Source organism: Sciurus vulgaris, assembly GCF_902686455.1.
Source record: "Sciurus vulgaris genome assembly, chromosome: 3".
Taxonomy (NCBI): Eukaryota; Metazoa; Chordata; class Mammalia; order Rodentia; family Sciuridae; genus Sciurus; species Sciurus vulgaris.
Window position 1 is genome coordinate 8,063,902 of NC_136463.1, and position 284,374 is coordinate 8,348,275.

The 284,374-nt window shown below is 52.1% G+C and overlaps 1 protein-coding gene and 1 long non-coding RNA gene across 6 annotated transcripts in view; both read left to right on the forward strand.

Moving 5' to 3' along the window:
- The window catches only part of SLC39A11 (solute carrier family 39 member 11), a 398,609-nt gene extending 335,567 nt beyond the window's left edge, over window positions 1-63,042 (forward strand). For 4 of the 5 annotated variants that reach the window (XM_079132335.1, XM_079132337.1, XM_079132338.1 and 1 more), the window contains 4 exons: window positions 327-396; window positions 59,207-59,305; window positions 61,622-61,780; window positions 62,395-63,039. In XM_079132335.1, coding sequence (XP_078988461.1) covers window positions 327-396; window positions 59,207-59,305; window positions 61,622-61,780; window positions 62,395-62,473 — 407 coding nt within the window. In that variant the 3' untranslated portion in view covers window positions 62,474-63,039. Of the gene's footprint in view, window positions 1-326; window positions 397-59,206; window positions 59,306-61,621; window positions 61,781-62,394 lie in introns of all 5 variants that reach the window. The other variant, XM_079132336.1, reaches the window with a different exon arrangement.
- Window positions 63,043-100,264: 37,222 nt separating this feature from the next.
- On the forward strand, window positions 100,265-242,813 carry LOC306656821. The gene is made up of 3 exons (XR_013762651.1): window positions 100,265-100,844; window positions 224,195-224,268; window positions 242,034-242,813. It is a non-coding gene; the product is annotated as an uncharacterized lncRNA (long non-coding RNA).
- The last annotated feature ends 41,561 nt before the right edge of the window (window positions 242,814-284,374 follow it).

Genomic DNA, 284,374 nt, shown 5'->3' on the forward strand with positions numbered 1-284,374 from the left:
AGCCTGGCTGTGCGGCAATAAAACTTAATTTGTAGACACTAAAATCATAATGTCATAGAATTATCACGTCATGAAATGCTATTCTTTGATTTAAAAAAAAAAAAACTATTTAAAAATGTTAAAAATCATTTTTAGCTGGAAGGTCAGAAATTTCCCCATCCTGACCCCAGGACTGTTGGCGAGACCCTGGTTTCCGCTGCAGCTGGGTTGATCTTGTGTTCCAGGCGCCTTAGGCAGTCTGGCCCAACACAGTGGTGATGGTCATATTCCCATTGGGAAAATTATCCTTAACCTGTCGTGTTTGCTTCTGTGTGTGTTTCTTTCAGAGGGTCTTGCTGTTGGAGTTGGATTTGGGGCTGTAGAAAAGACAGCATCTGCCACCTTCGAGAGCGCCAGGTGAGTCAGCGGGTGCCTGCGGATGTGCTTATTGCCCAGGTGAGCTGCCTGGCCCTGATGGTTATGTCCCCCACACCCCAGGACGTGGGACTGGGACAGGGAGTCAGGCATGAGGTCACACTTGTCAGAGGTCCTCAGTCAAAGAAGTGAGTTTGTGCCATTAGCTCTCTAATGGGTGACCATTTTGAAGACAACACGGTTATAATCTCAGGCTGTATTCAGTGTGCAAAGACCAAAGACAAAGGTGTAACAGAGGCAGCGACTGATGATCTGATGTCTCCCTGTGTCCTCAGCCCTCCCTTCCTGTCTTCTCACTGAGCTCTCCTGCTTCCCGGAGGGCGCCCGGTGTTTCTCATCCTTGACCCGTTCTTGAACGTCGGTGACCCTGGGGCTCGGTCTCTAGAGCCTCCTTTCCCTCCATTTAGCGTCCGCTTCCTGGGCAACCTTCTCCATTCCTGGGCCTTCTTTTCTGTCTGTCAGGCTCCAGCCGAGACGTCTCTCCGTAGCTTGCTCCTCTGGGTCTGCTCCCTCCAGGCCCCTCGGCACAGGTGTTCCCACGATCCCCACACCCGGCATTTCCCTGGTTGATTTACTGTCTCCATCTGCTGTGGGGTGGGACCTGCCTCTCCTCCAGGTTCCCTGTCACCACCCTGCACCCAGCTGACCAAGCCAAAGCTCCTGTCCTCCTCCACACCTTGTTTCCCCACCTTCGTGGACAGTCGTTGGGCCCCGTCCCTGCTTCTCCTCCTCCACTGCCCTGAGTTAAGCGGGGCCTTCACCAGGGCACAGCTGTGGGATCACATGAGTCCCTCAGAAGCCAGGCAGGGCAGCTCCACCAAGGAGCTGCAAATGCAAAGGTCCTCAGGGCACCAAGAGACGAGGACAATGAGTGGGGGACAATGAGCGGGGTCAGCTGGGTGCAGGCCTCTGGGAGCAGTGGCGGAGCTTCAGCTGGCCTGTGCACTTTCTACAGCCCTGGGAGTTGCTAATCGCCTAAATGCCATTCAAGTCAGACTGCTCGCTCCACGCCTTCAGACTGGGACAACCCCCAAATGTTCTGCCCCGGCCTCAAGGAAATGGCTCCTCTTCCTCTGATGGTCAGCGCTGTGCCTGCTGGCTCTGGTCATTGGGAACCACTTACTGATACAACCCCATTTCCACCCTCCCCAGCTCTGAACCCGCATGGGGCCCTGGTGTGCCCCACAGGGATGTGTTGACACCAGCCGGTGCATCCACATCCCAGCTGAAGCAGAGGCCCTGCCTGTTCCGTACGGCCCTTCCCAGTGGGTCCCCGAGTTCTGAGCCTCCGTGCTGAGGCCCCACGAGGCCCTCAAGTGTGCGTGCTGCTTGTCCCAGGTCCAGGCGTACCTCTTCTCCACTCCCCACGCCCGTCTCTCGGTCGCAGCCATTTCCTCACCTTCTGCTTCACCCTGAAAAGGATGCCGATTGTCCAAATCAGCCGAGGTGGCAGATGGGGAAGGAAGGGCCTTCAGAATGTTAGAAATGTCACCAAAAACAAGGCTGATGATGACTCAGAAAGCCCTGCAGACGGCTCTGCAAGCACAGGGCATGGGAGGGGGTGCTGGGCTCTGCCCCCCGGCGCAGCCTCTTTGATCTTGACTTCATTAGACCGAGAGGAACTTCGGAGTCAGGCAGCACGCAGTGGGCTGAGGGGCCCCCAGGGGCTGACCTTATAAGCTCTCAAAGGCCAGGTCCTCCCAGAGCCCATCAGCTGGCACAGGCCACACAAGCTCTGCGCCCACAAGTGACAGCCCTGCCTCAGGCGTTGCGCTCACAGGCCAGGCCGGTTCTGGTGGCACCATGTCCCCCGTGACATCTCCACGTCAACTCCGATATCCCTCTATCTGTCACCTGCACTTTCTGCTAATCTTCATGAATATTTCTGAAGGAACTGGAGCAAAAACACTTCCATCCCCATTCCTCCCTTCCTCCCAGACACTCCCGAGGTCACACAAGCCCCTGGCGGGGTCCTCCACCTGGGCTTGGGCTGGGAAAGCAGGCCTTGGCCTTTCCAGCCACGGAGACCCTCTACTACACGGGCATCAAGCCCAGGGAGCCCCCACAGCTGGGGGGTGCAGAGTTCTGGAGCTCTTCTGCCATGTGTCACTGTGTACTCAGAGTGTGGCGGGTCCCTGCAGTGAAGGCGACAGGCAGGGAAGGGGGCGGAGCCCCTTCCCTCAGCAGACCCCGCTCTTCCCACCTCCCCCACTTAGGAACCCACCTGTAGGTTGTGACCTGGCTCCTTCCCTGCTGAAGGCCTGTGACCTTACTCATGTGACAGATTCAGGACGGCCCCCGGGCAAACCTCGCTAGCCTTCAGCTCACGCTACACTCTGGCTTCATGGGAGGCGAGAGACCGAGGGCAGCGGCAAGTGAGACCTTCCTGCTTGGGCAGCCAAGAGGTGAGGCTCTGGAACTGTGGGCTGGACGGAGGCCCTGCTGTCCTGTAAGCCGGGGGTGCTCAGCCCAGAAGGTGGTCGGGCCAGTGCAGTACTGTTCCTACAGTGAGCTCGAGGGATGCAGCTTCCCGTTCTCCCATCATGCTGGTGCTTTTGAGCCAGTGTCCATGTGTGGGGTCCAGAGAGGCAGGCCCTACAGAGATGAGGAGGGCCGCCGTGTCCCTAAGCAGAGGTAGCGTCTTGCCATGGGACACCATCTGCAGCTCCAGGATGAAACTGGCTCCGTACATTGCGTCGAGTCCCTCCCAGGTGCTCAGTTCACTCCTGTTGGAGTAAAAGAAGGCAGTCATACTGTGAGGTGGTCACAGTGGACGGGCAGCTCCATTAGGGAAGCCAGCAGTGAAGTCACGATCCTCAGCGTGAGCAGGGCAGCACCAGGCAGGGCCATCGTGACTTAGAGCACCCAGCAGGAGGATGCCGCGCCCGCTCCGTCTGCTCCCAATCTCCTGGACCCATTCGGTGCTTTGCGTAGGGGCTCACTAAGGCTGCAGGTGCTCAGCTCTCTTGATCTCCACTCGCTCATTCGTTCATTCCTCATTCTTTCCTTCGCTGTTGAGGGAGTGCAGCTGTGTGTCCCACGTTGTGCATGGTCACTGCAGAAAACATGGTTTGTAGCTCTTCCAAGAAGCTTAAAATGTGTCACTAATACTTCCAGCAACATGGCGAATTCAACTGATGTTGATGTCGCACTACACGTAAATTGAGGAACAAACTTGGCTTGTACACAGCCAAGGACCAAGAAAGAGGAAGAAATGCCATATGCTGGTGATAAAGGGAGGAACCAAAGGCAGAGCGGTCACATATAGATTCATGTGGATGAAGACATGGCCTTGCCCTTGGGAGACAGGGAACTGAAATTGTTCTGGCATAAAGACCAGGGCTTGGAAGCACTGTCTGGCAACAAAACTCCACCCACTGCTCAGGAACTTGCTCATGGAACTTGCCCTCTCTCCAGAATCTTGGATGGAGAGATAGGGTATTGGATATAGTCAGTCATCTGCAAGAAATCCAGACCCATGACCTGCATCAGTCAGGCAAGACTTTATATACTCTTATCTTGTCCCAGAAATCTCAAACACAGAAATTAACATAAAAACTGTTCTCGGATTATTGAACAATTTTCAGGGGTTTGCAAGAACAAACCTAAAACCTCTTCCAAGGGACCCTCCCACTAACCAGGCTCACCAGATGCCTGGGGGTGAAGAGAGCAATTCCTAAGTAAAGATAAGATTACACTAAAGCAAAAAATGAAACAGGGACAAATCTCATAAGGAAACAGAGTACCACTGAGGAAAGATCATATCCACAAAACTACAGAGACATAAAACCATATGAGAAAGACATCAGACAAACCCAAGTTGAGGGACAAAATACCTGACCAGCCTCCTCAAAACTCAAGATTGTCAAAACCAAGGAGTCTGAGAAACTCACAGTGCAGAGGAGGCTGAGGGGACTAAATGCAAGGGCTGTCCTGGATGGGGTCATGGCAGAGGAAAGATGTTAGAGGAAACTGGTGAAGTCTGAGTTCCCTGTGGAGTATAGTTAATAGTCATGTACCAACACAGGTTCCCTGATTGAGACAAACATTTGACCGTCTGTAAGATGTTGACAAGGGGAACAACCAATAACATATATAAGGAACTAGACACAGGGAGTATAGGAACAGTTTATACTAACTTTGAACTTTTCTATATAACTAAAGCTAATCTGAAACAGAAATTTTATTTAAAAGAAACTATGAGGCTACAAAATGAGAAAGTTTTTTGATATTTAATAAAGGATGGCAATTATTACAATAAAATAGCTTTCCCAAAGAACAGACAGACTTAAAAGATGAATCACATAGAACAGTTTAAAATGGAAAGATACAGACATTAAAATGAAAACTCAGTAGAATGGTTAACTGATGAGATGCAACTGACGGTAGAATTAATGAAGTGAATGACTGGATGTGAGGAAATCACACAGCAGGTGGCATAAAAAGGCAGAGAGGTGGCTCTGTGAAAGATAAAGACATAGAAAAGAGAATGAAAAATTTAATATTTTCTAATAGGAATCACCAAAGGAGAAATCAAGAAAGGCAAGGGTAATAGCAAAGAGTATCGGATGAGGACTTTTCAGAAATGGAAAAAGACTGAATGTGAACACTGTCCAGTCATCACGTAGGTATGCTTACCTTCAGAGCACCATCCAGCAGGAGGAACTCCAGAGGGAGATGGATCCCCTGCACAGAAAGGACAATGAGAAGGACAGTGGACTTAGCACTATCAGAAGCCCGGGGACTGCTGTCTCCAGAGTGCCATAGGAAACGCATTGGACAGAAAATGGCCAGCTTTCTCTCGTGGCCCCAGATGACTTGGGAGCCAGGTGACCTGTGTCACAACTATGTGACCCTGTCATGGAAGTACCAAAGTAGACTCAGATGGCCCCAGTACAAGTGTATTCCCAGAAACAGACAGTGGACCTGTGCTATCCTTTGCCTATCCCTAGTCTAGGTCATGTGGAATCTTGCGCTGAGTTCAAGTTTACCACTCATTGAAACCTTTGCTACGGGATCTATGTAGAAGGTACATCAGGAGGAAAGGGAAAAAAGAAGTTATTTAAAAATATGCTAGTGAGCATAAAGGGATAATTATACTAATAAGAAAGAGGGGGTAGGATGAAGAGAGAGCAAGGGTGAATGAATGAATGGAAGAGAAATGCAGAAACAAGCTGGAGTAACTCAGCCATCAGACAATTGGACTCATCTTTCAAAAGACACAGGTTTGGGTTTTTTAAATTTTAGTTATGTGTGCCCCACTAAAATGTGACATGGAAAGGTTGGGAAAAAGGGAATCAAAAAAGACCTAGGGCAAATGCTTAGGAGAAGAAAGCAAGCGTTCCGGTCTTAGTAGTGGACAAGGTGGACTGGAAGGCAGGAAGCCACAGAAGGCATGAAGGCCAGTTTGGCTCAATGACAAGGGGAGCTGGGCTTGGAAGCCCAGGGCCATCCTGCGTGTTTATGCAGTGTGAGCTTGAGCTGTTTAAAGGGGAAAGGGTTCAAACCACAGGAAGAAGCACCAAGCCACGGTGACGTTCGGGAGCGTAATGCCGCTCTCCGATACCTGTAGATAACACAGAGAAAAGGTGGATAAAACGTACAGAGCAGATGTGACCCCCACTCTGTGAACCCCAACCCAGCAAGTAGAAAACACATTCTGCTAAAGCACACCTCTGCCTGTTTCCCAAGGTACAAAGAATACCCACCCCAGGATCAATGTCATTCGGCCATGTTGCCTGACCTCAGTGTGATGTAATTGGAAACCAATAACAGAAGAGGGAGCCAGAAGAACTTGTTGCCCCCACGTACCTAGGGTGAGAAATGGACGCCAACTCAGGATGGTTCCACTTATGACTTTTGGACTTCGCGATGGCACAAAAGCATTCAGAAGAAATTGCACCTTCAATTTGGACCTTTTCCTGAGCTGATGTGGCCCAGTTCTTTCTAAAGATGCCGGACAGTGACACCGGCCGCAGCTCCAGCCAGTCACAAAGGGTAGCAACTTGTGCCTGTGGTGCACTGTGCTGCCAAGCTGGGACGGGGGTCAGGCGTAGAAAGTCCTCTCTGATTTAGGGTAGTTTTGACTTACACAAAGTAATTGTAAGTTGGGAGCAACTGTACGTGAGAACACAGCTCCCTGAGCCACACAGAGGGTTCTGTTCATTTAGTGCAGGGATCATCAGACTTGTCCCTGGGCTAAATCTGCCCCAATCCCTGTCTCTGTAAATAAAGTTTTATTGAAACACAGGCACCTGGGTTTGCTTACATATTGTCGGTGGCTCCTCGTGTGTTATAGTGGCTGAGCCAGTAATTGTCACAGAAATCTTAAGACCACAAACCTGGCCACGCTTGCTATCTGACTCTTTACAGAAAGCTCATAGGCCCCTCATTTAGTGGACACAGTCCAGTGTCCTAGCCCAAACTCACAGTAAACACTCGGATGCTAACTCCTTCCAGGGTCCTCTCGCTGGGCCCTGTGTGTGGAGCATCTTGAAGTACAGAAGTTCTCATTGCTCACCTGTGGCTTCATGGCCATCGTGAGAGAAGACCTCAGTAAAAAGTGATGTTCCACAAAGCCACTGTCTTTTCTTCCCATGTGAGGAGCTTCTCTCTGATCCAGAAAGGAAGCAGGCTCCTGCCCGGTGAGCGTGTGGCTGCTGCCACCTGCCGTCCAAAGCCTGCCTTCCTCACTTTCACAGGCCTCGGGGGCCCTGCCCTTCCACTCTGCCCACCTTCTGTGCTTGCTAGGTCCACCTGTGTCGAAGTGTCCCCTGAATTACCAAGATATCCAGGCAGTCTGTAGCCCAAGGGAAGGAGTTTTTTTCTTTCTGTTCTGGTCCCGAAGCAATTCCTTTCAGTTTCCATCAGTTTCTTCGGACCCTGTGTCCTTGGTGCTTTGCTAGTTTTCCTTTCTCAAGCGTCATCATCTCCAAAGCACGCATTCTCCAGCCCTAGCAGTGGGGGCCCTCTCCAGCGTGTTCTCTGGAGAGGAGGCATCTCCTCAGCTCCCATTTAATGGTGGACATGGTTCAATGCAGTGGAGACAGCAGGTGACTGAAGCTTAAACATGCTGCTTCACACACCACTTCCTGTTTGAAGCTTTGACTCAGAGGCATCTGTATCCGTGGGCACACCTTGACTGACAGGGGCAGCTGGCTGCAACCTTTGCGCTGTTCCGTGGACAACTCATGATGCACATCCCCGAGATTCAACTGGAAGTGTCCTGAGTGGCCCAGCCGGCCGAGGCTGCCCAACACCCAGACACTTAGTAAAGCAAGCCTGGCTGATCAACCTGCATTTAGAACTATTAGCACTCATTAAATTACATGTGGAGACATCAAAACCAATTTTAAAGTATATCTCCTTCCCAGGTCAAAGAGTAAAGATCATAAATCAGATGAATTGTTTTCCCCTGGCTAGCAAAATATATATGTTGGTATAGTACCAGTCACTTAAGATAGCAGCCATTAGTTAACTAGGCCACCATTTATTAAGACACATAAATGGCAAGAGACATTTCCCTGACCATTAATCAACATTAGCCAATTGAGGAGTCTAAAATGTGTAGATATATCATAGATGTGTGCCTGTCTCTCCAGATAGACCCCTACTTTATTCCCAGGAGACTCTTGAAGATATGGTCACAAATTATATGTAAAGAGGTTAATAAGGCCAGCTGTAGTGGCCACTCCTGTAATCCCAGCTACTCAGGAGGCTGAGTCAGGAGGATCGCCAGTTCAAGGCCAGCCTCAGCCACATAGTGAGACCCTACCTAAAAAGAAAACTAAAAAGGCCTGGGGGTGTGACTCAGTGGTAAAAGCCCCAGTAGTAAGACAGAAAAAGCATCAGAGAAGGGAATCAAGACATTTTGTTGTGTGGGGGAGAAGTCTCAGCTCAAACGCACCCTTCAGATCATCAGTCGCCCAGCATCTACCCACACGAGCTGCCTCCCAACACACATCCAGGCAGCAAGGCCCATGATGCCCCAGACCTGCCCAGGCAGGACCAGATCTCCCTGGGAGACCCTGCTTTCTTCCAGGTTGCTCCTGCCCTCTGACTTGGTCTCACAGCTCCCAGCCCAGCCTCCCTGATCATGGTCCCCAGCCTGAGCACGGGGGTCCCAGCTCCAGGCACTTGGGCTGGGAAATGCTCTCTTGCCCTCCTCCAGCCACCCCACTGTTTCCAGCAGAGCAGGCCCGCCCTCCCTCCCTCCGCTCAGCTCTCCCAGCTCCTGGCCTGCAGCTGCACCTGGCTGCCAGTTGTGCTCCGTGTGAACAAGCCCTGCTCCTGAACCTGTCACACCACCTCCTCTGGGAGGCTAGCGGGACCTCTGGGCAGCGCCGAGTCTCACACTTTCCTTTCTAGTCTGGTGGAATTTGAAAGCGCCTGCTGGCAGGCAGCATCTGGCAGACAGCGCCACCACGCGGCCGTCCCTCATCATGGCTGGCTAGGCGAAGGACCCATAGAGAAGAGAAGGCCATTGAGTGCGTTGCCGCGGAGCCGTGTTTGGCTTATACACAAGGTCTTTCTTTCCGTCTTTTGGGGGTAACACATTTACTTTTTTAGTGATTTTTTTTGTTAAAATAATGTTATTTATTACATCACTCTTTGGGAAGTGAAGGAAGTGTGCCAGAAAAGCCCGCGGGACACTGGGCAGAGCCAGCCATTGGATAGCCTTAGGTCCCTTGTCCTTCTGCCCATCTGTCCAGTCCAGGGTTTTACTGAGTGTAGGATTTATCTTTGTGGAGAAGGTTAACTCAGGACACTCTTTTAGCCATTGCAACTAGGAAAACTTTAGGTCGATGGGCTAGACATGGTCTTCGAAGATGGCCTTGCTCTGGAATACTTCTTTTAAAGCACTAGGAGCTTATTAATCAAGACTCTGGCTGGAATAGATACCCCACCCCTAGTATCTCCACCTCTGTACTGGGCAGGAAGCCCCCGCGCTAGCCCAGGTGAAGAGACCTAAGCCCCAGAGCAGGGAACGCAGTGGCCTAGGACATAGGAGTCGCACAGCTAGTTGCTGAGTTCTGGGCTCTCCTCTGCCCCGGGGCTGCTCTGACTCCAGATGGCCATGCTAACACTTCAGAGGGTAGAGGAGGGGACCTGCTTCCCCGCCAGCTTCCCCTCCAAGGATCGCTCCCGGCTGCTGCTTGCTGCTGTCTTCCTTTGCCCCTCCCAAACCTCAGGAAGGTCCTCTCCATCCTTGGGGAGAATCCTGAAGTCTTTGAGCGAGCTGGGGAAGCTGACCACTTTGTGCAGGTGAAAGTTTGCATCACACACTTGAGTGAAGGAGCCAGGTGGGGCTGGGGGCTGGAAGGTGTGTTGGGCCCATCTTCAGGCCTGGGTGACGATGTTTGGCCAGTCGTATGTGTCCCGTTCCCTCGTCAGCACCACCCCATCTCCCCATAAGATGCAATTCCAGGGTTTTTCTTGGGCTGGGCTGTCCTCACAGGGGCAAGACTGTCCCCCCATATCCCCAGGTCTGTGCACATAAATGCCATCACCTTATTGTCCAGAAACCTGGTGACTCTCTAGCCCACGTGGAGGAGAATCTGGAACTCGATGGCCTTCTGCCTGCAAACTCTTTAGGTACCTGGTGCTCATAGGCCTCTGGGGAACGGGAGGAAAGATGGACACATGGGTGCGCGGCCTCATTACCTGTTACCCGCGGTCACCCGTGAGACACCATTCAGTGCCCGACTGACTCCACCCCTGTGTTCAGCAGATTCTTCTAGCCTGCTGCCTTCACTTCCCAGGACTGATAAAATAAGTGACATTTTTAACAAAGGTCATTGGGAAAGTGCATCACCCGCCCCTGACTCCCGCACCAAATGACGGAAAGAAAAATCCAGTGGATGTTTAGATGTTGTGAAGGCAGGACCTTCCACACTTGCGCTTTCTCCTGCTAGCACAGAAAATCCAAGTCGAGGGCGGCCATCCACTGTGTTAGGGTGTGGCCTCGCTGGAGAGTCCAACGACGGTCATTCATTCCTGCCAGTAAGGAAGTGAGAGGTGCATCTTACTCTAAAGGATCGTTTTCCTTTGAAGGAGGGAGAAAGTGTCTGAGCCTCCAGACTGTTAGTTAAGAGTGGTGCTTGCTTCGGTAGTCTGTCCCCACAGTACCATGCATTAAATAGGGAGGACTCTGCCCAGCACCTGATTTAAGTAGGAAGGACTCTCCCTAGCACCTGATAATGCACCACACATCACCTCTTCCCACACATGCCTCAGTTTCCACAAAAATGATGAGGGAGGTGGATTATACCTGCAGTTCTAAGACTCTCAGGCTTTGTGGAGAAATAAAAACACCCCCCAAGTATGTGAAGAAATAAACACCCCCCCCCCCCGATTATGCGAAGAGTGACGTAGGAGTGCCATCTTCTGAATCCTGCAAGGTGTAGGCACTGAATGAAAGATGCCATCGAAGGCCCACAAGGAGTCTGTCCATGAGAAATTGCTCTCAGTACATTCACCAAAAATCAGTTTATGAGCTCAGGATAAAGCAAAGTCCTCTCTCCTTTTCAGACTAGAACATATGTTGACTGACCCCCATTCAAACTCAGTTAAACTTAAACAATACACACACCTGGTGCAGTGACACCTGACATATCATTTCCTCTTCATACTCATTAGGCCATTTGCATTCAGTGAGGAGATTGGGACCATCCAATTCATTCTGCAGCTGTATTTTAATCTATGTTGAAGATGCAGTTTCTCTAAATTCAGGATGGTGCATTTTTTAAATGGTTTCCTTTGAATTTGGCTTCCCTACATCTTTCCCAGTATTCAGAAGCCACCTGGAAGAGGAGGAGGAGGAGGAAGAGGAAGGGAGGGAGGGAGGAGAGTGTTTTAGGGATGGGGAAGTCACAGCCATAAGATTCTTGAACTCCTAAGAATTACTAAGAAGAGAGTGGCTTAGCGTAGGAAGGAATTCCATATTGGAAAAGGCGAAATTCCTTTGAACTGACCTTTGCTCCGCCCAGCTTCTGTGTGGAAATAGGGGCTGCAGGACAGGATAATGCCACAAGAAGGAAGTTAATTTTCTGTTGCACATCTAGTTATGGGGTGAACACACAATGAGAAGCTGTTTTGTCCCATATGGGATCTGGGGGTGATCTGAGAGAAGCCAAGGAACAGTGACACAGGCCAACTAGGGACGAGGCGCAGAAGAAAGTGCATCATGACACGCCGGCCCTCGGGGAGCAGTGGACGGACCTGGGAGGACGTCAGAGAGGGGGCATCACACAGGACCCCTCCCCAGTGCACTGGAGACCCGGTGTTGCTGTGCACACTCCTGTTGGGGGCTGGGCATGGTTGTCTGTCATCACATCTCTGGGGCGCGACGGACCTGGAGTAAAATCACTGGGTTCTGCAGTAAGCTTGTTAAGTTTCTGGGAAAGGAGGTAGAGTTTGAAAAACCACCTTGCATGCTGAAAAAGGGGAGCCTGCTTAGTCAGTGGTCTATTTTAACCTTTGAAGCTCCATTTCTCAATCAGAAGCAGACTCACCATGGTGGGCCTTTCTGGGTCGGTACCTCCATCTTGGCCCTCACACCACAGTCACGGCACACGGGACGGCCAGGGGGGCCTCCATTGAGCGCTCGCCAGGTGTGTATTCCCGAGCTGTCCTGTACCTTCCTTCTTTCACTGAATCTTACACCCAGGAGGGAGGACCCACAAGGAGCCCATTTTATAGACCAAAAGTATCAAAGGTAGGAAAGGAAACAGGCAAACGTGTGTCCAGGTCCCTGGTCCCCAAGAGATCTGGGATATGGGGTGGGCTTGGCTTGTAGTTGAGCTCCCTGTTGCAGACCCTTTGGGGGTGGAGGGCAGAGCATGTAGCAGGAGACTTAAGGACTTGGGTTCTGGAGCCAGACCCCCTGGGTTCAGTTTCTAGCGCTACCACGGGCTGAGTTGCTTTTCTTCTGAGCCTCAGCTTCCTAATCTGCAAAGTGAGAATAGTGTCACCTACTGCAGTGGGTGGTTCCCATAATCAGGTGAGTTTATGCACAAAAAGCTCCTGGGGTTGTGCGTATGTGACACAGCTGTCATTCTGGCTCCCTGGCTAGCCCATTTTAGGCACTATAGATAGAGGGTCATCCCAGGTCCCAGGACAAGAACTCTCTGCCCACTGCCCACCCAGGAGAGCTGGTGTAGAAACAGCTTCCAAGGTCAGTAGAGAGCTGCTCTGTTCTCCAGTTGCTTCTGCAGCTGTGTTTCTCAGGCCCTGGGCCTGGTTCTAGGCCTCAGCATCCTGTCCTTCCGTCCTCTGTGGCCCTCTGGGCAGACTCGACTGTCCTGCGCAGCGTGGAGTCCCTGTTCCCGGCCCTGGCCTGGCCACCGTCTCAGCCTTTGCCGCGTGGTGTGTGAGCAGCTCCACTCTTCACCCTCACTGGCAGCAGAGGCTGGGTCCCCTCTTCTGTTCTCCTCAAGGCCCCCGGGGCCTGGCTGTGCAGCAGGGTATTAAGGTCCTACCTGGGATCCTCCAGATGAATTTAAAACAGACAACCCCTCCTGAAAACCCAAACTGCCCCCCTTTTGCTTCCCCAATTCCCTGGATGCACTTCCGGGCCCTCCGATCTGACCACACAAGTCACCCTCTCAGAACAAGGAGGCCACGGCGCCGCCCCCTCCATCTGCTGAGCAGCGGCTTCTCCCCCGTCAGCAGCACAAGGGGCCCTTTATGCTGCGGCCCCTTCCTCCTCCACCACTGCCCCCAGCCACCCCCACCCAAGGCCCTGGCGACAGGGGCTGGACATCTTGGCACTGGGAGCCGTCTCTGCACAACGTGCACTCTGTTAGCCTGAGGCGGCCCTGGGGGAGGGACAGGCCCACAGAGCTCTCTGGGAACAGCAGCGTGATTTCTGTGTGGCTTTCCCAGGCGCTGGGGATGACACAGGCTTCCTTTCTCTCCCCATTCCCACTGCCGCCCTGTCCACCCTCCCAAGAAGCTTGTTTCGAGCTAGGCAGGGAAGACAGCAGCTGGCCTCCCAGGGCAGACACTGAGGCAGCCCCAGCCACCACGGACGGAGCTCTAGGCATGCTGTCCTTCTGGTGGGGAGGGGGCTTCGTTTTAAAGTATTTTGCTTGGTTAGCTCGGAAAGGCGGCTTAGGGGGTATTAGTGCCCATGTGGCACTGAAGAGAGACACGTGTCCTTGATGGGCTGTTCCCATGATGGCTGAGCCCTCACGACTACCCTGATATAGAAATGCGGCCAGAGCCTAAGGGGACTGCACAGAGGTCATCCTCCCAGGAGGTGGCAGAGGCAGGACTTAACCTACATCCATCTGATTTGGAAGCCCATGCACTGACCCCTACCTGGCTCCTGGCAACCACGGAGCAGTCACAAAAGCTGATGTTTGTTGAGTGCTTTCCTCGTGGAGACTCGTGCGTTACTTAAGCCTTAAAGTCCCTTCTGAGGAAGAGGTCGTCACCCCGTTTGCAGGTGCGGAATGTGCCCAGGGTACAGCACGAAGGCAGAGGTGGCCCAGAGCCCATGCCGTCAACCACGGCACGTCTGCTTCCCAAGTCCTGTCCCCACTGTGATCCCAAAGGCTTAGAAACTATGGTGCAGAAATGGGGTCCGCTCCATTGCAAAAAACGTCCCATCTCCCACTCTGAGCGCTTTGAACATTGGCTTTGGAAATTCTGATTGGGTCGTCAGATACGTCTTTCGAGCCACGTCTCCCTTGGCGTTTTGGGAAACAGAAGTCTATGCAAACCCTGCCCCCCATCCCCCGAAGGAGCAGAGATTTTTCTTGTCGGTGCTACTGGAAGCAAACACATGTTAAAGATGGTCTCCAGCATCGTTCCAAGTGTTTGCTGCTGCAGTGAGAACGGGGAACATGGTTGGCTGCCTCTGCCGAGGGGAAGAAAGGGGAGGAAGAGGACACCTGGAAGAGGTGGCCCCTGGTGGCCTTTGTCACAGCTTGCTTTCCCAGGCATGGTAGACTGATGGGCAGGGTCGCTGGGAAGACAGCTACTACTGAGCAGGGATGACACGTCCTTAACTCCGAATCAGGGGCTGGGGGTAGAATTGTCCCCAGAAGGCATGTTGACAGGAGGAAAAACAGAGAATGGTGACATAGAATACACGGAGGGAAGACGGCCCTGTGACAACCAGGGCAGAGACCGGAGTGATGTATCTACAAGCCAAGGGACGCTTCAGGTTGCCAGGTGCCCCCAGAAGCTGGAGGAGGCAGGAAGTGCCCTTCCTATAGCCTTCAGAGGGAGCATGGCTCTGCTGACCCCTTGACCTAGGACTTGGGGCTCCCAGAGCCATGAGATGAAGTCCCTGCTACCTGAAGCCACCTGGTGTGTGGAATTTTGTTACAGCAACTGTAAGACACTCATACCTAGGGCCTCTGCGTGCTCTGCTGGGGGCTTCTCCGGCCCTCTGACCCCATCCGGCTTTCTCCACTGCTTGCTGCTGAGGCCCTTTTGAGCCCGTCTTGATGCCAGTGCATCTGGCTTCCCCACCGCCTCCTCTTTAACGTCAGAGGGAAGGTAAAGTTGGAAGTTTCTTTTTTCTTTTTTCCTTAAGCGTCTCACAGTTCCCTCAGGGCCAAATTGCAGAGGCCCAGCAGCCTTCTCCCACCTTCAGGCACCGGCCCAGGGGAGAGTCAGGGCTGTCCCCGCACTGGAGCTATTAAAGTATGGTAAGAAAGAGGCCTTTGTCACGGGGAACATGGCTCTCTGCTCGCTCACAGAGGCAGATTGTGCCAGAAAACAAACAACAGGAAAAAAAAAAAAAAAAAAGCGTCGGCCACAGCATTCTTTGGGGCTTCAGTCACCCGCCTCCCGCCTGTTCTTAAAAGACGAATTTCCTTTCTTCAGTGTGATTGCACCACATAGGTTGTCGGTTTTTAATTCTGTCCAGAAGTGAGGGCTGGGTAGGGGCCGCGCCCCCGGGTCTGCACAGGGCCTCCGCCCTACTGCCCGCCCGCACTACCTCATCCCGCAGGTGCGATGCAGAGGCCCCTCGGGCTTGTGCAGGGGCTCAGAGGAGAACCGGGGCTGCAGTTGGAGATTTGGTTATTTTTTTATTTTAATTTTTTTTAGTCCAGGGAACAGAAGTGATCAGGGAATTGAGGCCAAGTTATAAACCCCTCAGTCCTCAAGCCAATGGACTATAAATTTTCATTCAGACCATCTATAACATCAGGGCATGTCCACAGCCCAGGACCAGCAGCTGAAATGCCTCTTGACGGCCCGCGGGAACTGCCATGGGCCCCAGGAGGCATGTGCCTGCAGAGCCCGCAGCCGCCTCCTAGCCGGCCTCCGCCCCGGGCCTGGGCTTCCCCTGTGGCTGCGCCGGTGGCGACGCTGCCCTGGGAGCAGGACATTACAGTGCTACGTTATCAGGGTGATGCAGGACAATGCAGGGGAGTGATTCGTTTTGCTGTGTGATGAGTAAGATCAGGAGGCCTGGAGGTGCGGTCAGATGCAGGGGTGAGGAGAGCCGGAAAGCCCTCCACGTCGGGGGCTGCTGCGGCCAGGTCGATGCGCGTCTTTGTAGAGGTGGAGGCTTCAGGGGAGAAGGCAGGGATGAGTTGGATGATGGCGTTAAGGGCAGGCTTGAGAACTCTTTGGGTTTCTCCTCTGTCGCCTTGGCCATTGCTAATGGGTTGTGAGAATGTGTGGTTCGTGGCCTCTACCTTCCTCTCCAGGACCGCTGCTGGGCCTGCCGCTGACCCTCAGGCGCTCCCAGCTACCCCATGGTCTGGGCATGTGGCAGTCGTTCCCCCTTTATGAGAGGCATGCTCATGGTCAAGGTGGGCTGTGCTGGGCTCCTACCTTGTTACCCAGTTTCTGGCCTGGACTTTAGGTCTCTGGCTCCTGACTTTCAGCCTGGACCTTGACCCCATTACGTGCCTGGTCTAAGGACTTGGAAGTCCCCACCCCGTACCCCCGGAGTGCTAAGGCTTAGCACGCTAGCTCCAGTGTCACGTTCTGCCTGCTCGAACCTGCGGCTGGCTCCCCCCTGCCTTCCCCTTGCCTGGACCCTCCCACGCACCGTGCCCACATCTGAGCTGCTCATCTGTCCCTGCCCCTCCACTGGTACTGTCATTTCATTGTCCCATCTCCAGCATCTCCTGTTTCCCCACCTGCCCTGCCCTGACCCTGCCACCGACACACACTCATGCACAGCTTCTCCCCTTCCGACTGCTGCCTCTGCTCACCTGGTTCGCACCCCCGTGCCATGGATCACATCTCAACCATGGCCCTTGACTTTCATGGTAAAATCCAATTTCTTTTTCTCAATGTAGTTTAGTAAAATACACAAAAACATATCCCTGGACCAAGGGTCTTTGCAGATGGAGAGACAAGGAAGTGTAGCAGTGTTCTGGGGTGGGGTGGGGGGGTCACCTCTTAGCGCTCTGGAAAGTTTCTCGTGTCACCCAGCAGAGCACTGCAGAAGGCAGACTGAACACCCACCGGACGTTCACAGCACTGCTTTCCGGTTGATCCAGCAAGGCTTCAGCTGGATCCAAGCCGTGCTACAGACATTCTGCCCACATCGCCCTCTGCTTTAGAAACCTTAAGCTGAAACTCAGGAGCAGTTTGGGGAAAAAGAAAAGTTGACTTCCATTGTTCTGATCTTTGAAGGTTTGGTGCGAATGGCTGCTCTCCTTGAATGAAGAGCCGACTGCCCAGCTGTGGCGGTGGGCTGTCCCTAACACAGAGCAAACACATTAGAGTCCTTCCACGATGTCAGAATTGATTGAATAACAACAGATTCATAGGCATGAGATTCACAGGCAGGTCCCTGAATCCTTGCAGGTCAGCTGGTCGTCCTAAGCTGGGTGATCGCAGATTCTTTGTTCTGATCTTAATTTCTAAAAGTCACAGTACTCAAGTCACACACCACACAATTATACACGTGGGTCATAGCAAAGCTAAGGAGTCAGGTGGCCACAGGGGTTCAGGAGGCTGAACTGAGAAGAGATGTGAATGCAGTCACCGTAGGTGGCCAGATAAGATTAGGAACCAGCCAAGGACCTTGTTCAGGCCCCAGAGCTGTCAAAGAGCAGCAGCTGACTCTAGGCCAGCGTCCAGATGGACGGCAGTGTCACAGTGTCAGTTTGAAGTGTCAGCTTGAAATGTCAGCTTGGGAGTTGGCTGTGCATGGTCGTCAGGGACAGGAGAAATGACACTCTGCTAAAGCCCGAGGACCGAGGTGCAGATGTTCATTGCCGAGATGATTTTCCTGGGGAAGGCTCCTGACGGGACCAGGAGATAGGGTCACGGTGCTGCTGCATTCAGTCCTGGGGGGCTCCGTTTCGAGTGAGGGATTTGTATCTGCTGAGGTTGATAAGCGCCTGTGTTTTGAGTTCCTGATATGATTGGGGAGGTCCACGGGTGTGCTAAGTTGGCACATGCAGTCATTTATCAGTTTGTGCCTTATGGTGGTGCCAGGCAGATGGTGGTTGTGCAAACAAGGTGTGGAGTCATTGCACACTGGCACTTGTGCTCAAAAAATGGAGTAGCTCATGGCAAACTTCTGCTGTTCAAGATGGAGTAGCTCGGGGTTAGGCACAGCCTGCTCTCCACGCCTGCAGTCAGCTGAGTTCCCCTGTGGCAGGTCAGATGACAGCAGGGAGAAAATCGCCATGTATGTCCCCTGTCCTCAGAGCCTGTCCCCTGCCTGTCTGCCTTCCTGAAGGCCCCGACTCCTCACAGGCCCCTGCTTCCACTGGCCCCTGCTCTCTCGACTTAGCACAGCAACTCTGAGGCCTCTGGAACAAACGTACCTGGGTGGAGGCAGCATGCTGTCCCAGCTCTGCTGGCAGCCCTGGTGGGGCAGGACACGGGTCTGATCCCTTGCTAAGCCTTCTGCTTTGTGGCGGCCATCATTTTAACTGCTTCTGTCCGATCAAGGTACAGAGCTGCCTCTCAAGCAGGGCCCTCCCCATCAGTTTGGAACACAGGCTCAGAGAAGGGTGCCTTTCTTGCGCCCATGTCACCTCCATTTCTGGCTATTCATGTCTTTCATTGGAATTTTCTAAATGCAAAAAGAAGTAGTCAACATAGACCAAGCATCTGAGCTTCCCCTATCATTTCCCCCCAGAGCTGTGGCCATCTGAGGTCTGGCCAGTGGCCATCTCCCTCAGGGTTGCTCACCTAATGAGAGGGTCCCCAGCTTTGCAGCCTCAGTGTCCACGTCCTTATCACCTGCAGCCTAGTGCTCCTGCCAAGCTGCTCCATATGTGGCTTCTGTAACTGGCTGTCCTCCTGCAGTACCGATTCTGAATTCTTTGAATATGGGTTGACTCTATGTAAAAGATCCAAATTTCTAGCGATATAAAAAAAGTTTATTTCTCCCTGACCTGGCATTAAATATGGCGCCACCATGGTCACCTGTGAGTTAGAACACGTGTGCCGATTCCCACTGCACCACCTCCAGCCTCCCGGCCCAAGATGGTGCCCAGCCATCCCTTCCATCTCCCACGTAGTGGGAAGAAGGCAGAGTGGGTAGAGGAGTATGCGTCCTCCCGCTAAGGACCCATCCAGAAGTCACACCGATCTCCTCCCCTCCATATTCATTGGTCAGAAATTTATCATCTGGTCTCACCTAGCTGCAATGGAGGTTGTCTTTATTTTAAGGCAGCCACGCACCCAACCAGCAAGAGGAGAGTCTTTTCCTATAGAGAAGGGAAGTAGGTGACCAGCAGGCAGCGTCTGCCTCAGTCCGGGAAGCTGAGTCCTGAGGGTGGGGTAAGAATTAGGCAGACGGCGCGGAGGGAGAAGGCGAGGCTGCACCGCCAGGCAGGACGGGCCGTCAGAGGTCCCGAGGTTGTACGCTCCCCGAGGACTTCCTCTTCTGCCTTCACAGTGAAGCAGAAATTTATTTAATTAAAAGGGCCTCAGAGAGAGGAGGAGGATATGATTATTCATGTTCTAGAACAATCACTTTGGGACACTTGGTTTAAAGTGGCACCTTCCTAGAAGCCCACGTGATGGAAACCTTCATTCAACAGTGCTGAAAACCAGGACGGTGATCTCTGGGGAGAGTGTCTCCCAACTTCAAAGGGAAACCATTTGTCTGCCCACATGACAAAAAGTCTTACTTCCAGGTGTCCGTGTGGTTTCTCAGAAATCGTAGCAGCAGCGATGTATAAGATGGAGATGGTCTCAATCCCTTCCTGCTGCTATAACAGCATAACAGTGGGTCAGTTATAAACAACAGAAATTTATTTCCTATGATTCCAGAGGCTGGAAATCTCAAAATCCAGGTGCCAACAGGTCCCATTCCGGGTGAACGATTTCCCTGCTCTGTAGATGCCTGTGTCCTTGCATGGCCGCAGGGAAGAACAGCAACAGGGTCAAAGCACTCAGTCGCTTCAGCCTCTTCCAGGAGGTGGATCCCTTAGGGCTTAAATGAGTCTTTAGCACTTAACACTGCCACCCGGGTGTTAGGTGCGTGCACGTGCATTTTGGGGAGGTGTAGGGTCAGCCACAGCAGAGACAAAAGAGGAACTGAGTATGATGCAAAGAGCACGTGCCAACGTCACAGTGAAGGTGGACAGATAAAAAGAGGGAGAGAGAAGCTGGCCACACCTGTAGGGCGTGTACCTGAGGGCCGGGTAAGCATTAGGCAGTGGTTCACCTGTCATCTCAGCAACTTGGGAGGCTGAGGCAGGAGGATCACAAGTTTAAGGCCAGCCCTCAGCAACTGAGTGAGACCCTGTCTCAAAATAAAAAATAAAAAGGGCTGAGGAGGGGGCTCAGTGGTTAAATGCTCCTGGGTTCAATCCCAGGTAAACCACCTGCCCTCCACCAAGAAAAAAGAGGGAGCAAGAGAGAGAGAAAGAACCAAGGGGCTGAAATCATGGTGTTGGAATAAGAAGTCACGTGCAGGAAATAAGGAGCGAATTGGCATTTCAGTAAGCATGCCAGTCATGTGAAAGAAAAATGATGGATTCTCCCTGGATTCAAAGGGGAGGGAGCGAGGTTACAAGAGATAGGGGAGGACACTCAGTGTGGCTGGCAGAACAGCTGACCCTGAGATGTCTGCATGTTCCCAAAGGAGTGAGCAGATCAATTTGAACAGGAGCAGAATCATAATTCCAATCACAGCTGGGTGTTGGCACGCCTGTAATCCCAGTGGCTCAGGAGGCTGAGGCAGGAGGATCACAAGTTCAAGGCTGGCCTCAGCAACTTAGTGAGGCCCTAAGCAACTCAGCCAGACCCTGTCTCCAAATAAAACACAAAAAAGGGCTGGGGATGTGGCTCAGTGGGTTCAATCCCCAGCACCCTCCCCCCAAATTATAATTACAGATAGAACTTTGGGGACCTGAAGGCAGGGGGGGGGGGGGGGCAGGGAATCTGAGCATGTGACTTAAAAGAACTCACCACATTTTAGGTGAATTCAGTGAAAAGAAAGCCATTTGTTGACATATCCTGAAAAAACGTTTGGGTTACAAAGATATAAAATGTCACAGAACCATGCAGAAAATCTGGTCACTTAGAAAGGAATTATATTCTGGCTAATCAGAAAGGGAGGAACATTCATCAAACCGATACAGGAAGTGAGAGGCAAGAAAATCCGCAGCCAGAAATGGGCCTGGAAAGGGGGGTGTGTGTGTCCCTCTCTTTCTCTCTCTCTCTCTCTCACACTCGCGCGTGCACACATTCACTTCCTGCTTTTTAGACACAGCTCAGTAAAGCAGTTGGTCCATAATTTCGTTGCCCACCATCCACAGCCGGTCGAACACAACTCTGGTTGTTAGGTATTAGTAACTGAGTGGGAGGGAAGATATTGGCCTGACTTGTCTCTGTTCGGTGACCCTCCCAACAGCAGGTCAAAGACCAGCCTATCTGTCAGACCCCACTGGGCAGGTCTGCACTCCTGGTCCAGTTCACAGGCACTTTCATCAAACAAGAGATCGGCTATTTCCTGGTCAGGCAAATGAATTTGGGAAGAGCAAGGCTGAGTGTCCTCTCCTGGAATTCTAAGGCACCAGGGCCTGAGGCAAAGTCACTCGCTAGAGTCACTGCCAGAGACGCAAGATGACGGGGAGAGGAAGATGAGCCAGGGAAGGCAGGAATGTAAATCTGGGGCACAAAAAATCCATGTCCACACCCAATCACAGGTCAGAGACCAAGTGGAACTGCAGAGTCTCAGAACTCTGTTGGGAGGGGCAGAGAGGCTGAAAGAAAGGACAAACAATCCGCCCAAGATCCTCTGCTTCCCTTCTGCTGCATCTTTGGTCCAGGCCCACCCTCCACGCTTCCCTCTAGGCTGCTGTGGGTGCAGTCAGCGGGGGAGGCGGCCCAAGACCAGCTGAGGTTAGGCGATGAGATGGTGGAGTGCAGGCAAGACTGTAGGGATGGAGTGACATACCAGCCAACATTCTCTGGAGAAACAGGAGCCGTAGGGTGTGCATAGAGAGGAAGGGTTTCTTTGTAAGGAACTGCCTCAAAAGACTGTGGAGTCTTGCAAGTCCAAATTCCTTGTGGGACAGCAAGCTCAAGCCTGGGCAGAGTCAATGGCGTACTACTGATCCAAAGGCAGTCAGTCTGCTGGAGAGTGTATCTCTTACTCTGGGGAGAATGAATCTTTTTGACCTATTCAAGCCTTCAACTGCTTGGATGAGACCCACCCAGATTGGGGAGGGCAATCTGCTTTATTCTACCAATTAAAATGTTAACTGCATTCAGAAACATCCTCACAGAAACACCCAAAATGTGTAACCAAGTATCTGGGCGCCCCGTGGTCCAGTTGAGTTGACACAGACAATTAACCATCACATGTGAGAATTTCTGGGCCTGCCCACAGGGATGCAGAGGAGATCGCAGGAGAGCAGAGTTCATGCAGGACCTCAGAGGACCAGACTGCCCCACCCAGACTGGCCACTGGTCTGGAATAGAATATCATGCATAGCTATTGTTCTGTAGAGATTATACTTGATTTTGTGTCTATCTCAAGTCTGCCGACGTTTCTCCTACTGATATGGCCTTTATCATCTAAGCTGATTGTACTGCGAGGTGGTCGTTACCACGCCTGAGAAGAAGGGCTAAAAAGAGGCTTCAAGGTCGACCTTTGACTTTGGCGTGGAAACAATCCTTCCGTGGTGCGGACTTTGCCTTCCTAAACATGTCCTCTCTGGTGTCAGGAGGAGGGACTCTGACTTCATGGACATAACAGAACAAGCCCACGTGTCCCTGTGGGTGTGGGCGTGGGTGTGTCGAGGGGAACGATGGGGACTTTGTTCTCCTCATAAATGGAAACGATGATGTCTTCAGAGTTGCTTGAAGACGCATGAGTGCTTTCTCGGTCTTTCTCTTCCTTGAGGGATTCCTTTTCACTTCTTCTCTGCCCTCGGACCCACCCACATGTCCCTCCCCATGCACATATGCACAGTCTCATGCAGGACAGGTCCACGCTGTTTGAGTCATAATGGATATAACAAAATCATAAATAAGATAGTTTACATTCACTTTTTCATACTAACTCTTGGAAACCTGACATGTATTTCCCATTTACTGCGCATCTCAATTCGGATTCACTATTATAAGTGTTCAATCGCCACTTGTGGCTCATGGCTACCATATTGGATAGAGCACGGCTCCAGAGCCTTGATTCTAAACCTTGGCTGCACATTACAGTCAGCTGGGGAGCTTTAACATGCTGATGCCCTGGCCCACAGCAACTGTCATCTGATTGGCCTAGGCCGGAGCTGACCGTCGGGTAGACAGGGCTAGGGGCCAGAGCACTCCTCCTGGCTAGGTGGGTCCTTTCTACTGCTTTGACCAGACCTCCCTTCCCCTTCTTCTCAGTGAGACTCATGTTGTAAACAGAAATTAAGCAAGTTCTAACTTGGGTCATGGGGGACAAGGAAAAGTGAAACAGGATAGTATTAGATGCTGTCTGACAGGCAAGAGGGGACAGGCCGGATTCCCTTGTCTTCTTTGGGTCTGTTGACCAATAGGCTCAGTGTTTATTTGTTTTGCCACTGCCCTTTAAGCTTGCAGTGTATCTCTCATTCCGCCTGCACCAGAGTGTTCTCAGAGAATCGAGAAGCATTTAGGAACGTGGCAGACGTGGCCAGATTGGACCCCACGCTCCACTGGGAATTCCAAAAGAAGCCAACACATTCCACCAGGATGACTGATCTAAGGAGAGATCCATGGAGAAGAAAGAGAGGAGACGGAGACCAAGGCTAGTGAGACTTCTGCACGGGCCACCTTTCTTTGCCTTAGACAAGTGACCTCTCCTTCACAAACAGACTAACCACAGGCACCCAGGTTTCTAAACCCATCCAGAAAAGGTGGTTTCAGGGAAGCGGACAGAGGAGGCCTGAGTAACTCAGTCAGCAGGAAAACAAACACAATGACGCCCCAAATCTGAGTCCCAGGGTGTCACAGACAGCCGTTGGCAAAAGGAGCACCTGAGGCTCCACCTGGCCAATCAGATTCTCATGCATAAAGGTGACTTCCCAGGGCCTGCCGGGAGCTAGCAGCCATGCCGGAGAGGACTAGAAGATCGCTAAAGGTTTTCTGGGAGCTGTGAAATCAGACAGAGAATAGATTTATTGAGAGGAAGGCACACTTGCTTGGTCCTTCACTCCCTGTTTGGAAGGTCTCGATCCAGAATTATTAAAGTAAGTTACAACCTCAAGGAAAAAATGTCTGCTGTAGTGAATACACTTGGGAGATCACGTGGTCTGGCCTCTGCCATTGGGTTAGGCCACCTTCTGTCTGCTGGGGCGCCAATTGCTCTCATGTTGACCTGCAGGGCGAGCAGATGGGCTGACCCATCTACCCTTGTCCATGTCGCCCTTAGAGGCCAGTGGTCAGCGGTCAGCTGTGTCAAGGTTACAGCGTGTCTGATGAAGTTGGATGAATGACTCACAGGAACCACTTCTTTAAATTTGCAGATGACACACACACACGATTAGGAGTGCTTATCAATATGGAGCAAACACATCCAATCCTATTTCCTGTGCTCGCCTAACGTTTACCTCCTCCTCGGGGTAGGCGTGGGTGGAGAGGGAGCAGGACTTTGGCCACCATTTTTCTCACTGTTTCCAACAAGTGTAGTCTACTTTTGCAACTCTTTTAAGGATTTTCTAGTTTTTATTTTTATCATTTGCAAGACACAGAAGCACATTCTATATTGTCCTAAGCAAAAAAAGAGAATTTACCCATTGATGGAGCCAAAGAGTTCAAGGATTCTGGCTTCAGGCACATTTTGGTCAAGGGGCTAATACTGTATCTTCGGGCCCTTGCTTATTTGTCTCTCTCTCAACTCTGCTTTCTCTAGCATAGGCTTTATTCCTGGGTTCCATGTGGTAGTAAGATGGCTTCCTGCTAACAAGTCTGCCCTGTATCTTCCCAGGGTCAAGTCTAGCAGAAATAAGCCACCTCCTCTTAATAACTCCCTTGAGGTGCAATTAGACCAGCTTGGGCCACACACATGACCCCTTGGACCAGTCACTGTGACCAAAGATGGAACTGTGCCCCTGTCCAGGGAAGGAACTGTCTGCTCCATGGAGCTCAGAATGGAACCCCAGCTGAACCACATGGACCAAGATGGCAGGAGGGTCCCCCCAGGGAGCTGCCAGGTCATTGTACGGTGGGAGAGAGGGTTTTCATGGTTGAGCCCAGGGCTTCTTGGATAGAGCCCATGCACAGAGATGGTGCTTTGGCTGTTTTTGTACAATCTACTGTCAAATTCAGGGCTTTGTAGTGCCTGGAAAGCCTGGAACAAGGACAATTGAAGTGTTCTCCCTCACAATTTTTCTTAGGACCTGCAGATTTAGCTGCTTTCCTTATTGCCTTAGTCTAAAGGACTGGAGACCTGGGAAATTATTTTCTAATAGTGTTATGAGTACAGACTCTGAAGTCAGACTTCTGGGTCCAAGGCTAGGTTCTGCCATTGATTGCTGTGTGTGGCTTTGAACAAGTTATTCAGGATGTCTGTGCCTTGGTTCCTCACCTGTCAATCAGAGGTGAAGAACGGTGTTCTGTTGGGGAGATGATTTGAATTAATGAGCTATTATTGTAAAATGTTCAGTACGGTATCTGACAAATAGCAAGTCCTTTACAGTCAAAATAATAAATTCTTACTCTCATGAGGTCAGTTCCTCTATTTAGGGATCAGCAAACAGAGGAATTAATTTCTAAGCTTCTCCCAAGGGACACTGAGGTCGGAGGTAGCTCAACCTACCCCATAGTCATTCGGGGCCTTGGACACTGCAAACTTCGGGTTGGTCTTTGTGCTAATAAATGTTCCAGTTTTCTGGAAGGGATTTAAGGACTGGGTCTCTCAGCTCTTCACTTTGGCCATAGTAAAGCCAACTTAAGCTCATCAGGGGACGTGTCCCTCTGTGTGCCTTGTGGCCTGCCACAGACGGGACGTGGGTAGCAAACCTGGAACCTGGGGACTCCTTCCTGCTCTCACCTTCGCCCTGGCAGGTGGCGGCCCAGGCAGAGCTGCTGTTGCTGGCCTGGTGTCCGTATTCTGTGGTGCCCCCAGGCTCCACCACAGAGCACTGCCATTGCAAGGCTGAGCGATTTCTGCCTGCCGCGGCTTGGCCGAGGAGGTGTCTGCAGGTTGGACTTGTGTCTGGAGGGACTGGACTGGGGTGCCCAGGGTTTGGACCACCATCTCTCTGCCCCCTGTCAACAGGAATGTCACCTGCATGCGGGACTTTTCTGCTTTGGAAGGGATCGACTGGTGATGGAAAACCCCTAACAGTTCAGGAAAAGTCTGTTAAATTATCTGCAACTGGGAGAAAGAAGGGACAACTCCACGGCCGTGTCTGGATGAGGTCATGGAGCTCAAGAGGTTCAGTGGCCCGTGGAGGTCCTGGTTCAGCCCAGACTCCCAAACCCACAAGGACAGATGGAATCCATTCTCACAGGTCCTCGGAAACGAGGAACTCACGTGCTCTTTCACACACCCTTCCTGCCCGTGTGTGACAGGGATTGCCCATCCAGGAACCATGGGCCTTCCGGATGATTCTTAGTCGTCGGGGTGGCCCTGCATTGCAGGTTCTTGGGTCTTCCATCACCTCACCATGTGTCACAAACACCCCTCCTGACGGTTGTGACAGCCCAAATGTCTCCAGATGTGGCCAGTGGTCTCCCAGAGACCAAGTAGCCCTGGTTGAAAACCTCTGCCCAAGGTAATAGGCCCTGCACACGTTTGCAGGCCCAGTGTGTGCCAGACGCCGTACAAGGTACAGGCTGAAGGAAAACCAGTTACCTCTAACCCAGCAGAGCACGCCGGAACAGAGTTAAAATGGCATGTGTGCAAATTTGTGTGAATGCATAGCCTGTGGCTTGGTGCATAAGTCAGTGGTCCCTTCACACCAAGAAATGTCTGTGTTCTTTAACTGCATGATTTAGTGTCTGCAGAGAGTTCACTCTGGCCCCGGGCCTTCCTGCTTACCATGGTCCTCTCTCTCCCACTGTCCCTCAAGACCATACCCAGGTGCTCTCCTCTGAGGGAAGAGCAGCTGCTCTCAGCCTCCTCCAGGCCTGCACTTCCAAGGCCAGGCCAGCCTCCTCTGGGCCTCCTTGTCTTTGGGCAAAATTCCGGGTCTTTAGCCTCCTGGAAGGCATTGTGGGTAATGCTGAAACAGTGCCAAACTTGTGGATGGAAACTGCAGGAGGAAGCCAGTTCTTCCAGCATCTCCAGCTCTGTCCCTGGGATGCAATGAGGTATCCTCGTGTTGAACAAGTTCATAGCACGTGCTATGAACATGGGTCCTTCTCTCCTCCCGCCTCTCTCTTGCCCTCGATCATTCTCTCAAATTGGGACTTTTTATACGTGTGTTCACTTCCAGGGCCTTAAGACCCTGGGCAAGACCATCACATTCTGGCTCCCATGTCCCTTCCCTGGCAGCCCCCAGCCTCCTGGTCTGTGGTAGTGTGTGGACATGTTCAGAGACCACTGGGCATCTCCAGATGTCTGGAGTCGCACATGAGCAGTCAAGTGCCCCCTGGAGTTTCAAGTGTCCTTCAAGAGACACAGTTGCCAGGCAGCCCTGCTCACTGCCCGCAGTGGAAAGACTCCGTGTTGTGATTCTGAGACTGAAAATCCCCCCCGCGCCCCAGGTGTGGACGAGAAGCTGTCAAGAACGTGGGACTCGTCGTGTCTTGATAGAACACACCAGAAATGAGCGTGACGTGCAGAACAACACGAGCTTTAAACGGAAAAGGGTGCTGGCGTGAGCCCTTCCCATCTCCTGCTGAAGAAGCCGCCACCCCGTGGCCAGGAGGGACCCGTGTCACGCCGCTGTGAAGCCGAGTCTTCCTAAGCTCCTCCCCAGAGCTTCCGCCCTTACAGAAACCCGGAGCCCATGTGGCATGAGCAAGGCCTCGGGGGTGCTGCGGGGGACAGGTTTTCACACGGACCGAGTTTTAGGGGTAGGCCTCCCTCCAAACCCACATTCTGCAGGAAGCCTCCTGAAGGGTGAACGGGGGGTGAACACCAAAGCTGGTGACCTAGGAATGCAGCTGCCTGTCCCCAGCTGTCAGGTGGTAACCTCAGTGGGGTCAGCACTGATCCTCTGTCCCCTGTGCCCTCGCTGGCAGCCCCCACCCTGCTAGCTCCATCTCAAGTTGCCCTGTTGCCAGATCTCTCTCTCCCCCTTTTTTTTTAACTGCAGATTGTGCCCAGGGGTGCACTACCCACTGAGCCATGTGCCCAGCCCTTTTTATTTTTCAATTTGCTAAGTTGCCCAGGCTGGCCTCCAACTTGGATCCTCCTGCCTCAGCCTCCCAAGTCACTGGGATCACAGATGTGTGGGAAAAGGGTTTTAAGCCACAGTGTTTCCACCAGAGTCAGTCTCAGGTGTCTTTGTCATGGTCCTCTTCCTTTTCTGGGGAACATTTCAAACAAACCTATAAAAAGGAGACTACCCTAATAATAAATCCCCATAAACTCGTCAGCCAGCTTCAGCCATCAGTCAGCCAAACTGGTTTTTCTCTTTTTATTACAGAGATGTGTGTTCTCTCCCCATCCCCCATAGCAAACCCAAACCCCAGATGTGCATCACCCGTCTTCATCTTCAACGGTGGCCAACAGCGGTCACCCAGCTTCCCCAGGAAGAGGCTGGAAAGTCTCAGGGTTGCAATTTCCCAAAGAACCAGAGGGGTTCATTTCTGAGCTGCTTAGAGAGAGACCAACCTCACATCTTCTAATTACATCCAACTTCCTTTTCTGGAAAAAGATCCAGAAAGTGGCTTTTCCTTTTCACTCTGATCAGAAAAGCAGACCCCACATCTCCACATATGGAGAGGCGTCCACTCCTGCAAGCCCTCTCCCGTGTTCGGCTCACGAGGATAGCACCAAAGCAGCCCCTCGGTGGGGCAAGGCAAGCAGCCTCCACATCCGGGCCCCTGTTCCTGACCACCCGTTCAGTTTATGCAGCCGCTGTCTGTGGTGGAGAACCCCTTGAGAGACAGCTCGTCCCTGGACGGGGCGTGACTGGTGAAGAGCTCTGTGACTCGGGCATTCGTGCATTGCCAGGCCCTGGGCAGGAGGACCGAGCAGCTGCTCACCCTTCCTGGACACAACCGAATGGTCAGTGTAGACACCAACTCACAGAAGAGCATTTCTGGACCCCCTGGGTCATGGGGTGATGGGTTCTGCTCCGAGGGGGCTTGGAGGGGCAGAGGACGTGGTCCCTGCACAGGTTGTGACTGAGTGTTTCCCACAGGGAGGCTCAGCCTCCAGCGGTGATCTGACTAAATGTGGCGGGGGGCTGGCCAGGTGTGTGCTGAGCCCCCTTTCCTGGACACGTCTGGCTCCTTGGAGATGGTCTGGTGGCAGCAGCTCTGATGGCAGTTACAGGAGGGTGGGTGAGGCTCTGCCCTGCTCCCCCAGCCAGCCATCCCCTGGCCCTGCCCTTACGGGAGCAGGTGGAAGAGAGACACCTCACCTGGGCATGTCAGGAAAGTTTTAGCAGCAAAGTGAAATGGACAAGAGCGGTTTCCCAAGCCATAAAATCCTGCATACAAGTTTGAGGAAGAAAAAGGAACCAGCTCTGTAGGCAAACTGCCGTAGAAGGTGTTGGACTCATGCAGAGGCCCAGCGTCCAGCAGGGTCCTCAGCGCCGCGCATCAGAGCCCAGGATGAAACCATTCACCAGGCTGCTGCGGTAAGGAGCCCACCATGCATGGGAGGCGTCTGGCGCCGAGCTGGGCTCGCCCACGGTGGCAGTAGCAGCGTAACAGCAATATTGTATGATAATAATCATATATAGAATGATTATTAAAATCAAGTTCATGGAGGTGCTGAGAAGGGGCCGTGGGTCCATGTGGATCAGCCAGAAGTTTTCTGATGACATTAGATCAGAAGAAAATTTATATGGAAATCAGGGAGTTTGGGCCACCAGGCAGTGTGAGTTTTGTATGTTGAGAGTAGCACCCTTGTAATTCCAATGACTCTGGAGGCTGAGGCAGAAGGATTGCAAGTTCAAGGCCAGCCTCAGCAACTTAGCAAGGCCCTGTCTCAAAATGAAAAATTAAAAGGCTGGGGGTGTGGTGAAGTGCCCAGGTTCAATCCCTGGTACCAAATACACACACACACACGTGTATACACACACATATATGCATGCCCGTGTGTATATACATATACACACATGTATTGAGAGTGGGCAACACTGGGGGCCCTTGAGGGAGACAGGGACAGCAGGTCAACCCTGCAGGACAGGACAGATTTTGACATCAGGTCTCAGTTTAAATGTGCAGGAGCCACTGTCCCCGGCCCCAGCCGTGGTTCTCAGATCTGTGGATGGGGTGACTCTCAGTCCCCTTGAGTCCTGCAGCTGTCCTGGTAGGCCCAGGTCATGGCATCGCTATGCTTGGTGCTTTGAAAAGATCCTTCTACCCCTGGGGTATGGGACAGAGAGTAGGCGGCCAGATGCAGAGGCCAGGTGGGGATCCAGGTGGACACAGGCTTCCCTGTCCCTTCCCACCCCCGAGACCCCAGATGGATGCCACCTCTTCCAAAAGGCCCGCCCCCCACCCCCACCCCGCACCCAGCAATTCTGGTCACTGGCCAAACTGCTTCCATCCGAGCTCTTCACAAGCTGTAATTATGAACCCTTTCTTCTTGACTTAACGACCGTCTGTCTCTCCTCGCAGCCTCTCTACCCCACTCCAGGGTCTGTCCCGCCACGCCTGGCGTCCAGATGTTGCAGGTGCCTGCCTCCTTGGTGCTTGTCTCCTGTAGCCACTGTGACAAATGACCACAAACCAGGTGGCTTAGAATGACAAAGCCATTCTCTCGCAGCTCTGGAGACCAGAGTCTGGAACTAAGATTTTGGCAGGGGCCACTCTCACTGAAGTCCCAAGGGGCGGGTCCTTGTCTGGTCAGCTCCTGGTCGCTCCAGGTGCCCCTCGGCTTATGACCACGTCACTCCGCTCTATGCCTCTGTCTTCATGCGGCCTTCCTCTCTGGGTCTCTTCTGTTTGTCTCTTACAAGGACACCATTGTTGGATTTAGGACCCCTCAGTTAGCCCAAGATGGCCTTATCCTCAGGTCCCGAACTTCATTATATCTGCAAAGACCCTTTTTCCAAATAAGGTCATGTGCACCGCTTCTGGGACTCAGGGCTATCTCTTGGGGGCCGCCACTCAACCTTCTACACCCTCCTTTGGGTGAGGTTTATCCAGGTGTAATCAGGTGCCCGTGGGGAGTGGGCTGTGTGCTGGACACAGCACAGCCGGGCACAACCCAGGAAGCGCCCTACTGGCCTGGGCTTCTCTGCTCAAGGGAAAGGCTGGTGGGCATGCACGTGGGTGTCCTGAGTGGACAGTCAGTGAGAAGAGTTGAGCAAGAACCAGGCAGAGTGGCAGGAGCAAGGGGGAGGAGGTGCTCCTTGGGTGGTCACCCATGGGCACTCCTGTGAGAGGGCAGCTAAGGCACAGGCATCTGGCAGACGGGGACAGGGCCACCCTGAGCGGATTCCTCATTTCTGCCTTTCTTGGCATCTCTGAATCTATGCAGGTCATTCCCTTGATTTCCAAAGGGAACCAAGGAATCCATGCGGGAATCTACCCAAGAAAAGGGGGCAGCTACCGTATAGGGAACAGGACGTGAAGGAGGAGCCGGCAGGGGTGGGCAGCCCTGGGAGGAGAGCAGCAGGGAGACCCCACTGGAGCCGGAGCAGAGGTAGCCCCAGCATCTCCCGGCCAGAGCCAGGGCAGGACCATCTGCCCTGCAGCCAGTGGCCAGTGACCACAGCCCTGCTCACAGGTGGCCTGGGTCTGTTGAGGGAAAAGGCTACTTCAGATTGTGGTTGTCAGACCCGGAGAGTCTCCAAGGACCCCTGAGTGTCCACACCTACGCATGGTCTTCCTGCCACTGTCCTTAGCCAGCCATGGAATCTCAAGGCCAACCCCACTGCAAAGCCAGAGACCCCTGGAGCCACCTGCAGAGACCACAGGTGCCCTGAGACCAAGGAGACCGTTCTCCTGAAGCCCGTGAAACAGGAGCCAGAGCAGGAGGCTGCCAAGGACTCCAGGTCACAGGGAAGCAGCGGGAAGGGGGTTCCAGCTCTCCTTGCTTCGTCTGCACAAGTCAGAAACTAAGAAGCTCTTCCTGAGGCAGCCTCTTCAGGCCCCGCTCACACAGGGACCTCGTGGGGGACGTGGTGGGGTCCACTCTGCTGCGCCCTGAGACCCTGTCTTGGAGGTGGGTGCCCCAGGCTGAGGGTGCAGGCTGCCAGGCCTCCACTTCCCAGCTGTGGCTGAGGGTCACATCTCCGCTGCAGGCTCACAATCCCAGCAGCACCCCGCCTCCCTGTCTGGAGCTCTCTGAACCTGGACATGCATCAGTCCAACCTGGAGCCTGAGCAAGGACCAGAATCTATTACCCTAGGGAGGGCCAGAGCAGGGAGGAGGACACTGTAAGGTGACCATTTCTATTAAACAAGACAAAACAAAACAAAACAAAAAAAACTACAAACACCAACATTTCAGGCTTTGCCAGCCACCCAGTCTCTGTGGCAGCTACTCAGCTCTGCCCTGGTAGCCCAAGAGCAACTAAACAAATGAATGTGTGTGGTTAGGTGACAGTAAAACTATCTACAGACACAGCAGGTGAGATTTGGCCCTCAGGCCATGTTTACCAACACTCTCTAAAGACAGTGGGGAGCTATGGATTATTCTTGAGCAGAACAGCATGGCTATTTCTGCACCTGGGAGAACGATTGCGGCAGCTGTGGACCGCAGAGACAGGCGCTGTTTCCTTTGCCCTGGATCTCAGGTGGCCATCGGCCTGCGTGCTGCTCAGAGTTCAGTGGTTTTTCCAAGATGAGATATCTGCTCACACTCATGCAGAGAGAGATCCGCTCCTCTGAGGCCACCCAAGGAATGGATGGTTCCTTCATCTAAGTTTTAAATAGAATATTTTAATAACGTTCAAAGGCTTTGAAGCTCTCTCCAGGCTGGGACCCACCCAGCATCAAGGCAGCCGCCTGGGTAAAGAGCGGGCAGCTGTGCCAGCCTTAACATCTGTTTTGATTAAAGATGGGAAAGAGAGGAAGTTCCCCAGGCTGTGGGCTTGCTGGATAGCTAGTGGCCTGCACAGCGTCAGAGAAACAGGGACACGAGGAGCACAGTCTTGAAGCCAAGGGCTCACATACCTTCTTGGGACCAGAAGACAACTGGAGAGTGGGACGGGCCAGCTGGGGGATGGCCTGAGCGTGGGCCTCAAAGGGGTTTCAGCCTTCCAGCCCGGGTTGGACTCCTTTGAACTTCGGTTTTTTTTTTTTTTTTTTTTTTTTTGGTCTCAGGCTCTAATTTCAAACTGGTGCAGATGTTTGGTATATAATGAAGCTATTTGGCATGTGATAAAACCCACAGAATGCTGACAGAACTTAATATTCTTTGAGTGCCGCGTGGACTGAAGCTAGAATATTGGCATTTCTTGGCAAGGGAGTCTTGCCCGGGAAAGCGGGGCTGGGTTGCACGGAGCCGTCTGCCTGCGAGCCAGTGTGCTGACAAGCTGCTCTCAAGGCCCGCGCTCTCCGGGTCTTCCATCCCTCCAGGCCCCGGCTTGCCTGCATGCAGGAGAATCTCCAAGATGTTGACGCGAATACGGAGTCAATTATTTTTCTCTCTGTTCTCAACCGAACACCCATCTCATCACCTTAGGATTTGAGCAGTTTAACACAAAAGCATTCAGCACAAATGGACAGACATTTAAGGGGCAGGTGGGTGGGTTGTTGTGCCTCTAGTGTGCACCCTCCTGGGCTCAGCAGGAGGGGCTCTTTCCTGCCTCCTGACTGCTCAAGGGCAGAGGTCACACCTCCCATTTAGCTCAGCAGACCGAAGTGGAAATCCACATGTGCAAAGACTGTGTGTGTGTGTGAGTGTGTTGGGGATGAAACCCAGGCCCTCACGCACGGAGGCAAGTGCTCTTTCACTGAGCCACACCCCCAGCCCAGCTAGGAATCCATGTGTGTGCCCAGCCCTGTGAATGTTTTGGAAAGAACGTTCAGGAAGGAGAGGAGTCTACCCACAGAAGTTTGATGTGAGTCAAATGTGTGCACAAGCTTTATTCACATGTAGTTTCCACTTGAGCATAATAATAAGGCCACTATCTCAATGTTAGGGAATTAATCTTGAATAACCAAAATTACTCACGGCACTGGTTTCCATTGTAAACGCTTTTTGATCCAGCCCCTGGAGGTTTAGCAGAAATCCAGAACATCAACCCTTGCACTCCACGCCCGAGTGGGTGTTGGATCAGTAAGCTCAGAGTGTGTGGATGAAGCTGAATGTGCCGGAGGGGCGCCTGGCCATCAGATTTAGAGAGCACACTTTTTAAAAACAGTTGAGGTGGACTGGACCCAGGGACAGACAGGATATAGATGTAGGGAGGATACTTAGGACCCAGGCCAGTACCGCCATCAGCCACGGACAGGAGCAGGAGCAGAGGATTTGGCAGACTGCCCAAGGTCAGCACTAGAACAGGCTCAAGCCAGGAACTGAGCTCAGGGTTGACTTTGCACGTGGCCACGTGATGCCAACGGCACTGGTGAACCCCCGTGAGCTTGGCCAATGGCTGTACCTTGGAACAGCCCTTTCTTTGAACAGCACCTCCCCACACACACTGTTTTGGTGAAGGTAAAATTCACTTTGCATGAAATTAGCTGTTCTGAAGTGAACCCTGCAGTGGCAGCCCCCTCCCCTCCCCTCCCCTCCCCTCCCCTCCCCTCCCCTCCCCTCCCCTCCCATGTCACTCCCGAAGAGTTCGATGGCCCTGGAAGGAAAGTCCACACCGGGCAGCAGTCTCCTGCAGGCGCCCTCCCTTGGCCTCTGGAGACCAGGGATCTTCCTTCTTTCCGTCTCTATGGATTTGCCCACTTGGGGAATTGTGTATCAATCAAATCATGCAACAAGTGACCCTTTGTATCTGGCTTCCTGCATTTAGCAATGTCTCTGAGCTCATCCTCTTGTGGTGTGTTCCGCTGCTGCCTTTGCTTTTATGGCTGAATAATGTTCTTGGTGGCCCCTTCATGAACTGATGGACGTCGAGTTGTTTCCACCTTTCGGTGATGGTGAACAGTGCTGCATTATTCCCATGTGCACAAGTATCTGCAGGAGTCCTTGTTCCCAGTTCTTTCAGGTATTCGCCGGGAGCAGAATTGCTGGCATGTATGGTGACTCTATGTTCCCTCTCCCCATTTTTTAAAATTCACATTTCATGAAATTAGCCCCATGAGGCTCCTCTGTAGCTGCTCACAGGTCACTGGCATGATCTGTTGTGAAAAGCTGGCTAATTTCTTAGAAAAGGCAAATTGTCCCCAATGAATCTCTTGGAAGAGGAGGTGAGAGTTTATCTTCTTAACTGTTTAGAACAAGTAGTAATGCTTGAGCTTAAAGTGGCACAGTCAAGCATGTGGCCTGTTACCTATAAGGCTGTCACCAGGATGGCAATTGGATTTGGAGGGAGCTCAGGAGGGACGCACAGCACAGAGGACTGGGCAGCAAGGGCTGGCCGGTCCACCTCAGGTCCTGCTCCAGGAGGGTTAGGGTTAGGGCAGCCTGAGGACAGGACCGGATACCAGGTGTCTTGGGGGAGGGGTGCCCAGAGTCTGAGGGCCGAATGGACAGATGTCCCACGGAAATGTGACATTCAGCAGCTCCAGCCCCCTTCCCTGAGCATCCAGGGTCTACCCACCAGGGGGCCTGCCCTTCTCACCCCTCCCTGTGGCCCCTGGCGTCACACCCTGTAGCTTGGTTCTAGGGATCCGCACGTGCCAGCTGACACCAATCCCCTCCTCTGGGGTCCTGCTGCCACCCTCCATCTGCCTGACCACCCTTGCCCTGTGGGAGCTAACTTGGGCACTGGAGGCCACTGGGACAGCCTCTGCCCTGACACCAGCTAAATGCCTGTTGCACTCTGGAGCCACTGGGGACAGCTGAGGCGTGCTCCAGTACCCAAAAAGGAGGCCTGGGAGGACGCATTTGGCCCAAGAGGGGCAGCTGCAGGCACACCTGTGCCAGCCTGGCCTGGGCGGAGGCAGTTGTCCAGCTTGAGGTCACAGCTGCAAGGTTTCCAGTCCTTGCCATCCGCGGGACTCTCCTCGCCTGGCGCCGGCTTCCATCCCCAACGGCGGCGACAGGCTGTACTCCCCCGGGGGCCTTCTCTCAGGTGTCTAGGGCCTGTTCTTGTTCTGCAAGCCTCCTGCAAAGCACAGCTTCCTCATTCAGAGTGCGGGAACAGGCCTGAGCAGGCCCAGGGCAGATCTGTGGCATGAAAGCACACTTGTCTCCCTCAAGTTCACAGTGAATCAGTCCCGGGTGTCTGACAGTCACCGCGAGTGGCCTCCAAAGCCGCCAGGTTCTTTCCACTCTCCTCAGCTTGGTCTTTCAGCTGGCCTCTCGGTCACTGGCATGATGGACCGCCCACTCCAGTCCTCACTCCGGGGGTTGTTTGCCCCATGCCTTAGGATCTCTGAATTTTCAGCCATGGTTTGCAGGCACCTCCCGCAGAGCTCTGAAGTTTCCATAGCTGGGCCCTGGAGGACCAGAGCTTTGCTGTCCTCTGTGTTAAATGATGTGCTCCCACCCAACACTTTGAATATAAGGATCCCCTGCCCAACTCACCCTGGACCAATCCCCTGCCTAACTCATTTGGCAGGTAGCCAGTCCAGAAGCATCTTAAGCATCCGCTCCTGCCTTTAGAGAGGCTTGTTTGCCTGGCCCTGGGTGATGGAATGGCTGCTTGGCCAGGCAAAGTGAGCAAGCTCTTCCTTTAATGGCCAGGGATGAGTGGTACACCAAGTGACCTGTGGGGGTTCCATTGTGCCCCTGATTTAAAGACACTCTAATTCAAATCTCTTTGTACTACAAGCTAAGCCCTTTAATGGAGGAATCTGCCAGCTGTCAGTTTCTTTTCAGACATCCCTTTAAAAGGTGAATGTATGCCCTGATTTCTGCCTACAGGGCACACTTTGGGATCAGCACCTCACTGGGCTACAGCTGGGCACCTCACCAGCAGAAGGCTGATAAGAGAGCTGCAGAGGCCTGGCCCTAGGACTCACCTGCTCATTGCACAGAAACACCCAGGTGCGGATGCTAAGAGGGAGTGCCACCTGCCAGGCAGCTAAGGTTTGGAGGGAAGGGTCCTCAGCAGAAGGTGATGAGCTGTATTTACCAGTGGAGAGTGACTGGGGTCTGGGAGGAAGATGAGCATCTTGTGGCAGGACCCAAGATCAGGTCCTATTTTAAAGTGCAGGCAGAGCTCAGTCAGTCTCCCAAAGGTCTGCCAGTGCATAGCAGGGTGATCCAGGAGCAGGAACAAGAGCTAAGGAGCCAGCAAGATGAGGCTCCAATTCTAGGAAAGCAGCCTCAGGCTGGAAGAATGACAGAGGCCAAGCTGGGTTTCAGGGACCCATTTAAGTACGGGAACAAGACAGATGCCCTGTTTTCAGAGCAGCAAAGAAAGGTTGAGATGCGGGTGATTGCAGGAGAACTTCCTCAGTGTATCTGAAGTCAAGATCAGTCCTAGGGACAAGACAGTGCCTACAGGGGGGGCTGAGGTGTCCGGCCATGGAGGGATCTGATGCAGGGGTTGGAAATCTGGTTGTTTCTGAATCAGGTGATCTTCCTGTGCTCCTCAGTCATTCCCTGATCCCAGCTGAGTGCTCTAAGTGTGCTGCGTGGGAAGCCAGACGTTTGAGGGAGCCTGGCACTAACCCATGGTGAAAACGGACCTTTGCCACCATCCTGAGCGGATCCTCTTGGGGCTCATTGCATTTGGGAAGTTCAAGTTCCCTCTCCCCTCACTAGACTCAGCCACGCGGGACTTCCGCAGGTTTCTTGAGCACACGAAGCCCTCATCCAGCCGTTGCCCTTTCTGGTTCTTTTCTCTGCATGGAAAGTTCTTCTCCCCTGTGGCTCACTCTCGACTCCACCCTCCCCTTTCATTCCTCAAGTCTCAGTTCTAGCTTCACCTCTTCAAAGAGACCATTGCCCTGAAACTAGGTCCTCCCCTGAAGCTCTCTGTTTGTGCCCTTGGAGCATGATACCCTAGTGCCATTTAAAGACAGCCCTGTCACTTCTAGCTTTACGTTTACTCAGGTTATAAACACAGTCCATTTGTAAGCCCCCTGTCCTGTGCACCTTCCCTGCCTGCCCAGTCCCTGTTTGATCTATATATTGTTTGTCCCCAGCTTCACAAGATCCAGTGTCCCCTCCGTCGCTTTCCTCCTGTGTCGCAGGCCCCTACCTCGGCCATGACACCTAGGAAGTGTGCGGTAGGTTTTTGCTAATTGAATGAAACACTGTCCAAGCTGCAGAGTTTCCAAGATGAGCATTTTCCTCCTTGGGATTATTTCTATGCCTGGCTCGGCCCATCCTGAATTGGTTCTGGTGGAACCAGATGCAGCTTAAGGTCCACAGGATGGTAGTCATGTTGTCCCCAGTGACCTGAGACAAGCTCAGGTACCCAGACATGCTGGCAAACCCAAGCCAGTGGGAACCCAGTCCGAGCACCCAACCATGCAGAAGCACTCCGGTCTCCTCTCTCTGCAGAAGCTCACCCTTCCCCTCCCCCAGGTCTCTGCTGGCCCCACGGGGCCCGATCTGTCGCTTGAAGCAAGAGGGGACTCACCACAGTCACACTTATGGAGGTGGGTGAAGGCACCTGCCAGCACCGACCACCTGCCCAGCTGACCCCCTCCCTGCTGAGGTGGAGTATGGGGACAGCATCACAGTTTCAGTCCTGTGATCTGGGAGATCTGGAAACCTCCCCAGGGTAGCTTTCCAGGGCCCAGAGGAAAGCACCGTGAGCCATCGTGAGTCGTTGTCAGTACTGGCTGGGCAGGCCTGCCGCACCCGGGACCGTGGCTCTGTCAGCGCCCTGGCCAGCCAGAAAGGTGCTCTGCCCCGGCTTGCTGGCTCATTAGCATTTGCTGCTGACTTTTATGATGTGTTACTTAGCTTGTAAATTGTCTGCCTGTCCCACCAGCCTGGGCGAAGCCTCCAGGCTATGAGCTGGACACTGGAGCCACTGACTTGGCCAGATCTTGGTGCCACAGATGTCCCACTGACCTCTGGCACAGTGAGGCCCGATGCTTCCCAGGCCAGGGAGGGGGTCACAGGAACCCAGCCTCTGACTCAGGAGCCTGGCAAACCCATTTTTGGAGGCAGCCTGCGGATCGTGGCAAGCTTGAAGTTAACAGGCCTGGGGAAATAAGCCACGGAGCCCCGGGGGCCAAGAGGAGGGCAGAAAACCTGTCCTGTGAGTCACTGCCTATATTTACCCTCGAGTTTGATTGTGAAACCTTCCAGGCACCTGGCTGCCACTACCCTGGGACTTAAAGGGGCCCGCTGCCAGCAGTGGTCATAGGGTTCTTACTGAAAAAGAGTCTGGCAGGAGGGTTCCTCACCTACAGGAGCAGCCTGGGAGTAGCCCTTGCAGCCAGGCTTCCTGGGGGGTCAGGCTTCTCTAGGAGAATGTGCAATGAAGTCCCAGGGACATCTGGCATACTTAGGGGACTGTTCCCCAGGAACCCATCTCATTTCCAGGGGCACTTGAGTTTCCCTTCTCTGTCTTTACCCATGTGGGGTTTCCTGCCAGGTTCACAGGCCTTTGCCTCTGGGTAGGAGCCAAGTGCTGGTTGTGGTCCCCTCCCCCCATCTGATTCTGCCCTCCCCACTGTCAAAATCAACCCCCAGGAAATGGAGAGCAGCAAGCCCACTGCCAAGGCAGACAATGGGTGTGCTGCTGCTTGCTTCCTTGGGAGCATATATTTTCCCCACCCTTCCTTCCTTCCTTCCTTCCTTCCTTCCTTCCTTCCTTCCTTCCTTCCTTCCTTCCTTCCTTCCTTCCTTCCTTCCTTCCACTGAGGATCTGTTGAATGAGGGACATCAGAGTAGGTCTTTTGTCAGGCATTACCTGTGATGAATTAGAATATAGGGGACCCCAGGGCGTTCTGCATGAAGCCATGCCCCCTACAGAAGCTCCTGTCGACATAGCCGTGTGACACATGTTCATTCGGGGGTGCTGGGTCTTGCTGGACTGCCCTGGACATGGATGGAATGGAAGTCAGCTGTGGCCCAGGTCCTGTCAGGTGCTGGTACCCTCCAGGGACTGGGAGGTGCAGATGGGCAGTTTTTGTTCCATGAGGTTTTGCTGCATTTTTGTTTTGTGGGGTTCTCTTTTTTTTTGGGGGGGGGTTGACTTTGTTTTTTAAGATAATGCTCTAGGTTATTTAGGCTGGAGAAGATCTGAACTTTTGCCCTGAACTTGTGATTGACTCATAAAGGAAGCAGTTATATAAATATTAAGGCTGATAAGAAGATAGCAGAGGCCCCATGGGAACCAACAGCTTCCTGCAGGGTGGAAATCAGCTCTTGAGTGGGGGAAGAGATGACTGGGCCACAGGCAACCTGGAAATGAAGGTTCCCAGACTCACAATGGGACATTGGGTGTCTCAGCAAAGAATGCTTTGAAGGTTGGTGAGTTTCTCTTGGTCCAGCCGGGAAGAAGTTCAAAATCACCTAGTCAGGCCTTTCTTGTTCACAGTGGGCTTTGCCAGTTGCTTTCAATCCATGACGATGTCAGTGGAGGAGACCGTTCTTTGTCTCTTGGGGTTGGGTGTCTATGGGATGAGGAGAGCGGTCGGATGAGAAAGGAGGAGAAATGGGAGACTTCCTTCCTCCCTCCCTCCCCTCCTCCTCTGCTCTCCCTCACCTGGACTAATATCCACCACTGGCCACCAATGCCCCCCTCCATCCCGCTATCCACATCAGCCATGGCAAATGCTTAAAAACACAGTCCTCATCACATGGCTCCTCACTTGAATGGCCTCCAGCTGTCCTAGGACAAGCTCCAAATCCTTAAAATATGACTCAGCAATTCCACTCCTCGGCATAGACGGAATCTGATGGAAGACAGGTGTCCAAACAGGAGCTCATGCACAAAGGCTTGCAGCAGCCAGAAGGTGGAAACATCCAGATGCCCATCCGTGGCTGAGAGTCCACACCGTGGACTGGGGTGGTATTCAGCCTGAGGGGAGGACGTGCCCCCACTCAGTGCAGCATGGATGAGCCTGGAAAAGACTGCTGAGCAGAAGGAGCCAGGCCCCATGGCCACCTCCTATGTTGTTTCACTTATGTGCTGCGCAGAGGGGACAGGGGACAGAGCCACACAGGCAGAAGCAGACGGTGATTGCTAGGGACTGAGGGGAGCAGGGAATGAGGAGGGACTTCAGTGGTCATAGGATTTCCTTTTGGGGTGATGAGAATGTTCTGGAAGTAGGTTACTCTGGATCTAGTGGGGACTGTGGCACAGCACTGTGAATGTAGACTGAATGCCACTGAAATGTGTACTTTAAAATGGTTTAAATGGTGATCTTTATATTATGTGGATGGTACCATGGTTTTAAAAATGTAGCCCTCAATGTGTCCTCTGGGCCCACCTTCCACCAGGCCATTCTCCCTTCCCTTTAGCCTCCAATCATGATCTACCCTTTCTGCCACCTGCTGTGCTAGGGCTCTGCACACATTGGCCCCTTGGCTTTGTATGTTCTTCTTGTCTACACGGCATCCTTTAGGAACCCTCAAAGAACCCAAATGTTGAGCATGGCTGATCCTCACTAAGTTCTGTGTTAATCAGCTTTTCATCACTGTGACAAAGTACCTGAGACAATCAACCTAAACAGAAGAAAGATTTATTTTGTCTCATGGTTTCAGAGACTTCAGTCCACTGTTGCTCAGCCCCATTGTTGTGGGCTTGTGGTGAGACAGGAGCATCATGGTAGGGAGAACATGCAGAGGGAGACAGATAGACCGACTGACCAGAGAAAGGATATAGTCTTCAAGGGTGGGATGTGTCCCCACTCCCTTCAACTAGGTCCCACCTCCTCCAGTTTCCACCACCTCCCAATGGTCCATTCAGCTGTGAACCCCCCAGTGGACCAATCCACTGACGAAGTTGGAGCCCTCATGAGCCCATCACTTTCCTTAATCCCCACCTCTGAACACTGTGGCATTGGGATCCAAGTGTTCCACCTGTGAGCCTTTGGGGGAACATTCCAGATCCAAGCCATAACAAGATCCAGCAGCTCCTTCCCTTCCCTGCAGGGCAGGTTCCCTGGAGGTCATGGCCCTCTCTCTGTCTGAAGCCACCAAAGGGCAGGGATCTGGGATATTCCCAGCAGCATCACATCCGAGAGACAGTGGGAAGTCAGTAGTTACCTGCGACTCAACGAACTCCTAAATTGACCCAGTCCCGGCAGAAGAGCATAGGACGTTCTGCTGAGAGATGCAGAGTGGAGGAACGGTCCTCCCATCTCCACTTCTCTCGGGTACCCTCTTGTTCCTTCTCACTTTTCCGAGCAAAGGCATTTTCCCGTAGGAAGAGCAGGTTCCAAATGGTGATTCAGTTCCTGAACTCTCCCAGGGCTTCCGAAACCCAGGAGGGACGTAAACACTTGGAAGCCCATTAGCTAGATGGGCTTCTGTGATCCACCATGTATAACAGAGCTTTTAGGGCAGTGAGCTGTGAGCACAAAAGGCTGCATGTGTCCTGCATCCCAGGACACCCCTGGAACCTGCAGCCTGTTAGGTGGTGGGTACATCTGGCCCTCTCTTCAGGTCCATAAGAGAAGGCTCCTCGGCCAGGTTAAGCTCGGACATCAGGCCAAGAGGAGAACAGGGCTACCTGATGGGCGTGTCGGGGGCCATGTTTCCAGTGGCCTGGAGTGAGGGCAAGATCACAGACCACTTCGCCCCCTTCCCACCCTTCCTCTCACATCGGGGTTCCTGCCCCGGGCCCTGCTGCGCTCTCGAGGTTCACCAGGAAGACCACCGAAGACTTCAGAGGTCATGGAAGGGGATCCTTCTGGATTGATTTCTCCATGGATGCCGAGCTCCCTGGGCAGGGGCTGTGCCCTGAGGAACTTCTGGGCGCTTCTGATGGCACGTTCTGAAAGCCCCTGCTCCTTCCGAACTCGGCTCACAAACCCTCCTGCCTGTAAAGGCAGCCCTGCCACTTCAGTTTTGCGTTTGCGCCTCTCAGGTTGTAAACAGTCCGTTTTCAGTTCTCCCTTTCAGAGTGCCTTTTCCTTAAAGGACAGCAGGGCCCCCACTTCCCATCACATGACCTGGGGCAGTGCCCTCTGGGCGCATGGTGACTTCTGTCCTTGCATGCTGCTTGCTGATTTCCAGCCTGCCATCAATCTTGTGGTGTCAGATTGGAATCGAAGGAATCCTTGCGTGGCATGACTGTGGGTTCCGGGTTCAAGTTGCCGTAGGCATCCATCAGGAACCGATTGCCCCCGTGGAAGGAGTTTATATAGCCATTATCTCGAATTACTACCATTTGTGGGGGGGGGGGACACAAATATTTAGGATCTACCCTTTCAGCAAATTTCAAGTGTGCAGTGCAGTAGTATGCGCTGTGATTACCAGCTATGTGTTAGATCCCCTGAACTCTCTCAGAACTGAAAGTTGGTACCCTTTGACCAACGTGTCCCTATTTCCCCTGCTGGCCCCTGGCAATCTCTGATCTGCTCTGCAATTCTATGAATTCACCTTTTTTTCAGATTCCACCTGGAAGTGAGGCTATACGGTATTTGCCGTATGATTTTAATGTATATGCATACACACACACACACACACACACACACGTAAATAGATAGGGAAACAAATACGCCGTTTGAGTGTGCACGGGTTAGTACGTGTGCGTGCATTTCCTGAAGCAGTGGCATCCAGTGGCCACGAACATGCCTCCCACTCAGAGCTCTGTTCCTAAGCACTGTTCTCCAGTCAAAGGAACCAGAACTTCCTGGAGAAGTGGCGGATCCCAGGATCAGGAGGTGAGAATACACCATGAGCCAGGAGCACGTACCAGAAAGTAAGGACATCCTTGCAAAAGCAAGAGACATATCAAAAGGTCCCAGGACCCCCTCCCCCGCACCGGTCAAAGCTGGAACAACTTGAGCAAAATAATGATACTATTGGGTTCTAATTCGTTTATAAAATAAATACCTGTGCATTGGTTCTGCACAAATAAGCAAAGAATAAACAACTACATGGAGGAGACGGAATAACCCTCTTACAGATTTCCAAGCTGCCAATGTAGAAAGAACGAGGAAAGGGAGAAACTCGTTGGGGCGCCACAGAGGCAATCACTGTGGCGAGACCCACCCACGGAAGCTGAAGTCCGCGTGAGAAAGATAAAGAAGCAACGGGGTATTTGCCTGGTCTTGGAGCATTTTCCCCCAATTTTTACTATCTAAGGGAAACAGAACTGTGCAGCAGAAAAGCCCAGCAAACACTGCCTCCCCCGGTTGATCACTTTTGACATCAACAGGAATGGGACACACTGAGTCACCCATGTCCTCTGATTAGATGGGCCGGGAAGGGCAGGTCACTTCTGGGTGTCCTCATCCAACCTGCATGCTTCTCATCTAACTGTGAGAAAACCTCAGACCAAGCAGGTAACTGGCCAGTACTCGTCCGGGTCCTGGGAACAAGGAAGGACTAGAAACACGTCGCAGGAGAGAGCAAGGGAGATGCCACCACTAATGCAATGAAGGGCCCGAGCCCAGATCCCAAAGCAGCAAGAGGACATGGAGTGAGAATCGGTGGATCTGGAGGAGGCCTGGAGCCCGGTGGATCGTGTGCCTGTGCTGTCTTCCAGGGTGACTGGTGGCGTGTGGAGCATGTGCCCCTCACACCTGTTAGCAGAGCGTATGTGAGGGGAATCAGGAACTCCCGGCAGGATTTCTGTAACTTTTCTGTAAGTCTCAAGTTATTTCAGAATAAAGAATTAAAAAAAAAATCAGAGTACCCGGCACCTAGTAAGTACTTTCTAAATATTTCATGAATGACTGCATTGGTACCTTAAAGTATTTCAGAACTCTCAAAGCAAAGTAACCTATGTCACTCTGGGGAAAAAAGAGAATAAAGGCTTCCTCCCCACTTAATCATGATGCTTTATCCCACCCTAGGAACTGAACGTGGATAGAGTAAAACCATGTAACACACTGACCCTGTTGAATTTTTCTAATAATTCCCAGCGTCCTTTCTAGATATTTGACTGGATGTTTGCTGTGTTATTTGGGTATCACACTGGGCTGTCCTGTCCCCTTAATCTCCCTCAGTTGGGGAGCAGTTCCCCGTCTTTTCTCTTCTGCATTACACTGGCATTTTCGAGACCTCTGAGAACTGACTGTTTTCTATAGAGTGCAAGGGTTTGGTTTGGTTTTGTGCTTTTGTGGTGCTGGGGACTGAACCCAGGGGTGCTCTGCCACAGAGCTATACCCCTGGGCCTTTTATTTTTATTTTGAGACAGGACCTCGCTAAGTTGCCCAGTCTGGCCTTGAACTTGCAATCCTCCTACCTCGGCCTCCCGAGTTGCTGGGATTACAGATGTGCACCACCACCCCTGGCTGGGATGTGGTTTTCAGTAGGGGAAGGACCCTTACTGTAAGGATGTTTCCTAAGTCTCAGCTCTGAGTGCCAGGCTTCCTCCAGGGGCTGTCCAGGAGAGGACCAGGCCACTTTGGCACGGTTAAGATTTCTTGGCCATGTGATGGGCACTGTCCTGAACTTCCTCCCCCTCCTACTCCAAGGCCCAGTGACCCACTTGGGTCTCTAGTGAAGCCAACCAGGTCCCTTGCCCTCATACACCAGCACCAGGGTTTTCACTCTCAAGGGGGGGATGACATGTGCTCCAGAGATGATAACAAGTAATCGGATGGGGTTTGACACCTTGGGAAGGCCCTAGAGGTGTCCACTGGAGCCGGTTACGCCCCGCCTATGATAAATAGCCAGGGAATTCTTTTGCCAGTTACTAACTTGTTCAAGAGAGAAAAGGCCACCAGACCTGTGTTGGAAATCAGTGATTCATTAGAAAATACTGGGAACCTCTTTTAAAGAGGGTTTTACATCGCATTACTATTTATAGTGAACAGAGATGCTTTACAGTGTCTGCGCTGGGGCCCGCCCCTCAGTGGAAAATTGGTAATGGATGACTTCAGGGTATGAACCATCGCTGATAATTGCAGACTGCCCCCTCGTAAGCTGAGATGAGAGAAGGAGCTAACCTCACTCTGCACTGTTTCTTAGGAGCATGGTGGACACCACACAGGAAGCCCTGTGTGAGCTCTGGAACCAGCAGACCCGAGTTGGAAGGGCAGCAGGGCCCCTCATGGGCCAATGGGTTTGGGAGAGATACTTGGCCCTCTGTGAGCCTCGGTGTCTTTGTCTGTAACACGGGTGGGTAGCGTTTCCTGCAGAGGGCAATTAACTGCCAAAGGAAAAGGAGATGGAGCTCAGCGTGGACCTGGCCCAGGGCAGGGGCTCAGGAGACAGTGCTGGCACCCCACTCTGCCTGCTGGGAGCCAGGCGCCTGCAGTCTGCACCAGGCCTTTCTGGAAGAGGTGGCTCTGGTGAGGGCGTTTGCTCTGCCCATCATCTCAGTGTCTTGGGTAGCATGTGCAAAGCAGCAGGCGGCGAACCTCCTGGCTAATGACCTTTCCCACCCACCCCCTGGGCCTTGACTTCCTGCCTCAGACCCCGCATTCACCCTTGGCTGGCCATATTGGGTCATGTCCAGTGGCAAAGCCCCGAGTTCCCAGCTGGCTGGAGAGTCTGAAGCACAGCGTGGGAAAGGAAAGTCTTCTCTCTCTCGCTGTCTTTCCTTCCAGCTCCCTGCCAGATTTTCTTCGGGTCCTGCCCGTGCCCACAGCCTGCAGGCCTGGGCTGTGTGCTCTCCTTGATGCTGCTGTGACCGGCAGCAGGGCTCTAGGCTTGAAGGACTTCTGACCTTTAGGGAGGTGCTGTTGTCTGAGGGAGGGTCCAGCACTGGGCTTCCAGAACTTACCTGGGTCTTACTCCTGCTTCTCACCTGCAAAGAAAGATGATAACCAGACACCCTGACTCAAGGTCTGTGCTCACCCTCGGTCTCTCCTTGCAGGCATCCCTTGCTGTTCACAGCACAAGGACACAAAGGCTCCCTCTTGCCACTTGAGACTGACATGCGGCAGGGTGTTCTTGCTTCCAAACCCTTTGCATCCGGGGATGTGAAGGTGCTGATGGGAAGTGCCCCGCCTGTGTGCACATGCCCCTTCCCCTCCCTGTCCTGTTTACCCTCACTGCAGTGCCCTAGAGTCTCAGCTCATTTGCAAAGGCATAAGCATTCCTGTTTGTTTCTGGAGCCCAGGCTGGTTGTCAAACAAGACTACCTACTGCCAGGCAGCTTCCTGGCCCAGCCACATCCTCAGTGCATGCAAATAGCCAGAGACTTCTCACCAGCAGAGCTGAACGCTCCCCTTTCAGCTCAGTTTGCATGAGGCGTGCAGTTCAGCCACACTCCCTGAAGGGAGTGGAGGAGGAGCAGGTGGCACTGGCTTTGAACTCAGGCCGAGAGCCCCAAGGGTGAATGAAGGTAGAGTTTGGTCTAAACAAGGGTGTGCTGGGGGAGGTGGAATTTCTCTGTTTTGCACTGGCCAGGCTCCAGGCAGGGAGAGCAACATGACAGGGACTGTGGTGGAGAGCTATTGAGAGCATATGTTCTTCAGCGCGGCAGCTTTCAGCCCCCAAGATTGTGCCCAGAAGATTGTTTGGCGGGTGGAGAAGAAAGGAGCCTTTCAGCTTCTCCCATTTGGCGGACGCTGCAGTTCTGCTGAGCAGCCCTTCTGGAGTTTCCTCTTGGAACGATTGGTTGATGCTGTCCAGATGTGCACAAGGAGATGGTTTTGTGTTTTGGCTTCCAGATGTGCACACACAGGAAAATGGGCTTTGTGAAGGTGGAGGCCTTGTTCTGTAGCCCCTGGAATCTAGAGAACCCACAATGCCCTGGCTAGGTAGGAATCACAAAGCTTAGGATCTAGAAAGGTGCTACGGGTTGCAAAGTTTATCCTTTTATATATATATAAAACTGAAGGTGCTAAGAGCTGCTTCATCCCTGACAGCTGGCAACAAACGCCAGCCCTGCTAGAATTCTGGGGCCTGTATCTGTACACATATCTGTTTGATGGCTGCAAGCCACTGGCTTTGCATGAGGTGCTGAGGCACATCAGTGAACATTCGGGTTCCTAGCTTGTCTGCTGCCAGGGCAGGAGAGGGAGAAAGAATCAACAATGAATATTAAAGAATGAATATATTATATAGTAGGTCAGAAATGCTATGTGGAAGGAAGGAAAGATGGAGGAAGGGAAGAAGAAAAGAGAGAACAAGAGAAAGCAGATGGAGTGAGGGCAGATTTCATTGAGAAGGTGACTATATTAGTTGTCTATTGCTATATAACAAAATACTTTGAAACTTGGTGACATCGCCCAGCAAGCATTATCTTGTGTTTTCTGAAGGCTAGGAATTTGGTTTCGTTGAGTGGTCACAGCTCAGGGACTCTCATGAGGGCACAGTTAAGATGTCAGCCTGGGCTGCTGCCATCAGAAGGCTTGACTGGGGCTGCAGGAACCATATCCAAGATGGAGCATTTGCATGGCTGTTGGCGGGAGGACTTGGTCTTCCACATAGGCATTCCCAGGAGGCTGCTTGAGCTGGCTTGCCCCAGAGCTGGCGGTCAAGAGAGGGAGAGACAGAAGCTACAGTGCCTTTCAGATTATAACCTTGGAAAATCAGATGACCTGGCCTTGAAGAGGTGAATAAGTGACCAACTGATGGTGGGAAACAGTGTTCCAGTGAAATGCCCTAATGCAAGAGGAACCAAGTATTTTGGTAAACCAGATGGCTAGAGTAGGAGACCAGAGGGAAGAGCCATAGAAGAGGAGGCCAAAGAAGAATGGAGGGTGGGGACATGTGGATCATGCTAGGCCACGGTAGGCTAGAAGAGGATGTGGCCTCTGCCCCTGAATGAAGCAGCAACCACAGCAGCATTTTGAGCAGAGGAGCAACATAAATGGACTTCACAGATGTGTGGGGAATAATCTTTAGGGGTCAAGATTTGAGGCAAGGAGACCATTATGGCTCTATTGCCATAGTCTGGAAGGACACGGTGGAAGCTCCCGCCTGCTAGAACAATGGACCTGGGAGAAGGGGCTGGATTCTGGACAGGTTTGGAGGGTTGATTCTTCAGGTTCCTCTTCAGATTTCTGTGAGGTGTGACAGAGTACCCAAGCTGACACAAACGTCCATGGCTCTCTTCCCTGGACAGCCACTGGTTGCTTTTCCTCTCTGCCCTCTGCAGCATTCAGTGATGCAGTGAGGCTTGCAAAAGACTTGGGGCCCAGCCTGGCTCCCTCTACGCAGTGGCCCGTGCTGTGCTCTCAGGCTGATGGCCCACCCCTTGAGAGCCTTGGGTACTACGTCTGCAAGACGGAAATTGATCTCACAGCCCCGAAATGAAATAATAAACGTTGGTAGCGTTGCTTAAACCTACTTAAGGCGTCATAATGCTGGAAACGCTTTTAGTGGCTGGCAATGCTGTTTTTAATGCCGGAGGACTACCTTCCCCTAAAATGTTGATCCTGCAGATGGAGAGATGAAGCACTCGGTGAAGAAGAACCTGATGTGAAAGGAGATGTCTAGGGGGATGGACTGAAGGGTCCTGGGGACACTCCCCATCAGAGGGTCAAACTTATGGCCAAAGGCAGCTGTGCACATGCCACCTTTGCAGGTGAGACACAAGGCCCTCAGCTGATCCTCCCCGGGGGTCTTTGGACTGCCACCATGTGTGTGAAGTTCAAAAATAGATACTACTAAACTTCTGTTAGAAGTGGGGCTGATGCTGCCCCTCAGGAGAGGCTGCGGTGAGCAGGGAGCCCAGGCTGGAGGTCCTGGGGAGGTGGCAGTGTTCTACTTCTTGATCTGGACCTGGGTGTCCTGGGTTTGCCAGTTTCTGAGCATTCATCCAGCAAAACATGCATATTATGTGCACCTATGTTCAGCAGCAATCAGACATCTTTTTAGAAAGGTAATGGAAAGTTATTCTTCTTCCCGAAACAAGGCTCCCATCCAGAAACTGAAAGCCTGCCTTTAGGGGGTCAGTCATTTCTGCTCCATTTTCAAATACCTTGAATGAATAGCCCTGGGTGGTTCACATCAAAGAGGAGAATCTGGGGAGTTTCGTCGTGATAGGTCCAGATAGCATTTACCATTTTGTGTCCAGTTTCTTTCACTCAAAATCTTGTCTGCGAGACGCCGCCACCCTGCTGCGTGTAGGTGCAGATCTCCACTCCCTGCCCCGGACAGTGTTCCATTGTGTGATTGGAACACAATTCGTTTATTCATGCTGCTGTGGACGGGTGTTTGCACGGTCTGCAGGCGGGCACCACCGCTGATTGCACCACTGGGCTTAACGGCACTCCTGGTGCGTGATTTTTGGTGACTGCAGGGGCACCTAGCTCCAGGCGTGTGCCCCCACCCACCAAATAAGAAGAGGCGGCCTTTCTCCTGGCCGTGTACAGGATGGGTTTCGTTGCTGGGAGGCTTAGCAGGTAAGGGTCCTCAGGGCATGGCCCCGGGAATCAGAGATCCGAGGACACAGGGGAGCTTCTCTGGACTCCCACAAAGGGGGTGCGCACAGTGGTGGCCTGAATCACCTCTGGCTGCCACCTGCCTTGCGGCCTGATCATCTGGGGCTCTTCGCTGCCCACTTTGGGGAGGGCGGCAGACCTGAAGGAAAAGGATGGGTCCTCCTCATCTCATCTCCCCAGCCCGAGCCAATCAGGCTGCAGGAAGCAGGCGGGGAAGATCCCTTGCGTGCTAAACCAGCTCCACTCAGCAGGTAGGGCCCGCTGCCCTGCGGGGAGCACCCAGCCCCTGCCCACCTGCAGGCTCATCAAACACCTCGACAGGCTGCCTGAGTGGGAAGCCGGTGATGTCATCTCAGGCCTGAACAATTGGGCCTTTCAGGCCAGGACGGTAACAATCAAAACAGTGTGTAGGGCCTGCCGCACAAGGACACGCGCTCACTGCCCGGGGAGGGCCTGAAAGCTGGGTGAAGCGGGGCTTGTCAGGAATAGGCAGCTCTCCTTCCGTAGCCAGCAGGCCAGAGAACATAGCCTGGAGAGCCAGGGGGCAGGCGCCAGGACGCTCACCTGCCAACTCACAGAGAGATCTATGGCTCTTCACTACCTGCCCCCAGGGGCCACTCGCCTTCAATCCCAGAACTAAACCGCAGGCGAGCAACAATCCTTGGCCAGGGGTCACTCAGGCACAAGGATGCAAGTAAAAGGCGCCCTGAGGTTGGTGCCCCAGTGAGACTGGAGACTGACCAGCCCTGTCTTAGGAGCTGGGGAGAGAGGCCTGGTGGTTCAGAGCCTGGCTCCCGCCTCCAGCCTGAGAATCTGCCTTGCTGCCGCCCAGCTCTACAGAAGACTTGCCTCCACCCAGCCAGATCTTCCTCACGCGGGGCTCCTGGGATCAGAGGCTTCGGGTGTACTGGAGCCGCTTCTCTAGCTCAGACATTTGCTGAGGAAGCCAGCTCATCTGAACCGCTGCTCAGTCTGGGTCAGTGGAGTTCAAGCAAGGACGATGTCCTCCTGCCAGGGACCTTTGGCCATGTCTGGAGATAATTTTGGTTGTTATGACTGGGGCTAGTGGAGAGAGGTCAGAATTTCTGCTAACCATCCTACAATGCACAAACCAGGTCCCCACAACAAGGGACTAGTGCCTCTGAATGGCCACAGTGGTGATGTCGAGAGCCCCTGCTGTGATGAGCTGTTCCCATTCCATGACACCTGTGAGGTCTCTGGTCAGTCTCTCCCCCATCCAGCCTGCCCTTCCTGTGGTTCTAGAATGGGCCGGAACCTCTGCTCACGAGTTGAACAAGCATAAGGTGCTGTTTGCTGTCCTGCTGGGGATTCAAACCCTGGTACCAGTCTCTCCATGATGGTCTGATGGGTCTGTGCAAGACTGGAAGCTCCCATAGACAGCTCGGGTTTAGAGATTCCACTCTGTCACTTCCTATCTGGTAACCCTGGGGACTCATTACTTATTGTGCCTCGGTTTCCCCATCTGTGAAACGGGAATGATGACAATGGCAAATGCTTAGGAGTTGGTCAAGGGGACCATGCATGTTGCCACCTGTAAAATGCTTCCAAACACGCCTGAGACTTCGTAACCCTCAATAAATGGCAGTAAAGATGATGATCACTTTTAATTCTAGCCGGAGGGCCTCAGGCTCCCTCTGATGGGCGTGGTAATGAAAGGCTGGCACTGGTTTCTGCCACAGGTTGTGGGGTCTGCATCGCTCCTGGTGGCTCCTGGCACATGCCCCGTGCTGACTCACACAGGACGCTTCCCCCAGGCTCAAGTGACAGGTTTGAGTGGAGACAGACAGTGCACGGATTTCAAGCCCCCACGTCACCCAGTGACTGACTCAGCCCAGGATTCTGCCTCCCAAGGATGGGGCGGGGACCCTGGGTAGAATCCCATGCTTTGCCCTCGGAAGAGCTCTGGACTGGGGCAATCGTTGCTCAGGTTCTGCTGGGAGAGACTCAGAGAGCATTAGGGCAGACTCGGAGCGATGGGCTTTGGCTCAAGACATCCATGCTTTTGTTTATATGTTGGCCCTGACCTGGGTGGGTAGGGAAGCCGGGGCCGCCCTGTGGTCTCGGATCGTGGCTTCATCTGCATCCGCTCTCCTTCTTACTTTCTGGAGTAAATCTGTCCCCTTCCTTCAAAGTCCGTCTTGAAGGTACTTGCTGTATCTAGGAGGGCTCCCGTGGCCTTCTCAGCTGTGCTCAATGCCTCTGCCGTGGCTCCACCCCAGCAGGCGTTGGGGACACGGGGGCACGACAGCTCCCGTGGGGAGTTTTCTGCTTCGTTGGACTGTAAACTCAAAGGCGGGCCCTTCTTGGTGTCTTTTGTCCCGTGTGGTCTGAGCTCTTGCCATGCTCTTCTGGTCCTGGGGGCCTGGGGCTGGAGTCACTCCTGAGAAGAGGCCACAGCTGGCCACATTGCCATTTCAGGGCCTGATTTTGACCAGAGGCCCCACTGGAGAAGACTGTGAGGCAGTGTGGCCCCAGCCTGTGGGGCAGGAGGCCTGAGTGCCCAGCTCAGCACTGCCCCCTTCAGGAGTGGGCAATTTTACCAGTAGCCACCATGTGACAGGTACCCGAACTGGGCTCAGGACCAGCCCACAGTGATCGTTTCCCACCACACAAGACCCCTCCTGGTGGGGGTGGGGGTATGCCCATGTTGCAGATGCAGCCCAGGCTGGCCCTGGATCAGCCACTGTGTACCTGGGGCTCCCAACAGGTGTGTTCGACTCATGCGATGGGTCACATGGTCTCCAAAGGCATTGAAATGGCTGGGCCTCTGTATTATACCATCGCAATGAAGGCGTAGGGCAAGGTGACCTCCAAAGGCCCTGTGGCCCAAGTGACTTCTAACCGTATGTGGTAGACACGGAGCAGGAAGAGCATGCAAGAGGTAAGAAGTCAGCCCTGAGGGGAGGTGGGCTCAGGCCTCTGGTTGCCTCCCGGCCTCTAACAGGAGGCAGGGGCCATAGCCCACCAGGATTGACCTGCCTTCCTGTTGCCTGTGTCTTGGCATCAATGACCTCTGAAGATAAGGACAGGGTGGGGGAGGGCTTCCCTGCCTAGAGGCCTCTGCCTCTGTGCCTCTGCCAGGCTGAAACAGCAAGGAAGGAGAGTGGCAACCAGGGAGACCCTCCAGGCTGCTGGCTTCGGCCCTTGAGTTCAGACGGGAGAGGCCCAGCCAGTGAAAGGGCACCCTTCACCCTGCCTGGCCCTCCCTGGCACCCTTGTGGGCCCAGCCTCCTCCATCTGCAGGGAGTCAATATTTGTGAGTGAGCCGGCCCCCACCCCCTCAGTCTCCCACCCCGGGGGTTTCCAGCTGCCTCCTGGCCCTACGCAGCCTGAATCGCGCCTTTGTGTCCTGGCCCAGGCTAGAGCAAAGTACTGCCGTCCCTGCAGGCAGGTCACCTCTTCCACCCCTGCAGTGCTGGGCCAGCCTCTGGGTGTCACTCAGAGCAGGGCAGGAGACAGCCACCCTCAGGGACTGACCTCACACCCCTGAGTCTGGCAAGGGTCGCAAGGAAGCTGACGCTTTAGAGGACGGTGTGTGTGACCAAAGAGTCCAGAGGGTTGGAACTTGCAGGAGCCTATTGCAAATGTGGGGTAGGCCCTTCATTTTTAAACATCTCTGTTTCCAGGGTTCTGCGTTTTCCTTTGTGAGAGTTGAAATTCTCATCCCCAGTTTGCCTCTGCCACCTGTCCTTGGGTGCTTCCAGGGGTGACCAGCTCATCCCAGTTGGCCTGGGATGGTCCTGGCGTAGCATGGAAGTCCTGCGTCCGGCACACAGGAATGGTTGGGGACCCTGGCTTCCCTCTCGGAGGTCACCAGGGACTCGGAACCCTGACTCCTTAGCACGCTGCCAGGAGAGCTCTGGGTTAGACTGCCACTTCCACTCGCTCCTGCCGCGTCCCAGGTGTTGGCCACCTCCCTGCCAGTCACTGTGACACCTCTGCTCCTCCTTGGGGATTAAAAAGTAAATTGAAAATCAAAATACAATGGGAAATGGGCCTTAAACACGAACGCTGTTTCAGACCTCAGTGCCGGACTCAGAGCCAGCGGTTCTCTGGGGCCGTCCCTCCCTGGCAGATACCCATTCCCAAGGGAAAGGAAGGGAGAAGTTGGATGCCCAAGCCAAGCCTCACTCCTCTGGGAGACAGCGCTCTGGGACAGACCCTTGGCTCACCTTCCTGCAGAGGCCTCTTCAGGGCAGCTTGTGCCCCACAGAGCCTCCTGGCCCCCTGGCAGCCGGCTGCCTGGCCCAGGGACACCCTGCCCCATAAACCCACCCTCCTCACCTCCCCTCCTCCTTCCCTGAAGGCCCTTCCCAGCCCTTCTGGCAAAACCCCTTCCCTCGTTGCTTCCCGTCAGACCCTGGTGACAGGTCGTCCCGGAGCTTGGTGGTCACGGGCAGGGCAGCATCTGAGGGCAGCCTGTGGTTCTGCTGGAGAAGGGCCTTCCCTCCCATCAGCTCGTCAGAGTGCAGACCAGCAATGGCGTCTTTGTGCGCGGCCCTGGGTGGGTCTGTTCCCCCCTTACTTCTGGAATCATCCCAGCCTGTCCTGGAAAGGAAACCTCTCATTTGGGGTTTCCTTTCCCAGGCTGCAAGGAGGGGGGCCACCCAGCACCACTCACCCAGGAGTGCTGGCGTGGAGTGTCCCCGTAGGAGGAGAGCACAGAGAGGTGCGCAGTAGGGCTGCAGGAGGCCTGGGGCTTCCTCCAGGCTACCGGCTCCCTGAGAGGCCTTTCCGTCCCTTTCCACACCAGCCAGTCCAGGCCATGCCTTCCCGATTCAGGGCCCCCCTCGCCTGCCGGGCTAGTCGTCTTTCCCTCTGCGCCTCGATCGCCATCACACCCTGGCTCTGCTTGGAGCTGCCTGCTCTTGGTTTGCCGGGATCCACCGGTGGCTTCCCATCCAGTAGGGAGTGAGCACCTGTCTGCAGGCTGCCCACACAGTCTCGGGTGGTCTCTGGTGTCCACAACCTGCAGCCTGCGTGGGGGATCAGGGTCGCAGGGCAGGAGCTTCTGAGACCCAGGGGGGCTCAGCAGACATCCTCATCCTCAGCCCCTTGGACGACTGCGTAACAGAGGCTTCTCAGCGTCGTTGCACACTCTAAAATAAATCTGCGGGCTCAGGGTCCGAGGCCACGACTCGTCAGCATCTGCAGGATGGGGCCAAGATCCTGGCCTTGGCTAAAGCTCCTGGCGACCGCGGAGGGTGGCCAACTCTGAGAGCTGCGCACTGAATCACGTTTCAGAGCTGATCCGAGCGGTGGGGAGATGTGGAGGGTGTGGAGGGGCCAGACCTTTCCATGGGGTCACCCCTACCTAATCCCCGTGGACGTCCAACAGATGCACAGCGTACAGAACATGGGAACCTGGCTATGGGGGCTGGCAGGGGGCGGGGAGCTGAATTAACAAGGGCCACATAGGTAGGTAGGAGAGGCAGGTGAGCTGTGGTCCCAGCCCATGGCATGGGGCGCAGGAGCCCAGGAGTGCTCCAGAGAGACGCCAGGATGGCCCAGCCAGGCGGCGCCCTGCCGAGGGAAGCCTGGCAGGGTCCAGAGGGCGCGGCGCCTGGTTAGGCTGGAAGCCCTGTGCCAGAGCCGGGCAGGGCAAAGGTAAGGAGCCCTGCCAGGGACGGAAGAAAGGGGTTTCTGTGCTGCTTATCGGGATGGTGGCTCCCGGGCAGGATGTGGAGGAGGCTTCTACAGCCCGCCCCAGGGATGGCTGCAGTGAGTGCCGTGTCGCCACCAGGACTTTGGACAGGGCGCGCCACCTCTGACTCGCGGGTGACGTTAGCGGGCAACCCTGCGGTCATGCCGGGGGTGGGTCGGGTTGTCCCTGTGCACATGGGGGCAGAGGATGACAGTGTCTGCAAGGCAGCCAGAGAGTACCACCTCCACAGGACCTGGCCAGACCCCCCACTGGAAATAGACTTTGGACTCCGTGCTTTCAACAAGCCAATAAAGCTGCTGGTGTTTGCTCAGCCAGCTGGGGGGCAGCAAGGAGATGCTGAAGGGGGTCAGAGGGAAAGGGCCCCTCTGTGGGTGGCTGTCTGGGAAGACAGGATGGGGACCCGAAGTGTCGGCAGGAAATTACTTATAGGTTTTTGTTTTGTTTTGTTTTGATTTTTGGTACCAGGGATAAACCCATCAGTGATTAGCATCACTGAGCAACATCCCCAGCCCTTTTTCATATTTTACTTTGAGACAGGGTCTTGCTAAGTGGCTGAGGGCTTCACTAACTTGCTGAGGCTGGCCTCCACCCAGTGATCCTCCTGCCTCAGCCTCTGTAGTTGCTGGGATTACAGGCATGTACCACTGCACCCAGCTTGCCCATAGGTCTATTCCTTCCACAGAAATAAGTTTCAAATGTCCCCTGCTCCTGCAGTAGGAGCTCCGGATCTGCTTGACCATGAAACTGGTAGCAGGAGCCTCTAGAACAAGCTATAGATCTGCCCGCAGCTGGTTGGAACAGGCTCACCCTGGCCTTACATCTTTAACTGGCCTTGATAGCATGTCCCAGAACTGGACGCGTAGTCCTGGACCTAAAGCCCAATAGGCAAGAAGCGAGCTGTCGTCTGATCCTGAAGCCTGCTTCCTGGCCAAAGTGGGCGCTCATCCCCCACTGGCAGATTCACAGGGGAGGGAAGGGAGCCCAGGGCCTTTCCAGGGAGACAGGGAGCTCTCGACCCTTTTATCCTGCCCTGCAGACCAACTGAGGACTGATTGGTTGGGGGACCAGAAGAGTAGGAAGAGCAGACGGCCCAGCAGGACCTGCTGACATGGTCACGCGCACGTTTCAGGAGCGAGGAAAGAGCGGCACCTTTCCCCCCAGGTCCCCAGCCAGGTTTCTTTCTGATCCTGTTTGATTTCCCCTAATCCCTATCCTCTCCTGTTGAACCAGGACAGAGCAGGGCTGCCTGGAAGGGTGTGTAAGAGGCACTTTGAGAGAACCGTAAGACTGTCTCCAGATACCTAGGACAAAATCCCAAGGGTCACCCAGAGGTGGCCAGCGAGGGCTTCCTACCTTGAAGCACAGCTGAAGAGGGATGCCCAGGTTCCATGAGGTGCTCCTTAGCCTGTCCAGCGTGCCCATCTCTGTGTCTGGGCGAGCAGCCACTCTCCAGCCATCCACTGGGGCTCAGGAGGGACAGAGCCTCAAGGTGACCAGACCAAGGGTGCCAGCCCAGGAGGAGCAAGGGTCCACGTCTCCTGGGAGTTCCTGTGTCACCCAGACAGGAGCCCTTACCCGAAAGGCCTGCACGTTGCCCAGTGGTTCTTGCAAGAACCTTACAAGTGACGTCCCCCACTTCCTCTTTGCTGGTCAGAAGGCACACGGTGGCTCTGGCTGGTAACTGTGGAAGGCTGGTGTGACATTCTGCTGACTGCTTTTCATTTCTGGGGTCCCTGCAATGACCACTCCCATGACTCCACTAGGTATGCTCCCAAGGGAGAATTTCCACAGGGCCTCTGACCTGCGACTGACTTCTGCCTGCCTCCTAGGCTTTCCTTCGAATCTTGATGGACATCTCCATGGACCCAGGGTTTGGACATAGAGGTTTGATTGCCCCAGGCTTCACCTACCACATGCATGGCTCTGAGGACCTAAGGAGGAACAGAGTCTGCCCAGGGTCTGCTTAGGGTCAATGGCTCCATCTTGTCAGCTCTTTCTGCAGCCACTGGACTATTAGGGTAGGGATCAAAGTTTGTCTCATGGGCCTAATCCAGTCCCCTACCTGTATGTGCAAATAAAGTATTATTGAAACACAGTCACACTCTGTCATGTACGTATCGTGACTGCTTTCCCACAGCAGAGTTGAGTAGTTACAAAAGAGACTCAATGGCCAGTAAAATCTAAAACGTGTGCCGTCTAGACCTTTACAGAAATCCTCTGCTCCGTAGATAGGGGATGAAGCCAGAGCATGCTGAGCCCCTCTCGAAGTAAGAGAGCAGCTTTAGGTGACGTGGGCACTGGTACTCTCAAGGAGAGGGCAGCAGACACTGGCTGATTCAACAGGGCCCTTGGTGGACTTGCCCTGGGCAGGTGCTGGGGTGACTTCTTTTCTGTCCACCCCTCCTTTAGGAACAGCCTTGTCTGCAGTTTGGGTAGATGGACTCAATGACCCTGCTAATCCCAAGACATGATAAATTGTTCCCCTATTAAAGGACTAATTTCTCAGATGCCATCATTTTGATAAGCCGATAGGTGAATTTAAGGGGGACATTGTAAAGCTGTTTAGAAGGGACAGGTTGAGTAATTAAATGAACTACATGCCTGCTGACTAGTGACATATTCAAGATTCTGGTAGCGTTAGTCTTTTTCGAAGAGCTTCCTTGAACTGGCCTTGGGCTGCTTCTGGATAAAGCATCATGTACCCATCTCTGAGCTGAAGGGGATAGAAATCAAATGCCTTGTGCATCTCGTGTGTTCTAGATACTCCACAGGCATTACTGGGCTGTGGAGTGGGGTTGCACAGCGATCCCTAAAGGTGAGAGTTACGATCCTCAAGTTGTATGAGGTGTAGAAAGTGAGATGATCTGTGCAGAAGTGTCCAGCCACATGACAGAACTGGGGCCATCCTGACCCCAGTCAGTGTGGCCTCTGCTGTATCCTAAAGTAGAGCATCACCAGGGACCCAGGACAGGATGCTGCGGGGAGGATCCACGTTCCTCCTCCTTCAGGTGTGGTACCTGCCTATGTGTGGGCCTCACCTTCTCCTTCCACCAGTCACGGACCCTGCCTGGCTCCCTGGCACCAAAAGAGGGTTTGGGCCTTGACCAGGAGCCCCCACCTGTGTGTTTTCACAGTCCAGACAGAAGCTTCACGTGCCTTCTTGTTTTTTCAGGAATTTGGCCATTGGAATTGGAATCCAGAACTTTCCGGAGGGCCTGGCCGTCAGCCTCCCCTTGCGAGGGGCGGGCTTCTCCACCTGGAGAGCCTTCTGGTAAGTGCTCAGGGTTCCCGTCAGGGGCAGGGTCGCGCCTGAGGTGATGAACACACACACCATAGGAGCTGCCTGCTCCAAGAGCAGTCTCCTCTTGAAAGCCAGTCAGGGCTTCCTGTAAAACACCCACGGCCTGGTCAGCATGGCACCCCAAGGAGCAGCCTTGCCTCTCACCTTGACCTCTCCACGCACCAGCCGGAGTGGCTGCTCTCCCACTGTGACATTTCTCTGTGGTGAACACACCAGGCCCATCAGTGCTGGGTATGCCTGCTCCACCCGCCCCCTGCCTCTATGACACCCGTGTGGCCAGCGCCTGACCCCCGCAGCCATCCCGGTGGCTGCCCGTGCTGGTCAGCGTGAAGCCAGCAGCACGCCGCAGCATCTGGGTGACAGCTGTCATCGCTGCTGGCCTTCCAGTGCATTCCCTAGTGTACCTGCAACACCCACCGTCCCGGCCCGGGGGGACTCAGATGGTCCTCCCGAGTCACCTGACTCATCCACAGTGACTCTGAGACCAGGAGCCTGACGCGACAGGTTTCCTGCCCTCCACTCAGGGTTCCAAGCCTCAGACGCTTCTTTGTTAAAACGATCTGTACTCCAGAATGTGCGGTAAGCGCACTTTAAAGGAAGGTTAATAACAACAATTTAAGCACACCTCCCGTTTTATAGCACCTCGTGACTTACAAGTTCTTGCACATTCTTCAATCGTTCTATTTCCACCCTCTTTTACCTCTTTCTCCGTTGTTGGAGTCCATGGACTAGAGGACTTGGGCCAGGACAGGGCAAGGCGGCCTTAGAGATCTTTGTGTGTGAGAACCGTGGGGTAATTCCACACACTGGGGCCCTGGGAAGACGCTGGAGCCCCAGGTGGGAGCGTTCACGGGCAGCGGAGCCCCGGCGCCCGGAGCCACTGCAGCCCGGGCAGCTGAAGATCCACACTTTCCTCAAACGCAGGAAGGCCAGGAGTTGTACGAACCAAAGAGCTGCCTGTTCTGCTGGTCTGTGCCTCCAGGCCTGGGGAACAGAAAGCCTTGGCCCCTGAGAGGATCCCACACAACACAGGCCTGCTCCCAGGCCAGGGAGAAGCAGGGCGGGGTCAGGAGTTCAGAGTCCCCACGAGTTGTCCTCTCATTTGGGGAAGTTGGGTCTGGAAGACATTTCTGACCCCCCATTTTATAGATGGAGGGACTGAGGCTCATAGGCAGTGTTGTCTATCTGCCTTCCTTCCTTCCTTCCCTTCCTGCGGGTTGAACCCAGAACCCAAGGGCTCTCTACCACTGAGCTACACCCCCATCCCCAGCCCTTCCTAATTTCTTACCAAATGCCCCCCACAAGACAGGCACCCTGACTCCTGCCTGTTGGTGTGGGGCTCAGGTTCTGGCTCATCTCCTGCTCCCAAAATTCTAGACGCTCACATCCGCTGCTCTTTCAATCGGAACTCATTTCATTTCAAACAGCAGGGATCCACTCTTGCCTGCTCAAGTAAAGGGGGAGAGCCTCCTTCATCCAAGATGGGCTCTCAACAGCCACATGGCCCAGTGGGTCCCCTCTGCAGGAGAGTGGATGGCTGCCACCCCCCTAAAGAGGTACCCCCCTAAAGGGTAGCAGTTGTGACCTGAACCCCCAAGCAAGCCAGATACAACTGCCCATCACTCCTGATCCGCTTCCCGTCACTCAGTGTGGGTGTCAGAGATGAGCAGATACGTGATGTGATATGGCCACACGATGGAAGGTCATTCATCCATTTAAAGGACCGTGCTACAAGACTACACCTCAGGAACATCATGTCAAGTGAGGGACGACGGAAAGGAGCACATAACATGGGATTCCATTTATATGACGTGTTCAGAAGTGGTAACCCCGTAGAGGAAAACCAAAGAGGATTTGTGGTGGTCAGGGGCTGGGAGGAGCAAAACACCCACGGGGGCTGCTAATGTGCATGGGATTCTTTCTGGGGTGAATAAGAATGTTCTGGAATTAGGTGATGGTGATGTTTGCACAACCTGGTGAACACACTGAAAACCGCCAAATATATACGTTAGGTGGGCGTGTCATATGGCAGGTGAATTATACCTCAGGAATGCTGATATTTTCAAGGAAGTAGGAAATTAAAGGTCGAAAGGAAATCAGGAGGGGGTCCTGTGCTTCTTTCACAGGGGCCTGGGGAGGAGGCCGTGCTTACGAGGCCGCGAGCTGCTTTTGCACGGCCGTGCTCAGGTGTGAGGTTCATCCATTCTCAAGGGCTGGACCACAGTGTGGGCGTGCGGAGTGTCTGCTGGGCTCTCCCTGCAGCTGTCTGTCTCTGTTGCTCCTCAGGTACGGGCAGCTGAGTGGCATGGTGGAGCCACTGGCCGGGGTCTTCGGCGCCTTCGCGGTGGTGCTGGCCGAGCCCCTCCTGCCCTACGCTCTGGCCTTTGCTGCTGGTGCCATGGTCTACGTGGTCATGGACGACATCATCCCCGAAGCCCAGATCAGGTGGGGAGCTCACGGGGGACCTGGCCTCCACGGTGGCCCTTTCTCCATTCACCTCTCCCCTGCTTGTTTCCATGATCACCTGCCACTTCCCCTGGCCCAGGAAGACACAGATGATCATGTTTGCATATGGTCTCTGCCTCTCTGGATTTCTCTGGGGCTGTTAGTGAGAGTGATATACACAGCTTCTACCCAGCTATGGGCCAGCTGTCAGGGGGCAGCAGGGGGCATGGGGTCCTGCTTTGTGCCATCCTGGCTTTTGTAGCAGAATCATTTTGAAGCCAGTTCACAGGCCATATCAAATAAGATCTTTACAAAATAACTGCTACTCCTTATCATTCAAGCACAGACTAAAGAGGCCTGGGCAAGGAACTTCTCTATGCCTCCGTTCCCCATCCACCCCCAGGAAAATGGCGATAATAGTGATACAGACTCCATAAGGTTTTTGCTTGGGACTAAGAGTTAATCTGTTTGACTGACATAAGGTTGGGCCCAGGAAATGTGACCATCATTGACAGCAGAAGGCTTTGCTGGAATCAGGCACGCGGGAGAGGCTTCATTCCTAGACACAAAGGTGGCCAAGTTAGTCTTATGTTCTTCCTTTCCTTCCCTCCTAGTGGCAATGGGAAGCTGGCATCCTGGGCCTCCATCCTGGGATTTGTGGTGATGATGTCATTGGACGTGGGCCTGGGCTAGCTCTGAGTCACGAAGGACCCCGAGGAAAGGCATCATCAGACTTCGACAGGACCAAGAGCCTCTTTCTCCACATTAAACCATTGCTCCTTTCTCTCCTCTTCATCTCACTCTCTGGATCGGCTCTGATTGTAATAGAACTATCTTTACTTTGCTTTTGAGGGAGATATTGGTTTTCTTTGGAATCTCAAAGTGTCATGGAACCATAGAATCTTGTCTTGGCCACTGAATGGAATCCTTCCTCAGTGGGATTGTCAAGCACGTATGGATCAGGGAAATCTCTGCTTTCCTTCACCCAGTCTCCCTCGCTCGACTCAACCAACCTCAGCTCCTCAAGGTCACCCGCAGAAGCCAGTGCCCAGGAGAGGTCTCCTAAGAAGTTCGGCCTCCAGCCTTGGAGCGGATTAGCTAGCACCCCTCCTGCTCCTTGGCTGTGGGTCCCCTACACATCTGGAACACTTGAACGAGAGCATTGTGAACACAGCGATTCTGGTCCCCCAGGCTGAGCTGGCCCAGAGAGGAGGAGTCCCCCTCCCTCTACCTCCCAGAGAGCCCTGTGGGGGAGAGAGACTGACCGAGGGAGGAAGCCGGATAGTCTTCCTTTTTCTTTTCTATTGTTTTTTTTTTTTTTTTTTTTTTTAATTTAAGGCTAAAATTGGCGTTTTTGAAGTTAAGGGAATTTGGGAATGGGGACCACTGTGAGCCCCGTAAAGAGAAGAGAGTGGATTCCAGGAGCAGAGTGGTTTTCCACAGTTCCCAAACCTAGTAGGCATTCATTTGATAAGTCTATGAGCTTCAGTTTTCTTAGAGACGTGGGGATACCAGCAAGCTGCTAGAACCCCAACCCTTCCTCCACCCATGAAGGGAGCCACTTAAGTAGGGCATTTGGAACCTGCAGCAGGTCCTTCCCCACAGTATTTGGTAAGGAACAACCCAGCTGAGAACCCTAGAGCCACAGCTAGCTTGGTCTGAGTCTGGCTTAGGATGGGAAAGGAAGAGGGTCAGGAAGAGAACAGTGTCGCCAAGTTATCATTCGGAAATAACCACGAAGGATGGCAGGACCTCCATCCAGAAGGCGCGCAGCCCAGGAGCCGGGTATTCAGGCGCTGTTCTCTCAGCGCCTGGTCTCTGAGTTTACATGTTCTGTTGTTTCCAAAGGCAGATGTCCTGCTCCGTGAACGCTCCAAGACCCCAAAGGCGACCCTTCGGCTGGGTCTGTGTGTGTTCTTCCAAAGCACTGATGATCAAAACTGAAGGCACACTCAGAGGTTTGACCGGTTGGGATGAGTTGGTTTGGTGGTTGGTGTATGCGTGTTTTATTTCTATGTCTCTGGATATAGTTCTGCATAATTCAGATTTTTCTTTCTGCCAGATAAGACCTCGTAACTGTGATCACTATCAATAAAGGGAATGTTGTTGTGGACGACCTGTGTCGTGTTCTGTCCTTCAGAGCTGCTGCTTCTTGGGAATGCACCATGGGGTTGGAACTACCCAACCCCAGTGGAAGCAAAGGGAAGCTCAGATGAGGAGTCCAGTCAGATGACTGGCCGTAAACAACAGAGTCCAACTCCAGCTTCCTTAAAAAGGAAAGGAAATCCACGGACACGGTTAAGGAACTCCAAGGATTTACAGGAGAATCAGGAATGGAAATGAGTTGGATCCAAGAAAGCCCATGGTCTGGGACTGTGGCCCAGTCATGCCTGGAGAACAGCTGGGCTTAGGTGCCAGGACCGCATTGCTAGTCCTTAGACACTCGACACCACTTTAGAAATTGCCACCCCAGCACGTGAGAGTGAACTCACACTGCCCGCAGATCTGTCCTGGCTCCGTATTCGAGGTGCTGGACAGAAACTTCTAATGGCCACAGCTGTGCCCATGAACTAGCTGGTCTTGCCCCTTACCAAGACTCACATAATATTGAATTTTCCAAATTTTGGAGCAAGTTCAAATGGTGAACAGCCAAAAGAAGAAACCCGGCTGAGGGCAGGGTGTGGCTCAGTGGTGCAGTGCTTCCCAAGCCTGCGCCAGGCCCTGGGCTCGATCCTTGGCGCTGCCACAACAAGGCGGAGAGCCAGGATCATCGGAGTGTCACCCTCCTGTTTGCCCTTGGTCGTGTATCTATACAGACCCTGGTTCTCCTATTTTCACTTTTTAAAACAGCTTTTGACTTAGAAAATGCAGCTCTTCCTCATACAATCAGAACTATTCTTCTGCTAAAGGGCACTGCTACAGAGCTCTGTCAATTCCTGTACCACAGTCTCCCAGTGACGGTCCCTCCTCCCCTGATTGACAGTCCCATCTCAGTTTTCTATAGTCTTTGGTCTGAGGTGTGAAGTTAGCAGTGACCACACGCCCTGCCTGCAATAGAATAGATAGACGATGAATTAGAATATTTAAATATGCACTTGACACAGTCCACAGCTCTCCTCTTGTCCCCTGGAGGAAAGACCCGGATGCTCCCCACTTCCAGCCTCCAGTTCAGGTTCACGCTGTATTCAGCCATCACCTCAGAGCAGGGGTCATGCGTGCAGGGCCTCGACCCTTCCCACTCCCGGAGGGCATGGAGACCAATGTGCCCCACGGCGTACCCTGTCCCTTCTTCCCCAGGGTCAGTCTCTGTGCTCAGCAACAGGACCCACTCTGGAGGCCTGTGTACCTAATGACCTGGGAAGCTCCAGATGCCCAGCTGATCTGTCTGGACTATTGTTGGATTGATTGACTTCTTTTTTCTTTTTTTTTGGCTCAACAGCTACCCCTGCCCCTATTTTCACTGTTTTATGGAAATGTCCACCACGATGGGGCCGGCCCCGTGCATACCGCACACCTCCCCTCTCCAGAGGCCAGCTACCTGCATGGTGAAGGCTTCCTTTCTTGGGCACCAAAATCCCTGAAGGGTGGAACATGAAGTCAAAGAGCAGGAGTGTCGGGAAGTGCAATGGAAAGGACACCGTCCCCACCCCTCTTCCTCCAGACTGGCTTAGCGTGGCTGTGGGAGAACCTGTCACCACATGCTGACCGCTGGTCAGGACGAACCCCCGTGTGAGGACGGCTCACCCTCGTCAGGCGACATCTCTGAGTCCCGAGACTGAATCTCTGGTGAAGTCGTGTCGCGGTTAGCACGGGTGACAGGGTGACAGTGTCGGGGTCGCGGGTATCGCTCATGGCCATCCCTCTCTCACTGTACCATGAATTCCTTGGTCCGCTGTGATACTCTATCACCGTGACGCTGTGACAGGCACTGAACGGAATTCCAAAACCTGAGATACGTGTCCGTTCCTGTGGGGAGAGGTCGCTGTCCTTTCCACAGAAGTCCAAAGTCATCTGTCTGTGACCAAGTAGTCCACAGCATGCCAGGACCGCCGTCAGTATCGGGCGTGGTCACTGACCCTGTGCAGTCTGGGCCAGGGCTGCACTGATGAGGGAAGGTCCCTGAACCTGCCACACTCCCGTCCTTGCCAGCGTGTGACCATTTCTTCACGGATCAGTTGAGGAAGCAATAAAATGCCCGAGGAAGGACACGTCACGACAGTGTAGACAGCCTTGTCCCCAGTGAGGAATTTGGAGGAGGTCCTTTTATTTATAATTTTTAGATTTGACCCATTCTAGCAGGGGGGCCATATATGTCTCCCCAAACCTCCATCTTGCTTTGTTCAAGGTTTTTTTTTTTTTTTTTGGTGCCAGGAATTGAACCCAGAGGCTCTTAACACTACTGAGCTACATCCTCAGCCCTTTTTTATATTTTTATTTTTTATTTTGAGGCAGGGCCTCACTGAGTTACCTGGGGCCGAGCTGAGTTGCTGAGGCTGGCTTTGAACTCAAGACCCTCAGCGTCCTGATCCCTGGAACTATAGGCACGCACCACCGCACCTGGCCTCTTTCAAGTTCTTGACCATTTGACTAAATCATTGTCGCTGCTAAATTGACAAGCCTTCCTTCATCAAACGTCCTTCCTTCCTCACAAAGTGGACGTAGAGGCAGGTGCTTGGGCGTCTCCCCAAGGAAAGGTCTCCCCTTCCTCTGCCGCTCTCGGTGGAGCTAGAGCAACACAGGGGTCCATTCAGAATGGCTTTCCTTTCTCAGTCACCGGTTCTCGGGAGACCCTCCTTGGGACACAGTGACATTTTTTAAGGACCCAGGAGCAGGGACAAGGGCAGCGGGCCACCTGCACATGCCATTTACTGTGTCTTCAGGACCCGGTCAGGACCAGTCCCACATCAGCCACTTCTAATCGGTGGTGGGATTTTAGGAGTGTTAGATGTCTAGGTACATGACGGCCAGCTTGGATCACAGATGGGACTCGGTATGTCGGCAACAGTCACCTGGAGTTCGAGGTCAGTCTCCAAGTCTCAGAAGTCACTCCCAGCTTCTCACGCTAGCTCAGTAAATCCAGACTCTCTGTGACAAGTGTCTGTAATAGTAACTTCAGGACGAGTTAAAATGATGTTCTTCCATCCATTAGCAAACAAACATCCTAAAAATCCATTCCAACATGCTTTCCCCAAATTGATACATTAAAATTAGAAAAATCTTGAGATGATGTTGGTTTCTGCTCCTTCTCCTCCCTGGCTTGGGTTTGCCACTGCCCCCTGCTGAGGTTTGGGTGAGGTGTGAGTGTGTCCCCCAGGGTTCACTGGCTGGATCTCAGTCCTCAGGGTAGTAGAGAGTTGACGTGGTGGGACCTTTAAGAGATGGGGCCTAGTGAGAGGTCAGTAGATCACAGGGCATCACTCTCCAAAGGGATGGGGGTAGCTCCTGTGGGACCCTGGTTAGTTCTTGAGGGATAAAAGATGAGCCTGGTCAGCCCCTGATCTCACTTCCTATGCCATCATGTAATCGCTCTCTCTTGTGAATATTCCCACCATGATGCCATCTGCCATGAGGCCTTCACCAGAAGCTGAAAGAATGGTGTCACCCAAGACTTTCAGCCTTCACAACCATTGGCTAAGTAAACCTCTTTTCTTTATAAAATACCTGATCTTGGGTACTTTGTCATAACAATGGTAAACTGACTGAGACTCCTTTTGAAGTATGCTGGACTATAATTCCATCCATTCTGGGGATAACAGAGGTTAGTGCCCATGGACAACTGACTTTCTTTCCCTGGGTGACTCCTGCAAAAGAAACAAAGGACTTATAGTGTTTTTTGCAAAGTTTTTCAGAAGATAGGAGATGAGGGCCTCTGGGACAGAGGAGGCTCTTTGAGAATGAATGATTCAGAGAATGCCAATCTTTTCAAATCCTCTCCTACAGCTCCATTCTCATCCTCTCTGCCCTGCTCCTTCCTGATCAGTATTCCAATTATCTTTGGAAAGGCCATGATTTTACCAGCACAGAAATTCATCCAATCCTCAGAATTCATTCTTACCTTTGGTTTTCCATTTTCTCAATCTTATGGGTGAAAAAGCTAAGAAGATATTTTTAAATGTTATTAAAGTCACATTTAGAGTGCTTAATAATGGATGGAAGAACATCATATGAAATTGTTCTGAAGTTGCTGCTTCACTTGCTCTTAATTGACTTGAAACTCACTAATTCTGGAGGTCACACAGCTTGGCAATGCATCATTCACATCCCACCGACTTTGCTGTAGATCACACCTCTGAGCTACGGGTCTTCATGATGACAGGTGCCTAGGTTACTCTTCAGGGACCTAGGGGCCACTTTTGCTGCAAACACTGACTCTTCCCTTGGACCTGCAGATGCCAGATGGGTGATCTCTGTCTTCATCTTGTGCCTATCTCTTTGTTCTTTGAATCAGATTCAGCACTACACGTTAGACACGTTGATCATTCGAGAAATGTTTCGTCCAAAACTATAATAGAGGATTAACTTGACCGAGACTTGCTTAGTCTTTCTTACCTGCTCTTCAAGGCTAACGATACCTTAGCCTTACTCACCATGACCATAAGCACCAGGCCACAGAGGGAGGGGAAAAAGTGGGACCTGAGTTCCTGGACGATCTCCCCTTTATCAGCCTCTCTCTTCTTCATTATCTCTATCCCATGTCCCAGTGCCTCAACCTGCTGGAGCCCAGACACTGGTTTGGGAGCACAGGTCCCTCTTCTCCATTCATTGGCCACTGAATAAAGTCTTTCTTTCCCTCCAACATTCGTCTCTTGGATTTTGGTTTTTCTGTGGGATGATCCTCTGAACCTGGGTTCAGGAAGCTCCAGGTTTTGGTCTCTCTCTTAGGTTTCTGATTTCAAGAATTGAGCTTGACAGGATCTGAAGCTGCTTGGTATTGCTTACCAGGGCCACCTCTCAGGCCTCATGTCCTTGACTGATGGCATTTTATGCAGGCTGTTCTGTTAATGGACCTTCATTCCAGGTGACTGGTGTGACAGGTAGGGAGGAGGTAGGTATTAGCATCAAGATCTTGGCTGGGTTTTTACAGAAGACCTTATGCCCTTGAGCTGATGGGAGGATCCAGGGGCATTTACCCAAGTGTAGACAGGCATGCTGCTGCACCTCGACCATTTCCTTCAATTCTCTGAGTTCATTGTCATTGTCCCCACTATACCCAGCAGGAAGATGAGGGTCAGGAAGTCTTACTTGCCAAGCTGGTGCTGGCAGTCGCAGGGTTGGCTTCCCTGGGCACAGGGTGACTGGCTGTGGCTTTCAGTTGCATTGCAGGACACCTTTTTCAACCTGCGTCCCAGATGCACCTGGTTGAATCTGTGGAAGTCGGAAGCCAATGGGAGCCCACGGCTGTCCTTTCTCCTTCCCTTTCAGACTGAGATGCAACTTGCTACACGAATCTAAAGGGTGTGCTGCACAGCTCCACGGATCTTCCTCAGCCACAGCATCGAGGTCCGCGAGGTCTCAGGGCTCCTTCCCTGGCTAGTGCTCTGGGTGTAGCCCACCCAGTGGCAGGGGTGATCCAACTCTGCCTGCTTGTCCAGGACTGGCTGTCTGCACAGCTGCATATTCCCAAGCACCTCGCTGAGGGCTCCCTGGGTGCCCGGGTGGGTTCCATGGCAGCCACTCACCTGCTCAGGGCTGGGCGGGAGGCATGGCCACCTGGCTTTGCACACAAAGGAACTCAAGCTCTGGGAGGAGGCCACCTAGCTGCCCATGGGCCCGCCTCCTATGGCCAGTCCACCTGAGGAGGGTGCACCGATGACTCTGTCACCTACTTGGCTGCAGTGAAGCCAGTCAGATGCACCAAAGGGACCCCTGCCTTCTGCAGGCTGGTCATCCCTGGCTTGTCCCTTATAAGGGGGAATCTGGTCTCGGGAGTCAGAAGCATTTACAAGAGCAGTGTTTGGAGGAAACAATTCAAAAACACAAATGCAAAATTATGTCCAAGGCTTGGACACCCTGAAGCTCCAGCTGTCCAAAGCTTTCAGGTCATCGGACCTCTGTTACAAGACAGGTGCTCAGGAGTCCCCTGCCCAGCAACTGCAAGAAGGCCTGGTGGTGTGGTCATGGCAGAAGGGGCACAGCTCAAAGTTGTGCTTCTCCCTCCTGCAGGGCGAAGAAGTAAACCTGCTTCCGCCATCCTTCCAGCAGGAGGCAGGAGGCTGGGCCTGGATGGCCAAGGAGGGCCGTGGGAAACAGCAACTCTGAATTTCTCTCTGGATTCTGTACAGCCCTCTGCCCTTCTGGCTCTGTTCCTTGTGACAGTTCCTGGGCTCTACCGTGTCGCTTGAAGGTGGAAGGGCTGGTGGCCATCATCTGCCTCCAGGGGCTGCTTCTGAGTCCTCAGATCCCCAAGTGTCCTCTGCCCTCTACTCTGGCACTTGATAGACGTGGGTGGATGAGCTGAAAGGGCAACTGATTTGTGCTGGCCCAAAGAAGACCACCTGATCCCGTGTCAGGTGAGCCTCTAGACCCGTGTCCCTGCAAAAGACCAGACTGGAAATCACGTGGGATCTTCTCTCTCTCTCCCTCTCTCTCCCTGGCACCATGAGCCACGGTGCTAAGTCTGTCATGGGTCCCTCTCCATGTAGCAGGGAGAGGGCATGGATCCAGCCGGTTTGGAATTGGTAGATGTCTACCTGGGGAGTATGAATATGTGAAATGCTGGGCTGGCATGTCCCCTCACCAATGACAAGGGCCATCACCTCCAAGAAGCTCAGGAGGTGCAAATGAAAAGTGGAAACATAGGTGTTATTTATGGTTTGCATCTTAAATGCCCCCATAGGGCCCACATAAGCTGAGTGTGCTGACACACACCTGTCATCCCAGCGACATGGGAGGCTCAGGCAGGAGGATCACAAGTTCAAAGGCCAGCCTCTGCAACTTAGTGAGACCCTGTTTCAACATAAAAAAAAAAAACAAAAGAACAGTGTTAGGGATATAGCTCAGTGATGGAGCAGCCCTGGACTCAATCCATGTCCTCCAACAAACAAACAAACAAATGAACAGAAAACTCTGTGTTGAAGTCTTGTTGCTTCCAGCTGTTATGAGGTAAGCGGTCTGCTCTGGGCCAAGCACTTCCCACCGGATGTTCTGCCTCACCACAACCCCGGGGCAACAGGGCCGAGCGACCATGGACTGAAACTGCTGAACCTGTGAGCCAAAATAAATGCTTCCTCCTGCCGAGTTGGTTATCAGGTGGGTCGTCCCGGCGATGGGAAGCTGATTTGTACGGTGGGACAGGCCTGGGGGAGTCCTTGACAAAGCTGGGGTTCTGCTTCCTGGTTGTGAAGCTGGGGGGTCAGAGGGGTTCCCTTTCTCTGAGCTTGCCTAACTGGGGGTCAATGTGCACTGTCGGAGCCTCCATGGGTCACCAGCAGGCCCTGGAAGGTGTCTCGTGGAAAAGAACAATGACCCAATTTAAGATTAGTGCATACATTTCAGCTTTCTCAACTTCATGCAGTGGGAACTGCTCCCTCTCTAAAGATTCTTTTCTATGAAAAATACTCGCTGAATATGTGAAACTATGGGAAATGGAAATTTTTTTATTCCCTAATAAGCCTATAAAAAGGGCAGGTATGGAAAGACCGCTCTTCAATCAACTATGAATCCTTCGATGTCTTCCACGGGGACACTGTTCATATTTGGTAACGTGGTGGGAGGGGGTCATTGGATTTGATTTCTATTTCTGTGTGACAAACTCTCATGAATTTAGTGGTTGAAGGCGACCTGTGTGACTTTCAGTTTCTCTGGGTCGGGAGTCTGGAGGCAGTTTGACTGGCTCTTCTGCTCAGGGTCTCACAAGCTGCATCCAGGTGCCAGCTGGCCTGAGTGCCACTTGACTAGAAAGGGTCTACTTCCAAGACCACCCAGGGTTGCAGGTGTTCCCCCCGCGACAGCTGACCACAGGGCACCTGCTTCCTAGGCAAGGCTTCCCTAGCGGCTAGGGACTCGCCATTTCTAGAGGCTGCGAAACACTCCTTGGGGTTTCCACAGGCTGCTCCCCAGAGCTGCAGGTCAAGGCTGTGGCCAACGCGGGGCTTCTTTGCATGAGCCAGTGACACCGAGAGGTTGGTCTCTGTGTATCTTTTTGTCCTATCCCATCTACTCTCCTTAGCACAGTGAGGCTGAGTCCAAGAACACTTCCGATTCAAGTTCCCATTTCCGCTTAGATGCTCTCAGGATGTGGCAGGGATGTTCATTGTGGTCACTTTTATTTTGATGCAAGAACTTTTACAAATCAACTCTCAATAGCACAAATTCGGGGACACTGGCTACTTCAGTTTCAGTCATTTTCTGCAGGGAAGAGTTGGAAGAAAAAGGACGAGTGACATGGAGAAAAAAAAGTGGTCCCACATGGAGACCTAAGAGGGTCCCCAAAACTACATACAGCTGATTCAAAACTCATACAACAGCCTTGCATAATGAAAACTGCAAAAATCTGGTAGGTCAAACTGCAGTCTTAATTCTCCCGCTTTGAACCCAGAGTTCGGTGGGAAGGGGGCTTTGGCAGAGTTGCCTTTCAGGTCTCCTGCTGGAGATTAAAATGGATCATGCCCTGGACACCAGCAAGGTTCATGAACCCATATTGTCTTCCTTCCTAGGAGCTGTTTCCTTGCGCAGTCACTTGTGCCTGTTTGGAAGGCAGGGCGATGTAGGTGTGCATGTTTGTTTAGTGTAGAATTCTTGGCAGCTGATCAGGTTGGCAGGCACTGAAAAGTAAAGTCCTCTTTTTCCAAACCAGAAAACCTCTGATGCCTGTTTCTCATTATCATCCTCACAGCTTCACCAGGTGCACAGCCACCTCTGTTAGTCCTTGGGAGACCCAAGTGACAGACTCTGGCTGGATGGTCCAGCCTCTAGCATCACAGGGAAGCTCATCTTTGGATGCTTTCCTCCATGGACTCCGTCATTCTGAATACTCCTTTCCCAGCTTTGGAGGGTAATGATGGAAACCGGCCATGGTTCAGCCTCTCCTTGAGGGTGAGGGCTGGGGAGAAGGAGTAGGCTAAACTTGAAGGAGGGAGGGAAGTTGACAGGGATGCAGATGGGCACCATGGCTGCTCTCTGGAAATGTGCCACAGTGGGGGAAGAGCCAGCAACATGGCTTGGGGAAAAGCGGGTTTCCTCCAGGGAGCACCCTGGGCTCACCAGCATCTGCAGAACTCTCTCTGGTAAGAGATGACAAGGCTGATAGCAAGGCAGATTGGGATCAGCCTGGGCAGGAGCTTCCAGGAGGTTTTGTGGTTTGGGAAGGTGCAGACACAGGTAGGGTGCAGGGCTGCCTTGGAAACAACGCTTCTCTGCTCAGGGCTGCTGCCCCTGCCACCCGGTGCCAGGCTCCTCCCACCTGAGCTCAGCTGCCATCTCCTACCTCCTTTGCTGGTCAGGGAGGCTGGTGCCCCCGGTTTGGCCCCTGGGGGTATTACCCATGAGCACCTGGTGCCCTGCCACTCACGGCATCATCGACTCCGCAGTTGCTCGGGGCCCACGAATCGGTCGGCACCATCATCCATTGAGGTTCTCTTGGCAGGAAGAAAGAGGAAAGGAGCCGTCCAGGGTGTCTGAAGCTGGAACCAGTTGAGAAGGTTAGGATATTGCCCATCAGAAGGGGCCGGGAGCTGAACGTCTCTCTCTTGATCTTAACCTCAACACAGGGTGCTGTGAACAGAAGCAAGAAGAAAAGCTTCAGTGGGTCATATTAGCTTGGGCAGTGCACCAGCTAAAAATGGAATCCCAAAAGCAGGCCAAATGGTAGCAACATCCCGCAGGGTACTGGGAGGCTTGACCTTGGGGACTTGGACGACTAAAAGTGAGCGCTGCCCGCCCCTACCCCTGGCCACTCTTCTCTTCCTTCTGCTCTGGTAAGTGCTTCTGACAGTCTACCTTTAAACCACACCCTGATCAACACGTATTCTGTGTTCGACAACTCCTGGAAGTCACAGGACCTTCCGCCTGGTCTCTAAAGTTGTGACACAGATCTGGTACGACTAAAGAAGTATTTTGAGAGTCTATGTCACCGGGTTCTGGAATTCTACCAGCAAGGTGGGGTGGGTTTTTGTCCAACAACAGTTAACGGGAACTAACTCTCCTTCTTGTTGTCTGTGTACAAAAAGCGAAACCACATCTATTTTAGTCACTTCAATTAAAAAAGCAAAGCCAGTCCTGGGCATTGACTTTTACAGTGCATCCCTAAAGTCCATCCACCGGCAGATTGAGTCTTCACTCTGCCTGGATCTTTCAAATGCCTCCGTATTCAACTTTTTGTCGTGGAGAATTTCAAGCCCGCGCTGAAGTAAAACTGCACCGTGTCACAAGTGTTCCTGGATCCATCACCCGGGTGCGACGACCACTCACCCCGGTCAGTCCTGCCCCCCTCCCCCTACCTGTGACTTAAAAAAAAAAAGGACATCCTGTCATTTCATTCGTAAATAGGCCAGTGGGGTGCATACTGGAGAGGAAAGGGTTACGGTTCCAGCATGTCCCCCAAATCTCACGTATTAGAAACAATCCCCAAAGTCATATATGATATTTCAAGTATCTCAAAAGTGGGAAGGTGATGGGGTCACATAGACTCTGCCCTCGTGAGTGCATGAATGGGTTATCTCAGGAGCGCCTGCATCATAAAGCAAGCTCTCTCCGGTTCACTTCTTTCCCACTATTCATGTCCTCTGCCGTGTGTTGAGGCAGCAAGAAGGCCCTCGCCAGAAGCCCAGCAGATACAGGCGTAGGCTCTTGGACTTTTCATTCTTTCTATTCTTCATAAGTTTCCCAGCCTCTGGTATTTTGTTGTAGCAACAGAAAACTGACTAAGATACTTAGGATTTATCATTTACAGGATTCTGATACCATTATCACACACACACACACACACACACACACACACACACACACACACACACACGAGAGACATTATATAATTTACTATATAACTATAATTTACTGTATAAATTTGCTATAATTTACTATATTACTGTAATTTATGGAAGTTATATATTGCATATATTTTATTGCTTTCCCTTTAGTTAAACAGTGGCCTTTAGCCAAAACAATAAAATCTTACTTGATATTATTTGGCTCAGATATCCTGTACTTCTACGGGAATTTATGCTTTTCTCAAACCTCGTTAGCTCACTTGGTTCCCACAAATAAGCCTGTGAGTCCAGTGAATGGGGTCCTGGGGCTTGGCTGAATCAGCCCTACCCATAGCTCTGGACTTGCCTTGCCCCTGGGACCCAGGCAGATCATGCCAATGACCCCCAGGGGGACTGCAGACTTTACACCCTTCTCTTCTATCTCCTCCTCTCTGCTGGGTCGAGTGCCAAGGTCCATCTTGGTGTCTGCAGGGGAAGAGTTGTTTGCCCAGGGAAAACGCTGGTAGTTTCCTGGCCTGGTGGCTGGAGAGCGTGAGGCTGGGATGGGAAAGGGGCTCCTGGAGAACCCTGTAGAAGAACGTAGGCAGGATCCACTGAGGCGGCTCCAGGTTCTCTACAGCTCCAAACCGCCTCCTCCAAAGCCTGCCACCTCGCTGGCTCCAGAGGAGGAGGCGCCCCTTTCTGCCCTGTGTCCTCTCGGCGGGGAATCTCACTTGGGGACTCATTTCCAACCTTCCCTCGTCTGTCCTTCACAGTGTTGGCTGCGTGAGCCCAGCCTGTGCCCCACCCGGGTTCACACTGTGTTTGCTGAACAGCCCAAAGAGCCTGCGCCAACGTGGGGAAATGATTTTTCCTCGTGCCGGCTCTCTCGGGGCTGGGCCTCAGACAGGAGGTGTCAAGAGTTCCGGCAGCACCTTCTCTGGCTCTGGTTGGCTTCTGGGAATGAGAGCCCAGTGCCCCCCTTCCACGGGTCCCCACCCCACGCTTTCAGACGGCTTTTCAGCAGGCTGACTGACGCGTTGCGTGTCAGTTAGAGCGGCCTGCGGGAAGCCTGGGGCCCGGCTGGGAGTGGGGGGTCACCGGTCGCATTGTGAATTTCAAGGGCCCTGACAGGTGCTGACGGATTTGGCTTCCTTGCGGCTCCCGAGCTCTGGGCGGGGACAAAGGGGAGCATTGTTTGGCAGGGCAGGCCTCTGCCTGTGAACCCACTCATTTGCCTGACGTGGAGACAGGTGTATCCCGCGCTCAGTGTGCCAGAGCTGGAGGAGATAAAGATCTCAGCTGCGTCCCCCAGGGCCAGCCTTCCAGAGGCACACGCAGCAGGAGGAAGATCCTGCGCGCCCTCTTCTAAGCTCTGTTCCTGAAAGCAGGATCTTCTCAAGGATGGGAAATGGGATTCTGCTCCAGCCTCCTGACCTTCATAGCTCAGGAAGGGCAGCAGGGCCCTGGGCACACTCATAGGGAAGGCAAATTTGGACAAGTGTTGAGCTGGTATCCGGAGGTACCCCTGGGGACTTTCGCAGCCTGACTCCCACCCCACCCCACCCCCACAGCCAGGGGTCACACAGGCAGGTGTTTTCCTTGTATTTTCTGATTGGTTGCTGCAGATGCTCCAAATAGTCATTAAAAAAAAAAAAAAAAAAAAAAAAAAACTCAAAAATGTATTCCTTATTAAGTAAAAGATAGCCAAAGCTTAATAAGTGCAACACTGGATAAGATTTTAGAGACAGCAGTCATGATCTATGCCCCCTCTTCTTTTCCTCTTTCTGAATCTCTTCCCCAAGATCCTTTCTTTAAATTCCAATCGAGATATTTCCAACTGAGATTTACCTGCCATTTCCCAACTCTGTGCTTGCCCTGGCTTCTCTTTCTGTTTTGATTTTAAATATTATTAACTTCTTACCTTAAAAAGTGAGAGTTAGGCCTGCATTTGGCTTTTTGGAACAAAAGCTTCCCTACCATGGCTCGGCCTGAGACGGGTCCCTTTCCCTGGTGCTATAGCAGAGTTCAGCCTGGGATTGGGCCATTGCTCCGTTGCCACGGGACCCTGCCTCCACCCCTCTTCCCGTCTGTCTACCCCACTCTTCCTTTCATCCTCCAGAAGATGACCCAGATTTTATGCAAAGCGACAACATGCCCAGTATGGCAGGCAGAATAAGTCTGCCTGAAGGTGTCTGTGACCGAATCCCAGCACCCGGATACCTTGGCCATGGCAGAGAGGGATGGAGATGGCAAGTGAAATTCAGGTGATTCACCAGCTGATCTCAAAGTGAGATGACCCTGCATTTTCCCCTTGGGCCAAGGTAATCACAAAGACCCTTCTAAGTGGGAAAGGGAGACAGAGAGGGTGAGTCGGAATGACGTGAGATACAAGAAAGACCCACCCGCCTGTTGAAGAAGGGGGAAGGCGCCATGATGCAGTTTCATGATACAGGGGTTTGGTCGGGGTCTGTTTGCACTCACTGGACTGGGCCCTAGCTAGCCCATATTAACTTGGAAATGCATGTTCCTTTTCTTATATGATTTATTCCACCATTTTTTCCCTTCAACGATTTTTTTTTTTCAGCTTATTTCTTGGAATTCTTATCTGCTGGATCTTAGAACTTTCAGCTGGATCCTTTTTCTTTTTCTTTTTTCCCTTTGTTCTGATTAATTTTACCTGACAGCAGAATGCATTTCGCTTCCCTGAGCCTCTTTCGTATCATTCCTCTCGGGCTTATCTTTTCTGTCTGTGGCCTGTTTCACGCTGTGTTCCACTGCCTTTTCCATTTCAATTTCTGCCATTACGCTTTTACTTTGCCAACGCTCTGATTGCCATAAAATTCCTTCGGTGGCCTCCTGATCTTACTTCTCGGATGCAGTACCTTCTCTCTCTCCAAGGATAATCATAAAAAGCAGGGGTAGTGTGTGTGTGTTTTCTTGCTCCCTGTGTTGTCTCTTTGTCCCCTGGGATTCTTTCTTCTCTCCCCCAACCTACCATTTTATTACTCATTACTTCCATCTCTCTCTTTCCTGGTAGGGACTTTGCTCAAATGCAAGTGAAGCTTGCTTCGTGGGACACTCTGCCTGCAGGGGTGGTGGGGAGGTCCCTGACAACTGGTAAACCTCACTGTAGGGCGCACGGGACAAAGATGTGACTTTTCACGGGGGACCTCCACCTATCACTGTCTGCAGGACTTTTCTTTTCTCTTGAGATCACCCATTTCACCACAGAGGATTCCAGATGGCCAGAGGGGCTGAAGGTTGGTTGTTAACATTGGAAGAGCAACCCAGCGATTGGGTTACTTGGATACCTCTGTCTTCTGCCCCACGTTTTGCCCTCTGCGGTCCCACATCTGCATGCTTTCAGGGCACCGTCCCTCCTGGCTGTGACCACCTTGTAAACCTTCACGTCAGCCAGGCACTGTGGATACAGCCCTTGAACGGCCTGGCACACAGGAAGCACAGGTAAGCGATGCTGTGATTCATTGACCAGTGCCACTGGACACGCCTCTCCACGACCTCACGCTCACACATCCCCTCCCAGGCCCCCCGGACTGCGTGCCTCCCTCGCCCAGCTCTGTGGGGTCTGGCTCTGTTTTATTGCCCAGTTCCCAGCTACACAAAGGGGGCCTTTGTAGCAGCTCCTTCCAGATGTTGAGGATTTACAAAACATTCCCAGCAGAAGGTGCCTGTCCTTTGGATGCCCTCGGAAGAGGAAAGAACCCAGGACATGATGGAAGTGGGGGTCCCCGGTCTTAGAGTGGGGATTCCCTGGGAAGCAAGGGGGGGGCATCATGGTGCTGGATTGTATCATTACCACCTTCCTCATGGATCTCAGTGGAGAGGCTCGCCCCTTTATTTCCTGTGTGTACCTGCCACTCCTGCCTGGATCAGGCACTCTATGTGCCCATTGGCAGGTGTGCTGAACTTTAATTTGTCTCTTAGCACTTGCTTCCCTCTGCAGGGCTCTTAAGAGGACCAGGGAGAAAAGACCTCAAGGTCCTGGGAAGCAGGGAGTGTGGGAATGTGCAGGAGACACTGCTTTGAAAGAGCCAGGTTTAGATGTGGGTTATCCCCTGGACTGTCCGTGTGGCCACCAGAAAGTTGTTCTTCTCTTCTGTAGAGAGGGGCGGGTCACATAACCACATCCAGCGAGGGATTATTGGAAGGATCTCATGTAGCCTTCAAGATGGATGTCCAGGCAATCCCTGTGTTTTCAGGGCTGAAGGAAACCTTTGGAATGTAAGCCCTTCAGTTCTAAGACAGCGAAGTCCCAGGCAAATGTGGACAAGGTGGTCATCTTGCCTTACAACCGTCCCATGAAAGATGAGTTACCTGTGTTGCCCTTGTCTTCAGTATTACGAGCTACAGTGAGCTCATTACAGCTTGGATCATGCTTAGCTTTACACACACACACACACACACACACACACACACACACACACACCCCTCTTCCCGCTATACCTGCTCCATGATGTTGATCTTGACCACGTGGCTTGCTTTGGCTAATGGAGTGTTAGTGGCCATGACAGGAGCTGTGGTTTTGAGGTGCTCATGCGGTTTGGCTGGGTTTGGTCCACCCCAAGAAGAGCATATCCCAGGTCACTCATGGCCTTCCAGTCTTGGTACCAGAAAAAGCAAAAGTGAACTTGACCCCAACTATGCTGGACTATGTTAATAATTACTTCTAGAGCCCCCCCCACACACACACACAGTGAATCACACCACCCTGAACCCCCACCCCCTTGCAATGTGACCTTGTCACTTTTGTCATCTGAGGGGGGCGAATCTACTTCTATCCCCTCAATCTGAACATGAGCTGACCACCTCGTGACTTGCTCTAACCAATAGAATGTGGCAGAAGGGCAGTGCGAGGCCCCAAACCCAGCCCTTAGGAGACCTAGCCTCCTGCGCTCTCCCTGGGTGGGATCCCTGAGCTCACCATGTAGGGAGGAAGTCAGTCTAACTGGAGATAACTGGCACATGGGAGCGGGCGGAGGAGCCCCAGACAGGGGAGGGAAGCTGGGGGGATTGGGGCCACAGCAGTGAGCCCAGGGTATACCAGCAGGATGGCGACCCAGTCAGACCAAAGAATCCAGAGAAGTCAGTCATTGTTGATTTAAGCCACTGGGTTCTGGGGGACTTTGCCACGCAGCCACTGATAGCCAATCCAAGCTCAGCCAATAGGCAACCTCCAGCAGAGGTACCCTGTGCAGCAGAGCCTCTGTCCACCGGCAGGCCTGCAGCATAGGAAGGGGAACTCTTGTCCTGAGCCACGGGGTTTTTCGATTCATTGGCAGCGCAGTTGTGCCAACAGCTGATTAATGTTGGTTTGGGGGCTCAAGCCCAGGAGAGCTGCCTCCACATCCCATTCTGACGACAACACTGCCCTTCTGCCCCACAAAACCGCCAGGAAATGTTGATCTTGGTGCCCAACTGTATTCCCAGAAATGCCCAGAAGCCCTGCCCAACACAGGTGCCATTTTATGGTCCTCATTGTAGAGTGTCTTCCAGAGCGCTGGAAAAAGAAGGGAGCAGGGTTACCTGCCACAAAGAAGCGATGGATAAGGAAGAGTTCTGCAAACTCCGCAGCACTTGGCAGAGAATATGCCCCTCGATAGAAATGAAAAGAGCTTCGGTTATTCCCAGGAGCACTGAGTGGAGAGGGGGTCGGCCGAGGAGGAAGACACGCTCCTTCCTTCAGGGAAGGGAGCCTGTGAGCGTGTGACTTAAGGCTGCCTTTATAAAATCCCAAAACTAGACTGAGCGATGAGTTGAGGATCTCTGTGTGTGTGTGTGTATGTGTGTGTGTGTTTGGCAAAATCACCATGGAAACCCAGGGATGGGTGACCAATATCCAGCAGGCCTGTCCTCCTGTCTCTGAGCAGCAGATCGTGATGTTCAGGCTGGTGAAAGAGTCCTCACTGGGTCCTGGGCAAGCCATGCCAGCTCCTTGCACCTTAGTTTCCTCTGGGTAAGCTGGGCATTGATAGAGACAGCAGCAGCTTCCCTGACCTCTTAGGAGGAGAGGCTGAAGCAGTGCCCAACACCTAAAGGCAGTAAATGGCCCAGTGCCGAACACCTAGTGCAATTAAGTCCATGAGTGCCGTGGGTTACTTGTAGATACCAACTGTTAGACAGCACAATAGATGGAGGTGGGAGGGTTACTGATCTGTCCTCACTCACTGGGCGCTGACGGAGCATCTGCTCACCTGGCTCAGTGGAAACACCCAGGTGAGCCACGTGGCCCCAGAACACCGATCAACTTCCCAAAGACAGGGCCGCGGGCATGCTCTGGTGCAGACGACTTTCGCCCAGGTGTCACGGACAGAGGTCAGAAGCATCTCCTCAAGGAGGAAAGGCTTGTCACTCAGCTGCTTCAGGTCCCTCGCTGGGTGTGGACTGAATGGTCCCCGAGCTGACTCCAGGGCCGTCTGGCCAGGGAATCCCGCCCCAGCGCCGGGAATGGGAGGGGCTGTCGTGTGCATGGGAGGAGCGGGTGTGGAGTTCAATAATTAATTTGCCACAATTAAACCCAAGACTTCTGTCTCCAGCAGCAGATAAGCAAGCGCAGAGCTAACAAGGAGGCAGGGAGGGGCAGCTTTGGCAAACTGGCCATGAGGGGTGACAGTGTAGATAGGGCCTGACATTGCTTTATTGTGGCAATAACTTTGTCGTTAGCATCTGGAGAGCTAGGAAGGAAGGCGCCGGCTGTGGACGTCCTTCAGTCTGCTGGGCCACCAGGGAGGGTTTGGGTCCTCAGGCCTGTGGACTGGTGGCTGACTCACCCGCTCCTCCCTGTCTGGGCTGGAAGAGCCGTGGTAGAGGGCCGAGGCCTGACATTCTTACTGACCCAGCGGGCTTCAAGAGGATGCCCTTGTGCGGAGGTGGGGACTGCTCTACAGAGAGGCAGGGAATGGAGCAGTTAGACTCCAGGAAGAACTTTCTCCTCAAGACGTGATAATCACCAGAGCCACATTAACTGAGTGCTTGCTGTGTTATGCCAATTCACTAATTCCTGTAACCCAGAGGTAGGGATTTTATCACCCCTTTGAGGAGATGAGGAAACTGGGTGCCATAGAAGTCAAACACCTTACCCAAGGTCATATAGCCCCTAAGCAGCAGAGACAGGAAGTGAATGCAGACAGCCTCCTCTCCCAGCCTCTGGGTGCTATCTTGTCTCCCAAAGGTCCATCCATGAGATGCTGCGGGAGGGTGTCTTCTCTGGAGGCTTCCGTGGTCTTCCTGATCAGCTAGTGTGCCACACACACCAAGTGCACGCACACCACGCCTTGCCCACAGGCACACAGGTCACACGCACGCACGCACCGGACTTACACACGTCCTTTCTCCCAGCCACCCCCACACGGGTCCTTGGGAAGCTGGTGTGGCTGGAGCTGCCAGGGCTGTGGGCCTCCTGCCCAGTCACCCTGGAGGAACGGGTGACTTTATGGAACTGTAAGGACCAATTCCATCGACCATATTGGAGGGACCTGGGCTCCAAGACACGGATCTAGACAGAGCAGGACGTCACGGCCTCAGCAGGGTGACATTTGGGCCAGTTCATTCGTCATTTGGGGGAATGACCTGTGCATGGTGGAAAGTCTGGCAGCATCCTAGCCTCAATCTGCTACATGCGAGTTCCCCCTGCCCCCTCCCAGGTGTGACTGTCAAAATGTCTCCAGATGCCATCGAGTGTCTTCCGGGTGTGTGTGAAATCCCCCAGGCTAGGCGGCACTCCTTGGGTCACTTTAAAACCTTGGAGCACAACCAGCTTCAAGCCAGCAGTCCCCCCCTGGGGGGCCCTTTGCTCTTCCTTCCGTCCCCATCCTCCGTCTGTTCCGTGGGTGCTGGGACCACTGCAGACGGTGAGCCGGGAGGAGGGTGAGGTCTGATCCCGGCCAGAGCGCAGCAGCTGGAGACGCTCTCTCCCGGTTCCCCTCGAGGTCTGCGCTCTCAGTGTCTCCAGATGGCCCTCCGAGGCCCTGCCGGCAGCATGGGGGTTCCCTCTGTCCCTCCTCCGCTCCTCCTGGCGCCCTGCTCTGGTGGCGCCCCCTCCCGCCGCCCTCCTGTACACCTGACTGGTTTCTGCCTCTGCGGCTGGAGCTGCGGGCGGAGGGCGGCGGAGGGCGAGCTGGGTCCTGCTCCTTCCCCTGCCCGGCAGCCGGGTAATGAGTAACCATAGCGTGCTACAGGCAGCTGTCTCGGACAAACCCGGAGTCGCCACCGGGGCCGCATAAGGGAGCATTTGTTCTGTCCCTTCTCAATAGTTCCTTGTGCGGGAGGCAGGGTGGCGGCGGAGGGAGGGAGGGAGGCCGGGAGGGGAAGGAGACAGACTGCGTTTTGACGGCTCCTCGCTCCTCCCGCCCCCACTGAGACCCGCGCTGCTCCTCTCCGGGGCCACCGACCTGAGCCGGCTGGCGCACCTCGGGGGCCTTTCTGGGGAAGAGTTGTGGGTTCCATGCAGCCTGAGGGCTGATTTTTCACACGGGGGTGGGTTAGGTGCCCTGGATCTCCCTCCCTGTGTGGACAAACACAATACCTATTGTCCCCTAGGCCATTTAATGATCCAATAAATCTCCAGATATCCATCCCCGACCTTGTGTGCCCGAATGCGCCATAAAGCTGGGTGAAGAGTGCTTCCATAAAGCAGTTCGAGTGTATGACAGGATTAGTTCTGTGCCCCACAATCAACACGGGGCTCATTAGGGCTTAGCTGATCCGTGTCATTGTGTAGACAGGAGAGACAGACCAAGAAATGGACGGTACATATGGCCTTCATAAAACTCCCAGGTGCCAGTCACATCCGCTCCTGGGATCCGCACTGGGATCGGGCGCCTACCAGGAGCCAGCTGCCTGGCGGGGTGCTGGGAGCAGCAGCCACAGACAGAATGGGGCACGGCGGTGCCCTGGAGTTTACAATGTGGAGAGGAAAACAAGAAGGAGCCCCGGTGCCTGGGGGAGGAAGTTCCAAGCTAATGTCTGGGGAAGAGAGAGAGGTCAAAACCTTGGGAGAGGGAAGCAAGGTGAGCACAGCCCCTCCTCCAGGCGGAGATGGAGGCGGGGCAAGCGCCTGGGTGTTTGGGGAACAATGAGGGGCTGGGTTGGTGAAGGTGTGGCAGGTGACACAATCCCCTGTGAGTTTTAGGCAGATTCACCTGGTCAAGGTGTGAAAGGCACATTGAAGTGGAAGAGACTGGCGGCTTGGGAGCCAGTGAGGAGTAGACGGGGAGGGTTGTGTGTGACACAGAGGTCAGTGGAGGGAGGGCTGAGCCACCAGGGCTTGTCCACAAGGGCACAGTGGAAGGGGCCCTGGGGCTTTAAGCCTGAGTGACCAGGAGGACAGAACTGGAGTAACATAAGCAACCAAGAGCTCCAGGGGAACATCCCAGCTGAGCAGCAAGATGAGGGGTCAGTTTGGATGTGCCGAGTTTGAAAGGTGGCAAGGGCAGAGGTTGGAAATGGAGGTCAAGAGCCGGCGGGGAGGTCGGGGCTGCTGTCTCTCCCCAGCACCCCCTCTAAGGATGCCATGGGCAGGACCTCCTCCCTCTGAGCACCCCACTCTTATCCCCACCCACCCCACCCTGCCTGGTGCTGTCCCAGAGCTGCCCTGTGTGGCTCCAATGGCAGGCTGCGGTGCCCTGAGGATTCTGGCTGTGGTCAGTTGGGAGAGCAACTGGTCCAGGTCAGAGTGTGGAAGGGAAGTACCTCTGTTTTTGGCAGGGTTCTCCCTAGCTGGCTGCCACCTGTGAATTCTGGAAAGAGCCTGCTGCTCCTCTCACCTCTTCTGGCCTCTCAGGGGAAAGTCTTCCCACCTTCACTGGCCCTGAGGCCCCTGCAGGCTCCCGCCGGCTTCCCTGGGCCCTGCCCATCCCCTTGTACCTCATCCTTCTCTTTGACTCCGGGGTTTGAATGCACCCAGAACAATTTCCATCTTCCTTCTTCCCTGTATGATGTTCCTGGTCAAACTCATGAGAAACAGGCAAAGAAATAACCAGACAGTTGAGAAAGCTTTATGTGCCGAAACCATTCACCAGTCTTCTAGGTTTCCTGTGTCGCTCTGAACGTGAACGAGCGATTCTTGATCTCGGGCTTCTTAACATGCCCTTGTCTGCTCTGCCATGCTTCCTCAGCTGCTGCCTTCCCCAAGGACCTCCAGTGCTGCCTCTGAACCCCGAGACAACTGCACCCCACCTCCTTTCAAGCAGTCTCCACTTGCCTTCCTCGGGTGCTGGCAGATGGCAGAAGTGGGCTCTTGGCTATGAGGGCCCCCCTCTAACAAGACCACCGCTCCCCAAGCAAATGGGGAATTCCAAGCAGGAGAGTCTGGACTTTGCTTAAGTGTGTTGAGAGTTCTTCCAAAGTTTAAGAGACCTGTTAGCTAGAAGACAAAACCCCTCGCGCTCATTTTGGGAGCCAAATTTTTAGATACAAGAAATAGACTCCCAATGGGAACTAGGATGGATCCAAAGAGGAATGTATTGGGAGCAAGCTAAGGGGGAACAACAACAACAACCAACCAAACAAACAAACAAACCATACAAACAAAAGAACAAAACTCAGAAGAAGAAATGAAATATCAAGAGAGAGTGCAGAGTGCTGTCCACCACAGGACCCACCGGCCAGCTGTCCTCTGCACAGAGCTCTCTGATCCGTGGCTATGGATGGGCTGCTTCCCGTGGAAGGAACCGAGCATGGGCTGGCCTGTGACTGCGGCATCTCGAAGCTTTCGCAGAGGAACTCTGATCCCAAGTGTGACTCTGGATTGGTGTAAGTCAGATCCATCATGCCTGAAGCCACCAAGTTAGCCCAGGGGAAGGGGCAGGCCACGGAAGAACAGGGCAGTGACTGCCCAAACTATGAGATGAAGTGGAAAGAGTTGTTTTAAAAGGCAGAGAGGGTTTTATAATAGAATAGTGTGATTTAAACAGTAATTGATTTTAGAAATAAACCTATAAGCATGAAGAGATTTTAGGCCACTTGACATATCCACAATTTAACAGACAGATGCTCTCAGTTCAATAAGCAAAAAAAAATTGGGGTAATTGCACTGTCCCTGTAGGAGAACTCCTTGTTTTCTGATTGCTCACAGATGCACCCTGTGATAGGGCAGTGACAGAGACTGAGTGAAAACGGACCTGGCATGAGATGCTATAGGTTCAAGCCCCAGCTTCACCACTCAATCCTTACACAGCATTGGCAAGTAAGTATTCAACTCACCTGACCTTGTTTCCATGTCTACAAAAGAAGCAGTGACAGTTCCTGTCCCTTTAAATCATTGGTGTGATGCTTGCATGATTGGGTGTTTGTAAGAGGATGCTGCAAAGCCACTTAGAGTTTAAGTTCCAAGAGGGCAGAACATCTAACCAGGCATGGTGGTCCATGCCTGTAATCCCAGAGGCTTAGGAGGCTGAGGCAGGAAGATCACAAGTTCGAGGCCAGCCTCAGCAATTTTGCGAGGCCCTAAGCAACTAAGTGGGAACCTGTCTCTAAGTAAAATCCAAAAAATGGCTGGGGATGTGGCTCAGTGGTTAAGCGTCCCTGGGCTCAATCCCTGGTGCCAAAAAAATGAGGGCAGAACATCTGATGCAGGAATCTCAGCCCAGCCTCAGGTTTCTATGGTCCTCTGCATCTTGCTGCACGTTGAAGCATCTTACAGGATGAGGGGGGATAGGAAGAACTCTGTGTCCAAGATGGAGTAACAGGTACAGAAGAGGTGGTTGACTTCTTCAATATCTCTCTCTCTCTCTCTCTCTCTCTCTCTCACACACACACACACACACACACCTATTTGGCATGAATTTCATTAAAAACACTAGTGGTTAAAATAACCAAACCAAACCAAACAAAACAAACGTGGGCCCATGACCTATTTCCTCAACTATTTCGACAAATCTCAAGTTGGTGTCTACTTTGGATCGGGCATATGCTAGGGGTGTTGGATAATTAGCAGAAATAATCTGCTCCCAGGGCAACAAAAAATAAGAACGATAAATTAGTAAATTTGGTCATCCACTGGTAGCTGGTAAGTGCTATGGAAAAGCAACGTAGAATTATGTGGGGAGAAGGCCCAGGTTGCAATTTTAAACAGGAACTCAGAACTCTAAAAGGTAGAGGCTTAGGAGGCAGCTTTTTCCTTTATGCATCTTTCTACTGACTAGCTCAGCACACTGCTAAATTTACATGTAGATGTAAAATAAATATTATTTAATAGTGACATGAACCATTATTTTTGTAAAAGCTTGACTCTCCTATCATGCGTTATTGGTTTTGATTACAATTTATAAATATACTTGACTAAGGGAACTTCACTTATTATCCTAAGTAACAGCTTTATTGAGCTGTTATTCACATTCCATAAAGTTAATGTTTTTAAATGTACAACTCAACGATTTTTAGTATATTCACCAAGTTGTGAATCGATCACCATTACCTAATTCCAGATTACCTTCTAACACCCAACACCCACACCATTAGTAGTTGCTGGTCATTCCGCCCATCCCCCAACCCCTGACCCCACCCTCGTCTAATTTCTGTCTCTGTGCTTTTGCCTGTTCTAATTATTTCATGTAAGTGGAACCAGACAATGAGTGGCCTTTGTGTTGGGCTTCCTATTTAGCATAGTGTTTTCGAGGTCCAGTTACATTGTATCAGGTTTTAGTGCTTCATCCCTTAGCTGGGTTGAAGAGAGTCCCACTGTGTGGATCTACCGCATTCTGCTCACTCATTGGGGTCTGGACGGACAGCTGTGTTGTTTCTATCTTGCCTAGCATGACTAAGGCTGCTATGAATATCTGTGCACAGGTTTTTGTACGGGCACATGTTTTCAGTTCTCTTAGTATATAATTGGGAGCAAAACTGCTGGGTCATATGGTGACTCCGTGCTTAGTCATCTGAGGGCTGCCAGACTGTTTTCCAAAGTAATCTGATAATCTCACCAGCCATGGATGAGGCTCCAGTTCCTTCACCTCCTCACCAGCATGTGCTACTTTCATGTCATCTTCATACAGAGAGAATTTTAGTTCTTCTTCCCAATCTGGGTGACCTTATCTAATTTTCTTGCCTGCTTGCTCTGACTAAGACCTCTGGGACAGTGTGGAGTAAACGTGGTGACAGTGGACATCCTGGTCCTGACAGGAGAACATCCAGCCTATAACCACGTGGTATGATGTTAGTTCTGGATTTTCCACAGCTGTTGTATGCCGTGTGGAAGAAGTGACCTTCCCTTTCTAGTTTGCCAGGTCCTTTTTATTATGAAAAGGTATTGGACTTGGCCAATTGGTGTCCATTAAGAACGATGTAGTTTCATTTTTTATTTCATTCCCATGACATATCACATTGACTGATTAACATTTGTCACACTGACGGTGCCTCCCTGGTATAAGTCTCACTTGGTTATGGTCTGTGATCTTTACATATGCGGCTGCATTTGGTCTGCCGGTGCTTCATGGAGGACTTTCTCCCCTATCTTCATACAGGACGTTGGCCTGCATTTTCTTTTCTCCTGATGTCTCTGTCTTCTACCGCTGGTGGAACCCTGGCCTCATAAAAATGAGTTGGGTTTTCAGAGTTTGTGAAGGATTGGTGTTAATTCTTTAAGCATTTGGTGGCATTTGTATGTAAAGTCCTCTGCTCCTGGGCTTCCTTTGTGTTTTTTTTTTTTTTTTTTTTTCTCCTATTTAAAATTCTTTAAAAAAAAATAAAATAAAGAATAGAGAAACTACCCACAAGGCATCACTCAAAAAAAATTCCATGTGTTACAAGTCTATTCAGTTATTCCATTTCTTCTTGAATCAGATACTTTTTGAAAATAAGTAGGGTAGAGGTCAGTTTGTCAAATATAGTTTAAGAAGTGTTCTTTCCACTTGAAGTGGCTGCTGCTGGCAGTGGTGACTTGCCAGTGTGGTTTTGAGCACTGAAACCCTGCACGGGGACCCCTGCTCTTTGGGGTCTGACTTCGATGCACCTTGTCTGCATGACTCTGTTTCTGAATCCCAGTTTCCTCATCTGCAAAATGGCTTCATCCCACCACCCTCAAAGGGTATGAAGGGGTCAGGTCCCATTCATCCCATGCCAGTATATAGTAGGTCTATACTTGCTCTGTCAATGACTAGCAAGCTCCTCCAAGGTGCTGGGTACTCTTCCAGGACTACAGAGGAGATCCAAGTCCAAGACTCTGGTGGATCCATTCTATGGAGGAGAGACCAAAATAACAAACTCTGAGGGTTTCAGGAGGACTTTTAACCACCTTGAGAGATGGACTCAGTCCTCAGACAGGTTGAGCTCCAAAGAGGAATCACTGCTGATCAGGGCTGAGTTAGCGGGTGGGATGGGCGTGGCATTGGGGTCCTCACGTGAGTAGTTTCCCTTTCCTGTCTGGTTCTGGGGACAGTTTTCAGAGGGGAAATTTGGATTTGCAGAGCAGGACCACATCTGAGGCTTAAGAGACATTACAGCTGCTAAGTGACTTAGCGGTTCCCACCTGAGAAACCTGGGCCTGGGCTCGTGGGCACCAATGGGTTCACTCACTGAGGACAAGGTAGAGAATGTGGATAGGAGTCTGACTCAGCAGGGTCATTAGTAGTGGGGATGAGTCTCCGCCCCCTCCAGCGCACCCTGGGAGAGTGGGAGACGGCTTAGACAGGGTGGTCCCCGGCTGCTCTTCTCAGGAGGTGGTTAGGACGGAGAACCTGGGGAGCAGACAGGCAACGGTCTGGAGAGGGAGGGTGCACCACTGTGTTGGAGGAATGCAATGTTCTTTCCCGCCTCTTTTTCTCCCTGCTTTTCTTCCCATCCCTTCTTTCTAAACCTCACGCAGACTTTGCCCTCCTCAGCATCCCCCTGGGGCTTGGAGAAACCAGACAGTCCCCGCTCCCCAGCCCCAGCTTGTAAGAGTCAGTACTCCTTGGGTGGGAGCTGGGCCCACATCCTGGGGGTCCTCCTGATCCTGCAGAAGGCGAGGGAGGTGTTTACCTCCACCTCTACTCGGGTGATCGGGCCAGCCTGCACTGTGATCCACCTCTGAAGATAGTTTCCTTTCTGGTATTTTGTGGCTGGAATCTGTCTCCCCAAGGTGAACCACTGAGCTTATTAAGGAGAAAGTCAAGGCTGCTATTTAAATATGCTACTGTGGGACAGATACTCAAAGTGAGGACCCAGGGTTGTGACATCACTGTGGCAGGTGCCTGGGTCTCTGCTGTGCTGTAACCCTGTACCCACATGGCCTCTGAGGTCATCACATATGACTTATCCCCAGCTTCCATTGAGCCAAGGTAACCCCTCAGGTGCCTGCCAGGGTCCTGATGTGTCATAGTCCCCTCCACCTTCTATGCTGTTCCTCTTCTGGCAGCTTCCTGCCCAGGGTAGTCCTGGCCAGGAGAGGGCTCAGACAGTGAGTCTGCAGGGTCAGGGATTGGTCCCTGATACCCACCAGGTCCTGTTCCAAGGTGGTCAGACTGATATATCATTAGAAAATTTCACCTGCAGTAGGACAGACTCTGGCATCAGCCCTTTAGATGCTGGATAAAAATCAAGAGGGTTCTCTTAGTGCTGGGCAGGAAGCCCAGCCTCATGGAAGTGCATCAGCAAATTGGGGCTGGTCCTCTCCATGGGGCATCTGCTGCAGGGTGGCTGACTTCTGCCAAAGGCTCCGTGGCTGATTCCTCTTCCAGGGAGAGCTTCAGTGGGCCCTGTAAGTGTCTCAGTTTCCTGGTTTGTTGATTAAGAACAGGGCTATTAGGTTGAACCAAATGACATTTCACACCTTCTTCAGATAGCCTGGGTTGCCATCTGAAGCCTGGCCCCTGCTCTCAGGTGAGCTATCTTAGAACTTAGTGGTTGCTGCTGCCTTGCTGTGTGATCTTGGGTGAATCGCTTGCCCAGGCTTCACTCCTGACCACTATAAAATAAAGCATAGCATGGATTCTCCAAGAATGTGCCTTCTGCTTTTATGTTGAAGAATCCTAGTCATGTCATTTCTCCCTGCTTGGCATGTAGGTAGGTGCCTTTCAAAAAAATTTAACTGAATGGATGAAAATGTGATGGTTTTTATTTGATCTCCTCAGTCATGCCTTTTCTACAGAGCCAGGTAGGGCTTATGACCTCTTTGGAGACTTGTGCAAGAGGACAACCCCTTATTTTTCCACAGGAAACCAAGACTCTGCTAGTAAAGGGCTGACCCAGAACTTGAACATGGGCTTCCTCTTGTCTTCTGTCTGGGTTTCTCCCACAGAGAGCCATCCCTCCAACTGGGCTGTCTGGCCATCAGCAAGGCAGGTGGTGTCAAAGGACAAATGGAACAGGCAGAGTTCCAAGCTGGCCCAGCATCTACCCACCATATGACCTGGGTCAAGTTCTGCCATCTCTCTAAGCCAATTTCCCATCTGTTAAGGGAGTTAGGGGACTGGGGTGGGGGCAGGCTTGGATATGCATGGGAGCCATTGTTAACCACTTTCTTTCTGCCCCCTCCCCCTTCCCGTCCTAGCCCCCTCCCCCCAGACCATGGTGAAGGAGGAAGGGACAGAACCTTGGGTTTGGGATGAGGTAAGTGAGGAGGCCGCTTTCAGAACCTCCAGCAAACAAAGCTTCAGTGTTCCGCGGGGAGTGCCCACAGGTGCCTCCTCCTTCCAGGGGTGGTAGGAGTGGGGTGGGGCCCAGGCATTTTCCCGACACTGCTCAATCCAGTCTCCCACCCCTCTGACCTGCTCCCAGAGGTGAAGAAATGAACCGGGGAGAGAGGGAGGGCATCTGAGGTGAAGGGCTGAACTCATGTCTTTGAGAACATATGTATTACAAAGCTTCTTGCAAAATCTGGGCAGAGCTTCCATACCTGTTGCCATATTTGATTTCCCTAGCTCTGTGAAAGGGAGAAGGTGTGTTCTGGATGGGTCCCATGCTCTCCGTCACCGGGACTGGTGTTCCTGGGTGTCTGGGTTCCCCGAAGCCACTCCATTCCCAGGGGAAAACGAGGTTCTCCATTGAGGAGCTTCAGAGATGGTTGCCAAATCCCCGGATGTGAGTGTGTAGGGTGCCTCTTCTGGCTTCCCCTAGCAGAGGATCCTAGCCTTGTCTTCTCCACCATCTCCAGAGAACTCACTTTGGCATGCCCTCAACTCAGTCACCTCCACATCTTTTATTACACTTTTGTTTTTAAAGTCCAAATCAAGCAGGCTACCCCAGGAAGCCTTTGAATAAAGGAGCCCCTTATATCACCAGAGTCAGATGCAATCAGCTTTGAAACTCTTCTGTTTCTCAGAGAAAGCTCTCCAAGGCAGCGCCTCTCTCCTGGTAGAGCTTAGCTTTCTGTCTTTCCTTGTTCTGATGGGACGCCACAGTACTTTATTCAGTTGTTCACTAATTTATTCTGTCTCCTCCACAAAGGAACCTTATCTCTCATCTTGATCATTATATCCCCAGTGCTTAGCCAAGTGCTTACCAAGTGCCAAGTAGATATTTGTTGATTGAGTGAATGAATGATCATCACTGTTCCATCTAAAGACAGAAAGCTACACACTCACATTCTTCATAGAGCTTCTGGGACCACGCACTATCTTCATCATATGCAGTAATACCACCAACTTTCTCTTCCATGATTCCACAAACCACCAAAAATATTAACTCAATGTAAACACGTTGGCACATAGGTACAGGCTAATTAATTCTACCTGCTTGGGAGGTTTGCTGTCATCTCAAGTTTTGGGGTGGAGCTTTGTGGTTGAGACTTCTGGAGATTGATTCAGTATAATTTGGGGAATGAGTGTATTTGTCTGCTTGCAAAAGCAACATTGATCTGCACTTGCTTTGTTAGCAATGTGAGCTTGTCAGTCAAATTATACCAGATGGGGTTGACTGAGCCCCTTTCGAAGGGATTTACAAAAGAGAGCATATGATATACATAAAATCCTTGATTCCAGCACACTTAACATTTATAGGAGGAGCCAGAAATGTACGTGTCTAAATAGATGCCAAATCAACAGAGCGATAACAGTGTAGAGGAAGTCCCAAGGAGAGAGAGCTGTCATTGGGCTAAGGTGGCAGGGAAGAAAGGCTACCTCAGAGGAGCCTAAAGGACAATCCTATCACAGACTCAAGAGCATCCTGCAGACAGAAATGGGTAAGCAATGGGAAGAGCTCATCCAAGCAAGAGGTTGCAAAGACTTGAACCGAGTGGGAAGAGTAGAGCCATAGAGAAGCTCCTCAAGCACTCCAGAGAGACTCTGTGGGGTGGGAGAGAAAGAGCAAAAGAATCAAAAGTGTTTCTGAACTTTAAACCCCAAGTCTGCAAGACTTAGAAAATTGCAGACATGGGCAAAGAATCTAGAAGGAAAAATGGATGCCTAGGTGGTGTCGCATTTTGCTTTCTTCTTGAATCAGAGAAGCATTCGTGTGTAATTAATTTGGGAGTTTATCTTTGGAAGCTCAGGGTGACCTGGAAAGGAGAAAAGTTAAGAAACGGTGGGTTAATGGGAGGTCATGCTGTGGATGTACAGAGGTGAAACTCACTGGGACTCTCCAAGCAACAGGGTAGAATAAACTTCAGAACTGCCAAGTCGAAGAGTGGAAAAGATGGGATATTTGTCTGATGCCTCTTTTCCCTTATGCTTGAGGGTTGCCCTGGCAGGGACTCCACTCCAGGCTCTTGTGTGGTGCTTCTGCAAAGAGCTGAGCATGTCTCAGGAGCAGGACCCTGGAACAGCAAGAGAAAGAAAAGAAAAAAATAAAAGCCACAGATGTTTGAGGCAGGGAACAGCCCCTTGCTGAAATTGTTCCCTGTGGCTGCCAGGAAAGTCAGAGGCAAGGGGACATTGGGTGGGAATCACCAGTGACTGGGCAGAGGTGCCTGTTCTCAGCCTAAGGCTGAGGTAGGTGGACACATCCAATGTCAGGTTGGGGGGCAGTCCTGGCATCCAGTCCACCTCACGGTGCTCAGGATGGGGCGTGAACTTGGGCCAGGTACCTAGGATGAGAGACCAGAGGACATCTGGGAATCCAAACTGGGATATGTCTCCCAGTTAGGGGGCAGGAAGGAAGCGTGACCAAAAACCAGGGCAGAGATGCATTGCCTGTCACACTGTCACAAAAACAAGGGAAGAGGGGATTTCGAGTACAGGGACTGCAGAGAGGGTAATTCTGAGACAGCTGAAACCAGCTCCTGGGATTGGGTGGTTAGCAGATCCCTGGGGTCTCTGGAGGACACCCTTAATTTTGAGAAGGAGGTAAGAGTCAGAATGTGGGGACCCAAGAGATACGTTGCTCTGCTGCAGGAAGAAGAGGTGGGTCCACTTGAAAAGCAGGAAGAAGGGCCTGTGTGACCCTGAACGAGTCACTTTGTCCCACATATTTGCTGCATCTGAGGGCCACCACAAGTGTTAGCTGTGAATGCTTGGCACTGAGCTGTGGACCACAACTCCATCAGTTCTTTTTATCCTTTACGACTGAGAATTGGCCTGTTGAAAAGCAAAGGGGACAAGATGATCATCTTGTGACGTGAAGGGGAAGGTCAGGGCTCTGAGGATGCCCCCGCATGACTATGACTTCAAATGGCCTGACAACTCTCACGGCCAGTTGTTGGAAAGTCTAACAGACACTAATCTCTGAAAGCTCTCAGCAGCTCTGGAGCACCCAGCTCACTGACTCTCAGCAGGCTTTCTTTTGTCCTGTTATTATTTATTTATTTGCTGAAATCTGCGTCTGCCTGCTTTTTTTAGTTATTTGAGTCTCTGCACCAAGCATGGGAAACTCAGCAATCAAATCCCCTCAATATGCCCTCTCGTCCCTGGAACATAAACTGCTTGCTTTGGGCTCTCTGTGTCCCACCTCTGGTGATTTTGGACATCAGCTCTAAGTTCGTCTGCACATTTTAACCACCTAATATGCACATCCTGTGATCTGAGAGATTTGCATGATGTGGGGCATTGGGCCAGTCTTGGATTTATTGAATATTATCCATGTCAAACTGTTTCCAAATGTTCTGTCTCCTTTGAACTGCTAGATTTATGAAAGTTCTCCAGAACTTTGCTAACAGAAAAAAAAAAAAAAAAGTGTTGCAGAATGAGATGGAGGATATGTTCCGCTTGTTTAGAACAAACACTCTGTCCAAGAGGATATGCTTTTTGACTTGAAAAAGATTTTTAAACTAATTATATGTATATTTAGGCCTACTTGCAAAATTAAAAATTAAAAAAAAAAAAAAACGTGAATCAGAAGATACAGATTCCGATGCTTGGTGTACAGCGTGAGATTCGGCATTCTTTTCTTTTCTTTCTGTGGTGCTGGGGATCAAACCTAGGGCTTCCTGCATACGAGGCAAGTGTTCTAGCACTGAACCACACTGCCAGCACAGAGTCTGAACGTTTCATCAGGTCTTAGTTGGTGCTGATGCTGCAGAACTTTTTGCGATGGTGGGAATCTACATGTGCTGGTCAATCCATTAGCTACTCGTTTTGACAAGGAGGAGTAGGATTGTGATGAAGAACTCTGTGGGGCAAGGAGGGGGCAGAGGAAGGGCAGAAGAACAAGTGGGCTCCCTGGATGGCCAGGATTTATTGAGTAGCTATTATGGGCAAGACACGGTGCTGGGTACTTCACACCTGTCCAACCACATCCTTACACCAGAGCATGCAGCCTTCCTGGAAGGAACCCCCAGACAGTAGGTGCAGCAGTGTGGAGACCCAGCCCTGGCTGCTGGGAAATTGATAGGAATTTACGGTAGGGTGGAGGTGCTTCTGGGAGAGGGCTCTGGGTTTGAGCCTTGGCTCTGCCATCGCTTTGTGACATCGAAGAGCTTCACTGCCGCAGGCTTGGGTTCTGTTCTCTCTAATGTGGGCTTAATACTCGGACCTACTATTGGTATCTGTGGAGGTTCTGATGTGCTGTCAATGTTGAGGACAGCGGCTGTGCTGCTGGAGTTGGCGTTAGCTCTGAAGGCAACTGGATGCTGGCACCAAGGACTCCATGGCAGGCACCATGTCCAAACATCTCAATCATGCACAGCAAACACCCTTGACGGCAGGGACAAGGGTTATGACCAAGAGGAATATAATTCATGACTTCAGGAAACTTGGTCTGGAGAGGGACTCAGGGAGCTTTAGTGGAACTCTTTCAGTTACTGGGCATCTGAGAAGGCTTCCTGGAAGAGGTGGCATGTGAGAGGCAGGTGGAAGGTGCTACGGAACTCCATAGGTGGAGGTGAAGGGGGTCTGGGTAGAGGAGGCCCTCCCAGACACAGTGGGGGCTGAGGGCTGCAGTCAGCTCAAAGAAGCAAACGTTCCCATTTGCCTGGAGCCCAGGGGCTTTACTGGGCAGAGGAGTGAAAAAGGAGATTAAGGTCAGACCATAGGAGGATTTGATGTCAGGAGGTCACGTTTACATGCAATTTTGTGGGCTTTCAGGGTCTTCTGGAAGCATTTCTCCTCTGCAATATTTTTGTCTATCTTTACCTGAGATTTAATGTGCTAATTTTAAATTTGATATGGGATGGAAGAGGTTCAAGAATAGCCAAGAAATGATAAAATTATGGCATTTGCTGGCAAATGGATGAAATTGGAGAATATCATGCTAAGCGAGATAAGCCAATCTCAAAAATCCAAAGGACGAATGATCTCGTTGATAAGTGGATGATGACACATAATGGGGGGTGGGAGGGGTTAGTGTTAGGATTAGAGTTAGGGTTAGGGAGGGGCAAGAATGGAGGAAGGAAGGACTGAATAGAGGGAAAAGAGGGGTGGGAGGGGTGGGGGGAAGGGAAAAATAACAGAATGAATCAAACAACATTACCCTATGTAAATTTATGATTACACAAATGGTATGCCTTTACTCCATGTACAAACAGAGAAACAACATGTATCCCATTTGTTTACAAAAAAAAAAAAAAAAGAATAGCCAAGAACCTTTTGAAGAAGATCAAGTGGGTGACATGTCCCACTGAACATTAGGGTATAAGAAATGCATTCAAATTCCAACAGCACGATCACCATCCAGAGATAAGGAAAAAATAGCCAACAGAACAGAAAACCATGAAGTGACTCCCCAAATTAAATAACTTGCCTCAGGAGAGAACTGATATTGCAATTGTTTCCTTCTGGGCATACATTTTTTCCCCCAGGTTACTTATCTTTAATAGATAATAAATTCCTACAAGCACATCAGATACCAGTAGAGAGAGCAAAGGACATTGACAACCCACAAGACAGGAGATACAACTGCAAGGCCTGAAAAGAGGTTAATGCTTCAGTTTCAGAACAGATTTACAGAATGTTGCAAAGATGGCACTCTATCCTACACCTACCTCTATTGCTACATTTGTAACAATTCTGAATCATTAGTGATACATTCTCATTAACTCAAGTCCACACTTGATTCAGACTTCCTCAGTTGTTTTTACCTAATGTCCTTTCTCTGATCCAGGTTTCCATTCAGAATACTACATTTACTGATCCTGGCTTTTTAGACCCCTCGGGGCTGTGGGAGCTTCCCAAACTTTCCTTGTTTTGGATGATCCTAACAGTTTTGAGGCATACCGGTCAGGGGTTTTGCAGCCCGTCCCTCAACTGAAATTTTTCTGGTCCTTTTCTTGTGATGCCATGGTGAGGGGCCCTTTTCCCCATTTCCTTGCTTTACTCCTTGGAAGGAAGTCACCATGTACAGCCCCCTGACAGGAAGTGGGGAGTCATGCCCTACCTTGGAGAGGGCAGGTTGTCCACACACAATTTTGGAATTCTTCTGCACCAGGAAATTTATTTCCCCCTGTGAATTTATTTATTCTATTAATTTCATCAGTATGGACTCATGAATATTTATTTTATATTTGGGGCTATAATCCAATGCTATTTTATTTGTTCTGTGGTTCAGATCCTTGCCTAGCTTTGGCCATGAGAAGCTCATGAAGTTGGATTCTGTAACCCTTTGCCATACTTACAAGGTCATGGTGTGTGTGTGTGTGTGTGGTGCCTGTGTACACTTTAACACTTTCTGACTTCCTGGCACTGTAACATTTTCCAGGTTTGTCATGTACATTTCTTGCACCTGTTCTAGACTTAGCCATTTCTCCACATGTCCTCGGTTCCCTCTGTTGGATAATGGTATTAGAAAATTGTAGACCACATATTCCTGCTCCTGGGTGTCATTGTTTCTAGGCCCTGTCAGTGGAGAGAGCAGGAAGATGTACATAGTATATAATATTACTATGTATGCATATTCATAAATATTTCTGTACCTATCTGTGTCTGTATTCAGCTAAGCACAGATTCATATTGACGTTTCTGGAGATTTGGGGGCAATGAAGAGATGTGATTCTGGCTTTGCTTGGAAAAAAAAATCAATTTCACAGCAATGAGGGGAAATGAATGATGAATTAAAACTAATTTTACCCTGTTTTCCTAACCACTCAAGTAGCTAATGCTTGCTCAAGATCAATTTAAAAAGTCTCAGGAGTGGAATGGTGTTGAATGCAGAAAATACCAGTAACCCGTGCATAACCAACGATGGGCATGGGTACCATTTTGAGATGACAGGATGCCCCTCAGCCTTAGCTGTGCAGGGAAAATCTTGGTGAAGTCCTGCTACTCCTGGTGACACTGCTGGAGGTTTCTCCCCAGGAGCCTGTGGGGGAGGTCAAGGGAGGTCAGAAGTCTGCATCTCTGGTGTTTGTCCTGGTCTCAGTTTTGCTCTCCAAAGCAAGAGAGGAGATACATACATGTGACTGTAAAATGGAAGTGGTGGTCAGACCATGCTGCACTGCCACTGACTCTCTGTGGATGCCACACAGCAAGAGTTGAGAACCAGGCTTCCAGGGCCAAATCAGAACTTGCCTGCAGCCTGTGACTTCAATGGGCAATAGTTGATCACCATGGCAGGTGGAAGATTCTAAACTTCTTAGGGAAGACCGAGGCAAACCACCATCGCCTTCTCTCCTCCCTGACCCCATTTCCCTGAGCTAGGGGAATATACTCAGGTCCTTCTTGGCACTTTAAATGTGGCCTCATTCCTGAGGCCACTTCCTCTCCAGAAGCCCCACTGTGGCCACTGGGACAGTGCCCTACTCCCTTCCTTTCATGGCCCCAGTGATTTTGTGGTTTCATCTCACTTATCAGTGCTTGCTCTTATCAAAGGGCTGGTTGGTCAGAGTGTGACTGGGCAGCAAGGCACGGGAGCCTATTATGGACTGAGTTGTGTCCACTCCCAATAAGCTGAAGTCCTAATCTGTGCCCTAGAGCATGACCTTATTTGTAAACAGGGCCACTGTAGATGTAATTAGCTAACATGCAGTCCTGGCAGAGTGAGGACTTCAATGCAATATGACTGGTGTCCTTGTGACAAGAACAAGTGGGAAAAGACAGGCCACAGAGGAAAAATAGGTAAACAGACACCAAGGAAAGGCGGTGTAAAGGTGGAGGATCGGCGGAGTATGCATCTACAAGCCAAAGATCGCCGATAAAGACCAGTAACAGCCAGGATCCAGAGAGGCCCGCCACACTTTCTCCTGCACCACTCTGAAGGCTGAAGCAACCCAGTTGGCACTTGATCTTGGACTTCCAGCCAAGAAGAAGCATAAGTTTCTTTTGTTCTAAGCCCCCCAGTCTGTGCCTCAGTCGGTGGCACTTTGTTACAGAAGCTCCAGGAAACTAATCCAAGGGCCCTACCCTTCTCCACCTGCCCTCTTCTCGTGTATCTGTGGTTTCCCCTACACTGACAGCTCTCTTCCGTCTCTGTGTTGTTGCTGTGTATCTTTGTTCGCCTACCTCCTGCCCGCTCAGCTCAGGCACCAGCTCTCTGGAAGGTCAGGCAGGGTTCGTGCCTGGACCCACACAGGCCCTTGCACATCCACACCACATGAGGCTGCTTCCTTCTCTCACCTGACTGGGCTGCTGGAGGGAGGACTCCTGCCTGCATGATCCAGAGTCTGCAGGTGTTTGGCAGCAGGAGCTGGGTGAATGAGAAGGTGCACGCAGAAACCTAAGGCGGAATAAGGGCAGTGGCAGCTCCAGAATTTTAATCTGGGAGGGACTCCAGCTAGCAGCTGGGTTGTGGAGGGGTGTCCTGAAGCACATAACCAACGTACAACAATTGTTCACTATAAAGAAGGTGGATCAGGCCACACTGTTTGGGCCAGGGACTGTGTGGTATGGGCAGTACTGGCTCACCACCACAGCCCTGCCGAAGCAGGTACTAACATCCCTATCCGTGCCAGATCGGTAGGTCACAGAGCTGCCTAGTGGCTAGGCAGTGCTTGCAGCTCAGCTGGATTCGACTCCAGAGCTACCAAGGTTTATGGTCCTGGGCTGCACGTAGGGGCAGGTGTGACCCACCTTATGCACAAAGGCCAGACTAGACCCAGCCCAACTGTCGTTGGGTCTGGAGTCCCAGCTTTGTTCACGGAGGAAGGGGACGAGGGAGGATAGCTGCTGTGGCAAACCCTTGCCAATCCTCGGTGCCCAGGGTTTGCACGGATCAGGAAGACAAAACTACAACTCCCAGCAAGCCGTATGTCCCCGCCCCGCCCCCGCCGCCCCGCCCCCTTACGGTTCGATGGTATAAAAAGGTCGAATGGCCCGAACGCCGGCAGAGCTCAGAGGCGGCGCAATCGCGCGTGTTGGCTAGGGCTCTCTGAGGCAGGAGGCAGAACGCGGCCGCGGCAGCTGGCATCTTTGGCTCGGCCCTTCTCCGCAGGCACTCTCCCGTCTGGTGGGTGCCCACTCCAGGCTGCCCGGGCCCCGCGGACTTACAAACCTGAGGCCGAGAGAGGATACGCCTGCGGCGCGTTCCTGGACTGGCAGAGGGGTTTTTCCAACGCAAACTGTGGGTTGACGAGGGCGATGCGCAGGGATGAAAGGCGAAGAGATGAGTCCAGGACCGCTGCTCTCCCAGCGCAAGCAGGCGGGGTGCGCTCATTTGGGCCCCCGGGCGCCTGGCCTGTGCCTGCGGCGCGCGCCCACCCCTGGGGACCGCAAGGCAGTCGCTTGGGGACCCTTGCCATCTCCGCGGTGGAGAGTCGGTGGGGGTTGGCGGAGCTCTGGTCTTGAATGGACAGTGGGCAAAGAGATGGGGGCTCCCTAACGTGGATTACTTGGCGCGTATCAGCTGGGCTTGGGGAAGACCCAGGACCGCCTCTCCTTCGCGGATTGATTCCTTCTACCTAACAATCGGTCGCTCAGCTGGAGGTAAGTTTCCTTTCGGTTCGGTGAAGGGGATTTGATTTGCTCCTCCTGCCCCTGCCTCACCCCGTGTGTCTTGGTAGGTCTCTTCTCGGAGATCATTTTTGTCATCCCTCTGCCTCCAGGCGGAGCGTATTCTCGTATTCTCTCAGGTTGCAGTGATCAGCGACCACCCCCACCCTGACATTCTTGGTTATCATCCTTCAGATCCCTGCGCTGCCAAACCTTTGGCTGCCCTGCGGGGCAGAGCCTTAGCGGGAGGAAGCGCCCAGCGTCCTTGCGCACCTGCTTGGACCTGGCACTTGCCTTTTTGCTTGGTCGCCCTCCGGGTCCCGTTAGTTTGGGAGCACTGTGCTCATGAGCTCCTGGCGTCTGCCTACTGGCGACTCAGGGTGTTGCTGGGACGCAGCTCTTGGAGAAGGCACTGGGGTCAATAACTGCGGCTTGGAGGGGGCAGGGATGTCTGCTGAATGTACTTTCAGTAGGGCCACCCTCAATGCAAGCCAGGCGGCTGCAGTTGCCCAGGGTGTGGACATGCTTTCTGAATGGATGGGAGATGACAGGAATTAGGTCCATTGAGTCCACCTGCTACCCTCCTCACTCCTTTTTCCTCCCCGACAATTTGTTAATAGAAGGGGTTTCTTGGCCAGTATGGGAGGGGGGTTAAGTCTTGAGTCCTGAACTGAAAGCAAACCATTTGTGCATGAACAGTTTCCTTCTCTCCTTGTTCTTTTGTGCCTGCCCTGTTTGAGGCAGCCATCTAGGACCTGTCACTTCAATGTACAGATCAATCAGGGTTCTTTCTCCTTCTCCTTCCTTGACACTTGACTTCAACTCCAGGACCCTGCCCCTGAAAATGGTTTCCTGGAGATGCTTTCCTAGCTGTGGGATTCCCTCCTGTACCCCAAACCCATCTGCAGCCTGTAGGTTCTCATTGGGAACCTGATGGTGATGATCTATTTTCCACCAACAAGTCCCTCCTGCATAGGAAACTACAAGTGGTCAGGGATCTTCCTTGGTCAGTGCACAGGGTTCTGGCACCTCTAGTGAGCACCTGCTCAGGCAGGCAGAGGGAGCCAGGCAGCAGAGGAAGAAAAAATGGTGAGTTATATTGAAATGTCCCCCTCTCCCAGAAGCTGGGGCCTCAGCTGCTTCTGGCCCCACCTGGCTCCCTGGAGCTGCCCAGGTTGGTGCAGCATGATCCCAGGGCACTTCCCCACCCTCCCTCTGCCCAGTTCTCTGTTCAAGCTCACCCTGGACAGGAGCTGTTGAAACTGCCCTGTGACCAGTGACTCACAGCACTACCGCTTCTCCCCATCCATTCTCTTATTACAGAAATCTATCAAAAAGGTGCAAAAGGCAGAAAGAAATCCAGCTCCCACAGTAAAAAATTGAGCTTATTTCCTTACTGACGAAACCTTGTAATTTGCACTGCTTTGTTTCCGGCTCACTTTCCCCCTTGATTTTATTTAAATGTCTCCCCATGCCATGATTCTGTGATACTGTGTTGCACCGCAGGTGTTGAACTGTAATTTACTTGCTAATTCCTCCATCGTTGGACACTAAGGTATTTCCAAACTTTCACCCCCAGAGGTAAGGCATTGTTGAGTCTCCTTTTGTGCATAGAATCTGTCCACATTTTGGCTGTTGCCCCATGAAAAAGCCCCAGAACGTGCTATTTTTCCTTTAATTCAGAATCAGGTCTATAGTGGATGGTGTGCCTGCATCTCGGGGAGAAGATACATGACTGCTGAGTGAATGCAGGGCTTTTCCCAGTTCTTTTTCCTCCATATCAAAGAATTGATTAGCATTGGTATGAGAATAACTTAGAATTTGCCTGAAGTACTGGTGTGAACTGGTTTAGCAATACTGTAGATTTAGTGTTAAGTAAGCAACTAGATTAAAATGTTATCTTTTCTTAAAAAGTAACTTGATTTTGATATAAATCTAGATTTACAGGAAAGTTGCAAAAATTGTACCCAGATTTCCCCCGTATCCTTTACTAGCTCCCCACTTGTTAACATTTGACACGTCCCCTGTGCATGGACCAGATGCAGGACATTAATATTAATACAATGCTTATATTTACCCATTGGCCTTACTGACATTCCACCAGTGGTCCCACTAATATACTTTTCTGGTGCAGGGTCTAATTCCTGATTCTACAATGCCTCTTGTAAAAGCAGAGGCAGAGAGGGACACAGTACATGGTCCCTGTTCTGGAGAAGGTTTAAAATTGAGATGGCTTCTCCACCTTCCTCCTCAGGTTAACTCGCCCCCTCTTGAATGATAGCAACTGAGTCAGATCAGACCTCTCCAGGGCCTGGAGGAACTCTGATCATAAGCGGGAAACCATCTGTGTCTCCCCTTCTCTCTCTCCAAACCTCCACTGGGAATGTGGTTGAGTAAAAATTGGGTTATTACCTAATCTGTCCCAACACGTCTCTGAGGGGTAGGTAGATGGATGTCATCTGGTGTGCGTGAGAGCAGGCTGCTCTGCGGTTGACAAGTACGCCATGCAATGCCTGCGCAGGTGACTCACGCCGCAGGTGTGTCAGGGTGCTCAGTGTGCAAACCCAGCCATGCCGCACTTCCTGGTCATCTGGGCAGAGCGAAGGAACATGGGTTCTTGCCCTCGCCTTGGAATGGATCGAGGGTGTTGTTGGGTAATCTTGGGTGAAGATGGGACTTCCCTTTTCTTTAGGGGCTCTCTTTGTCTGGAGGGGTGGGGGATTTGGGGTGCGAAGAGCCAGCACAGAGGCGCTTGGGGATGTAGCTGGCCCAGGGTCTTTGCACAAGAGAGTAGTACTATGAGAAGTTTAGGAAACCCCAAGAAGGCTGATTCTTGGCAGTGACAGCCTAAATGGGCCCTTGAACTCTAGCCAACCACAGAGCTCCATCCCTTCCTCCAGGAAGCCTTTCTGGCTGCCCCTCACCTGGTCTGCATCCTGCAACAAAGAGACCACGTGAGCCTAAGCCTTTGGCCCATTAAACCCCGCAGATAATCTCCTTGCTGTCTTTTCCAAAGTGGAGTGGTCGCCTGCACAGAGTGTGGGTCATGTTTGCTTGGGGTCCAGAAGTCTTAAGATGACTTAAATCTCCATAGAACACCCTCCTGTTGTCCAGGTAGTTTCTGTTTCTGCCAGTGTCTGGATGCCTGGACTTGGCCTTTGGTCTCTGCTGTGAGCACTCCCAACCTTCCCACTGCTTGTAAACGGGAAAACAACCATTCCAACCAAGCTGTCTTCACACACTGTGGTGCAGGCATCCTTGGTAACCAGCTAGCTCCCGGGGGAGAGGGTGCTGCTCCCTCCACCTGGCTTGTCTCTCTCCTCCACGACTCCCGAGGGCCCTCCTCTCCCAGAAGCTGTAGCTCTTTGCGGATCCACGTGGCCCCTGTTCAGAATCTTCACTTTGGATACTTCTAGTTGTTCCCACGGATTGTCGTCTGCTGGTGGCTTGAGAGTGAATTGCTTGGAGAACCTGTCGACAGAGCTTCCATTTTTATTTGTCTGAGGATAGGGAGGCTGCTTGGGGTTCCCCATTTTCGTTGTTCTGCAGCCCATACAGGTAGAGATGGACACTTTGAGAAACAGGGAGTTGACTGATTCTTGGTCAGCTGAAGCCTAAATTGAGCCTTCCCCTGCCCCTGGAGCTTGCTCAACATGCTCTCTTTCCTCTTCCAGGAAGCCTCTTGGCTGACCCCCACATGGCCTGGTCCACCAGTTGCACATACGAGGTTTGTTAGTACAGGTTTTTACCTAGACGTTGTGAGGTCAGGTGTCCTTTGTCCTTGGTCGAGACAGATGTTGCTGCATTGGGGTGAGTGATAAAGGAACTTCAGAGTCAGATCTGCAGCAGTCCTTCCGCTCGGGAGTGTGAGTGCCCTGGAGCTTGGGAGCTGCCCCTTACCCGCTGCTTCCTGGTGCATTAGCTTGCTGGCATGTGCGTGCAGATCACTTCTATTTCTGGCCGCCATCGTCCCAGGCAATGTCACTGTCATCATGGAGCAGACAGGGTCCAAGTTAGCATCCCCTCTTCCTGTGATAGATGTCTGCAGCTGACTTTGAGAGGACAGGAGTGATCCCACATGAACGTCTTCCTTTCAGCCAAGCCATTAGCTAAGGACACCCTATTCAAAATCGCTGGGGCTCCACCAAGTAGGTTTACCCTGAAAAAATAAAAAGTCTGCACAAAACCAACCTTGGTTGATTACGTGATGCCCGGGAGGCCTGGCGGGATCTTGCAGCCAGCAAGAATGCTGAAGTGGCAGGTTCCTGTCCAAGAATTCTTTCTGCAACGTGAATCATCACCTCCTCCCATATTTGGTGTGTTGGTACAGGTTTTTGCACAGAAGTCTTGAAACCGGGCGTCTTTGCCTGTGGTTAAAGTGAGGTGGTTGTGCTTGGGCTGATCACGAGGGACTGCAGTCCTGTAGTTCTAAAGCTCCGGGATCCGATGGGTTGCAAGCACACGCCGCCCAACAGTTTGGATGGTGCTGATTCATTACGGTTTTATTTTGATGGTTTTCAGCTTCGTTTCTTTAACCTAAAAAGAGGGTCCTGAACATCACTTCACTTTATTGAAAAGAGATTTGCGTTGGTGCATTGTGATCATTCACAGTAATGGGATGCATCGAGCCATATTCCTGCATGCTCCTAAGTCGATCAGTCCCTCCCAAGACCTTCCCCTTTCCTTCTCTCCTTCCTCCCCCATCTGCTTGCGCCACTCCCGTTGAATTTCCAGTTATTATTATTACTTCAATTAGTTCATTGTAATTACACTCATTTCATTTTTGCCATTTACTTTCCTATGCTTCCCTGGACTGAGAGGCCCAGGTAGGACAGGCCAGGAAGGACCATCCCTGTCTGACCAGAGGTTCTACCTGGCGATTGCTTAGGGATCTCAGGGTATGCTTTTCCCCCCCAGCCAGGTGCCTACTGACTTCCTCTCTCTTTAATTTTGCAAATATTGAGTGCCTGCTGGATGCTTCTTAGATACTGGTGCAACCCCTGTGGTTCTTACACGTGTGGTCTTGAGTGGTCTTTGGTGCCAGTCAAAGGGTGACGTGAGGAGGGGTAGTCTCTGCCGAAGGAGGGAGTCTGCTGGGCTTTATGCATGGAAATGAAGATGCCAGAGAGGCTGGCCTTTGGGGACCACCTCTTCAGGAGTGAAACCCTAATGAGCTTGACTTGATTATTGCCTCTACAGTTGTCTCCCTCACTTAACTCATTTTTAAAATGTGAACTGTTTTTTAATTGCGACAACATATATAAAACAAAACTGACCACCCTGATCATTTTTAAGTGTACGGTTCTGGCAGCTTGAGGTACGTTGCTTAGTTTTAACCACCATCCACCTTGAAGAACTCTATCTTCCCAACTGAAACCCTGCACCCCTGAAGCAAGAAGTCCCCATTTCTCCTCCCCAGTCCCTGGCAGACACCTTCTTCTTTCTGTCTCTAAGCGTTTGACATTTTAGGGACCTCGCGCCCGTGGACCCGTGCAGTGCTTGTCTTCCGCTGTCTGCCTTGTTTGCCCAGCATGGTGTCCCCTCGGTGGACCCACGCTGTCCTGGCTGTTTTCCCTTCCTTGTCAAGGCGGCATACGTCACCCTGTGTGCACACAGCTCTCCTCCCGCCACCTCCTGGGTGTGGGGTGCTTTTGGCTTTGAGGAGTAGCCTCCACTGGGAGTCAATGCCCAGGAACCGAGGAGCAGATGAAGCTCTGAAGCTGCCCCTCTTCCTTCTAAATTAGGAGGTCAGCATGTTCCCGAGCTCCCAGTTATTTAAACTGTCCCACCTGAAATCACCCTGGGCCTGAGGAAGTACCCACATATGTTCCCTGTCCCAGAGGAGGGCGTTAAGGTGCGGGAGGGTGAAGGGAGGCCAGGAGACCCACCGGAACTCGCCTGCAGACCCTAACTCCACACCGTGGGAAGTGGGCGTTTTGGAGGTGTTGGTTGGAGAAGGAGCCAGGAGGATTTAGGACCCTGACTTGAGAGAACTCTAAGGTGAATCTTCTCTGCAAACGTGTCCTGCAGGCTCAGATTTTCATCCATCAAGTTTGCGGGAAGTGGGATGGATGGATATGTGTGTGTGTGTGTGTGTGTGTGTGTGTGTGTACACCTATATATAATTTAAACATTATGTTTAAGTAGAGAACCCTTCTCTGCAGTCAAGTGGCGTAAGACTGCATCCTGGAGCTGTGTGGTGAGCTAGCTCTCAGGTTTCCATGCAGCTCCCTGGAGAGCTGGGTCATGGCTGGGTTGGGGTGATCGCCTTCCTTCTAGGGCTTTCTGTCCTGGGCTGGGATTGGAAGTCCCAGGGGTCCCTCCTCCAGGGGGACTGGGCATTTGCAGTAAGTGGCTTCCCTGGTCCTGGGGGACTGTGTCTGCCTCTCTGTGGCTCTCACAGCCTCTCTGCACCTTCTCACCCCTGGTGAGAGGAAACAGGCCTTTGGAGCTGCTGCAAATGTGATCTTTTCTATTTTAACTTTTTTCACTGACGTATTTCTTTTTTTACTCTTAAAATTAAGTAGTTGGAAGTGAGGCTGTTTTTCCTGCGCTTGGCTGGACGCTCCCAAGCGACTCTCTCTCTCTGGAGGGGAGGGATGTCTCCCACTGACCCCTCCTCATGCACCTTCAGGCCAGACTTGGTTAGGGCCCCGAAGTTGGGCCGAGGGAGGTCTTTCTGAGTCATAGGGAATCTGTGGTCCTTGGCAAGCCTGCTGGGAAGCTCAGGTGTTTGGGGTTTTAGTTACATTTCTCAGCTCACCCAGGAGCTGAGACTGATCTGTTCTCATTCTGGCCTCACCCGTGGGCTGTTGGGCCTTTCCTGGGTGTCTGTCTTCCTCTCCTTCAACGTCTTCCTTCATCCTGCCCCACCTCCTCCCCTGATTGTGACTGGACAGGCACAATCCCCCTTTTCCAAGCCCCCTGGCACACTGGGCCTCTGTAGGACCTCAGCCTGGCGAAGGTGTCAGTGTGACTGTGTTCCCGGGTCCACCTGCCCGCCGTACCCTGTGCTTGTCTCTGAAATAGGGACCTGACCCACTTCCTTCCCTGGGGAAGGTTCCCCAGCCAGTGCCCTCTGCCTGTGGTCAGGGTTCTAGCTGGAAGGAGATGTCGGGCTCAGAGAAGGGGCTTCAGTCTTTACATCCCTGAAGCCGTTTTGCCCCATTGTCCCCGAAGCGGATCCCTGTCAAAACTTAAATACGGAATATAACATGTGATTCTATACTAAGAATATAATAATATTGATATGATAATATAATCACAGCTATAAGCCCTAGATTACGATTTCCAACCTGTTTTCAGGCACCTGCCTCAGTTTCATTGACGTATTCACGGAATTGAAAGGTCTGGGCTTAATTGTAAGGTTGGGATGTCAGTGTTGTTGTCAGTGGGAATTTGGAGCTTAGAAGTGTCAAGGAACATCCCCCAGGTCACGTAGCTTTGAGGATGGGGCCGTGGTTCAGAGCGGGGATCTGTCCCACCAGTCACCATCGTTGTCCGACTGTGTGTCCCTGTGGGTCAGTTCCTCACTCAGAGTCTGATGAGCCTGGTTGCTTTCAGCCCTAGGTTCCAGGGAAATCGGCTTGAACCAACTTGCAGCATCAAGAGTTGTGATCGTCCCCATGACTGAGGAATGTGGGGGTTGTGATTTGTTGGTCTTTTTCTCCAGCTCTTTTCATCCTGTCCTGTGTAACTTCATACTTAAGGTGACTTCCTCAGGGAGTCCAAAGGGGCGGCAGTCTTTGCAGGACCTCCCGCCTCTGCGGTTCTTCTGTGCATCCCCGAGAGCTGGCCCTGGGGCCACACCCACTCTTGGACCTTCAGCCGTGGTGAGGGGAGGGGGTGCATTGATTGACTCTCCTGTGGCTTCGCAGCTGGCTCTGTGGGTGAAGGCAGCGTCCCTTCCGAGAGCCACCAGGATTCTGCAAAGGGACGTGAAGGCGCTCAGGGAGTGGGGTGGACGCAGGCAGGTCTCACCATGTGTTCCTGTGAATTTGCTGGACTACTGGATGCTGCACCAGCGTGAGTGTGTCTGAGGCAGGGAACTAGTTGTGTCTACCTAGTTCCTAGGAGAGTGTCTGGGACAAGTTCACGTTCGGTAAAAGCTGGCAAATAAATGAACCGCAGCAGGTCATTCCTCTGACTCTCTGAGCCCGAGTCTCTTTTGGCAAGGGGACATCTTCTTACTCCATCAGAGAGCTGGCAATTTGGCTCTTGGGTTGCTAAATCCAGCCTTGCAGTTGATCGCCCGTGACTGGTTCTGGTGACAGAATTGTCACTGGCATAGCAACTTGATGCTTGGAACAGCACCTCTTACCTGGAATTTCTTCAAAGAAAGGAAAACACGTTACCTCCTTTTGAACACCTGTGGACTAATGGTGTTGCTCCCAGTCTGCTCTGAGGAGGCAGATTTTGTTCCTTTCCTGGTGTGAAAGGCCTGGAGACAGGAGCAGGGGGCGATGGATTTGGGCAGACTTCTGGGCTTCTGTGTTTGGCAGCCAGTGAGCCAGGGAGGCCAGATCCAGAGCTGGTCTGGGAGCGAACACACAGGCGAATTTATTCTAGATGGCTCTTCTGTGTTCACACATTCATGTGCCAGGGGAAGGACGCTTCTGGGCGCTCCGTGTGAGAGAGGCGGCTTTGATCTCCAGGCTGCTGAGTTCAAGGTGGGGGACTCAATATTGCTTGCTTTGTCCTCTGGCTACACAGGTAGGCTTTGTTTGAGGAGCAGTGACTCACGCTCATGGGTTGTGTGAGCTCTTGGAGGAAGCCATGCTGCTCTGGCAGGTACGACCAGCTGTCCTTGTTTGCTGTTGTTGTGGGGGGAAAATCTCATTGTCATGGTGGTGGATTATTTCTGCCTAAGCTTGAATAGGAATGGCCTTTTCAGGGGCTGAAGTGGGAGGAGAGGGGTGCTTATCATGGGACCACAAGGCTGTGTGTCCCAGGAGGAGTGCTAGCCACCGTGCTTGGTATTGCCCCATTCACCAGACTGGGAAGTTGAGGATCTTAGTGTTGAGGTTACTTGTGCCAAGTCCCCCTGCTGGGTCCGCGAAGAACCAGATCTTGATCTCTTTCCAGGTGGGCACATGACTGCATCCACCTAGTTTCTAGGTGCAAGCTGGGCTCCCTGTCTCCTTTGGAAAGTGCCAGAAGTCACACATAAACGAATGTCATCCTGTTTCTGTTGCTGTGATGTCTCTTTTCCTTTACCTCCGAGGAACCTACTGGAAGCTTTAAACAGTGTTTCTTTCCTCTTCCTTCTCAGAGTAGAGTGAGACCTGCCCCCTTTTAGAAGTGGTGCTGGGAGGAGAGTTGGTTCTCCCTGCAGATGAGACAGCATGTCAGCGTGAAGGTGACGAACACCAAAGCCGAGGGCAAGTCTCCTCCATGAGAAGCGCTCACCAGTGGCCCCCCAGGTTCAAGACGCCCCCGCCCCAGTTTAATTCTTCTGTTTACCACTCTCAGGTTCCTCCCTGTGGATGTGACATCTGGTTTGGAGAACTGTAGGTGATTGCACTTGCTTTTCTGACGGGCGGGCGGGGGAACCAGGGTCCAGTCTACTTGCCTTCCAAGCCTGTGCATGGCCCACACCATTTGCTTTGGAGGTGTGTGCACCCCACATGGGTTGCTAAAGTGTGGGCTAGCTAGGCATCGTATTCACATCCTACATCCCCTGTGAGTGTGACGATCCTGGGGGGTGTCTCCCAGCATCCTCAGTATTCAATAAAAAGGCTTGTGAGATTGGATGCAGGTGTTGCACTGGTCTGGGAGGCAGGCAGACCCATCATAAGGCGTTCCACAGAAGTGTTGTGCTCAGAGTCCTCCAGGAGGACCTGTGTCTCTCCGTTGAGCAGGATGTTTCTGTGTAGAGCACTCACAGCCTGAGCTGAGGCTCCAGAAGAGACCCACTGCTAGGCTTGCTCTTCCCGTGTTATGCCTGAGATGGGGAGAAGCACCGATGCTGAACCAAGATCGCCTTCAGGGGGCTGGGGTGTGGACCCACCTGAGCAGATCTGGGCAGCTGCCATGTGCTCTGCCCTTCGTATGCAGAACCTTTAAATGGAAGTGACTGGGAGGATGGGGAGTGGAGCTCCTGGGGCCTTGGAACTGGAGGATGCCTCGTTCACTGGACCAGGGAAACTGAACCTCGCATCACTTCCTCCCACACTTCCCCTCCCCCTCTGGCTCAAGCCTAAACTCCTGGCTCAGTGGCTCTGTCTGCTTGGGCTGTAGCTCTGCTCTGATGTTGCTGGGTTTAATTGGGGGAAGGAAGTGTCCACCCTCTAGGCAGGAGGTCCATTTCCCATTTTGGCTTTTTTTTTTCTAAGAAGTATAGAATTTGGATTGTGGCTTCCTTGGCTTACGTGGGACAACTTATGTAAGGGTGGCGTGCAACTTTGGTGAGCAAGGCAAATATGATGAGTGAACCCAGGAATTTTCGTTGGCTCCAGTGCAGACAGGAGCAAGGTGTGGGGAAAGGGGGCAGGCGACGCCCTCTGGCTCTTCCTTCCTGGGGTCTGGAATGGGCTTGGCTCAGCCCTATCCCCAGTATCTTGACAGGTTCTCCCTCCCTCTTGGGCCACGCCTTCCATCTCCTCCTTTCCTTCCTCTCCCAGCACATAGGCAGTGATCCTTTGCTTTGGAGGTGACATTGAACCCATCACTCTTATCCAGCAGATGTGCAGGCGATATGTGAATAAACCCACCCAGTTGTAGGGCGCTAGCTCTGTTTTTGCACAACTTTCTAATTGTGCATACTGTCATGAGCCAGGCACGTCCATTCTGTGATTTCAGCACCTGGCCTGATGCTGACCTCAGGAAAGCCTGGATGTGTACCTGGTGACTCTGCAGGTGGGAGGGAGGCCCATGCTGTGCTGCTGTTTGGCTGGCGTGTGACTGTGGTCACCTTGGAGCTGGGTCAGCAGGCTCTGACTCGGTAACCCAGACACATCTTCCTCTCTGCTGGGTGTTTCAGGCCCTTGCTTGGCATGGTCCTGAGAACTGCATGCTGCGAGCCCCTGAGTCTGGATTTCTATCCACAGGTCCCTGGTTCTTCCTTGCCTCGTCTTTGTCAGGCACGTGGCACCCACCTTGGGCCTCAGCTTCCTTTCTGTGCTTTGGAACCAGCTGATGCCTTGGTTCATATTAGTGCAGGAGGTGTCTCCTTCTTTCCCTCAAGTCCTGCACCTGGACGTGAGCAAGGCAGGGGAGGAGGAAGGCAGGGTCTTCTGCAGTGGACAGACGCCCAGCTCCGGCAGCAGCACTGCTCAGCTCCCTGGAAAAGTCCTCGATCAAACAAATGGTCCTGCGGGGAATCATTCATGACAGTGTGGGATGTCTTTCTTTTTGGGTGCCAGGGATTGAACCCAGAAACGCTTAACCACTGAGCCACATCCCCAGCCCGTTTTTGTACTTCATTTTGAGGCAGGGTCCGCCTAAGTTACTTAGGGCTTTGCTAAATTGCTGAGGCTGGCTTTGAACTCGAGATTCTCCTATCTCAGCCTCGCCAGCCCCTGGCATTACAGGTGTAATTACAACCCCACTGCACCTGGCTTGGGATGTCTTTCTATACGGTGTCCTTGTACCAAAATAAGCGAGTTGGAAGGCTGAGCGCTCCTTTCCCCGAGGTTCGGAGAGCATTGCTTATCTGCAGGCTTGGGGGCGCCTGCTTACCCCTTCAGGGCATGCGCCGGGGCTCAGGGCTCAACTGCCTTCAGAGGTAGAGCTTCAGAACCAAGTGCTCAAGCCCTTCCTTTCAGTCCGTTCTTTCTTGCGGGCCGGGAGGTTCACATCTTGGATTTGGGATGCAAACCGGCCGCTGCCGAGCAGACACCGCCAGGAGACCCGGATCCAGCCTTCTCTGTGGGGCCGCGTGTGCTGGCCCTGCCGTGGCTCCCAGGCACAGAGATGCCTTGTCACAGCCCGAATTGTTCTGGGCCACTCCCCCCTCCTCCTTCCCACCCTGAACTCCCTCCTCTCCCCTTAGGAAAAAAAAAAAACCTCCCTTCCCTCTTTCAGCATCCGTGTCTTTAAGAATCGCCTCCATTGTCGCCGGGGACAGAGAGAGCTCTGTGAGTGTGCTGGAGGCCTGTCCTGGTGACGCCCCCCCTCCCCATTAAAAGACCATCCGGAACAAGCTCCCCATTCTCCTCTGGAGAGGGTCCCTCTGTCCCAGGCCAAGGGACTCTTAAGGGAACGTTTATCCCGGGACACTCGGTTTACAAAGACTGTTGCAGTGTCAGATAAACTCGCTCAGCCCCAGGGTAGGGGGGTAGGAGGAGGACAAAACCCCCTTTATTTTCACCCCCGCAGTGAGACCAATAAAGACTTTGTGTTGGAGACCGGGGGTCTGAGCAAACAGGAGAAGGGGGTCCGTGTTGGCCTTGCCGCCGGACAGCGCCGCAGCTTATTATCTTATCGCTGGGGTTTTACGGGAAATCTGGGCGCGGGGCTGGCGAGAGCTCCTCTTCCATCACATAGAGGATCCCACGTTCCTCCTCCCTCCTCTTTGCAAGTTGGTCTTGGCTCACCAGGGAGAATCCCCAGGGTCCCCCACCCCATTACTTATGTGGATAGACAAAGATTCCCCGATTCCACACGCCAGGCTCTGGCCCTGTGTGTTTGCAAGAGTCATGATCTCAGGGACTCTGGGCCACTTAGAACCCTGGGTGCATATCTGGGCTGCAGAGCAATGTGGGGAGCCCCTGCGTGTATGTAGCCCTACCTCTGGAATACTCTGGATCATTCATGGCATAGAGTTTTGCTCAGTCCTATAAACCAGAACTCTCTGTGATTGGCCCATGGTGAGAGAAGGGCATCAGACTACTGTTTGTTGACCATCTAAGTGCCAAAGGTTGTATCAGCCTCTCGCTTAATCTTATGACATCTTTGCAAGGCTCAGAGAGGGAAAGTGACTTCCCTAAGGTTACCCAGCGATGTTTGAGGTCTCAGCCCAGAGTCCATAGCCTCTTCACCTGGTGCTGCCTGGGAGTCAGCCACTTAGGTTCAGGTGAGTGAAGGTGTGTGTTCTTGGTGGTCCCCTGTCCCTCCTGGTGGGTGTCTCTGGAGGGCTCAGCACATAGCTCTGGTGACACAGACTGAGCCTGTGCCCACTCAGTGTGGGCTGGGAGGGAGCCACCTGGCTGCTACAGCAGAGAAGATGGATTTGGGGACCTTGCTGGAATACTGGTGCAGGAGGACCCTCCCACTGACTCCTAGAGAGAGGAACCTAGCCCTGCCCCAGCCCTAATGTGTGCCCCTGTCCTCTCACTGTGGCTTCTCGGGAGGCGTGTTGGGCCCTGACATCGACGTATGTGTGCTGGGCAGGACCCTGGAGAGGTGGGGGCTCCTGTGTCCGGTTCTGTGTACCTCTGTGCCTCCTTCAGGGGCGTGGGGTGCAGGTGCAGCGGCAGGTGTGAGAAGGACCTTTCCAGAAGGGCTTCACGGCCGAGTCCAGGGTTCTGCTCACATAGGAGAGCTACTGGGGTGGGTGGGCCCAAGCTCTATCAGCAGGAGGGTCCTGGACCACCCCTCATCCGGCCAAGCCCACTTGTCGCACCGCAGGACCTGAGGTCCTTCCCCAGCCTGCCTGAAATGCCTGGAGGTGGGAGAGGAGGGACGATAGGGAGCATGTCACCTCCTGGGAGAGGCTTCTGGGTTCTGCAGACACACAGCCCGCAGGAGGTGGAGCCAGGGTCAGACAGTGCTGTGGCTGCCTGCAGGTGTTTGGGTGCAAGGCAGGTGGGAGGGAGAGTGGTTTGGGGAATTCAGGCTGTAGCTCTATGCAGGCTGTGGGAGAGGCAAGCCCCGCTCCCTCCCTCAGTTCTGTGGACCAGAGGGTCTGGTGGCATCCCACAGGGGAGCGTTGGCCAGAGGAGCAGCGCAGAAGGGAGGAGCCAGGGATGGGGTGTGGGAAGAGGGGTGAATGCTAGACTTGGGGAACAGCAGCCCCATCCGACAAGGAGGCCAGGCCCCTTCGTTCTTCATTTCCTGGATTGGATCTAAAACATGAGGATGACTGTGCTGAAGCCACTGCCACACGGGATCCGGAACAGTCTCCAGGGACTCCCACACCAAAGGGACCATGTCATCCAGATGGGAATAGGGAAGGACGGGTTCTTGCTCCCTGCCGCCCAGTCACCCCTGGCAGGTGGCTGCCTCTCCAGGTGTGCCTGGTCCCTTCTCACCTTTTCCTAACAGGTGGATATTTAGGGCCTGCTTCCTGCCTCATGTAGAGGTTGCAACTTATTGGTCATGTCGAGGAGGAGGCCGAGAGTCACACTGGACCAAAGTTTGAATGATAAGGGCCTTGGTCGTTGCTCGTTATTTCTTCCACAGGTGATCTTACAAATGTCTCCTCCTCTCTGCGCCCGTTTTATTTTCTAGGTGAGATACCAGCGCCGCACTCCAAGGTTCTGTCCAGCTCTAAAAAGTACAGCAGCTGCATGCCCTGGGGTGCCTGCATGAGAGTGCATGGCCTCGCCGGTCTCCCTGTGGCCCAAGTCCCTCCTGCCCTGATTTGCGGGTCATCCTGACCTTCCACCCTGCCTGGGGGAGGGTGGGATCTTGCAGGGGTGGCCACGGAGACCTGCCTCCAGGTCCGTTTGGCCCATACAGCCTTATTGAGGGTAGCAAGAGGCAAGCAGGGCAGTTGGGATCCATCACGGCTTTGCTCTTTCATCTGCCCCAGTAGGGTGAGTGGGCAGGGCTGAAGGCCACGTCTGGCCCGCAGCTGGTGGCCCAGGCGGTTCTGTGGCTGCTGTCCCCTGACTTTCCAAACCTGGAGGCTCTGGGGACCGTCTTGCAGACTCAGGAACCTCGTGAGGCCAGAGCAGCCCAGGCACCAGCCTGTGTTTGGGTGGGACGACGCATGTTGTCTTATTTGGGCTTGTGGCACCTGCACGCTGGTGCACCCCACCTTCCAGTGGCCCAGGAGAAGGGGACTCCTTCCCGGGCACCAGAGCTGGCAGTGGGGGAGGGGCCACTCTGCCTGTCCACCTCTTCCATGGTTGACGTTGGAGGTTGGGGAGGAGGCTTGCTGACTGCAGTGTGTCCTTTTTGTCATCCATGCCGCCAGTTGCTGCCGCATGGGAGCTGGAGGAAGGGTCTGGCTGTTCAAGTCCAGTGACGCTGCCTTTTCCTGGACGGTGGCGGGGGCAGGGGGCACCTCTGGGCTGTGTTTCTCCCCCCTCAATGAACCATTCCTGTTCTTTCCTGGGGGAGGGGGACACTTAGCACAGGGAGACTTCAGACAGGAAAGGCTGGGAGGGCTAGTGGGTTGGTGGGCAGGAGGTGGGGGAGCGATGTCATTTATTAGGTCTATGGAAACAATGCAGGGTTTGTCTGCTGGGGGTGGCGGGGCCTGGGGAGGCATGCCAAGATGGGCCTACGCAGAAAGAAAACAAGCCCAGGTCTGACGAAAACGCAGTGACCCCGAAGAGCAGGGAGAACAGCACCTTTATTTGGGGCGGCCTGGGCGGGGGTGTGGCGGTCAGGAGGACACTGTGGAATTGCCACCTCTGTGCAGGGAATCTGGGCGCCTAGAGGGACTGGAGGAGACGGACACCTAGCTTGATGGAAGTGTCAGGGTGGCTGGTCCCAGTGCGCTGCGGTCTGGACCGGGTCTGGGGGGACGTCTCTCTTATCAGCTCCGTTCCTTGAGGAAGGCTGGGGAGGTGCTATCGTGCTGGTGTCCCCGAGGGCTAGTGCAGGAGGATGGATGGAGGGCCTGCCCCTATGTGGGAGGTCAGGCCTGCTGCTGGCCGTGCTTGCATGATCTGGGGCTGGGCAGGTGCCAAGGGATAGCACCAGTGCGGGTAGTGGCCGCTCCGTCCCAGGGTCACGTTAGCCTTCCTGACAGCCTTGGAGGGTCGCTGTCCTTTGTCCTTGCTTTAAAGTGGCAGAGCCTGCTGGGCACACAGATCAGATGACTCAGCTCAAGGTCACTCACTTGCCAGCATGGCTCCATCCAACTCGAAAAGACCAGAGCTCCATCCCCAGGTCAAAAGACATGGTCCCTACTACCTGCCACCTGAGGGCGGGGTCTGGCCAGAGTTTTTAGATCAACTGATTGGCATTTTCCACATGTGAGGAGAGAGGCCAGGCCGCAGGCCCTCCTGGGGGAGGAGGGCTCGCCCTTTGCCGTCTGGGGAGCAGCATCTGCAGCTCTCACCCCTCTCCTGGGGGTGGCCCAGGCCCAGTTCGGGTTCCCAGCTGGCCCAGTGCTGGGGTTTTCCATTTCCCTTTTGGCCCATCCCTGCCCTCCCGTAGTGTCCCTGGTGGTCTGCTTTCCACCTGGGCTCAGGAGGACAACCACTAGGGCAGAGACGGAGCCAGCAGGACCTGTTCCTTCCCTGGAGTAACTGCCTGGGGTCAGGCTGCCTAGCGGGGCCTCTTTGTCACTGGTGTGGGTGGGGAACTCTCAGCTGAGGAGGGAGCAAAGAGAGCAGAGCTTGCCCCAACTAGCTGGAGGTTTCTTAGAGAAGATGCAGAAGATGCTCTTCTGGGAGGGGGTCTCTCCCGGCCCACACGCCGCGTTTGCTCCTTGTTCTTGCACCCCAACGCCCCCTCCTACTGCTCGCCCCGGGGGCACGTCACCCGATGATTCCTGAGCTCCCTCTCTGTGCCAGGCTCTGTGGCATTCTTTCCTCTTTACCCAATTCTAGGAGGGATCCCCGCTTTTGTCTGACTTTCCTGGCGTGGCCGGATGTTGAGGTTCTTGCCTGGCCTAATGGCTGTGAGAGAGCTTGGGTTTTAAACCAGCCCCGCTGTCGGGGAAGGTCGGGTAAGTCCTTCCCAGATGCTGCCGCCACCTGGGGACTTCTGCCTGGCACCTGGGCTCCACCTTCCGGCTTCTCATCACCAGTTTCCAGGCCGTGGTTGTGAGGGTCCTCAGATACCTCGACTTGCGTATTAAGTGTATTGACAAGGTCGTAAACTGGAAACAGCGCTCTTTATTTACTTTGTGCCCCAAACCACAGAGCACAATGCCATCAACTGCCAAGCTTTCTGTCAGTACCTGCTGAATGGACAGGACCCAAGTAAAGGTGACTGACTGCCTGTAACATGCCCATGTCCCATGCTTTATGTGAGCAGGTGGAAGCGGGTGGGAGATGCTAATTTGAACTCTGTGTCAATTTGAAGAGGGGGCTTTCATGAAGCAGGACAGATGCCTGACATTCTACTATTTAAATCAGATTTGTTTTTTTAAAGCAGCTTTGCATTTCAAAAGCATCTGCATTCATTGCATCTGTTTAGCATCTTTCCTTAGGTGAGAAAGTCAAGGTCAAGGCTGGGTGTTGGGGATATATCCACCACCAAACAGCTGGGGGCTCCTTCTGTCTGATCTTGAGGCTCATCCTTTTTCCAGTCCCCTGACTCTCTGCTGGGGTCCCCAGAGTCCAGGGACAAGGGCTACTCCTGGTAGAGCTGGTAAAGGCACGGGGCTCCAGACGATGCTTTATTCTTTTCCCACTGAGCTGCCTGTCTGATCGTAACCCCTCCCCCAACGCCGTGCTTTTAGGCCAGCTTGATTGAGGTGTAATTCACATACTGTGAACCCACCTGTTGAGAAAGCGCAATTCTGTGAATCGCAGCCAGCTGGTAGTTTTACAGCATCACCACCAGGGAGTTTTGAGCCATTTCCGTCCACCCCAGGACTTCCCTCCTGTTGCTCTGCGGTTCTGCCCCTGGCCAGCCCTGGGCAACCGCAGATCTGCTTCTGTTTCTGCAAATCGGCCTTTTGGGAACATTTCCTGTGAATGGAGTGACACACCTGGTCTTTTGTATCTTCCTTTGCTCAGGGTAACGTTTCCGACAGTGGCCACCACCCACTTTTCCCTGGGCTTCTCGGTTCCAGCTGGTGACTTCCAGGCAGTGAATGGGTTAAGGGGAACCAAGGCTGAGCTGGAGGGTGGGGTTGCACTTGGGGTCCCAGCCATGTCTTGTCTTCAGTGCTTCCTGCCCGGGCTCCCTGACCTGGCTTTCCACCTTCCCAGCCAGTTTTAAGGACCTGGCCTCCTCCTTCCGGGCCCTTGTGGCTTAATTAAGTCATAATGATAGACAGAGGAGGTCTGTTTCCTGGCAATTAAAGTAAGTGGAAGATTGGAACGTGGTCCAGCCCTCCTTTTGCCAGGAAGGGTTGAGTCTCCCATCACGCTGCTCCAGCCCTGCTGAGGGAGGGTCTGAGGAGCTGGTGACCCTCGCCAGGCTGTGGGTGAGGGCTCCTTTTCAACTGATGTTTAAGGCTATTGTATCCAAAAATAAAAAAAAAAAAATCCATTGATTCTTATTTGCAGGCCTCTTCCAGCCATCCCAACTCCTGTGGAAGGAGACAGGAAGGGAGGGGCCATTTATTCATTTAGCAAGCGCCTGCTGAATGTCTGGCCTGGGGGAGAAAGTGGAATAGCCCCAGACTTCCCAAGTTCACAGTCAAAGGTGGAGGAGGAAGTGTGAGGTGAGCCATCTGGGTGGTGAACAGGGACAGGAGGGCGCAGGCTCGCCCTTGGTGGTGCTTGGAAAGTCAGCCTCCATGGAGCTTGGGCAGGGAGGCCTGGGGCCTGGTGGAAGAGCACACGGTGTTTCTGGGGGTGACAAGGAATCACCTGGCCCTGAGGAGTCTGCTGATTGCTCATCGGGAGACCAGGAGGCTGCAGGAGGGAGATGTGGGAGCTTCTGGCTTCAGCTCCAGGTGGACTTGAGGCGGGGGCTTTGGTTAAGGAGGCTGGGCTTCTGACGGGGAGGGTGGGTGATTTTCTCTGCTGCCATCTCTGGAGACACCCTGGGGGTCCCCTCCGCTACTTCTTCAGTCAGATTTGGTTTTCAGAACACTTGGTGAATTCCAGTTCCCGGTCACACTTTGACACATCTGGTGATCTCTTATCCCCGGTCCCTGTTGGGGTTTGCAGAATTGTCGTTTTGGAGTGGCTGGATTCCTGCTTTCTTCTTCAGTCTTTCGTTTTCATTTTCCACCTTCTCACACCTTCATTGATCGTCACTGCCGGTGCTGCGGAGTGAGTACCGTGGCTTGTGAAGGGACTTGTTGGAGAAGGGTGCTAGCTTCAGTTAACCCTGTGATGTGGCTGAGGCTCAGAAGCAGGTTTCCCCTCCATTTACCTTTTGGTCATCTGGGTGTCTTGGTAACAGGGTGGAAGTGGCACCGGGCAAGGGTGTGGGGAGTTTGGTTTGCAGCAGGTGAGCTGCTGGGGTGGGCGGGTTCCTGGCCAGTGGCTAGCAGGGCTTGGCCGGAGCAGTGTCCCTGTGTGTGGACCCTCGTGCTGTGCTGGTGTATCCTGGCCTCTGCTTTCTCCTTACTCTGTTCTCAAGCTCCATGTCCTGAACCTCTGAAGACATTAGATCTGCTCTTGGACCTGCCTGGCACACAGCTGCAGGGTCAGAACGCTCTGTCCCCTGGATTCCCACATGCAGGGTGGAGTGAGGAATTTTGGGACGTGCTCAAAGGAGAAACTCAAATCTCCAGGCTTGCTTGGTGGCCCTGGAGGACCTGCTTTCCATGTTGGCTCTCTGCCCTTCTCCTGTTCTCTGCTCCTGCCTCCCCATCCTGGAAGGACCGCTAGGCACTGGGAGAGTCTCACAGGATTGGACCGTCTGTCTGGGATTCCTTCCAGCTGCTGAAAAGCCATCTTCCTTTCTTAACCCAGCACAGTCTGGGGATGTCGGAGTGTTAAGCAAACAGCCCTTCAAAGAGAAAAGCGGCATTGTCCTCCCCTTGCTGATGGCCTGGCCTCAGAGCCACCAATTGCCCTGGCTAGAGAATTGCCAAGTGCAGTTGCAGAGCGTGGGTGAGTGTGCATGTGTGCACATGTGTACACACGGCCGGTGGTGGGTGTGGCTCAGCTCTTATCACCAAGGAGCCTCCTAGAGGATTACTGTTGTGAGAGGAGGAGACGGAAAGGTCAGGAAGGTGAGCAAGTGGCAGGTGACTCTGCCGAGGCCACTGGTCTTAATGCTCCCAGACACCCTCAGATCGAAGAGCATCCGATCTACAAGGTTGAAGTGGCCTAAAGATGATGCATGTCCAGTGTTACCCGTAAGGTCTTGCCCAGTGTCCTGCAGCTGCCATAGAACCACTCAGGGTGTCTGCCCACTTCTTCCATGTTGACACCTGCGCTGTCTTCCTGTGCCACAACCCACCTTGATGACTCTAAAAGTGCTCAGGGACCGATGAGCAGGGCGGCCAGTGCTTATTAACTAGCACCTAAGGCTGGGCCTTGGGCGCTGGAGATTTTCACCCTGAGCGATACATTGCAGGTAGCTTTTAAAAATTCAAATAACAGGATCATCTGTTCTGACTTGAGTCTCCGGGCTGGTGGTCATCACCCTTAGTTCCTGGAGACCCTGGTGAGGCTGGGGGACAAAGGAAAAATGTGCCTCTGATGCCTGGTTCCTCAGCCAGGTGCCCAGCCAGGTGGGAGCAGGGGCCACCTGTGGCCCTGCTCGGTGGGGTGAGCTGTCGGCTTGCTCTCCGTCTCCTGGGCCTCACACTCTTCCTTGGTTTATCGCCCCGAACTTCAAAGGAAAGCTGTCATTTTTTTTTTTTTTAAAGTGTTCTTTTGCTTTCCAGGCATTGGGGACAAGGTCCAAGTGGGTCATCTTCTCCCACCCTGCCCTCTCTGCTTGTTCACAGCCCTTCTCTCGTGTGTGGTGAAGCCTCTCTTCCTCCTGTCCCCACCTTCCTCTTGGGGATCTCCCAGTTTCACCCTCCTCTTCCCAGCAAAGAGGGACCAGGCCCAGCAGCCGCCAGTGTAGGTCACAGCCACAGGTGAAGGGACAGTTCACCCCACGCCAGGGGAGATGAGTCCACCTGGCTGCCTCAGGAAGTCCCTGGGCACTAGCTGAAGTTAGAGGAGAGGACAGGAGGGCTGAGCAGGGGGAATGTCCATTTGTGTGTGGGTCTGACTTTGTGCATCCTGTGGGCACTGTGGTTGTCTGTTGATCCCCTTCTGTGGCTCCTTGCTTCTGCCTAGTTGAACTCATGTCAGTCATGGGGTTTCAGCTTTCCCTCATCTGGGCTTCCATGCCTACAGGAGGAGAAAAACAGGAAGGCTGGCACGCAGTGGGGTGTTCTGCAGCCACAGGAAGGAATGAGGCACTGACGGGTGGCAACAGGCAGGAACCACGGAGACCTCAGGCTCAGAGACAGAAGCCAGCCAGGGGCCACCTGCTGCCTGAGTCCTGCCCATGAGATGCCCAGGGAGATTGATCACAGGTTGTGTGTTAGCTCTCCATTTCTGCGACCAAAATGCCTGACACGAACAACTTAGAGAAGGAAAAGTTTATTTTGGCTCCTGGTTTTGGAGGCTCTGTCCATGGCCAGCCGACTCCATTGCTCTGGACCTGAGGTGAGGCAGCACTCATGGCGGAAGATGCAACAGAGGAAAGCTGCTCAGCTCAGGGAGGCCGGGAAGCAGAGGGAGAGGAGAGGCAGGGGAGGACATCCCCAGTGACTGCTTCCTCCAGCTGTGCCCCACCTGCTTTCAGCGACCACACCGTAATTCATCCAGTTCCTTCATCCGTAGAATGGATTAATCCACCGATGGGCTTATAGCTCCCGTTATCTAATCGTGTCACCTCTGAACAGTCATCATTGACTATCAGGTTTCCAATACATGAGCTTTTGGGGACGCTTCCTATCCAAACCACAACGTGGTAAAGCAGGTTCATGGTGGCCCGGGGCTGGGGAGGGGAGCAGGGGTAACTGGTGGGTGGGTCTGGAGTTTCCTTTGGCGAGATGGCATGTCCCAGAGCTAGCTGCTGGCGATGGCTGTACTGTGCTGGGCTGTACACTTGAAAATGCTGTCAAGCAGTGGGGTGTGTGGTGTGGGACTCTTGCCACGGGAGACAGTAGCTCAAGGGAGCACAAGAACTTCGAGACATGGCTTGTCCCAGCACAGGACTCAGAGTTTCGACGGGTGGCCCCCCGACTTGTGATGCTTCTTGGGGTTTTCCCACCTCACCTGGTGCAGAAATGCCCTTCCTTCGGTAGACTTGGATTTGGGTCTTTCCCTGGGCTAGCACCATGTGCTGTGGTCCTCAGTCCTGTCCGAGGTGCTGGGCAGTGGCTGCGGGCTCACTTCCCAGTCAGCCCTGGGTCCCGGGTGCCCTGGCTTGCTGAGGGCGAGTGTGCAGCTGTGTCCAGTGCATAGTCAGTTCATGCTGTTTTCAACACCACGGGCTTGTCGGGACGCAGCTGCGCTGTAACTTCAGGAGCACCTGTGTTTGACATTACCCAGCTCCCCGGTCTTCAGCGCCCTGGCCTTAAGATTGATTAAGAACCCTTTCTGAAAGGGACACAATTTTAAGAGTTTCTTGGCAGCAGGAGATTTCTGGGGCAAGGTGGAGTCTGTTGTCTTGGCTTCTGGGGACAGTGGCTCCATCTTCAGGGCTGAGGAGAAGGTGGCCAGGGGGCTGTCTCCAGTGCTTTGTAAGGTACCCAAGTGCCCTGGCCCTTCCTCTCAGGCTGCTCAGAGGTTCTGATTGGTGTGGCCCCTGGGCAAGTTAGCCTTCTCGGGCCCCTTCCTAAGTAAAATAATATTAGAAGTTTGACTTTTACACCCGTATTGGTATGAGCTCATATAGATGAATAAGACACATTAAAACATTTTCTTCCGCCTAAAAGCCCATGTCTTTTTTTTTTTTTTTCTTAAAGTGGAATTAAGACATGTGCATGGGCCCTGAGAAATACCTGGGTCCTGGCGGTGCCTCCTGACCACACTGGATAGCAAGCCGGCTCACAGCGGCCTCCTCTGGTTGGTCCCATGCTTGGGGGCATCTCTGCTCCTCATGGCCTTTGTCCTTCCTGTGGGGCAGCTGCAGCGTCAGGATCTGCTGTGGCCCCCCCAAGACTGAGCCCTGCTCTGAGATAGGGCCTCTGAGAGTGGCTGCCTGCCGCTCCCTGCCAGGAGCTTAGCGCTGGGCCCCTGTCCCGACTCTGAGTGCCCGGGAGGACCTGGAGGAGGGCTGTGGCAGGCAGGACGTCTCACACGCAGCTTGCCTTCAGAATTAGGAAGGTGTTCTCTGGGGGAAGGAACGTGGTGCTCTATTCTGCAGACATCATTTGGGACGCAGATGGGTTTCAGCAGATCCATTCTTCTTGTGGAAGTGGGCAAGGTTGACGTAGTATCGTCTCTGCCCAGGAACCATTCTGGGGAGGTTGTTTTGGCAGAAGATATTTAGTAGGGCCAAACCAGACGAAGCCTGGAAAATATGAGCGAGTTTCATCCGTGTTTGTGGTCCTAAAGTAAAGTGCTTGCAAAAACATTGGTGGCTCACTGTTGTGTCATTTTTGCAGGGTGATCCTGGCCTGGGAGCTCAGCCGTCAGCTCTGCCTGGTGGCTGGGAGGACCTGGCGGCCCTGATCTTGGGGGCAGGAGTGTCACCTGGGTCTCCTCCCCGTCCTCATGCTTGTGAGTCTCCGTGAATTTGTGTCCAGGTGCCTCTTGCTCCCTTCCCTTTTTCCAGGTTATCAGGGAAGAACAATGCTGGGTGTGAACGAGAGCTTCCAGCCAAGGCTGGGGACAGTGACCAGACTGAATTGCAGGGAGTGACAGGCAGGTCTCTTCTGACGCCTCGGGGAGGTGGAGGCGTCCGTGTGCATACGCGTGCACACACGAAGGGCCCTTGTGCTTGTGTAGAGCGCGCTCCACCTTGCCTATTATGGGGTTCCCAGCAGTAGACATACCTGAACCCGTGCTGCACAGGTCTCAAAGCTTTCCGAGCAGAGCTGGCAGGCTGCAGGCCTCTGAGTGGGCATTTTCTGTGTGGCCAGCCTGAGCCCCAACCCCCAGGGACCCACCTGAGCTCAGTCAGCGGCATTGGCGCCAGGTGTCGGCCAGCTCCGGGTTATCGTGGGCAGGACTCCTGGGAACAGGTCCATGTTTGGCTTTGGGGAGGTTCTGTGCAAAATGGGAACCACCCTGGGCCCAGTTGGGCCTCTAACTGGTCCAGGCGTGCAGCCATGAGAAGTCGCCTTCCCCTTCCTGCCTGGACTCTTTCTTACAAGGAGGGGTGAAGGACCAGCTTGCTGGGTGCAGGGGGTGTTGTAAGGAGGCACGTGTAAGGAATGTGCTGTGAGCGTCGAATGTTCAGTGGTACCATCTCCTTGGCAGGCAGTGGGAGCCCAGTGCACCTGCAGGATGAGTTGGGCAGGTTTGTGACTCTGCCGAACACAGGCAGGTGGGGTTCAGAGATGTGGGGCTGAGGGCCTGTCTCCTGCGGGTCATGCAACTCAGGTGGTTTCCGATCTGAGAGCCTGCCCTGGGACAGGGCCTTTGCAACCAGACCCTTGGGCTCTGGTGCCCTCTAGTGTCCAGGTCATGTTATTGCAGGTTTGTGTACAAATTCACCCAAGTCAAATGGGCTTGAAAAAACTGAAAACCTGGGTCTGCCTTTCTTCGCCCTGGTGGGTCACTGCTTTAAAAAAGTCACGTGTCTTTGGAAAACTATTAAACATGCTTATAAATAGCCTGTTGCCAAAAAGATTTAAGACAGTTTAAAAAACGTTATTTTTTTCTGAGTAAGGAAAATTAAAGTAGAAAAAACAAAAAAAAGATAAAGCCATGGACAAAGTTGGGATAAAGCATTCTGCAGTAGTCCCTATGTCATTGCTAGGCTGTGGAGGAGATGGTCCAGAGTAGTCTAGAATTTTCCAGACCTATCAGTTCTCTTAAGATGACATCATCTGTGTGCATTCACTGCTGCAGATGGAGACCTGGGAACCCCAAGTTCCCCAGGACACCTCATCTTCTCTCAGGAAATTCTGAGCTTCAAGGAACTTCTGGGTTCTTCCTGTCACCTTCCCCTGAGAAGACCTGGGATGTAAGCACTGCAGTGCAGGTCTGTAAAGGTGACTCCGAGGAAGGCCAGAGTGGGCAGTGGCTGCAGGGTATAATGGAGATGCTCTGGGAACACTGGAGCGGGGCTTCCCCAACCTGAGCCCATCTGCAGCTGGAGGGCTGTGCAGCACAGCTGGCCCACCCTGAGTTACTGGTGGAGTCGTTCTTCACAGAGCCTGGGAACTGGCATTCCTGACAAGCTCCCTGGTGATGCTGCTGGTTGGGGGACCCTGTCTGGTCTAGAAAGAACAGGTGCATGGCCTCTTTCTGTCTCCCCTCTGTGAGTGGCATGCTGGCAGTGCAGCTGAGGATGACGATTTACCTGCACAGTGTTTGAAGCTCTGCTTTGCCCTTCCAGGCCCCTGCAAGGGCAGCTAGCTCCTCTCTGCAGTTGGCAAAGGAAGATATCTCATAAGGAAACCAAGGGACTCATGGGCCTGCCCTGGCTGGAGCCATCTCTCCACTCTGCCCCAATGTCACGGTCTCCAGAGACAGCTGGATCTGTTCTGCACACAAGTGACACTCTCCGCTAGTGTCCAGAACCTTTTACTACAGGGCTGTGGTAGCTTCGTCTAGAATGGGTGAGAAGCAGTAGATCCTAAACACGCACTTGACTACAAAAACACCTCAGAAGAGCAGAGATAAAACATAGTCCCCTCTGTGCAGCGTCCTGGCCTGTACTTCAAGATGCATGTTGCCCTGGGCCACCATGGCCCACGATGGGGGGTTCTTTGGATCTGGTTGGAGGTTGAGGACATCTCCCAACCTGGTCTTTGGTTTTAAGGAAGCTCTGGTCTTTTCTTTTGTACCCTGAATCAGGAGCAGGGAAGCTGATCCCCTGGTGCTGTCACAGCAAGACAGTTCTATTCTGTTGGGGGCCAGGTGGTGGGGTAAATCCACCTACTCCAGGGATAGGAGAGAGAGAGAGAGAGAAAAAAAAAGACATGCCAACACTTAGGAGGCGCTGGTTAAGTTCTTTCACCTGTTAACCTGTATCAATCCAACACTCCCATCTCCTGGCCCCAGGTGGGGTTAGCGCGGACTGCAGCTCAGCCATGGGCCAAGGTGACACACGTGGTAAGTGACAGAGCTGGAACCTCTGCCCTGGCAGTTGGGTTCTCAGACTGGAGCACCTGAGGTTCTATAGATATGGAACCCAGAGCCGGTGTCCATTTCCTACACTGGTCAAGGAGTCCTGCATACCCTGCCTCGCTGGGCGAAGGTGAAGGTCCATTCAGGTGTGTGTGTGCATCTGGGCGCTCTGAGATGTTTGCCAGTTTCTAGAAGAGTTTCTAGTTACTTCTGACAGATGGACCTCCAGCATGATAGCAGTGGTTGAGGGAAGTCCCTCCTTTCTCCCCTCACAAATCTGGGCCAAGGGGAAAGTACTGATAAGTTTATGGTACGTGGTGCGGGACAGGAAGTCTTAGGCCAAGAGCTGGGCCCCCCTTGCACCCTCCCGCGCAGTCTTCTTCCACAGCAGTGAGTCTGCCGCCACCTAGTGGTCTTTCTGGGTATCGCCTCTAGGACTGTCTCACTCAGGGTCTGGGCCTTGGTATGACAGGAAGGCTTGTCTCCTATAGGAATCTGATAGGAAGAGGGGAACCAAGCTCCACTTCCTGGAAGGGGACGGACCCACGTACATTATTTGGAGAAAGGGGCTGGGAAAAATGGAAATCTACGTGTATCAAAATGAAATTAAACCCTTATCTCTCAGCCTGCACAAAACTCAACTCACTGTGGATCGGAGACTTAGGCACTAGAACAGAGACCCTGCAACTACTAGAATAAAAAGTAGGCCCAAGTCTTCACCATGTCAGCCTAGGACCTGACTTCCCTAACAAGACCCCTGAAGTGCAAGACGTTAAATCAAGAATCAGAAAAATGGGATGGACTCAAACTACAAAGCAAAAGAAACAATAATGTGAAGAGAGAGCCTACAGATTGGGAGAAGATCTTTACCACATGCACCTCAGATAAAGCATCAGTCTCTAGGATGTATAAAGAACTCAAAAAACTTAACACCAAAACACAAATAACCCAATCAATAAAAGCTGAGTAGACACTTCACAGAAGAAATATAATCAATTAACAAACACATGGAAAAATGTTCCACATCTCTAGTAATTAGAGAAATGCAAATCAAAACTACTCTAAGATTTCATCTCCAATCAGAATTAGCAACAATAAACGTTGGCCAGGATGTGGGGAAAAGGCATGCTCATGCATTGCTGGTGGGAATGCAAAGTGGTGCAACCATTATGGAAAGCAGTGTGGAGATTCCTCAGAAAACTTGGAATGGACTCACCATTTGACCCAGTTATCCTACTCCTCAGTTTACATCCAAGGGACTTAAAATTAGCATAGTACAGTGACACAGCCACATCAATGTTTATAGGAGCTCAATTCACAATAGCTGAACTATGGAACCAACCTAGGTGCCTTTCAACAGATGAATGGATAAAGACATATATATAATATTCCATCACACACACACACATATATATATATGTATATATATGATGGAATATTACTCAGCTTTAAGGAAGAATGAAATTATGACATTTGCTGGTACATGGATGGAGTTGGAGAATATCATGCTAAGCAAAATAAGCCAAACCCAAAAAACCAAAGGCTGAATGTTTTCCCTGATATGCAGAAGCTAATTCACAATAAGTGGGGTGGATAAGGAAGAGCAGAATTTCTTCTGTAAGGAAATGTTGTCCTGTCCCCGTTCATTCATATTGACACCGGGGAGTCAGATACCTGTTAAAGGACACTTTCTTGTCTTGGGCCTGGAGCGGTTTCCTTTGTGAGACTCCTTGTTGGGATTGTGGGGTGTGGAGCGCGTAGTCCTGTATTGTTGCTTTTAGCACCAGAGTTTTTAAAGCTTGGGTTGGGACTCTGGGGTCTTGGGTATAATGAGAACGAGGCTTCACAGTGGCTGTCCCAGGGCTTGTTCATGGAAGTCCCTCACGGTGGCTGAGGGCTTCTGTTGTCCTCTCTGGGAGAGGCCCTGGGCTCAGGCTTGCCCTGGGTGGAAACCCGGTGCCCCCCACGTTGTTTTCTTTGGGGAGTCTCTGCCCCACCCATCCCAGCCTCATCCTCTGCAGAGCCTTGGCCCTCACTTGATGAGGCGGAGGCTGGAACTGGAGGCCGCGTGTGTCTTTACGTCCCTCCTAAGGATGTTTGCCAGGTGGATGCGGACATCATCCCAGCCTCCAGCTGAGAAAGCCAGTAGGCTGAACTGCCCGGTACTGTCCCCAAGGCCAGGGTGTGGTTGGCTGGGATCTGGACCAGCAAGGTGGATGCATTCAGGCTGGAAGGCAGGGGACACCACAGGGTGAGAGACACCCAGAGTGGTCTCAGGCCTCCTGCGGCGGCTGGCCTTTCCCCAGGGCCTGGGGCTGGGTCTCATAGGTCCTGACACATCAGAGTTGGAGCAGATCAGGCTTTCGCTGGACAGATGACTCTGGAGCAGACGCCCCTCCACCTGTGGACAGGGCCCTCAAGGGCTGCGGCATGGAGCCTGGGTACATGCCAGATGCCCCTCCACCTGTGGACAGGGCTCTCAAGGGCTGCGGCATGGAGCCCCGGCCGTGGCAACCTGGGCCTGGATTCCAGGCCTCTGAAAGGACAGGTTCTGTCTATATATTTGTTGTAGAATGTTTGTTACTTACAAATCACCGAGTCCGGCCACGCTTAAGGAGTTGGCCTCCACAGGGCCTGAACGCCGGGAGGCTGGGCTGTCGGTTCATCTTGCCGGTTGTACTCCCGTTGATTCACAGAGTTTTTGCAATGTGTTAAAGTAAGTGATGTCACCCCATTGTGCAGAGGAGGACACTGAGGTAGGGAGAAGCCGAATCAGCTCTCAAGGTCACAAAACTACTCCGTGGAGGAACTGGGAGCCATTCAGGCCACCAGGCCCCCTCCCTCTTCACCACGAAGCTAGCCGTTGTCTCTTGGTGTCTCGGGCCACGCCAAGGGCCCCCTCCTGAGCCAGCTGTTCCTGGGGCTGCATGCCCAGGATGCCAAGCAGCCTGCGTGGTGAGCACTCATTCTTGTCTATTTTAAAATAAGGGCAATTAATGTTTGCTGTGCCACAGTGGGTCCTGAGCAGGATGTGCTGACAGTGGCCTTGGGCACACTGTTCCTCACCCAGGAAATGGAAAGAGTACCTACTTCATGGGCTGGAACAAAGGCGCCGTCTTGGGATACGGGTGCGAAGTCCTGCCTGTTGGCTCACTGCAGCCCCGGGTAATTAATGGCAGAGTGATGCGCTGGACATTGCGACGTGATTAAAGATTGGGTCCTCTGTCTTGTGTCCAGTGCGGGCTGGTTGGGGCCAGCTGAAATGGATGATGATGTCTGATGGGCTGAGGGGTGGCTTTGCTTAGGGAATGAAGACACTGTCCTCAGGACAGACGCCCCCCACTCCTGCAGCCCTCGGGGGTGGGCGGTGCTCACTGTCCAGGGATCTTGGCCTGAGTAGGGCTGTGGCCCCTGTAGGCTGTACAGGACTTTTGTAGGACATGTGTTTCTTTGCTTTATGGGGGGAAAGAGGACACAGTTTGAAACGCAGTGAGCCCTGGAGTTGGGCAGGGCAGAGGATCTCTTTGACACGTGCACCCTGGGGGACAGCGATACTGAGCTAACCCTCAGGCTGACTCCCCATAGCCATGGGAGTGACCTCCCTGGTCACCAAGGCAGTGCATGCATGTGGGGTTACCTTCACCTTTTCTAGGAGTTGTACCCAAACCTCCACTTACGTTCTTTAATTTTTACCATTCCTTCAAATAAGGAAATTTGGTACCTCCCCCCCCCCCCCCGCCAAAAAAAATCCTGCCTCTTACAGGTGACAGCCTCAAGGATCCCATCCCTACGTGTCAGGGTACAGAGCCCAGGGCTTGAGGTGCTTTAGGGACCCGTGAGAATGTTTTAATCTTAACTTCTTTTAAAATTTGAAGAAAAAAATGAATATAGTCATAAAGAATAGGTAACAATGTGTCCAACCCAGATTATTTTTGCATTGCCTTTATACTGAGGCCGTTGTTTAAAAATTAAGAAAGGGGCCCCTGAAAGCCAGAGGGCCCCAGCGTCGGAATGAGTCCTGCAGGTGCATCCTAGGCTGCCCGGTGGTCCCAGTCAGCCTCGCAGGCGCAGGAACTGACCTGCTCCAGAACGTGGGAGGGAACAGCTGCCGTTTCGTGTCCTCAGGAAGGGTGTCCTGGAGAGTCCCTGTCTTTGTCTGTCTGGGCCCTTAGGACAAAGTAACCCAGGATGGGGGACTGATAGCAACAAAATGTTCCCATCCACAGTTCTGGAGGCCAGCAGGCTGAGATCCTGCAGGTCCTCATCTGTCGAGCATCTTCCTGTCCCCGCCAGCTTCTCACTGTCCTCGTGGTGGGAGAGTCTGAGAGCTCTCCAGGGTTCCTTTTCTAAGGCCACTAATCCCATGCCCAGGGGCTCCACCCTCATGACCGCCTGATGCCATCGCCAGGGCGATTAGGACTTCCTCGTGAATTAGCAGGTGGGGACACACAGAGTCTACTGCAGTCTCCGTGACACACCCACAAGGTTACGACATCACAGAGAAGAAAACACTGTGAGGGTCCAGGCCTTACGTCTGCCCACGGTGTGTGAACCAGGCTGCGCAAGTTCTGTTCCACCCGAGGCGTGTGAGAAGATCTTACTGTGTGCGCGCACGTGCGTCAAGAGAGGGGACGGCTCTTCGGAGCAGTGGCATGCAGGAGGGGCACAGCGTGAAGGTTGAACATGGCTTTTCCACCGCCTGGTTTTAAGGTCTTTCGCTTTGTACCACATTGGCAGGATGCTCAGGTGCTGGACCAAAGCTAACTAAATCCAGAGGCCAAGGAAGGGACCAGAATGCGTGTCAGTTTACTAAAAATCGGAAAGATTTTGCACGGTGAAGTCCCCAAAGCCGAGCTCCCTGGAGGGCACATTTAGAAGTGGGTGGCATCTGCTGGACCTGCTGCCTGGACCCTGAGAGGATGTCGGCCTGGGGGCCCAGGTTCCTTGGATTGGAGCCCTGGGCGTGGGTGGGAGAGGAGGGTGTGTACTCTGAGAGGCTCCGGTGTGGTCGATGGTTAGAGGGGGACGTTTCTGGGCCATGGAGGTTGGGTTCAGGGTGAATCCTTGATTTCTTGTCGCAGTGCTGAATGGTTGGTTGGTGGCACCATTCAGAAACTGGCAAAAGAAAAAAGAAGAGGGAGGAGGAGGGGGAGAAGGAGGGGGAGGGGGAGGAGGATGACAGATTGGAGGGAGGTTGGAGGTGCAGTTCGGGCAAGTTTAGTCCCTTGGTGGGACACCTGAGTCATCTGATTCTTTGGGCAATGAAAATAGAAATCTAAGGCCCAGGACATCGAGATGGACTGGGTTTGGAAGTCACAGGGACTCAGTGACTGGGGAGCCCTGCTCTGCGGCAGGCATCCAGCTAAGCATATGTGACCTCATTTAATCATGAGATAACCAGTGGTGTGTGAGCCACTTATCAGGGGGCAGAGAGGCCTGAGAGGGTGCCTGGTTTGCAGGTGGTTATGGGATTCTTCACCAGGGCTCAGGATGAAGCCTCGGGTCTGGCTGTCCCTGGGGTTCCTCTTTCCCTTGCTGCTTGCCTGCAGACTTGGGGAGCAGGTGACTGATGAACATGCAGGAAGCAGCTGGGTGGAAAGAGGGACGCAGGAGAGCGTGGTGTCCTGGGGCTGGGAGGCGGGCAGTTTCCAAGAATGGGAAAGTCAGGTTGCAGTCTTCTGGGAGGGACAGGTGGAGACCTTGTCTTACTCCTGGGTGTCACCAAGCAATTTCAAGGGTGAGCTGGGTGTGGAAGTCAATCTCTGAAGTCTAAGCCCTGGCTGGGAGGTGCGTATGCAGAGGGCGCCTCAGGAGAGCCAGCTGCTAATAGCAGAGGTGGATCTGCCCAGGAGATAGGAGGCCACAGCCCTGCACCTGCCTTCCACGCCTTACCCAGCTGTGTGTTTACAGCTTCTTCCTAAGGAAGCCACCCCTCCCTCCAGAAAAATGTATAAGCCTCAGTCCCACAAAACCTGGATCCACCGATGGGAGGCGGTGGGTGACTGAGGAGGCAGTAAGCCAAGGATCCACTGCCAGCGCCTCCATCCAGACCTGGCTTTGCCCCTCACCAGCTGACAGCCCTGGTCTGTATTTAACTTCTGGGGCTGCCTTTTCTGTAAAACAAAAATCATCAAAGTGTTATCCCCTAAGGTCAGGGTGAAGGCTAAATGAGATCGCATGCAGAGCCCCCTGCCTCCCGTCGGCTTCCAGTTAGTGTGTTCTTAACGTGGCAGTCGTCCCCCTCACCTGCGGGTTCACTCTCCCAGGTTTTAGATATTGGAGGCCAGCTGCAAAATATTGCATGGAACGTTCAGAAATAAACAGTTCATAAGTTTTGAACAAGTTTTCTGACAGTACATTGTTTTAATTGTACTCTTTGCTTGTGGGTTCTTGTTACTCTCTTACTCTGCCTCATTTGTAAAGCAGTGTATCATGCATGTATGTATAGGGGGAAATGTGCTGTAGGTAGGCTTCAGGACACCCACCGGGGCTTTGGAACGTATTCCTGAGGATAGGGGTGAGCACCCCAGATTTTTGTATGTTGGGTTCCTCTCATGGTCTGTGAATGGAGATCAGCTGCCCTCTTCTTCAGTCAACCCATAATTGGTTTCTGAGGCTCTGATCTGTCTGGGAAGACAGTGGGGAATCCTATGCTATGTTCCAGGAAGGATGTTCTACAGGGTGGGGACCTTGGAGGGTTGAGGACCGTGACTCCACCCTTGGTGCCCTACAGCCTGGGTGAACCCAGTCTGGCAGACTGCCTTGCTCTCTCTGGATAGTCCCCATCCCCTGCAGAACGTGTGGCAGCAGGCAGCTCTGCTGCCCCTGGGGGTGCCCTTTGCTCTGGCCCCCATCTTCTTGGAGACCCCACCTTTCAAATTCAGCTAGGTGCTGGAGGCTAGGGTGTGTCTGGATTGGGAAAGAAGTCTCTCCCCAAGGAGGAGGGGGATTCCACACCAGCCCCTGTCAGTGTAATGCATCTGGACAATTTCTGTTGGTCTGAAGGCTCCAGCCTCTGGGCCTGAGTGACAGCTTGGCAGACCTAGCCCTTCCTCCAGGGACAGTTGAGGCTCTGAAACTCTGAACCTCTTCCCTGTCCACGCCCACCTCTGGCGGCAGTTCTCCAAGGGACCACTTGATGGCGCTGTGGCTCCACCATGCAGCGGGCGGACGGCGTGTTCCCTTCCACCGCCGCCGGGCTGGGGCTGCCGCGGTCACCCCCGGCGCCTGACTGTGCCCGCGCTGGCGCTCGGAGCGGCACAGCCCCCGGCCCGGCCGCTCTGCAGGCAGCACAGAGCAGCTGCTCAGAGCGCAGGCCAACCCGCTTGCTGCCCCAGTGAAAGAAGGCTGGAACTCTGGTGCTGATTCCCTCCCTGGCCTGGATACAGAGGATCTTTGCCACCTAAGGACTTTATTCCTCTTCAAACATCTTCCTTTCTTTCCGTCTTGTTTTGGTTTGATTTGCTTATTGACCTGCACCAGTCTCTGCAGGCTTCCCGGCAGCTCCTTAGGATGCAGGGTGTGCTGAACTGCAGTTTCACTTGATCCGCCCTCTGACCTGGGTGAGCGTGGAAGAGAGCAAGGGCTGGCCCCTGCAAATTCTTCTTAAGTTTCCCGTGGCCCCATCTTTTCTCCCAAAGATCCCCCTTAGAGCCTGTGCTTGGGACAGAAAACTGAGCACAGAGTTGCCAGCTAACACTGGAGGCAAAGGAAGAAAGGGGAAATGAAGTTCTTTAAAAATGAGCCATGTTGTGACTAGCACAACACTTCTGTAAAATGCTGAAAAATGCACAGGAGGAAATAAGAATCCATGATTTTGCACCTACAAGTGGGTTTTGTATGTGAATATCTCTTTCCAGGATTTGTTACCAGTGCGCAGATATGCTCTCCTTCATCCCCCCAAACAGGGTCACCTGGTCCAGGGCAGTGGCCTACCTTTTAGTTTAAGACTTGGCAAAGGCTTTTCCTTGGCAAGCGAGTTTCTGAAAGCCACATTCAAGCCGGTCCACTTCTGAACTTCGGTGTGCAAATTGCTCTCAGCCGGGTTTCTGCATCACATGGTCTTACTGAAGCCGAGATGCGGACATTTGGAAGAAGCTGATGTGACTGTAGTTAATGGAGAGGGCAGAAGTGGGAGCTGGGGCTCTTCTGGAAAGACCAGAGTCGCCCATTTTCATTCTGCAAAGTGAGCAGCCCCATTTAAAATCGGCTGTTTTCAAGAGACTCAGAGAAGGGTCTAGAATTCAGGCCTCTGAGCTTCCTGCTTCCCTCCAAGAACCCCAGGTGTCTGCAGTAGGTCAAACACCCAGGCGGCCCAGACTGGTGACTGAGAATAAGGCCCCCGAGTCCCTGAACAGGGCCCTTATAACTCAGGAGGACCCAAGGCAGATGGAGAGGCCAGTGGGGGAGCCAGGGTACTTTCTCTACACTTGTCTTCACTTTGGGGACAGGAGCAGGGTGTCTGCCTGAGCTGACCCTTCCTGCAGCTCTGAACACCCATCTTCTGATCTCTGGGCAGCGATCAGAAAACCAGGCTGGGGGCGGGCATCGGCCCCAGCTTCCTCAGGGGGAACAGGCCACCTATATTCAGGAAAAGAAAAAAAAAATCAAACTTTGATTGTTTTTCTCTTTGCCGTAACAGTGCTGTCTGGTTGCCCCCTGGAAGTTCCAGGAGTCACATTGTGGCTTCTTAGGACTCTGGAAAGAACTCCAGGGACAGGGACAAAGGAAACAGCCTCCCGGGCCCCCTGTAGCCCAGGAATGTCCTGTGCATCGATGTCTGAGTGCCCGAGGGGCTCGACGGCCCATGGCCACTCCAACCTGGGTTCCAAGTTTGGCTTTGCCTCTTTGTAACTTTGCGATTTGGGGGGAAATCACAGGATGTTCTGTGTTTCAATGTTCTTATCGGTTAAATGGAGTAAGGACCTGCCACTCTGCAGGGCTGATGTGAAGTTTTTTGAGACAGTGGATGGTAATTTCTTTTTTCTTACATTTAAGTCTTTAATCCACTTTGAGTTGATTTTTTTTTTTTTTTTTTGTATATCAGATGGTAATTTCTTAAAAGCTAAACAGTTATTAAATGCTTCCCATGAGCCAAACACTGTGCTAAGAGCTTTGTTTAGATTATTCTAGTTAATCCTCCCAAGACCCCAGCGAAACGGGTATGGCTATGTCCCCCTGGGGGCAACTGAGGCCCACAGAGAGCTTCATTCTGTCCTCGGTTTCTCTGATGTGAGGCATCAGAGCAGGAATCTGAACCCCAGAGCTTGAAATGTCACTCTTTGCCACCTGGCCCTCCAGCCTGCATGCACCTGGTCAGATGGCGGTCCACAGAGCCTCCTATATTCAGGAAAAAGAAAAAAAGTCAAACTTTGATTGCTTTTTTCTTTTGCGGCTAACAGTGCCGTCTGGTTGCCCCCAGAGACTCCAGGAGTCACATCATGGCTTCTTAGGACTCTGGAAAGAACTGTGGGGACAGGGACAAAGGAAACAGCCTTCCGGGCCCCCTGGCCTGAGGACCCCTGGCTCTCAACTTCACAGATTTCTTTCTCCTGAAGACCCGGGTGGATTTCCCACCTCAGACCCTGTACAAGAAACACCCCTGGAGTTCTGAACAAAGGACCTTCAAGGGGAATTTATTAACGACATTTCACAACTGTGGTCATCAGACGTGAAACACAAGGCAAAAGACCTTCGCCATGTCTTGTCCTCGCTAACGGAGAAGTGTCTGTCAAGGCCCCAGCGTGTGGAGGATTCCCATTGCCGCAGGTCGGGGAGACACAGGAGCCAGAAGATGTGACTGAGGTGTCAGGTGGGGCCGTGCCCAGGGCAGAGGCTGGGGCCGAGGTGGGAGAAGGAGAGGAAGAGACCGCGGGCCAGGCCTGGGGACTTCTGGACCCTAACCCCACGTGCCCGAGTGCCTGTGCTGGATGCGGCCGCGGTTCCTCAGATGGCTTTAGAGAAGGGAAAGTCCTTTAGTTGGACGCTGGCAGGGGGCTTAGCAGGGCTGTGTCTGAGCAGACACTCAGCAAATGGGTCTCAGCTGAAGTGCCATCAGTCCGAGGCCCCAGTGCTTCGGCCCCTTCCCTGCTGAGAAGGGGCACCACCGTGAGGTCACTGCCTGCGGGAGGGGTGCAGAAGGCCCACGTGGGCACGGATTTTGCAAACTTGGCGGCAGCGTTCACTTTCTGCTGGGCTGGTGTTGGTGGGCCGGGGCTTTGGTGGGCAGCTGGGGGCCTCAGCCCTCTGACGCCCTCCTTGTGCTGTGTCTGCTGGTCCACTGACCTGGTTGCATGGAGTCTGCTCCTGGGACCTGCTCGCCGAGGTGTCCCCGTGCTGCGCCCCCAGGTGTGTGGTTTTAGAAGACTCACTCTTAGGCACGCTGCACCCCACACAGGGCTGAAGAGCTGACCACTGGTGGAGATGGTGCCAGTCATAGCCTGTGAGAGCCAGAAGTGGTCCCAGGCAGGGGGACATGAGCCCTCTGGTTCCTGGATGGTCCATGCCTGCTGTGGCGATCACCTTAAAAACCCACTTGTGCAGACTCCGTTCCCTTGCTGGTCCCACAGGTGACTGTACCCATCCTTGGTTTGATTTTCATGATGCTGGTGGCTGCCAGGACAGGAGACCTGGCCTTGCTGTCTTAGCTCTAGAACTAGGTCCACGGTGGTAGTTTTGGGGAGCTTGATGCAGACGGCCTCGGGGGGATGTTGGCGGTTCCCGTAGGTCTCCTGTTGGGAGCTAAAGCCCACCACCGCTGTGGGCTACACGGTCACAGGCAGGTGTCCCCGTACCTGTGTGCATCCCTGGGCATGTGTCCCTGTGGGTCCCTCCTATCTGCAAGTGGGACAGGGAATTCCTGATCATGCTGTCTGGGATGAACCTAGAGTCATGGAAGACTCCCCCAGGGAGCCTGTGATCAGAACATTCCAGAACCTTAGTGGAAATACCAGAAACACAGCCGCCTCCCCTTCGTCGTGGGGGGCATTCATTCTGAGACCCCAGTGGATGCCTAAAGCCAAAGCTCTGTGTGTCCTGTGCTTCTCCCTAGTCATATGACAAAGTTTAATTTGTAAATTAGGCACAATAAAAGATTAAGAGCAACTATTAATAAAACGAAAGAATTATTACAATAACATATAATAATTCTTAGTTATGCAAATGTGGTTCCTCTCTCAAATATCCAGTGGTCCATGCCCACCTTTCTTCTGAGGATGTGGTGGTACCGTGCCCAGTGACGGGACGCAGGGAGGTGAATGACGGGCCCTGGCACAGGAGTGTCTTAGGAGGGACTTAGTGTCAGGCTGCCATTACGATTTGTCAGGAGGAGGATCATGGAGCCGCAGTGATGCTGACTGACTGCAGGAGGCTGAAGGTGGAAAGCCGAGCTGGGGACAAAGGGGCCCTGGGATCTGGGGCGTCCGTTGACCATGCTCTGGCCAGGAGGAGATCTGCTCAGGCTACCTTTGGTGTTTTCTCAGTTCTGGAAGGTGGGCGTTGCTTACAGTTTACGGATGAGGAAGCACATTCAGAAATGTTCAGCGGCTTGGCTGAGGTCACACAGCTTGTCGGTGGGGGAGCCGGAGGCCTGACCCTGGTCTGCTTGCCTCTCCTGCCTGGCTGCGTGGTTGCTGAGGTCTAGGTGGGTGAAAACCCATGTGGAGGGGGAGGATGGGAATGACCCAGAGGCAGGTCTCGGAGGAATCAGCTGGCCCACTCACTGTCCCCTCCACCTGCTGCAGCTAAGGATGCCCTGGACGGACATGCAGCCTCCTGCCCTGCTCCCAGGCTGCCTGGGGACTGCACATGGGTTTAAAGAGCTCTCTGGACAGAGGGGACAGGAGTGTGGGTCGTCTCCTGAGATTCCATCTCTGCTCTCTGGTGGTCATTCAAGAATCAGCTGGGCCATGGAGCTGTGGCAGGACTCTGCAGTGTCTGCTTCCCTGGTAGCAACTCCAAGGAGGAGATGTCTGAGACACAGACCACTGAGCACACAGTGACCGCCACGGACACATCCATCCCTTCTTCTCTGGACCTAGTGAGCCTTCTGGGGCCACTCTCCTCCCTTGGGCATTGTCAGCCCTTCTTCTGGCCTGGTGACCTGCTCTGAGGTTGCTTCCCTGCAGACAGAGGACAGTTCTCCTGAGGAAGGTGCACCTGAAGATTCTTCCCTTGGACTGATGAGCAGAGACCAGGGTGGAACTGCTTGGGCTGAGGACCTGTGCCTTGGGTGGATCCAACTAGGCCTGTGGCCCATCCTGTCCTTTGAAGTCCCTTGTCGGGGGGAGGGAGAGGGGAAGATCAAGTTAGCTGTTTGCTTGGGCAAAAACGATGGTGGAGCAAAGGACTTCAGTGAATTGTAGGCAGCACATCTGTCCCCTTAGGCTGCCCTGTGGCCAAGATGTGAATTTTCTCCCTTATAAACATCTGTACCTGGAATAAGTTTTGATGTGGGTTTTTTTTTTTTTTTTTTTAAGAGAATCTCTAATCTGTATATCTTCATGGGAGAAATATATTCATTTGTTAATTTATTCAACAAATACTTGTTGAGCACTTGCTCGTATTCTTGTGCTGGGGATATAGAGACGCATGCAGATCAGTGCCCTTGAGGACGGCTCCTGTCCAGTGAACAGAGAGGCATGTGAACCGGTAGTTAGAACAGCAGGTCCTATCACAATAGTGCAGTGGGTGACAGAACACAAGCCCATACCTCTAGGGATACTGAGGAATGCATGATCTAGTTCCATCTGTGGCTGGTAGGACATTTAGTGGCCCTTGAAGGATAAGAGGAGTTCAAAGAGTTTTGCAGGGTGGGGAGAGGGGAATGGCATCCCAGGGGGAGGAACAGCATGCACAGAAGCAGAGTCTTAAAAGGTGTGTGTAAAGAATGGTAATACTGAGGGTGGGTGTACACTGGAGCAGTGGCATGTTAGGACAAGGACAGATTGAGAAGAGTCTTGAATACAGTGCCACAAGATTTCAGCCTTAACCTAATGAGAGGAGGAATGAGAAAATGTGTCTCTGGGGTCTTGAATGGTGAATGTCTTAGTCAGGATGGGTTAAGCTATGCTGCAGTGACAAACATCCCTGAATGTCAGTGGCTGAAAACATTCACATTGTATGTGTCCTTCCTCATTCACATTATATGTGGGACACTGGCATGAGTGAGGGAGGTTGTACTCTAGGAACTCAGGCTGACAGGGGCTCTATCTTTTGTCACATCTTCTTGACCCTATGACTTCACTGTTTATTGCAGCAGGGGAGGTAGAAGAAGTTCCTTCAGTCCCTTGTCTAGAATGTGCTGTATGGACCTACCACTCAAGGGCACCAGGACAGGTAGAGGTTCAAATGGACTGTTTGGTAATTAGTAAAGCTCTTTGTGATGGTCACCTTGTGCTGGGGATGGGATGTCCAGTTGAGGCCTGGGGGGCCACTGATCATGAGTGTTAGCTCCTGGTGCCGATGTGTGTGACCAGGGACATAATCCCAAAGTCATGTTCTAACACAGCATTCCACACGGAAATGTACTGTAACACTGAGTCCATCTGAGCATCTTTTCCACAGGGCTGTCGGACTGTCCATCTGGAGAGCACCGTGTGGTCCTAGGATAGTCCCGCAGGAAGCTCTTGTGCAGAATCCAGTAGCACATCGGAAGTGGGCTTTTGTGGAGGACTCCGATTCTTTTTCAGACAGTTTAAGCAGCACCATTCAAATGGAGTTGGTGTTCTGTAGGGGACTTTGGAAGCCCCTGGTGGGGTCATTGCCCACTTGCACAGATAACTCTACAGCCACTTCTCCCCAGACGAAAGGGAGAGAGGCTACCCTGGTCAGCCGTTAGGATCTGTCTAGTGCTTCCTTAGGGCCGTTGGGAAGGCCGAGGGAGGCAGGGCCTCTCTGGGCCTCTCGGGTTTGGACTTCGTGCTTGCTAAAGGTGGGGACTGTGGGTGGTATCGGGGAAACCTGCTGGGGAGGCTCAGCAGGATGCCCCAGGACATTGGACAGGAAGGCCAAAGAGCGTAGGTGTGACTCCAGGACTCATCTTAGAGGCCAACATGTACTTCCGATTTGCTTCCCAGCCAGTTGGTAGGAGAACTTCCGGACAGGGTGAAGGCTGGAGTGGGATAAGCTGGCTTCTTTGCTGATGACAGACTGTGGGTTGGCACACAGGTGTAGGCGAGGCCGTGGCTGCCTTTTGCATACCAGGCAGCCGTCTCTGCCTGGGTGTCCCATGGTCCTGGGTCAGCAGTCCTGAGCCTAAGTTGCTGTCCGCCTGCCCAGCCCGTCCTGCTGTTGCCTCCTTCCCTGCAGCATGCCCTGCACACCCGCCCTCTTGGTCCCCTTTCACTCCGCGGTCAGACCCAGTGCTGTCTTCTCACCTGCAGCTTCCTGGGCGTCCGTCAGACCACTGAGCTTTCAAGCAGTTGCAGCTCCTCTCTCTTTATTCTTCTGCCGTGTTTAGTCCACGGTCCAGGCTGGCAGGCGATGGTCTTACTGTTTGGATCCTCGGTCTCCTCATCGGTAGGACGGGCCTGACGGCTGTGTGGCCCTCCCAGGGCTTGGGCAGAGCACAGGAGGCGGTGCCTGCGGAGCGCGTGGCTCAGTGGCGGCAGTGCCCTCTTGCCTGGACCTTCTGCTTTTTTCATTTCGTAACCTTCACATTTTCTTCATGATGAAAGGGCGGCCTTCACGGTGACGAGTCCGAGGAGCACTCGGGGTAAGACTCGTTCTTCTCTCGGAGAAGCTCGGGGTGTTGCTTTGAGCACCTTCGTGGGGTGGCGTGCGGAGCCGAGGCCTCTCCCCTCGAGGGTGCCCGGGGTTGAGTGTCTGACGCAGGTGGCCTGGGGCTGTTATGGACCCTCATCCTGCTTTGATGCTAGAGGGCCTTTCCTGTTTTAAAAACTGGCTTTCACGCCCTCTGCGTTCTTCCCTGGCTGAGTCTGGGGTAACGTCCCTCAAAGGCCACTGTGTGGCGGGGAGCTGAGGTTGGAGGGAGGCGGGACTGGGGTGGTCTCGGAAGGAAAAGACGCACACATACGTCATTCTCCTCCCTTAAATGCTTTTCAAGTTTCAACAGAAATCACCCATGGAATGTTCTAGACTCCAACGTGAGCTGATAAACAAAGGAGGCCCGTAGGCTGGCCTGGAAGTTTTTTGCAGCCCGGACGTTTCTTGGATGCTTCCATTATTCGTTCCCCACATTCCCAGGGATTTTGTCATGTTCCGCCGTGACGTGACGGCAGCATGTCACTCTGTTTGTTATGCATTTCTGTGTCCACATGTCCCAAACCCAGGTTTTCCCAAACAGGTGCACACCTCTCTGTGAGATCGTGGGTCAGGGCACACGCCCTGCCGGCGAGGGGACACTGTTTCTTCTAGCTGGCCTCCCTGCTCCACGGACTTCTTTTTCTCCCGCCATTGGGACATTCCTGGGCCCCAACTTGCAACATGATTGCGGATTTTGTTCTTCTGTCATGTGCCCCAGATGTCCCTGGCAAGGGATTTCTCACAAAATGTCCATGTGGGTGGGACGGGGAGGATTGGTGGTCCTTTTGTAAGAACAGAAGTGAGAGTGAGGAGACGGGAGAAGCAAGGAGCCCCTGGACAGAAGATAGTCAGAACGAGAAAAGAAAGGAGCATTGAGAGAGAGTTCCTGGAAGCCTCACTCAGCTGCTGGGTTTTTTCCTTCTGTAGAATTTTTCTGGGCTCCTGGGGCAGTGATATTTTAAAGCGCAGAGAACATCCCTCCTACTCTTGGCCTGTCAATGCACAGCCTCTTGGGCCTCAGCGACCAGCGTTAGCAGGGATGCTTCTTCTTTGACCAGGAAGCAGTGCCTACCAACTGTCTAAATGGCCCTGGAGAGTGCCGCATAGCTGGAAGCCACCTCCTGAGAGCAGAGGGCTTAGGGAGGAAGGGAGAGGGTTTCAGGTTTTAGGGACAGGCTGCTTTGGGAATCAGTTTGGGAGGTTAGATATTCAGTTCTTCTGTTTTCCAAATTCTTAGGTTAATTAACAGCAAAGGGGGAAAGCCATTAGAGTTCATGCTATCTGCACCATGACATGTGATTTGGAGAGTTGATTAAATTGACTGGATGTTTATTTTTAGAGTGGTTTTAGAATAGAGAAGGATTCTTTTAGAAACCGTGAGTGAATGGACTTATCTTAACCTGGGCTTCATGGACCTATCAATAAATCTTTGTGTATGTGTGTGTGTGTGTATGTGTGTGTGTGTGTGTGTGTGTGTGTGTTCGTTCCTGGGCCTCCTCTTCCTGGCTGGCATGCCTGTGTGTGCACAAATATATGTAGAACTATAAATAAAACCCACAAATGAACACCTTGGACTGGGACTGGAGGACTGCTCTTTCTATTTTGTGCATTAAATGAGGTGTGCAGGTCTCCTCAGGAGACCAGGCCCGGGGGCGAAGCTCCCGGAAGGGGCCCAGGTTCTCTGGGTTTCTGTGCTGTGCTGTTCTGTGGTTAGTGGGGAGAAGGATCCATAGGCCTGGGGACGTCCTGATCTTAGCTCCAGGGCTACCCTGGGGCTTCTCTTTACTCAGTGGGTGTATTTTCCTTGCCTGGCTTTAGGGATGACTCCTGACCTTGCTGCTCCAGGGAACGTGGGATAAGCCATGAAGACAGACCCTGGAGTCTCCCTTGAGTTTCCTCGTGGAGGATGCTTTAGGTTTCTAGGGCTATACAAGACTGTGTGTGTGTGTGGAGCAGGGAGCAGGCTCTGTGAGCAGCTATGGAGACTACAGGAGCGTTGGTGTGTGCCTATGGTGTGCCGGGCCCTGAGCTAAACCCTTGACCTCAGCCAGCCCTCAGGACAACCTGAGAGGCAGGTCCTGACCTCTCCAGTTTATAAACACGAAGAGATTACCAGGAGGGTGAACAACTCAGCAGGGTCATCCACACTGAAATATAGCCAGGGGACGACTCCGGGTCACAGCCCCACCTCCTTAAATGGAGATACATGCTAAAAGAGCAATTGAATACGAGCCTATTGAAGGAATGAAATATCAAAAACGATAACTGGGAGAGTCAGAATGTACATGCACACACAAACCTCAAGGAAGTTACCATTTAGTTAGTAGCTATGTAAACCCTAAAAGTTACTTAACCTCTCTGCACCTCAATTTCCTTATCTGTAAAATAGACTCACTGAAATAATGAACACATTTGTGAAGACTGACTGAGTTAATCATTGTAAAACACTTGGGATAGCGCCTGGCACCCAGCGTGCACTTGGAGTGTATTAGCTATTATTAGGATGAGCATTGTGATTATCATTGTGTGTCATAGAAGCACGTAGGTGCTAGAAGAGACAGGATGCAGCGTGAGTCCAAAATGACGGTGGAGGAAGCTGGGCAGCCTGGGACATTGAGAAAATGGAGTGAAGAATGAGGAAAGCAATGCGGGAGCCCTAGTTCAGGGACACGGTCTTCAGTGTCATGTTCCCTCTAGGCATCAGGCCTAGTACCTTCCATGGACTTGGGTGTGGGGTGAGAGAGAGAAGCTGGGCACCTCCCAGGGTAGGAGTGAGTATCAGGAGCCCAGTTAGACCTGGGATCCTATAGCCTGGTGGCTGCACATCCATTTGTCTCAGCCCACATCTCCTAGGCCATATCGGTTCTGCTGTGGGACTTACTGGCTTATTCTGAGCCTCACCCTGACTTTGACTCTTGGTTGGGAACCAGGCCTGAGAATTTGTATCAGACATGCTCACCGTGACCCAAGATGAGAGTGGCCACATGAGCATTATGAGAACATTGTTTCCCAGAAGCCAAGATCCATGGGGCTCCTAATGGCACAGCAGAAGGACGTGGGTAGAGAAGGGTGGTCAGGTACTTGCTCACCCTTCTGTAGACTTTTAAGGTTCGATCAGCTCAATGATGTGAATGTTGTGTCCCCGCTGGATTTATGTCAAAATCTAACCCCCAACGTAAAGGTGTTGAGTTGGGGCCTTTGGTAGATGACTGGGTCTTGAGGGTGGGGCCTTCATGAGCATGAATGGGATTAGTACCCTTGTCTGAAGCCTATCTTTTGGGAGGGTGGCCAGGCCAGTGAGGGGCCATGAAAATCATACTCTATAAGAGGGAGTGGTGATGTTGTGGCCATTGATAGATACCAGATGTTGAACAGACGAATGAATCGCCTGGACAAGAGTTGTCTGGAGTAAGAAGCCATCCACTCTTGGTATCTGAAAGTCTGCCATGTTGGAAAGAGTCTGCTTCATGCTGTTGCAATGCAGGAACAGGATGCACTCATAGAAGTCCTGAGTGAGCGAGTTTGGAGAGAGCTGGACTGTGAGGTTCTCTCGTCGCTTTTGGCGTGGGTTTCTACGCACTGTCTTGCAAAACCCTCCAGACAGGAAATGAGCAACTTGGGTTGTTTTGTACTAAGAGACTGAAGTGTGTAAAATAAGCAAATCTTAAATATTCAGCCCCATAGATTTTAATATAGTAGACCGCCATGTGACCATCACGCTGAGCAAGACAGACTCCATGTTTCCAGCAGTCTGGAAGTTTCCGACTTCCTACTTCTCAGTAACTCTTTGCCCTCCCTTAAAGCACTTAGGGGTGGCCGCTAAGGTCATGGAGGGGAAGGGTCAACAGACAAGCCCACCCAGCAAATGAAGATGGGCTCCTTCTTGTGGGGGCATTTCTTGGATTGGTTTGGGTTAATGGTGTGCCTTAGTGGATTCTAGGGTCTTTCTTTTGCTGGAACTCTTAGATGCCTTTTGCATTTATAGACTCTAGTCTGGCCAGGTTTCCATTCTGAGAGCTTTCCTTTTTACTTATCTGACAAACAATGAATTTTATCTCCTTCGAGGGCAAAATCAACCTTGGAGCACATTTATGGTCACATTTTAAGAGTTGGTTGTCTTCCATCTTGAACCTCTGTCCTTCCACCTTGTGTTTCTTTTTATTTACCTATCTGTCTGTCTATTTATTTATTGGTACCAGGGATTGAACCCAGAGGTATTTAACCCCACTGAGCCATATCCCCTGCCCTTTTGATTTTTGATTTTGAGACGGGGTCTTACTGAGTTGCTTAGGGCCTCACCAAGTTGCTGAGACTGGCCTCACACTTGCCATCCTCCTCCCCCGGCCTCCCATGCTGCTGGGGTTGCAGGTGTACACCACCGCACCCAGTTGTGTTTCTTTTCTTACCGCAGACCCGAGAGGGTTGGAGGATGTACATTCCTCTGGAGAGACTGCCACCTGCCCAGCAGCAGAGATGAACAGAGAAGCCTCCACCTCTGTCCTGCCTTGGGCTAGAAGTTGTCCCCTGGGTCGCCCTGCCTTCGCGTCCCTTCTCTGCCTGATCTTTCTTGTGTCGTCTTTCCTGGTTCCTCATGTCTTTGCCTCTACCTCCTTCAAGAGTGGCAGCTCTGTGGACTTGGGCACCCCATGCTGTTTGAGTCCCCTTGCTTCCCGTTTCCTGGCGATTGGCGGGCCATTGGTGGAAGGTCTTCGCTTCCCTCCAGAAAGTGTCCTTGGAATGCAGGGCAGGCTCTCTGGACACTTGGTGCCCTTTGGATTGGCTTTTGGGCTTGGGGCTTCTGGGGGAGTGAGAGTCGCCGCTGTTACAAGCGATGGCTGATGGAGGAGCCTCTTTCCTGCTTCTCGCGCTTGCAAACTTATTTATTTATGTTTAACGGTAGCGAAATGTACGTGCTGCACACTTTAACACTTCAGGAATTCTTCAGAGTACAGTTCAGTGGTGTTGATCCGTGCACATTGTGATGTTACCATCGCCACCAGCCATCTGCACCTTTTTTATCTTGCAAATCAAACTCCAAACCCATTGAACCCTAAGTTCCCATTCTCCTCGCTCCCCACCCCTGATCCTGGTGCCCACCATTCTGCTTTCTGTCTCTATGAATCCGATTGCTCCGGGGACTGCATGAGTGGCAGGAGGCAGTATTTGTCCTGTGGTAGCTGCCTATTTCACCTAACCTAATGTCCTCAGGGTTCATCCACGTTCAGGGATGTCAGGATTTCTTTCCCTTTTAGGGCCGAGTACTCTTCCATTGTCTGAATCGACCCTGTGTAGAGCAGAGTTATCATGCAAGTGCACCAGGATCCAAAGTCTCCTTACTTGTGCATGTTTGAGCACCGACTGTGTTCCTTAACGAGGTCCCTGTTGTCTCGTGTGGGGACTTCCAGCCGTGGTTTGGTTTGGGGGAGGTAGCCTGCGAAGGTCAAGTGGTCGGCTCGTGAGTTTCCTCATTTCCAGCATTCCCTGCTCGCCGGGCCCGGAGGTGTGGTCCTTGGCAAGCCACCTCCCTGGATTTCCAGAAATGAGATTAGGATTGTTTGGCTTGGGCTTAAAGTCCACACAGTGACGTGGTTTAGACATCAGCCGTGGGCAGGCCGGGCACTAGGCTGATTTCCTCTCCTCCCTAGTGAGGAGAACCTGAGGTGTTGGTGTGGGCTTCAGATGTACTTTGGAAGAGGTCTAAGCTCCAAAATGCCGTTTTAAGAGAACAGCAGACACCGAGGAGGGGGAACACACTTAGGGCTCTTCCCAGCTTCTCCAGGAATGCTTCTGTAGATCCTGAAGAAGTGTCTCGTTGTCTGGCGTCCTAGGTTGTCTCCTTGGTGGCATGTGGAGAGCCACCCTCCCTCCCTGAGTCTCAGGCTCTTTACCTGGACAGACGGTTCCACGCCTGGAGACTTTTGCAGTGGGCGCCCCGTTGGTTTGGACGGAACCCCCAGCGCCTGCAGCCTGTGTTTTGCATGAGGTGCACGTGCTCAGCTGACTTGAGTCTCCCGTCCGTTTCCTCCAAGAAGCTTACCTTCCAGAATCCATCAGTCCATCCATAGCCGTTGGGGGCTCTCCCGTACCAGGCACTGAAGTGGTTGTGCCAATGAGAGAGGTTGAGGGGTAAACAAAATATCAGCCACTAAGTGCCTGCTGGTTAAACTTTGAGGGTACTAAGCGGTGTTCTTTGCAGTCACACCAATAGATTATCGTAATGCCCAGAGGCTAATCCAGACTTGGTTTCTAACCCCCAGCTTAGTCCTCCCCAGCCAAAAATATAAAAGGTTGAGTTTGACTCTTAATCAGTCTTCTTTTCATTCCTCTTGGTGCTCATAGGTTTCACCTTGAGGTCTTGGAGGCAGCCCTTCCTAGGCGGCCATATTGCCCTGGTCCCAGGGAAGTCTCAACAAGTCATGGACTCCGGGGGCTTAAGCTTGGTGGGAGAGGAGCTGGCTTTGGGGGCATGTTTGTTCCAGGGGACCTTGCTCTCTGAGGAGACTGTCTACACCCCATTTTTCCACTCCCCATTTTCAGACTGCACCTTCCCCTTAGGACTGTGCTATGGGTGTTCCTAAGCCACCAGCCCTGTGTTAGGTATGGCTTGGGTGACGGACAGCCGAGGGGTCCTCCTAACAGATGCACCTCTCTGAGCTGGGTTGATTATCCAACCATGAAAATAAGGAGATGGGCTGAGGTTGGTGTGGAGGAACCCTTTTGCTGGGTGTTTTCAGGGCTGCACAGCAGAACGGGAAGTTTGCTAACGTGTGTTCTGTGTCACGGAACAAGATGAAACGATGGGTCCTCACAGTGACCCTTGGAGAGTACTCACAGGAGCCTGAGCGCCTTGCCTCTTGTTCTGGCTTTGCTGGTGACTGTCTGCGAGTGTCAGGCAAGACATTGACCCTCGTGGGACTCTGCTTCCCCCTTGGTGCAACAGGGAGGTTGACCAGATGCCCCTGGGATTCTTCACAGCCTCTGATTGCTAATTCCTGTCACTGTTTCCAGCCCAGCTCTGGGGTGTACCATCTCAGACCTGTCGCCAGGTCTCCGGTACAAACCTCCAGGACCAGTTTCAAGAGAGTGTTTAATACGCAGCCCTGCAGACTCCTGCAGACCTTTCTGGATAACACTTACTTCATTGCACACTTCTAAAAATGAGAAAAGAAGAAAAGGTTGCTTAGCAGACTCAGGGTAATCGGGGCTGACAGATGTCACTCAGAATTTTATTATTTAAAGCCACAGTGATTTTCCAAATAACCTGAAAGTATATAATCCAGCCTCAAAATAGTGTCCTATAACAGAGGCCAGGGAACCCTGTAGGAAGTGAAGTCAGGATCTTGGCGCCCCTGGAGTGCTGGGTCATGGGCTTGAACACTTTTATGTTCTCCGAGAAATACAGGAACATGGAGCCATATCGGATTACTGAGCGCGGCTGCCAAGTCCTCAGAGCGCTGGGGGTGTCTTGGGTGTTTCTCCACGGTACCTCGGTCAGTATGACACCTCTTTCGGGCCCTAAAGAGTTCTCTCCCCACGCTGCGAGAGTTGGGGTGGAGATGTAACACCTTCCGCATATTAAAAAAAAAAAAAAAACAAAAACTGAGCACCTTTGTGACCAGGGTCGTCCTGCTGTATTGAGAAGATCACTCACCAGGTGGGTGGCAGAGACAGTTACAGAAGGCAAGTAAGCCATGTTGAATACCTGCTATTTCCCAGCGACTGTGCTTTATTTAACTTGCATATGATTCACTAATCCCTCATCATTATTTATTAAACGTTATGAATCTGTGTGTCCACACACAGTGATCAGGAGTACACTTATTGACTGTGTGTGAGGATTATCATCCCATTTTACAGATGTGGGAGTTAAGGCCCAGAGAGGTTAAGTCCCTTCTCCCGCGTGGAACTAGGAGATGACAGAGCAGGGTTTGAATCTGGGAGCTGGCATGGATTTCCATTGCTGGCTGCAATGTCCGGAAGCCGACAGCGGATGGGACCAGAGAGGCTGTCTTTCTAGGACTAGGAATTGCAGAACTGGTCTGCCTTGAAGTGGGCGGGATGAGGGGCATGTGGTTGGCCCCACCCTGGCAGAGGCACTGGGTGAAGCCAGGCCCTGTGTTCCCAGGTGGCAGCCCCTGCAAGGAGCCTGGTGGAAGTTATCTGTCCAGATTCGTGTGCAGGAAGCATCTCCGGGAGGCTTCCGAGCCGGGGCGAGGCGGCCGGGCTGCCAGCGTCTGCCTGGCTGCTGTTTGGTTTTCTCTGACTGGATCTTTGTTTCCTGTGAACCCCGAGCCACTGAGGCTCCCGTGCCTGGGCTTACTCTGCGCTGCATGGAGCCCTAGCCTGGTTAAGTAAACACCGTGGCAATATTACCTGTCTGTTAACCTGTCAAAATTGCTTTACAGCCCCCTTTTATCTCCCCCCCACGGAATTTCCCCTGGAGTTTTCTGCCTGCTCTCCTCCATCTTACAAAGTGTCCCCACCCCCTGAGTCATTAAATTGTCAGAGCGCCGCCACTTACGGCTGCCTTGTTCGCCCGGTTCAGATAAACTGTTGTTGACTCTGTGATGCAGACCAAGGACACTGGGCTCCCGGCCCCAAGAAAGTAAGCAGGGTGCCTGCCAGGTGGGCAGAGGCCAGGGGGGCTGCGGCCCTGCCCGGAGCTGGGGAGGCCGTGCGGGAGGGAGCCCTGCCTCCCGGCCAGCAGGCTGGCTGCTGGCTGCCTGGCGGGCCTTCTTCCCTCCCTCTCTGCCTGCTCCACCCTCTCTCTAAACACAGAGTTTTTAAATTTGAGGGTCTTAGGGGAATGTCCAGTTCTAAGCCTCAGCCATTAGAGGCTGAGACCTGGCCCCCGGTGTTGGTGTCCTACTTGATTGAATGAGTTCAAGGGTTCTTTGGAAAAATGCTTTTAAAAAATTATGGTAAAATACATCTAACATAAAAGTTATCATTTTGACCATTTTAAGGTGAATAATTCCCCGATGTTGAGAATAGTTGCAGTGCTGTCTATACATGACTGCTATCTAGTGCCAGAACTTAAAAAGGCTTAAAACAACTCTGGAAGTTATAATCGATACACAAAAGTTTAAATGCATTTAATGTATGCATTTTGAAGAGTTTGGAAGTATGTGGAGACCATCCCAAAGGAAACCCCAGGCCACCACTGGGGCGGCCATTCCCTGCCGCCCCTGCCTCCCCTGGCCCTGACAATTGCCAGTCGACCCTCTTGTGGCTTTGACCCCTACCCTCTAGGCCTCTGTGGCCTGCATGCTGGTCTGGACGCTTAATCATCCTAACAGATACAACGCAAGTACTGGCTTTGGGCCCTGAGCATGGTGCCGTCAGGGTTCGGAGATTCCACTTTCATCTTCTGCTCAGCCCCTCCAAGGGACGATTGCGGGTGGCTGCCTAGGACCTCCGGGGTGGTCTCACTTGTTTCGGCAGCAGCTCCTTGTTCTGGCCAAGCGGGAGCCTCCGGTCTCCTCCAATCTGCGGCCTGGTACCTGGAGAATTTCCACTGCCTACTTGGGGAGGTCACTTTGACTTGCCCCGGAGCTTCCTGGCCTCCTTCTGCCAGGCTTCCTCTACCCTAGGGGCTGCTGCCCCTGTGTCTCGCTGGTCAGGAAATCTGATAACGTGTGGAAACACTCATCTCTGGGCTCGGCACGTTGTATGAAAGCCCTTCGCTTTGAATCAGAGAGTCAGGATAACAAAGTTAGGGCGTGGGCCTTGGAGTCTGCTGGAGGTGTGGGTCATTGCTTCGGGCGACTTCACGGTTCACCCCCAGTGTTTCCGCCTGTAAAACAGGGATGTCCCAGTCCATCCTTTAGGGCATAGTGACCGAATGCACTACCAGTTGTCAATCACTGCGCCGAGTCCCTGTGTTTAGGATGCATCTGGTGACTGGTTATTTGTCGATAACATCTAAGCTTCAAAAATTACCAGTGCAATATCCGTCCCCGTCCCTACCCCCCAGACCCTGTGGTGGATTGATCTGAGACAAGGAGAGAACCTCGCTTTTCTGCAACAACATTGTCCCCATTTCTTTTCTTTTCCCTTTTTATTTTGCCCCACTGGTTTTTGGACTTCCTCCCAGTCTGAGCCTATTCTCAACTTGCTCATGTTTCCATTCCTCCACGCCGACCTCGCGGGGCCTTGGTGACAGGGCAGCCCGTTAATCTTGCATGACACACAACAGGCTCCAGAAAGTGGGATAGAGTTAAAATGCCCCCCAAGTGCCCTGTCCCTTTTGGGGTCAGGGGAAAAGTGACCATAGTATCATGTGTAACCTGACTCAAATTCAGTGTAGTGCTCCAAAGCTTGTTAATTATGTTTATAGTAATCACTTATTTATAATCTGTTTATGGTATTATATATTTACAATATGATGTATTATTATTTATTTATTGTGTGAGCTCACGAAGCAGGCTGTGGTAGTGTTGGTGGGCTAGTGACGTCAGGTCCTGCCTCTGGCTGCTGTGATTAGTGGGTTGTGTAATCTCTTTGTTTCACGCCTGTGAATTATTGGCCCTTGGCCTGTATGTCTTGGGGTGCAAAGAGGGGGAGTGGGCATTGCCTGCCACCCAGCTGTGTGCCCACTCTTGGCCACTGCTCCGTGGGTTTTCTGGGGAGCTGAGCAGTGCCAGTCAGGGTTCTTCCTGTGGTGGGACCCTCAGGAGGAGTCCATGGCTTGGCTCAGCTATTGGAACCAAACCACTTTTGTTTTCTAGAGGAGGTAGCTATTTTATTTTTGACTGAAAAAAAAAAAAAATCGCCACACTTCAGAAGTCAAACAAAAGGTAGTTCCTTTCCTCCTTTTTATCGTTCTACTATTCTGAGCAGATGTGTGGGCCTTCTTCTTTTACCAAAGGTGACCCCTGGATTTGTTTCTCAAGGCAGGTTTGTTGACATAAAGTTGGCATACAGAACAATCGACCCTCTTTCCATGTTCGGTGGATTTTAATTTTCAACGCAATCCTTTTTTTGTTGTTAAAACAGGCCCGAGAAGCAGGTTTGGAGCGCTGTGTCAGTACGTCCATGCAGTCAGCAGTAGTGGGGATGGCCCCACTTGGTGAATGGCCCTGGAGATGAAAGGGATGTTTAGAAGTGATCCCAGGGAGGGAGAGAGGCACAGCTCAAGGAAGATCTTCCCCTGCTTTGGGGAGCTGAGTGGCAATCGCTAGGCTCTGCCCCTAGACCTACAGCAAGCAAGAGGAGGAAGATGGCACACTGCAGCCAGGGCTCAGGCAGACGTGCCCCCTTTCCTGGCCCTGACCCTGGCGCCCAGCTCCTGCCTGCAAGGCCCCTGCACCATCCGCATCTTCCGGGGCACCGGGAGGTGGCCATGCCAGATGTGCCCTGGAGAGAGCTACCTGGCCTCAGCCCCTCTCGGGACCTTGTCAGGCCTTTAACAGACTGGGCCTCACCTTCTTCTTCCCTGGCCAAAGGAATTTCTTGGGACCACCCTGGGCGCGGGGAGAACTGTGTCTTTATCCCCCTCATGGCTGAGTTCCCCGTGTGCCTTGCTTCAGTGAGTCTGGGCAGAGAGCTCGGCAGCCCTTCCAGCTCACTGGCTCTGTGATGAGGTTCTGGTGGACTTCACATCATGGTGCTTGGAAACAGGGTGGACACAGGCCAGTCCATCAGAGTGGGGCTCCCGAATGTTCTGAGACCAACTGATTTGAAGGAGGCTGATTCCTGTTCTCTGCCGGTTCTCTCCTGGCCCTGCTTCTTAAGCAAGGAGAAAACAGACAAAAGCTTTGTCTCCACAAAAAGTTACCTTAAACAAGAACACGAAGGGAGACAGAACGCTCTCAGATTTCTCCTTCAGTGGTCTCATTTGTCTTCTAGGCCAGCAACTTGCCTTCAGACCCTTGAGACTGAAGCCAGCCTTGTCCATCTCAGGGTTAGTGACTGGACAGCAAGATGCCTGTCAATAGGAGGAGCAGCTTTGGAAGGCCCGAGAGTGGCTTTGTCCCTCTCAGCAGCCTTTCGGCTTGCAGCCACGTCCTGGCTGAGCACATCCAGTTTGCGTGGGGCCAGGGCTGAGGCTCTGCAAATCCCCCACAGTGCTGGCAGCGGCTACTTAAAGCCCCAGGACCGAAGTAGTAGAAGCAGTTAGAGGTTGTGCCTGGAATCGGCTGGAGGAGGGAATCCATCAGAATCTCCTGCAATTCAGGGAAAGCCCAGGCCTGTCTGCTGGGAGAGATGGTGGGGAAGGGGACTTGGGGGCAGGCTCTGTGAGCCTGAGCATGATGCCTTCATTCCCAGGGCCCTTCCACATGCACAAGCCAACATTAACTGGGGACTTGACTATGTCCTGAAATACATTCTCCCACGTAAGCCTCAAAAGGAACATCTACAGTGGCCCATTTTACAGATGAGAAAGAGGCTGCAAAGGATTAATTGACTCACCCAAGGTTAAGGGCAGATGAGCAGTTTCTTCCTCAGGTCCTGCCTCTACCCTCAGGGGCTCAGTCTGTTTGTTAGCTAGCTTGTGGTTGGGTTCCCAGCCCTGTGGAGCTCATTTTGATTTGCAGTCTTAGATCCACTGCTGTGTCTGTCTGATCGCTGATGGTCCCTTGCACTGGACTCGAGGTGACTGGGAATGACTGTTTTTGTTCCACATTGACTCTCTAATGCCTGGTACACAGTAGGCTCTTTAGCTGTTGGTTGCATGCATGAATGAACAGCAGCAGAACTCCTCAGTGGACCTTTCTGCCACTGGGTAGTCTGCAGCTGCTGCCTGGGCGAGGACATGGGCGGCTGAGTTCAGCTTCCTCTTGAGAGGTTGTCATGGAGGCAGGCAGTGCATGTCACAGTTCCCAAACAGCTCACACCATCTGTCTCTGCAGCAGGGTGGCTTAGGTGGCCCACGTCGGCCATGGCCCAGAATCATCTAGAACTGTGGCTTCCCCACCCTGTTTTTCTCACTGCCCACCTCCAGATGGGCAGAGTAAGGAGGGCTGCCTGGAGTGACCCGGGAGGTGAGTGGGCCCTCTCCTTTTCTGGGAAGATGGAGGGACAGGGGCAGACTGGGAAGTGGCAGTTGGCCTGGAGTCCACCTACTGTCCTCTTTCCTCCTGGCTGTGAAGGGCACACTGGACTCTCAGGTTATCTTTTGGGTTTTGCCTACCCATGAATTTCTCTTCAAAAGTGTCCCATGTTCCAAGATGGTCCTTTGTTCTTTCTTCTCCAGGATGTGGGAAACATGGGGGCCGTTCTGAGTCCCCACAGCAGGAGGAGCTGGGAAAGGAGGGCTTTTCTGGAAGTCGGTTCTGCTATGTGTAACCCCATGTGCTTCTGTGACTGGCCCAGCTAGAAAGGTAGACCAGATGAGCCAACCAGCACAGCCGTGAAGGGCTGCAGGCACGGGTTTTGTGTGGACATTTTCTTTAACTCCAGTAAATACAGAATGGGGGGTGGGGGTGGGCAGGATTACAGGCTCTGTGAAGGAAATAAGCAGTCCCTAAGTCACCCCTTCTGCTCTCCTGTGGGAGATCCTGGGAAGGGGTAATGAGAACCTCAGACTTCATCCTTCCTGCCATGCTGTCAAGCCAGCCTGGGCCACCAGCATCCAGTCCACCATGGCCTGAGGTGAAGCCTGAGAGGCTACTCACATGGCCCTGTCTGTGAGTGTCCTGGGGCCCAGCACGGGTGGCATTCTGGACCCACACTGTCTGAGTCTGAGTCCTGGCCAAAGTCTCTGTGATCCAGCCTTGGGAGGGACCTACCGGGCACTTGCTGCTGTCCTTGGCTCCTTCCTCCCCTCCACCCCACAACCCCCAGGGGTTTGTCTTTCATGCTGGAGCTCCTCTCACCGTGGTTATTCCTCAATGTCAGGCTTAATTTGTTGCAAGTTGTATTTGATTCCAACGGCCTGTTGTGTTTACAGGAGGGAGGTCTCCCCACATATGCACCATCTTTCACAGTTTGTGCTTATGGAATATGCATAGCTACTCACAATTAGAAGAAAAACACACACACACACACACACACACACACACACACACACACACACACACACACACACACACACACACCCTGATGGAGCCTGCTTACAGCTCGGGGCTTGGGGAAACCTTCATGAGCAAGTCCCCTTTCTCAAGCTCTGCTCACGACAGAGCCCACCTAGGAACATAGCATGCTCAGAACCCTCTGAATGGCTCTTAGGTTTCAATGTAACGTTGATAAGTTGAAACATCTCGATGTCAAAAATCTCCAGATAGGCCTCAGAAGGCTCCATTAGCAGAAAGGTGCTCTCCTCATCCTGCAAGACTCCGGAAATAATAAAAATAATAATGCATCCGTTTCTAAGGCTTGAGTTTCTCTTTGCAGAAACTTCCTGGTCCCACACTTGCTTGGTCCTGTCAATGGAGGAGAGAAAGCCTCCCCCCCCTTTTTTTTTTCTTCCTCCCCCTCTGCTTCAGTGCCATCCAGCTGGTCAATAAAAAGTGCACGTATTCAAGGTGTACAGCTGGATGATTTTACGTGTCTGCGTACACACTGAGATAATCGCCACCAATAGAGTAATTCATTCTTTCCTCCCTAGTGCCTGAACAGCCCCTGAGGAGAGGGGCATGAGTGTCTGCTGGGCAAATGCTGAGTCCCTGTAACCAATTAGATTTTTCTTTTCCCCGGGCAGATCCTCCTGTGGTTTCTGGGTGGAACTCAGAAGTGCAATGGGTTCTACCAGCCGCTCAACCAGACCACAGAGGCCCCAGGGAGATGGAAGCCGGAGATCACCACCATTGTTCTGCTTAGGGGGGTGGAACTGGTACCTTCCTCTGCAGAGACTTCTCCCCTCCTGACCCAAAGGTGTGGCCTTGACCAGAGTGACAAGATTGCAAACACTGGGGTGAAGAAAATATCTCATGTTGCTGCCCTTTTCCTTCCAGAATATTCTCCATTTCCTGTTGCTCTTAATCGGTTACATTTAGAGACTCTTGGTTTAAAGCAGTATCCCCCTTTAAGAGGTTGTGTTGTGTATTAATTCAAGCTGAGCTTGGCATGGAAGAGCATTCCCTCTGACCAGTAGCTTGTTTTCTTTCTTTTTCTTTTTTCCTTTTTGCAAGTCAGGATGGCGCTTAAGAATTCCCCAGCATGGGGTAGGGCTCAATTTCTCTAAATCTTCCCAGCCACCTCTTTTCCAGTCATCCCAAATATATAGCATTTGATGGTGTTTCTAAGCATTGGGGACAAAGTGTTTTGCATTGAAGAACAGGAGTTTCAAAATAAAATATGGGTTTCTTTTGAAGAAACGCCACGGCCACAGTTAGCATGCTGGGCAGGCCCTGGTTCAGGCTCAGTTTGAGCCATTTCTAGATCTGCAAGCAGTTTTACAGTCTCTAGCCTTCTCCCTATTCCTTTTTCCATAAAAAAAAATAGGCACATAACTTTGCTGACTCTCCAACCCTTTTGTCTTCCCACTGTATGCATTACTGCATGAGGCTGCTCCAGGCTTTTCCTTCAGGAAGCTTCAACAGACAGTGCAGGGAGATGAGAAGGAAATTAAACTCGGTGGGGGTTGCCCTCACACCCCGAAAGTAATTCCATGACCGAAATGCCAAAAACCCAAAGATCTCTTGTGTGTCAGATCCAGAGAGGAGAGCGGAGCTAGCCGGAGCTGACAAGAGTGAAAGTTTAATTCCTGGGTGTTTCTTTGAAATGGTCAGTCTGGTTTGGGGGAAAATGACTGTCTTGAAAGTCCATTAACTCTTTCTAGCCCCATGAGGGTCCCTGGAAGGTAGTGGAGAGCAGGCTTGCCCAGGAAGTCTTCGATTGTCCAGAGTGAATCCGAGCTCACGTTGTTGGTCTGGTGATAGTGATGTGACCAGTTTCTGGCTCCCCAGAGGAGAGTGGCGGGTGGGTGGAGGTCCCTGAAGATGTGCTGGGGCCCATCTGTGACTGGACAGCTGTGCTATTGTGTGGAGAAGTTTGCCCATCCTGTGTTTACCAGGCGTGAGAACTGAAAGTTATGGAAATGCCCCTAAGTCAGAGGGTATCACCCACCAGCAGGGAAGGATGCTGTAGAGAGATACCTGTTTGCTGAGACAGAAACGTGTCCCCAGTGCATCGTGGAGCCTGACCTGCTTAAAAACCATGCGACTGAGTTACAAGGAACTTCTCAGATGTGACCGATGCTCTTTGGTGATGTAAGATGTTCACGTGAGGATAGCTGAGGACGGGATGGGCAGGAGCTCTCTGTCCTGACTTGGTGACTTTCTTGTCAATCTAAAACCATACCAGAATAAAAAGTTTAAAAAAAAAAAAAAGCATTTAATTACATTTAAAACTTGTGGAAATATTTTTGAACAGTAGAGGGACAGGTCACGTTGGAGTGCTGAGATTTCATGTGATCTTAATTTTCTAGTTTACAAGGAGAATTATCTTATGTTAACAGAAACATAACATAAAGTGGGATACAAAATATATATTTGTCACTGGTTGGATACAGAATCTGCCTCTCCATCAGACTCCATGGGTCCTTCAGGGTTAAGTCTGCCCTTCTGGGTGCCTTCTGGGCAGGCCAGATAGGCATGGACTTGGGAATGAATCAGGGGGACCTGGTTTGAGTCCATCATTTTCCAGCCGTGTGGCCTCGGGCAGTTACTTTGTCTGTGGCCCAGTTTTTAAAAAATCTGTAAAGTACGTTTAATGACCCTGATCTCATAAGGCCATTGCAAGAATTAAATGAGGCAATAGAGCATTACTACCAATCAAGACTGTCACTTAGGGCAGGGGCTCGGAGAGCGCCATTCCTAACTGGATTCTGGTGTCGGTAACTTACTGTGAACACATCTTTTCTGAAATTCTTACACTTCTCTGATAGCCTGTGACTTATACTGACTTGCTCATTCACTGCATAAGAATTTATGAGCTGTTACTCGAACACAGTGTGTTTGAGGATCATTATTCTGTGATTCCCATTGCCACCCTACTGTCCCATATTCTGTGCCCAAATCATCTTTGTGGGTTGTGCTTGTGTAGATTTGCGTCTAATTTGGCCAGTTAGAAAAAGTCCTTCATAGGTGTGACATGTATATATTTTTTCCCTCCCTTCAGCCACATCCTTATGTACAGGGACACTGACTTCACCGGTCCTTGCCCGACCTTACCTGAGTGATGGAGAGGTCTCCTGTCCCTGAGGGAGGTGGCATTGTCATTATCTCTGTTGATGACTGATATAAGATGTTTCTGTATGCTCACGTGTGTAGAAAGTGTGGCCCTGGGGTGGTCAATTGGGGCAGGAGCCCTGATTTCCTGCCTTGGGAGGAATGCCCTGCCTGTGGACCAGAGCCCAAGCCACCTGTGCTCTGCCCCAGGTGGGCTGCTGGTCCCTGGAGCCCATGTCACCTTCCTGCTCCGTAACAGCACATCGGCCGGAAGGCTTCCTGGGTCTAGTGTTCAGTGCTTCTAGAACATTTGGAAAGAAAAAGCACCACCCTTGCTCTCCTTTCAGGGCACAAGACAAAACAAAAACCCCAAACCAACATCAGAGGCCTAAAGGCTTTGAACATACCATTAAAAAAAAAATGTTTATTTAATATTGGATAAAAATACACTGTCTTACCTTTGGAAAAAAAAAATAATTAAATCACTAGGAGGACTTCAAAGCGTTTCCTCTCCCTCTGCTTTCCAGGATGAGAAATATTTTTTGAAGTCATTTGAATATTAAAGAGCTGGGCTCAGAAGCCCTCCGTGTCTGGGATGGAGATCAGCAAGTCGATCAAGTATCTTTTAAAATGCTGGTTTTGTGCACGGGGTGAAATAGAGACCCTTTCTTTGCCGCCCCTGACTTCGTCTTCTCTTTTCTTTCATTTTATTTTATTTTTTCCAATCTTGGCTGTACCCTGAGAAACTTAATCCATTTGTTTGTGATTCATTTACACTTAACTCATCAAAATGCTATTTAGGTGTTTCAAGCTAGGGGTGCTTCATCCCACGGCCAGGAAACCGTGCCTTGCTCAGGGTTCCAGCGTGCAGACCCCAGGGGTCTCACTTTGGCTTCACCTGGACCAATGAGTGTGTCTGGACACAGGGGCTGGGGGACTGTAGACCCAGCCCTGCGTGCCTTGAAGCTGCCCCTGCCTCTCCTCTCTCCGAGCCTCCTTGGTTGGTGACACCAGGCATTTGTGTAAACAGCCCTGAGAACTCACCACATCAACTCACTTCTCACATGAAGCCGTTTGGAGTGTTCTTATTTTCTTTCCCCCAGTATTTTATTTTAGAAATGTATAAACATAGAGCAAGGTTGAGAGACTCTTACAGCCAGGGCCCACATCCCCTCCCGAGTCCACAGTGGACATTTTTTTCTTTATTCCGCCTCTGCTCACTTTGTCCCTCCTGCAGCCTGGTCCTCAGGCCTCTCTCTGCCCCATTTCTGTGGATCCTTCCATGTAAGCTGCAGACCTCCGTCTCCTTCCTTCCAGATGCTGCAGCATGCTATCATTAACTAGAACTCAATATCTGGCTGCAAATTTTTTTTCTTTTAAGGGACAGGCAGTGCCCACAGCCCAGAGGGTTCCCACATGGCCTCGGCTATCTGTCCCCTCACCCAGGCCCTGTGTGACAACTCCTCTTTCATTTTTTTTCAGCCTAGATTAGTTTTGCTATTTTCAGGAAACTTCATGTAAATGGAGCCACACTGTATATACAGCAGTCTCCCGCTTATCCACGGTTTTACTTCACACGCTAACAGCCAACAGCAGTTAGGAAACAGTCTATGGAAAGTGCCAGAAATAAATAATTCATGTCTCAAATAACTTTTAATATAGTCTATTATAATTGTACTATTATTATTATTTATTATTGGTACCAGGGATTGTGTGCTTAACCACTGAGCCACATCCCCAGCCTTTTTTATTTTTTATTTCGAGACAGGGTCTTCTAAGTTGCTTAGGCCTTGCTAAGTTGCTGAGACTGGCTTTGAACTTGCGATCTCCCGCCTCAGCCTCCCGAGCTGCTGGGATCACAGGCCTGTGCCACCGTGCCTGACTGTTTAATTATTCATTGCTATTGTTAGTGTCTTGCTGTGCCTGATTTATAAATTAACCTCTACTATAGGCATGCCTACAGAGGAGAAAGCACAGTGCAGGGTTCAGGGCTCTCCGTGGATTTGGACATCCACTGGGGGGTCTCAGAATGCATCCCCCTCGGATGAGGGGATGGCTGTCCTCCTTTGCGTCGCTCCTCTCAGCATGACGCCTGAGACACCTCCGTGCTATCGTGGGTGCCAGGGTGGCTCCCCAGCTGCCGAGCCATGCCCCATTGTACGATTGTCCCACGGTCTCTTATCTGATGGGCCTGTGTCCTGTTTCTAGGTTTTGAATAAAGCGGTTGCAAACATTCTTGAGCACGGCTTCCTGTGGACCGGTTTTCTTTTCTCTTGGGTAAATGACGAGGCCTAGAGTTGACTGCTGGGTCCTAGCCACTCTGTGTTTAATTTTGGAAGAAACCACCAGAGGGTTCTGCAAAGGGGCCGACCCCAGCCCACCCCACCAACGCCCACCAACAACAGAGGAGCCTTCCTGTTGCTCTGCCCCTTGTCCACGGTGGCACTCTTGCATTGTGACATTGTGGCCCCTGGTGGGCGCCTGGTGCTCTCAGTGTCTTCGCCTTGCCTCACGTGCTTTGCTCCTGTCCCCGTGTGGACATCCTGCAGAATAAGTGGCCGGAGAGCAAACTTGGGTGGCGGCAGGAGGTGCTGAGCCAGGTGGGGGCTGACCGACCTCTGGGGGACCAGTAAACCTTCTTTTCCCTTTAGAACTTGTGAACTCCATCCTCTCTCTCTCTGGAATCTGTTTTCCTCTTTGGGGGAGAACACACCTGTGGCAGGGGCTCGCCCAGCGCCGGCTCCCTGTGGAGCTCAGAGCTCAGGAGTGTGCTGCAGGGATTGCACAGGAGCTGCTCGGTGCTGGACTCTCAGGCCCTCACCTGGCTCACCTGGGCCCCTGGGCCCAGAAGGGTGAGAGACAGGTGCTGGGTGAGCTGTCCCTCCGGTATATTGTTCGTCCATTTATTCAGTAATGATGTCACTCAGGTCTGTTGCTCAGCAACGGGAGCTGAAGGCAGTTTGGAAGTGAGACCTGTCCCTGCCCTTTGGTCTCTGTTAAGAGGCAGAAGGTGGGTGAACGTGGCTTGACTGGCAGATAGGAGGGAGGTGGTCAGCTCTGTCAGAGGGCAGAGTGTACAGCTGATTCCCGGCTGTCTTGCTGTTGCTTACCCACTAAGCCTTGAAGTGTTCATCCGGGCAATGGGATGGGCATGGTTTCTGCTGCCCAGGGAGGTGCCTAGGGTTGGATTTCAGGCCTAGCACGCGCTCAGCACGGCGCTGGGTACCCAGCGACTCTCCGGGAAGGGGAGCTTATGGTTTCAGACATGCATGGTCTGAAGAGACATAAGCCACGAAACTCTCGGGGGTGAACTGGACTCTCCAGCGAGCGCATAGGCAGTCCTCAACACCCTGTACCATTGGGTCCACTCTTCCGGGCTTTTTCTAGTAACTGCCAAATCTGTGACTGTGGGACACCTGGACACTCGCTACAGAATGGAGATTAATGTGTAAGGGGATTTTTCTTTTTAAACTTTGAAAAAGCAGCGTTCCCCTTCCCCCACCACGGGTGTGCTGTTGGCTTTGCTGGGGACCTGGATAATCTCAGACAGGTTCCTCTAACCCGTGTCCTGTCAATGACGTTACAACAACCAGAGCTTCCTCAGGATTAGATGATGTCCTCAGCCTCCACCTGGAGTCTTCTTCCTGTCTAGCCGCAGGCTATCGGGAGTTACCCCGCCACATCTGGGCTCTTGGTCAGTGGGATTGTCGATACTGACCTGCAGGGCCTATGGAGCCCGGGCCTGGAACAGAGAGGGTGGGAATCCTTTTCCTAAGAATGAGGAGGGATATGGGTGGATGTGAGGCAGGAAGGTCCCCTGCTGTGGGCCCTGTCCTCCTCCTGCTCAGCTCATGTTCCTGTCCTTCCCTGGGCTCCACCAAGTCACCAGTCCCTGTTTCCTGGACGTCCTCTCCAGGCTGGTCCCCACCTCCCTTGGGCTTTGGAGAGGACCCTGCGCAGTTCCAACAGCTGGGCTGATGTAGGGCCGAGAGCCGCCTGGATTCCCCTCAGGGCCTCCCCCTCCAAGGCCCTCTTGATCCAAGATTGAGTAAGAGACCTTGGCAAGAGCTGGGTGACAGCTCCATTGTTTCAACTTGCCGGAGCGAGCGGGGAGGTGGGTTCTCATCTGCATATGACTCATGCGCAGCACCCCCACCCCACCCTGCCTTCAGAAAGTTCCAAACCCAGTACAAAACCAGAAGCAGGCCACAGGCGAGTCACCCCCTTGTCTGTACACACACTGGAGATGGAGCCGCCCCGCGAGAGTGGCTCAGGACGGGTGTCCTGGCGGCCCAGCCTGGCAGAGTTAGCCCTGTCCAGGGGAGTCATTACCCTGCTTTCTGGCAGGGGGGACTCTCAGGGCCAGGGGAGTGGAACACCCTGGTCAGGGCCAGATTCCTTGCACAGTCTCCATTGCAGCTGGGCCCGGGCTCCCTGCGGTCCCTCCTCAGCGGCCTCTGAGAACAGCTCTGAATGCAGTAGCTGTCCCGGGCCTGCGGCGGGCGGATCATGTAACCCCTCCAGCTTCATTCCTATGCAGGACAGGTAGGCTGCAGGCGCTAACCAGCCGCCAGCCAGGCTCCGAGGAGGCCTCGGCACCAGTGGAAATTAAAAAAAAGAAAAAAAGAGCGAGAGCGAGGGAGAGAGCGAGTGAGCGAGAGAGGGATTATTTTGTTTCGACGTGTTTGAAAGCGGGATCTGTGGCCAGTTGGGTTTTTTTCCTCCTCCCCCTTATTGACACAGTCTGTTCGGAGACACACTCGGGCCTGTTTGGATTGGGTGTTTGCTCCGGAGCTGGGCCAAGTATTCCAGCACTGCGCCTTGGCACTGCCACCGCGGCAGCACCAGGAGGCCCAGCCGGTCACAAGACCTCACGGGCCCTCCTAGCTCCCCGCTTATCCTCCCTTCACCTCCTCTCTCTTCCTTGTGCTGATCCCCGGCAGCCCTGGGCAGACTTCACCTTCTGACCCAGGGCTCCCCAAGGCCAGGGCAGGGCTGCTGTTCTCGGAAAGGCGGAGAGAGAGGTAGAGGTGCAGACCCTGGGACACATCTTCTCCAGGAGGCTCTGGAGGTCCCGAGGGCCTGGGTGAAACTCACAGTATGTGGTTTGAGGAGGCAAGCAGTGGCTGCAGTCCCTGGAGATCTGCACAGACTGTTCTCCTGGGGACACTGAGAGGGAGGACAGAGCCGGCTGCGCTGGTCCCCACCATGCCAAGTGCGCTGCCAGCGTCTGCATCACTTGTGAATTTGTTGGAAACGCAGTCTCAGGCCCCCCACACCCACAGAATCCAAGCCTGCACTTTAACAAGCTCCTTAGGTGTTTCGAGGGCGTATAAAAGTTTCAGAAGCGCTCTTCTGGGCCTGTGTTTCCTAGAGGGAATTAGTATCCTGACCTCCTCCTCCTGCCCCGAGATGCTTTTGGACAAAGGGATCCTGTAAACCAATACAGGCGGAGAATGTTGCAAAATACAACCCTCTCTTGGAAATTCTCCGGCTTGTGCTTGCTGTGAAGTCTCTTCGAGAAGTTCTGCAAAAAGGAATCCATCTCATTTGGAGTAACTAAGTGCTTCCCAGAGTGATCTATATCACCTTCTCCCATGTCCCCTTAAGGAGCATGTGTTAACGTTCCCTAGAACTAGGGTCACAGGCTCTGCCTTCAGGGATACTGCTGCATGTGGTGAACCAGATCACCTGCAGGGTGCCCCAAGGGACATGCCTTCACTGTAGGTGTAGAACATGGTGGTTAAGAGGTGGACCCTGGAGCTGAGCTAACTGGGTCCTGACCCCAGCTTAATTCCTTACTGGGGGTGTGCCTTTTGCCAAGTTATTTAGCTGCCCATGCCTCAGTTTCCCTCTCTGTAAAATGGGAATGGCGATAGTACTTAACAGAGTTCTGGCAACATTTGGAATGAGGGAACCTTGCAAAGCACGGTCCTCGGGTCTGGGTAGCCTTCTTTCTTGATGGGAAGAGAACTCGGCCGGGCTGAGGAAGGTGTGGTATTGGTGAATGCTGAGCAGTGACCAGCTGTTATCCATCCGTACTGGACAAGAGGAAATGAGCTTCAGGAGCCTCAGGGATTATGGTCAGATTTATGAGAACATTTCCTGACATGGAGGGTTATGAGTCCCTGAGAAGATTTGCAGGAATAAGCGTGCTTTGGATGGGCTTCTCTAGAGCCCGTTAAAATCAGAGCGGCTGCTAGGCATCCATTTGACAGATGTTTATTTAGGGGTCAACTATGTGCCCAGCTTGGGTATCGGGAGGTCGTGGGCAATGGTTATAGATGGCAGTGGCTCTCTCTTGCTACTGTTGATGTGACACCAAGGACAGATGCAGGCCTGCCTGTGCAGGGAGCTTTGCAGGATCAGACGGTGGCCTTGGACCAGGGGGCGCTCCTGTACCATCGACGGCCTTGGGAAAGTGTACGGGTTATCAGTTTCTGTGTAACAAGCCACCCAGGCCTTAGCAGCGTAAAGCAGCAACCATTTTATTTGTTCATAATTCCGGAATGTGGGCTCAGCCTCGCTGAGCAGATCTTCTGCTAGTCTGGCCTGTGGTTACTCAGGAGACTTCATTCTGCTGGAAGGTTCACTGGGGACCCATTCAGCCAGGCTGCTGGGACGCTGAGCCTGGTTCCATGTCACTTGGGGGCTTCTCTTTGTTCTTGTGGATTCTCCCTGGGATCCCTGCATTGGGGTAGTTTGACCTCTTCTGTGGCTGCTAGGACGCCTGAAGACTGAGGCCTAGAAGTGGCCTGGGATTACTTCTGTCACCTTCTGCTGGCTAAAGCAATTAGGGAGGAGGGGACTAAACAAAGACCTGGCTCTCGGGTGGCAAGTTTCACCAGAGGCACTCGTGTACTAGATTTCATGCAAGGTCCTGACACCTGGCAGAGCGGGCCAGTCTCCTTTTGGAGTCTGGGAATGATGAGATTGTTTCTAGACCATAGCACCAGCCTCCCTATCAGCCTTTACTGCTCCCTGGACATTCTCCCCTAATGCTGTGGTTAGACTCCCCGACCTCGGTGTTCTGTAAGCAGTTCCATCATCCTTCTGATTGTCACAGTCTGTGATATGAAGCGGGTTCGACCCTTCCCCCCAAGGTGTTTCCGTCTAGTTCAACTTGAAAAAGCAGGGAGGCATTGGCAGGGTGTGGAGGTTCTTTTCCCCGACCCTGGAGGCTCTGGCTCCTGCTGGATCTACCAAGGGGACTTCTAACTGACCACCAGCTACTTTCCGGCCATCTCCCTGTACCTGAAAAATCCCACTTTGATCATTCAGCACTGGACAGACATGTGACCCAGGAGGACTCTTATTTCCTACCAGAGAGATTAGAATTCCTTGGACGTAATGGAATCCTTCCTCATTCCTGTACAAACTGCCTTTTTGGGGGGCTTCCCCCATCTGCTCTGAAACGGAACCCTCGTTTTATCCGGGGTGGCCTCCTTAGAGCATCTGACTTGGCAAGCCCCTCTCTCTCCTCTGCATGCTTGATTTTATGTCCCTCTTCCTTTTCTCCTTTCCTGCAGATTGGAATCTGTTTCATCTCTTAAGTTTGAAGCCCTACCTTCTTCACGAAGCCTCCTCTGAACACTAGTTTCAAAGTGGTGTCCCCTGGCACTCAACTCTTAGAACGTGTCTGATCTTTATTAGGTGCTTGGTGCTACTCCGGGTCTGCTTTATTCCCTTGCTTTTCACTCTTAGGAAGTTGCAGCTTTGAAGCAATGGCTTTATGTGCACATATACGCTTGCACACATGTACATATGTGTGTGTGCACACATGCATACACATGTAGAGGCATATATATGCACACACATGTATTTATTAATAAAGCACCTTTTTACAAACCTGAGGTGAGGGTTTTACTTCTGGGGGAATCCATCTTAAATATTTTTTGTTCTGTTGGAGAGAAGACAGAACTTTGTTGGAGATGCAGGTCTATTCTCTACTGCTGACGTTTCTTTGAGGAAACAGTCGGTTTTCCACCGGGAAGTAGTCCACGTGGCACTGTTAACAGCTTGGGAACTGCAGAACGGAGCTGTTGTGGGGAGCGGGGGCTCCAATCCTGGTTCTGCCCTTGCTAACAGAGTGGCATTTCTCAACTGGGGTGCTGTGGGCATTTGGGTGGTCAAAGTCCTACATGATGCAGGTATTCAAATCTCTGCCACCTGCCTGTCAATGTCAGCAGTGCCTCATGCATCGTGGCCTCCCAACATCCCTGGACCTTCCCCCCAGCCCCAGGGGACTCAGCATCCTCCTCAGGCAGCCTCTGTCCTCTCAGGACTCAGTGAGCCTTCCAGGATTGCTGCATGAATTATATTGGTTCATGACGTCAGTGTCTGGTACATAGCTAATGTTTATCAAGCTCTTAGGTTATTAATTTATTGGACAATTGTCATGGCTACCAGATAACGTTGCGGCCGCAGATACAGGCACAGTTTTAGAGGCTGGGGCCCCAGGGAGCCTTTTCCTTCTGCCTGTCCACCTGCCCTTTGCCCAGATGGCCCCAGCACCTCACTGTGCCTCCATTTCCGCGTCTGAGGAACACCTGCCTCAGCCCGCCTCCCGGGTGTGGTAAGGTTCCACGTCCTTGGTGAGCGCCCATGCCACGCCGGGGTGGCAGCTGGCTTCTTATCTAATGTCACAAGGAGGGCTTGCGATGTGTAATGGAAACTGCAGGATATTTGACAAATGTCTATCAAGCATCCTCTGTACGCCTGACACCTCACCGAGAACCGGACAGCGGGCATGAGGCTGAGAGAAAGCGGGTACAGCTGGATTCCTGCCTGTGCTGCTAGATCATTCCCCTCTGCTGGCTCTTGGAACCCGTGTGCATGTGCAAAGTCGGGTGCGTGGTTGGCGCATGTGCCGCCCAGAGCACAGCCAGGCAGAGGGCGCGAGGGCGGCGGCAGGAGCTGGCATTTGTGCTTCATGGCTGGGGGCAAGTAGGACATGCATGCAGTCGTCGCCAGCTTGGACAACGGGATGTGGAGCCCAGCCTGGAGTTTGATTGTCCAGAAGCCTGGTCGGAGTCCTCGGGCAACTCCTCCTTGACCACTTCTCCTGGGGACACATTTTGTCTCCAGGTTCTGCTTGGCTGCTCCAGTGTGTGTGGTGGCGCTCGGGGATTCTGCCTGTTGGAGAAGGCTGGGTCTGAGCCCGGGACCTGCCGTGATCACGGGGCACGTCCCTGCCGGATGTAAAGACGGAACAAAAGACTTGGTTTCCTTCTTGTGAGAGGCACCTCGTCGGAGGTGTTTCTGATCTTAAGAGCCTTGTGTTTAAGGACAACTTTGTCAGGGTGACAGGGAGGGTCACGGCCGTGGAGGGTCCACCCGGGCGCAGGGAGGGAGCTGGGGTCTGTGCTCTGCCCTTCAGTCAGTTTTCACCTGGGTGTGCTCTCAGCCACCACAGACGACCTCTCCTCGGGGGCCTAACACTCTGGGACTAAAATTCTGAGTCTTTCTAAGTCAGAGATGGTCATCTAGAGGGCGATGGGCCGGCTGATCTGTACGTGTGTTCTATTTGGTGAGAGTGTTTGGTCTTCCACGTCTTAACATCAGTCACCGTTGTGACCTAGTGCAATATCATCATCCCCACATCCAGTGTTTGGGTTTCCCTCGCAAAGGTGGAAAATCTGGCAGCAATGGCCCTAACCCTTTCCCGTACGGCAGAAATCAGCAAGCTGAGAAACGAGTCTCCTTAAGATTGGACGTTTGCTGTCCACTTACTGGAAAGCGCGCCACGGCCCCTGGTCCCTGCTGCACCTGCCGTTTGGTCCAGTTTTAGTGACCAGGGCCGCTTAGGTATTGAGGCCCAGGATCCTCCAAACATGATTCATGCCCTCTCAACGCTGTGAAGCTGGTCTCACAGGGTAAGGTGTGGGTGCTTGGCCACTCTTGTCCTGGGCCAGTGGCGCCAGCAAGAACGTGTGATTCTCTGCTGCTGCGTCAGAAGGCCCCGCGCTCTGCATCCTGTTCCAGCTGTTCCCTTCACCTTCATGCTGATCCTTCAGCATCGTTTAGCCCAGGTCAAGCGGGTGCAAACTGCTGAGTACCACCATATTCTGCAGCGGACTCGTTGAAGAGGGGGGAAATGCCTCCACAGGATTTTTACCTACATTCCCTTATGCTTTTCATTTGCCCCCAATGCCCTATGTTTGGGGTTAAACATTGTTTGGGGAGTTCAATTGAGAATCATTCTAATGGAAACTGGGAGCGGTGGCTGGCACCCAATGTTGTGGGAGGCTGAAGCAGGAGGATCACAAATTTGAGGCCAGCCTCAACAACTTAATGAGGGCTTCAGCAATGCAGCAAGTCCCTGTCTCAAAAAATAAAAATGCCGGGGATGGAGTTCAGCGGTAAAGTGCCCCTGGGCTCAATTCCCAATTCCCCCACCTCAGAAAAAAAAAAAAAATCTTTCTACTGCATATGGTCATTTTGGAAAACTGGCAGTATCTGCTAAAGTTCAGCATACATACATACTTCATGAGATATACCTAATATACATTCACATTTCATCAAAAAATATGTACTAAAATGTTTGTAGTGATACTGTTTGTAGTAGCTTCAAATGAGAAATACCCAAATGATCATTAATAGTAGAATGAATAAACTGTGGTATATTTATTCAGTGAAATACTATACAGCAATTGAAATAATCTACAGCTACTTATAACAGATGAATCTCCCAAGTGTGACATTGACTGACAGATAAAGATGACCGATAAAGAGTAGTAAAGACTACACATTGTTACCACATTTATATAAAGTTCAGAGCTAATGTATGGTGTCAGAAGTCAGGAAAGTGACCATGTTTGGTTGGTGGTAATGACAGTAATGAGCAGGAGGTGGATTCTGAGAACATTGGCCGTGATCTTTTTTTTTTTTTTTTTAATGTGAGTACTGCTTTCATAATTGTGTTTATTTCATGAAAATTCAATGAACTATATTCTTGTTAAATGTGCATTTTGTGTTGTAGATTTTATTGCATTAAAAGTTGAAGTTGATAAACCCCAAAACAACACCAATTCCCAACTGAAGACACATAGTGTTGTGAGTTCCAAGTGCCAGGCTGAGATTTTTGTATAGAATCCTGTATGTATCAGGCTTCTTGTGTGCAAGCAATAGAAGTCACCTCTATTTAATAACCTCAGTTTAGAAGGTATTCTGCTGCTACCTTGCCCCTTACTAGAGTGGATCTCTCAGGACTTCTGCTGCTTCATATAACTGTTAAAGGCTCAAAGTCAGGTATGGCGATGACAGATTAGAGGAACCTGGACTTGGTGCTTTGCCACAGATGCATAGGATGTTGAGAATCGAAAGTCTCAGGGGTTTTCAGCTCCAGAGCAAGATTCAAGCTCCATTTCATGAGATAGAACATTTCTCAAATTCTTGAGATTAACAAATGTTCATAAGAGACATAATCTACCTGGTAATGGCAAACTGGTTCTCCTGGCTGCTGGATGTGATTAGAATTTTATTTATCTTTCCTAGGCCAGAGGGAAAGTGTATCCACAAAGAGATGTTCAGTGGCTAACCTCTCTTCTTTCCTTGCCACAACCCAGACGTTTCCTGCCAAGCATGGAAGGGGGTATTCAAACAAAGCACTGTGAAGAGGTAGGAAGAAAGTGAAGACACTTGTTATCATAAGACTTGTACCAAATCTTCCCTCCCAAATCCTAGGGGCAGAGAGGGAGGACCCCAGAGTCAGAGTGGTTAGCTTAACAAAGAAATGTGTTGGCAGGGTATTTGAAGTCATCTAGCTCAGCCTTCTACCCACTGTAGGAATTTCCTATGTTTATTTGATCACATTTTTATTTTGCCAAATTTTTCTTTTTGGTTTTTAAAATAAATCTACATATCCCTAACCTTATCCATAGTGGAAAAAAATTAAGACTCTTTCTTCAGTGGTTGTACTTGACCTGTATATTTAAAATAACATGCTCCATTTTGTTAAAAGTGGATATGGTGACTTTTTTGTATTCATGCTTTCCTTTGATGGATTCTTTGGGCAAAATAATGCAGTGTTTCAAAGTATCATTTTTCTCATCTGTAAACGGAGGATGGCTGGATTGTGGGGGCAATTAGCATGATGAGGCATGACGTCCATTAGAGCTGTTCAACAGTGCTTGTTCAAATTAGTGGAATAGTAAATGGGCCAATGATCTGGACCCTGGAGAATTTGGTGATAAAAGAAGATAAGATATTAAAGCCCTGAGTGCTGAGCATGGATTGTAATAAACACTCAATAAGTCATAACAACAATTATTATTACTTGATGCAGAAAACCTGTTCTTAGGATAGGGTAGTGGGGTGATGGGTCAGTGGACGGTCATCTCCTGACAGACCATGGGAGAGCACAACTCCATCCCCAGACTCCCCTTTCCCTTGTGGAGCCACCCAGCTGAACACGTATTATACAGATGACATAACGTTTAAGTCTTAAGAAATCTGATCAGAACCAAACAGCTTAGAGACGGGACACAGTACAAATGGACCCATGGAGCCACATGGGGTGAGTACAACCCAAACCTCTGATTGTTGCAAGGTGTGCAGTTCCAGGAGGGTCACTTCGCATGCCCCCTGGAGCCAGAGCAACGGGAGATGAGCAGTCCTGTCGCTTGGATTCAGTAAATGCTTTCACCCTCTGCTGATCTGCACTTCCATCCTTTACCGCCCCGAGCATGGAAACTTCCTGATTCGCCTTTAGCTCTCTAGTAACTGTCTTCACTCTTTCCTGTCGGGCAGAGCTGGGAGAAACGCCTGGCCAGGCTCTCCCTCTGCAGAGCCAGCTCTCCGACTGGAAGGATAAATGGGGAGCGCTGGCAGATCGCTGAGGGGCCTGCTGCGTGGGAGCCTGTGGATCTTACGGCCCCAGGATAGACGGGATGGAAGTCGGGGTGCTTGGGGAACTCCATGTGTTGCTGACCTTCTGCTCTGTCCCTTCCGCTGGTCTTCTGCCCCCTTGTTCATGCCCCACTGCTTATGGCCTGGTGGGAGAAGCCCTCCTGTTTCCAGGGACAGGCTCCAGGACAGGAAGATGCCCAACGGGAAAGAAGCTCCACCAACCATCAGCCTGCACACCTGAGCTGGGCCCGGTGGGGAGAGCTCTGTGACTGCAAGAGGTTAAAACCTGCCCCGTGTTTACTTTTGTTGGCCGCCACACTGCATAATAATCTGTCAGCACGTCAGGTGCGGATTTATTTGTGCATTAAAAATGGCCTGGAGCAGGCGGATGCAGACGCTCTACAGCATGCTGGAAAATAAAGGTGCCTCCAGCGCAAAAACAGCCTCTCCAAATATTTCACCCTTTTAATAAGTGCATTTAATTAAAGTCGTATAACTTTTTTTATTATATTAAAAAAAAAAAAAACCCTTTCGCTCGCTAAAGCTGAAAGTAAGCTTCTGAACACAGGGAGCACTGCCCTCGCTCCCTGTCCTTCAAGTGCAAAACTCATCGACTGAGGTGTCTCTGTTCCTTGGCAGGCTGACTTGAAGGTGGCGATGGTTGAGCCAGGGAGGACGGTGTCGGTGTGGCCCAGGGGAGTGTCCTCAGTTGGGCAGTTGGTGTGGGTACGGTCACCTGTTAGATGCAGGGGTCCGGCCCCGTGTGCCCCTGTCACCAGCCCATGCACATAGCTGCAGGGGAGGCCGTTGTTTTGAGGACAGCCCTACCCCAAGGCAGGGACATGGACTAAAAATGACCTGATCTTGCAAAGCTGGTGTTCGGGGATGTGGGTGGGACGGGTGGAGGGCTCAGCCCCTGGAAAGGTCTCTGCATTTCCCTCTTCCCATCCTTGCTCGGAAAGTCTGCTGAGCCCAGAGGACGACGTCTGGCTGGGAGGTGGTGACAGGCAGGGCTCTGCAGACTCGCCTTGCGTTTGCCAGCGGATTAGGGAACGTGTCAGTGTGAGGGGGTGGTGGCGTCCCGGAGCTGCTGTGCGGGACAACCACAGGAGGCGAGGTGGCGCGGGGGAAGAAGGGTGGGGCTGTGTGCGCAGCGGCGGCAGGAGTGGCGCCGGTGAGGAGGGGGCGCTGGGGCTGTGTTTGGGAGCCTGCGACCACAGCATACCAGGCCTGGCGACTTGAGGCCGCTAATTATGCAGCCCCAGGGAGCAATGTGGACCTGCCAGAGCCGCCCAGAGAGGTGGCATGGAAAACCTCATAAGGGGTCTGTGTGCCTTGGGTCTGACCAGGAAATCGCCCTGGGGCCGCGATGCTGGGGCTCCAGGGAAACGCCTGGGTGCTGTGGTCGCTTGACAGGCGTGGTTTTCTCAGCCACCCTCTGGGGGGTGTCCTGCAGGAGAGGACAGAGGCGCAGGCCATCTCCTCTGCCAGGCCCAGGTCTTTGGAGCGTCTGAAATCCAGGATGCCCGTTCCAGAAATTCTCCAGGAGCAGCCTCCTCCGTCGTGAGCATTGGAGTCCTCACTGCTCCTCGGGGAATGCTCATTAGAGTCTTTTTATGGCTGCAGAAACAGAAATCCCAGAATTAGTTACTCGAGGCCACCCAGTAAGAGCATTGTGACCAAAGACCAGGCCGGTTGCTATTTATTTATTTTTGCAAGTTATTCTTTTCTTAGCATCTTCTAATGATGTGGAGCATTGCTATTAAGGATTATTTTTCCTGTTCGCACAAGGTAAACAAATTCAAGCTTCGATTCCCAACCTTCTTTTTGAAGTTGAGACCCCCTTATGCCTGACCTGAGACCCCTTACCCCCGGCACCAAAGTTTTATGACCTTTTTACCTTCTCTGGTGGCTTTTGGCAGGGGAAAAGTTTTTAATTGAAATGATCAGATACTATTATTGTTTGAAAATGCAATAGCTCCCAGAAGAAGATAAATTTCTAGGGCTTTTCTCCACCTGTAAGCCAAAGGTGAGCTCCACACGTTGACCTCTGCGTTGTTGAAACAGTATGAAATGCAGTAGTTGATTTAATGCTGTGTTTGGATGTGTGAGTGTGCATTTGGTTAGTAGGGGGCTTTTTTGGTAAGCAGATGGGTCCCCCTGGTGAGATGATGTGGATGCTGAGCTCATCACTGTGCAGAACTGGTCCAGGCCCTTGGGAGAGCTGCTAAGTACCTGCTGTGTGTCAGACACTGACAAGGGGCTCGGTTACAGAGCCTGAGAAGGGGAGGGCCTCAATTTTTAAAGCATTCTTCTACCTATGCACAAACCTATTGTACCTATAGAAAATTTGGTGCAATGTGCACTGGGTATGCTTTGAAAATTAGAAATAGAAATTAGAATTAGAAAAACCCAAAGAAGAAAATAAAATCAAAGCCCCTGTGTTGGTAGTCTTTTGCAGTCTCTGTTTCCCTCCTTAGCAACACCCAGCAGGTATTTCCTTCAGTGTTAAATAATCTACACCAATGATTCTCAAACATTTGGTTGTAGGACTCATTTATTCTTAAGTCGTGGGGAGTCTCCAAAAGCTTTTTATGTTGGTCATAACTGTTGATTTGTACTGTATTAGAAATTAAAACTCAAAATACTTGTATATTCAAAAATAACAATAGTAAACCCACTGGTTTAGTTAGCTCTTTCGCTGCTGTGACTAAATGATCCAACCAGCACAACTGTAAAGGAGGAAGGTTTTATTTGAGGGCTCGTGGTTTCAGAGGTCTTAGTCCGTAGAAGGCTGGCTCCATTCCTCGGGACTCCAGTGAGGTTGAACATCATGGAGGAAGAGTGTGGCAGAGGAAAGCAGCTCACATCATCAGGAAGCAGAGAGAGAAATTCCACTCTCCAGATATACAATATATACCCCAAAGCCATGTGCTGATTCCCACCTCCTCCAGCCACACCCTACCACTTCAGTTACCATTGAGTTAATCAGTGATTAACTCACTGATTGGGTTAAGACTCTCCCAACCCAGTCATTTCTCCTTCAGACCTTCTTGCATTGTCTCACATGTGAGTTTTTGGGGGACACCTCATCCAAACCTTAATACCTATTGTATGTTAAGGTTATAATAACCTTACGAAGATAGCGATATTTTCTAAAACAAAAAATTAGTGAACCAAGTGACATTTTAATATTATTTTCCCTGAACTCTGCATTCTCTGGCTTAACAGAAAATATCTGAATTCTCACAAATGCTTCTACCTCCAATCTGTAGAGACATATGTTGTGAAACCCGTGAAGAAAATTCAGCTTCATCCAGCGTGCTTGTGGAAAAAGAGGAATACATTCATAGCTTTTACAGATAATTGTGCATAATCATCTTTGAAATTTCATCAAAATTTGAGGAGGGTTTTTTTTTTTTTTATTTTAAGACATATCAGTAATGTAAGTTTGAAACCATTTAGTGAATTTTATTATTCGGTTCTGTTAATATCTGTTGGCTAACCTTGCATTCCGAATGAATCATTTTAACCCATGCCAGATTTGGCAACATCATCGGGGTCATTTGGAAAGTACTGATTCCCTAAGTTTTGTAGGCATTCCAAATAGAGACAACTTTAATTTTACACCATCAGCGAGTCCCATTCTTCGACATCACCATTGCTACAAGGAAGGTGTCATGGTACTGGGAAGCTGTCAGGCTCATGGGGATGATTACAACTTGTCTCAGATTCTGATTCTTGATTGAAGCTCAAATTGTCAGTCATCACAATTATTCTTTCCCTCAAAGTAACATTCTTGAGAAACTATCTGCCAGATACCCCAAGTGTGAATACCCATAATTTGTCTGTCAGTTTTTCTTTCAGGTAAAAATGGTGTTCAGTGAAGAATGCAGCTAGTTTTGCTGGCAACATAACGGTCCCTTAGGTGCTTTCCTTGAGACAAACATTACCTTCCACTCTGTGCAAGAAATATTGGACGCATACTTCCATTTCATTGTATGGAGTGTTAAAATAAGACCCATAATCAAGGGTCAAGACAATAAAATGCATATTATCAAGGATTTTCTTGGCTCAAACTTGTATGTCTGTATTTTATTGTGAGCGTGTGCATCTAAATTTGGCACCACTACCTATGTTCGAGCCTAAGTGCTGATAAAGGCATCTGCCACTGCTTTTGCACTGTCAGTGCAAGAATGAATACAGTATAAAGGCAGCTAACATCTCGGTGTTATTCAAAAGGAGTGTTTATCCTCTGGACCTCTCTCCCGTAAAAAGGGTGTAGGGGACTGTCAGGGTCCACAGACCAGGCTTGGAGAACTGCTGTCCCTCTTTGTTTTTTTGGCTGCCTGGTATTCTATTGCATAGTGTGCCTGAATTCATTTGAACAGTCCCCCATTGTTGGACATTTAGGTTATTTACGGTAGTGAACATTGGAAATAACACTGTAGCGGCCATCCTTATAACTAAGTCTAGGCTTAGTTATATGATATATCCAGTTAATAATATATCCAGGATTATTTCATTGAAACGAATTTCCATAAGGAGAAGCATATATGTTGTTGTGGTCCTTGATACAGGTGGAGAGGCAGGCAGACAGAAGAATTGCCCTTGGAAAAGGTAGTCCAAAATGTCACCAGCCATATATTAGACTTGCACCTACTTTCCTGCACTCCTTGTGTGTTGTGTATTTAAATGGACAATATTTGATGTCATTCTGGTCTCACGACAGTTCCCTGGTGTAGCAGTGCTGGTCCTGCCTTAGAAGCCTAGTTCAGGGAGAGGAACCCTGTGCAGGACTGCTGGATTTTGGTTTATGTGATTCTAAGTCCTCTGTTCTTCCCACTGCCCCCTATTCCAGGTGAGTTCCCAAGGAGCTTCCTTATAGGCAGCAGATGTTCACAAAGTCCCTTCTCTAAGAGGATTCTAGACAAAGAAAAGATTTGAAAAAGCTAAAGGATGCAGTCTTTCACCTCACAGTGCTTTACAGTCTGGATCCGGCATTGCCTCCTGTAGCTCATGGATGCAATCCAGCCCACTGCCTATTTTGTTTTAAATAAAGTTTTATTAGAACATAGCCTTGTCCGTTTGTTTGCACACACTCTGTGGCAACTTTTGACCTATAATGGCAAAATTGACTACTTTCAACAGAGATCAGATGACTGACCAAGCCAGAAATATTTTTCTTTGCAGGAAAAGTTTGCAGACCCCTGGTCTATTCGTTGGATAAACCCACCATGAATTAAAATAATGATAATGAGGGTCACCAAGATGGGCATCCCGGGCCTGGCTTCTCCTCCTAGCAGAGCAGTTAGTCCTGCCTGTTGAAGAACCTCACCTTCCATTTGTAGGTGCTGAACAGCTCCAGGGTTTTCTTAGGCCTTGATTTGTGCATGTAAACCATGGGTAGGGAGTGAGGTTCTTGGTGGCCAGCTCAGGGGGAGAACTTGGAAGTTGTAAAGGGAAGGCTTTGGCCACTCCTCTAGGAAAATGGAATCTGACTGTGGGTATTGAGGAACCCTTGGATATGGGGCACATACCTGTAATCCCAGTGGCTCAGGAGGCTGAGGCAGGAGGATTGTAAGTTCAAAGTCGGCCTCAGCAACTTAGCAAGACCCAGTCTCTGAATAAAATGTCAAAAGGGCTGGGGACGTGGCTCAGTGGCCAAGTGCCCTGGGTTCAATCCCTATACCAAAAAAAAAAAAAAGTGTCCATGGTATGCAGGTCACGTGTGTGGGGGTGGGGTGGGGGGAGGGCGCGGACAGTGAGACGGTGGCCAGAGGTGAAGAGGACAGGAGGGGCAGTGGACAGCAAGCTGCTGAAGTTTGGTGAAGGAGCAGTTGCACAACCGGAAACATGTGGTGGTCCCTGTGGAGGGTGAGAGCTGAAGGAGGAGCCCCCAAACCCCCATTTCCAGTGGACCAGAGTGAGTGTGGTTGTCACATACGTGGTCACCCAGTGAGTCAGCAGCAGGTCCAGGGCACAGACACATGTTCTGGGTCTCCCTGGGCCCATGCTCTTCCCACTCACCTCTATTCTTCATGACGTAACAAGGAACCACGTCTCAAGGACTTGGCGGGAAGGTGATTTGGAGGTGCTGGGGTCCTGGTGAGGGGCAAGGTGGGGCAGCAGCATTACTGTGCACACCACAGTGGCAGAGCAGTAGCTGAAAGCTTCCCTGGCAAAGCCCGTCCTCCCCACTCCTCCCTCACTGGGCGCTGGTGGTGGTCAGGCCTGGTTCTGGGGCTCCACTTGTCAACTGTGGGCCTCAGGCAAGATAGCCCCCCAGAACCTCCCTTTCGTCATCTCTCTACTTGGGATGAGATGACCACCCACCTACTATTCATGGGAAATAGTAGCCTGCACTTGGCACATAGTCAGCGCTTGCTAAGTGTTAGTTTTAGTTTATTGATATCAATGCCAGGTACCGACTGGTCGAAGCTCCAGAACATAGATGCAATGGTGAGGGTCTTACAGGCTGCATGTTTAGATGATGGAAAAGGAGAGTCAGCTATCCCTTCCGCCTTGCCAGCGTGGTTGGAAGCTGCCCTAAAACCTCCATCGCCATCCTTCATCCTGGGTTCGTTGACCTCAGCCCTGCCCTCCATCTGACAGGCAGAGGCGGCTCTGGGAAGCCCCCCTGGCACAGAGTAGCTGCAGGGAGTGTGGCACCTGGAAGATCAGCTTGCTTTTCCTAGGGCTTGCTCCATTGTGGGTGTCCTGTGTGCCGGGGGGCAGGGTGCAGCCGTGGGGGTCTTTCCTCTCTGCCTTATACAGGTTCTTCGGGAAAGGTCTGCTGATAGGAAGCGGGCTCGGTCAGCAGGTGTGTCTGTTGGTGGCATGGCCTCTATTTAGGTCGTATGTTCAGGAGAGGAAGAGAAATAAATATCTCCCAGGGGCTTAGAATTGTGGACCCATTTTTCAGTCCAAAGTGTGGGACTGGGGAGAACTTACAGGTGAAGTCAGGGGAGATGTGCCGTGTCCTGGGCATTAGTCCATTCCCCAGGGGTGGACGGTGTTGGGGTGGAATCTGGGAGGGCCTCTCTGGTGTGGACAGGAATGGACCCCTCAGAAGAGGCTGGGAGATTCAAATATCTGAGAACCAATGTCTTAGACCTCAGGATAGCTGGAGCGGGGGCACCATCTGAGGGTGGTACAGGCAACGTGAACCGTGGCGGGCAGTGATTCCATGATGGCAGGGCCTGCCCCAGGCGTCCCAGAGTCCTCATCTCTGTGACACCTCCCTCCTGAGGTCGGTACTGGAGACTGAGGAGGAGGAAGGAGGTGTGCAGAGCGTCCGGGGTGGACGCCCCTCACACGGGAACGCTTCACGGTTGCTGGTCCTGCTGTTGCTCTTGTTCTTGGCAAGGGGACACGAGCTGGGAACACTTTCTGGAACTGGTGAAGAGTTAAGAAACACATCATCCATCTTTTGCTTTCAGTGACTTTTTCCCTTTTTCATCTGCCTGCCAAGGGAGGGGCTGTTAGTTGTCACCTCTTCCAACTGTCTCTACTTTAGCACCGTGGGAGTGGCTTTTAGGCCAGGGCCTAAGGCCTCTCTTTATTTGGTCATGTCCTCCCTGGAGATGTGATCGGAGAAGGTGGATTTGGGTACCTGCAGTCCAGTTTTAGCTTGAAGCGGAGGATGTGATAGGGGACTCACTTAGGTGGCATCCCTTCCAAGAGAAAAAGGACTTTTTCTTTCCTCTAGCCCTTGGAGGAAAGATTCCTTTTCAGACATGGCCTTGGACTCAGGGTGACAAAATGGTAAATAGGTGATTTTCAATTGTTGACTCCAAAAAAAGAAACCCATCCTGATCTTGTGAGCATTTTGAATGAATGAAAAGTACAGATAGTATTGCTGGTTTTCTTTGGGAGGAGTTTTCTTTAAAGTTTTCGAATTCTGTTGTTACCCCCAATGTTTTCCTCCTACGAATGTCCCCTGCATCAAAATCTAAAAGACTTCTATTTACTTATTATCCCAACTAAGAAAGCTCTGTGATTCTACTAGCAGATCTAAACCCTGGCAGACAAGTGAAGAGGGGGGGTATTTATACCTTCCATAAAACCAGAGCTTGCTCGAAGGCCGGTTTTGGGGGTGCAGCTCTGCTCATCTGTGCTGGGCTAGCCTCCGCCTACCATTGGCCAAAGGGCACCTTTCCTCTAGAGGACAGCAGTGTGGACCAGAGGACCTGCTGGAGGCTCCTGAATGTCCTCAGGTGTGCAGGAGCATGGCCAGCCCTGGTGCTGGCTGTCCACCCACAGCCGCTCTGTGCCCAGGGGAGCCCCGGTCTGCTCACCAGCACGACCTCTTCATGAGAGGCGCCATCTGTTCCCTGAGCCAAGACCCCTGTGCATCTTGATTTTGTATTTCTTGAAGATAGTGCTAGAAATGGGAGATGCAAAAAAAAAAAAAAAAAAAAAAAAAAAATCTGCTGAAACATGTGTTAAAAATTTAGGGGCATTTTAGGCAATCGCTTTATTTATCTATCAGTGCACTGGAATTTCCCTGCAGAGAAAATTCCCATTTTTTTTCCCCCAAAGACCAATCATGAGGTTCTAACTCACGGAGCACCAGGGCAGTATATGTCTAGGTCCTTAGTGACCCAAAGGGAGGGCGCAGGGAGGTCTTATTTGCAAAAAATGCTCCAGAATTAGAATATAATGGCATAGTCTAGACCATCCTGTTGTGAAGACAAGGACTTTCATCCGACCATATATATTTTGTTAATGAATGGAAGAATCCGGCACGGGGGTGAGGGGGCTGGTATGGTACCCCACATTCCTGTTGCTCGGTGATTGCCCAGGAGCAGTCTAGAAGTGTGACCTGCCTTGAGGAGGATCAAAGCAGCGTTTGTGGGCTGCGTCCCCTGTAGTAGGTAATTTAAAGGGAGATCTGAGAGGGATAACAGAACCAAATACTTTTAAAAGCCAACCACGTGTTGCGTACCAACCATGTGGTCTCTCTAAGTTGCTGAGGCCGGCCTTGCTCTGTGGTCCTTCTGCCTCAGCCTCCCGAGTCGCTGGGATCACAGGCGTGCGCCGCCACACCCGGCTGTCTTGCTGGAGTTTTGGCCATAATTAAGAAGGTACCTCTGCTCTTAGGAAGCCTATATTCAAATGGGAGGCAAAGCAAATATCCAAGTACGCAAATAAATACATAGTGTTAGGGAAGAGAAGGGAGTGGAGAAGAAAGGCAGCAGGGTAAAGAGGCCACAGAGGAAAATGTGTGAGTGCCGTTTTCAGGGGGGTTGTTGGTGAACGGCCCCTGAGGAGGTGACACCTGGGCACAGTAGACAGCCAGTCAGAGTGGGAATTGGTGAGTAGATAACTCTAGCTCACACTTCCACATTTTTATGCTAAAAGAGGTGTGTCCATGCATGGTGGACTGGGAGTTGGTATGTGTGTGTTTCCCAGGGTTGTTGGAGTGCTGGTTACCCACTAGGTGGCTTAAAACTCACGGTTCTGGGTGCCAGAAGTCCCAAATCAAGGTGGCAGCAGGCCTGTGCTCCCTCCATAGGCCAGTCGGACCCCTGGAGCCTGCCTGAGTCGGGGTGATGTTCGCTCAATCCTGTGCAACCCAGCTGCTGCTCCAGGTGCTAAGTTAGACTCTGCCTGGTCCAGTGTCTGGTAGCTCCAGGGTCCCCCTTCCTTGTGGGGACGTCACTTGCATCTTTGTTTCCATCTTCACAGCCTTCTGCTCTACGCATCTGTCTTCTCTCCCTGTGAGAGCACCTGTCATCGCATTTAGGGCCTACCTGAGTAATCCAAGGATGAGCTCTCTTGAAATCCTTGATTTCATTTGCAAAGACCCTTTTCCCGAAGGGGGCCATCTGAGAGTTAGAAGGTGGACCAATTTGGTGGGGCAGGGGGTGGGGCACCATCTAACCCAACAAAATCTGGAATCTAGAGGAATCATTCCTATGGCAGGTGTTACATCAAAATAAAACATAGGCCCTGAGCAGAGTCCTGGGGCTGCTTCCTTGCAGCCCTGTGGCTTGAGCTGCATTTCAGTGGGAAGGGGGAGGAGGCAGCCCTGAGCACTGGTGAGATGCGCAGCAGAGTCTTGTCATTGTGTTGCTGTGATGCAGAGCACAGAGGGGCCTGGTGACGCTACCAGCTCAGCAAGGTTCCGGCTTCAGGTACAGTGGCAGGAGGAAATCAGCAGTAAGGGGCAGCTGGGGGTCTTCGTGGGAACACCTCCTAGGACAACTAGCAGGTCTTCTGGGCTTGAGAAGTTGACTAAACACAGTGCGGCCTAGAGAACCACTGAGCCAGAGGCTGGGATAGGGGGCAACACCATTCTCTGGGTGTTTCACAAACACGTGGTGAGCCATCCGCATGCAGGCAGGAGTCTGGACTGCTTGCAGACGTCAGCAGCTTGGGAAACTGAGACCTTAGCCCAAGAGAAGGTTTTACTGCACTGAGCAGTCATCTCCTGTGGGAATGTGGGGTGCACAGCGCTCCCGGGGTGGTGGGGGCCTGCCACCTACCTCCAGGGGTTGGCCCCTCTGCTCTGACTTTATTGCTTAGTCTTTTCTCTGTCACGTCTTTTCCCAGAAGAAAGCAGGGAGAAGCAAGTTGGATGCCTGGAGCCTGCCTGGGTCAGGGGAGATGTTTGCTCAATCCCGTGCAGCCCAGCTGCTGCTCCAGGTGCTAAGTTAGACACTCGGTAATTAGCGAGGCTAATTTATTTAATCATGTTTGTGCTGTTTTTCCTCTCCCGGTTGTTCTCCTTGCCCTGATCCTTCAGGTTTTCCTGGATCCACTCCCAGGTGTGTTTGTTGGAAGGCGGTGTTGAGGGAGGCTGGACCCTCCTCGATGCCAGAGACTAGAGCAAGCTCTAGCTTGGTGGTGGGGCGCGGGGGAGTGTTGCTCTCCTCCGATTCTGGATCAGAGTTTCTCAGCCTCGGCATTAGTGACATTGGGGATGGGTATTTCTGTTTTGTGGGGGCTGTCCTGCCTGACATAGGATGTGTAGCAGCTCCCCTGGCCTCTACCCACCAGATGCCCCCATCATTGGTGTGACAATCAGAAATATCCTGAAACCCTGTGGGTTGCCCCCTGGTCAGGATGGCTCTCTGTTGAGACCTCTGTGTTGGATCGTAGTACTGACCACTGATGTATTTGACGTGGACTTTTTGTGTGAAAAACATCCCTCAATGTTCATGTGGTGGGTTGGGACGGCACATGCCCACTCTACCCCCGTCCCCTGCCCTCTCTGTGGGCCGACCGTAAACTGAACGGTAACTGGTGCAGGGGCTGGCTTGGGGACCAGGACCTGCATCTCTGCCCCTCCGACAGAGGCTCTTTTCTTGAAGACATACAGTCCTGTGGTCCAACAAGGAGGACAGCAGGTGGCAGGGTTAGCGTCCACCAGGAAGGGACGCAGAACCAGAAAAGCCACTTCTGCGTGGAAGGTGAAATGAAGCTTCGCCGGCCGCTCACATGGAACCAATCCAACATGGCAGCCGAGGCCTGGGAGGGGAAGGCTTTGTCCTTCCTGTGTTGCTGGCTCCCCCTGGGGCCAGCTGTCTTGACCTCACCTCTTGGGAGGCCATGCTGGGTCCTTCCAGCCTTGGCCTCCTGTGTGAAGGCCTGATTCATTCTGGGGTCTCCCACAGAAGCCAGCCTAGTGCTTCATTTGGAAAGCACCTAAAATGTCTTAAGATTGATATGCTCTTGTAAGGGTCCAGGGGGCCTGAGGTGGGTCTGCAAGGAAGGGCGGGAAATCAGGGAAGGGCCAGAGCTTCCAGGAAGAACTCTCAGCCTACCTCAGTGCTGTCCAATAGAAGTGGAGCAACAGCCAGGTAGGATGTTCGGAATTCAGATGGCCATGCTTAGAGGAGGACATAGGGAAGAGATGAAATCAATGTCAATAACGCATTTTGCATATAACCCAGGGAACCCCCAGCCTTATCGTCCTGACATGCCATGGGTGTGCAAATCATCAGTGTGATAGTAAGTGTGCTCGTTCATCGCAAGGCCAGGCGGTGCCGTGCGTTTTACACTCCTGGTGTCTCTGGGTTGGTGCTGGCCACCTCCCCTGTGCCTTCTGCCCTGGACCGTGCAGGTCTAGAGAGGTAGTTCAAGTGATTAAGTTTTGGAGATAAACTATTCCTCTGAGAAGAGGAATGAAAGATGAGTGGACAGGATTTCATTGGCAAAGACCCTGGGCTGGCTGCCTCCACCAGGGCCGCCCCCTGGCTCCTCCCCACATCCCCACTTCCCCAGGGCAGGGCCTGTCCCCTGGCTGCTGCTCTCCCCTCCCCCGCCCCTTTGTAATCCACTCTATTCGCTTTTGTTTCAAACGAACGAACACACAAAAAAGGGCCTGCATTCCACTGGGAATCTTATTCAAACACAGCACGACTGGTTTTCTCCATTAATCAGGAGGGTGCCCGGCCTGCGGGCTGTGCCTCTCCTGTTTTCTCCGCATCTTAATCAGGGACCTCTCTGGTGTTTCGGGATAGTCTGAGTGGCCCGCACTCACACCTCCCCAAGTCGGTACAAACCACACAGAGGCCTGTCCAGGTTGCCCTTTCTTTGCTCTTCTACCAAAGAGAAACAGGAGACTTCCTTGAAGGGACAAAGGGAGCCAGTTCGGGAGAGGTGGAGTGTATGACAGCGGCCCCCAAGGAGCAGGGGACACAGGCTCACAGAGCTGGGGTGTCACCTCTGGAAGACCCTGGGCTTCTCTGAAGCTGCTGGGCTGAGCTTTACCTCTGTGCGTCTTCCTCCGTCTCCGCGGAGCACTCAGAGTCCCGGAAGTGTGCTCTTGCCCGGGCTTCTCATCGTGACAAGGAAGCCACTTTGCCCTGTTGCTGATCACCCTGACGTCTCGCATGTGGTGGGAGTCTTGGGGTGAGCCTGACTGCAGCTTCCCTGTTGGGGTGCTCCCATGCTGCTCAGAGGGAGGTCCTCCCCTCAGCCCAGCCTCTAACAGTTGATCCCTGGTCTCTACCAGAGGCAGTCCTGCCCCTGCCCTGGGGGGCCATTTGGTAATGCCCGGAAACATTTTTGGTTCCTGCAGCTGGTGGGGGAGAGGGATACACCTGGCATCTAGTGGGTAGAGACTGGGGATGCTGCTGGACACCCCGTAGTGCAAAGGACAGCCCTCCGCCCAACAAAGAATGATCAGCTTCAGGCTTGAAATGTCAGAAATGCCAGGATTGAGACTCTGTGTCAGGGCACCCTTCCTGTGAAGTTTCAACTTCTTTGTCACCAAGAGAACCTTCTCGTAACCCACAGAAGCCCCTGGAGGGTTGGCTGCACTTGAGCATATAAATGATTAAATTACTACCTTGCTTATCAGTTAACACCTTCCGGGCTTTGTGGGCAGCCACCTGAGAGCAAGACCTGGATCCGGCTGGGTGCCTGGGGGTGGGGGTTGGCAGCCAGGGGGAGGGAACGAGCTAAGTGGCCACCCAAAGGAAATGTTGCCGCTTTCTAATATTCTAAGGGGGGGCTGTCTTCCTGACAAGAGTCTTATTTTGTTCTCTCCAAAGTCACCTGTGTGAGCAAAGCCTGGTCAAGGTCTAGTTTAGGACTCAGTATTTGCCTCTCTAAGGCGAAATTAATAAACCAGGCTTTGCTGGTGTGGCAAGGAAGCTTCCTTGCATGGATTAGGCAAAGGCGAGCACTCAGAATTTCCTATTGCTCTTTGTAAGGTCAAAGCCAGGCAGCAATGTTTGCATGTGAGTGGAAAAAGGCTGGGGGCAGGGACCAGCCTTCTGGTCTACCAAGGCCGAGGTGTGTGTTGGCCTTGACATTGACTCAGGATGGGTGGCATCCTTGTGCCAGGCCACCTGGCCTTCACTCTGTCTTTCTGCAGGCCACGGCTAGCCCTTGTACCTTTCCCCAGCCCACGTACATGGGCTCCTCAGAAATGCTCACTTCCAGCACCCTCGGTCAGCGTACCAGGGTGGCGTATCTTGGGTCCATGTGTGGCAGTGCATGGACCCCATCCAGGGAGACCCTTCCTTCCTGAGGAAGGGCCTAGGGTTCCGAGCCCGAAGACCACAGCACAACCTGGACTTTGACTTACCTTACTCAGAGGAACTCCTCTCAGAGAAACCGGCTGCTTGGCCGCCAGGGAATTTGCATGGAGGACTCCGAGGTCCTGGGTGATCTGCAGTCTGTCATGCCTGACAGTCTCTGTGCTCGTCTCTCCTCCTGGTCTAGTTGTTACAGAGATTAAAAGGCATTTGGGGCCTGAAGGGAAAAGAGAGAGAGCATCATTCTGGGATGCCGAAGGGAGGGGGGAATCTCTGGTTGAAAAGAAAAATGTGACTTAGCAGGATCTGTGCTCGGCTATTTCTGTGCCAGTCTCATTTTCATAGACTGCCAGAAGTTCCGTCTGGCCTTTGCATTTTTTGTTTTAACATGAATATTGCATTTCTCTCCATATACTTTTTTTTTTATTGTAAACAAATGAGTTACATGTTGTTTCTCTGTTTGTACATGGCGTAAAGGCATACCATTTGTGTAATCATAAATTTACATAGAGTAATGTTGTTTGATTCATTCTGTTATTTTTCCCTTCCCCCCACCCCTCCCACCCCTCTTTTCCCTCTATACAGTACTGCCTTCCTCCATACTTGCCCCCCTCCTTAACCCTAACTCTAACCCTAACACTAACCCTTCCCTCCCCCCCATTATGTGTCATCCTCCACTTATTAGCGATATCATTCGTCCTTTGGCTTTTTGAGATTGGCTTATCTCACTTAGCATGATATTCTCCAATTGCATCCATTTGCCTGCAAATGCCATAATTTTATCATTCTTTATGGCTGAGTAATATTCCATTGTATATATATACCACAGTTTCTTTATCCACTCATCAATTGAAGGGCATCTAGGTTGGTTCCACAGTCTGGCTATTGTGAATTGAGCAGCTATGAACATTGATGTGGCTGTATCTCTGTAGTATGCTGATTTTAAGTCCTTTGGGTATAGGCCAAGGAGTTGGTCAAATGGAGGGTCCATTCCAAGTTTTCTAATCTCCATATACGTTTTTAAAAAGATTTTTTAGATGTTGATAGACCTTTATGCTTTTCATTTATTTATATGCGGTGCTGAGAATCGAACTCAGTGCCTCACACATGCTAGGCAAGCACTCTACCACTGAGCCACACCCCTGCCCCTCTATCTATGTTTTTGAATTGTTATTATCGTTACCATCATTATTAGCATCTCCCCTTTTCTGGTCTTCTGACCTCAAACAACTTTGGCAGCTGTAGTCCAATGGGACTAACTCTAGCTTAGGGAAAGAAGATCTGTCCCTAGATGGCTGAGTGACCTGGGGCAAGTCATCAGACCTCTCTGGGCCTCAGTTCTTCATTCACAGAGTGGAGCCCTCTGGACCTAGCAGGAGCTGTTGCCGGGCTCAAATGAGCTAAGGTCAATGCAAGAGCTTTGTAAAGTATGGCAAACAAGTGTTTTTGATTATTTGTACAGCGAGATTTTTACTTTTCCCGGAGGAGACCTTCCCGGAGTCCCAGGCAGGAACCTTCATTAACAGGCTCGTCCCTTCTGAGCCCTCCCCTTGCTTCCTAACCTCCTGCCCCCAGGGTTCAGAGCAACTGCTTATTGGGGAAGACAAGAGTGGGGTGGGAGTAAGAAAGGGTCGGAATTTGGAGTCATCGCCCTGGTTGTCTAATTATAGATCCTGCTCCCCATTAGTCCCGAAGCTGTGTGCAAGGAGCATAAATCATTTGTGTCTCTCGAGGGAACTTGCTCTCCTTCCCTGTGCCCCTGCCACCGGGCCCTGCACTCCGATTCTCCACCGAGGGCGAAACTCCCTCTAATAAGTTTCTTTCCCCAATAAAAACCAGGTGGGGGCGCGGGCAACCCCGCAGCTGCCAGGCCAGCCCCTTGGGTCCCAAGGCGAATTCCCCTCCTTCTGCCAACTTCCATTGGCAGTTTCTTTTGTTCTTTAACCATTTGGAGCGGCCAGTCGCCTTCTGCCACCTTGACGGGCTGACGGGCCCCTTGGAGGCGGAGGGAGTGGCCGTGGAGGAAGGGGAGGTGCAGCTGCCCCATTAAAGAGAAATAAATTTTGCAGAGGGGAAGCGAGAGGTCCCTCCCTGTGTCTCTGTAAATCATCTTGTTTTATGGACGGGATGGGAAGGGAAGTGGGAGATGGGCTGGCCCTGATAACCAGGGTCAGCGCTCCTGCTTACGTGTGTCTGAATTTTAGGATGTTCCGTCGGAGAACAGCCCTGAGCTGGGGACCGCTGGGGCTCTTCTCCTGAATTTATTGTCCTCATTATTGCTCTAATGAAGGGAAGCACTTGGAGAGTTTTATTAGAAGAACCACTGGTTTGTTTCTGCCTCCTGTCCCCAGTGGGCCGTGGGTTCCCAGCCGTGGCTGTGTGGGCATCGTCGATACAAGGACAGGATTTTTGTAGGTGGTTGGAAATGGCCTCACTTTGAGAAGTGAGGTTGTTTTCTGCCAGAAAGCTTCTTTCAGACCCGAAGTTCTCATAACCTCAGGATCTCAGAGCTTGCTTCTCTTTGTCTCGTTAACTGATCTTTCAACCAGAAAGGCATTCTTCTCTTTGGGGGCGGAATCCACAAACCAGCCTCCCCAGAGGCCTGGGTATGGGTGTATTTATTTTTTTACTTATAGTGTGTGCTAAAATGGTTTGCGTTAGCTGCCCATATTTAAACGGTGGACATTTCATAGGACATTTTGAATCTTGGGTTTTGCTTGAAGACGTGGGACCCTCAGGGACACTGTGCAGGCTGGGGGAGCTGCAGAGACTGCCCCCTCCTTGGCCTTGTTGTGATTTCTCTCACCTGCCAACCCCTCTCCCCCACCAGCTTCTTTCACTCCTGTATGCTACCTGAGCCCGGGAGGCCCCTGAGTTTGAGACCCCCGTCTGCCTTTGAGGAGGCCTTCCACCACCCACTGAAGCAAAGGGGGTCCGCCATGGACCCTGCAGCTAGAGTTGGGGTCAGTGCTGAGGGAGTGCAGGGCACCTCTCTGGAACCTGGGCTTATCTGGCAGATACCAGCGTACTGGCTGATTTGGAAGCAGATCTGCCTTCCGATAACCGCGTGACCATTGGTAGTTTAAAAAGATTGATAGTCACTTACGTAAGCAGAATCTTTCGTGAATGTCAGACATGTGGGATGGTTGGCTGTGGCCACCGAAGGCACTGGGAGAGTCGGGGGGGGCATGCCCACTATGCCATCTTCCCAAGACCCCCCAGGGGAGGCCTCTGAGGATACACTGTGCTGTACCCCACCAGATGCCCTGCAAGGCCTTTCTCAGATCCAGCATGGCAGGATCCCGGCTTGTGTGAGCAAGGTGCCAGCCTGGCCTCCAGTGGGTAGCTGGTAAATTGAGCTCCTTGTAGCGAAGACCTCGTGAAAGGGGAAGTGTTTATGCGTGTGCGCCAGTTAGTATATGTGAGTGGTGTGTGGGTACCTATCTGGGCAGAGTGCTGCCTCTGGCTCCGGAAGTGTCAGAGCTGATTCCCACCTTTGAGGATGGCAGGCAAGTGTGACATGCAGCACCTGAGCACTGGCTTTCCACCAACAGCCTTCCTGGGGAGAATGTGGCTGGAGCACCTGGGAAACCTGGGAGGTGGTGGTGGAGAGGGCCGGCTCTCAGGACACAGCCGCAGTGGAGAAGGAGGCATGCTGTCCCCCGGTGGGCATGCTGGCGCCCAGGGTCAGACCTGGCATGGGCAGGCCTTCCCAGGTTTGGCAAGTGGCCTCTTGAGACTGGGGGCCTGGAGTCGAGGAGGTGAGGTTCAAATAGTGGGCAGGCCAATAAGAGGAGGGTCTCGATAGTCAGACCCGGGAAATTGGGGAAGCTTTAGGGCTAGAGATGGGTTTGCCCATCCTCTGTGAGAGGATAGGGAGCCGGAGAGGGCAGGGGAGCAAGGGCTCCTTGGTGGACATCAGGTGTGACAGCAAGGGTCCAGGGTAGGGCTTCAGAAATGGCCATAAGAGTAGGTGATGCTGGACAGATGAAATCAACAATGCAGGGGCCAAATGCTCATGGGGGAAGAGAGGTGCTTCCAAGATGGCAGAAGGCAAGCTAGGCGAGTAGGCAGGATTCCCAGGTAGCTCCACACACACTTCTTGAGTATCTGCTCTGAGTTCAGGTCTGGGTGTACTGGACCAGCTGAGGACCCATGAGGTGTCTTGCTGTGTTCCTGCAGCTGCCTGAGTGTTGTCCCTGGGGAGATGTCTACTGGGCCACTGGAGATGGGGATTCAGAACCAGGGAGAGGCAGAGGTAGAGCTTGATTTTTTTAGACAGCATTCGCTAGGTTCCTGCTCTGCATGAGATAGTGCCTGGTCCTGGGGATAAAGGCATGTACAGTCTGGTCACTCAGCAATGATGGGAGATACGCCTGTGGACAAAGAAATTATGAGAGAGTGTCAGTAGCTCTCCAAGAGAGGCGGGAGCAAAAGGTGAAGCCGGGCCCTGGTCAAAATCCCTGTGCACGGGACTTTGGGGAGACTGGAAGGGGGTGTGTATTCATACCCAGTAAAAGAGTAGCCCGCTGCAGGACAGCAGGAGAAGGATTCCTGGAGAATACAACAGTGATGGAGGCAGATGAGTGGAGGCGAACACAGGAGTTGAGGCCAAGAGAAGTGTCTGATGCCTGAGACGAGAGTTTCTTGCAGTTTGTGGCAGTGTCTTTTGGATCTGAGCAGAGTTCAACATGCTGGCTGAAACAGAAGGAATCCAGGCGTGCACCTGAGCTCAATCAGAGCCCTGAACTCACTTGCTCCTCACCTTTTCCACTCACCTCCCCGGCCTTGCTGTCCAAGAGCGCGCCCAGGGCAGAGGCCAGGGGACCGTGCTGTGTTGAAAATGAGCTGTTTGGTTAGAAGACTTGCACTGTTCAAACAAGCCCGCCTGACCCTGCCACTTCTCACTGTTGGAAAGGTGACTCGGTCTCCCAGCCTTGGGTCGGAGCGGGATGAGGCAGGGAGGTGGAATCCCGCAGGTGCGGCCTCCACCAGTGTTGCCTGAGCGCAAACGCACACACCACGCAGGGCTAATGACAAGGTGCCACAGGTAGGAACATGACCGAGCCCTTCAGCTCACACATGTGTGGTTGGGCAAAAGACAATCACAGATGTTCCTGGAATTCCCAAACCGGATACGAAATTGCTAGCAGGATGCAGGGAGAGCGGCAGGAGCCAAGCGCTTTTACGTAATGAGAAGCTCGCCTCCTGCCTGCGCAGCCTCTCCGGCGCGGTGGCCATTGGGCCTCATTCTCCTAAGGTCCGAGGATTAGGAAACCCGGTGCCTGTCTGGAGGGCGGAGGGCCGCTCCAACAGACAACTTTTTCTTGCTCTGGTTGGTTTCCGTGGCTTTCCACTGGGTGTGGTGGCCCAGAGGCAGCCAGGCAGTGTGTTCTTCTCCCCTTGGCGCCGGGATAGAAAAGAAATTGGGCAGCGGGCCCAAAACTGAAAGCAGCCACCCAGCTCTCTTGCCCTCCCCACAGAGGGGGGTGTTTTAAGTGGAATTCTGTCTAGGAGGCAGCAGGAGGGAGACCCAGCTTGGAGGGCACTGTGCATCCACCCTGGACAGCAGAGACTGACGTTGGGAGGAGGACAGAGATGGAATATTGGAGGGCCAGAACAGAAGAGGCCAAGGCCTCTTGTGGCAGGGGCAGGAGCGGGTAGTGTGTGGGGCAGAACTGCTACTGGGGTGCTGGGGAGAGCTCCCAGGGCAGTGGGCCCTGCCCTTCTCCAGAGCTTGGCCACACTTCTGTGACCCACCATACAAGGTGACATCAAATCTTTGTAAAATGAAGCTCTCTCCTCCCCAGACCCAAGACTCAGCAGTTCTTGAAGTCTATCTGAGCTGCTTCGGTTTGCAGAATGTTTGAGGAAGATCTGGTCAGGAGGGCAGAGGGCAGCCCTCCTTGGAGGGGGCGCTGGTGGGAGTCTTTTCTGAATTAGTCCAAGAAGCCCAAAGGGACCGCTTCTCAGACCCCCTCTCACACAAGGATGCTCAACAGGCGTGTCCTGGTGTCTGTCTGGTGTCAGATTCCTCGGGTTCAGATCCTTGCTAAGGGCACCTGGTGAGTCAGTTGCCTCTGGTTCGGTCCCAGCAGCTACGAAAATAGGGAGGATGTTCATATGTGTGTGTTCATATGAGAACAAAGTCTTCCATGTCAAGTCCTTTCATGGAGCAAGTGCTTAATAGATGGTAGCTATTGTTGTGATTAGTATAATTCTTTTTGAAAAACAAACAAACTCTCAGAGGGTTTTTTTTTTTTTTTTTTAAACATTTGATTTTCCACAAGAGGCTGGCAAGCAGTGGCTCATGGGCTGAAACCAAACTGCCACCTGTTTTTGGACTGCTTACCAGCTAAGAATCACTTTCACATTAGAAGTTTTAAAGAGGGCTGGACACGTAGCTCAGTGGTAGAGCACTTCCCTAGCACGTGCAAGGCTCTGCATTTGCTCCCTAGCAGCATCGGAAAAAAACAGTGAACAAAAAACCCAAAGTAATATTTTGCAATATGGGAAAACTATATGGAATTAAAGTTAAGTCCATCAATAAAGTTTTATTGAAACTGAGCCCTACCTGTGAGTTTGCTCATTGTCTGTGGCACCTCTCAGGCTGCGTAGAGCAGGGCTAAGGCATTCTGATGAACACTTACAGCCAACGAAGTTGAAACCAGTCACTCTGACCCTTCACAGCAAAAGTTTGCCATCCCTGGTCTAGAAGAGTAATGGAGGATGAGAGGAGGGCAACCAGAACAAAATGTTGCACTTAATGCCAATTGTAGAAGGTAGAGCCCAGTAGCCGCTAACAGAAAAGAGAATCTTTTTTTTTTTTTAAATAAGAGAAGTAAAGGGCTGGGGAGATAGCTCAGCTGGTAGAGTGCTTGCCTTGCAAGCACAAGGCCCTGAATTCGATCCCTTGTACCGCAAAAAAAAAAAAAAAAAAAAAAAAAAAGAGAAGTAAAGAGGAGATGGGGTCTGATTTTGGGGCAATCTTACAAGGATGCTTATGGCATTTCCCCACAGGGCTCAGAGTTCTGCATGCAGGATGTAGGTATTGGCAGAGGGTGTATGTTCTAAAATTCCCTGGCGCCCAGGACCCTCGACTGTCCAAAGTCCCAGCTCCCAGGAGCAGCAGAGCCTAGTGGCTGTGGTTGAGGGGAGCGAGCAGAGCTGTGTCACTCATGATTTAATGGAGGCCACCCGGGAGGTGATTCATGTTTCTCAACAGAGGCAACATTTTTTCTTGCCTATATCTCTCTGCCCTCTGGGCCCCCTGCCATCCTAGCACCCCCCTCCCAATGCCTCATAGGACAAATTGTGTTTGCTCGGGTCTGATGCTGGAGAGAAGGCAGAGCTGGGCACACGGGTGCCCTGAGCACACACCCAGCCCCTCCTAGGCGAGGGCCCAGCCTGGGAGCAGCAGCCAGCAGGGCCAAGCAGCAGCCCTGGCATGGAGATGCGCTCCGGACGGAGGCTGAGTAATGGGCAGACGGAAACCGCAAATCCAGGGTGACAGGGCTGAGAGCGTGGTCTATGAATCACCCTGAGCAGTTGCTCTGTGCCCCAGGGGAGCCACTCACACATTCCCAAGGGAGCCAGTGCCCCGGAGACGTGACGTCGTTGTCACTGGGAGAGGAGTTTCATCCACGTGTGGCCTCAGAAGAGCCTGTTCCCATGGGTAACACCCAAGCTTCTCAGGGTGAGAAATCTCAGCCAGAGGAGCGAGGCTCTGGACCTGTGTGAGTGTGAGTGTGTGTGTGTGTGTCTCATTCATCATGGGGCTTCAGTATTAGCTCCTGCCTGAGTCCATCCAGGGTGGCCCGAGCTCTGATCTGCCCATCTCGGGGGAGGGAGCTCTGTGACAGGCCTGTAGTCTGAGCCATCCCCCAGATTTTCTCAAAGACATTCCCTCTGCAAAATCCTGCTCCAAAACCATGATCTGCATGAAGCAGTCCCTGTTCAACCATGCCGTCTACTCCTCTGGCACGCGCTCTCCTGTCATGTGGTCGGAGGGGGCTGGTCGCCCTTAATTGATTTCAGAAAGGGGAGGCCAGCCCTGTTCAGCCTGCTGAGCCCCTCCCGGGCATGGGCCTTAGGGCCTTGCCGACTTTTCCCAGCTAAATGGGGCCTATCAGGCCTTCTTACTGCACTGGTAGTTCACAAGAGAAGGGAGAGTTCACCAGCAGTGTCTTGACACTGGATTTTGTCTTAAAAATCCGATAAATGCACAGAGCAAACCATACATCAGCAAAGGGACCTGTCCCTTCCCACCGTGACCATGCATCCATGAGTGAAGCCTTTCTTTCACCTTTGTGCACAACTTGTTTCTTTACCTGCTGCTGTCCTACTGAAAGCCCTTGTCTTGACCCTGACTTTATGACCTAGCAGGGACACCAGGACCTTTAAAATATCTCTTCTCTGTGGTTAACCGTGCCCAGGAGAAGATGACTTGGGTGTACACCTCCATAATCATTAAATGAGAAAAGAGGGTGCTGAGAGGAGGGTCACTAGTGTGGCATATAAATTGGGGACATGATGTGGTGAGGGAAGCCTACCCATAGATAATTCTTGCTGAGCAACTGTTTTCTAGCACACATAGAATACAACACTTATTCAAAAAAACAGAAAACAAGCTTTCTTAAAAGTGATAGGTAATCACAAGTTCATGTTTATAAGCTGTCATTCCCTTGGGTCCATCTGCCAGTGGTGTGGCTGCGATTGGTAGCCCCTCTGGGTACCTGCGGAGGTGCATTCCCCTTTTGCGCTTGTTCCCAGGAGCGTTCCTGACGTCAGGACCTCAGAGTCCCTCCTAAGCAGCAGAGGGTGTCTGAGGACTGGGTGCTGAGCTAAGTCCAGGAATCGGGTTTGGTTTGGTTTGCTCCACCCTGCCCCGAGGTAGAGGTGCTGATAGGAAGGCCATGTGGTGGGCACAGCAAACAGGAAACCAGCACTGCCCCGGTAGGAGGCTCGGGTACCTTGCTGATCTGTAGGTCTCCGAAAGTGACCTGAATCGCATTTAAAAACCACTTTCCTCTTTTCTAAGCCATTCTTGACTTTCTGCTTCCTGTCTTCCGTGTTCTTTAGGAGAGTGAAAACCTGTGTCTAGCAAATCTCCTTGTGCTGGGCGGGCAACATGCAGAGCCTCCAGGGACGCTTTCCTGACCAAGCCTCCTTGGGGGGGGGGGGGGGGGGAGCTGCCTGTCCGTCACAACTCAGCTGTTTTCTAGTTTATTCTGTCTCAAGATAGGTAAGAAACACTGGCCAGGTTTCTCATTTTCCGGGGCTGCTACTTTCTGACACGCTTTAAGGGATTAAGGATTGAATACAGGTGGGTTTGTTCCCCCTCCTGCCTTGGTCACCTGGACATTGCCATGGCGATAATCCGCCCTGAAACAAAAATAAAAGGCAGAACCGGTTGGACAGAAAGTGTGGCTGAAGACTCTGAGACTGAGAGTCAAGGGACTTGGAGCCTGCCTGGAGCTTCAGGGGTCATGTCCAAGAGGAGCGAGAGCTAGAAAAACTAGCGGCCCAGGGAAGAGGACGTGGCATGGGCTAAAATGTCATCAGATTGAACTTTAGGGAGAAGCTTCAGTTTGGGTCCTTCATGGATTTGGTGGGGTGATTTTCTTTCTCAGCCAGTGATTCTGTCTGCAGGGTCCACAGCAAGCAGATCCATAATCTGCTGGTGGAGGTTAGCTGGATTGATTTACAGGGCAGTGAGGGAGGCCGAGGATGATAATCTGCCCTCAGGATCTTGTGAGCTATGCAGTGGTTGAGGTTTTTGGCATCTCAAAAAGCCCTGAGGTTTGGGAAGGTGGATTTCCCTGTGTCGGGATGGAGAAACCGGTTTTGGAGTTCAGGGAGGAAGGACCCACAGTAACTTGACCAGGAGAAATAGATGTGATCTTCTACTGAAAAACATGTATCAGTCTCCGAAGAGAGGGGAGCTGGCTTTTGGTGTACATAGGGTGGGCTATTAGGAGTCCCTGTTTTTTCTTTCTTTTCTTAAAAGCCAGAAAGGATTAGCATATTCTGAGAGAAAATGCTATTGGCTCACAGAATGGACTCTGGCGTAGCACAGGGCAGTGACCTGGGCTGTGGGTCCAGTGGGCATTTCCCTGCTGTTTCTCTGAGGATTTCAAAAGAAAGAATAAAACCAGGCTGAGATCTGTGGGGGATGGCTTTGCACGCGGCCTCCCTGGGGTCAGGCTGGTGATCTGGCGACCAAGCAGACTGACCTCGAAAGCCTTCTGGAGCCCTGCAGAATGAGACCTGTACATTTCTGGGTGACACCTATAGACAGAGGAGGCACCTGCTCCTGAACATTCACCCACCAGGAATTCACTGAACACCTACTAAGTGCCTGGTGCCAGTGGTGAACAAAACAAAAAGAAATCTTCGTCTTCCTTTGCTGGAGGAAAGGCAGACTCCCAACAGACACACAGATCGGAAGTGATAAATGTCGTGAAGAAAACAGACGCAGGGAGGGGAAAGAGAGCAGGAGGGTACTGTTAGGGTGTGTCCAGGAAAGGTGGAGACCAGGTAGAGGCCAGAGAATGTTCTAGGCCAGTGGACAGCAGCCCTCAGGCCGAGTCCTGGGGTTCCTGTGTTTTTGCAAATAGAGCTGTCAGCCTGTGCCTTGGCATATTGTTGGTGGCTGCTCTCTCACGATCATGGCAGAGCTGAGGAGTGGCGATGGTAGCCTCCTGGCCTGCCAAACCTTAGCGACGTAGAAAACTTGCTACCTTGAAGTCCGAGCAGGGGTGATGCCCAGGGCTTGCTCCTCGCAGATGGAATCTCTTCCAGAAGACTCTTCGAGAGGCATCCCTCCCTCGTCATGGGTTCGTCTGGGTGGGATTCCAGCCCTGGGCTGCTCTGTGTGTCAGGATGAGTGACAGGCAGAAAGGGCAGTGTTAGTCTGCTCACAAACCCTCCTGGTCCATCCTGCTCAGTCACTGTCCTGTCACCCAGCCTGTTGTTTCTCACGGGGAAAGCATGGCTCCGGGGCTTTGCGTAGGCCCCATCGTATCCCTGGCTTGTTCCTGCCCAGGGATTGGTCTGCATCATCCAAAGGGTTCATGTTCACACAAGCACATGAAGCCTGGTCAGTGGGGGACAGGCAGGGTAATGGGCTTAACCTCAGAGCTGTCACTTGTCCTTTGCATGGATTTTTAGGACTGTGTTTATTGTTCACATTCCCTCAAGGTCCCCAATCTAGAGCAAGATTCAAGTTGTGTTCGTCCTCTATCCCCACAGTCTGGCAAAGTGCTGGTGTCAAATAGGGATACCACAGTTCCTTTCTGAATGAAGAAATGGCCCTTCCCGTGAAGCTCCTCTATGCAAAAAGAAATTTCTTAGAGAAATTCGTTACTCTAAGAAAAATCAGCTGAGTGCAGAGGCACATGCTTGTAAACCCAGCAATTCAGGAGGCCGAGGCAGGAGGATTGCAATTTCAAGACTCGCCTGGGCAACTTAAGTGTCCCAAATAAAAAAATTTACAAAGCGACGGGGGTGTACCTGAGTGGTAGAGTATTTGTCTAGCATGTGCTAGACCCTGAGTTCAAGTCCCAGTACGGGGGGGAAAGAAAAACAGGGCTGAGGAGGTACTTACTGGCAGAGTACCTCTAGGTTCAGTCCCTAGAAAAAAACCAAAATTTACATTCTGAAACTGGGTATTACATTCATTTTGGTTTTCTTTTGCTTTTGGAGGAGAGCTGTCATACTTGATGGACAATCGGGAGCATCCAGGATGCGGTTTCCACGTGGAGCTGAGCAAGGGCAGGAGCAGAGAACACGGGGGTGGGGGCACAGCATTCCCTGTTCTCACCAAGGGGCCTTGGACCCAGCAGCCCAGGTCTGCCACCTTTCCACTCCTGCTCTAAAGCCAGCTCTTCCACAAAGCAGGCTCGACCCTTGGAGGTCTTTCTCTTGATTTCGTGACATTTAGTAACGATGCCGTTCTTGTGGCAGGGAATTACACATCATTCTGTGGCATCTCTCTAAGCACTTGCTAGAATGTAAGGTTCTCGGGTTGGACTGCAGCTCGTAGGGCTGGCTGGTCCCTGGAGGCCAGTCTGGGTTTTTATGCGGCACGTTTAGTGAATATTAACATTGATCGGTGGGCTCGCCTGATGGTAGTCTGACAGGCGATTTGAAGTCACTGTGTCCGCCTCTCTCGCTGGCCTACTTTGGTGTGATTCTCCATCTTGCAAAGTAAGGGGGACCAACAGCCCTGGCTTGCTTTCCTGAGGAAGCAGCTCCACAGGGTTTGGAATTGGGTGAACCCAGTTATACCCCAGTCCTCATTAACAGCAGCTGCCCCGAGCACGGCCAGCAGGTCTCTCATCCCAATGCTAGGAACCATAAACCTGCTTCCCAGATGTCCTCAGGAATGCCTGGACGTCTCTGGCCACCACACCTAAAGGCGGAGCCCGGAACACAGGGCCTGAGGCCTGTGAGAAGTGCCACCAGGCTTCTCCAGGTCTTCTCTGTCGATGACCTGAGAAACTCCTGGTGTGCGTTAGGACTCTGTTTTGGATGCCTGACATCGTCCCTGAGACAGACAAAGGTTTTAAGCAGCGCTGACACCAGATCTTCAAAATTAGACCTTATTTTCTCTGGCGTCTGTTTAATTGACAGTCTTAACTTTGCGTGAACCAGGAAGTTTGGCAGTTTAACTTCCTTGTGATCTCAGGAGCAAGAGGTGAGGAATGAAAAGACCAGATAGGGGAGAGGGAGCTGAGCAGGAGACGCTCTGTGAAAACCCAGACCAGCTGCAGCGTGGGCAGCCTCTGATGGCGGCTCTCACCGGCCTCCCCTGGAGGGGCTGGGGGCCCGAGGTGGTGACGGAATAGACTTTCCTCTTGCCTGCTGGGTGGCTGCCAAGGCAGGTTTTAATTATTTCATTTATGTAGCTTTGCTGCTGTTGAGTTTTAAACGTTGAAAGCCACCTATTTATACGCCTCTGCCTCCTATGTTGAGTTGGGACAGTGACATTTTCTCTAGCCTGCATATTGCCGGGCAAGGTGCAGAGTTGGAGAAAATCAATGGCAGAGGAGGCTGCCTGAATCTGTCCCGGGACCCATCACAGACCCTTTCTTTCCTGGGCCTCGGTTTCTCCACGGTGAGGTGGAAGGAAGGAGCAGAGTTTCACAGGCCCTTCTGAGATCTGAACAACTCTGAAGGGCCCCGCCCCGTCCCCACCCACCACACACTGTCCTCCTTTCTCTAGCTCCTGGGCAGTTCCACCAGCTCTGATACAGCTGTCCCCAGAGTCCTCAAGATCTGATAAGAGGGCATGGCCCCGGGGAAAGGGCCTGGCATGAAGAGTGTTTATGACTTCTAAAAACGGTTCAGCCTCCCGTGAGCTGCCACTCAGACCCCTTTGGTTAATGAGCCCCGTGGAATGACCGTGCTGGAGGAGAGGTGGGAACCGGCCTGCCCTCTGTGTCCCACCTCCTGCTGCTGGGCTGGGGCATTGCCCTGTTACAGGTTTTCCCGCACTGGAGCCGATTCTGTTCCACGTTTACTGCTTCAACCCATTCACACATTTTTGGGTTTTAGCTGGATTTAGAAGTAGTGGTTCTCAACAGAGGCAGGAGGGGAGCTATCCCCCCCCCCCCCCCCCGCAGTGTCCGGCAGTGACCAGCAGTGTCCCAAGAATAGAGGGCACTCCTGGCATGGAGTGAGCAGGGCTGGTCAGGGGTGCTGCTTGACCTGCAGCACTCAGGACAGGTCCCCCGCTCTGCCCCCACGGCCACACAAGCCCATACATCTGAGGCTAAGAAATGTATTCAGAGAAATATCATTTTAAAGTGAACCAGTATCACGTCTTGTGCATTCACAGTAAATGAGCAAATAATGAGTAAAATGAAATCAAAACAACATTGGTGAAGTACACATTACTGATCGTCTCCCTGGCCTCTGAACTTGGGGTTATCTTTCTTTTTCTAGAGAAGGAAAGTTATGTCGTCAGATGTTATAGACACAGCTGAGCCTAAGGGAGTTTTCTTCTTAAGTAAGGGGCAGTTGCTTTCTCCCTCTGCAATTTGATGCTGTTCTGTGCTGGGTCTGCCCACCAAACCGGGTACCCCGTGATGTTCCCCATCCCAGACTCTGAAAATCCATCTGGGTACCCAGTGATGTTCCCCATCCCAGACTCTGGGAAGTACCACAGGCTCAAGTAGAAGCCATTGAGAGCCACTGCCTGCAAGAGCGTCTGCTCCCTGCCCCTCTGACTCCCTGAGTCCCCAGAGTTCATGGTTAGACCCAGATGGGAACTCATTTTCTCTTTTTTCACAGGTAGTTATAATAATAATAGCCCCTTTGGGCACAAGCTTTCTCATCTTCAAAGCACTTCATAAACATGAGCTAATCTTCCTGCTCTGGTGAGGTCAGAAGTCCTGTGTTTTACTGGATGGAGCCATCAAGGCAGGAGGACCAAGTGAGTCACCAGCAGCCTGGCTGGAGTCAGGCGAGGTTGGGGCTGGGATTCAGGATTACAGTCTCTGGACTCCTGGACGCGTCCTTCACAGGCCACCGCTTTCTCTTGGCCAGCCCTGTCTTGGTATTTGTGCCAAACCTCGAATTCAGGTGGGTCTGGAGAAAGGGGGTGACCCTCCTTTTCCCCTCTCTCTGTAGACTGCTCTTCCAGGGGCTGCTGAATGCCCGTCTTCTCCGTTTTTACTCTTTGGTTGCTGTTGTCCGCTTCTCTGACGGCAGGTGAGCCCCCAGGCTGGGGGATGACTTTCAGAAGGTGTTTTCCTTGTGGGCCTTGTCTCCCCGGATGGCAGCCGGGGCGCAGCTGCAGCCACGTGGCCCTCCACAGATGTGTTTGAAGATGGCTGTGGTTGGCAGAGCCAGCACCGTAAGGACCAAGGGCGTCTGGCCACGAGCTGTGACCGCTGCAACAGGGACCACCCGGCGCACGCAGCCTCCAGGTGCCTGTGGGCACCCGGCATTTCCTTTGCGCTCATCCCACTCACTTCTGAACCTGGCCAGCAGAGCCACAGCGAGGAGCCCAGGAGAACCGTGCGGTGGGCCTGGGAGGCTGGAGCCTCAGGCCGACGGCAGCCCTGTCACGCTGTTTCCCAAAGGTTAAAAAAATAATAATAAAAAAATAAAGTCTTGAGGATTCAAGTGACATTGAATAAGCTGTGGGCCACTGTGTCTCTGGGGCTTTGGCCCAGGGGAGCTGATCCCATCACAGGTGTGTGGGGTCCTGTGCCCTTCACATACCCTCTGCTGCAGAGTCCTGTAAATCAAGGCCGATTCGCACTTAGCTTCTGAGCTTGCAGGATGGGAAGGAGTGTTTGTTTGTGTTCATGTTGGGAATGCCACCAGGCGGGGACTGAAGGAACTCTTGGTGGCACAGAGACCCTCACGGGCCTGGTAGAAGGCACGGGACACTTGGAGTTTCTTCGGATCCAGTCCGTGGGACTGTGGGCAGCCTCAGTCTGCCGCCTGGCACTCTCTAAAGCCTGTACCTTTTGTCTCAGCCAGTGACAAAAACACCCCAGACCCAGTGACTTCAACCCCCAGCTTTTCTCTTTCTCAGCTCCAGAGACGGGCGAGTTCAAGGTTAGAGTGCCAGTGTGGTTGGGCTCCTTGATTTACAGACGCCTGGCTTCTGGCTCATAGGCTGGGGTGGGGGCGAGGGTGGGGAAGAGCTCATAGGGTGCTAATCCCACCTCGGGGCTCCACCCCGTGACCTCAGCATCTCGCCAAGTCTCCAACTCCAAACACCGTCACAGGGGCTTAGCAGCTCAGCCTATGAATTTGGAGGTCCATACCCCTTTCTGTGGGATCCTGCCCAAACCCGGCACGTAGCAGAGGGTTTTGAAGCACCAGGCATGGATGGGGACAAGATGCAGGCCCAAGAGCAGCACTGGAGGCTAGACCAGGTTCCTCCTGCACCTGCCGACGATCCTGCTTGAGTGATGTGTAGACAGACTATGTGGGGGTGACCCTCGCCCAGGGCCTCAGGAGCTGGCCCGACACAGGCCACCTGGGCCTCAGTTGTCCCCGGCCTGTTCCTCAGCCACAGCTGCAGGCAGCTCGTTTTGTCCCGGGAAGGTCAAATCCGGTTGCGGAACAGTCCGCAATGGCCCATCTGTCATCCCAGCCCTCCTTACTGAGGGATCCAGTTCCCCCAAAAACAGAAGGGCGGCCCAGCGCGGCTCCAGGCCCGCCTCACGTTTCAGTCATTTCTTCCGGCTTCCTCGTTACCATGGTTTCTAACAAAATGCAGGCGAATGATATGCAGATAGACAGGGGTGAAGACAAGGAGGGGACCCCAGCGGGAATAAAAACACCCCTATCGGGCACAGGACCCGCCGGCGCCTCCCCCGAACTCCTCCATTATGTGCAGGCCCTTCCTGCCTCTGCCCGCCTCTGCCCTCGCCAGAGCTGTGCCAGTGTCCCCGGACTCCACTTAACCCTTCCCTCCCCAAACCACGGGCACCTGCTCCAGCCACAGGTCCTCTCCACTCTGTCCCTGCTGGGTCTTCACCTTGACCTCTCTCAGGCAACATCCCCGCTTCCAGGGATCAGGCCCAGGACCTCGCTGGGGCCAGTCAGTCCTTTCCCATGGAGTCACACACCCAGCTCCTCGGTCAGCTTTGGACACTGAACTTGCCTCTCGGGTGCTTGCTCTGTCTTTTCGGCCCACATCCTGGGTTGTGATCGTCTCCCCCAGTGATCCCAGAGAATTGTCCCTACGTTGAGAGAAGGGGCCTGAATCCTTCCTCATGGTCTTCTCCCTGGTCCTGTCCCTCCCTGGATATCTGTGACCATGTCCTTTCCTAGCTTAAGGCTGTCCTTGGTCATTGTCACGTAGTGTTTTCCTTCTTAGACCGCCAGGAGGGGGTTGGCGTGACTCCGCTGGGGTTTGAACAGCTCCTCTGTTCCTTACTCTGGGAGTGCCCACCCCAGCTGCTGCGGCTCTGGGCTTTGGTTCTCTCTGGACCCCTGAGATGGAGTTACCTTTCTCCCATTCTTCTTGCTCCTGGACATGCTGTCTTCACTGTCTCCTGAAGCTTGCTCAGCTGACCACTGGGGTGCAAATGCCCACCTGTGACATTGTCTTTGTAAAAGCCAGGGCTCTGTCTTGCTCCTCTCTGTGTTTCCTGGAAGCTCATCACGCTCTACCATGTGCAGTAAATGTGGCAGGGCTCCTCACCCTCTGGAATGTTGAAGACCGTGTAGTGTTACATTTTTTTCATGGACTCTTATTGACTGCATAAGGATTTAGTATTTTATCTTGTAAAAAGTTGGAACATATCACACTTTTGTGGAAGGTCTTACATACCTGGTCTCCTGACAACCCTTAATGTGTCCCTGGACTTGTGGGACTCTTATGTTAATTTCGTGGCTTCTCAGGAATCTGTGGTTGACATTTGGTGACCACCCACCTAGATTTCTGCAGTGGTTCCCATGGCCCATCCCTCCAGTCCGTGCTCCTTTCTAGCAGGCTGTGCACCTTTTTGCTGGAGGGCTTCCTGCTCCTAACTAGCTGTATCCTGAAGGCGATGACTTCCGGTCCTCTGCAGGTGTGCACTCTGCAGCCATTCCCTTTTGGCACAGGTGGTCCTCTCTGGAAAGTCCTTGATTTTTCCTCAGCAGGCTTTTGGGTTCTTCTTCCTCCATCATGGCTCCTCTTGTTAGCTTTGTCTGGAGAGACAGCCGTCCTAACTCCCGCCTTCAAGAGCTGCAAACAACCTCTGACTCTCTAGCCATGGGCTCACTGCTGCACCTCTGGGTGGCTCGTCCCACAGATCTGTACTTAACTGCGTGTGTAGGCGCACTCATCTTAACTTTAAATCATTTCAGACATTATAAAAAAACAAAGTACTTACACCCCTTTATCTATGTTCATTTGCTCTCAGCATTTTATCCCATTGGCTTTATTCTGCTCTTTTTCTAACTCTCTCTCCCCCTCCCCCCTCCCCCTCCCTCCCTCTCTCTACCCCCCTCTCCCCCCTTCCTCCCTGTCTCTCTCTCTCCCCCCGCCCTTCCCTAAACCATTTGAGGTCACATAAATCACCTACACTGGTGCATTTACCTCAAAATGTATCATACATATTTCGTAATACCAGGGGTATCCTCTCATATATAACGGCAATTTATATCAGCATGATACTTTAGTCCCCCTGTTCCAGTTTTGTCAGTTGATCCAAGACTGTCCTTGATTCCACCATTTCTTTCTAGTACAGAATCCAGTCTAAGGTGAGAGGTTGCCTATGAACAATTTGCATATCTCTTTAGTTTCCTTTATTCTTTGTTTTTTATGACAGGGACATTTTCGAAGAATATTGTCCCTTCTCCTTTTCTTTCTTTCTTTTTTTTCCAAAAAGAAAACTCCTCACTTTGCATTTTTTGAAGATTCCTTGTGATGGGATCGAGGGGTTTTCTCGGCTGGAGTACTGTGTGGGTGATGTGTATTTCTCAGCCCATTGCAGCCGGAGGTGACCACTCTCCATCTGTCTCTGATGGGTGATGCTGATTTTGATCACCCGTGTATGTGTTGTCTGATTTTTCTTCTGTATGATGAGTGTATCCTTTCCAAGCAATCTGGGACTCTAAGGTCATGCAAAGACCCTCATTGACACTTTTCCTTACAGTTCACTCTCACTGATGGTTCTTGCTTGATTCAGTCTCCGCCATGTTGTCTGCAGGTGATGTTCTAACTCCAGTGCTCTCTTGTCATTTATGATCTGGTTCTTGACATTTTACCATTAGCTGGAAACTTCCCTTCTCCCCTATTCATGTGCATGTGTGCGTGTGTGTTCATTATTGGTGTGGAATCATGATTTCTGATTATGATTATGCCACTGTTTTGTTTAATTATTTTGGTGCTCAAATTGTTTCTAATCTGGTCAGTGGGAACCCATTCAAACTAGTTCCCATGCTCTTACACACACACATGTACTCTATTGAAATCGCCTCAGAAAGAGTGTAAACCTCTTGAGGACACATGAATATAGTGACCCACACCCTGAAATGTGGGGTGAAGAGGGAAATATTGGTCTTTTGCATTCTTTCTTGGATTCCTTCCTGCTGCTGCCAGTTGGCATTTATAATGTGTAGATCCAAGGCACATCCACCCAAATTATTTTATGTTTAGGAACTTGGAAATGTCACAGCACTAAATGTTCTACTGTTGCCCCAAGAAATCTAAGAGTGGCAGGCATTCATGTTAACATCCTCTTTTATCTGTGAGCCAAACCATGTTGGAAGTCAACATCCATCTTTGACATTCATGTGAGGAGTGTCAAATGAGAATCATTAACTAGAGTGATTTTTAAAAAACAGGAATAATAAATGCAAATGCCTGCAGGGGTCAGGGAGGTAGCCCGTGGGCATGGTGTGGGCTGCAGTGCACTGGAGAGCACGTGGCCTGCCTCAGAGAGGGGGCTGCTTCTCTCTTGGGTGATGGTTGCACTGTGGAGATACAGGTATGGGCTTGCAGATTTTCCCCTTTTCAAAGACCACTCAGAAATTTAGATTTTGCTGTAAAATCTTAATATTTCCAATCTTTATATCTCATCGCCTAATTATAAAAAAATATATAAGCACTCTTCAGGTCTACAAGCTGAGCCAGCTAGCTTTGTGCCCTGTGGCTCCTAAAAACATCAAAGTACAGAGTCAGGGAATTAAAGGTTGACCTTCTTGAGTCTTTCTGAGGATAAAATGTGATAATCCTGTGATTTCTTATCCACAGGTGAAAAGCCTTAACAGTCCACATAGTGTTTTGTTCACAACCCGGAACAGAACATATAAAGTCCCTGTGCTTAAAACCCAAACCATTTTCTTTTTGTGTAAGTCCCAAGCACATAGCTGAGGACCTTCCAAAGCAAGTCCTCCATGGTTTGCAGGATCCAGTTTTTGAGCAGATGTAGTTACATTACTCAGTAGTTGGAGCCTCTTCTCACTAATATGCTGAGGCTGGACTTTAACTTTCAATTCTCCTGCCTCAGCCTCCTGAGTCCCTGGGATGACAGGTGTGGGCCACTGCACCAGGTACGACCCCCTTCTGTAGGGCTGAACTACATGCATAGGAAGACCCCCTCCCATTAGTGCACAAGCCCAGCCTGTCACCCCTGCCTGAATCAAGAAAGAGCCCATGCCTGGGACCATCTTCAGTATGCAGAGTTGGTTGAGACTTCACAAATATTTCCACTGAATTGTTACCAAGAAAACCTTTGCTTTATGAATTTTTGCTTTATTACTTTGCTAAAGCAAATACACTCTGAAGTCAGGCGGTGTTCCACTTTAGTCGAAAACTTTGCCTAGGGTAGCTCTTTCTCCCTCCTTCATTTTTAGTTCTTCTGAAGAAAAATCTTAAGACATGCCAGCTTACAACATGTTACAGTTTTCACATGTGGAAGTTATTTTCTGCACTGCTTCTGACTATGGAGGGGTAAGTTGGATTTCTGATTTAAAAGGCCCTGAAGTGCCCCAAGTCTTTGGACCTATAAAATCAAACCTACTGGTTCATGTTGGCCATAGACCTGTTGGTTTACACTTGACCTTGGTTTTCTTTTCTGAACGTCTTTCGTTCTCTCCTTTTGGTATAAATAGTCTGACAAGAGCAGAGCCCATGATAGGACTTTTTTGCAGTTCTTCCTCCCGTCGGCTTGTGTCCTAGCCAGGCTTGTTCCGGTTTCCTCTCAGTGGGGATTGGACTATGTGTGATGCTCTGGAGGGGCGTCCAAAATCTCTGCCCTCGAATCATTACCCTACATTTTCCAGGGGACCTTTGCATCTCTTTCCCGCAGCGGATAGCATCCCTACCTTTAGGAAGACTATCACCCCCTGTCTCGTGGCAAAGGGCAAACGAGTCTCTCTTAGCCCGGGTTTTTGCAGACTCAGCCTCCCAGGGTACAAACCTTCAACGCAGTTGCCCACGCCCTGTGTTTACTTTTATTTCCAGCCACATCTGGAGGCCAAAATTCATAAATTTATTGCCAAGCCTTACAACAGTTTACTGAGCTTGTCCGTTAAGGGAAGGGGGAAAAAAATGAGCTCCTGACTTGTCAAGTGTAAAATGGGCGGAGAAAGCGGTGGGCAGATCATGAACCCCAGCCGTGTTTATTAACATCTGCGGCCTGCCTGCAGACGGCGAAGGCGTGAGCAGGCTGTGTTTGTCTTGGAGGTTGAGCCCAGAGCGTTCCATGGTGTGTTCTCCATATACGTACCGCCAGGCATCTCTTTAACCCACCGGAGGCCGCAGGAGGGGAACAAGGGCCGTTCAGAGGTGGAGGGCCACGGGCCCCGTGGGGGGAGCGCAGGGACGGGCACCCGGCGTGTTTACAGTTGGGGCTGTGCAGTAGGTGGGCCAGGTCTTGTGACGTACTTGAGGCTTAAAAAACGGTCATAAATCTGATGTCTGTCAAACAGGGCTGGCATTTTCTTTTCCTTTTCACAACCAGGTTCTGTGTGACCGAAAAAAAAATAAAATAAAAAAATAAAAAGAGGTCCTCTAAACTCTCACGGATGGTGGCGTGGACCCCCCCAACCCCAAAAGCAAGCTGGAGTGTTTCAGTGGCTGCTGTGGTCTCCTCTCTGCTGGGGGAGAGGGGGGGTCCCCTTATTTCTCACATTTTTACAGGGATTTTGGATTGGGAACAGCCCCACCGAGGGGACCGAGACCTGAGCTCTGCGTACCAGGGACTTGCCCAGTTTGCTTTGGGTCAGACGGGAGCACCTGAAGCTGAAAGCCAACAGCTCCTTAGGTCACTGCTGTCCGGCCATAAATAAACGCAGGAACCAAGGAGCCGTTCTGCAGGGCCCCAGGGTGGGGAAGGATGTGCTGACTGTGGCCAGCAGCCATGGACCCTCGACTGGGGAGAAATGTGCTGGGGATGTCCTTTTAGTGGGCGGTTTGGCTCTCTGGGACCTCACGTCTGAGGTGAGTCCACCAAAGAAAAGGGCACTTTTTGCGGTCAGAGCCTGGGGCTTGGACGAACACTCGGACGGAGGGAGTGTGTGCCTGGGGAAGGCGTGGCCCACCAAGAAGGAGAAAAACCCCCTGTCTGGGAGGCCCGAGGCTGCCAGGTCTCTTCTCTCAGGGAACAGTGAACGACTGTTGGGAAGCTTGGCCAGCCCCAGCGTCCAGGTGTGCCCTGGCCAGTCAGGTATGCCACCCCACGAAAAGAAGCGAGAGGGTCCTAGTGTCTGCCTCCAACCCTGTTGCCACCCGCCCTGTCTGTCCACCCTGCCAGAGCCTCTCGTGTGCTCAGGACACAGCCCTTTCGTGATGGCCACAGGTCCTCGGCCTCAACCCTCTGCCAGGGCGCCGGCTGGGTGCAGGGCTGGGGCCTGCCTTTCCCTCCTCGGTCCACCAGATCTTCACGTTCTGTTTCCTCCTGTGGACAGTGTCCCAGTCAAGCTGCGAGCCCTCGGATATGAAGGACTCACTGCTTTTCAGGGCTTTTTTTCCTGGCCCCTGGCCACACTCGACTGCTTGGTTATTTGGACAAGGTTGTTCAAGGGTGTGAAACCAGTTGGACCAAGAAGGGAGGCAGGGGCTTAACCTAATTGGGTGGGATTTCCCTGTGGGCTGTGGGGGGGGGGGGGCACAGCCCTGTCCCCAGCAGGGACCCCTGGAGGAGACCCAGCTGCTGACAAGCCAGTACTTTTCCATTGGCGGGTGGGGCAGGGTGGAGAGGACTTTGAGCCCCAGTGACCTAGCAGCCTAGGGATTTTCCAGGCTTGCCCTGGGGACGTTATCCCAACTAGGGACAGAGAATTAGGAAGCCTCATTTTTAGTTTTTAAAATCTTAACCAGGCCTCATGCTCATGGTAATAAAATGGAAACCCTCATCAATGCCTTCCCAGAACTCAGCGGGCCACAGGGGGCAGGGGCACGTGAGAGGTGAGCCGTCCATGAAGGCCTCAGCTCAAGACTCTGCTTCCTTCCTGCAGAACGTTCTGCTGTGCTGCTCAGCAATGAGTGCCAGAACCAGGAGCTCCAGATCCGTGGCTTTTCTTTTCTAATGATCTGTGGTCGAGGAAATAAGGGCACCTTCCCCAGGCACACGCTTCTCTGTCCAGGTATTCCATCCAAGCCCTGGGCTTTCCTTGGGGCTCCCTGGGCTTCCTTCCTGACCCTGGGTCCTGTCTGCAGTTTGTTCCAGCCTTGTGTCCTCATGGGTCTGTATTCTCCCAAGTCTGGTTATTTTCTTTTAGCTTTTTCAGAATTTCTGCTTTCTGCAGTGTGGTCTTGGCACTGGGGTCCACCCCCATTGTTCCTGTGTGGTTGCAAGCCAGCCCCCTGTGTTAACTCATGTGAGTGCCTCTGTGGTGTCCTGCAGGTGTTGGCCTAGCATCCCTTCCTGTCGCCCTGACCCTCTCCCACTTCAGAAGCCTCATAGTTTATAATTGGATATTGGTGTTTACTTGTGTGTGACCCATGTTCTGGCCCAGAACACAACCAAGGGGCAGAGACTTGTGTGTCAACTTTATCACTGAAAAAGCCCAGCCCCAGCACAGCATCCCCTGCACCCAGGTGCCCATTCAGTCCTGAGCTGGTACCTCCATGTGGGAGCCAGGAGAGAGGGATGTACAGCGAGCTAGCTCACCTGTTGTCAGGGAGGTGTGCGTTCTGGGTTCCTTCTTTCTTTGACTCTTGATTCATACTTACTTGACTACTTCCAGAGAAGCAGGGGAAAAAGTAGGAGTGCTATTTTCTTATCTAGCCTGATTATTATTTTTTTAAAATATTATTTTAGTTGTTGATGAACCTTTATATTATGCATGTATGTACATGTGGTGCTAAGAATGGAACCCAGTGCCTCGCACATGCTAGGCAAGTGCTCTACCACTGAGCCCCAGCCCCAGCCCCTAGCCTGATTATTGATCTCTTAAATGTACAGATGATCAGAGCTGGGGATTCTGGTGTATTTATTTTAGTGAAGGAAAAAAAATATACAAGCAAGGTTATAGTTTCTGTTCATTGGTGGGCGCACTTTTTGCGGAGGTAATAATTACGTGGTATTTTTCTTAATTAGATAGAGTTGTAGTTTTCTGGCTCTGTAGCAGGTGCCTAAAATTATTAGGTTCTGATTAGGTGTTAGTGTAAGATAAGTCCCTAGTTCCCTCCACCATTGACTGTGTGAGAGGTGGCATAAAGAGCCTATGTGTTTGGTCACCTGCCACAGCATCCCTTTAAACAGAGTCTACCTAGGCACTAGCAACTTCAGTCTTCTCCAAAGCCTCTGATCCAAAGGCCCAGGGAGTGTAAATGTCCCCCAGGAGGGGGAGGACAGCATGAGTCCTGCAGACCTAAGTTCTGATTGATAACTCCAGCCTGAGACAACTGAGTGCTAAGCCTGGCTTTGCCTCCACTTGGGGCCTCTTTATGCCAAAGTTGGGTGCCCTTACTTAATTGACCATAGATAACCAAAGAAGAAAATCCCACCTAACCTGTACAATTTATAAAGATATCAGTAAGGAAAATGCAACCACAGGTGGTGTGGAGGGTTTTCTTTGGTTTTTCAAACTTCATTTGTTACTAGCTTCCTCTCTAAAGGAACATAAGCGCTTCTGTATTCCCTGCCCCAGGAGATTTAGAAGTATAAAATACAGTGTTTCCTGGGATTATCAACATGAATTTTTAGGATAATGTATATTATTATTTTTCTAAGGCTGATGGAACAAAAAGCACCACAGACTGAGTGGCTTAAACCCAGACATGTATTCTCCCACGGTTCTGGATGCTGGAACTCCCATCTCGTGCTGTTGGCAGAGTGGGCTCCTCCTGAGAGCTGCTCTGTGCAGCTCCCCTTCCTTCTGACAGTTTTCTGGCCCTCTTGGACATTCCTTACTGTGCCAGTTTTGCCCTGGTTTCTGCCTTCACTTTGACACAGCTTCTCCCCATGTGGATGTGTGTTCCAGTCTCCTCGTTGTATGAGGATGGTGGTTGTACTGAGTCCTGAGCTCCCTGCACCTCAGCTCTCACCCTCACTAAAGACCTCCGGACTGACTGTCTCTCCAAATACCATCACATTACATGTTGGGATTTCAACACATAATTTTGGAGGAGGTGGGAGTTTCACAATTCAACACATAATGGGTGATAAATGACCAACCTTAGCCGGGCACGGTGGTGCACACCTGTAATCCCATTAGCTCAGGAGGCTAAGGCAGGAGGATTGAGAATTCAAAGCCCGCCTCAGCAAAAGTGAGGTTCTAAGGAACTCATTGAGACTCTGTTTCTAAATAAAATACAAAATGGGACTGGGGATGAGGCTCAGTGGTTGAGTGCCCTTGAGTTCAATCCCCTGTACCCACCCCACCTGCCAAAAAAAGACCAACCTTTACAGAAAAAGAATAGCTAGAACTTGGATTCAGAGTTTTCCAATGATTAATATTTCCTCAAGTCTGGAGTTCCTTATGAGGCATCTAGTAATATACCCAGCAGGAAGTTAGGCAAGGTCCACCTTTCCAACACTGCCCAAGACCTCTTGTCGCTACACTGACATGTGGACGCCTAGTGTCGCTGTCATAAGTGGAATCCAGCATCACTTGACATGCTGATGGAATTTCTGATGGAATCATAAAGATTTAGATTTTGTGGCTTTCTCAAGACCCTGAGCCTGAGAAGAGCTCTCTCTCCTCTTCTGACCAGATGGAAGTGGTGTTAAGCATTTAATAGCACCAGGTGAAGATGTTCTTCCTGCTTTTGTCCCAACTGAAAGAGACCCAGGAAGGGAAAACATGGCATGACTGTCATTTAATGCCTTGTCTGATTGTGACCAGTAGGTATCTCATGGACCTTTAGGTGGCATAGCTCCGCTGTTTTGGGAAACACCAATCCAGGACAGCGTCCTCATCAGATGACTGTAAACTTATGGTCTCTGAGAAGTTATGGTCCTATGTGGAGGACTCTCAGAGTTTCAGGCCCTATTGCTAAGTAGCAGCAGTGTGGACCTATACCAGCAGTGGAGGGAAATTTGTCTCCCTGGGGGAGACTGCTGGCATCTAGTGGGTGGGGGCCACGGAATATAGTGCACAGAATAGCCCCACCCCAAAGAGTGACCCAGCCCCGAGTGTCAACAGCACAGAGGAGAAACCCATCCGGGTCAAGGTATCTCAGCTTCTGTCCCCTGGCCACCTCGACTTGGTCTGCTTTCAAAGGCTTTAGTATAATTCCTGTGACTCGCTCTGAAGAAGGGTGAAGGGCTCATATGGTCCAGAACTTCTGAGGCTCTTACACCGTGTGGTGTTAAAGTTACGACCTCTGTTTTCTCAACAGCTTTGACCATGCAGTGATAAATGTTGCCTGTTTTTCATTGGAACTAGCCTGGAACCTGATGGTGGCCTATTGGCCTCCTCCACATCTTCCTACAGAAGGGATGGTGGAACAATCTCCACCTCCACACTAAATGGAGAAAGTTTACGGAGTGGCTTTTCTTAAGGGTAACTCAGGAATGTTTTACCTTCAATACCAAAAGCTGAACTGGTTATAAAGCATGGCTTCAAGGTGCATCTATCCCAGCACGGACAGTAAAGTAGGCCCACAAGCTCTTATAATACAAAGCCAATATGGGAATTGCAGGCAGATGGTGTGGGGGCCCTGAGCAGCCATCTGGAAGGAGATAACACCCACCACATGGTCCCGAGGCCCGTGGTGCTGAGCTTGTATGGATGCCGACATTGGTTTGCGATTCTCCTCGCTGCTGGGACTTCTGAGGCAGCGGACAGACCCATCCTGGCTCGTGTGTGCTGCTAGGTCTCTGCTCGCGGAGGCCTTGTTCACCGCGTGCTTCCACAGCCCGTGACGCGTCTGGGTCGGGTGTGCTATGGAGCTGGGGTTCCTGCAGCCACATCTCAGCCCTTGGAGGTGAGGTGCGCTCATTCTGGCTTCCCGTCACATGCCGTCACTGCAAATCCACGCCCTGCAGGAGCCGGCTGAGCCGTGCCTTCGGGGTTTCTGAGGCTTTTGACAAGGAGCTGGGACCCCCCTCGCTTCTCCCTCCAGCTCCCCGCTTCTTCCTTGTGGGTTCGGCACGTCTGTGGACAGGCTGGTGGGTGTGCAGCCCACTCCCTGGGGGTCCCAGGTCGGAGTCAGAAGCCTGGCATGTGATGACAAGACTCCCGACTCTCAGTTGAGGAAAATCCTGGTCCCAACATGACCCCGAAGCCGAGGAGCCAGGCTGCTGGGTTCCCCCAGAAGCCCATTGCCATGTGCTCCGGGCGGCCTTGGGATCAGGAAAGAGCCAAGTTAAATACCCTTCGGATCAGGCTCCTGGTCACAGCACAGGACTTGAAAATCAGTGTGCTTGGCGAAGGAGGAGTCATTCTAGGGCTGTCGGATTTCAGTTTAATATTTTAAAATATCTGCACCTGCTGGCCTGGTTAAAGGACTTCCTTTCTGTTAGGATTTTCTGATAAACCCAAAGAAACCCACAACCGTGGCACATACATGGCTCTCCAAGTGAGGGAACCCCCATTGAGCTCTCTCCGGGCCTTTCTTCTGAAACTGCAGATCTCTAGCCTCCCCCATCTGCCAACTTGGTTCTCATGTGTCTCCAGACACCCCGGGGAGACAGGAAGGAGGAGGAACGATGGTCCAGATTTGGCCGATGAGAAGATAGCGCGGCACAAATGCAGGTGCGGGGCCAGGCCGTCTCCGGGCTCCCGTGGGGATCCTTCTGCTCTGAGCACAGCCGGGCACCTCCCCGCGACCTCATTTGGACACAGCTCTGCCAAGCTCTCTTGCTTTCTCTCCTTGGCAACTAATGGATTACCGAAGCCTACCTGCCTGCTGGTACACCATCGTACGGCTGGAAAGCCCGGTTGTACTTATTCCCAGGTATGCCTGGCATCCTTCTTTCCACCCAACCAAGTGATCCCTTTGGCAAGTGACTCTGCAGCCATTTCCCTCAATAGCCTAGATGTCCTGATCCTGTCAACCCAGGGAGGCAGGAGCCACCTTCTCTCCCAGGTTCTTGTTCCAATGGACGAGAGTCCATTATATATTTTCAATATAGGTCACATCTAACTGCACATACATACACATGTAATCCACTAGAATACCTTTCACAGAACATGAGCACTGTTCACTCCCGAGGTCATCCTTTCTACTGAGCTCTTGACTCAGATGAACCAGGGATCTGCCTTCTCTGCTTTTCTGGCATCTGGTCTAATGCCTGGCACACAGTAGGTGCTCTGTCAAAACTGAAATGCCTGTGCGGTGTGCACTGGTCCGGGTAGGGGTTTTGCACACCTGTCTTGTCTTTAGTTGTTGTAAGGTTGCTGGGGATGGTTTTGTTCTGAGAAAAGCCCTTCTCCCTGAAGGGGTGTATGGTCACTGCTGTCTGTGGTCTTGGGCTTCTTGGTTGCCGTGTGTTCCTGGGTAGGGAGGGCGAGTCTTCACGCAAACCTCAGGCCTCCCCTGGCTGGCTGTCTGCCCCTGGACAACAGCAGGGGAGGGCCCTGGGAGAGGGAGCTGTGGGCTTCTCAGAGCCTGTTGGTCTTTCCACTGAAGGCTTTGTGACATGGCTGGGTCATGTATGTCAAATGGAGTCAAGATGTTCAAGCTTAGAATGAGCCCAGGCTTTTCGACCGTGTAGCCCAGGTCCCCAACATTTATTTTCTTGATGGTATTTTAAGTGCTTTACAAGTATTGATTGGACCGTCAGAAGAGCCTCATAGGAAGGCACTCTTATTATATGCAGTTGTGACAGATGAGGAAACTGAGGCACAGAGAATTTGAGGCATTGATCGAAGACTTATAAACAGTGGAGATGGGTTGAAATGCATGTAACCCCGCTTGGTCTGGGTTTTGCTGCTTAAAAAAACTGTGAACCACGGAGGGTTTCATCCACTCTGACCCCCGGCTCCCACATTGCTGGATTAGGATGCACATTGGTCATGGGTTCCATAAGTCACCCTTGTCTGGTGGGGATGTTCTGCACCTGAAGTAAGGATTGGGAGGTGCAGGAGGGTCCCGGGGGTGTGGGGTTGGGCTTGGCCGTATGGCACTTCCCTCTGTACCAGTCTAGACACCAGCCCAGCAAGGTGAGGGCTGCCTTCTCCCCAGCCTCGCTGTACAGCTATTAAGTAAGGATTTGTCAATCAATAAATCAAGGCACCTGAAAAACGAACCAGGGAACCACACTGGCTTTCTCCCTCTTTCTTGATTAAAACAAACAACATTGTGAAATGTCAACCTGTCAGTCGATTGGAAAGTTTGCTGCATGGAAAGGCGATTACCCAAATGACTTTTTAAAAAGTATGAGAATTTGCCTGGCTGAGTGTTTTTTAATTAATGCTGTGAGTTAATGTTAATAACTATTCATAGCACCAGGAGCCCGGCTTGGGGTGGGTTTAGGAAACATTTGGTATCTCTGGCAGAGGCAGATGTTGACCTGGCTGGCAAGGGGGCCTTGGGCAGCTTTTGCAAACCTAAGGGACCACAGGGTCCTGTTGAGTTGGGGATCAGAAGGGACAGGCTATTTGCAGGGAGGGTGTGTAGTATCTTAAGGTCTTCTCATTAGCATAAGCGTCCTGCCGCCCTGGTGGTCTCTGGGGCTTAAGGTCTCCCTGTTTCTCCCCACCTCATCTGGCGAACAAGCCTCTCGGGATTCTTTGGGATAAAAAGCTGTTGCTTGGGGTCACACCATCTAAACTTACCTCCCTGATTTTCTGTGATCTCATTTTTCCTTAAAATATCATTGGAAAAGTGTTTTGGAGTTGAGCATTTTATTTTCCATTTAAACATGGTGAAAGCCAGACGCGGGGCTCCGTCTGGGCACGAGGGTGGCGGACCTGGACCTGGGACACCTTCTGTGGTCAGGCCGTCAGCTGGCTGGGAGTGGCACACAACCACAGTGACATCACAGGCCAGGCCAGGGGATGCCCAGCCTCTGTTTTGCCGATGGGTCTGGCTACTCTCTTTAGTGGGCATCCCTGGGGGCGAAGATGCGGTTTGATGGGCTTGTAAACTTCCAGGTGTTTCTGTTGTTGTTTTTAAAGCACAGCGAGTTGAGCTGTGTCTTCAGGTTCAAATTAGAGTTGGCTCAAGGAAGACCAAGGAGAGAGTTAAAAGTCAGCTCCAGGTCGGGGCAGGTGGGGAACAATTTCAGGGATCCAGCCTAGAGAGTCACCATGAGCAGAAGTCCAGCTTGTCCACTGATCGACCTTGAGGAAGCTTGGCTGTCACGGAGGATGGCTGTGCACCTGGGGTGTGGTGCTTGGATACTGTCAGTTAACTACATGGCCATGGTCTGAGCCCTGAGCTGGACTCCAGAAGTTCAAACACAGAGGCCCATTGCCCACCCTAGAGGACTGTGTGTTCTCCTGGGAAGGGGTAGATACCCTATTCCCCCATTGTCCTAGGTTCAGTGCCAACCAGGGTACATGCACGAAATGCTCTGGCCCAAACGAGATCTGGGAAGTCAGGTGGCCTCTTGTGGGACAGGCGTGGCCTGGGCTTAGCACAGAGGTGTCGGGAGAGGCAGAGCAGAGAAGGTATTGCAGGTTTGGGGAGCAAAGAGCTGTGGTCTGGGGAGCCAAGAAAGATCAGATGCGTGCACAGACACAGGACTGGAGAGAGGAGAGGGCTCAGAGTGTGGATGGCCTCTGACTGCAGCCAGAAGGCAGGAGGGAGCCACCAAGGGCTGCTGAGCAGAGCTGGCAGAGCTGACTGCTCTTTTAGCTGAGAAGCTTGGAGAAGGACATGGAATGGACTGGAACAGGCAGGTCTCAAGTCCAGGAGCCCAAGTGAGGAATGGTTGCAACCATAAGGCCATGGTCCGCTTTACTTCTGGTCAGAGGACCTTGGGGTAGATGTGAACCCAACTTCTTAATAACCTGCTGACTTTGAACAAACTTTAAATCTTTCTGGGCCTCAATTACCTTACCTTTTACATGTGGATGCTAATACTCATTCATTTGTTCAACCACAAAAAGGGGTTAACTCTAACTTATTCCCTGAGTGCTGGATCCTACAGTGGAGAAAACAGACTAGCTGTTTGCACTCAAGGATCCAAGAATCTCAGAGGTAGAAAAACAAACAAAAATGAATAAACAGATACAATTTCAGGTGAGATAAAGGACACAGGAAGTTGTTCTGCTTGGGTGGCCTGGGTAACAGGGTCATCAGGGAGATCCTTGCTGAAGAAGTATTGAGTGGAGACCTTGCATATTACACAAAGTATTTCAGGCCAAGGAAATAGCAAGTACAAAGGCCCCGAGGCACCAGAGAGCTTGGAGTTCCCAGTAGGGAAATACAGCCAGGGGGTGAAGAACAATGAACCAGGTAAGACAAGGAAGGATCCAAGGAATTAATGAATGTGGGAAGCACTGGAACATGGTGATCCCTCAATAAAAGACATTATTATTATAGGAGCAGCCTGGTGCTGAGGTTAACAGGGGTTTGGGTTGTTATTGTGGTCACAGGAAGATGGACCATGAGCAGCATTAGCAGAAGTGACCAGACAGGACAAACTCAGCTTAGCAGAGGGTGATGGAGAGAGGTTAATCACTGACATGGGGAGTGGTGAGGGGGCCTGGCCATCTTGTTTGGATGTGGTGACTTTGGGATTCTGTCAGGAGCTAGTGATGAGCCTTCCCTGGGGACAACTGGCAAGCGGGAGCTTAGGAACAAGGTCAGGGGCGAAAATGTGGGCGTCTTCCACCTAAGCCCCGCTTCTGGTCCCGCTTTGTGCTGGACCCAGGAGGAAGGGAGCCAAGGAAGAGGAGAGGGGAGCTTCTGAGCTGGGGCATCTGAAAGAGGCCTCCTGGTCCCCGTGCCCCGCATGCCCCTTGGAGGTGGGCTCTCCTGCGGAAGGTCCCGAGGGTCTTGGTTCTTGGCTCCATCTGCCCCTTCGGTCTCCGCTGGGAGCAGGCCCCTCTCTCTCAGGCTCTGCAGGCTGCGTCAGGGGCGGGCTGGCCCTCTGCTGGTCTAGCCTGGGCTGTGTGACCCGTGGTGAGGGCCACAGGTCCTGAACCAAGGTGCAAGTGACCCCAGGGCCCTGTCTGTGATGGCACAGGTTCCGGGAAAGTCCCACCCTGCAGCCGCTGCCCGTCTGCAGGTGAGGATGCTTGGCCACATTCACAGTCCCAGCCAGTGTCCACTCTGCCTCCCGTGGAAGCTGCCCCCTCCCTCCCTCCCATGGTCGCTGCCTCTGAGATGCCCCACAGCACATCCTGTCTGGCCGCCTGGGCTCACTCAGGATCATGCTCTGGTTCCAAGGGAACCCTGGCCCCTGGCCAGATCCCACCTGGAGTCCCCACCTGGCATTCTAGTTCACCGCTCTGTCCCTGGCTTCGTGGTCTTGCAACTTGTCTTTTCTACTCTTTTGTTTTTTTCTTTTTAAATTACATTTTGGGTTTTATTTCTAGTTCAAAATTATGAATGCCCATTTTATTTTTATTCTTTTTTCAATACCGTGGTTTATCTTCAGAAAACACTGCTTGTTCACTCTGGACATGCAGAAATAAGGAAACAAGTCACCTGTAAACTCAGTACCCAGAGGTGATTACTAGTAGCCTTTTGTTTTCTCCTTCTGCAGTTTTTGTAACTTAAAAAATTCTGTAAGTTTTTAGGTAGTGGGAACAGGTAGCATTTGTCGACTTACTTCCCAGGGGTCCGGGACCTAGGCAGCGCTGTTGAATACGCCTTTTGATTTGTTGCTGATGTGGAAACAACCATCGGCCTCTTTTTGCATCCCTAAATGGAAATCCCAGTTTTGATGGCAGAGTTCTTAGAAGGGGCAAGAAGGAGTCACTGCTGCCCAGTACTCAGAAGGTGTCCCAAGACCACAGCTGGCTGGTGGTCGAGTCCCACTGGACTCCCTGCCCCTGGAATGCCTGCTTGTGGGCCTGACTTTGGGCACGTCCCAGGATGCTAAGGGTTTCTTCCCCTGTGTCCACGACACTTTTCCTGGCTCTCCAGCCTCCTCGGGTCTGTCTCCCGTGCCCTCTGCTCATGCCCTCGGCAGTCCTCTCTTCAGAAGGCAGCTTGGTTGGATGGCTGTATTCCCTGCTCGGGAGAAGGGATATTTTTTCTTTGCTGCCTCCCTCCTCTGGCCAAGACTCCTCTGGAGAGGAGTGGGTGTTTATCTCCTTCCAGAAAAGTGCACGCTTGTCTCTACCATTTGGAACCGGAGTCTGAGATTTGGCTAGACCTCTACAAAGATTGCAATCGGACCCACAATGCGCGTGAGGGTTCCACCCTTCTTCACACGCCCAAGCAGGTCGCCCAGGATCCTGAGGCACAAGGCACAGAGCGTTTTCATCTCGCTGTAAGTTAGAGGCAGTTATCTAAGACCATTTGCTTTTCCAATAAGGCCTTTATCCTCGGAAAAAATACATGCGTGTGGAAATACACACACACTCACACACGCACACACAAACCACTCGTGTGTTTTAGGTTGCCCACGCATAGTAATCCCTGCTCTGAAGTGGGGGCGCTTAGTTAGTTGCCCACGTTTGAAAGATAAATGCCATAACCGTCCCCCAGATCCCCACGTTGGTCTGGAATAGCACCCTGGTTCTCTGTGCGAGGTCTCTCTGAGAGGGGTGCATGTTTGAATAATTTCATGGGTAGATCCCACGGGTATTAAGTGTAGAGAAAGTTCTCTTGGTCTCTGCGTCCATCATTATCCTGAGTCCCTGACAGACCTATGGTTTCTATAGCCTAATAAAGTCTGGATGCTAAACATCTCTCTGTTGATGAGGGTCTTTTGAGCTCTGGGCACGTGGTCATTACAGAGCTGACTTAGGGGTTTAGGTGGGCGATCATCTTCCTCCAACAGGAACCCCCCAGAAAGGTACCAAAAAAAAAAAAAAAAAAAAAAGGCTTTTCGTCTGCTGGAGATGTGTGCTGACTCCCAATAATGATCCTCTTCTCCAGAAGGACTGACTCCTGGGAGGAGGTGGGGGGCAGAGGGAGGAAGAGGGGTGTCCCGAGCAGCGTGGTGCCTATAGCTCCAGTGGCTGCTAGAAGACGTGAAACAAATTGCAAGTGACTCACGGTTGGCTCTCAACACAGGAGAGTTTTATTGATTGCAGATCACACACAGGTCCTGGTCACGAAGCTGGGGAGAACGCGAGCGTCTATGCTGTGCTCCAGAAGGTCAGACGCGACAGGTGTCAGTCAGTGCGCGTTCTCTCCAAGCTCTCGCTGCCCAGGCCTTTTATCCTATTACAAGTCGTGGCCTAATCCCTTAGTCATGTCAACAAGTGTCAAAACATTCAAGTAAATATTTTTCTCATTTTTACATTAAGTTCGTATGAGTTTCCTTCAAAACAAACTGCAAAACAAGTCTGTAAACATTTCACTCATGTCACACTAGTCACTCTCTGACGTCACGGGTATCTTATCACCGTGCGCCTTACATGTTTTGGTTTTTACTGTTATTTACTTTTTTCTATATTTTGTTTAGTCACTTCAAAACATCATTTTACTTCAAAACAACCTTTCACAGCAAAAACATCAATCCAACATGGCTTCACTCTTGTTCCATACAAGGGGTGTGTTTAGAGGAAGGTGGAGATGGGAGTGTTCTTTAAGGAAACACTTCAGAGGAATTGGGGAGCAGGCTGCCCTCTGGGAATGTCAGTTAATTTGCTGGTCTTGGGTTGAGTTAGCATCAGCTCCGGATCCCTTGCTTTGGGACACCCTAGCTTTTCTTCCTGTGAACAAACGCCTGTCTGTCTGTCACCTGCCTCCCTTCCTGCCCACCTACCCTCGCTCCCTGTAGCGCGGTATTTGCTTTTGGCTGGAGTGGGGTAGCCTGTGCAGACTCCCCCAGTGGGGTGGGGCGGGGTCTAACCCTCCCTCTGCAGGAAAATAAAAGAGATACATGAACCCTAATCCTGACCTGGGGGCGAATCCCAATAAAGATCCAGGTTAATTTTTCCTGCCTGTCCAACCCTTGTGTTCACTGAGAATTAGACAGTTGTGCGGCACTAATTTGCCAGATCAGATTGTATAATTATCTTTTATAGGCCCGGGTGTGATGGATGCATGGTGTTTATGCTGCAGGGGGCTGAGAGCGTGTGTCTGGACCTCGCTGCTCCCTCCTGCCAGGGCAGGTGGGGGCGGAGGCTGCTGGGAGGCTGCCTGGCCAGAATCAGGCCCAGGGCGCCGGTACCTCGGATGAACCCGCCTGCGGTGGCAGGAGAACTTTGGACAGAGCCCAGAATGAGAGGGATGGATCCAGAGGAGGCCGTTGGGGACGGGTCCCCTGATCGGAGTGGGGGTCTTCTGGAAAGTTCTGTGGCGGCAACAGAGGGGTCATTCAACAAGGGTCCTCAGTAAAGTCTGGCCAGTTTGGAGGTTGTAAAAACGTTGGTAAATCCAGATCCAAGTTATGATGCTCAGGTCCTTCATTTCTGCCCTTGCGGCTCCCTTCTTCCCATATTTTATGGTGCAGGATGAAAAGAACCCAGGCTGGATTCCTCATGATCTGGGCATTGGTATTATAGTCACTAGTTCTGGTTTTACAAGAAATGAGACCATTTTCATGATTCCTAGAAAGTCTCTCTAGCCAGAGGATGTCTTGGCCTTGGGTAGCTTCTAGAAATGCTGCTGGAAGATAGGGACAAAGCTCTAAATCACTCCCTTCTGGTTGGGATCCATCCCAAAAGTCTAAGAATTTCCCATTCCGGCCAAAGAGAGGGCTCTGTGAAAGGTCTCTGAGGTGTTGAAGCCACCCTACCCGCCCTGGTCTTGCGCAGGGGGCCTCTCTTCCCTGAGTCTCACTAAGATAGTGGTGCTTTTTGGAGAAGTGTTTTGTGGGACCACCATACAGGCTGGTGTCTTCCTGTGTCCTCGCCTGCCGGCCTTTAGTTTCTGGGTTCTTCCACCAAAGGATTGCAGGAGTGGAGCGGGCCTTTCGTCTTGGTTGGAGGTGCCTTTGAGGCAGTAGTTGGGCCAGGAGCCGCTAGGTGGTGCCCGGCTCAGGCGTGGGGGTGTCAGGAAGGAACCGGCCCGGTGGGGTACAGGTGCAGGAGGAGGGAGGGGCTGGGGCAGGCTGTGGGGGGGACAGTCTCTGGCCTCCGCGGAGGGCTGGCCTTGGGCGGGTGTGGCAAGCTGCTGTTGGCCTGCCTCAGAGGGCGTGCCGTCCACTCCCTGTCCTGCTGCCATGGGCAGTGAGGACACTTGGGGCAGGGTTACGTGGTAGGGAGGCGGGTGAGCAGCCATGGCAGGGCTCTCCAGGACAGAGGCCAGCCTGGGGTAGGGACAGAGAGTCGGGATCCGTGGGCGGCCAGGCTCCCTGGGAGGCAGGGTCTCCATGCCAACATGAAAGGCCCAGGGGAAGGAGCCCCAGGAGTTCTGAGGACCCAGCTGAAGCAAACATTCTGTTCAGTGTGGAGCTCTGTAGAGCACTTGGGGCCAGGGCTTGGGCTGCCTGCAACCGGACTCCAGAAAGGGTGGGGGCCACTGTCTCTTGGGATGTGAACAATGTCCTGGCCCCTTCTGGCACTGCACCGGTCACCTGGGCACCCCTCCAGGCCTCTCGGAGGAGGATTCATCCACCCCAGAGGGGAACCCTCTGGCTGGAGAGGTGTGGGTGGGCTGCCCTGAGTCCCTCAGGGGCACTGAGGATGCAGCAGGGGATGGCCCTGAGCCCCGGCTACCCCCAGTGTGTTCTAAGCCCCCTGTGTTGGGTTCACCGGGAACATGTTAGAAATGCAGTCTCAGGCCTCCACCCCACGCCCGCTGAATTCACATTTAGCAACATCCCTGGAGGATCCTCAGACTTACTGCAGAATTCTCTCAGAAATCACCCTGCTGCCCAGAGCTCTCTGTAGACCATCCAGAAGCTCAGCGGGGGGCCAGCTTCCAGAGCACGAGACAGGTGGTGTGGGTAGAGGAGACTCTGCCAGGTCTGAGACCCTCATCTGCCAGCCTTCCCCACTCCCAGTCCCCCCACCTTATGACTTGAAGAAGGCCCCCTCCCTCCGTGTCCCACTCCCCCTCTCCCCAGGCTCTGACACTAAACTGTCTGAACTGAAACTTCATGGGGGTAGGTGAAGGGCTAAGATTAAAATTTGGATCTCCCGTGGAGGGGTAGTGCCAAAGCCACTTCCATTGGCCTGGGCTTTAGCTCCAGTGAGGTTAGAGGAGTCTTTCCACCTGACTAGCTGAGAGTGGGTTGAGCTCAGGGGTGACTTTGTGTAAAGCAGGAATGGGCCCCAGTCCAGATGCCAGGGTCAGAGATGGAGGGCCTGGTGGGGCTTGGCTTGCTCTCTGTGGTGTTTTCTAGCACTGGCCAGTCGGCCAGTGGGTCCCAGTGTTGCATAGTCCCTCAGGGCTAAGATGGTCCAGTTGCTCTGCCCGGAGCCTCTTGCACTCAGGACGGTCCTGGAATAAGTTCGTGGACGTGGTCGTGGGAGGGAGGCCCAGCAAACCTGTCGCAGTCCCTCCCGCTCCCCCATCCTGACCCATGATGAGCCTGGGCTGGTGGGGTTGGCCGTGGGCAGAGACCCAGCCTGGCCCTGTCCTCCGAAGTCAGACCACTGAGTGATGATGGCTGATGCGTGTTCTGCAGAGGACCCAAGCGCCACCCAGACAATCCTTTCTCTTGTGAGTGAAGGTGACGAGTTTTCTGTTTCAAATCCGATAGTTTCCTTTCCCCTTTCTTTCTTCTCTGTGCTTTCATTCACCAACCTAAGGGTCTAGAGTGATTCCTTTGAGCTTAATGATGGGGAAGCTTAGAAGAGGGCTATTATCTTTAAACACCTTTTGAAATACTACTCTCTGTGTGTCTGCGTTAGATTGAACAGGGGCCAGATTTAAAGATGAAGTATCTATTTGAGCAGCAGCCACAGATGCGGTCCTGCCGATGCCAGTGCACATTCGCTCAGGAATTCTGTGGTTGCTGGGAGAACCTCACTCTCTAGAAACCCACGAAGGAGTGTGTAATCAATAACAGTATCGCTGATATTGATGGCACGCCTTGTTTATGGAATCATAGGGGCCAGATGTGGAACTTGGTACTCCTAATGTGTTAGACCACTTAATGAATCCAAGTTACTGTCCGATCAGCACATACAAAAATAGCATCATAGGAATCTGTATAAAAGGCCCAATAAAAATAGAACCCCATGCTTGTCCCTGGGTTGTTTAGTAGTCAAGGTCCATTGTGAATTCAAGCTTGTTCTCACTTGAGAAAAGTTACTATCCAACATGATATGATATCCCTTTACTCTGAGTTTATTCTATGTCTAATTTATTGCCTTTAAAAACCAGAGCCAGGTGCAGTAGCACAAGTCTGTAATTCCAGTGGTTTGGGAGGCTGAGGCAGGAAGATTGCAAATTCAAAGTCAGCCTCAGTGGCTTAGTGAGGCCCTGAGCAACTCAGGGAGACCCTGTCTCAAAATAAAAAAAAATTTTAAAAAAAGGGCTGGGGATGTGGCTCAGTGGTTCAATTCCCTGGGTTCAGTCCCTGATACCAAAATAAATAAATAAATGAATAAATAAATGAATAAATGCCCATATTGCTTTGAAAATGTTCTCTGGCTTCCCATGTCCACAATCGGCATCAGACGTGGATTTCTCCCTTCTCTTCTGAATTCGTATGGCCTTATTCTGTGATGAAGGGTCAGCCACCAGACTCCCTGGAGGGAGCCGTCTGGCATCCAGCAGCTTGCCCCCTGTCCCTACCGGTCTGCAGATGAGTTCCATTATTGCCCTGTTTCCCTTCTTTTTCTAGGTGAAATCAGAGGTTTCCTGCTGACTTGGTGGGAGTCCAGCCCCAAGAAGGAAGGCCAAGGACAAAGGTGAGTTGTGAGTGTCCATCTGCACAGCTGCAACGTCGTGGCTCTTCTCGCTTCGGGGGTTTTTGCTCCTTTGTAAAAATCCGTGCAAGGACGTCCCTGCAGCGTCCTGTGTGCCAGCACAAAGCCCAGTTGGCAGGTAGGGCCTCCCAGTTAGCCATCAGGGAGGGCCCAGAGACCTGGATTTGTTCAGAGCAGGCTATCTTCTCATCTCCGTACTTGGGTTAACTCCTTTGCATCCCACACAGCTCTAGCAGGTAGGTCACATTATGTCACAGCCCACGGGTGAGGAAACCACGGTAGAGTCCTTGTCTGAGGTCGCTCAGGTAATTTGCGAGGGAGCCAAGGTTGAAAGCCAGGTCCAGGCCATTGCTGTGGTGCATTGCTGCTTACAGGGGCAGTGGGTCATCACCTGCCTAGCATCAGCTCCTGCCTCACGTGCTTTCCATGTGGAGTGCACCGCAGAGCTCAGAGGTCTTGCAGCATGTAGGAAGGACCCTTGGCAGGTGAGGCAAACCTGTGGGTCTCGTAGAGGAGCAGGTGGATGGCACCTGCTGGCCTTCAGAGCACAGAGATGGTTCACAGGATCAAACAGGATGGTGAGCCTCCTGGAGGGCAGCTCCTGAAGTCTGGTCCTAATAGTGCAGGATGTGGGATGAGCAGTCGCTCCCTACACACAGGGTGGGTTGGCCTGTAGCTGTCTAGACCTCTGTACCTGAAGCAGGTGCAGTTTTGGCTGGAGGTCTCAGGTGTTGGCCCTGGGTGGACGCTCAGAATGTGGGCATGTCTGAATGGAGGCAACCGACCATCTGTTTCTCCTACAGAGCCTGGAAAGGGAGCCCTGCGTGTTGCCAAGCAGGGGTGTGGAGCAAACTGGGTGTGCTGTGGATTTGTCACCACTGGTCTAGCACAGCCAGGGGAGCGTGGACCTGGGTTCGTACCCAACTTCTGCAGCTTCCTCACTTTGTGGCCAGGCCTACTCACCTTCCCTCCTCGGGACTCTGATTTCCCCATCTGTAAAATGGGAGAAAGCACAGTTAGTGACCAGCCTAGTGCCTGGGACAGTCTAAGCATTCCAAAAACATCAGTGCTTTCTGTTTTGCTTTCCATTTTGGTAGTTCTGGGGATGATCTTGGATGAATTTCTCAGCCTCGGTTTCCTCCTCTGTACCACGGTGATGCTCATTCCCTCTCCTGAATTGACGCACAGCAGGGCTCATCACAGACACCCTGTTAGTTCCTGTCCTCACTTACTGCCCTCCTGTCCTCACTTACTGCCCTCTTAGTCCACACGGACCAGTGACAAGGAAGGGCGTCAATGGGTCCCCATCCACGACCCCACCAAGTCCTGAGCTTCTGGCAGTTTCTCATGTGTTCCTCCTCCCTCCCCAGGGCCCCCTCTGTATACCGCTGCGGTGCCTACCCGGGCTCCAGCCTTTGAACTTCTAGAATTTCTTCCTCCAAATAACCCTGGCATGACCCTCCAGCTACCAAATCTCACCTCCCATGGCTCCTCACTCCCTCTGCTTGAATCCCCCCCCAGGATGGGACTCTTCCAGGGCCCCGCCCAGGGGCACCATGCTCTCTTCCTGCACCACCTGTGGGCCTCCCCTTCCTACAGGCCCTGTGGGGCTGGCTGCTCCCTCCGCTGGCCCACCATCTCCCCTTCAGGATGTCACTGGGAGGCTGGCGCCGGTGGGTGTGAAGGGGGCTTATTTCACTTCTTTGTCTTTTGCCACTCTGTCCCCTGCTTCAGTGTTCACCCTGGGATTCCTAGAGTGCAGACAGGGTGCCCCGTGGTAGGATGGGGTGGGCTCTGTGGGGGAGCAGAGCCTGGAAGGAGAGTCTGTTGTTGAAGTTGGGCTTGGGCACTGGCAGCTGCCTGCGCGTTGGGGTTGGTTAGTGAGGGACTCCAAAGGGATTCGCAGGCAGACTGTGGGCACTGCCTTTCTGAAAACAGCACCTTCTGCCTCCACCAGCCCTCAGCCCTTCCTCCCCAGAGCTCCCCAACTCAGTGCACGTTCACTTCTCAATTGCAGCCCCTTCCTCCGTCCCTCCCTCCATTCCTTCATTCATTCATCTAAGGGACATTCCTCAGGGTCCTGTTGCTGCTGGGACACTCCAGGCAGAGGACTGAGCAAAGCAGACCCTGCCCTTCCTTATGGAACTTGCCTTCTGGAGGGGCAGGAGAGACAGCAAGCAGGAGAAAATAGCCCCTGCGTAAAGGCTCCGGTGCAGAAGAAGGTGCTGGTGTGGTGGGAAAAGTAGACTAGAAGCAGGAAAGAAGGCCCAGGTGTGCTGGGCGGGCGTGAGCAGGGGCAGAGGCCAGCACCAGGTGGCTAAGGGGACTTGGAGGAAGCCAGGGAGGGAGCGGCCTCGTGTTCTCCCGGCAGAGGGAGCGCAGAGGTGGATTGGCAAGTGTGGAGGGCTTGGGAGGGCCAGCAGCTTTACCCTCTGCCTTGGGGGAAGCTGGGACCAAGCAGCATCTCAAGCCAGTGCGCTGTGATGGACACACTGTTCAGAGAGCCCTTTGCAGGGGCTGCCGTTGGAGCCCAGAGGGGCAGGGGGTCCAAACGGGAGGGGCGTTGGTTGTGTCCGTTTCTCTCCTGTCCCATCCACATGCACGTGGCAATCAAATGAGCCTGGAGATGAGCTAGAAAAGCCCGACCACTCGGCTCTGCCCGCAGTGACCACGACTGCGTGTTTGGGATAGGTCCCGCACTGCGGCTGAGGCTGGCCGTGAGGGCCCTTCTCTCCCACCCTCCACCTGCAGAGCCACCAGGGGTCACACTGGCAAGTCGCAGGCCCAGCAGCAAAGAACGGAAATGAGAGGAAAAGCACAGGCAGCGAGAAAACGGGTAGAAGAGAGAGAATCCCCGCCTCCTATTCCAGTTACATTAGGGTGATGAGGGGTGCTGGGTGTGCTCACGGGAGCCCTTCCAGTGACACCATGGTGCCCCAGGGTGGCTGGCCCTGCGGAGGCCTTCCTCCGTGGGCCCTCAGCTCTGCTCCTTGCTGGCTTGCCCCCTTGGTACATCCTCTCAGCTTCCTTCTCCGAGTTCCCCCTGTGTCCCTCTCCACCTGCATCCACAGTCACCGAGGAGGGCCAGGCTGGGGTGCCCCAGAGCTCACGCCTGATCCTGTATGTTCTTAGACTATGTGCACGAAGACCTGGTCTTGGTGGTTGCTAGCACAGGTCTTGTGATTGTGTACAACCTGACAACAGCCCGTAAGGGATTAAATGCCTGGTGTCCTTCCTTGCAGACTTCTCTGTTGCTCCTGCATATGACAGAAGAGCCACCGAGGAACTGTTCTACTTTATCAGGCCAGGGTTGTGCATGCCCTTCTTTGGAAATGTTTGGAGAAAAAAAGGGGCACAGAGTCTTTGCTTGTCTGCCAAGCTTAGTGTTTTGGGTGACTCCCCTGGGGACAGTCTCCCACCCAGTGACTTGCACTCCTGCCTCCAGACCCGTGGCCCAGGGCAATGGGGCACCATGGTCGCCTGGTGCCAGGGTCCCGGGAGCAGGCGCTGTAAGCAGGAGCGTGATGGTGTTACTCCAGTGCTTGGATTTTGCATACTTCCTTTCAAAGATCGGTCACATGGACTCCCTCGTAGCCCCGCAGGCTCCTGCCTGACATCAGCAGGAGGAAGACATATATTTTGCTGATGAAAAATCTGTCACGCGGGGAGGAGGTGCGCTTTCCTCCGCGCCATCCGTCCTGTGTGTGTGTGTGGCGGGGAGCAGCGGCCCAGGGGAAGGTTTCTGCCGGGATGGTGAGTGAGAGTGAGAAGCCTGGGCTCCAGCAGCAGGGATGAGCTCACCCAGGGACCGGAGCCATGCAGAGGACGAGACGGAACTTCCCCTCGGGTCCAACTGTGAGTCAGCCTGGTTCGTGTCCCCGCAGCGGGCGCATCCCCTGGCCTCCCACTTCACCCTGGGACATCATGGTCACTGGTCAGGCCTAATGACTCACATGGTCCCTTGAGCCAGGGCCGGGTGGAGCCTCTGCCCCGGCACGTGGACCCTTGCTGCTGCCATGGCTTGGCCAGCCCCTGCCCGGCTGCTCTGTGCGAGACGTGCGCCAGGGGAGGTGGAGTGGGAGCCGCGGCGCGCAGACCTCAAACTGCCGCTTGGAAAGTCCGGGGGCTCTGTGGAGGTGAGACAGCCCCAGCCGCGGGTTTCCGAGCCCCGGGGGCGAGTTTGGCTGACACCTGAGAGACGGGAGGTGTAACCAGAGCTCAGAGAAAGCGGGGTTCACCCAAAAGGCCAGTGCCTGGCAGGGTGTCCGATTTCCCACCATGCCCGGAGCGCAGCCTCTGTCGACATCGCTCCTGCTCGGTTTTCATCTTCCGAGGAAAGAAATCGTGTCATCTCTTCTCAACCTGTCAGTCTCACACCTGCCTGGAGCCCTTGGCGGTGAGACACCCGGTGCTGTCCAACCTGATGTCACCTGTGTTGACTGTCTGTGTTAGAAACCAGGCAGCAAGTGGGACTTTCTGAGGATTGAGGAAACAAAAAAACAAAAACAAAACAAAACAGTAAATCCCCAAACTATTTTAGGGAGGTCCTTTTTTTTTTCTTCAACCTCCTGTTTTTTTATTTTTCATGTTTACGGTTTCTCTCTCTTTTCAATGTTAAAAAAAAAAAAAAAAATGGTAAGAGAGACCATATATGGGATCAGGGAAAGAATCACTTCCAAAATGCCCCTGCGTGTCCTCTCTCAAATGGCCTGTGTCTGGGGTCTGTCCAGGAGAGGAGTCCCAAGAGGTTCACACCAGGGCCTTACAAGCCGGATGTGGATGTGGATGGTCCACAGCCTCGGCCTCTGTGGTCACCTGACTGTCAGGAAGCATATTCATTCCTGGGCCTCAGTTCACCTGTCTTCAGCCTCTGTCCTTCCCAGGAGTGATGAAGGTGACTTATTTACATGGCAGTTTTGTCCTTTGGCTCATGGGTTTTGGAGCTTTCTATTTCTAGTCTCATTTCCAAACACAGAAATGAGGTAGGGTCATATGACAGTCTCGTTTAGGTAGAGGTCACAGGTGAGGCAGACCTAACCGGCCTTAGGTTTGGGTCCTCCCCCATCTTAGGCCTTGTTTTTCTTAGCTCATCAGACTCCTTGGGGACAGTGAGTCAACTGTCCCAACTGAGGGAGTGTGGGGAGGAGGGAGGCCAAGCCCTGGTCACTCACAGGGATGGTGTTTGGCCAGCTCCACGGGCCCAGCTGGCCTGGGAAGGAGGTAGTCCCAAGGTATGGGCATGCATGTTAGCTGGCCAAGGTGTGGGAGCCTGTGTGGCAGGCCGGCCTCTGGGTGACTCAGTCTGCTAGCAAGCTATAAAAGGGAAATGAGTCACTTCCAACCCTGAACAAGAACTCCTAAGGCTAGGCCGCCAGCACCTGTCTGGGACGTGGTTAGTTATTAACGCCGCCGTGGAGTGCCATGGGAACCGAGCGCTGGCCTGGATGCCTGAGACAGCTTGCACTCTGTCCTCTCCTGCTCTCCTGGCTCCTCTCTGCCTGACCCCAAAGGCAGAAGAGCTCCTAGAGATACAGTTTTATCCAGGTAGCCCCTTGAGGATGCAGATTCCTCAGAGATGGAGAAAGGGACAATGAAATGGGTCGGGACAGGGGGAACAAAACCACAGCTGACTTTTTTGTCCTGTTCAAAGATCGGGTCCAGCCTGAATCTGGCATTTCAGGAGTCGGCTCATGGGTGCTGACCCAACCTCTGTTCCCCACCCACAGGTGCCCACCCCAGGGCTCTGCTTCAGATCCGCCGAGAAGGCCTTTGGGTGGTGCCGGCCCCACCACCAAGGAACTAACTCCGCCCCCTCCCATGGAGGCCTCCACCTGAGTGTCATTAACTCGTGGCCCACTGACCTCTGGTCCCCGACAGGGCAGTGTTTGTCTTGTTCCGTTCTGCTCCAGAGTCACCCAGCCACCTCCAGAGGCTGCTCCAGGTGGCTGAGGGAGGCCGAGGGCCCCTCTGTGAGCCCCTCTCCAGGACAGGTGGGAAAGCTGTCACTCAGAGGTGGAGCTGGGAGTCCACATCTGCTTCATCCTGTCTTTCTCATGCCTGGAAAAGTTCAGAACAGACAGCTTCTCCCAGACCCCAAAAGACAAGCTTGGCTGCTCCCAGGGAAGTCCTGTGTGTTGCTGTCAGGGCCATTCCCTCTGCCTCCAGACTGGCAGGGGCAGGAAGGCTGGGGATGCTCAGCAAGCCAGACTCGCCAGAGTCCAAAATGGAAGCCCTGGGCACAGAGGGAAGAGACGGCCCTGGTGTTTGCCACCACCTCCGCAAAGCCCTCGGTGCTCCCAGGCAGCACAGCGGGCGTGGAGCTGCCGTCTGCCTGCCAGGGCTGCCTAAGGAGTGCTGGGCCAGGAGTTGGGACATGAACTCCCTGGGTGGCCATGAGCAAGCCATGGGACCTCTCCACTCTGCTCCAGCGGAGCTTCCCCATCTGCAAAGTGGGAATAATAACAACACCTGTCCTGCTAACTCGGGTCTGTGTGAGGCCAGCTGAGATCACCCAGCGTGTGACAAGGCTTGGGAGTGGCTAAGGGCCACCCAGATCGGGGTTGCAGCACCAGGGTGCTTATGGTGATTAGCAGCAAAGCGAGGCCTGAGGTCTGGGCTCCCTGGAGGGTGGCTTTACAGGCACCCACCTGTGGCTTAAGAGCCTCCCTTAGCTGATAAATCACCCACCTGGTGGGTGTGATTTGTCTGGGTCCCTGCAGGAGCAGACAGCCTGCCCTTGGCTGCTGCTAAGAGGCTGGGCAGGTGCATCGGTAGATCCCAGGGCTCGCTCTTAGGTTTTCCTGAGGGACCCTCCAGCTGCCCAGATGGAGACTGGCTACTACCCCTTCTGGGTCCCATCTACATAATTTTTTGAATGCTGATTTAGGTGTCCCCTGCCATGGAATTTGTCCTGGTGTGTCACCTTCGGCCATCAAAGAAGACAGAGGAACATAGGAGTATCAGGTTTTATCCCGTAGTTCAGTATACCAAGGACGTGTTCTGTAAATAGTCATCAAATATAAAGATGGTCTAATTCTTAGCATTCCCTTTAGTGTGGTTTATTTTGCTTTGTAGAAGTTCATATATTCATTGAAAGGAAGGATGTTAAGATTTAAGGGAGCATCCCTTATGGGACCCATCTCTTTAATACCCAGGGCTGTGCTAAGTAGTTTGGGTACAATCCTTGCTCTCATTAAAAGCACATTGGTTTTGGCCAGTTATTTGCATCCAGACGCATGATCACCTCTAGGTCTTTCCAGATAAGTACTTCCGGCTTGAACAATTTGTGATGGAGAACTTTCTCTCTCCTGGGGCCACCCACTCTAAACATTGGTGATTCCAACTGAATGAGAGAGAGAGAGAGAGAGAGAGAAGCTATGGGCCACATGCCCATAATTGAGTAGTGTCCCCCCATAATTCGCATCCAGGTAGGACTTGAGCGTGTGATCTTATTTGGGCAAAAGGTCTTTGCAGATCTTATTAGTGAAGGATCTTGCAACAATATCATCCTGGACTTAGGGGAAGCCCTAAACCCAATGACCAGTCCTTAGAAGAGAAGAGAGGGGAGAACCACAGAAGAAGGGGTATGAGAGTAGAGGCAGAGGTTGGAGAACCTTGTCTTGAGCCAGGGAATGGCAAGGATGACCTGGAGGAGCTGGAAGAAAGGTGTGGAAGATTCTCCCTCGAGGCTGCAGAGCAACCAACTCCAGCTTTGAAATTCTGGCCTCCAGAACTCTGAGAGAATGAATCCTTATCGTTTCAAGCCTCCACTCTGTGGTAATTCATTACAGCAGCCTTGCCACATGAATGTCCTGGCGCTACCTGCCCTCTCTGCTCTAAAGACCCCCAGTTCCTGCTTCTTTATCCACAGAAAGGGAGCCAACCATCCTTAATTCATATCACTCTGCAAACAAGCAGGAAACTTCCAGTGTCCAGATGATCAGCTGCCTACCATTAGACAATAAAGCAAGAGAAATATTTAGGAACCACCCATCCTTAGTCATGTGATATGAATCCCTTATTATTAATAGGTCAGTATTTTTGTGGTGGTTTAGTATTTCATTGTAAAACCGTGACACAGTTATTTTTGAACAGTTCTTGGATGTTTCCTATGTATTTTTCTTTTGTTGCGAGATTAACTTCCGAAGATAAAACTTGTTGCAAGAACTTTACTCCTACCGTATTAGTTTCCTGTGGCTGCTATAACAAATTACCCCAGACTTGGAAGTTTAACACAACCCAAAATTCTCTTATAGAACTGGAGGCAAGAAGTTCGGAACATGACTCTGGGCTGAAATCAAGTTGTCGGCAGGGCTGACTTCTCTTGGAGGTTGTGGGGAGAGTCGTTCCCAGCTTCTGGGGGCTGCCTGTGTTCCTTGGCTTATGGTCACATCACTGTCACCTCTGCCATGGGGATCTCTTTCCTTTTTCTCCCCTCTCTACTCAAATCTCCTTCCACTTTCCTCTTTTCTGTGTGCTTGTGATTGCATTTAAGACCCACCCAGATTATCCAGGACAATTTCCTCATCTCAAAAATCTTTAACTCAATCCCTTTCTCCCTAGAAGGCAACATTCCTAGCTTGCAGGGATCGGAACTGGTGGCTATGTCTTTTTCTTTTTCTTTACTTTCTTTCTCTCTCTCTTTTTTTTTTTTTTTTTTTTTTTTGCAGGGGTAGAGAGATTGGAGGGTTGTGTGTTATTCAGTTTATCACCAAATCTGTGACTGTGTCCCCACAATAAATTCCTCCACAGGGTGAAGGGCAGTACCTAGGTGGTAGGAAGGATGAGGTCTTCAGCACATTGAGCTGACCTCTTTCTGTGCCGTCCCTTTAAGAGTTTCCTCGGCTCTCCTGGGAGCAAGAGTGCCGGGGGAGGGGGCCGTAGATTGAAATCCCCATTACAGGAATCATTTCAAGTTCGCCTCTAGGAAGCTCAGGGGCTAATGAGATAATTCCTATTAGGAGAGGGAGGAAATGAAGGTGCCCTGACTTCCTTTCTGTCTCCAATTTACATGATTCACTGAAGCCTCCCCCTCCCCCCATCCGAGGCGAGGGCCCCCTCCTTCGGCTGCCCCTTTGAATTCTGGTTCCACTGTCCACCCCCTTCTCCAGCCCCAGCTCTGGTTTCCAGCAAGTCCCAGCATGCCGGGCAACCTGGGAAGGTTGCTCTGTTCCTGGCAGCTGTGCCACAGGATCCTTCCCAGCTTCTGTCCTCGGCCAGAGCCTCACCCAGCTCCCCACCCAGTCCTGCCGCGCAGGATGGGGACTGGGGCCTGCGGACCAAGAGGAGAGAAGAGCTGTCAGGAGAGCAGGGAGGGTTTAGGGGGGACCCCCGCTCGGAGGCCAGAGCAATCAAGTTTGTGTTTCCCTGCTTGGTCCCCCTCCCTGGACTTGGAGGGGAGGGGACAGCAGGTCATTCTCTTCCTGTTTTGCTCAGCTGCCTACACTTTTGGTCAGTGTTCTCTGCAAACATGAAAACCCAGTTTGGGTCTTTAATTGAAAGAGTGTGAAGTGACCCAGACGCCAGGGTGTTTGAAGTTCAGATCAGACCCTGGGAACACATCTGGGGAAGAGAGAAAGAAAGAGAGCCTGTCCCAGAGGAGACCTGAGCTCCTTGGGCATGTCACCCATCACTCTGCATTTATTGGACACCCTCTTTTTTCTTGGACCTGCTGGGGACAAGGCTAACCCTCCAGGCCCCTGCCCAGGGAGGGTTCCCAGTACCCAGGGGGAAGCGTGGCTCTCTTCCCCTGGCTCACTCCCTTTCTTCCTCTCTGTTCCCAAAGGAAGCCATATGGTGGAGCCTTCCGAGTCAGGGCCAAGGGCCAGTGCAGCTCTCGCCCTGGGGACAGTCCAGCAGCCCTGATGTGCCGTGTGGGTGGCCTGCTCAGTGAACTTGCTGCCTGACCTCCCAGGCCTCAGAGAGCCCAGCTGCAGCCTTGGGTAACAGCCTGGGCTCCTTGCGATGGGACGGCGGGGGCCCCAGCTCCCCCTGTCACCTTGGCACGGAAGCCACAAGCTGGCCAGGCCACGTGTCACCAGAGCCCTCAGGATGCCATTTCCCATGGAGGTGGCCAGACCTGTCTGTGAAGGTGGCAGTGTCACTAATGAGAGCCAACAGTGGCTTCCAACCACAACCTGGGGTTCAAGGAAGGCAGCGTTGGAAGGACGGGGACACACAGAGCAACGCAGGATCCCCGTATTTCGGCTGAAGTTCAGATCGCCTCGGCTTTTATCAGTGGCTGAACTGCTGATCACTGGGGGCTTCTTAAGCCCCGGCCCCACTCACGACTCCTGTCTCAGTGCCCGCTCGTGACCTGTGTCCTCTGGAGTGTAGGAGTGCTCGTGGAGACCTGGAAGGGAGCTGAACGCTAATTCAGGTGCTAGAACAGCTTCATCAATTAAAAAAGTAATGGAGGATGGGTCTGGACCTCTTAGTACACATGTCGGCGATGGTCTGTGCTAGAAAAACAGCCACGGAAGGTCGGGAATGTCCTTCCGTCCTTGGGCATGCGCTGTCTGTGCTCTTTAATAGAGATAGTGCTAGAGTTTTGGAAATAGAGGAATAAGGACAAGTACTGCCCCCCAAGTCCTTAGTGCTGAACTCAGTCCTCATTAGGTGCTGCTGTTCTCCCTGCTGTGTGGATGAGTTAAAGGGAACAGAGGTAACTTGCCCAGGATCCTGCAGCTTCTAAGAGGGTGATTCAGGACTCGAACCCTGATCAGCTGGCAGGTGACTAAGCTTGGTGGTCTCCAAGGAGACAAGCCACCTGCAGGGTCTTCCCGTTGGTAGGAGTGAGTGCCCTGCCCCGGGTCCCTGTTGTACTTTTAGGATAATCAGCTTGTGTTGCTGGTGGTTTGCTTGGCCTGCTGCTCTCTTCTTTCCTCTCTCTCCCTCTTCCTCCGTCCTCTCCAGCACAGATGATAACCTCGATACCCCTGCACACTGGCAGACCTACTGGGTGGGCTGAGGAGCCCTCAGGAGGTGCAAGGCCTGCCTGCCCCGACGGCGGAGGGCCTGTGCTCTCTCCCCAGGCAGTGGGCAGTTCCTCTTAGTGTCCCAGATACACACGACTCCGAGGTCACGCTGTGTCCTCACTGCAGATGGACCCTTTAACATCTGGGTAGACCGCAGTCCAACAGGAGACTCTGGGGACCAGGCGTGGGGACCTGGCAGTTTATTCTTGCTGAGGAAAGCAGGTAATAAATGACCTCCTCTCTGGAACCTCCTGCCTGGCGTGATTCACAGCGGGGACAGGAGCACCTGCGGGGCCCCTCCCCCACGTGCTGTTGAGAAGTGGGCCATCCAAAGAAGGGGCAAGCAAGACCTTGGCTGCCGGGTGACCCAGAGGGACATGTTGCAGGATAAGATGAGGACACCAAGGGAGTTCGGGCCCGGGGTACCATTATCTTTAAAGTCCATCTTTAGAAACAGTCCACAGGGGATAAACAGGGATCCAGGCCGGCAGGTTCGGAAGGGTCTTTGATCTACCTGTAAGTTCTGCTTTTCAATGGTGAACCGCGAAGCAGCCCCACCCGGCCAGAGATAACAGGCGGGTGCAATTGCAAACCACCGGCCTCTTGATATGCCCGGTTTATTGAGGTCTGGTGTTCACCCAATGGGAACACACCCGGCGAGCATCAAAGGGAACAGGCGTCACCTTGGGCGAAGGATCCCGGGGCCCGGGTGTGTGCGTGGTGGGAAGGTGCGTGTGTGGCGGTGTGTGCACAAGGAGCCCGTTGGCAGTCCCCTTCCTGTAGGTCAGAGGCCACAGCCCCAGAAGGGCCCCCGGCAAGCCCTGAACTGCGCTCCCTGTCCTGGCTGGTCTAGCTCCTACCACGGTCCCTGCAAACAGTCTTTAACATCTTAAGTAGGAGGGTCACTCCCGTGTCATTTTGTCCCTAATCAGTGTCCCAAAAACAGTTGGTATGAGAAGTTTAATGGGGAAGTGAGGTGGGTGCTTGGGGAAAGACCAACCTGAACGCTTCCCGATTGTGAATCTCAGACTGACTCCGTAGCCTTGAAGGCCTTTGCGTGTTGTGCCATGAATCCCGAAGAGGTGTGTCTGGTCTGGCAGAGAGGAGGAAGTGGGATTTGGGATGACCGTGGAAGAGAAAGGGGAAGGATCCGGGCGCGCTCTGCGGTCGGAGTGGATGGGTCCCCGCATCCTGGGGAGGGGTCACCTCCCCTTGCCCCTGGCTGTGCCTCTTGGCTGCCTTGTTTTCCTGTGGGCCGTCAGGAAAATACATGTGCATCATGTATTGGCCTCTGGAGACCAGAGCACAGAAACACCACAACACAAACAGAACATCTGGAAGCTTTTTAAGGTTTATTTTTTAACACATTTGCAAGAGTCAGGACGTTTGCACACAGGGTTTACAGGCTGGAGGGAACCCAGGGGTCTTAGTCAAGTGGGGGATGTATTTGTGGGGAGGGGTCAGGGTGAGGAAGGGGAGTTGGGGGCATTGGAAGCGGCCAGTGGCAGCAACGAAGTCCTCAATTCCTAGGACTCTGCTGTTGCACACAGTGGCCTGCTGGAAGTCCCTCGGAACAGCAGAGGGCCCTGGCAGGGGACCTGGGTTCCTGCCTCTGTGGGGCTGCTGGTACGGAGCATCTGGGCGTGTTCTCCCCTGTGCCAGTCATCTGCATTCGATGGACTGACAGCAGAGCAGGGTCCCCAGGGAAGGACGGGACATGCAGGGACATTCCGTCCTCTCTATGTGGCTTCTGAGAGACCCTGGGACTGGCTTTTCTATGTTTTATCAACTCATGCCTGTGCCCTCCTCTTTCCATCTTGACCAGCCCGGCCAGGCTGAGATAGTAGGGAACAGAGACGCCATTTAATGCTGGTCCTTAGAAGACCTGGCACACCAGAGACCACCGGCGTCTTTGGCTCCTCCTCCTCCTCCTCTTTTTCTTGTCCTTCCCTCCTTCATTTCTCTCACCTCCTTTCCTGTCTTTTCCTCTCCTCCTTTCCTCCACCTCCCCTTGCCTACCCTTCTTGACATCCTGGTCTTAATTATGTGATCCAAGAGACACAAGGGACGTCCAGCCTTAGCATGTCCGCAGGGCAGGCTGGGGATGAACTAAAGAGTGAAACAGACAGTCCCTGCGGGAAAAAGAACCGACGTGGGGTTGGATGTTTCTCCTTAAGGGGTCAGAGCCTCGGTTTGTTCAGCTTCCCCCCTCTCGTGGTGGCTGGCTTCTTCTTCACTTCTTCCTTCTTCTCCCTTCCATCTGAGTTATGAACTTGTGGCCGAGCCCATTTAGCAAATCAGGTATCTGTGACGTCTCTCCTTGCTCGGAGCACACCCAGGTTTCGGTGCCCATAGGGTCGACCCACTGGAAAGGGAATCTGTTCTCCCCCCTCCAGACAGGCCCGACCAGCGAGTGCTGCATCGCCATGTGAAGTCAGTGCTCCCCGGTGAGCTCATGTTTATTGCACCCTGTGGGAGCTGGCTCCCGTGTGCCCTGTTTATGAGGGGAGGGACTGGGGCTTTGTGTGGTTATTCATGTGAGGGACTGAAAGGTGTCCACCCTGTTCTTATGGGAAACCAAGTGACACAGCTGCCAGGAATTCCACCCCATCTGGCCGCTGGGATGTGGGTTCCCGACTCTGCTCTGCTCACTCTTCTTGCGAGTTTCTGCTCAGGAGCATCTTGTGTCCTCTGCGCCTTCGCCACGCAGAACCTTCCTGCAGCTTGGAGTAGCGTCTCTTGGGGCCTGGCCCTTTGCTGCTGCAGTTCTTGACGCCGGCCGACCCAGGCCTCACCCAGGGAGCCGCAGCGGCTGCCCTGGTCCCGCCCTCCCTGATTCTGATGTACCTGGGCAGGAGCAGGGGCGAGGCCTGGGCACTGGTGTTCCGAAAAGCTCCCCAGAGTCATTCTGACGTGCAGTCCACGTGGAGGAAGGTTCTCGGGGCAGTGTTTCTCAACTGGGAGCAACGTTGCTGCCTCCTCCCCCACCGTGGACACATGGCAATGTGAGAAACATTTCTGTTGGTCACGACTGGGACAGGGTGCTCGTGGGTAGAGGCCGGGGAGGCTGGTGTGCATCCTACCACACCCAGGACAAGTTTGCACCACCAAGAGTTACTTTGCTCCAAATGCGGCCGGTGGAGAAATCCTGCTCTGGAACAGTGGCTCTCACACTTGACTGCATCAGAATTACTTGGAATCTTGTTAACACAAATCACAGGCCCCCACTCGAGTTTTTGAGGCAGTAAGTCTGGGATAGGACCCAAGAATTTTCATCTCCAAGGTGCTCTTGTGATGTTGAAGCCCTCGGTCCAGGCTTATCCTTTGAAGACCATTGCTCTAGAATGTCTCTGGATCCTGCTTGCCTAGATCTGAAATATATTGTATCCATTATAATTACTGGAAAACTCTAAAACAGCATGGACTTACCTAAAACAGAAGTCTCTCTCCCTCCTTCTCTCTTACATAACAAAAAATCCAGAGGCAGGCCATCCTAGACTAGTGCAGTAGCACTGGAGTGACCAAGGATCCAGGATCTCATCTTGTTGGAGCATCTGAGTGCATGACTTCCATTTTGAGTGTCCTCGTAGACCAAGATGGCTGCTGGGGCACCAACCATTATGTCCCTCATCGAAAGCTGAAAGTAAAAATTGGGCTCCTTCTAGCACCTTTAAGCAGCCTCACCAAAATTACTCCAGTAGTTCTGCTTACATCTCATTGACCAGATCTTAGTTAGTTACCTGATCTTATTTAGCCACACAGGAGGCTGGGAAATGTAGTCTTTTTTGCCCACCAAAAATCGGAGTTCTATTATTGAATAGAAAGGGGAGAGTAGATATTGGGGTTAGCAACTCGCAGCTTCTGCCCATGTCTGCCTAATCTTTCAAGAGTTATCACTTCTTTGGCATCTGCCATATGCTAGGTACTTTTGATATATTATCTTTTAATCCTAAGAGCTTTGCAAGATAGATAATAATATTATCTCTGTTTTGCAATGATGAAAGTAAGGCTCTAAGAGATTAAGCCACCTGTCCAAGTCGCAGGCAGCACATGGAGTAATTTAGCAGCTCACTTTAGGCTGGGGCTGCCCCGTGCCTCAGTTGCTCTGGGAGACCGCCTCTTCTCTTCCGAGCCTACAGTGTTGGTTAGACCTCTGGAAATCAAATTCTGGACCTGCCCCTGCAGATCAGCTCCAGCTCCATCTCACTGTTAACTTCTATCCCTGCTGTGATCATCTCTTCAAAAATCTGTTCGGCTGGGACTGGGAGTGTGGCTCAGTGGTGAAGCATGAGACCCTGAGACCCTGTGTTCAATGCCCAGCACTGCAAAAAAAAAAAAAAAAAAAAAAAAAAAAAAAAAAAACCCCAAACAAATCAAGACAAAAGCCCCTGAGGGACCTGGCGTGCCCTGAGAGCAGTTTCAGGGAGCTAAGGTGTCTCTACGACTGGTTTCTTGTGGACGCTCTAGGGAGGAGTCCTTCCTTTCCTGGCTTCGGGCCACCTGCTCTCCTGTCCTCATGACCCCCTCTTAAGCCCTCCCAGGCTCCCATGTCCATCATCCCAGCACCCCTATCTCTGCATGTCAAATCTCCCTCTGCCTCTCTCATCAGGACACTGGCGATGACATCCAGGGCCCACCTGGGTGACCCGGGACCTCGGCTCAGTCCCCCTGCACAGCCCCTTGGGCCCGCGTGCCACTTGGAGGTGGCAGGCGTCAGGATGAGGATGCGTTTGGGAGCCACTGTTGCTTCTGGCTGGGAGGTGTGGAGGAGGCCAGAGGGGGGCTGAAGGGCAAGGCCGTGCCTCGGAGGGCTCGTCCAATCAGCTCCCAGTGGCCGTGGCAATAGGCGTGAAAATGGTCGGGTGCCAGGGGATTGGGTAGGGTGAGGGCAGGTCCCGCCCCCGCCCTAAGGCTGTGTCACCTTGGCCCCAATGGCGCCCCTGTGGAGTGATGGATGAAGGACAGACTTGAACAGCAGTGCGCTGTAAAACTTTGCTGTAATAATCTTAGATCTCGAGGTGCCTTTGACGGCGTGCCTTTCTCCAGGCTGACGGAGGCGTGTCTGTAGCCAAACAGATGCTATGCCAAGAAGGGTTTGGGGGCCTGGGAGGATCTGCTCCTGTCCTACCCTCATTTTCCTTCCCTGTGTTGATTCCCTCACTCCCAGTTCCGCCCGCCCCCTTCCCCTGGGCTGGGTCTGCCGTTGGGACGAGATTCTGGGGAGCTGCATTTTTACTTTTTATTCTATTTTGCAAATGCCTCTGTGTTTAAGTCCCTCTGCCAAGTGCATGTAGTTGCCAGGCAACAAGAAGGAAGTCCCGGCTGCTGCCAATTAATTTGCTAGCTGCAGGCATCTCCCTGGGGAGAAGGCTTCGTGCCCGTGTGGCTCTCTGAGATGGCTCGGAGGGCTGCTGCCCAGGAGGGAAAAGGAACCCGGAGGAAAGTTAGAGAACTCTGGGTTTGTTTGGGGTGTTTTCAGGTCCAGCTGGAAGGGAGTGTCCAGAGGGCCTGGGCAACACCAGGGTGAAGACACCCAGTTTCCTTCTTGGCCACTCTTCAGAGAGCAGCAGAGCGCCTCTGTGTCTGCACGTTGGCTGCCTTTTGGGGTTTTTATTTGTAGGTGACTCTGAAATGCAGACTCTGTCTCCTTTCCCAGTTCCCCTGCCGAGAAATGTCTTTGAGCATCTTCTCCCTACTCAGTGCCCTGGGGCCTCCCTGTGACATCTGGCAATTAGCACCCTCCTCCCTGGGCTTGTGGCTCGGCTCCATCCCTGCCTAGGGTTCAGCCACCTCGCCTGAGGAAGGACAGGCCTTTGCCCCAGGCAGAGCCGCCATGCTCACAGTCTGGATTTCAGGACCACTAGGCTCTTTCCCTGCAGATATTACCGCCTGGTTTCCTGTGTGCACAGTGCCTCCCTGGTGGCCCTAGGAGGGCTGGGCTTGCCTGTCTGACTTAGCATCGAGCCGGGGAGGTACCAGTGAATGCACAGATGCATAGTCATCTCAGTTGGTCCTTGTGGGTCGACAGGGAATGCTGGAATCAGAAACCAGAGAGCAGCCTCCTCCATGAAGAACCGGGTTGTCTGCCTCTGTGGACAGGCTGCTGACGCCCCTTGCTGAGTCCCATCAACTTTAGAATAGCCGAGTCCTGTGAGGCCTTTTTGCGGTGCTAAATATTTTTGCTACTTAGTAATGGGGGTTAGGGGTGCGAGGAAGAGATGGGGAGTCCCAGTCCATCTTAATTTCTTTGCTGTCAGTGTTAGGGAGAGAGAAACGTGTTTAATGGTTTCCTCCTTCCACCAGGCCACCGTCCACTCTTGGAGAGGTCCCCATTAGTTGCCGAGGGAGTTTTGACAGTAGAGAGAAGTTTCATCCAGGGTGGACGTTAGGGTGAGGGTGAGGGGGAGGGTTAGGGTGGACTCTGTGGTTGTAACTGAGGATACTGGCACTCTCTGGGCCTCAGCTTTCCTCCCTGTGAAGTGGGAAATCTAACACTTCCATGCTCCTGGCCCCGTTACATAGGTATGATGGTGACCAGCTGGAAAACCGAATTTCCAACCTCAACTGAGTCTGGGCAGGGGCTGCTGTGCAGGGTGTTCCTAGGAAGTGTCAATAGGTCTCCTTTCTTAACTAAATGACTGCATTTTTAACATTCTGTTCAGTGATGACATTAACTTGAATATTAGGGACCGAAGTCAGAAAAGTGAGGCTGAGCCTGGAGGTACCTGTGGCCAGTGAGGAAGCCCATGTCTAACTCTTTCACTGCTTCATTTCACAGGCCCAGGAGAATGACCAAGCACTGGCCTTCCTGCCCACACCACCACCAGGAAGCCTCCCGGGACCAGCGCACCCTTGAGGGACTCCCAGCACCCCTTGAAGGACTTGGCTGAGGTCAGATCACCTCTTGGGAGTCAAGAGCCCTGGATTTGATTAAGACTTTTTATTTTGGAGAATAAAGAAACTTCTGGACTTGTGGAGGCATATGGGTGGAAACCAAAGACCCTCACCCTAAGGAGCAGCCACGTGTGGACCTGAGCGAGCCAGGAGAGACATGGCTGGGGCCACTGCAGCCGGAGGAGACTCCTTCTCCCAGACCTGGACCTTCCTCCCTGTGGAAAACGTTGCCTCTGCTGCTTCCTGCTCCTGACACTCTTCCCCGCCCCACCGCGGCTCCCAGGCTGTGCCCCACACCCTTCCCTGCCTGCCCCACCTCCCCCGCCCGTCATGCCTTTGGACCCAGCGATTCTTCTTGTTTGCTGGCTGGATATAGAGTGAATAGTTAACTACACTTGAGTCAAATCGATCTTGGGTTTCGTTCCTGTTCTTTCTAAAGATGCCGCCATTCATACATTGTGAGCAGCTTGGGAAGGGTGTTTGGACCTGCCCCTCCCACCTCAGGTTCCAGAATGGCCAAGAATCAGCATGGAAGTCCTGCAGGCTCTCAGACATCAAAGCCATCCGAGAAGGCTAGGGCAGGGGAGTTGGATCTTGAGGGCTGGTGTTCTCCAGGTTCAGCTCTCTTTGTGTGGGTTGCACCCAGGTGGACTTCCGGAAGGACCCTCTTCTCTCAGGTGGCAGCTGGGATCCAGGCAGGATCTTGGTGCTTCATGACATAGTAGCTGGATACTGGGCTCTTTTATTGAGACATTCCTCTGCCAGTGTCTTCTGGTGACACTGCCTGACGCAGTTTGAGTCTTCTCTGTAGCTCCCATGAACATGGTTGGAAACACTAAGTATGTGTCAGAGTCCAGCCTTGTCCAGCATGCAGAGTCAAAGGTGTCTGTGCTCATTTCCAAAGCGAACGGGCAGTTTGTTTTCATAAAAGAAAGGAAGTTTCCGTGTGTGGTGGATGGTGTGTTATGGTGGGTTAGTGACTTGGGGTAATTCTTGGCATCTCCGAGTCACCACAAAATGACTGAGGAGAACCCCCCAGAGACGTTCATGCTACTGAAATTTGGAAGAGAGTGTATGGGAGTCCCCTTCCTTCCTTAGCACATGGGGTAGCCATTGGTACTCCTCAGGTTTGTTCATGTTTTTGGAAACAGAGACCCACTTGTATCACCTCTGTGAATGAGGTGTGTTTCAAAGTCACAGGGGACGTGAGGCCGAGGAGGAACGACTCCAGCAGCTACCCAGCTAGGCCTTGTCTAGAAGCCCAAAGTCCTTCAGCACACCCAGTAGCTATGGCCTGAATCTAGGGACAGCAAGAGTAGCATCCTGGTTATCTTGATCCTTCACTCTGCATCCTGACTCACTGCTCCTGACCCTGGAATTCTGCTGTGGTGATGGACTGAGGGGGACCCACTACCCTTGTTTGCACAGGCTTAAGGGGTTTCTCAGGACAAAGGACTTTCAGGGCTAAGCCTGAGGCAGTCCTGGGCAAACTGGAATAATGGATCACCCAGTTGGGTGATCCTGCCGCTGCCACTTTTCCTACAGTAATTGATGGATGCTTCTGATAGGCTTGGCCAGATACCATTCAGGGCTCGGCATCTGGTTGCCTCATTGGCCACTGCGGCCTCTAAATGGATGCCATTGGGTTAGGCACCAGTCCTGACCAATTCAGTTCTCTCCAGAATGGAAGGATTGCATAACATTGAATAAAATACGGAGTAAGAGGGGCCATATGAACAATGGGCACAGTGGGGATTCAGGGTACCAGGGATTTCTCTCTAATACAATCCTACTTATCCAGGTAAAACTAATCTTTCTCATTAAAAACAAAACAGTTCATTAAGAGGCAAAAATAAATAAAAATAAATAACGTAGCCCTTGGGAACAGTGGAAAATGGTGATGTGTGAATTCATGTGCTATTTAGAATAAAAAATTCCACATCTTTGCTAGACAGAAATAAAGAACCAAAACCTTCAGTATGGTTTCTTCTGGAGAGCAAAAGAGTTGGCGAGGAGTTGACTTCCTGAAATTCCTTTGAACTCTAGAATTATTTAAAATATCAAGGGCGTGTAAATTGGAGCTAAGTGTATACTTTCTTTCCAAAGTCTCCTAGATAACCTTTGCATTCAACTCAGATAGTGCTGAGTGGGACCTCCCAGCTCATTCTTACCTTTGCAGACACTGACTTGATCTGGGATAAGGGAGCGGAACTTGGAGGTGGTAGTGGGGGGTGGGGGGTGGCGCAGGAGGGCAGAGTTGGGCCTGCCCAAGTTTTTTGGTGTTCATGACAAGTAAGAACAGTCAGAAGGCAAATTATAGGTTCTTTTGCAGGTTAGAAAAGCCAGGTTTTCAGGCTTGCACGACACCCTGAAGTTGTTGCTGCTTGTCGAGGGATTCGCCTTCCATCTTTTCTGCTGAAAGACAGGCATGAGTATTCGCCATGCTGGAACATGGGCCCTTGGCTGATCTTGCACTGTGTGGCTAGGGAGGTAATTACATGCTAGGACAGAGGTGAGGTGAGTGTGTGGACTCCAGAGTCTGCTCTCATCACTCATGAGAGTCCCTCAGAGTTTACCTCTGAACTGACTCTCTCTGTGCTCACTGATGGTGGAGGGATGCTGGCCCAGCTTCTCGGGTGCCATTTTTCTTTTAAAAGATGAATGCATTTCAGCTGTTCCCTTCATGTGTGTCCTGCATTCATTCTTCGGTTCCAGAATAATAGTGCTGTTGGGCCAAAGGCAACAACTCCCCCGCCCCCCACCACACACACACTCGTTCTTTTCTTATCTTCTCATTCACATAGAATCCCAGAATCCCAGGGGCCAGAGTGGTCTCAAACATTGCTCTTCTCTGGATCTACCTCTGACTCATGCAGGAATCCCCTTTCAAACATCTGGTGAGGGCTCGTCCGGCCCTGGGGGAGGCAGCCTCTGGCAGAGTGGGAGATGTGAGGGAAGGCTGAATATCGTTCTCCTGCTTGATGGGAAAGAAGGAGAATTTTGAAGAGTAATTCGTGGCCTGCCGAGTGGCCACAGATACCAATTCCTTAATGAGATCTCAGCTAAACGTATTTTGCCCTCTTAACCCACACCTCTCCATCTCTTATTTCTGGATCCAGGCAGTCTGTCTTATGCTGGTGAAAAGCACAGGCTCAGGAGACAGGGGAACCTAAGTTCTGTCTCAAAGTGCCTTATCTTAGTGCTCTCCATGTAAAGGAGGGTGTTGAGCACATGGTCCTGGGGTCCCTTGGGAGCCCCGACATCTGCCTCGCTGCTACGTTCAACGCGTAAGCCATCAGCTCTACAGTCCGTCTTCGAGACGTGCCGTGTTGTGTTCGACATTGCCCAAGGTCGGAGTGAAGCTATTCAGTGCACATTCTGAGCCCGTCGGCCTTCCCTCAGTTCATTATGAGCGTAGCCTGATTTCATATTGGCTCCCCACTCTACCCCCAAGATCTGATTCAGGCTTCCCTGTGAGATTTTTCTGTGGCATTGAAACTCAACCCACAGGAAACCTCCTCCCCTCTTCAAGGGACCCTCGAAGCCTGTGTGAGACAGGCTGTCAGAGAGATAGGAGGACCTCGTGCAAGTCTCTTGGCTCAGGAGACTGCAGTTCAAAGGACCCAGGGTGACTTTGGATGAGACCCTTACAGGCCAGGCTGATGCGCCCAGGTAAGGGAGAGCCCTGGACTTGGAGAGTCTGGAGGCCTGGGCACTGGCTAGTCTTTTGCTTCAGCTAACTCCAAGGTCACATGCCAGTCATGGAGGTCTTTTTTCTGGGTTGGTCTTGATAGTCCTCGGAGGTTCCTCTGTGTCTCATTCCGAGCCCTGCCCGACCCAGCAGGTGCCTGACCATTCCCTGACAGGTAGCACATTGTCCCTCTGCCTTGGGCTGCACAAGTGGAAACCAGAGCTGTCCCAGGGAAGTCCATGACCGAGGAATACTTCAAAGCTGTTTGCACATGCTGTCAGTTGCGCTGAACACAAGTTTGTCGAGGGAGAAGGCAAATAGACACAGAGCTGATGACGGGAGGGGTGGGGGGGACTGTTTACCCCCGCCCCGGGGACTGGGAGGCAGGGAAAAAAACCTGCCTGCCGTTTTGACCAATAAATAAAAACTGGGAGCTCTGCGTGGCTAAAACCAGAGGGGATTTATTAGTTTGCTTAGTGAAAGGCAAATATTAAGTCTTAGGCTGACCCGTCCTGGGACCTGCGTTTGGGCTTTTGTATGCTGTCAGGCGCCAATCACTGGGTACTGAGGGCTATCGAGTTTTGTCAAAGGGTTGTGTGTGTGTGTGTGTGTGTGTGTGTGTGTGTGTGGTTTTCCGTCTCCTTCTTTTCTTCCTCCTCACCTGCCCCTTCACCCCACATCCCACCTCTGCTGGTAACTCGGGTTCAGGATTTGGTGGGCTGGAAGCCATGCTCTGCTCAAAAAACTGCTTCTCCGCAGGGCTATGACTGGTCTGGAACTACTGGTGCTGGTGATGTGGCAGCTTGGGAGTGAGCCCACTGGGTGGTCCTCGCTGGAACCACGATCCCAGCGTCAGGTCCCAGGTTGTAAGGCGAAGTCCTGTCTCGCAGGAAGCTTAGCATGCGCAGTGTTGCAGGCATCAGGAAAGAACAGATTACAGCTCGTTCTGAGTTGTGGTCTCTCCCTCCTGGGTGACAGTGCCTACCTACCAGAACAGATGGTTTCAGCCTCACTTGTTGAAAGATGAACGACTCAAGGAGGGGCTGAGCAGGCCTGGTGACTCACTCTCTCTGGAGAAGCCATATCAGACCAGAGCGACTGGACAGGCTGTCCCGTTTCCAAGTATGAGCTGCCGTGAAGCGGATGCAATTCTCTTGATGCTTTGCTCCCTCACCCCCAGTACTAACCAGCATATTCTAAAATGCTCCAGTGCTGGGGTGCTCAGGTCTCATGGGGGGTACAGTACAGCAGGGCACGCTGCTGCATGCCAGACCCTCAGGGCTCTTTGCCAAATCTGCCCTGGTCCAGGACTCTGCAGTTCTCTACCTATTACTCATGTGGCCAGGAGTTGGGAATGTTCTGGAACTGCTTCATTAAGAAAGTTCCTCTCGCATTCCGGTAATGAGTTTTTATTGAATTCTGTGTGTGAGTCAGCTTTCCATCACCATAACAAATGCCTGAGATAACCAACTTACAAAGAGAAAAGGTTTATTTTGGCTCACAGTTTGGAAGGTTGTAGCCACCATCTGGCAAACCCGAAGCTTGGGCCTCTGGTGGGGGTGGGAATGTGTGGCAGAGCAGAACCACCCACCTCATGGCTGGGAAGTGAAAGAGGAAGGGACCCCACGGTCCCCTTCATGGGCACTTTCCCACAGGCCTGATGACCTCTTAAAGTTTCCACCACCACCTACCAGCACCGAGTTGGGAACCAAACTTTCAACACACAGGCTTTTGGGGGGACATTGCACATCCAAACTATGGGGTTCAGCATGATCTTTCATCCCTGGGAAATTCTTCATGGAAGAGTCTACCCTTTTAAGGATCAATGTTGGTCACCTAGATGATAAAAATCCCTTGGATCCATCCAGATTCATCTCAGCTGCTCCCTTCTCCAGGAAGCCTTCCTGGATTTCTCCTTCCCTCTCAACCAGTTGTGAGGTTGCTCACATATCCTTTAAAACATTTAGCATCATCTAAGTACTCAAAAAAATCCTGGTCCGTCCTTCCTTGACCACGGATATTAGTCTCTCATTGACTGTACTTATCCTGAACTTGTTTTGGGTGTCTCTGTCACCCCCAGCACCCTCCCTTCTACTCTTCCAAGAACAGGAACTGGGTCATCCCTTCATTGGAATGTATCCCTGAAATGCCCAATAACATTCAGGTCCCAGGACAGGCACTCTGGGGACATTCATGCAGTCTCTCACGTACTCATCAGAAGACAGAGACTTAAGAGGAAAGATCCATTGCCCCCACTAAATCTCACATGTGAGTGTTGGAATTCAGAACCAGCGTTGTCAAGGTCTCCAGTTCAGAGCTAGTAAATTTGCAATGTGATGACTTTAAATGATAGATACACAGGAAAGATGTCAAATCGACTTTTCCTATTAACAATCTGTTGCTGTGTATACCTCCAAATTTGCCTGGTTTTCGATTACCTGATACTAATCAATAAAGTGTTATCTGAACAGCAGAAAAAATCGGTGGCTTTGATTGGTTGGTTCCCCTGAAGGAAATAGAATGTGTCTGTTTTTTTCCCCCAGTTAACTGCAGGTGTTTAAGGTGGGAAAGAGAAGTATGAATTCAAGTCTAGATCAGAATTTCTAGGGAGTTTCATCTCATCTACCAGGAAGAAATATAGAACATGCACATGCACATGCACACGTATCTGAGGTAGTCTCTGCTCCCAGAATCTTATTTATGATACCAGACAAGATGGGCATATGTGAAGCCGTCAATCACATTTGCCAAAGGAACCAATGGTCAGTGTTGCTGGAGCATCTGGGTGGATCAGACCTCCTGAGACTCACCCTAGCGTGAACCTTCCAGCAGGTCGCAGGCAGAGAAGTTGGGCGTCAGTGAGCAGATTCATTGCCACAGGGACTCACCAGGTTCCAGGACTCACCTTGGGGACCATGGGCAAAGACGAGGAGGCTCCTCTCAAGAACAAGCAGCCCAGGGAGGGAGAGGCTATGCCCCTGTCACCTGATCTCTGCCCCCAAGAGAGGAGGCTAGAACAGAACAGAGGAGGCAGAAGTGGCCTCAGCTTCATTGCATTTTGAGGAGAGAAGCACAGCAAGCTGTCCAGCTCCTGGCCTCTTACAGACACGAACAGTGAGAGCTGTGACAAACAGGAGGACATCTGTGGACCACGGGCACCCGGAGTCATTTTAGAGAAGAAAGAAATGGCAGAGCATTCGACTGAGAAGAAATGAGGCCATTCAGGAAGTGAGCCAGTAGGTTTCATGGAGATTTGCAATTGTCAAACTATTTGAATCTCTTGATGACTTGGTGAGAAGTTTTTGAGACCTTGTTTTTATTGATAAGGAAGCTAAGACTGAGGGAGATGGAAGCACACCCATTACCTTCACGTATCAGTCCCAGCAGGCTGCTGTAACAAAATAGTCCCCAAACTCCTTTGTCACCTGAGTTTTTCTGATTGACACTTCAGTTGAACAGGAGCTGGTAGTGGTGGGGATAAGGGTACTCTCTTTCATGCAGAAATTTGGGGTTCCCTCTGTCTCAGAATACCTCTGCCTTTAGGAGCTACTTCTTCCACCAAGGAACAGGGAGAGGACCCCATGAGAGGACGTGCTCATGTTAACTGCCCTGGCCTTGAGGACACACCCATCACTTCTGCTCTCCTCCCAGTGGCAGGACTTGGTCACAGAGCTCCCCATGGGTGCAGAGGAGCTGGGAAATGTCCCACTCTGTCGAAGAAAGCAGGGAGAACACAAGTATCAATGAGCCTCAGTAATTTCTGCCAAATAAACCAAACACCTGCTATTGCAGCTGGGTCCCTTTTATCACGGTGGCCCTCAAGGATCGTGAGTTCTGGTCTCCTGGATGCCCCGCTGTCACTGGCGACTGTGGAGGTTTAGAGCTTTTCTACTGCGAATGCTGAAGACTTTTGGACCCCCGCGCAGGCTTGACGATGCTCAAAGGAAGGCGGGTAGAGCTCCAGAGGGCCCCAACCACCTCCTCTCCATGAGCTTACACAGTGCAGCCTCAAGTGAGTCACTTACCCTCTCTGTGCCTCCATGTCCTGTCCTTTAATGTGCTCCCAAGGGTGGTTGCAAAGACTGGGATCTTGGAGCATTTTGTATTTGGGGTTTTCAGATTAGAGATGTTCAGTCTCTACTCAGAACGTAGAGCTCAGGCAACCTCTGTGCCCGGGCAGGAAGAGGAGACTCCAGACACGTCCCTGTATTATCAGGGCTGTAGCGGCCTCCCCTCTGGCTGCGCAGGTTTTGTTTGGGATGGAGTGTGGAACTGAGCTGTGGACAGGGCCTCCTGGACACTCTCAGTGACCCAGCTGATCATCTTGTCTCACCTGACTCTAATATTGTCAAGGTTTTTCCTTCCTACCAGCTCCTGTTCAACTGAAGTGTCAATCAGAAAAACTCAGGTGACAAAGGGATTTGGGGAGTATTTTGTCACGGCAGCCTGCTGGGACTGATACGTGAAGGTAATGGGTGTGCTCCATGGCGAGTCCTTCCATCTCCCTCAGTCTTAGCTTTATCAATAAAAACAAGGTCTCAAAAACTTCTCACCAAGTCATCAAGAGATTCAAATAGCTTTAAAGATGCTCCCCAGCATCTTTCAGTTTTATTTACCAGCTAAGAAGACCCTGCGGAATGAGCACGCTCTTTGACATGCGCATTGGGTACTGGAAGCCCTTCCTCCTGGGGCAGAAAGGTAGCTGATTTCCAAGACTCCGGGAAGCCCGCAAGCCAGACAGCCTTCTCCCCAATTCCACACCCAAATTTCAAATCTTGTCCTTCTCCCCAGTTCCACCAGAAACCAAGGAATCCCCTTCTGGGACCCCCTGGCCTGAGTGTGGACTCTTGTAACGGTGAGACCTCAGTGGCCTGGGGGTTGGCACCAGCTCAGCCTGCTTGTCTTTGGCTCTCCTGGCACCAGGAGAGAATGGAAAAGCTGGTCTGTTGACAGGACTCTGGGGCCAGAGGAGCATTAAAAAATAAGGAGCAAATAAAATGTCATAAACAAATTTCTTTCCAGTGAAGGCGCACTCCCTGCCCTGTTCTCCAGCACCAACCTTCTCCCTCATGTGTTTGGATAAACTTTCATTCCGTGCAGTTCCCATTCCCAGGGAGGGGCCCCCTATTTCCGTTGTTTATTTGTTTTGATTTTGACCATTCCTCTCCCTCTGGAGCATCACACACCTAACTATAAAGAAAATCAGTTTCCTATGGGCGCCTTGGGAGTACTCTTCCCTCCCCTCCGCTCCAGCCCGCCCGGCCCTCTGGCTTCCCTGAGCATGTCAGCATGGCGGGCCTCTGGCCCTGGCAGAAGCAGCTCCTCTCCAGGAGAGCCCTCGGACCGGCCGAGTGGGAACCCAGGAGGGAAGGAGGTAGCAGAAGACAGCCGTGCTCTCCAGTGCAAGCTGGAGCCCATGCAAAGGGCCGTGTGGGGTGACCCTCTCCGCAAGAGCTCCGAGGCCTGACTCCCCGCCTGAGTCTTCTGTGCGAGCCCAAGTCCACCGATCTCACGTTTCCTGACCCCAGCAGGTAGCTTATTGTAAAACAGTTCATCCAGAGGGGAAGAAATACCTTGTTTCAGCATTTTCATTTTTTTCTTGCTCTGAACCAGACTTGAGAGAAAGGGGAGGGGGCGGGGTGGGGGCTGGGGGGACTGACTACTTCCTCTTTTGTGAATTCACGTGACTTAGAGGGGAGCAACAGATCCCAGAGTCACCTGGGAACAAGTGTCGCTCTTGTTTATCAGTGCACTGTGTCATCCAGGCCCCTATTTATTTGCGTGTTTTAGACGAGCCCTTCCTCCATGCTTAGTTCCCCTCTGCCTTCTGTTCTCCGTCCTGTTGGGGTGGCGAAGTGGGAGGTGAAAGTCCGTGCTGACCACTGAGGCTGACCACTGAGGCTGACTGCGGGGAGTGTTAGTAACTCTGGCTTGCTATCGGAAGTCAGCTTCGTTTTCTAAATCCCTTGCTGAGCCTGGTGGGATGATGGGCATACTTGGAGGTGCTGAACCCAGAGAGGTGGTGAAGTGGAGAGCGTGTGGCCCTGACTCACTGGCAAGCCCTGGAGTTGGTCTGGCTTGAGATTCCTGAGGATTTGACTCAGTGGAGGTACCGGGAAGTGGCTGGGGTGGGCTAGCCCACCTACCCTTCCCCATCAGCTCTCCAGCCTGCCTCTGCCCTTCCAGATTGCTCCCCCTCCCCCTCCTCCCAGACATGCCACAGCTGTCCCAGGGTCACCTGCCCCAGGCTTGGCACCTGGGCTGTGAGTTGGTGACCCAGTGACAGGAGAGCTAGCTGCTCCCTGCTGTGGGGGCCCTGTCTTCTGAGGGCTGAAGGATAGGACTTGAGGGAAGAAGGTGTGAGAACCAAGGTCGTTTGGCACTGGGGACACCTGCATGTGTCTGGGGGTGACGTACCCAGAATGCCTGTGCTCTGCTTGGATCCTACAGGTGCGGCGGGCTCTGCTGTGGGGCTGAGCTTGGGATAGACTCTTCCAGAAACAAGGAGGGATCTCTGAGGACACACCCCCAAGGTGGTGCTCAGGCCCCCGTGGGAGCAACAGAACACCCAAACTCAGTAGAAACACTGGTTCTACAGCCATCCGCCTTGGCAAGGGAGAGATTTGGGTCCTGGTATTCAGACCTCGCTCTCGGTCACGCCGAGGCTCAGCGGGGTTAGCTGAGCCTCCCAGCCTCACTCCACAAGTGAATGGAGAGGTTTGACTGGAGCAGGGCTCTGGCTGCCTGTAGGAGGAGGATCTTCTGGTCGCCTCCCGGGGAAGATGCAGCAGGTGAAGCTGCACAGGCCCCGGGATGCCAGGGAGGGAGGAGGGAGCCGACCCCGGCAAACTGCTGCCGGGGCAAAATCCATCTGTGGCAGCTCCGCCAGGGTCGGATGCTCCAGGGTCAAGAACGCTTTGAGTACGAGGCGCTGGGGTGGAGCAGCCCCCACATGGGACGCTGGGCTCCCCTGGGAGGGGGAGACTTCATCCGGGCTGCGGTCCTGTTCTCAGTTCCGCTCTATTTAGAACACTTTTTTCTTTCTTTTTTTGTGGAAAGCAGATTGCTGAGGAGGAAAAGCACCAGGCCAGCCAGGAGCGGATTCTGCAGAGCTCTCTGCCCTGGAGGTGGAGGGAGGCAGAGAGGAAGGAACGGACTCAGGGCAGCGGGACCGGTCCCCCATCCCACAACCTTCTCCTCACCTTTCTGTGTCTCTCCCTGGCCACAGCTCTTCCTCTCCAACCCTCCAGCCCATCTCTGGGCAGAACCCAATGGGCACAAGGGAGAAGCATCTGGAACTCATTCCACCTGTGCTCAGTGAGAGAGGCAGCTGAGGAGTGTGGTTCGGAGTCCAGGCAGAAGAACACCCTTCGGCATGTGTGCTGCTGAGTGGCATTCCACACCCAGAGGCCAGGCTGCCTGTGCACCGTGACACCTGAAGTTTCCCTTCCGGAGATGCAGGCAGGGATTGCTCAGTGAAGACAGCCCACCACGTGGGAGAGGCTGTGCTCACTGACGGGGCTAGTCTTCACCCTCCTCCATCGAGGAAGAGCTTCGTGAATACAGATCAGCTCCCTGCAGCCTTTGCAGGTCCAGAGAGTTGGGGATGGCCAAAGGATGTCTCAAAGAGTCTTTAAAAACCCTTCCAAGGTCCTAGCCCTCTCTTTAGCCTTTGTTTTGCAAGAGAAACTTGATGCCTGAAAAGTGGCTTCCACTGGCCCTACATGGGGTCACTTTGGAACCGGTGCAACAGGTGGCTCTATCCATTGAGCCCCAGGTGGCATCCTGAAGGTCTCTTGGCCATAAACTTTCTTCCTTGAAATGGATAATAGTCAGTGACCCTCCAGATCAGGGCATCTTTGAGACCAAGACAACTACTGGCGAGAGCTTTGGAAGCAGCAGGGAGTTGTGAGCCCGCTCGGCTTTAACAACTGTTTTGTGGGATGGAACCCAGGACCCCATGCATGGCAGGCAAGCACTACCACTGAGCCCCAGTCCCGGCCCCCAGAGGCTCCTTCTTATGGTCTTCCAGTAGATAAGATCCTGACCCTCTGCTGGTCTCCCCAGTGGTTACTGTGGGAGTGTGGCCTTCACAGTCACTGGTGACCTGCAGAGGCTCGAATGCTTGAGATGTGACATTGCTTTCCAGCTGTCAGCTGCTTGGCCCTTCTGAGCCCCTAGAGACCCCACAGGTAACTTTCTGACCCAGGACTAGACCCTTCCAGATGCCTCTGTCTGGCTGTGTGACTGAGTGAGTGACATCACACCTCTGTGTCTCAGTACCCCCTGAGCGACCGAATGGCTGAGATGGTACTGCCCTCACTGGGTGGTGGGGACGGTGGCATGTGCTCATACGCGGGACTGAGCATATAGGCCCCATGTGTGTTTCTGCTTGTGTGTCAGCTAGAGTCACCTCCCCGTGACTACCTGTCCCCCAGCCTTCCCCAGGGGGAGGCACAATCATGCCTCTGTCCGAGGAAGCGCTTCCCACATCTTTGTGGAGCGGATCCCTTGGAATCCCTCATGGTGGACACGTGCGGTGGACTCGTAGGGCTGGGCAGGTCTGGCTCTGAGGCTGGCTTGACCACTGTTGCTTCTGGGATCTCAATGCATTTCTGCACTTGTGGCGTGAAGGTGGGGAGGGCTCCCCAGGTTGTGAGGCCAGGGGCTATGTCTTCCTTCTCTCTGGCACCCTGTGCCTGGACCAGGTCTGGCACAAAGCAGGACCTGAAACAAGTTTTGTTTAACAGTTGAGTTGACTCCTTGAAGAGCTGGTCCCTTCTCCAGCAGACAAATCCCCGACTGCACAGCATCACGTCATTTTACATCTCGTTCCGTAGGGGTCTTCGCATGCCCCTTGGGACTGTGGAGGGCCTTGAAGCCTTCTTGACTGGCAGTAAACATCTGATGGCCCATGGTCTTGGGAGAATCTGGGGTTTCAACTCTCTTCCTGCTTAAAGTAAGATGACTCTCATGGTCATTTCTGATCCTTAGTGAACCAATTTAAGGAGAAGCATCAGAGGCCCCTCCTGTAAAATCTGAAAAGCTGCTTTTCTGTGTATCTGTTGTGTGAATTATTACTGTCGGTGCAACCCCAAGTAGAAAACATGCTGGACTTGGTGTTAGATCCCTGAGCCAGGTATTGACCTGGACCCTGTTGTAGATAGAGTAATGATCCCCAGAGATGTCTGCATCCTACTTCCTGGACCTGTGGACAGGGTTTCCTTACATGGCCAGAGGAACTGCAAATGTGATAAAGTTAAGGATCAAGATAAGTCCAGGGGGGCCCCTGGGACTTCAACAGTTCTTATAAGAGGGAGGCAGGAGAGAGGCTAAGAGATTTGAAGATGCTGCATTGCTGACTTTGAAGGGACCATGAGCCAGAGATTGAAAATGACCTCTAAAGCAAGAAAAGGGAACATATTCTCCCCTAGAGCCTGTGGGGAGTATACCCCAGCCACACCTTCATTTGGGCTTGGTCCGTTTTGGACCTCTAATCTTCAGAACTGGAGGATGAGAGGTTTGTCTTGTTTTAAGCCACTAAGTCTGTGGTTGTTTTTTTACTGCAGCAAGAGGAAGCTCATACAGACCATGACAGGTATACCATAGTCATCCTCTCTCCACCCCTCTGGGCATGACACTGCCCCTTGGGGACATGAAGAGAGGGGATGATTGTGGGTGCAGCAGCCCTTTCTGTCTGAGCCTTTGTGCAGTGTTGGGTAAAGACAGGGCTGCGGTCTTCACAAAACTCCCAGCCGCCAGGCTGCAGGGTGAACTCCACCACAGGGGGCGCTGTGCCAGCCTCCTGCCCCCACGCAGGGCTGCCTGGCCACGAGTTTCCTGCTTCCCGTCCACTTCCCCTCTACTTTCCGTTCCTTCACCCACTGGGTCAGGTCTGCCCTGCATGCTGAGGGTGGGGTGGGGGCTCTGGCCCTTCCATTCATTATTTATCTCCTTGCCTGCCAGGAGGGAAGGGTGGCCAGAGGCCCTGAGAGGGAACACTGGCTGAAGTGAAGGGCCAGACACTTAACTGGCCCACAACGGTACTTGGCCCAACCCCAAGTAAGGTCATTTTGAGCCTCTTTCACAGAGAGCAGGGGAGCTGCTGACGGAGGTTGCCCCTTTCCCCTTCCATCCAGGGCCTGGCAAGCCCCATGCTCTTCTCTACCTCTGTGAGTTGGGCTATTTTAGATTCCGTGTGTAAGAGAGATCATGTGACTGGCATTTCTCCCGCTGTGCCTGGCTCATTTCATTTAACATAATGTCCTTTAGATTCGACCATGTGGTTGCAAGTGATGGGATTTCCTCCTTTTTGTGGCTAAATAGTATTCAGCCACAAAGAAGAGATAAATATCTGAAGTGACGGGTGTGCTCGTTACCCTGATTTGATCATTACACATGAATCTCGACAGCTCATTTTACCCCACAGATATGTTTAATGACTATATGTCAATTAAAAATGTAACGCGGTTTGTTCTCCAGAAAAACAGAACCAGTGGAATATGTCTAGTTATAAGAGGGGGGTTATTAGTTGGCCTTATGTGGTTATAGGCTGAAGAGTCCCACAATGGTCATCCACAGGCTGTTGAGTCAGGAAAACCAGTAGTTGCTCAGGCCAAGAAGCTGAATGCCTCAGAACACGAGGGATCAATGATGTAGCCCTGGCCAGAGGCAGAAGGCCCAAAGGCCCCCACCAGACAGCTGCTGTCCCAGGTCTACACTCAAAGACTGAGGAATCTGGAGTCTGATGTCCACACCTGCTCAAGGAGGATGGAGTGCCCACTGCAGGCTTCTCCCTGCCCGCCCAGCTCCACTCTCTTCTGACCCCAGCCTATTGGATGGTGCTGCCCAGATCGGGGTGGGTCTTCCCCACTCAGTTTGCTGACTCAGATGCCAATCTTCTCTGGAAACACCCTTGCGAACACGTTCGGAAAGTACTCTTTACCAATTTTCTAGTCATCCTTCTACCTAGCCAAGTTAGTCACCAAAATTAACCGTAAATAAATAAATAAAACTTGAAAAAAATAAACCCATACAGTGACCCTCCACCAGGGGCACTTTGTCCCTTACCCTACCCCAGGAAGCGTTTGCGAAATGGAGACGTATTTGGTTGTCACAGCTAGAAGAGGCTAGTATTGGCACCCCAGGGACGCTGTTCAATATTGTCCGATCGTCTGTCGTGGCAGGGCTGAGAAACTGTGCTGTAAACCTTGCTGCAACACTGGCCCCAGCCCAGCCCTGACCCTGGGCCCCCGTCACTTTATTTACCAAAGGGGGGAAAATCTGTTCTTTTCCAAGTGCGTTTCCCGCTCTATCTTATCGAGAACCACTGAGTTCAGCACACCCTGATTAGTCATTTCCATTAACAGTGTTTATTTTGGGGTTTGTGTTTATTTTTGAAACGTGGTCTCCCTTTCCCTCTTCCTTATGCACTAGGGGGACAGGTCCAGTGTTCCAGCACAATTTCATCCATTCTTCGCTCATCACCCGTAACCTGACATGGCCCACCTTTGAGGACACCTCGCCCTCTCCCCGCCTCCAGAGGAAGGGTCTGCAGCACCTCCGAGTTGTCCAACAGGGGCAGTTGTCTTCTCCCTGATTTCTTAGAGAGATACTGAAGTTATTTTTCATTAGTGACCCTGCTGAGCAGCCCACCCATGACAAACCAGAGCCTTTATTCCTAGCTGTCCACAATCCGTGAAGCCGAGAAATGTCAGTGGTTTTCTCCGCTGAGTCAGAGGCAAAGAGGCTTTTGGCCTTATGGGTCCCTCCTGTTCTCTCCTCCCTCCCTCGTCACTGCAGACAAGTCTCTGGGCTCCATTTAAGTGTGTCTGACTCACCAGAGAACTGATCCTGGTTCCTCCCCACCCTCCAAAATGGCTCTAAGCCCTCCTCCCTGGTCAGGGGATTCAAAGGCTTAATGCTGAGTAACTGGGGAGTCACAGGGAATCTTTCAAGTCTTCATTGGATAGCACTCATCATCTCTGCCTCCTCATTCCTGAGATCCCAGGCAATCCCTCTGCACTCTGCTGGGTCCCCTGGCTCTAAGCACAGGCCCCAGGACGTGCATGGCAGGCAAGTGACCTAGAAGGCCCAGAGTACCCTCCCCTGCTCCTTCTTGGGACATTTATTTGAATATCATCAGGGAGTGGTTCCTTTGGGGTATTTATTTGTTTTAACGTGGGGGGCGCTCCTAGAGAGGAGGGTGTCAGGTTTCAAGGTTGGGGGACCGATGCAAACAGAGAGTGGGTGGTCTGGAAGAAAAGCAAGCAAGGGCGAGAGTGAGAGAACCCATACCCTGGGTATGTCCGTAGGTAGAAATGCTGAGCTATGACCTTACTCGTGGCCGAGCTCTGTCTCTGAGATGGAGTGACTGGGGCTTTCGTGTGTTCTGCCCCTTGGTAGACTGTTGAAAAAGATCATTTGGGCAATTCTGCAGGGACAATAACTCTTTAATTTATGTCAAGGACTTTGGTGACCCAGGTACCTTGGGGAGGAGTGGAAGGATTCAGGCTGGATAGAGTGTATCTGCAGCTCCACTTCAGCGATTCTGGAAGATTCCTAAACACTGGGTGTGGAATGGCAAACTTCTTTCCCCAATGAACTTGAATTATTGATCAGAATGAAGGGCCCCACCTTGTGTCCTAGGGCCAGACTCCTATCTGGGTTGGACTAGCCAGAAAAACATCTCTCTTTTGAGTTTTGAGTTCATATCAGCCCAGATGGACAGGGTTGAGAGTTTGGGATTAAGCAGGTCACTGGCCAAAGAAAACCCAAGATGGAGGGACAGAGGTGCAGGAGAAGTCACTTGTCTTTGATGGAGGATATGCCAAACCCCGGAAACCAGGGTCGTTGTGTACCTTGTCCTTCAGTGCCCTCCGAAGCCTGCAGATCTGGGACTTGCAGCTAAGACTCGTGGTTGCTCTTCATGGATGGAATGCTGAAGGGCCGCAGAATGTTTTGCTGGAGATATTTTTCAGAGGGAAAACACCAGGGAAGATTTTGGAGACATGGCTGAGCACAGTTAATGACATTGTTAAATAAATACTAAGAGGCACAGGAACGGCAGTGGTGAGTGACTGTTCTCTAATGTCGTACCAAGGGCAAAAAGAGATGGGATTAATGGAGCAACATGGAATTAGGTCCAACACCAGAAATCCTCACCTACTACTGAAAGCCAGAACCTTATAGCCAGAGCATTCTTTTTATAAAAGTTGGAGGGAAAGGAATTTTTTTTTTCTTTTTAAACCAAGTCCTAACTACGATTCCTTTGAAACAGAGATCGCCACTAGTTTAATAACTCCTGAATGCCCAAGGTAGGATGCTGGGTTCACAGAGACCTTGTGACCTTGAAGACCTTGTTAAGAATTAACGATGTGTGTGCTGAAGTGTTTAGGGGTGCAGTGTCCTGACATCTGCAGTTTACCTTACCATAGAATGAAAAAATGAGATGGAGTGATGGATGGGAAGTTGGGTGGGGGAATGAATGGGTATGTGATGAAGGAAAATGGAATAAAACCTTGGGGATCACGGAATCTAGGTGGTGGGGAGGTGGACACCATCATGTGTTTCAAAAATTTCAAGTTCAATGTTGGGGAAAAGGACCAACCCTTGCTCCACCTATGGTGGTTTTGATTCAGTGAACTGCAATGAATTCTGGGAACCATTTAAGCTCTGCATGTGCGTGGGCCTCTGTGGACTAGACCTATAGTCCTCAAATTTGAATGTGGTCACAAACCCCCAGGGGTTCTGTCCAAAAGCACAGTCTGATTCAGCAGGTCTGGGTGGCTGAGTTTGTGCAGGCTTCATGAGCCCCCAGGTGATACGGATGCTGCTGGTTCATGGGTCCCACCTTGAGTAAGGGAGGCCTCTCCCCTGTTCTCTGCATCTGGGTAGCTCCATGGGTCTCGTTTGGGCTTCACATTGAAATCATCCAGGGAGCTTTAAAATACATTGATGCCTGGGAATCTCATTCCCAAAGCTTCAGGCTTAATTGGTCTGGGTTGCAGCCTGAGGAAGGGGAGTTCAATGCTTCTCCCATGCTTCTAATGTGCAATTGTTTTAATGGTTTGGTGTTGTGGAGTGAATTCATGGAATATTAAATCACGAGAAATGAATTTTTACAGTAGGAAGACGCTGCCATCTCAGATATGCAGGTGAGCAGGGGGCTTCTCAGCATTAGTGGCTTTTCCAATAACAAAGAAAGGGGCAAAGTTACCTCCCTCAGATGTTACTTAATTCCCCTCATAATGAGAATGATTAACAGCCAGTATTTACGGAGTGTCAAACGCTTTGTATTCGTTAGATTACTTCATTGTCCCTGTGACTGGGCAAGACAGGCATTTTTATCCTACTTTACAGATGAGGAAACTGAGCTTGATTAAGTGACTTATCCAAAACGATGCACTCCTAAGTCTTGGAGAGAGATCTGAACTAGGTTCGCCTGACCCCGGAGCCTGTTTTCTTGAACTGTTCTATCGTTTCGTTGTTTTCATGGTCTTTGCTGGGCTTGGAACGCTACAGCCCATGGACCAATCTAGCCAGCTGTGTGTTTGATGAGGTTTCACTGGAAGCCAGCGATGCCCATTCCTTTATGCATCATTGATGGCAGCTTTATGGTCAGATGGCAGAGTTGAGTGGCTGCAATAGAGGTGGCGTGGCCCAGAGTGCCTAGATCATTACTATCTGGCCTTGGCAGAAGGAGCCGGCAACCTGTGGCGAACAGCGGGGCCGTGCATGCAGAGCAAAGGCTTGATCCTCCACCAAGCTCACAGCAAAAGGATTAGCCCATGGGGGATGAACTTGAACCCCTGGTCACTGCTTGGACATTTTAATTCGATCTTATGGCCTGAGTTTCACTTGAGGGTTACTTATTTCCTCTGCACATATTTTATTTTGATGCCAAAATTTCTGATCTGTTTTCTTAAGAGCAGGAGGTCTTGATCCCAAAGCCTGGGGCGTCACACAGCTCTCTGTAGAGTGGGGTGAGGGAGGCCAGCTGCCGGCCACCTTCCGCTCCAACACCGTGGGAGGCCTGTGTGGAACAGCTCCAGGCCTGCTGCTCTGGAGGCGTCAGCAGCAAGGGTCTTCCATCTCATCCTATCAGCCATCCTCTGAGAAGCCCTCCCGAGAGGTCGAGGGGAGGAAAGGGGGAAGGAAATGCCAATCAATCCATCAAAGCCCCACCCTCCTGTGGCTTCCAGGCCAGGGAACTGATCCTGAGCATCCTTGACCCACCCTCAGGGGCCGAGGGAAGGGCAAGCCAGGAGTGCATTTGGGAATGATTCTGGATTTCCTGTTTAGTTTCTATCCAGGGGGCTTTGGAATATGCTCACTGGAATTGTACGTGTACGCACACACGTTACATTCCCCTCGTCTCTGAGTTGTGCGTGTATGTGTGTGTTTGCTACATTTTTCCCTCTAGGACTTATTTGCATCGTCTTGTTAAGTGGTCTGGCAAAGCAGGAGGCAGCTTCCCAACCCCCTTCTGAAAGATATTTGGAAAAGGAGCGGTGAGAGATGGGAGAGGCCAGGGTGTCCCACCTGGATTCCTGGGGTCTGGCCTTCATGCCAGGGAGATTCTGCCCCACCCCAACAGGCATAATGGCGAAGCTGTGACACCTTCGTTGAGGTAGGCAAACATTTATTTAGTGCTTACTGTCTGCATGGGATGCAAAGACACAAAAGAAGACACAGTCTTACCCTGAGAGGAGAAAGAGAGAGAAGAAACAAGGAAAGAGAGCACTTCAAAGTAGTTTGGTGAGTGCCGCTGCGGAAAGGCCAGAGAGAGGTGGGGTGCTCTGGGTGCTCAGGAGCTTTGGGCTCAGCTTTCTTTCTCTCCCAAGCAGAATTGAGCCTGAGTCATCAAACATGTCAAGGGTATCTCTCACCATTCAAAAAATAATCTGCCAAGGCCCTCAGACATAGAGTCTGTGGTCTTGTTACTCAGCAGGTCTGGATCCTCAGGGAGCCCCCTCTGCTTCCTACCATGCGAACCTTAGCGTCCAGGGAGCTGGCCTGCTGGGAGCCTGGGAAGCTGAGATTCCAGGGGAGGAGCTGGCACAGAGGTGGTCTCCCCTCTTCCTGTTAAGTAAGGACTTTGATCCCTCCAAGGGAACAAAAGAGAGCTGTCCCTTGTCAGCACCTTCCAATATTCCGTCCTCTCACCTTGAAGGAGCCCGCGTGTTGCCAGCTGGGCTCCTCCTCTTCCCGATTTAGGCAGGGGTTGAGTGTACCTCCTTAGTGGATCCCATGTGGTTGAGGTCACATGGGCTCTATGGTACCTGAAATATCATGTGGCAGTAGGGCGGAGCCAGGAGGACAGGACAGGCAGATACAAGGTCCTTGCCGCCTCTCCGGTACCCGCTGCAGGCTTGCACCTACTGACCCTGGAGCCCCAGGCTGGAGCAGGGCTGCAGCGAAGCTGGGACTGTCCGGTGTCTAGGACTAAAACTTCACGTTCCATGGTTTCTGGAAATTCCTCAGAAGACCTAACTGCCTGCATCCTTCTGCCATGGCCTCTGGAGTTTCTAGCCGGGTGGGGAGGTGGTAAGCCCTTTGTCATCGCCCTCTTTTCCCCTCCTACCCCCTCTCACCCACTGTTCCAGAACGAAGTGATAGAAATTCTTCAAGATAGCGCGGTGTTGGGGTTTTCCATTTGTGTGTGAACTGTGCCTCTGCAGTCTGAGGGGTTGGTGGACCCTGGGTGGTCTAAGAGCTCTCTGAATTGAGGGGAGAGGAGAAAAACCAGCAGAGACCCCCATGTGGAGGGGCCAAGGACAGTTGGAGCAACCACCTGACCAGAGCATGCCCCAAGCCTTTGAACCCCTGCACCTGACAACATGCAGACTGCTCCTGGGGTGCCGGGACAGCGGGGAGCCTGCTCAGGTGTGCTCAGCTTGCAGCCAGAGAGAAGAGGAAGATGTGCATAGGAGAAATTTAGATCTCGGACATAAATGTGTTTCCGCTGCTGTCCAACTCAGAAACTTAGTCTATTTTTCTATCCACAGAGAGTCCCATTCATTCCCAAGATTTTATCATTTTCCCAGGTAAAGAATCATTTGGAATTGGGAATACCTCCCAATTTACCTCTTTGGAAGATGTAGATCTCTATGTATACGTATACAAACACACAACGTGTAAAGGTGTTTTCAAAAGAGTGACGTCCTCTACGTAAGGTGATACCTGGTCCCCAGCACGGGCACACTTGGCCTGGTACGGTGATCAGTCCCTCCCACTTTGCCCATGACTGTCCTGAGGGTAAAACTGAAATTTCACCCTGGGAATCACCTCAGGCCCAAACAAATTGAGAAGACTGTTTATCCGAGAGCCAGGCATGTTAAGTCTATTTTCTCAAATTCTCACGATCACACTGTAAATTAGATGATGTTTTTTACAGATTTGGAAACAGAGATGTTGAGCGAGCTTGTCAAAGGTCACACAGAGTGGATAGCTGAGATAAGTCTTAGCTGCACCCCAAGACCATGTGTCTTCCATAAGGACATCTCAGATCTGGCAAATGCGAACAGAGAAGATCCCTCCATGGCCCGAATGAATGACAGTGGTAATGCGGGTTGGGGACACTCATCTTTCAGAAGGGAGGGGGCCAGGAGGAGGAGGAGGTTGCTCTTGGCATCTGCTGGCTGGCTCCAGGCAGCTCCAGGATCTCCAGCTTTAGGTTCTAGGGAGGAAGGAGGACTGGCCTGGTCCTATTATCAATCCAAGGGGAGGGCCCGCCTGGGACAGCTGAGACTCCTTCACTTGGTCTCAAGTTTCTAGCTTTCTCCCTGCTGTCGTTTAGCCCCACGGAGGTGGTACCAGAGGAAAGGAGATTGGGGCAGTGGGGGTTTGCCAGGAATGCCCCTTGAAGCTGCAGACTGGACTCTACCTCCTGCTGCCTCCTACCCCGAGCCCATCCTCTGACCCCCGAGGTTTCCAAACAGGTTCTCCTTGCCCGTGTGCCAGAACCGCTCACAGACGAGCAGAAAGACCAACGGCTAATTACTGTTTTCTCCTCCGCAGGCTGTCGGGCTCTGCCAAACTGGGATTCCCGTTCTGCAGGGGCCCTCATCCCGCCCTGGTTCCTGGAGGCATCCCAGCCCAGACGCCATCTTGCTCATGGCCATGGGCATGTTTCCAGAGTGTTTGCCTTGCCTGCTCCCACCCCGCTCAGGGCTCTCCCCTCCTCCCACAACACGCACCCCTGGGCCTTCAGGTTTGGATTGCTCCCGCTCCTCCTCAGAAAAGGGGCGGTTGGGGTTTATTGGGGCTCTTCGAACAATCGCCAGAGTTGAACTGATAGGAAACCAGGCCAGGTTGTTCCACCCTCTTGGGAATTTCCCACTTTCAAAAGAAAGGGATAGCAGGCCTCTGGGGTACGGACGACCGGGAGGACCGAGGGCCGTTTCCCCGCAGTGTTTCATGCAATAATTGGTAAGTGATAAGTGATCGTTACAGAGAACAGGAAGCCAGTCACATCGGCCTCAGGGAAATTCTCCTGGGCCGCTGTGTCCCATTCTGAGAGCAAAAACATCATACGGCTGGGCACAGTTCCTCAGCACCCCGTCCCAGCCCCACTCTGCACCCCCATCCCATTCCCAGTGAAATAATCACAGGGTAGGCCAGTCCTGGCTGTGTTGTCATGACAACGACTCTAATTTCTCCTAATCTCAGTGTTCCTTCCTAGAGGGACCTCCCCCAGTCCTCACTCCCCCTCACCCCCGCAATGTGTTTTAATTGTAATAACTCCTGGGGTTTGGGGAGGTAATGACCATGTGTGGGGGAGCAGGGGTTGGCCTGGCTCCATCCCCAAACTTGCTCACCCCGCGGCGCCAGCCAGCCCTCTGCCCGCCAGCGGGAGTCCTCAAGGACCCCAGGGCAGCCTGGGGCGGGGCCTGCCAGTGGGGTCTGCAGCCTCCGTGCTAACGAACACGAGCAGCGGGTGAGGGGCTGGCCTCCGCGAGGCTTGGGCTCCGAGGACACTTTATGGCAGCCGCTCCTCAGCCCATCTTCACACCACCTTGAAGGTGTTCGTGCACCATTACCTGCTCCAGGTCCAAGGCAGCCACTCTGCTTCAGGGATGTGACCCTCCTCCCCATGGTGGGGCCAGCTGCCAGCTCTCCCTGTTACTTGCAGCTTTAGATCCAAGCAAGTCTTTGTAGTCCTTGTAAGACAACGTGTGAGACAGTTGTTTTATCAGTAAAATAATGTCCTTAGGCTTTTAAAAAAAATTTTAGGAGTAACTATGGATATCCAGGAGGTACAAAAACAGCTTCAAGAAGCAGGGAGAAGGTGGCCGCAATGCCCCATGATCCCCGAGGGTCCCATGCAATCTGCATATCAGCAGGGCTCCTTAGCATCCCCAGTCACTAACTGGCCACACCCTGTGGTGTGCACTGGAATGACCAGGGTCCTGCTCTGACGCAGACTCCAAGTCGGCTCCCGCTTCTGACCAGTTCCTGGGCTACATCCAGGCTGCCTCGCCACGGACCACAACAGCAACAGCAAAAGTCCAGAGCAGCTCTGTCCCACAGAACATTTCCTGGAAACATCCCACACCTGTGCCATTCATGTTACGGAGCCCCTAGCCTCAGGAGCCACTGAAAGGTGACTAGTGCAACTGAGGAAGGGAATTTAAAATTGTATTTCATGTTCATTGGCATGCATGTGTGGTGGCTACACAGTAGATAGCACGAGTCTCTTGGTTGGTTTAGGTCCAGATTTTGCTTGACCTCTCTTTGGGAAGAGGATGCAGACTTGGGTGGACAGTCACCAGGGAACCATGTGCCCTGAATCTGCTCCCTGTGCCCTCTCCTCCTGGGAAGCCTGCACGGGCCAGCCCACCGGCTTTGTTTTCTGCAGTCATAGCACTTCTCTGTAGTTCCTGTGCTCCTGAAAAGGGACTGCTGGAAAGCCACTGTAAGATCAGGGACCAGTCTTAGAAATAAGAGCATAAAATTTGACCAAAGTCTGCACAACCGCACAGCCTTTGGGGAAAGCAGTTCTATTCAGAGCAGCACTGAGTGCTCAGGGCCCAGCTGCCAGGTGCCATCTGAGCCTTCCTCTGACGGCTCTTTCTTTCCTAATGACACTAGGAGACAGTTTTGGGTTGATGCAACCGGTGCTGCTGAAGCTCTTGATCCTCATCTGCTCCCACCAGAGCCCTCCCGGGCCGAGCCTTCCCCTTCACACACTGAAATATTAGATGTTCAGTTGGGAGTCCAACAGCAAAATATTTCTGAAATTGTGTGTGCGTTTTTTTTTTTTCTTCTAATTTAATGTGCCAGACAAGCTTCCCTGTAATTAAAACCAGAAACAAGGACCAGACTTAGACAGAGATTTGAAGGCTGTAAAATTCTAGGACAGGTTTATGTAAAGCAATTAAAAAGGGAGTTAAAAATTGTTAAAAAATTAAACACTAATTACTTTTTTTTCTCCTCTCATTTCTGCTGAGTTGTTTTGGCCAGGGAGTTTGAAGAAAGATATAAAAAAGAGAAAGTTTTGCCTCGTTGCTGTAAATCATGTTCCACCAATTCTTCTCTGCAGTTTGCAGCCGGACCCATCTGCTGTCAATTAGCCGAAATCATGCCTTTTCAATTAAAGTGGCTTAGGGAAGTCTGGTAGCGAAACGTCTGTGTGTGTGTGCGTGTGCGCGTTGTGTGTGCGCGCGTGTGTGCATGTGTGTGTAAGGTGAAATCTGATTTCAGGAGGCGAGGTGGAAATATCTTTTAAAAGGTGTGATCCTATTTTAGTGTTTTCCAAATAAAGTGGGGTATTATTTGCCATGCTGTGGGGAACGGGGAAGGGCGGGAGCAGAGTCGAGGGGTGAGCTTTGACAACGGGAAAGGAAACTTGTTCTTGCGAGCCCACCGCCAGCTCAGCTCAGCTCAGCTCGCTGCAGCGCATACAGGGCCCGTGAGCCCTGGCTGGGGGTATTCTGAGACCACCATGTGGTGAACATCTCAGGAGGCGTGGGAGAAACGGCTGTAACACCTTGGTGGACCCAGATGAGGTACAACGTCCCCTTCCTTAAAGGCATAGTGGGGTAAAAATTGGAACAGGGTGACAGTTCTCCCTGGTGGTGGAGGCCAGTGGGGACTGAATGAGGCGAGGAGGCTATTGTCTTTCAAGATAAAATGGGCTTCTGGCATCTGGTCTAGACCCGGTCCACACAGGGGTTGGAAGGGTGGTCCTGTTTCTGGGGGCATCTTATTCAACATTGCTTTTGATGGTTCCCCAGGCCAGGGGGGCTCTGCCCTGGGAGGAGGTCAAGGTGAGGAGTGGCTCAGCCAGAGGCCAGGGAGGTCTGGCTGAGGGCACGAGAGCTCACGTTTGTGTGTCTGCTCTGGGGACCCCTCCGTGTGCTCTGGTGCAGCCCCTGGCTTCCCAGCCTGGGCTAATCTCAGATCTCCCCAGGTGGGTCAGGTGTGCCGCACCTGGGAGACAGGTGAAGTTTAGGGCCGTGGCTCAGGCACTTTGGTTGGGGTTTGTGACTCCTCTCCCGTGAGGAGACCCCTTGCCTTCACTCACCTGCCATGAGGTGTTGGTCTACCCTGGGAGAAGAGCGTGTGGCCTGCCAGGGAGTGTTGACTTTCAACCTCTCAGTTCAGTTTGTCTGTGACCCCTAAGGGGCCTAAGTGACAAGCCATCTGCCAGAAAACCTGCTGCTTGGCTGGGGCTTAGAGGGAGGATTTGGTGGAGGTTGGGCTGGTGGTGTGAGCGGAGACGTGGAGATTCAGCTTGATGTTGATGTTAGTGATAGTAATCACAGCTCGAATCCATGGAAAATGCAGGACACTGGAACTCTGGCCTGAATGTCTCACCGAGTCCCCATTTCAGGCTCTTGCACGGGGTCATGTCACAAGCTCACACGGTCAGAGGTGGGCGTCGAGCTGGTCTGCACACTCTGGTCCACAGTGCACCCCCTCTGATAATGGGGGCTCTGTGAGGACTTTCACGGTGTCTGTTACTTTGCTTCCAAACTGGTGTTTGAAGAGGGTGTTGGTGAGGGGAGGCTGCCCCCAGAACTATTTACTGCTGGTCTTGGGTAGGACAGATGAGGTACCAGCTTTGCAACAGGGCACACCTGGAAGTGCATCCCAGCCGTTTACCTGCCCATTAGGTAACCACCCCCATTTGGGACCATCTGCAAAATGGGGTTTAACTCACCCTCCCCCGGAGGTTGGCAGTCCATGTGTACGGCGTGTGCCCAGCATGGGGAAGACACTCCACCACCCTGGGCTGCCAGCCTTCTTTCCTAGTGGCCTGATTCCATGAAGCTTGACCTGGTTTCTTTCTGGCTTCTCAGGCTGTGATTTCCTGCAGAATACAGTCACAAGTCTCTTTCCCAGGGATTCACCCTAAACAAGCTCTGGGTGGGATGCCATCCACAGAGCGAGGAACACCCTGCATGCTGGACCAAGGTGCCCGTCCAGGGCTCCAACCATACCCAGCCCTCCTCTCCTGAGGTTGCCCCCAGCCCCCGAGGAGCCCTGCCTTTCTGGCAGTGGGAAGGCAAGGCTGAGGCCATCCTCGTCCCTGCTGTCCATCCACAGCATCTCCAGAGCAGCCCTGCAGGCCACCAAGCACGCCCTCACCCCCAGCCCCTTCAACTCAACAGCTCAGTGCAGCCAGCCAGCGCCAGACTCTCAGCCCCCGGGGGTCAGCACCAGTACTCCCAGCCACCTCCAAGACGACTGGAGAGGGTGTCGCCTGGCTCCTTGGAGGTGGGCAGGGGCTTCAGCTAGCTGCACAAAGTCGCCTGGATGTCCTGCTAGGAACTCGCAGGGTCTCAGCCTGCAGTGGGAAGAATGTCCAGTGGAGGCAGGTGGGAGGGCAGGGGGTCCCCCATCACCCTCCCACGGGCCCTCCGCATGGTGTGGCTGAGACCAGCTGCCTGCATTGTCCAGCCTTGCCCCAGCTCTTGGGTCCTCGCTTCCTGTCCCCGTCCTCCCCTACCCTTGGGATAACTTGAAAACCTTTTCTCTCCATGGGAGGGTAGTGGGGCCGAAGAGGTGCATTTACTCAGGCAAGTAGGTCCCACCAGAGAGCAGAGGCTTTGGGTTCAGATGCACCAGTCTCTGGCCCCAGTGCTGTCACTGGGGCTGGGTGACTTTAGGTCTGTCACTTAGCTTCTCTGGGACTCAATTTCCTCCTCTGTAAACCGAGGGCACATTGTACCTTTCACCTCAACCCCGATTAGCTGGAGTAATGCATGTGAAGCCCTCCGTCCTGGAATACAGGTCCACCTAGAATGTAAGTCGTCCCAGGTCCTCAAAGTCCTTCCCTCACCCCCAAGTAATTCTGAGCTTCGCATCCACTCACTGCAGATGGTTATGCAGACTCTCCACCCCCAGACCCATCCATATCCATGAGACCCTTTGCAGTCGGTGGCCGGGCTGGGTCAGCCTTGGGAGAAGCCTGGCCGGGCCTGGCCAATATGCTCGCTACTGGGCCTATGGTCAGTCATAGAATCAGGCTGGCCATCACACTCACCACTGCTGGCCACTGTGAGTGTGGAGAGGAGCTCGGCATCCAGAACCTTCCTGCCAGACTCAGGGTGTGTCCTGTGCTGTGTCTCATCACCCAGCAAGGCAGCCAAGCCAGTGGGCCTCTTCTCTAAATCAAGAATTTGGGTTTGTGCTTCTGGTGGAGACGAGGCCTCATGAGAGGCAGGGAGTCTCCAGGCAGCCAGGACCCCACCTCAAGGGAGCTGGGGCTCTGGTGACCAGCGGCCCTGCAGGTGGCTTCTCTGCAGAAAGCAGGTGGACCTGAGGTTTGGTAAACTCTGTGCCATTTGCTTTTGCACCCTGTCTTGGAAAAGTCTGGCCCAGGCCCCCAATGGTGATCTGGTCCCTGTGAGCCGGACCCCGTAATCATCCAGCCTGTGATATAGTCTGGTTCTGAGTAGGTTGTGTGTGGCCCCCTCACCTTGAGGTCGCCCAGGGCCTCTGACGAACCCCGAACCCTTAACTTTAGAGCTCCGTCACCTGTTGATAGAGAAACACCGTTTCACACCTCCAACTCCAGCGTGTGCCACGAGGGACATAGGGAAGAGGTTGATGGATAAATGATCGCAAACATTGGCAAAGCCCCGGCCCGTGCTTCACCAGAGGAACTGGAATGTGACCTTCCGTGAAGCGTGGCCGGGCCCGGGGCTTGCAGGGGAGTCTCTGGAGCCAGGAAGCACTGCCATAGATGAGGAGCCCCAGGCACCTTCCTGTTGGAGGCCCATCCTTAGTCCTAGCCGAGCATCAGAACATACCCTCACCCCATGCTAATTTTATGTCATTTTATGTGGGAGGGAAGAGAACAAGCAGATCTTTACAATTGTTTTGTCACATTGAGATTGAAGAAAAAAGATCTATTTTTGTTCACTGATATGTATTTATTCTGTGGAGTGCCTGTTTAGTTCCTTTGCCCATTTATTGATTGGGTTAGTTGTTTTTGTTGTTGTTGTTATTTTTATTTTTGGTGTTAAGTGTTTTGAGTTCTTTATGTACCCTGGAGATTAGTGCTCTGAGGTGCAGGTAGTAAAGATCTTCTCCCATGCTGTAGGCTCTCTTACCACATTCTTGATTTTTTCCTCCGCTATGAAGAAGCTTTTTAGTTTGATAAAATCCCATTTGTTGATTCTTGATTTTGCCTCTTGTGCTTTAGGAGTCTTGTTGAGGAATTCGGTTCCCAAGTTGATATAATGGAGATTTGGGGCCTACTTTTTCTTCTATTAGGCACAGAGTCTGTGGTCTAATTCTTAGTGCCTTGATCCACTTTGAGTTGATTTTTGTGCAGGGTGAGAGGTAGGGGTCTAATTTCACTTTATTACATATGGATTTCCAGTTTTCCCGGCACCATTTGTTGAAGAGACTATCATTTCTCTGTGTATGTTTTTGGCACCTTTGTCTTGTATGAAATAACTGTATTTATGTGGGTTTCTCTCTGTGTCTTCTATTGTGTACCATTGGTCTGCATGTCTGTTTTGGTGCCAATACCTTGCTGTTTTTGTTACTGTAGCTGTTTTTGTTACTCTGTAGTATATTTAAGATCTGGTATTGCGAGGCCTCCTGCTTCATTTTTCTTGCTAAGTATTGCTTTTAAACCAACCCCCAAAAAACAAAGGCCAAATGTTCTCTATGGTATGTGGATACTAAAGCACAATAAGGGGGAGGGGGTGGGTAGGGAAGAATAGAAGTACTTTGGATTAGACAAAGGGGAAATGGGAATAGGAAAGACAGGTCAATGAGTCGGACATGACTTTCCTATCTTCATATATGATTACACGACCAATATTCCACATCATGTACACCAGAAGAAAGGGAAGTTGTACTCCATGTGTGTATAATACGTCAAAATACATTCTCCTGACACGAGTAACTAAAAAGAGCAAAAACGATCTATTCTTGTGATTTAAACTTTTATATTCTTTAATACTATTCGAGAATTGATTTAAATGAAGGTTGGCTAGTTGATAACACGGTTTTGTGAATGGACAACTAAGTACAAATGGCTTTGTGCTTCTTCACATCTCGCAGACAACACTTTTTGTTTTTTAAGGTTTCTAATGTTGTCATGGGTCCTTGGGGGCCCACAGCCCACGGGCACCTCCTGGGTCCTCTGAAAGGTCTTGCTGGAGTCAGAGGATTGAGTTGGCCGGTTTTGTCCAGACTCAGTGTTCCTGGTGTGACTCCTCTAAACCTCACCTTTCCATCTGGACGTGGAGCTAATTTTCTTTTTCTGTTTCATATGCTTGTTGTTAAGATTAGCTGAAATAGTGAACGAAAGTACACAGCGCAGTGCCGGACTCTATGCATAAAGTTATCTGCTTAATTATGTTAGCATTAAACAATCAAAGAAGCTGGAGTTGGAAAAAAGATCCCTGAATTTGAATGTTTTTTTTTCTATTCTTGAATAAGATCCTTCAAGTTCAGACTTTTATATATATATATATATATATATATATATATGTATATATATGCATACATATATGTACTATATGCAAACTATATATAATTGTATATTACTAATACATGTAGCGTTATGCTATATATTCACATACATATATATACACATACATACATGTGACTCACAATGTATGTATGTTATGTATGTGTGTGTATATATAGTGTAATACTGTGTTTTATATATGTAATACACATAAACATACACATCTACATGCAGTAAATGCCAGCGACTTCCTTCACTAAGAACTCAGAACAGCGTCACCGTGTCTTTGGGTCCCATTTGAGTTCTCTGTGATGCCCAGGAAGTTAATGATGTCAATGCTGTTTGATGGAGGGAGATGGCTTTTGGTCTTCTGGAGGGAGCAAGCTTCTCAAGTCCTTGGAAATACCCACTTGGAAGCAATTAGAGTGTTAATTGGGTCGGATCCTTATCAGCTCCCCAGAACCTCTCCTTGGCCGTGCCCTGCTGGCGGAGGCACCGCCCTTGAAAACGGCACAAGCGCCCTGGTGCCTGTGGCTTCGGTACTCGAGGGCTTTGCTAGTGCAGACCAGCCCTCCTCTCTGGGGGTGAGCTCAGGGTGGTGGAGGAGGGTGGGCACCAAGCGCATGATGAACACGGACGTGCGTGTGACATGAGTCATTCCCGGGTGGCTCCAGGTAGTTTGCCCAACACGATATTTGGCGGTCAAAGAGATGGATTGATGGAGGAGAGCTACACACTGGAAAATATGTGGGCATTTCAGAGAAGGTACGGACAGCCACACGGCGCCACATTAATGGGGACGGTGTCTGCGCCAAGGCCAAGCATCTTGGTACGCCGAGGGCACATTGCGTTCCCGATGGTGTGGGAAGCCAGGGGCCTCGGGACACCTAGATTCTAGCCTGGGTTCCATTAATAAGAAGCCTTGGGACTTCAGGAGTCCTGCTGACTACGGATTAGTTAGGGTTTATAACACACTGACTTCAGTAAGAATGATAGATTGGGGAAATTAGACACTTTCAAAGAGTCAGCACTAAACGAATGAGGTTTTATTCGACTTTATTGTCTGGTTATGGGAGTCGATGTGAGCTGGATAAGGGTCTGATTCGCGGATTCCCAGATGGCTAAGCAGTCATAGCCACAGTCTCATTCAAAGGCTCGTTTCAGACCGTAGCTGTGCCGTGGGCCTCCAGCCTGGCCTCAATTTGTATCAGTGGCTCGACTGAAGATCAAGAAAGGCTAGAGACGACCCTGAGTGAGGAGCAAAGCCCAGATGGCGGACGCAAGTGCTAGGACGGTCGATAATCTCCACAGACCCCCGGACCCAGCCAAACCCAACGAAATGGAAGACTTTCAACTGTTACTGTTCAATTTCATGTGGTTTCAAATTCAGAAGCACAAGCACTAGATTAGAGAGCCCTTCGTTGGCAGCAGTTGACATGAAAGAGATCTGGAGGTTTTAGTTGACCACAAGCATAATAGGATCCAACAGTCTGACTGTTGCTAAAAACACTAAAATACTCATAGATTGGTTTAATAGACAGATGGTATCCAGATCCAGGGAGGTGACATTGCAGGGTCTCCTGGCCATGTCTAGAGAAATGTGGTCAGTCCTGAGCATCACATCTGAGGAGGGAAAGGATGATCACGGGGGGATATGCAAGAGAGGAGCAATGAAGGTATCGAAACGTGTGAGCTGCTGGTGGAGACCAGCCAGGTGCTTGCCATCCCGTGATCTCCTCCCAGCATGCTCTAAGTCAACATTTCCCAGCCTCCCCTGCAGTCATTTTGGGCTGGTACCTTCTGGCCGATGGATATGGCACAGCCGATTCCTTCCACTTCCAGTCCGTCCCTGTGGAGTGTCCTGTGAGGTCACATCCTGCCCTTTCCTTCGTTGTCTTATGGGTATGGCAGAACAACAAGATCCGTGGAGCTGGGCACCAGTACCACTTGAAGTCCTGTTTGGAGGCTCTCTACTGAACATCCATTAGAACTGGGTCAAGAACCAATGACGAACCTTCACTGTGTCAAGCTGCAGAGAGCTGTTTGTTATAGCAGCTAGCACCCACTGACCCTGACTACTCTCATAGAGCTGCAGACAAGAACATCAAAGGGAGAAAAGATGGTTATATACCAAAATATGCTGCAGATTAATCCATGGCGATCCCACCTGTTTCACAACTACAGGGCACTTAGGAGAATAGAAGATGATTTTATCCTTCCAGAAGTTTCTTGGGATATGACTCCTGTCTGGGGAATTACAACGGTCCCCCTCCCTGTTGAGTAAGTACTCTCTCCAGGGGGAATTGTGACAGCTTTTTTTTTTTTTTTTTTTTTTACTTTTTCTTCTTAATGGCCTAATCAGATCTCCCTGGCTTTTTGGTTGTGTGACCTTGAGTAAGTTTCGTGACCACTCTGAGTCTCAGTTTCTTTATCTAAACGGGGCGTAACCCTGGCACCTCCTTCATGGAATGGTTGGGAAGATTAAAGGAGCTGATGCTACAACACGCAGTGGTGCGAGGATGCGTTAACCTTTCTGGTTTTGTTTTTAGTCCCTAAAGGGCCGTCCTCAAGAACCTTCTTTGGAAGGTCAGGTCCACGGAGCTCTGCACCACGGGGATAGAGATGAATTTGGTTCTTCCATAAGTGATGACATCCAGACCCGGCCTTGCCTTCAGTGTTGCGGGCAGGTGGGGTGTTTGCGACCGTGTGGGTTCCTGCAGGGAGTGTGGGTGGGGAAGGGGGGCTGTAGGTGTCAAGCGTGGAGGTGAACCCAGCAGGAGAAGCCCCATCCGACAGGTGGGGAGGAATTGCCCTGCGCCTGGGTGTCATGACACCGGAGGTGGGCACACCCTGGAGAGGGACGCTGCCACTGGAACCCAGCAACCAGACGCCCTGCTCCAGTGTTCCAGGGGCCGTACGAATCTGGGGTTTGGGAGAATATCCATGAAGGGTGCTATTAAGAGAGGTCACAATGATCTGTTCCCGGGCAGAGAAGTATACGGGTTTTAGGGAGGCTGGGGCAAGACCACCGCGTTCCCCCATGACTCTACCTCCCAACTGCTGTGTGCCCTTGGAAGAGCCAATGAACCTCTCTGGGTTTCACTCTTCCCATCTGAAAACATAGGAATAACAAAACCTGCTCTGTCATCTCCCAGGAGAGATGATGGCTGGCCAGACCACGGATACAGAAGACTTCTGTGAATTTTGTTTATCTCGTCACAAAGTACACAGTACAACTCTGATGCAGGAGTTTCTAGTTCAGTTTTGGCTAAGAGGGAACTTTCTAGCGTGTAAAATAGGCTTGAGCTGTTTCAGGAGGCAGGAGCTCCTGGGAATCTGAAGGGCCGGGCAAGAGGCCGCGGGTGCAGGGGAAGCAGGCTTGCAGGAGACGGCACAGAACTCAGGTACCGCAGGGAGTGTTTTCAGGACAGGGCCCTGGGAGCAGCTGTGGCCCAGGGCCAGGCCTGGCCTGCATGGACAGTGCCCACAGCCTTCACTCGGGGGACCTGCCCCACCCCCAGACTGGGAGCCCTCAGGGTGGGCGCTGGGGGATCCTGGAAGGCAGAGCGCAGATGCCGAGCATCTCACATAATAACTCAGGGCTGCTCCTGCCAGGGAGGAGTCCCACACTCTTCCAAAATGAGAGACTGCGTCTTTTCTTTGCAATTTTTTTTCTTTTCCCAATAAAATAATTAGACCCGAATTTGGGGAGGCCTGCTACCCCACCCGCCCCAGCTGTTTCTGTGGGGAGTGGAGAAGCCGGGCTGATCAGGGGCTGGGCTGGTCACAGTAAGGGCAGGTCTACGGAGCAGGGCGTCCAGGGGTCCCGGAGGGCACTGGGGAGGGGCCCGCTGATTTCTCACCACCCCAGATGACATATGACTTAGCACGTCCTGAGTCTCCAGGGCTGCAGCCGCCTGTGAATTTTCAACATGTGTTTGGTATTATCGGTGTTTTTACAATAATAACTATGGTCTTGAAAGGGGCTAAAATTAATTAAAATACAGCTCTCTGCCACACTGTACATTATCATCACAGGAATGTCCCGCAGGAAAAGTCTCGCTTTGGGGGGTCATCTACTCCGTCCCTCTTTCTCTATCGGGGTGGATATTCCAGTGGGCCTTTCCAACCAGCCAGCCCCCCAGAGGGAGAATCCGCAGGCTTAGCTCTCAGACTTCTTTCTTTTCAGGAAATCTCTCTTGGTGTTTGAACTATAGTGAGAAGACAGGCACCAGCAGCCGGGTGTGTGACCCACTTTGCAGAGGGACATGGAGACAGCCCACTGGTGGCGGGCATCAGCCCTGTTGTGTCTGAGGAGCCCTGTCTGGAAGAAGCTCTTGCTTCGGAGGTGAGCCATTCGGCTCTTTCTGAGGCGGGCTCTCAACCTCCAGTTGGCATGCTGACGTCTGGGGCCAGAGCAGCCTGGGTGGTGGGCTGTCCTGTCTGCGGGATGTTTAGCAGCGTCCCTGCTCTACTGCTGAATGCCAGCAGCGTTCCCCACGGACCACCCATGCCCCAAATTGCAAAAATCAACAAACGTCCTCAGATGTTGCCAAATATCTCCTGGGAGGCCAAACTGAGAACCACTGACTCAGGGAAAGGCCCTGGGAGTCCTGCCCACCCGCTCCCACCCCCACGACCCCCACTCTCCGCACTAGGGAAACATCCAGGTTGTAATGACGTGGGGCGGGGTGTCGCCCTCACCCGTGAGCAAGGAGACGAGTGACAGGCTGCGGACAGCATCCTGAGTTTTGCAAGCGATTCACGTTTCGAAACAAACTGGAGCAGGTACCCACCCACCAGCGCCCCTCAGTCCCTCGCACACCAGGGTTCTCCCAAGTGGCCGGAGCCTCTCCCGGGTCGGTCACAGCCCGGATGGTGAGCCGCTCTTGTGAGGAGGCCGTGAGTGATTGTGAATTATTGCCCCATCCCTGCTGGGTTTGTCACGAGGCCAGGCCCCACGCGGCTCTGTCGTCTGTGTGTGCTGGGGAGGGGACCGCGCTTCTCACGTGCTGGGCAAGCACTGCGTCCCTGGCTACCTGAAGATGGAGTTAGGGGTTAATTGGGGAATCAGATTTATTAAAGGAAAGGAAGCAGGAGAGGGCAGGGGTGTCCTCGGGATGGGAAGCCCTGAAGAGCCGCAGCTGTCCACTGGAGAAGTCCCTGCAGGGGGAAATGGCTTGGCCTTGGGACACCACCGTGCTCAGTCACCCACCGGAGTCACCCCAAGAAGCGTCTGACCTCAGCCTGAAAGCTAAAGAGCACCCCAGAGACAAGCATGGCCAGAGGATGTCAGCTGGTCACGCTCCTCTTGGCCAGAGAGAGACAGTCCTTTTTTAATGGACTGGGGTGCAGTTCCCCAAGCGGAGACCTTGCGGATCTTACTGAGGCTGATCCCGTTTACTAGGATAGAGCCCGGGGCCCAGGAGGTGCTCAAATTATATTTATGGCACCTGGGATTGAACCCAGCGACTCTCAACCACTGAGCCACAACCCCAGCCCATTTTTAAAATTTTTGATTTAGAGACAAGGTCTTGCTAAATTGCTTAGGACTCTGCTAATTTGAGGAGGCTGACTTGGAACTTGCCATCCTCCTGCCTCAGCCTCCCGAGCCCGCTGGGATAACAGATGTGTGCTACTGCGGCTCAGCTCAAATAACATCGTAGAAAGACAAACTCTTGTCCTGAGGAGGCCAAGGCAGAGAACCACTGCTGCAAAGTATCTCAAACTCTTTCTTTCCATGATGCTTCCAAGGATTTAAAAGCTAAAAGCTAAAAAGAAAAAAAAAAAAAAAAAGATTACAACGTTGGGGCATCCTGTGGCTTGCCTCTCGTGAGTGTTGGAAGGTGAAGGCTGGTGGCATCTTTCAAGAGGTGGTGGGGAACAGAAGCCCAGGGAGTCCCAGAGGAAAAGAAAAACAGAGCTATCAGGTGGGCCAAAGGCACTCGGCAGGGGGCCCTGGGTGCCTGTCAAACCGGAATGGTTATCTGGTCTGGCAGAGCCCAGCATCTTGGGTGGCCAAACAAACCTCAGATATGGTGTTCCCAGGGACGGGGTGTGGGGGAATAGTGCCCTTTCCCCTGAGTCTGTCTCTTGTCCCAGAATTTTCCTCTGCCAGAGGACCCAGGCTGGAATGGGCTTGTCACCTGTGCTGCTGTCTTTTCTAGGACAGGTTGACGCCCAAGATCCCCAGAAAGCAGGCCCACCCATGCAGACACCTGCATGTGTGCTACACACGGTGAGGAGGGATCTTCTGGGTGGCAGAGACACCTGGGGTAGGTGCCCCAGAGTTCTGGGGTGGGGGTGGGGTAGTAAACTCTGCACAGGTGGGAAAGAAGCGGTGGCAGGGTCTGCCTGGCTCAGGAAGGCAGATAATGAGCCCCAGTTAATAAACTCCGAAATGCAAGAAGTAGAACTTGATTTTCTTAAAACTCTGAACACCCTTCTGTAGGCGTTGCCTCTGCTGTGGGGGTGGGGACAGCTTGGCATTGGCATTCGGATGGTGAGCTCCCTCTGCCTATGTCACCGGTTCATACTGGGCCCTTTGGAGACTTCCAGCAGCTTCTCATGGGGTCCTTGGCCATCAGTCCACACCAGTCCCTGCTGAGCTGCTTTCTGTTTCTACCCAGAGACTCCCCAGCACCACACTCCTCTGCCCACTTTTTAGGGTGCCCAGTAGCATCCCTTCTTGGCCTTTAGAGCACTACACCTCACTCTCTGCTGCGTGTCTGCCTCTCTTGGTAGACTCTTTCTTAAATTTTATCCGAGGGCCACTTTGCTCTTGTCATATGGTCTACCAAATATGTTGTTGGCTATGCATCTCAATAACCTTCTTTGAAACTAAGAAATCAGAATTTATGATTCTGTTCCTTTGATGTTTGTGAATTGCCTCTACTCCAATGCTGCAAATTCTACGGGGACACACTAACTAGGTGAGGAAAGGCAGAGAAGTGCAAGGACTAATTGTGTGGGGGAGGTGGAGGTGGACGTTGGTCAATATCTCAACAACATTACCCCACCACTCTTGCTGTGGGGACTTTCCTGCCCGGAGCTCCACTCCTCTCTGACCTCATCATGACACTCTTCCCCTTTCCCATACTGGTTGGAGAACCAAGAGTGGAACCAAGTCTTCCATCTCCTAGCAAACATGTAATCAGGCATTGGTGGGGGTGAATGTCTCTGTTCCTCTCCACCAGCAAGTCCTTCCTTTGCGATGACTGGAACCCCTTGCAGGGAGTCAGGGGGACGGGATAGCTGGCCCAGTTCTGGAAAGGACTTGAATGGAAACCAACCAAGGAGCCGCCATTTTGGAATCTCAAAAGTCATTAAAGTCAGTTTATCTGAGTTCACACCTAGGCTGTGTGTAGTGTGGACAGGGCCTCCAAGGACTCCAATGTCGGAGATTCTGGTGTAAAGGTCAGTCCTGCAGGTCAGTGATTCTGGGAAACTTGTTTCGTTTCTCTTTGCCTCATCTTCACATGGACATAACGGTTGCGAAGATAAGGCATGACGATGTTCGTAAAGCCGTTAGAACATTGCGCGGTGCTGCTTTCTGTACCTTCTATCCCTTTCTCTTAGGAAGTCCCCAGATGACAGAGTTGCTCCATCTCTATGGTCCTGAGTATTTATTTAATGCTCAGAATTCACCCAAGTAACTGTCCAAAAACTAAGACCATGCAAATGCAGGGGAAGACTCCTTGGGACCCTCCTGCCCTTTCTTGACTCTGGCATCTGGAGGAACATGTAACCGGGTGTCCCTTGGCACAGTCCTAAGCACAGTGTGACTCAGTCTCTTGCAATGTCCTGCATTATTGCATAGGTGAGAGTCTTTCCCTGGTCAGAAATGTTTTCTTATTCAGCGTCAATTTCTTCAGCTGACTGGCTCAGTTCCACGTCTCGTTGTTATGGATGCTCACCTAATACAAGTACAGCTGCAACACTTTAGAAGGAAATGCCCAATAAAATTCTTGCCTTTAAGTGAGCTCACTATAGATTGAAACCAAAAGTCTGCAGGAAGAGTGATGGGGAGTGACTTTTTCCTTTTGAGCTATGGAGGGAGCTTTTACGATCACAGCTACAGCTTCTTCTAGGCATAAAGCTGGGTTTTGCATCCTTCTCATTTCAGACAATTTGTCAGCTTTTGTGCATTTTGGGGTCAAGGTCGCTTTCAAGAGCTCTTATGCTCTGAAGGCAAAGGAGGGCTGGGATTACAATGGAAAGACTGGCTCTGAGAGACGGGAGAGTTCAAGTCTATGGTTGGAAAGGCAGAGCCCAAGGATAACAGGGTCATTTGTATATAAGGCTATTCTTCTGTTTGAGGTGAGAACATCCAAATGATATGTGAGGTGCAATCAGGTGTGTCTTTGGTAGAGGAGTGAAGCCTGTTGGCCACATTGTCACTGGGCTCTTTAGCCTCATTTGGAGGATAGCAACCAGACAGGCTGAGGGTAGTAGTCTGGGGGTAATGAATTAATAGTTATACCACCTGTGGGTTCAACAGTGTGGATTTTACTTCCTTTCTTGGGGCTACCCTGGTGGGGAGCCCAGGTAGAGATCTTGTCAAGGACTGGCCCATTTCTGCAAAGCTCTTTTTACCCTTTTTGTGCCAAGTAGAAGCGGCAGTGTCTGGTCCAAGTTCCCAGCAGACTCAGGACCTGCCATGGAGCTGATAGCTGTCCCCAGTGGATACCAGCAGTGGAGAAGGCTCAAGGCTGTGTTAGAAGGCCCAGCCCACAGACATGGCGGTCAGAGTTGGAGGGCACATGAAAATAATCAGGCCACCAGCACCCTCCTCTCACAGACCCAGACAACAGAGGCCAGAACAGGATGGGCGAGTGCTGGGGGCACAGAACCAGAAAGTGCTAGACAGATGGGGTACAGGCCCAAATCCAAATGCACATGTGATTTTTGAACTAAAAGTCCGGTGCTTGTGCATGTCCCCCTCATTACAAGGGACAACTGTGTGGGGGGGACATTACATTTGCTGTATCTACCCCACCCCACCCCACTCTGTGCCCTAGGAGACTAACCTGCATGCCCTGCACAAAGCTCTCCCTCCCTTTCTGCTTCCGCCTGGCTGGGAACAGTGGTGATTTTGATGGGATGTGGGAGAGAGAGGAGGGCAAAGCTGGGGTCCTCACTTCCCGCTCTCTCCCTCTGCGTGGTGATCACAGCTGCTTTCACGGGTGCCCTTGAGCCCCGGTGAATGGCGTTCTCCCTCATGATCTCCTACACCCGCCCCACCTTGTAAGACCGGCCTTTACTAACTTCCTCTAAATGACCTCATTTGAGAGTGCCCTCTATTTCCTGCCAATACCTTCACTGACACAATCACGGGAAGAATTTGAAAATTGCAGTGAATTTGCTTGACGCTTCGGCTTTCACATTCCTTCAAAGCAACCTGAGCTCTTGGGAGAGAATTCGGGGTTTAGAGGGGATGGACACCTCTGTGTTAGTTGGCTTCCTGTTGATGTGACAAAAGACCTGAGGTAAACAATTTAAAGGAGGAAATATTTATTTTGGCTCACAGTTCCAGAGGTTTTAGCCCATGGCCTGCTGCCTTTGGACCTGTGGTGAGGCAGTCTCTTGTGGCAAAGTGGGTAATGGAGGAAGGCTGTCACCTCATGGCGGCCAGCAAGCAGAAAGAGAATCAGGAGGGGCCAGGTCCCCAGGTCCCCTTGAAGGGCACACCCCAATGGCCTGACTTCCTTCCACTAGGCCCCACCTCCAAAAGGTTGCATCACCTCCCAAGAGCGCCACCCACTGGCGACCCAGCCTGAACACGTGGCCTTTGGTGGACATAAACCATAACAAACTCTGAAAGAACCACAGAAATTAGTAAGAGCCTTTCCGTTTTCTTTGTCTTTTCTTTCATCAGCATTCTTGTTGTTCGTGTTAAAATACTGATGACGTGTGACCACCTTTTGGCTCTAAGCAAATGAACAATGCAGGTTGAGAAACTCCATCTCTCTTGCCCCACCACCGACCTTTCTCTGAGTGACCATTAGGATGGCCCAGTGGACTTTCTTCTGTTTAATTTTTTTCCCTAGGTATTTTTGCAAAAATATCACACACACACACACACACACAATGGAGACCTTATACCCCTGGCTCATAGTGCAGCACGGTTTGAACGTGCATACCCCCTAATAGTCACATATGGAAATCCTGACCCCCAAGGTGATGCTATTAGGAGGTGAGGCCTTTGGGAGCTGACAAGAGCGTGGGATTCGTGTCCTCGAACAAGAGGTCCGAGAGAGCTGTTTTGTTCCTTCTGCCATGTGAGGACTCAGCAAGAGGTCAGCAGTCTGCAACCTGGAAGAGGGCCCTCACCAAATCTGACCACGTTGACATCCTGATATTGAACGTCCCACCTCCAGAACTGTGAGAAATATGTCTCCATTGTTCATAGCCTCTCAGCCTCTGGTATTTTGCTATTTCAGCCTGAGCTGAGTAAGGCCATTTTTGCGATTGGTACATGTAAGTATCTTATTCTCTTTTCACCATAGTATGATATTCCACAGAATGGATAGAGGGTGAGCTGTTGAACCGTTCTGCTGAGTCAGGTGGGTAGATTTCTCATAACTTCATTATTACAAATAAGACTGCAATAAATATTCTCATATCCACTCTCACTTGCTTGCGTATGTATGTGCACACCCACATGCACCTATGAATACATATATACACACATATACACACATACACACATTCACACACAAGTGGGTATTTCTGTGGGATACATGCTGAAATGTAGAATTCCTAGTTTAAAGGATCTGGATAATTTAAATTTGGTGAATCTGCCAAATGAACCTTCCAGAAGGCCATACCAATAGTTTTTGAGAGCACCTTTCCTTACCTCTGCACTGACTCTGTCTGATCAACCAGTTAAATTTTATGGATCAGATGGAAATATTAAGAAATGTTTTTAATATGCTTACCTCCGTAATTACTGTGAGCCCAAGCATCCTTTACCAATTTGTTTTGTTTTGTTTTGCCATTTGGATTTCTTCTGCAAATTTTCTGTTTCCTTTCCTGGAGTTTTATCCTCCTGCAGGCTGGTCATCTTTTTTTTTTTTGTTTTATTTGTTATTTTTTTTAATTCATTTTTATTGTAAACAAATGGGATACATGTTGTTTCTGTTTGTACATGGAGTAACAGCATACCATTTGCATATTCATACATTTACATAGAGTAATGACGTTTGACTCATTCTGTTATTTTTTTCCTTCCCCCCACCCCTCCTACCCTTCTTTTCCCTCTATACACTCCCTCCTTCCTCCATTCTTGTCCCCCTCCCAGCCCCCATTGTGTGTCATCATCCGCTTATCAGTGAGATCATTCGCCTTTTGGATTTTTGAAATTGGCTTATATCACTTAACATGATATTCTCCAATTTCATCCATTTGCCTGCAAATGTCATAATTTTATTATTCTTTATGGCTGAGTAATATTCCATCGTATATATATATATATCACAGTTTCTTTATCCATTCATCAATTGAAAGGCATCTAGGTTGGTTCCACAGTCTGGCTATTGTGAATTGAGCAGCTATGAACATTGTTGTGGCTGTATCTCTGTAGTATGCTGATTTTAAGTCCTTTGGGTATAGGCCAAGGAGTGGGATAGCTGGGTCAAATGGTGGGTCCATTCCAAGTTTTCTAAGGGATCTCCACACTGCTTTCCAGAGTGGCTGCACCAATTTGCAGCCCCACCAGGCTGGTCATCTTTGACCCTGGTGGTTATCTTCAGGTGCAGAGGAAGTGCTCACAGCCCTTGGTCTGCTTTTTACAATTATACCCAAACTCAAAGGATATGATTCTGTCTGAGATATTTAGCAAGCCTCTAAAGAGAGTTAAGTTTAAGAAACAAAAGAAGAAAATCCAAGTCGTATAACATTGGGGCACTTTTGTCTCTTCTTTACACTTACATAAGTTTACATCATGTTGATATATTAGTTATAGACTAGTCTCTCTCTTAGTCATTTATCTGCCTACTTTTCAAATCTTCTCTGACTTCTCTGCTTGTCCTTATTCTTAGGGTGGAACTGTCCCTGGAGCCATTAAGGCTTGTGTCTTAAGGCCATGGGCTCAGTCATTGATGAAGGTCATGAAGCTTCTTCAGCTTCTATTTATACTATTTTAGTCAGCTTTTCCTTGCTGAGACCATAATACCTGACAAGAACAACTTAGAGGAGGAAAAGTCTCATTTGGCTCACGGTTTCAGAGATTTAGTTCATGGCGGGTCAACTCCATTGCTGTGGCCCAAGACGAGGCAGCACATCACGGCAGAAGGGCATTCTCCATTGGTGGCAGCCAGGAAACTGACAGTGGGAAGGGGTCGTGGGGCAGATGCACCTTTCCAGGGCACGCCCCAATGACCCAGCCCCTCAAGCCATGCCTCACCGGCCTAGAGTTACCACTCGATCAATAGAAGGATGGACTGATCAAATTACAGCTCTCACAATCCAATCATTTCACCCCTGAACATTCCTGCACTAACACAGGAGTTTGGGGGAATCCCTCATATCCAAACCATAACCTATAGTGTGTACACACACACACACACACACACAAGAGGCCATGGCCAAC